Genomic DNA, 253,180 nt, shown 5'->3' with positions numbered 1-253,180 from the left:
TGCGCCACCAGGGAAGCCCAGAAGAGGATTTTTGTTTCATTTGTTTTTCCAAAAGTGGAGGTACTTAGAGCTTCTATTTGGTAGCTTAGGAAGCCTAGTTGAAGTATCAAGGTGGTATGTGATTTAATTTCTCCAAATTTAAGAAGTCAATGTTTTTAACAAAATTGACCAGTAAGGGAACCTATTGTGTCACTTTGCTTTTTCAGCATACTTTTGCCCAGTTTCTTATCTGATTTAGATGATAGCCTTGATGAAACCCAATCACCCTATGGGAAGGGGCAGACATGCCCCATTAATGGTGGAGGTACAGTTTTTTCTCCTGATGCATTCCTAGCTGCTGTTTGAAATCAAAAGTTAGAAGGCAGCACAGTAGTGCCGATTATGTGGGCTGTTGTGCTTGCCTGTCTGGGCCTGCAGCACTTGCCATCTTTTGTTCTCCAGCTCCAGTTCTCATGCCATGGTGCTCCCAGACAGGCACGGTGTATTCAAGGTGGAATTTAAGCTTCATGCCAGCTTCTCCCTTGTTGCCAATTTGAGTGAGCGCCTGCTGAGACTCCTGCCTGCCAAGTCTCACCCTGATGGGACTGTGCCTCCCAGGGACATAGGAACTGACCAGCCAAGAAGTGTGGAAGCAATGGGTGCCAAAGTTATTAAGGGTATGGCTGAATAACTGGCACTGGAAGTATATGTGAAAACCATTTATCTCCAGGGTTCTCTGACAATAAGCTTCAAACGTGTCTGGGAACTCTGCTTCAGGTAGAGTCAAATTGCTTGGCAAGCTCATCCTTGGGTTCAGTTAAGAGCCCAGGACAAAGAGCCAGCTCTTTGGACAAACATCTCTGGTTCTGTCTCTGCCATTAGTTGGACTTCTGATTTCAGATAAGTCCCTTCCTACCCCTCAGTTTCCCTATCAGTGTAAGGATGACTTTGAATCTAAAGAGTCTTTCCAGCTGTAAAGCTGTCAGGATATAATGGTGAGCAGGAGATCTGACTGGAAAAAAGATCCTGCCAGTAAGACTTTGCCCATGTCTCTGAGTAGCAATTTCCCTACCTGTAACAATGCCTACTCCATAAGGACTGTGGTAAGAATTAAATGCAATAAGTCACGTGAAATACATAGTACAATGCCTGGCACTTAGCAAGGGCTCACTCAGATGGGAGATGATCCTAACCTTGGTCCTCAGGAAGTGACCTGGGTGAGTTTGCACTGGCAACCACGAGGTGGTGCTAGAGTTAAGGATATTGGTTGTGGAAGAAAGTTGCTTCTGGTGAGATTTCTGACAAGCATTAAGACGTGACTGGGACAGCTTGCTTACCTTTAAAATTTGGCTATATGGAGAAGGGAAACTACCAAAGAAAGTAGGGATGAGCGAACAGAGAGGAGAAACAGGAGTCTCAATCTGGGCTTCAAGCTACCCATCTGAAAAATAACGACAATCACTAACATTTGTTGGACGGTTACCATGCACCAGGCAAGGTGCCATGTCACATGCATCATCTCATTTAATCCTTAGAAAAACAATGTGCTACATACTGCTGTATATCTGCCCATGTGGTTCCAAAGTCAATGCAAATACAGGTCGTTCCTCACCCAAGAAGAGAACAGGTGCTGGTACTGCTAAAAAGACAAGTCGACTCACCTCACCAACCTTTGTGCCTTCAGAGACAACCAACAACTTGGAGTGCAACTGGAAGGCATCCATCTAGAAGTTATGTCCTTCCCCCAGGACACACACCTTTTGACTGATCAGCCCAGCTTAGCCCACAGCCACAGTTGAGAATGGATAAAAGGAGCTCCCTTGGACTCTAGAGGATCCCTGTAATTTATCCAGCATCTTCAAAGAAGAATGTACACACATAACGGAATTTCTCAGCGACTAGGGCATCTGCCCCTACTCTTAAAAACATGTTGTCAGTAGGGCAATTAATGAAATTGGAATGTAGACTATGGATAAAAGTGTTGTATCAATGTTAAATCTCCTGAACTTGATAACTATATGTGGTTACACAAGAGAATACTCTTTTTCTTAGGAAATATACACTGAAGTATCAGGGGGTTTAAAATGAGACATTCACTTAGGGAATTTTTGAAATTTCAGAAATATGGAAGAAAAACATAAAAGCATCATTTAACTAACATTTTAGGGTCATCATGAACACCCATTATAGAACAATGTGATATAATGAGTGTTTAGGTTCTAAATGATTCACAAGGTATCTAAAACACAACTTTAGTTTGATTCTTCATTCAAGTTTGGTTTTTACTCAGAATTTGGGTTTGACTCAGATCAGCATCTAGAAGAGTTCATTCTGCTGCAGGGTACGCAGTTGAGGAGAAATCCCTACTGAGTCAGCCAGAGGGGCGAGGGGGCTGAGCCTGGGAATTGGGCCCAGACTGGAAGGAAGTGAGCAGAGGCAGTGCCAGGAGAGGAGTGCTGTCAGTCACACACCTCAGAGATGAAATCAGCTTTGGGGTTGGACCAGTGCTAGGTGAGATGAGACAGTATGAAGAACAGGGCTTCTTGGGGGACCCTTAACCCCTGGCTCACTGAGCAACCAAGGGGGTGATGGGAAGAAGGGAAAGCTGTATCTCAAAGCCTAAAACCCATTCACAGAAAGGACAAGTGTCATCAGACTCTACTCCTTTATCTACAGCCACACCCTTCTGTTGCCCCATACTTTCACTTCTTAAGGAATCATAATTTTAGCACTTACAAGGGCCCTGGACCTTACTATTCCAATCCCCTAATTAGGAATAGGAAAGCTGAAGCCCACAGAGCAGCACAACGACATGTCATGTTCATGCAGCGGATGACAAGAGGCAACATGGGCAGCTGATATTGCAACTCCAAATTCAGTACTCTTAACACATGGAGGATCTTGTTATTCATCTAAGCCCCTTCTCCCCCCTGTTAGAGATGAGAAAAGGGAGGATCAGAGAGAGTAAGGGAGTGGCCTAAAGCCAAAGACAGAGGTGGGAGGGAAAAGGTGGCCAACATCCAGGTGGAGTTATGAAAGTTGTTTTGAAGTCACTTCCCTGTGAGTCAGGGTTGGCTTGAGTGTGTAGATTAACTTGCTTCTCCAGCCCCGAAGGTTCCATATTAGCCCCATCTAGGTTTCCCTTACAGTCAGACTTCCGGCTCTTCCACTTGGGTGAGATACCCTGCCTGGGCTCAGCCTCTTCTGCTTGGTTCTTCATCCTAACCCAAAGGAAACCTAGGGGGCAAACCCATTTTCAAATCAGGAAAAGAGGGTGGAAACTTCAGAGAGAGGCCCTGCAAACAGGAATGGCAAGGATCTTCTGAGGTAAAGGCAAGATGCAGGAATATTCTGCTACATGGGGGAAGGGAGGTGGGAGCCAGGATTGAGAACAAGGAGAAATCAGGGCTTGATGCTGGAATGCCTGCCCCAAGTTATATGGCTGTCCAGACCTAAGTACTGGGTTGGCCCAAAAGTTCCTTTGGTTAAGGAATACATTGTTCAATACAGTTCTTGGTGAAAATGAAAAATGTGTCTTTTATTTTTGCTTAAAACCAAATGAACTTTTTTTGGCCAACCCAATACATTCCCGGGCTAGGCTGAAGAGTGGGATGGACCAATCACCTCACATCACAATTCCTACTGGAGGGCCTGCAAAGGGGGAACTCTATTTGTAATAGGACAGGATGTCACCTGAGGAAGAGTTGCATTCCTGTGCTCAGGGCTAGAGGCCCTCCCTCACACCCCTGTCAAACTTGGATTCTAGAGAGAGATGGCAAAGAAGGGGCTCTGCTCCTCCCTGGGGAGCTGAGCAAAGGCCCTCAGAAACTCAGTCTCCTCCAGACTCTGTTTCCACAGACATAGCTCATTGCCACCTCTGTTCCTTACATTGTGCTTGGGTTAACTCTGGTCTCATTCTTTCATTCAGCAAGCATTTAGAGACATTTCCTATGTACTGGGCCCTGTGCAAGATGCTGGGATACAGTGGTGAAAAACAGTCACTGTCCCTGCCCTTCAGCACTTACACTCCAGCAGGAGAGACAGCAAGAATGACAATAAAAGTGAGGAGTATTAGAGGATGAGGGGAGGGCACCCCTACTTCATCTGGGGGTAGCCAAGCTGCCTGGTGAGCCAGGGTCAGCCTGGAGAGGTGAAAGGCGAGTTTGGAAAGGCAGATGTGCTCGTCCTGACTTGACCCAAAGGCCAGGAAACATTCAGATTTTAGGACACTTTTTTCACCCTGCTATCACATTTGTTCTTGATTGTTTATTAACAGCTTTATTGCGGTATAATTTACAAACTATAAAATTAACCCACTGTTAAGTACAGCTTGGTGATTTTTTTGAAATAAATTCGTACAGTTGTGCAAACATTACACAATCCAGTGTCCATCTCTCAGAAAGGTCTTTTGTGCCCCTTTAGTCAATCCTTGCTCACTCCCAACCCTAAGCAACCAACGATCTGCTTTCTGTCTCTATGGTTTTGAATTTCCTAGAAATTTCACGTTACCAGAATAGTGCTATATGTAGTCTTTTACATCAGGTTTCTTTCACTTAGCTTCCTTCATTTAGATGGATTTTTTTACATACATCCATGTTGTTGCATGTTTGTTGCTTTTTATTGTTGAGTAGTGTGATACAGTAAGAAATATATATTTGGTCTTTATCTCCTGTTCTTGGTACACAGCTTCTCTAAAACCCCTGGAATCTCTAGCGTGATGAGTGTCTTTTGTATGCTAGTGAGATGCCCAGATAGTTTCAAGATGGGGGCTGTTTGCCAAAAAACCCCCAGGATTACAGGGTTGGAAGGTTCAGCCCCACCCCAAGAGAGGGGAGAGGGGCTTAAGATCGAATCACCAATGGCCAATGATTCAATCAATTATGCCTACATGATGGTGCTTCCATAAAAATCCCTAAATTATGGAGTTCAGAGAGCTTCCAGTTTGGTGAACACACTAAGGTACTGGGAGGGATCCTTGCAATTCTATATGAATATGAGGATCAACTTTCCCATTTCTTCAAAAAAAAAAAAAAAGCCATTGGAACTCTGATAGAGATCACACTGAATCTGCAAATTGCTTTCGGTAGTATTGCCATCTTAAAGATATTAAGTCTTCTAATCCATAAACACAAGATGTCTTCCCATTTATTTAAGTCTCTAATTTCTTTTGTTTTGTAGTAGTCTGTGTATAAATCTTTTACTTCCTTGGTTAAATTTATTCCTAGGTATTTTATTATTTTGGATGCTACTGTAAAGGGAATTTTCTTAATTTCCTTTTTAGATTGTTCACTGGTGTCATTCTGGTTTTGATTTTCATTTTCCTGATGACTAATGTTGTTGAACATCTTTTCATAATCTTTTCATGTGCTCATCAGCCATTCATATGTCTTTTTTGGTAAATGTAATTTCATTCTGAATCTCCCACTCTGTATTTCTAGAGTGGAGAGAGGGGAAGTCCCTTTGTCTCTCTCACATACTTTCTCCCTTCTTCCATTTCTCTTTACTTTCAGAAAGTACTTAACAGGTAGAGGGATAGCATAGTGCAGGGGGTTAACAACACAGACACTGAAGCCATATCTAGGTCCCACTCTGCCATATACTAGCTGCATGACCATACTTCTTTTTCAGTTTCTTCAAGGTTTAAATAGGGTGTTTTGTTAAATAAGTTTTTATTTCATTTGTTATACAAGATAACTACAGCCTACTACAGCCAAGCATTGTGCTAAACCCTAAAATGCAGTCATGAGCAAAAGAGACACAGCCATTGAGCTTCCAACGCATTATTCCAGTGAATATGAAACCCCAATTGCAATTAACACCTGAGGGAGGGCCACAGGTAAGTGTCTGTCACAGGGCATTTTGACCTGGCTATCACCTTTTCTGAAGACACTGGTGCTTTAACTGAGCACAGGAGAAGTTAGCTAGGCCAAGAGGAGGAAGAGCATCCCAGGCAGTGAGAACATGTAGGGGGTGGCACAGTACAGCTGAGGAGGCAGGTGGAGAGCAGTGTGGATGAAGCTCAGAGAATGAAAGGGGAATGTGGTGGAAGATGAAGCTAGAAGAGGCCAGCATGGGCAGACTGGATTGAGACTCAAAGGCCTTGCTGAGAACTTGAAATTTTATTCTGAAGAACAGGAGAAGCTGCTGAGATGTTTTAAGCAGAAGGGTGACAAATTCAAATTTGTTTTTCAAAGAGATCCTTCTGGACACAGTACAGTTTGAGAAGACAGCATGAGGCTGAGTCCTGAAGTACTAGAACACAATATCCAAATAGAGCCCTGTACGTCAAAATGTGTAAGCAATGAAAGAGAGGCCTTCAAGAAGAGATGATCACCTACAAGTCAAATGCTGCTGAGAATTACTCAAGGAAGATGAAGACTGAAAAAAATCTACTGAACTCAGAGTCAGGAGGTCCCTGGTAACAGCTAAGGAGCCCCCAAACACTGCTGCTCAGACCTCAAAGTCTGTCTGCCCTCTCTACAGCCCCACAGCCAATGCGTCAGGACTTCCCCTCTGGCAGATCAGAGCAGGTCTTTCTCATTAAGCTTCTTAGGAGGATTCCCTGGCAGCTCTCCTGGCTGGCTGCACCAGATACATCATGGGGCCAGGCCAGTTTGACCATGTCTGCCTATCTCATCTAACCCACCTCACTCATTTCGCTACTCGGGAGCCAGAGGTACCTACTGGGTGCCACCATGCAGGCAGCCTCATGCCATGGCTAAGTGCTACTCTGAAGGCAGACACCAGTTCCTAACAGCTCTACCACTAATCAAGATCTTGGTGAAAGATTTCTTTTCAATTAAAAAACATTTTGTTTTTGAATTTTTTTGATTTTTTTTTTTTTTTTTAACTTTTGGCTGAGTTGGGTCTTCATTGCTGTGCGGGCTTTCTTTAGTTGTGGTGAGCGGGGGCTACTCTTCATTGCGGTGCGCAAGCTTTTCATTGCGGTGGCTTCTCTTGTTGCGGAGCACGGGCTCTCATGTTGTGGAGAGACTAAGCCTGTGTGCCACAACTACTGCGCAGGCTTCAGCAGTTGCAGCATGTGGGCTCGGTAGTTGCGGCACGTGGGCCCTAGAGCGCACGGGCTTCAGTAGTTGCAGCACATGAGCTCAGTAGTTGTGGTGTGTGGGCTCTAGGGCGCGCAGGCTCAGTAGTTGTGGCTCGCGGGCTCTAGAGCACAGGCTCAGTAGTTGTGGCGCATGAGCTTAGTTGCTCTGCGGCATGTAGGATCTTCCCAGACCAGGGATCGAACCCGTGTCCCCTGCATTGGCAGGTGGATTCTTAACCACTGCGCCACCAGGAAAGTTCTGGTGAAAGACATTTAAGTGGCCGAAACTGTTTTCCAATTTGTAAAACGCTGTGCCAATGAAGCATGTATCAAATACTCCATCTAAGGAATTAGCTATCATAGGTTCATAGTCATTCATTCAACAATTGTTTATTGTGCAAGTAATAGGGATATGATAGTCAACAAGACAGACGTCATCCATGTCAACACGGAATGCCTAATCTAGTGGGGGACCCAGTCAAGCAACGATTCAGTGCTTCGATGGGAAAAGCACAGGGTACTGGCAGAGGATTAGGTGGGTGGGGGAAAAAAGTCACACCCTTAGTCTTGATAAGGAGGGTTGATTTTTCTTTGGGCAAGATCATTCATTATAGCATAAATACAGGGTTGGTGCCATTGGCAAGAGAAGGTTTGGTTCCTGTCCTTAGAGAGAATTTAATTTGGTTGAAGAGGCAAGCACAGGAAAACAACGAGAAGAAAAATGCAAAGAAATTCTAGGCAACTGTCATACTGGGTGTCACACTGGCTTTTTTTGCAAAAAGTCTCAGCTTATCTATACTCAGGTTCCAAATATCCCCACCATACACAGGCCTAAAAGCTGGGCCCCAGGGCCACTGGAGTATCTGTGTCTCTCAAGACAGGGAGCAATGCAGGACCGCTACTGCTCCATAGGATTTTCCCAGGCTCGAAGCCCTCTCACCCAGAAGTGAACACAAGGCCTGCCCAGCAGAGGTCTGGGGTTCCTGCAAATTCTGTAGCTGGAGAGGAGGCTGCCGGAGCTCCCCAGCTTCTCTCAGGCCTTCCTCCTCTGCTAGGTTCAGCTATGAATAGCTTGCTGGTTTCCAGCTGGGAATCTCCCAGCCCTGCAAAGAGTAAGCACCGCCTTCTCACCCTGTGCTGCCCTCAGCCTGGAGCAGAAGGGGGTGGTAGCTGGCAGGGGTAAGGAGACTAGATGAGGGAAGGGCAAGAACCACCGCCCCTGAGAAACTGGCCACTGGACTACATTACCCACAATCCCAGATCGTAAATGGAAAGAAGAGGCCGCTGGAGGCCTGCAGCCTTAGGTTGGAACAAGTCCAGAGGTGTCCTAGTCCCTGGGTGTGCAGCCCAGGCCCAGACCCAGTTTTTTTTCCGAAATGTAACCCCTAAACCTTCAGTCATGGGACTTAGAGATCATCTCCTCTCCATGTACCCAAATCACAGGCACTCCCTGAGGCCAGAGAGACAGACAAAACTTCTTCTATTTTGGCCTTATTCACAGTGTGTGCCTGTGCTTACCACCAAAGACTGGAAGTCTGTGAGTGATTTTATTCTGGATCAAGTCCAGAGGCTTCTTAGTGCTAAAAGCCCCCTCCCTGGCATATTACTTGACTTGTTACTCCCAAGCTCTGAGCTTTTTATCTCCCTGCCTCACCTGAGGAAGAGCAAATGCTCACAGGTTGGTCCATGTTGCACTTCTGGAACCACTGCGGGGTGGGTGTTCAGGAACTGCTGCTGGTTTCATCTCTGCTGAGATCTGGTCCCTCTCTGAGCTTTGCTCATCTCCCAGCAGATAGATCAGGGTAATCACATGGCTTCGGCAGGTTTAAGACCCTGGAGGCACTGTACGAGGGCCTGTGGGGGCCTGCTGGTTCCTGCAGTGGATAAACCGGAGCTGTCAGGCTGAGCAAGTGAAGCCATTCTGGGTGGTGGAGGCACCCAGTGGGCACCACTCCAGACCACAGTGCCACTGCAGGTGTACACCTGCCCCGTCTCTGTCTCCCCCACCCCAACCTTCCAACTTTCCACACAAACTATTCATGTTGGGTTCTGGGGCTCATGAAGCTCCAGACCACAGGGAGCGTAGCAGGTGAAGATGTTAGCGGCTGGAACTAAAGTCGGGGACCCCTGTCCAAGGTGAAAAGGCACTGTGGCTATCCTGACAACAGGGTCCTTTCCCTCTTTCCCCTCGCTCAGATATAATAACAACTTTCACATACTGAGCCAGGCACCAGGAATGCGAAGAGGAGTAAGATCGAATCGCAGTCTCAATAAATAACCGATGTGTTAGGTGCATCCCAGACCCGTGGGGTGGGAAGGACTTATAGATGGCCAGAGGCCTGAAACAAGTAAGGGATGAGTAGCAGTTCTACCAGAATGGTGTGGGAAGGGCATTCCAGGCCGAAGGGACAGCTTGAGTAAAGGCAGGGAGGAGCGAGAAACAGCAAGCCGGGAGGAAGGCACGGCGAGAGAAATACCGAAGACCGACTAGCAAAATGCTAGCGGAGGCGCGCGGCGAACGAGGGCAGGCCCTCACAGCACGCTTAGGCTTAGGGTTTTAGGCCCCGGGCCGGGAGCCGAGGGAGGAACTCCAGTAAAGTCAGCTGCTCTTAGAGAATTAGGGGGAAAAGTGGGACAAAATATAAAACCTGTGGGGACAGTGGGAACCTCAGACCCTCTTGGGACGCCCAAGTCCGCCTGCCCCGCGTTTACCTCAGCCAGGCCGGGCCGCGCGTTCCCGGCCCCGCCGCCGCCCCCTCCTTGGCAGCGGGTCCCCTGGCCGCCGGCTCCAGGGCGCGGGCGGACCCGGAGGGCCGAGCTCCCGCCCACAGCCGCCCGCGGGCCGCCTGCCAGACACGCCGGGAAGGAAGGGCCTTGTATGGGCCTCAGGCAGGGAGCAAGCGTCTGGCAGGGTCCTGGGAGGAAGCTCCATATATGGCGAGGGGCGGGCCGGGCGTGAGGAGCGCGCCCGGAGCGAGGAGCGCGCACGAGATGGAGGCCGCTTCCGCCGCCGCAAGGCGGAGCCGCGCCGCGCCGCGCCGCGCCGCCCCACCCCCACCCCGCGCCAGGCCCACTACCCCTCACCCAACCCTTCCTGTCCCGGGAGGTACGCACAGCGCCCAGCACTGCTCACTCGGTGTCGGAGCTACGGGAAGTGGGGACGGGAGGCGGGGTCCAGGGCGCCTTTGACGCCTGACCGAGCCGAGACTGATTCCCGGCTCCAGGCACTTGCTCTGTGACCTTGGGCAAAACGCTTCAGTCTCTGATCCTCAGATTCCTCTTCCTCCGAGAGGTGGGGATAAAAATGAGAAGGATGCCTGTTAAGCACGTCCGGGAGCGGCACGGCCCGCAGGGGCAGCGCATTCACCCTAACAATTGTGTGTGGCGGGGATGGGGGCGGGGATTCCCAGTCCCCTGCTGTGTCCTTTTAGCCTCCCCCTAGCCACCTCGGTGCCTGGGGGCTATATGGAGCTGACGCCTCCAGAAGATATCTTTCCAGAAGAAAATAGGGCTACCTTAAGGTCTAGAGTTTTCCCTTCCAAGCAGTGGGATTCAGACAGACGGGGTTACAATCCCAGCTTCTCCCCTTCCAGCTGACTGATGCTGGGAAAGCTACTTTACCTTCTCTAAATCTCAATTTCCTCATCGGTAAAATGGGGATAATTCTTGATTTGCAGGGTTGTTGTGGTAATCAAATGAAACGAAATGGGGCCTCTGTGCGTGTATGTGTGTGTGGTGTGAGAGAGAGAGAGAGAGAGGGAGAGAAAGAAGTGCTTGACTCGGAGTAGGTGCTTAATTAATGTTAGTTCCTCAGTTCTCTGTGCACTTTCCCAACTGGAGGCTGGGGAGAAGGAGATAAGACGGGCTAGGTAAGCTTGGCCATTCTTCCTGGAAGTCCTGTCCTCTTGGAGGAGACTGTCCCTTCTTTGACATCTATGGGAACTTGTTGCCAATATTTGGTGCTTCTTCCGGAGGCGTATCTGTGGCCCTAATGCTCCCCTTTCTCAGTTCAGCCACTGCCCCAATGACCTGCTCTCCTTGCCTGCTGTTCTTCTCTACCTACCCCAGAGCCTAGCTGACCTCCTGGACAGGCTGGCAAGGGCAAAAATAACCTGGAGGAAGTTGAAGTTCCCATCACAGCCAGAAACTGGTATCTAGGACATCATCCCTTCCCACACCTGCTGTCAGTACCACACCCACACATTTCAACAAGACATGGGTATCAATCTCAGAGAAACATTCCCTAATCCTCCCTTTGGCCCTGCCCTGCGCTCATCTGTTCTGCCTGTACTGGAGTTCAATTTAAATCTAACCTGAATCTTCTTGCCTGTCAGTGGCAGCCCCATCCTGTAGTTAGCAGCCCCTAAGAGGTTCCAGGCAAGTTTGTGGACACACACAATAAATGTGTCACCCACTGCCTTGTTTCCTTTCATCCTGTCGTTGGCATGGTAACCTTCCCTGTAAAAGTTGCAGCCCTCAAGGATATTTTTCAGTTCTAGCAGGGACATAGCTCCTTCCCCTCACCCCGTGTAGATCACAGGGTGACATGTAGCTGTGTCATTCTGGCTCCTCTTCCAGAATGGGGACGTGGTGCTGGTGGCACAAAAGAAGGACTGGTTTATGGAGGGCAGCAGAGGGCTTAAGGGAGATGCTGATTGGATCTCTGAGGAACAGATTCCTTCTGTCCTACATGTTGATCCTTGGCCACCCAGAGAAACCAGCTCTGAGGCCCAGAATATTTAGGGAGCCACTCAGGATCTCATGGTGAATGATAAACACACATCTTCACTAAAATCAGGCACCCAACAAATGGTATGATGGCCGGTGCTTAAGCCTATAGAATAAACTGGTAAACTAAAAAGCCTCCAGAATCCAGTGATTTCCTCTCTCCTCAGTCCCTCTGTGGAATAAATCAATATTTATTAACCATCTCCCGTGTTCCAGTTTCCCCATATATTATTTAAACTAATTCTTCCCACAGTCCTTTGAGGGAGGTATTAGAACACATTTTACAAACAAGGAAACTAAAATTTGGGCAGAGATCTTAAGCAACGTAACCAAAACTACGTGGCCGTGGAGTGGTGGCACTGAGACTGGAACCTAGGTCTTCAGACTCCCAATCCCACACAAAAGTCCTGTGTTCCTTTGTATTTGTGACTGTGCTACTGATAAAGAAATCCTTGCCCCCAGGTCCCAAGGCATTGCCTTTCTAGGAGGTCCTCAGGAACGAAATGGACATCAGCGTCAGTCTCTGTGGCCAAGGGGTCCTGCGTGGCCCTGCGTGGCACAGCAGCAGCAGTGTCCTCATCCTCAAACCTGAGTCTTCCCCCTGCCAGCTGCCTTGTCTCCGTCATGGAGTTTCCCCAGCAGAGGGCAAGCTGAGGGAAAGTGGTTCCCAGCTGCCAGCCTCATCTAGACAAAATTGCATTAGCGCCAGCCCCGGCTTCGGTCCCTCCAGAGTGAGCACATACAGCTCCCCCGCAGAAGGGAGGGGCAGAGAAACACGGAGCAAAAAAGGAAACTTCCATTTCTTTCTTTGGCTGGGAAGCACTTGGCTTCGAGCTGCCACTCATCTTGTAGGTGGGGAAGATTAATACTGATCCTCTGGAGATTATAGAAGTCTCTAAAATGAACCCTTGGGCAAAAGGTTTGCTAGGGAGAGAGGCTAGTAGGAGAGCCCGAGGTTTGAGTGCAGCAGGAGGGAAAGAGAGGCAGTCTGAGGAGGGAGAGAGGCCCCTGATCTCCTCTGGTGCTCTTTTCTGGGTGTCATTCTTCTTTCCGTGGGACTTCTGTCCTTTTGTCCAAAAAGACCAGAATAGTCATGTCCTGGCAACTGGAGCAAGGTGAGGGAGGAAGCAGTAGGAGGAGGCAACTATCAGATTGTCACCTCAAGCAAAACAGAGAATGCGTCAATAGTATTAATAGTTAACATTTAATAGTTAATAGCGGGTCAACCACACTTCATTTATTATCTTATTTAATGGATCCTACTGTTATCCCTGTTTTAGAGAAAAAGAAATTGAGAGGTTTATGGGGCTCCTCAATGACAATACCTCCCAATAGGAGTGGGCCAAGCACTCAGCAGATATTCTCATTTAATCCTCACCACAAACCAATGAGAGGGAACCATTATGCCCATTTTCTCCAGGTGAAAACTGAGGCTCAGAGAAGTAGGGAACTTGCCTGTGATCACTAAGTAATGTAAGTGGCAGAGTGAGGGATTAGAATTTGGATGTGTGACTCCAGAACTTATGTGCTCAACACTGTCTTGCTGCCACCAAGGCTTCTCCACACCTTCCGGGACTCCTGCTCACATAGCCTGAGACCACAGATATCTGCCCACACCTGCACTTCCCTGCATTTTGCCACACAGGTGAAAACCCAGCCAGGAGCATTCACTGGGTTTAGTTCAGACTTGCCACCAGCGTCTTTCTAGGGCTTGGACGGATGGGCCTGGGTAACATGGGGCCCTGTGTCTTGGGGCTCTGGCTCCCATCCAGACTCCCGAGGTGGGAGGAAACCTAGAGAGGACATTACCACCCTCCACATGCCTTGAGATTTCCCTAAGAGACACAAAGATGTATAAATTGAACAGCCCTCAGGAGGTCTCCTTAAGTTCCAGGAAGGTGCTTCTTGCAGGAAAGGATGGTGAGCCCAGCAATTTCAACCAGTGAGACCCGAAAGCTGCAGTCTCTCCAGCTGGGCAGGCTCCCAGTGGCCTTTCTCAGAGGCTCCTCTGCACTGTTACATGAGCAGACTCTATCACTCCCACCCCCACTGCTGTGGAGGTGGGAAACACTTGGAATCCTGAGTCACAGGCAAGGTTCCACTTCACTTTCCCTGGAACAGCAAGTCAAGGATGCAGCCGGCAGTGTATTTGGAAAGGAAGGGCAACTGGAAAGTGAAAAAGAATAGTGCTCATTTCCTTCCCTACCATCTCTTTTATTTTAAAAACATTTTGTGCATTTAATTTTTATCACACCATGTGTGATGCACGTTCATTGCAGAAAATACATGTTATGGAAATGAGGTTTATTAGTGAGTGTTCCTCCCTTTTTTCTCTCCTAACTTATCCGTCCACCAAAAGGTTTCCAGCTCAGAATCCAATCCCACTTTCCCACTTTCCAGTTTAGAGGGTTCAGTCTTTGCCAGCCCAGTTCCTGGACATTTTGTGATGCAGAATCAGAACTGGGGGGAGGGAGTAGTTAGAGAGAGATGTAGAGTCTGAGAGGCTGGAAAAAGGAAGGACTTGGGCAGAGAGGCTAAACTGATCTATTTAATAAAGAACAAGGAAGGAGAGGGAGAAGGAAAGTTAGAAGGGAAAAGTAGGAGGACTTTTATGATGTATTGCTGTGGAGCATTACGTGAACTCCCCATAATTCCCCAAGTAGAGATTGGAATAACTCTGTATTTTCTGGCTCCAGGATCGTAATTCCTTATTTGCAATTCTTTATTGCAAACCTTGTAGAGCTTTGACCATGTAGAAATCCAGCATTTATTAGGGTTCTATACAGGAAAGTACAAAATATCATTATCTGATAAGTGAAAGAAAATAGTCAAGTATTTATCCTGCCTTTTTTTTTTTTTTTTTTTAAACAACTATGATTAAGCCTAAGTTCGTCATCGAAAAATTCTGGCTAACAAATGCAAATGGAATGGTAGAATTACAAAATCACCATTTAGTAACCTCTAATGAGATAATAGATTTAGACAAGGATCATCAGTAATCCAGGGATTCCTAAAACCATTGGGTGGTGAAGGATGGAAGGGAACTTTATATATCAATAATACTTGAACTCATCAATTAATTTTAACATCACAAAAAGAGAGACACCCAAGAAAACAGAAAACATATGTTCACATAGAAACCTGTATATAATGTCCATAGCTGCAGCATTATTTGTAATAGCCAATATGGAAGCCACCCAAATGTCCATTAACTGATAAGTGGATTTTTAAAATGTGGTATATCCATACAATGGAATATTATTCAGCCAAAAAAAAGGGGAATGGGGCTTCCCTGGTGCTGCAGTAGTTGAGAGTCCGCCTGCCGATGCAGGGGACACGGGTTCGTGCCCCGGTCCGGGAGGATCCCACATGCCGCGGAGCGGCTAGGTCCGTGAGCCATGGCCGCTGAGCCTGCGCATCTGGAGCCTGTGCTCCTCAACGGGAGACGCCAGAACAGTGAGAGGCCTGCGTACCGCAAAAGAAAGAAAAGGGGAATGAAGTACTGATACATGTTACAACATGGATAAACCTTAAAAATATTATGCTAAAAAAATATAATGCTAAGTGAACTGAGATACCAAAGGCCACGTATTTTATTGTTTTATCTACATGAAATGTCCAGAATAGGCAAATACAGACAGAAAGTAGATTGGTGGTTGCCAGGTGCTGGGGGGTGGGTGGAACACGGAGTGATTGCCAACAGGTACAGGATTTCTTTAGGGGTTGATGGTAATGTTCTGGAATTAGGTAGTGGCAATAGTTGTACAACAGCGTGACTATATTAAAAACCACTGAATTTTACACTGTAATTTTTATGTTATATGAATTATTTTTCAATTAAAAAATAATATCTAGAAAATTAAAAAGAGAGAGAGAGAACCAAAAATTATGTGTCTCTTGATATATTGCAGAAGCAAGTACATAGCATGACCTTAAAAGTGAACCTGAATTTGATCAAACCTCTAGGTATAAAAATGAGTTTGGGGGCTTCCCTGGTGGCACAGTGGTTAAGAATCCGCCTGCCAATGAATGGGACACGGGTTCGAGCCCTGGTCCGGGAAGATCCCACATGCTGCAGAGCAACTAAGCCTGTGCACCGCAGCTACTGAGCCTGCGCCCTAGAGCCCGCGAGCCACAACTACAGAGCCTGCCCGCCACAACTACTGAAGCCCACACACCTAGAGCCTGTGCTCCATAGCAAGAGAAGCCACTGCAATGAGAAGCCCGCGCACCACAACGAACAGTAACCCAGACTCGCTGCAACTAGAGAAAGCCCGCATGCAGCAATGAAGACCAAATGCAGCCAAAAATAAATGATAAAAATAAAAATAAATATTAAAAAAACGAGTTTATAGGAAATTCACGGGATAGAAGGACATAGTAAATAACATTATGAGGGGAAAAAAATGCAATCTGTCAAATCTAAAAGTGGGGAATTCTTCAGGACAAGTAACTTGGTTTCTTCAATAAATAAATAGCAAGGGAAACTAATATGAATGAAAAGAAACTTAAAAGACATATCAACAAATGAAAAATGTGGTCTTTTTCAGGTCTTGATTCAAACAAAGGAACTTAAAAAATACTAATAAAGATATATACTGAAGTATTTTCAGATGAAATTAGGTAATGTCTGGAATTTGCTTCAAAACAATCCAGTGTGTAGTAGCAGGGAGTGCGGAAGGCAGTGTAGACGAGTCAAGACCAGCTGTGAGTTGACAGGTGTTGAACTGATGGTTAGATACAGAGAAGTTCATTACACTACTCCCTCCTACTTTTGTGAATGTTTGAAAATTTAAACACACACATAAAAATGAGGCTTGATTTATCCATGAAATTGGGGCATATTTAAAAGCTATATGTTATTTAAAGGAAAATGGGCTAAGGTCAAATAATTGAGTTTGAGGTCACTCGTGCTTTATTGAAAGCTGAAATTAAAGAGCATGTATAAAATCTGAAGTGACCAAATTATTCTTATCATTATTGTTATCATTGCAATAACTAAATTGGAAATGGAGCGGGGGGACCAGGACCCTCCCAAGGAGGCAGGAAGCAGTGTAGCCTTTCGAACACCCAGAAACACAGTCAAACTAAGTTGTTGGCCTTCTGGCCCCAACCTGCTTTTCCAGCCCCGTTTCTTGGCCCCCCTCCTTTCCTTGCTCTCAGGCCACACCACCATTAATTCACAGGTTCCTGAACACCTTGACTTCCTTGCCTTTGTACTTGTTATTGCCTCTGCCTGCAAATCCCTCTCCTGTGAACACCCCGTCTTCCTCCTGCACCCTGTTTGCCTCCTCCATCATAGGATTAGTCACTCCCTGCTCCATACACACCTCTATCACACTGTGAGGCAATTATTTATTTCTAAATCTCCCCCCACCCAATTCTGTGATGGCCCAGACTCTATCTTGTTTATCTCTGCATGCTCAGGGCATGACAGAAAGCAGGTAGCATTTGGTGAATGTGTTTTGGATAACAGACTGACTGAGTAACTGAGGAGCAGCATAGACTTTGGATGGCCCAGTGCTCCGTGTGGCCCCAAGAAATTTACTCAGACTTGGGCTCTCTCCCAAGATATGCCTGCTAAACTGGGGTACAACAAAGCAAACAGTCTGATCCAAGAATAAACAACAAGATCACCTGGTTAACACCAACCCAGTTATAAGCAAAAGAAAGAAGTTTAAGAGAAAAACTTGGAGCCTAGTAGTATGCATGAATTGTGTATTGGAAATGGGGAGAGATAATTTGGTGATGGGGGCAAGAGCTCAAGAGTCCTGTGAGAAATAGGGTGGCAAGCTAATAAAACAACACTGCTTTTTGACTTTTAAAAAACCTACAGCCCCCAAATATAGAAGCCAGCAGCAGCTCCCTGATGCTTCTATCCTGCCATCCCCAACGGACAATCCACCTACAAGGAATATTAAACAGCCAACCTGTGTCCTCTCAGCAAAGAACCTAGAGCTCTGAGTCACTACAAAATCTTTCCCTTCTTTTCTTTTTAGCACTCTTAACACCTTACAACTGAAGGAGCACATCTGTGCAGGGGGAGAAAATACTCCATCAGAGGAACTTCCTAAAGATGACTACATCATACCAGATTCTAGAAAATAATTATTTGCTTACCTAATCTTATTTTTTCTTTTTCTTTCATAAATACTTTCTTCTGATGATTTTTTAAAAACTTGCTTACTTGGAAAATATAGAAAAGTACATGAAATGAAATTAAAATTTCCCATAATCCCATCAGAAATAACATTAACATTTGATGTATGCGTGTGTGCATGTGTGCATTTTATGTAACTGGAATCATATCATATAGAGTTTTATATATTTACCACTTAGTAGTATATTTGGGTATTTTTTCAGGTCAATAGTTATTTTAGAACATGATTTATAATGACTGCCTAGTAGTCCATCATATAACAATTTACTTCAGCCATCACCCATAGGACATTTATGTTGTTGCCAGTTTTTCTCCATTGCGAATAACACACTGTAATTAACAGCAATCCTGGAAGAACTGCTAGGTCAGAAGGCATGCACTTTTTTTTTAAGACATTTATTTATTCATTTTTGGCTGCATTGGGTCTTCGTTACTGCACGTGGGCTTTCTCTAGTTGCAGAGAGTGGGGGCTACTCTTCCTTGCGGTGTGTGGGCTTCTCATTGCGGTGGTTTCCCTTGTTGCAGAGCACGGGCTCTAGGCGCATGGGCTCAGTAGTTGTGGCTCGTGGGCTCTAGAGTGCAGGCTCAGTAGTTGTGGCGCACGGGCTTAGTTTCTCCTCGGCATGTGGGATCTTCCTGGATCAGGGATCAAACCCGTGTCCCCTGCATTGGCAGGCGGATTCTTAACCACTGCACCACCAGGGAAGCCCCGGCATGAAGTTTTATAAGGCTTTTGGTGCATGTTGTTGAATTGCCATCAAGAAGGCTTATACCAGTTTATTCTCCCTCCATCAGTGTGTGAGACTTTTGTGCATCCAAGGGCTATCCCTCAATCTACCATGTGTGAAAAAGGTAAGGTGTTTCTATATTTCTCACAATTGATATATATTTCGTAATCAGAAAAAAAATCATGTTCTTTTTTTAAAGAAAAAGAAGTTTTCCCCATTAAATAGATGGGAAACCTGAGGCCCATGGATGAATAACTTTTAAAGTCTTGCTTTTTGAAGCCTGACAGTTGGGTCTAGGAGATTGAAAAAAAGTATTTCTGGATAGAACCAAGATGCTTCTGAGAAGAAAATTCTAAGGACCTTGGCAGTTTCAGTAGCCAAGAATGAAGTCTGGCTCTGAAGAGAATGAAAGATGGCTCTGAGGAGACAATCAGGGGAGTCATCACAAATTTGAGGGGACAAACTTGGTTCTGAGGCCGCTGGAATGGGATCGGAAGCAGTCACCACTCCAGAGTTTCTGTTTTATAGAGACTTGGGGCAATCAAATTTGCATTTGCATCATTCATAGGATATTGAAAACACTCCCCAAAGTACTGCTTGGCCTCATCACTGATCTAAGAAGACTTACAAATGGGCCAGGTCGGGTGGACCTTAGAGTATTAAATAGGTGGTTCTGAGAAGACAGTTTAAGATGGATGATTGGTGTTGAGGTGACTGAAAACTGGTTTTGTTTGTTTGTTTGTTTGCAGTACACGGGCCTCTCACTGTTGTGGCCTCTCCTGTTGCGGAGCACAGGCTCCATCCAGACGCGCAGGTTCAGAGGCCACGGCTCACGGGCCTAGCCGCTCCGCGGCATGTGGGATCTTCCCGAACCGGGGCACGAAGCCGTGTCCCCTGCATCAGCAGGCGGACTCTCAGCCACTGTGCCACCAGGGAAGCCCTGAAAACGTTTTTTTTTGTTTTTGTTTTTAACTACTTATTTCAAGACTTAGTATTTTTTTTTTTTTTATGAATCAGTTACATATATACATATGTTCCCATATCTCTTCCCTCTTGCGTCTCCCTCCCTCCCACCCTCCCTATCCCACCCCTCCAGGCGGTCACAAAGCACCGAGCTGATCTCCCTGTGCTATGCGGCTGCTTCCCACTAGCTATCTACCTTATGTTTGGTAGTGTATATATGTCCATGCCTCTCTCTCGCTTTGTCACAGCTTACCCTTCCCCCTCCCCATATCCTCAAGTCCATTCTCTAGTAGGCCTGTGTCTTTATTCCCGTCTTACCCCTAGGTTCTTCATGACATTTTTTTTGAAAACTGGTTTTGATAAGGCAGCTGGAGATTCACTCTCTCTGACAAGCCAGTTTGAAGGAATTCAAAGTTGGTTCTAAAGAGATTCAAAGGTGTTTGGCAGGCTGGGATGGTTTTGTTTTTTGTTATCCCAGATCCCCCCCATATGCTCTGGACCAACTTAACCCCAGTAGGTGCTTCATTAATTTCTTCAATAAATGAGGCCCAGTTTTGTTCTCAGGAGTTTGGTCTTTGGATCTGAAAAGATTCTAGGATGAGAAGTTGGTTATGAGCAGAAATGAGCTTCTGAGGAGGCTGAGATAATTTTCTCTGAGGCGGGCACCCACTTATGGTTCTGTGGAAATGGCGACTTCTGGGTTTGTCTGGGAACTCAGGAGGCACTCAGGCCCAGGTGGGCAGCCTGATTTACCTGGGTCACAGGGCTGGGAGAACACACTTCAGGAGAGATTCGTTTCCATGCATTTGCCTCCCCAGATTTACTAAACCCCCTCCCTCCAAATGAGTCCCAAGTGAGAGCCTTAGGAGGGCCTCCCTCCCCACTATCCCCAGGCCTGCTCTTTGGACTCTAGTTTGCAAATCAGCGTCATGGTCTTAGAGGGCTATGTTCTCCCAGCAGAGAGGCTGGTCAGAGCCCAGGCCAGGGCAGCCAGCAGGAGAGAGGGCTCAAGAGGGTCACCCCCAGGGAGGGAGGACAGGTCTGTAGGACGGAATGAGCACTGGGAAGTCTACCTGGGGAATGGGCACTAGAAGACAGGAAAGGAAAAGATTTTAAAACTCTAGATGTAGCGAGGTATAAAGGGTTTAAAAATAGCTTTATTTACATACCATAAAATTCGTCCATTTTAAGAATACAATTCAATGACTTTTAGTAAATTTACGGAGTTGTTCAAACATCACAGTTCATTTTTAGAACATTTCCATCATCCCCAAAATAAGAAGCTGATTTGCAGTCAAGATCTACTCTTTTTTTTTCTCTTTTTAATTTATTTTTGGCTGCGCCCCTCCGCATGCGGGACCTTAGTTCCCCCACCAGGGATCAAACTTGCATCCCCCGCAGTGGAAGCGCAGAGTCTTAACCACTGGACAGCCAGGGAAGTCCCTCAAGATCTACTCTTACCCCGAGCCCCTGGCAACTACTAATCTGCTGTCTCTATAGATGTGCCTTTTCTGGACATTTCATATAAATGCAACCATACAATATGCACCTAACTTTTTTTATTATAATGTCTTTAAGGTTTACCCATGTTGTAGCACACATCCATATTTTGTCCCTTAGTGATTGCAGAGTGGTCTTTCGTTGTTTGGATCTGCCACACCTTATTTATCCATTCACCAGTTGAATAGACATTTTGACTTGTTTACACTTTTTGGCTCTTATGAATACTCACATCCATATCTTTGTGTAAACATGTTTTCATTTCTCTTGGGTAGATAGCCAGGAGTGGAATTGCTGGGTCGTATGGTAAGTGTATGTTTAACTTTATAAGAAATGGCCAAACTGTTTTCCAAAGTGGCACCTTTTTACATGCCTACCAGCAATGTATGAGGGTTCCAGTTTTTTCACATCACCAACACTTGTCATTGTCTGTCTGAAAAGGGTAACTGTTAAGGATAATTTTCTAAAATAAAGCAAGTCACCCCCTCCCCACACCAACCCCAACATATACCCAGGCAGGCAGCAAGTGCCAGTTTATCAGAGTTGGGAACCCACCCTCTGACCCCCACTGCCTTTTCACCCTCAGGCTGCTGCACAGTCCCAGGCTCCCTTGGCCCAAAGAGGAGAGAGAAAAGATGCAGTTGCAAGACTATCTCAGAACTGAGGGGTGGGAATGTGGTAGGATAGGGTTTGTGATAACTAGTGAGTGAGTGGGGCCCATGTTCTAGAAAATCCATCCAAGTAAGATCCCCCAGGAGACAGTAACAAAATGCAACATGTACAGATAACCTCTCAGGACTAGTCTCCCGGGACAATTTCCCACACCATCTGATCTTAGCCCCTTCCTCCTTCTGAGGTATGAGCACCTCATCAGTGTGTGGCCCACCATCCACCAGGCACCTTTTCTCCTTAGAAAAGTATTGCTGAGGACTTAAGGACATTTGCCAAACTGAATAAATAATGACATATAAACAAGCATACCTTGTTTAGCCCCAGACATATTACCAAGAAGATATAAACAAACGGGACGGAGTTTGAAATAGAGCAATAAAGATGATGAAGGGGCTGGCTCCGTTTCCACGCAGAAAGATTAAATGAAGCAAAAAATTTTTAGGAGTCTGGGCCCTGACTCTGTGAGTGGGGGGGGAAGGGGGTGATTATTGCTTTGAGTAAGAGAGAGGGGAGTAAATGGGGACGTGGTGGGAAGAAGGTGCCAGAACGGGGGGGCTCTGGAGTGAATGGGCCCACATTCACACAAAGACTTGTGCTCAAATGCTCAAAGCAGCTTTATTTCTAATAGCCCCTAAAGGGAACCAACCCCAACGTCCATGCACAGGTGAGGTGAGCAAATTGTGCTATAGCTGTGCAGTGGAATACTGCTCAGCAATAAAAAGGAGTGAACTATTTATACATGCAACAACATGGATGAATCTCAAAATAACAATGCTAAGTGAGAGAACCCAGACCAAAACGAGTACATACGGAATTATTCAACTTGTATGAAACTCCAGAAAATGCAAACTGATCTATATAGTGACAGAAAACAGATCAGTGGTTGCCTGGGGACAGAAGTAGAAGAAGGAAAGACGTCCAAGGGGTATGAGGAAAGTTTTGAAGGTGATGGATATGTTCATTATCTTAATTGTGGCGATGGTTTCACCTGTGTACACATGTCAAGACTCATCAAATTGTACACTTTACATGTACCTCAATTGTATTTACATCAGTTTTTTGTACTTTTATATGTACATCAAGTGTACCTCAATAAAGTCGTAATAATAGCAGTAATAATAATAATAAACAACCTAAGTACTGAGGAGAATGGACTTATGGGAGGGCTTCCTGAAAAAGGAGATGAGATAGTTTTACTTGGATCTGAGAAGCTGAGCCACCAACTTGACTTAAGAGAACATATCGAGTAAGCTTTGCCTCAAAAGGCTCTCCTAGGTTCTAGTAATGGGAAAAGGGAGATGGGATGAAAAATCACTGAAGTGGAGGGCTAGATTTGCTATTTGGGTGCAAAATCTTATTAGCACCCAAAGGCGTATGGGTAGAATGTTGACATCTTACTTGCTCAATACCTGCTTCTTTTAGACTTGGTCTCATTCCCCTTAGGACCACTGGGATCTCACTCTGCCCAATCTTCCCCTCTCAAGTTGCATTCAGTGTCGCTGCACCAGGGAAAACAGCAGAGGAGAGAGGGGAACATTGGAGAGAACCCCTCTGACTCCATTGCACCCGTTCCTGACTCCATTTCTTCCTGGGGTGTGGGAGCTGTAAGTGGGGGCAGGTAGAAGGAAGAACACCTCAAACCCAGCCTGACAATAGAAGCTAAGCTCTGCCTGTCTGAGTGCTTAGAATCTTTCAAAATGAATGAGGCTGAACATTCCTGAAATTTAAGAGAAAAGAGTACCTCTCAGATACTAAGAGGTCAGGGTCAAGAGTCCTCAGGACCTGGTTTTCTTTTGCTTCAGAATTGAAACTTGTCCTTCGCTGGCCGAGTTCCCTTGCCCTCTCTCCTCTTCCACCCCATTCCTCTCTGTCCCTCTCCACATCCCTGAAGCCCTAGACAATGTCCCCAGGTAGCAGTCAATTGTTCAACACTATCTGGGTCCCTTCCCAAACCTCAGCCTTTATGATGATGCGAGTTTTTATCAGCACTGCCCTGTGCCCTTGGTTTTAGATTTCCCTCACAGGAGCAGGAGTTAAAGTGAACACTTTCCTTTTTCTTTATACTATAGGACCTTAAAATCAGGCAATTATTGAGTCTTGGCCTATTTAAACCATGCAAAGAAACTTAAATTTCAACTGTCAGAACCTAAAGAAACCCTGGTGACAGGACTAATAATAATTAGCTGGCAGGCTTGGCATCTGCATCAGAATCACCTGGCATGCTAGTTATCAAGGCCAGTTCCAGGACCCCATTCCAGACCTCAGGAATCAGATGCTCTGGGAATGGGGCCTGGGAATCTGATTCTGATGCACTGTAACAATGTAGGAGACCCTTTGCTTTAAAGGAACAGAGTGAGTCTCTTTGCTCCTTCTTTCATATTTTATTCTTGCCATGTTTTTTTTTCTTGGGAGTCTGTGATGAGAAATTCTTAAGAATGTGTAACAGGCATAGACTTGTTTTCCTGGGCCTAGAGTAAGATGGGGAGGGGAGGTGGGGCTGGGAAGAGGTGTGCCAATGCAAATATTGTCCCATCAGGACGTGGCGATTTTGCCAGGAGGCTACAGGGATGTGCCCGTTGCTAGAGAAGGTGGCTTTGTTCCCCGTGTTCCAGGCTGAGGAGTCTGGTGTCATGGGAAAGGGCAGAGATCAAACACTGCTGGTGCTTGAGGGGTAGAATGGAAGAGAAAGAATTGGGTTGATGCCAGGGGATTGCTGGAATTCCCCTGGCTCCGGGAGAGGTGTGGGTTGGTAACCAGGGAGAACCTTGGGGGAGGAGAAGGTGTGGAGGTAGGTTAGACTTCGATTTCATTCAGGGCCTGATATCCATACTGGATAGAGGGGATACTTCATTGTCCTTGATTTTGGGGTCAGATGTTGGGAAGGGAGCCAAAGCTTAGGAATTCCAGGACACCAAATCTATTGCACCCATCTGACCAATGGAAGGTGGTGTCTGACCAATTCACAGAAGACTCATATCAGGGTTGGAGGTAGTGCTTCCATTCAGTAATCCATCCATCCATCCTCCCTGTCTCACACACAAAGCAAGCCAATCGGGCTGACTTCCACTTACTCTGCCAAACTCAACTTTTCCACCTTTCCTAAGCCCCTGGGTGGGTTGAGTGTCCTTCGCAGTACTCCCAGAGAGCCTCATGCTTGCCCATGTTATATGACCTAGCACCATGTTATAATTTTTGGCTTCATCTCTATCTCCCCAACTGACAATGTGCATTGTTGTCATGGCCAGCTCAAGGCCTCTCACAGAATAGACAGATGCTCACAAGCCCACGAGAATTGCTCTGGCTATGAGTGTGGACCCTCTGGGGGCTGGGGCCAGAGGAACCTAGCACTTTAGGCCTCCTACATAGTGGGGACAGACTTAGTCTAGGTGGAACAATAGACACCAGGCCAGCCTCCAGCCCACTCTGCCCTGTGTTACAGGAAGCTGCCAAGGATCACAGCTCTAGCTGGCAAGTAATGAGATTTTCTCCTGGAAGGATTCTTGGCTTGATAACTGGTCCTTGCCTCTTCTAACCTTCTTCGATACCCTCAGGCTTCTAGGGACATGGAGGATGGGAGGAAGAGTCTGAGGCAGCCCCAGCTTTTACTGTTTCCCAAAGCCCTCTGCCCACCCCTTATCTCCCCCAGGTGTATAGGGCAGGGATTCCCAAGAACACAGAATTTCCCTACCCTGGGTAGAGATGGAGGCAGGGCTGGTCAGACATTTGGGGCTAGAATGGTGCTACCTCTGGCCACACATGTTCCACCTCTACCTCTGGCCTTTTTTAGCTTTCACTAACCAAGATAAGCCTGAAGCCCACCAGACTGAGGAATGGGCCCAGTATCAAGAAGAGGAGACCAAAACCCAATTCTCAAAGAATTCACTCCAGTAACACACAGTGGGCACGTCTCTGGTTGGAATATCCTTGTCTCTGGAAAAGCCCCTCAAACCCCTCGATAGAGACGGCTACTACAGAGGCCTCCCCCTAGCCCAGGAAACACACCCAACCACAGCTATTTTATTTTCCTTTTAATTTTTCTGAAGGATATACACCACATATCCCATGGGCAGTAAAGCGCATTCAACGTGTTTATAAGCCAAACAGTCACTTTGTTTAAGCAAACACAAGTACAAAGTAAAATAAAACCACAAAATAATGAACTGCATGTTCATAACATACAAAAATTGCCGCCTACTCAGTAGGTAACTACAACATTCCAACTCCTGAATATATATATAAATTTACATTTTCAGTTAAAAAAATAGACTTTTGAGAGTTCTGATTTTTAGATTTTGTTTTCTTACATTCTGGAGAACTGAAGCTCAAGCTCAGCCCTTTTCCTTATTTTGCTCCCAAAGCCTCCCCTGAATCACCACTCCTTGCCCCCCTTAAGGCTAGAGGTGAGCACATCCCTCACAATTGCACATGTCAAGCCGTCAGCAAGGCGCATCACACAAAAGGCACCAAGACGTGAAACTTTTTAAACCAAAAGGACAAAAAAAAACCCAAACCTTTCAAAAAAAGGAGAAAAACCAAGCCATATTTTGCCACATGTGAGAGTACAGTCGGGCAATATTTACAAAAAGGTTAACAGAACAACACTCTGAAACATGCTCCGATTAATACCGAGAATTGCTGTTTCAAAAAAAGCTTCAAACTTAATTGTCACAGCATCATCACAAAACAAAGGATCACCATTGGTTTGCTTGGCTTTTCTTTTTTTTTTTTTCCCCCAAAGTGAGGATCTAATTCCAAATAATACAATAGAGTATGCAAATTATTTCACATCAAGAGTACCCCAAGAAAAACAAAATCCATGGCACAGACACTGTACAAGAGTACAAGGCTGGACTCTGAGGGGCCCAAACCCCATTTTGCCAACTTGATTTTCTAGCATTGAAGGGAGCAAGGGGTCAGGCATACGATGGAGATGATACTGAAATGATATATCCAAAATCCATGCAAATCAAGTTCTTTGGATAGAAGTGAAGACCTTGCACATGGCTGTTTCAGGCAGCTGAAGTCAAAGGGAGTAGATCTTGGGGAGGAAAGGGAAGTGGACAGAAAGAATTGTTGGCCAACAGACCTTCCACAGCGACCCTGGGGTCAAGTAGAGGAGGATTTGGCTCTAAGAACCTCCATCTGACTTAAGAGGAGCCCCCTCCTACGGCCATCTCCTCCTCCCGTCCTTTAAGTCTCTTGTGTTTCATTTTCTCCCTTTTTCCTTTCCTTTCAGCAAATTTCAATTGTCCTGGGAGAAAATGTGGTCGTCATGTCCGAAAGCCCTGTGGAGGCGCTGAAGGAGTTGGTGACAGCTGAGGAAGGGAAGCTGCTGACCTGGGCAGGGAAAGCAGGAGGAACGGAGGAGTATGTGGTAGCCACGGAGGGTGACGGGAAACCACTGTGCACAGGCGATGGGTAGGTCGAGGAGCCGGGAGAGGAGTAGGAGGTGGGCACGGGTGATGGGTATGAGGTGGTGGCTGGGGATGGGTAAGAGGTAGCCACTGGGGATGGGTAAGAAGGGAGAGAGGAGGTAGCGGCAGAGGCCACACTTTTGTCTGCTTTCTTGTCCTTCTGCCGCAAGTGGATTTTGGTATGCCTCTTGCGTTCATCACTCCTGGCAAACTTTCTCCCACAGATGTCACAGGCGAATGGCTTCTCGCCTGTGTGGGTGCGGATGTGGGTGGTGAGGTGGTCGCTGCGGCTGAAGTTGCGCATGCAGATGCGGCACTGGAAGGGCTTCTGGCCGGTGTGGATGCGGATGTGGCGGGTGAGCTCGTCTGAGCGAGAGAAGCGGCGGTCACAGGACTCCACGGGGCAGGCGTAGGGGCGTTCATGGGGGGGAGTCTTGCTGGGTCGGTTGGGGTACTTGCGCATGCGGCTGGGTTTGATGAGCTGGGACTGGTAGGTGGTGTTGAGGGCCTTCAGGTCCTGGGAGCCCGACTGTGTGGCAAAGGCCTTGATGGTAGAGAGTGGAGTGAGCGAAGGCTGTTGGGTACGGCTCTCCAGGCCCTGGAAGGGTTTCTGGTCTGGGGTGCCCAGGCCCAGGTCCCCCTGCTGTTGTGGAAACAGATAGTCAGGGATCATGGGGACCTGGAAGCCACCCTTGGCAGCAGGGTAGGCAGGAGGTGGGTACTGAAGCGCGGTGCCTGCTGAGCCTGGAAAGGCCTGACCTTGTGGCTCAGGGAAGATGTCGGTGTTAGGTGTGGGGAAGGTGGGTGCCGCTGAGTAAATAGGGCTGCTGTCGTTGGACTGCACTGCGCAGCTCAGGGGTGGGCTCTGGGAGGCAGAGGAGGAGGCCGCTGGAGATGATGCTGAGGATGAGGTGGCTGGGGGGTTGGTCATGCTAACAAGGCCGCTGACCAGGCTGAAAAGGGGCTCAGGCCATAAGGTGTTGCCACTGTTGGGTGCAGGCTCCAGAGAGAAGCGGCCAGTGTAGGTGATGGGGGGCAGCCGGGTGGTTTGGCTGGGGTAACTCGTCTCCACTAGAACCTTCTCGTTATTCAGAGTGATGTCAGGAAAAGACTCTGGCAGGAGAGAGAGAGGGAGGAGGCCTGGTTACTGGAGAGCAATCACTGGAGGGCGAGGAGGACCCACGCTGCCAGGCGAGAGGTCGGGCCAGCTACCATTGACTCTTGAGCTGGTTAATAATTGATAGCAGCAGATTGCAATGTTCCTGGACCCGCTCCAGAGGCAGAACCCATTTCAACAACAGCTGACGCAAATACGGAGAATCCCCCTCCACTGCAGCTCCCAGCGTTCCGCAGCAGCGGCTGCGAGGGCGAGGGATTCCCGCCAGCACCCCCTCGGCCACCGCTAGTGCGCGACCCCTACCCGGGGCTGCCGGGACATCCCTGGGCAAGGATCACGGTCCTTCCCTGGGGACAGGCGGCAGGCTAGCCTTCCTGGAGGCGGAGGGGGCGCAGCCCTGCTCGTCAAAACAAGCCCTCCCCCCACGCCCGCAGCCCCACAGCTCTCCATCCAAAACAAAAGCTGGCTCCCCTGCGCACCGTTAAGGACGAGGAGGGGGTGGGGGGATGTCCCCAGGCATTCCTCTAACACAGGACCTTGGGCATGAGAGGAATGGAAGGGAAACCCCACTTGCATCCCTGAAGTCCAGAAGCACTGCCGCGGTGAAGGGGCGCTGCAAAGGCCGTGGGGAAGGACCAGACGCCAGGATGGTGGCGATGGGGCTAGCCCTCGACGTAGGCCACAGCTTACCTGCGGTCAGGTGCTCGTAGGGCTGCTCGGCCGCCTCCCCCTGAGGGTTGAAGGCGCCGCCGCTGCTGTTGCTGTTGCTGCCGCCCCCTCCACCTCCACCGCCCCCGCTGCTGCTGCTGTTACCGCCGCTGCCCTCCGGGGCCCCGGAGGCACCGAGGAACTGGGGAGCCCCATTGCTCAGCAGCATCATCTCCTCCAGCTTAGGGTAGTTGTCCATGGTGGGCGAATGAGGAAAGGAGCCAAAGGGGTCGGAGATCTGCAGCGGGGACATCAGCTGCATCTCGGCCTTGGCTGCCGCCATCCCGGACTGGCGGGCTGGAGAGCTGGTGTTGGGGCGGGTGGGCGCAGCCCAGGGCAGGAGCTGCGGGGGACACCTCTCGGGGGCCTGGCCAGTTCACATGCGGGGCGCGGGGTACACTGTGGAGAGCGCAGGTGGGGTCTGCCGGCTCGCCCTCGCCGCCGGCCGGTGTAGACGCGGCGCGGCTGCCGAGGCTGGGGTAGGGGCCGGTCCTGCGGCGGAAGCTGGTGGCAGCGGCGGCGGCAGCTGGCGGCGGCGGCTCCCCGAGTTCTGCGCGCTGGGATCTCTCGCGACTCCCCGGATCCGCCTCTATTTGAAGGGTCTGGAACGACATGGACCCACCTCCTTCGTGACGTACATGGCCATAAATGGGAAACAGGAAGCCCTAATATGGCAAGACCAGCCGGGAGGACCCGGAGTGACGTGAAGCCCCCTCTCCAAGAGCCATAGGCACTGCCATCCCGCACCCTGGGCCCGACGCCGGCTCCCACACCCTGGGTGCCCAGGCCTTGAGGAAGCTTAGTGCTCAAGCCACAGCTGAGGACTCCCGGACCGAAGCTGCTCCGTAGTTCCCGGCGTTGCCCCCGCCCCTTCCCTCCGCCTTCTTCCCTCCTCCCGGAGCCGGAAACAGCCGGGCCATATCTGGGCGCTCCAAATAAGGCGCTGCCCATATAAGGGTTGTTCCGGCGGGGGATCCTTCCTGCTCCTTATATGGCGTTTCCGGGTCGCTGCTTGCTGTTCCCTGCCTCCCTCCCTCCTCCCTGGTTCCGAGCCGGGAGCCCTACGCGCGCGCAAGAGCCGGGGACGCCCAGGCGGGGAGGGTTCCAGGCGCGTAGCTCAATGCGCTTCGAGGCTCCCGGCGGGGACTGGGCTGGGAAAGCCCGGGCCCTGGGCGGGGGCGAGGGCGAGTAGGACCTGGGTTCTGCCACCGTGATCCAGGGCTCGCCCGCCTACCTCTGGGACCGTGGGAGCCGGGCGGGAGCGAAGGGGAGGAGCTGCTGGGCTGGCCAGGGCAGAGGCCGCCCAGGAGAGGCGGGGCCCTGACCCCAGGCCTCGACCAATGGCATGGTGCCTTTCCAAGTGTCGCGGGGGAAACTGAGGCTAGGAAATAACGGCCAGATGGTTCCTGGGTTCCTTCCTGTGCGGTACGGTGGGCCATCTGCTTCTCCGCCATCTGCCAATGGGGTGGGGCTGCTGGAGCTTGGGGATCCCTCTGTGCCACCCGAACCAAAAGGCTGTTCTCTGGTCCCTCTGGGGAAGATCCCACGTTTGGGTGGTTGGACGAGGTAAGCTGATTGCTTCTGGAGAGACCTGAGTGCTGTTCCCACCACAAGCTGGTGGTCCCTGTGTTGGTGAGAGACTGTCCCACCTTTATCCAGAACAGGTGGAGGTGGGGCGGGAAGTGTGGAAATCTGAAAAGGAGGCTTCCCTGTGGACTGTCTGGGGACCCCAGGCTGGCTCGAAGAGAGGACCTGCTTGGCGGGTTGGTGCTGCCCTCTGGAGGTCCCTCCAGCTCGGTTCCCCCGGCCCCTGGCCGAGTGGGCTCTTCCGCCGCCGTCTTGCTCCCCCTCCCGGCTTCTGTGCTGGGCGCTGCGCCAGGCTGGGGGAGACTTAGACGCAGTGAGCGCGAACTGAGCAGGCGCCGCATCCTGGGCTACCCCTGCAGTCCCTGGGGAGCCGCCACAGCCGAGGCGCCCAAATCCCGGGCGGGATAACACTCCCCTCCTCGAGCCAGGCCAAGGGCGAGGGTGGGAGGAGAGGGGAGTAGACTGGAATGGTTCCCGCAGGTCTCCCAGGAGCGGGACGCAAATGAGGAAGCCCTCCCTGTCTCGTCCCCGCCCTCCTCCCCACAGTCAAGTGCGCAACCAAAAGAGAACTGGGATTCCGGTAGGGGAAGGCTTCTGCTCTAGCTCTGAATCCAGGGGAGGTGGTGTTTTTCTGAATTTAAAAAGAAAGCAGAAAGTGTGTGTGTGGAAGGAGCTTGCTGACGATACTGGGAGGGAAGGGGGCGGGTTAGGGTCTGCTTGAACCTAAACAGCCTCAGGAAGTAGGTGTCGGAGGGTTTAAATTGGGGGGGGCGTAGCTATCTTGGGCTTCATCCTTCTGAATCCTACACATACACACACACACACACACTTTCTTATAAAAACCGGCTTAAGGAATCCGGCAGTGAACCAGGGCTTCCTCCTCTCTGTGCTCTAGGTCTGAACTCCCCATCCCAAATGCTAGGGCCTGGTGGGTGTTCACTCCCACCGCCTACCGAGTTGTTCATTAGGAGCAAGAGTGAGGCACCTCTCTGAGGCCTCCTGCTGGGCAGAAAGGCCAGGCCAGTCAGGGTCAGATGTCTTGTGTCTGAATGCCCATTTTGCTACTTCCTGGTGGGGTACCTTGGCCAGGATTTTTGTATCTTTCTTCAGCTGTAAAAAAGAGCTAATGTTGGGCTTCTCTGGTGGCGCAGTGGTTGGGAGTCCGCCTGCCGATGCAGGGGATGCGGGTTTGTGCCCCGGTCCGGGAAGATCCCACATGCCACGGAGCGGCTGGGCCCGTGAGCCATGGCCGCTGAGCCTGCGCGTCCGGAGCCTGTGCTCCGCAACGGGAGAGGCCACAAAAGTGAGAGGCCCGCGTACCGCAAAAAAAAAAAAAAAAAAAAAGCTAATGTTAATGATGCCCACATGGAAGGATTGTTGTGAAGACTGAAACTCACGTGGACTGCTGTCTGTGAAGTCCTAAAGCACAGTGCCTGCCTTGCTGTTGGCATTCAGTAAACAGTGGCTATTGTTATTTATGACCCCCACAGGGTCACCCACAGCTCACCCACCCATCCTCAGCCTCCAAGCAAACCCCAGTGACCCTTTTCTGAAAAGTTGTACAGAGAAGGAGAAACATTCCAATTCTAACACAGGGGACATTGTCCTGAAGAGCTAATCGGAATCCTTCTTGCGGCAGTAGTACATCATTTCCTAGAGCAGAATTATTTCAACCTTGACTGTGCAGCAGAATCACTGTGGAGCTCTGAAAAAGAAAGGTTTAACCCTAGGCTAACTGAATCACAATCTTCCTGAGCTCATGAGGGCCAGAACTAAGCAGGCACTTTGTCCTAGGATCCTTCTTCTGTCTCTCAGGAGATGCCCAGACTCCAAGAGCACATCTTCCTCCCCCAGCCAGGGCAAACCGGTTCCCCTGTGATTCTAATGTGTAAGCTGACCTACGGTATCTTCAGGTCCTCACTGAAGCTGGGCACTCGAAATCCTAACAATCTACATCTTTTGCTTTGCATGTCCAACCTTTCTTTTCCTAAGTGCTCCCTGCCAGCTATTTCCTCTGGAGAGCCACCCCAATCCATGTGGTTGAGGGAAGAGAACCCCATCCTAGTTCTAGGAGAGGGTATGTCACCCTTGCCTGGCCATCTGTCTAGGACGCTTCCATCCAGCAGTCCAGGAGCATTCCATCTCCCTAGGCATAGCCACTGAATCAGGATGGGCACATGACCCAAACCAGGCTAATGAGAATCTCTTCTTGGACTTTTTCTGGAACTCTTGAACAAGGGGAATTCTCTTACCCAGGTGGTACTAAGCCAATGGAATGTAAGCCTGGAAGCCATCTTGCCATCAGGACTGGAGAGCTTACCTGAGAATGAAGCCAGTGCAGAGGAAATTAGAAAATAGATTCACACATAGAGAGTAAGTCTCTGGATACAGCCTGAGGTTTTTAGTTACACAGGTCAGTGTATTCCTTTTTTATTTAATAAAACTTATTTCAGTTTCTGTTACAACCCAGCAGGTTCTGATTAATACACCCATTATACACAACAACAAAAAACTTTTTTGAGGACTTTCTGTGGGCAAGGCCTGGGAATAAGGCCTAACACATAGGCCCCTGCCACTGAGAAGCTTACAGTTGGGTAGAAGCAAGCCTGGATTCCACGTTACAAGAGAATTAAGAATAGGCAGCAGCCCTGTTAGCCACCAAAAGTCAGTTACGCTACAGAACATAGAGGATAGGGGGTTGGGAAAAGGACAAGGATGATATTTTGGAGGAGAAAGAACATGATGAGGAACAAACTTTGTGGTGAGGAGATGAGAGGCATTTTCAGGCCGGGGTTGGGGGTGGGTTGGCCAGGAGAGTCCATGTGTGGTCTGTCTAGAAAAAATGCGCGGGAGTAGAAAGCGTTCCTATTGGGAAGTAGTAGGAGATACAGTTGAATAAAACATTCATTCTTTTAAAAAGAGGTTTATTGGCCATTGCGTGTATCAGACACAGTGCTAAGGAGGAGGTGGCCTTTTCAACTCTGTCCTGACTCCACGGTATATGTCCCTGGAAGGCAGCTTCCACCCAGAAACAGTGACAACAGCTGGCTCAGAGCCCCTACGCACTGCCCACCTTTGCACTCGCTGTGAGGGGGCATGAGTGAGAAAGAAGCCCGGCGGAAAGCCTCCTCCTGGACAGGGTTATACTGCTGGTCTGCCTTCTCAGCAGTGGGGCTGGGAGCATCTGTGTTATCCCCATTCTCCTCTGGTCTGTCTTTTGGCCAATGGTACACTTTTGTTCGCTGTGACTGGGGGGACAGAGAGGGGAGGAGACATGGTGAAAAGAATTGGCCCCGCCCAAGGAGGGTTTGTGAGCACCCAACTTGTGACCAACAACCCAGATGGGACAACAGGTCTGGGGCCTAAAGGAAACCAGGATGGGAGAAGGAAGGCCCTGAGCACCCTGGCCCGCGTGTCATCGGGGCCTCAGGGGGGCTCGGGGATGAGTCTGGGACTCTCAGACCTTGCCTGCTGGGTGACTGATGCCAAAAACCCTGGAAAACTTGAGAGGCCCTCAGAGGGTCTGCAGGTCTGAGCTGCTATCTGTGCTCAGACCTTCCTTGCAAACCAGAGAAGAGGAGGAGGCAGAGGTGAGAGCAGAACTGAGCTGGTCCAGGGCAGCTGAGGCTGCAGGAGAAAGCCAGTGGGAACCATCATGCCTGACCCAGGGTTGAGCAGGCTGCAGCTCTCGGAGTAAAACAAGCCCCTTTTTCCATTGCCGCTTCCTCCTCCCCAGCCCCAGGCTACGTCAGCACCCACATGTGCTGCTCAGATCGTGGTTTGCCACCACTGTGGCCCGCCCAGGGCTCAGGAAGTGACTCTCGCTTTGGTTCTGTCTGGGGTGCCTGTCACACTTTCCGATGGCTGATCGGCTCCGCTGGAAACGTGGAGGGCCTGGCCTTTAATGGGTCTGGGGGTAGCTCTGCTCCCACCCCAGGGAGGGTCTTTGGGTGCAGAGAGAAGAAACCTGAAGAGGCCAGGTATGGGGTGGGACAGAGGGTGCACTGAGAGGGTGGGGAGAAGTGGAGACATGGAGGAAGGGGGGAAATGAGAGAGAATCATCCCAGAGTGTTGTAGAGTGAAACCATCTCATCTCCAATTACAGACAGGAAACCAGGTGCCAGAGGAGACCCTGAGCCCTAGGATAGGTGCAGAAGGGCAAGTTCTGAGATAGGCCCATGCAGAGTGATGCTGAGGCCTGAGGAAGAGGGGGGTCCACTGGGCTCTGAAGAGGTGCCTGGCATGCGCCCTCCAGATGGCATCCAGGGCTGCAGGGAAGAGCCCATGGAGGACTGGCCCAGGTGGGGGTCTGCCTGCGAGAGTTGGGGTCTGGGCTGCTGTCCTCAGAGTCTGCCTGAGGGGTCATGTGCCGGACAAAGTTAGGTAAGGCCTGAAGTGGAAGTCACGGAGGTGGCTCAGAGAGGCCATTGAGGGAAGAGGGAGGGAGTGGGTCAAGATAGATGACCTTTATCGTTTAGGCCTGCTCTCCTGGTCCTCTCTGCCCCAGAGTATCCTGCAGATGCAGAAAGAGGCCGCTGTCCCTGGACATCAGTCCCTCTGCCCCGTGCTGAGTGGCCCCTCTCCCAGGCTCAGGGCCAGCAAGATCCTGGGCTTAGAGGACAATCCATCCTGCGGTGGCTTCCTTGCTCCCCCCACCCCCAGCTGAGTGTGCAGCAAAGCTGGCTGCAGAAATCTCTGGAAGCTCGTTGGGCAGGCAGAGGGAGGGGAGTGTTACATAAGAGCCCACTGATGTGCAGGAAGTCTAGAGCAGCCTTTAGATTAGAAAGGCAGCGTTCCCATCCAGCCCAGAAAGGCAGGAATAGCAACTGCGGTTATTTCTGGCCCCTCACCACCACCCAGCGCCAGGGCTGCTCAGCTTCGTGGTGGGTGAGCTTGGACTCTGCAGACCTGGGGGGAGGGCAGGGAGCGGGGACAGGTAGCCCCTGGGGTTACCCCACTCTGGTACTGGCCTCACCGTCCCCTCCCTCTAAACACCAGGATGCTGAAATTGGTGGTGGTGCTCGTTTCCTCTGATTTTCCTTAATCTCTAGATGCATTCTCTATCCCCACCCCACCCCCAAGACACATTTACGATGTGACAGCCTCCGTGCTAAACACTTGACAGGCATTTGTCCTCACAATGCCTTATGAAGTAGGTTCCATTCTCATCCCCATTTCACTGAAGAAGAAACAGGTTCAGAGAGGGCAGGCGACTTGCTCAAGGTCAGAGAGCCCGGCAGTGGTAGAGCCAGGATTCCAATCCAGACAGTCTAGAACCCTCTAGCTGAACCCCAGCTCATCCCAAGAACTGTTTTCTGGGGCCCCAGAATGAATCAGACAAAGCTTTCATCTTACCAGGGTTCTTGAGTCAAATCAAATAGGGGAGGCAGACACGTGAACACATCATTTCTCTTCATTCATTCAACGATTACTTATCACATATCTGCTCCACTCTAGGCATTAAAGATATAAGGAGAAGTAAGGAGGGTTCTCCCCTTTTTGCAGGTCATAGGCCAGTAAGGGAGACAGACAAGTAAACAAGCAATTTTAACAGTGTGATATGTGCTATCATGGGGGAAGCACAGTGACTGTGGGAGCCCCTAATCCAGCTCCCACCCACTGACGTGGTTCCCAGTCAGTCAGAGAGCCGACTCACCATTTTAAAATAATTCCAGGAGGCTGGGTGGGGGAGGAATGGTGGTGAGACCAGCCAGGAAACCATGCAATCATCCAGGAGAGAGGGTGAGGTCTGGGTGCATCAGCACCAGCTATCACAGAGACTCTCTTCAGGGGCCTCCGAGTCAGAGGCAGAGAGCAAGAAAAACTGACACCCAAATTTACTGACAGGCATCTCAGCCCAAAGTGCATCCATTTCCCATGGTATGGAGGCAATAGGATAGTTAGAGAGGCTGGATGGAAGAGTCCTCTCTTTTTCCTCCTCTAATCATCACCCTATCTTGTCTACCCATATTATGAGGAACGCTGTTTTAGGGCAAAGTCAAAATGAGTGACTGAAGAGGAAGCTGGCACCCAGAACCAGGGAGAAGAGCTTCACTTGGGCAGAGGCTGCACTTCTGTTCCTATCAGCAAAGGGAGGGGATCTTTGGAACTGAAAGGACCCAGTTTCCCTCTGGTCAAGCCACAGAGAGAGCCATCATGGCAGGATGACGATGTCTTTAGGCTGACATCGGACTCATTGTTTTTTTCAAAAATATATTGCAGTAAAATATACATAACATAAAATTTACCATTTTAAGTGTCCTATTCAGTGGCATTAAGTACATTTGCAATGTTGTGCAACCATCACCAGTATCCATATGCAGAACTTTTTTTATCATCCCAAACAGAAACTCTGTACCCATGAAACAGTAATTCCCCATCCTGTTCCCTCCCCTCTGGCCCCTGGTAACCTCTGTTATAGTTTTTGTCTCTCTAAATTTGCCTCTTCTAGGTACCTCATGTAAGTGAAGATATTTGTCCATAATATTTGTCCTTTTATGCCTGGCTTAGCATAATGTTTTCAGCGTTCATCCGTGTTGTAGCATGCATCGGAATTTCATTTCTTTCTAAGGCTGAATAATATTCCGTTGTATGTATGTACCACATTTTGTTTTGTTTATCCTCTCATCTGTTGATGGACATTGGGGTTGTTTCTACCTTTTGACTATTGTGAATAATGAATATTAGTGAGCAAGTATCTGTTTATGGATTCTGTTTCTATTCATCATTCATCTCATCTCAGCAATTACCAGAGGGATTAAAGTTAGATTTAAGAAGGATTTTCTGGTTTCCTACTACCAATGACCAAAGCAGCAGCATCTCCCTCTTTGGATAGTTTTCTTAACTCAAGTCTCTTCTACCTCCTCTAATCCCACCCCTAGACTGGGGTAATGCCCAGAATGGCTGCACTGGTATTAGAAAGAGGCTTTACAGGGGTCACTCTGGGGTCATAACTCTGGATGGTTTATTTTTAGGAGCTGGGTGGCAGGGGTCTCACGGTCTTCTCCTGGGCTCTGGGTACTTTTGCCACCACTACCCACCCCAGACCCAGACTTTCTCCTTTCCCTGGCAACATCCAGGCTGTCTCCCTTTTTCTCTCCCAGGCTAAATTGGGAGTGTGAAGCTGCTCTTCTTCCCAATTTAGCTTTTGAATTAAAGTGAGAACTGAATGTGGCTGGAAAGCTGACTCCCATCTGTGTGTGTGAGGGAGAGAAAAGCAGAGCAAGTGAGCATGAGCACATGCGGGGGGGAGTCCATGAGAGGGTAGGTGATCTGGGCAGCCGCTGTTTAATGCAGACACCCATCCTCAGGTGCAGGCAAACAGCTCAGCAGAGAGATGCTGAGGTTGGAAGGTTGGTGTTTTTCCAGGAGCAGAAGAATACTGCATGGATATCATTCGAACATTCCAGAAAAATGTGCTGAGTTCTTATAGTGTGCCAGGCCCTGTACTAGATGCTGGTGGACCAGGTAGACCCATCACCTATGCCCTGGCTTTCAGTCCAGTGGGGAAACAGGGTGATGTATGCTGTCAGGGAAGAGAACAGAAGGCCACAGGGGCCTGGACTGAGTGTGGTGTCACATCTAAGCTGAGAATTGGAGCACATGCAGGAGCTGACCAAGTGAAGCAGGAGACCAAGAGCGCTCGGGCAGAAGGCACTGCGTGTTCAAAGATTTGAGTGGGCCTGGCTTCCCCAAAGGAGGACACTGGCCCCGGGAGCCCACCAGGTGGGCTCAAGAGGGCCAAGAGCTCCCATCTCCTCCTCGTCCTCTTCTTCCAGGGAGAACAGAGCCAGATGAGAATGACTGGGCCAGAGAAGTCTGGGAGCACGTGAGTCCCTTCTGCTCAGGCTCTAAATAGTTGAGGCAGGGGGAGGAGGGAAGCCTCAGATCTCCTCCTGAGTCACCACTCAGAAAGCTGGACCTGGCAGGTCCAAGACGGACATAGAAGAGAGGAAATGGGATCTCAGTTGCATCAGAGGAGACAAAGGAATCAAGAAGGGTCTCTGCTTGGTTTAACTTACTCCATCCTTTCCTGGGAGGCTGGCTGAGTTGGTCTCTGGGGGACCTGTCCTCTTCTAACCAAATGGCAATGAATCATGATCTGGCTGAGATAGGAACAGGTCGAAATCTTGGCAAAGAAAGACCTTCTCTTGACGGGAAAAGGAGAGAGCTCTCTGGGGGGCCATGCATTTCTCTGTCAGCTCTCTAGTGAGTTCCCCAATGACAGGCACAGCTAAGGGATGCTGGTGTAAAACTTGCCATTAATATTTCAAGCAGCATTATTTATTGATCACTCATCTGGCTGGGACAAAAGGAGAGGGTAATACATTAGGTATTCAGGGCTGGTGGGGTCAGTTTGGGAAAGAGGTCAGGCAAAGGTAGGTCATTGAGGAGTCTCGGCCCTGGCTGCTGGAAAAGTACTTTGGGATTCCAGGGTTTGGAGATTAGGGTCTTTGTCTCCTTTTTCATCCCTACAGTACCCCAGATGAAAATAAGGGAAAGGGAAGGGGACAGGGACACCTGGGGGGAGGCCTGGGACTGCCACTGTGGCCATCAAGGAGATCATATCCAGGGAATCCTGCAGCTAGGTTAGCATTCCTCTCTCCCGCCCAACCCGTCCCTCCCAAATTCCCTACCCCTTGCCACCTCTTGGGTCCCTCTCCAGACCTGACCCTGAAATCAGCTCCAGCATCCTCTTTAGATGCCATTTCAGAGCCCAGGTTGGGTTCCTTGGGCTGTAGGGCCCTCCCAGGGTCAGCTTGGCAATTTCCCTGCTCCCAGGAGGTGCCCGATCCTCGCCCAAAGGGAGTACCTGCCCACTGGGTCTGACCATCTCCTGTGCACACAAACTGGGGTTAGGAAGTGATTGAGAATCCACAGCTGTCCTATCTACCCACAAGGATGCTTTCTTCATGAACCTCCAACTCCAGGGAGTGGGGTATAAAGCATCCTACTCAGCAGACTGACTGCTGAATGTAAGACTGTCCCCGGCAAGGGCCAGAGAATCCCACAGTGGGAGCGAGCTGCGCCATCTAGTGGGCTCTTTTCCTCCTTGCAGGCATCCCTTCCACCCATCGCTGCCTGCAGCCTAGATAAGCGACAAGCTCTCGGGTAGAAACCAAATGGCTCTAAGACTTGAGGTGCTCTCCTCCTCCATGCAGGCCTGACCCAGCTCAGAGAGCGAAAAACTGGGGGGGAATTTGTGAGGGAGATGATCACGTACTGGCTGATATTTAAGGCAGTGGGGAAGCCAGCAGTACCTTTAGGCCTGGAAACAGTCTCTCCCTATTATCCAGAATGCCACATATATGGGGACCAGAGCCCCCAGAGCCCCTCCTTCCTCTACCTAACACCCTTTCCTCCAGGCTGAGCAAGGCTGGGCTCAGCTCTACCGGTCAAGGAAGAGCTGGCATAGGCTGGAGCGGCAGCTACCTTTCCTCTGACATCACAGCCTGGAAATCCCATTTTAAGCAGGTTCTTTGGGTGTGGGGCACACACAAGAAAGGGAGGGGAGCCAGCTGAAGCAGCTTCAGGCCTGAGGCCATTTTAGCCAGGGACCTCAGGCCTGGAGGGCTGCCCAGTGTCCCCAAGATGGTCTGGGCATGGGTCACAGGGCTAGACCTCAGCCCCCACTCCAGAGCTAATCTCTCTTAATGCCCAGTGGGAATCCAGGCAATGATCAAGCACTCTCCACATAGCTCTAGCCATACACCTGTTATGACTTCTCTTCCCCACTCCCCTGGCCTAGAGAGATCTATTGAGGCAGAGGGGAGAGGGTAGGTGGTCCCAGGGGACGAGACAGCAAAGGGTCACATATACCCAGATGTGTCTCCCCAGCCTCCTCCCCCACATTCTGTTTGTCACTCTCCATCTCTCCTCTCCTACCCTGCACCACAGGGGTCAGGCCCTGTGCCTAGTTCTAGGAGGTTGAATGTTTCCATGGCAATGGACCAATGAACTTGGAAATCTGAGCATGTTTCTGTTGACACAGGGCAACCCAGATGTGCACGGAGAGCCTGGCAATGTGGAATCTGGCAGTGACCTCCTTAGCCACTGGTCACTGTGGATGGAAGTGTGTTATCTGAGTGTGTGTGAATGTGTGTGTGTGTGTGTGTGTGTGTGTGTGTGTGTGTGTGTGTGATATGCAGCAAATGGGATTAAGGTTAGAGAAGGCCTAACCTGCTTTCCTGGCCATATGGTAGCTGCTAGCAGGAGACTGCAGCATCTTACTCTCTGGAGATCTTTCTAGAACAAGGGTGTCTCTCCCCTGAATTCTACCCTGACACTTCCTCTCCTTTCTGATAGAGAAAGGGGCCAAATTGCCCAGAGGTCAATGGTGAAAGGAATGCCATTCAAAGGTCTATTGACTGGAAGAATCCAGGAAAGATGAAAAGGGCATCTCACACCCCACCTCCACTGCCACCTCAGTTCAGGAGGTTCTTGGCCAACTGGCTCAAGTGTGGCAGAAGGACATGCCCTTGTGATGCCAGGGAAGGGAGAGGAAAGCCTGATGTAGGGACATTTTGCCAACCTTGGGGTCCAGGGCCTGGAGTTAGTTCCCCACTCATACTCCCTACCCCATCCCCGGCGGCTATGCTTCCTCTGTTTTCCTTCCGCAAGGCTGAGCCGCTATTTCTCTTGCTTCCTTCACCCTCCCCCTCCTCCTTCCCTCCCTCTCTACTCTTTTCCTTTGTCTCTTCCAACGCTGCCTCTGATCCTCTGTCATCCTTTCCTTCTCCTGGCTTCTACCTCAGGATCTCGTCCCCACCAGCTGTGCCCCTCCACCCCTGGAGACCTTGGGTCTACCTCCCCAGAACTCAGACTCCATGCGCTACAGCCCCCCTCCTCCTTCTCTCCTCCACCCCAGCCCAGCAGCTCAGGGCTCGACCCCTCCCTCCTCAGGCCACATGGGCATGCCTCGTTGGCCCCAGCCCTTGGTTCCCTGTCCTCCTTGTCTGTCCCCAGGGTCAGACATGAACCATGGGGCTGGTTCCTCATCTCCACCTCTCCCCTCATCCCACCTATCTCCTCCTTTCAGTGTCTGGCTCACCGTTTCTAGGCACTATGGGCATCCAATCTCCTGGTTCTGACCAGGAGCCCCCATATCCCATTCTCTCTTCCCTGGGGGCCTCATCATGATCTCTGTCCCTAGAGCTTACACCTGGCACTTTCTGTGAGGTACCAGAATGTGCAGGGGTCTCAGGGTAAGATTCTGAGGGACAGGACAACCTCTGAGGGTTGTCGCTCGCTCTTCAAAAGTCCTGGCCCCGCCTAGTCCCCTGGCTCTACCTTGAACCTCAAAACCATCTTCCCAGACTGAACCGCCTCAAGGCTATCTCTTACCTTGGAGATCAGAACTCCTGGGGTTCACAGTCTGGCCTCTTCCCCCCTCCATCCCACAGCTGAGCCCTGCTTCTCACTTGAAGTCCTTCCCACCTGTGGACTGGTAGAACAAGAACAAAGCACAGAGGCCAAAATAAATGAGGTGCCAGAATTTGGTTTATTGGCTCATCCAGTGCGAAAGGTCCATTGTGCACCCTCTTTCCATGGATTTGGGAGCCCCCTGGCTCCTAATATCTTTTTCTTCTTCATACATTCCTCCGAGCCCTGACTGAAGCCACGGCAGAAGCTGGGGCAAAGTGTGGGGCAAAGGCTGGGCTCTGACGGGGGTCTGCTTACATGGGGCCTCGTCTGCTTGGCGTAAGACGAGGACCCTAGGGCGAAGGAAGATGGGCCCCCAGGTGAGGAGGAAAGGAACCAGCTCAGCAAGGGCCTCTACTGAGGGCTCTGAGGGGTGGAGCCTAGTCCAAGGGCAGGGCAGGAATGGGAGGAGGCAAAGGGGAGAGGATCAAGGGCAGAGGAGGAGGTGAGAGGCCCCTCAGAGCCCTACTCTCTCATGGGCTGGGGTCCTCTGAGGCTCAGAGAGTAGGAGGGAGGGCTGAGGGTGGGGGGAGGTTACTGCTAGAGGGAAAGTCCTTTACTCAAAACCCCCCAGCTCTAGACCCAGAAAGATGCACACACACGTACACTCTCACACGCACAGCCCTGGAGCCCCAGCTCTTTTCAGTGGGCGCATGTAGCACACAGCCCTACCCAAGGCCCTCAGCTGCAGCTCTGGCCTGGCCCTCCTGGTCATTTCAGTGCACACTAAGCCCGTGTCCTCCATTCACAGCTTCAGGCCCAGAGCCCCTGCCCAGGTTCTCCGAGGCCTTCCCCACTCCCTCCCTCTCTCCCAGGGCCTTCAGGCCTGTCTCTGGTCATTCTGGGCTGTGACTGGCCCCCGACCCCGACCCAGGGAGAGCGGTGGGACCATGTTAGGACTTCAGACAAGGGAATGGCCATGGTCTTCAGCAAGGCACTGGGTGGGCGGGGGCAGGGCTGGAGCAGGGAGAAGAGCGCTCAGGCTCTGAGGAGCCCACACCTCCTCGAGTGGCTCAGTCCTCAGCTCCTGGTCCAGCCTCTACCCTCAGCCCCCACAGCAGGGCCTCCCTCCTCTTTTCCAAGCCCTTCTGGGGGAGGGGCCACTGGGCAGGCACCAGAACCAGCCATCTGAGAGGCCCTAGGGCCTGAGAATGAGGGCTGCTGGCACAGTGTGGAGCTGGGGCTCTGCAGCCTGGGGCAGGGGGTGCGTGCCGGGGCCTCAAGCGGAGTCACCCCCCGCGGAGATCTTCTTCTTGGGCCGGGTCTTCAGCGTCTTGGAAGCCAGTGGCTGTGGGAAGGAGACAGGAAGACAGAAGGCTCAGCCTGGAGTTGCAACCCCTCGCCATTTCCCCAAGCTCTGGCCCAGCTCTCACCTCAGCTTTGGGCACTTTTTTGATGGATTTGGCCCTCTTAGGGGCCTTGTCTCCCATGTCATCCTCAGAGATCTCTGTCCGGGGATCTGCCTGGTTCGTGCCTGACCTTAAACTCACGGCAGGGTCATCTCCTGGTTCGGGGAGGAAAGAAGAACAGCGGTCTTGCCTTTCTCCCACCTGGCCTCCTTGCCCCTGTGCCCCATGCCCAGCCCTGGGCCTGGCCTGTACCTAAGTCCTCAATGGTGTCCAGGAGGCTGCCAGGGCTGGGTCTGAGGCGGCCGTCGGGCCCCTGCAGGGGCAGCGCATCCTCGTCCCGGATCAGGGTCAGGTCCTGCATGCTGAAGCTTCGGAGCTTCTCTGACAGCACCCCCTGGCCCTAGGGTCACCACCACGCACCGGGAGAACCGGAGGAAGGGGCGGGGTGGAGATAGAGGTCACTGTGGGGCACTGGGCAGCCACTGGGCTCAGTGCTCTCCCCGCAGTGTCCTCACCCCGTCCTACGGCAGCACTGACAGGCTGGGGCCATGCTTTCCCTTTGGAGAGATGAGGAAACTGGCCCGTTGAGTGGAAGTTCCTTAGCTGGAGGATGTTAGAGGCAGGACTGGAACCCTAAGCTGCACAAGACCCCAAACCTTCACACACCTGAGGACCTGGTGGATGCAAAGGGGCTTGGCCAGGGGGACGAGATGAGCAAAGTGGGGCCCTGGGAGCTGGGTCTGCCCCCATCTCACCTTGGCAGCAGCCGTGACCGCGGCATTAGCGGCCAGGTTCAGACCCCTCTTGCCCACCCTCATCATGGTCTCATAGCTCTTGTCTCGGGCCTGTGTGATGTACTCGTCGATCTCCTGAGGGGTCGGAGGGGAAGCAGGAAGAGGTGAGGGGTGGGCCCTGCTGGCCAGGCCCTGCCCTGCCCTTGTTCACACCTGGACAAAGGCACTGCTTGCCCCAGGAGGCCAGGGCCCTGCCAGATCACCCATAGGGAGAGCCACGAATGCACGTGGTTACAGGCACTGGGCTGCCTTGACCTGGGGCAGATAGGAAGGGAGCTTCCCTCGTCCCAACAGACCTTCTCCTTGTTGGACAGTGTTGGGTGCACGAACTTGCGGTAGAGCACGCTGGAGCCTTTGGTATAAGGGGACAGCAGCCATATCACAAAGGCAATCTTGAGCTCAAAGTAGAATGGAAACCTGTTGGGTGGAGAGAGGCAAGCGGCGGAGCCTGGGGCAGGGAGTCAGGAGGTGCACCGACTCTCTGCATGACCCTGGCTGGCCCCCCACCCCTTAGTGCACTGAGGTCCCCATGTGGCTCAGGAGACTGGTCAAGGGGAGGCTCAACTGAGACTCCAAGTGGGAAGGTGAGAGGTGATCCCGCAGGAACTCCCTGCAGCAGTGGCTCTCCTCACCCTCTTCTGACAGAAGACTACCCACTCCTCTGTCCTGGGGTCAACACCACGGCGAGATCCCTAAACTTCCAGGTGCACTCTTGGGTCCTCACCCCATTCTCTTCCTGCCCTTCCTCCCATGAAGAAGCCGGGCTTCTCCAGCTGTGCTCTGGATCTACCCCTTGATGCCACGGCATGGCCCCTGCTTTTAAGGATCGTTCTCCATTCCCCAAGGCTCTTTCCCAGGCCACACACTCCCTCAGGTCTCCTCCATCCTCATCAAAGCTCCCTCCTTTGCTTGTGTCAAGAGGCACCTACACTCACTGTTCTCAATTTTTAACCCATTACACTTTCCTAATGTGACCCCATTCAACTTCCTCTTCTAAAACGGTTTTTCTCAAAGGCCATAGGCCCTTGAAATCTACAAATGCAAGGATGTTTTGTCCTCTGCCTCTGTAAAACTCTTTTCTTTGGACTTCCAGTGCACCGTGCTACGTCAGTCCTCTCTCCCAAGAGGCACTTGCTCATTCAGTAAACATTTTGAGCCCCTGCTGTGAATATACAGATGATTAGGGCATTCCATGTCCTCAAAGGACACGTACATAGTCTAGCAGTGCCTAGAAAAAGCCTTTGAAATACAAGCATCCAATGTTTATAAGGAGTCATACGCTTATTTTACAAATAGGGAAACTGAGGCCTAGGAAACTGTGACCTGCCAAGGTCACGGCAAGTCCGGCAGAAGCAGGTTTCCTGAATTCTATTGTGGTGATTTGGCTACCACCAGAAAGAAATGTGAGGGTTATATCTGTTCTTATTCTGCTGATCAAGCCAGGCCTGGATGGGGATTGGGGGGAGGGGACACCCAGGACCCCATGGAACTGTTGGGGGATTCCACCCTGGGTCTCAGTCTTCTGTTTGACTGGCTGTGTAGAAAAAGTCAGAGGCCCTGGTCCCTCAGAATGCAGGGAGGGGACACTAGATCTCACCAGGAGAGCACAATATCTGTGAGTGTCTCGGCAGTGGTGAAGAAGGCAAAGACGATCCAGTACATCATCCATTTCACCTGAAGGTACAGAGGGTGGTGTTGGCTGGGTCCTTGGGGGAACACCCAGGACCCCCCACCTTTGCCTGCCAACCATGCTGGAGGTGCTGTGGGGGACGCTCAGGACCTCAACTTTGCCTGCGTATCACACCAGGCCTGGAGGAAAGGAACACACAGGAACCTCCCCTGAACCAGGTCTCATTAGTGCTGACAGCATTAGTACAAAGTCATCCCCACCTGTCATGTGACCCAGTGTCCTCCCTGATCTCTGCCACGTGGGTTGGGTGGGAGATAAAGGGTCATACACTCACATATTCCTTCACGTTTTTTGTCTTCACGGCCTTGTAGGAAGAATAGGCTGGGTACAGGGTGCCAAAGATGAGCCTAGGGAGGCAGGCATGGTTACTGGGCCCCTCGGCCAAGAGCAGTAGCCTTTCCCTCCCAGCTCTGCATCAGTCCCTGGGTAGGTAAGGGGAGAATGGACAGAACTCCAGAGTGCCACATCAGCTGGACTGATGAACTCAGGTCAGGGGTTTAGGTCAAAGCAGGCAAGCCTGAGGTGATACACAAGCATGGAAGCCCCAGCCAGCTAGGGTGATGCCTCATAACACCCCCCCGCCCCTTTTTTTTTTTTTGGCTGTGCCGCACAGCGTGTGGTATCTTAGTTCCCCAACCAGAGATCAAACCTGGGCCCCCAGCAGTGAGGGTACCGAGCCCTAACCACTGGACGCCAGGGAATTCCTCTGTAACCCTTTATTCAGTTTTTCTCCAGCCCCTGAGGCACAGAAAGACCCAGAGGCCAGAGGGTCTGATGTGGCCTCTTCAGCCCTGATCCTTGTTTGTGCATAAGCATATCAGGGGTGGGGGTCTGGTCACTGCCACAGGGTTGTCTTCCTTCTTGACACCACTCCCATTCATACCCATCTGCCCTTACCCTCTACCTCCCTGTTGCAGAGCCAAGCTGGGTAGGGCCACCTAACAGGGTACTCTACCTGGCAGTCAGAGGTACCACTGTAGCCCTTGGGGCCTGGGGAGCAGAGGGCACAGGGGCAGGAGGCCCTGAGAGAGGTTTATTCCCCCATGTAAACACTTTTGGGAATAGGCTCAGGGTAGTGTGCTGGGCTGGAGGTCCTGGCTAGAGTGGAGTCCGGTGTTGATCCCATCAGAGATCACATACAGGGCACAGGTGAGGGAAGGAGAGGACCGATGCCGCTCAGCGAGCTCATTCACACGAGAGAAGCAGACACTGGGAAGGTCACAGGGAGGTCTGAGGCCCCTGGATTCCCTCTGGGGTGGGATGCGGGAGAGGCAGGAGGGAGACTCTGGTGGGTCTAGAGGAAGCCAGAACACAAGCACATGACAGCAGGGAGGGGATTCTGGGGTGTCAGTCCCCCAAGGTAGAGGCTTAGGGGCAGGGACCTGAGCTGGGGCAGGAGTTGGCTGAGGCCCATGTGGAGCCCCTGCCAGGCCCAGCCCCTTGACAATGTGTGGTACTGCCTGTTCCCCCATGGACTTGCCTCACTGAGGCAGGACACTTCTGAGAAATAGGCTTTGGAGATGGGGTGGGGGGCGGAATCCTCAAGGACAAAGTCCCCGGTTGTGGGAGAGGGTGCCCTCCTGCAGCCTGGGGGAGGTGGGAGGGACGTAGCTGGCAGCCTGAAATGAAGGCCACCTAACACCCTCCCCTCCACGGCTTTCACAATTCCAGGCTGGCCACACACATCCTCTCCCAGTTACCTCCCACACTTTGTCCTCCAAGCATCTCTGCTTCCCATATCCCGTCCTCCCTGGGGGGTCTTCAGAGCATGTGCCCTCACCCCCCAGTCTCCTGACAGTCAGTGGAAGAGGCAGGAGAAACCCGGCCCTTTGGGGAGGCCAAGGCTGCCACGGCCCTAAGCTATGGAATGAGGAGGCCCTGCCTTGCTCCCCGGGCTCTTCCATTAGCCCTCTCCCCAAGGGAGATGAGGGCCCAGGTTTGAGGAGCTCCTCCAGTCAGATCTGCGACGTGGGGGAGGGGACAAGCCGCCTCCCTTGATAAATCAAGCCGTGCTGCCCAGCCCCTGGGGTGAGGGAGGGCGAAGAAACAGGGAAATTAAAAATAAAAGGGGTGGGAAGCCAGGTCTCATGCTCCTCTAACAGTTCCCCCTCCTCCAGGTCCCACACCTCCACGTCTCTGGGGACCCCAAATAGGGACGATGTGCCTTTAGGTGACTCTGCTGTATGAAGCCACGGAGTGGTCCATCCCGGGCTTCAATACCCCTCACCTCCCATCCCTAGCCCCCATCCCCCTCCCAACCGGCCGCGCCCCGCCGCCGCCGCCGCCGCCGCACTCACACCACCAGGCGAGAGATGATCCAGGACACCATGGCGGGGCCGGGCGGGGCGCAGGGCGGGAACCCGGCCCGGGCCGAGGATGCAGCTGCTGGAGGCCGAGCAGCGGCGGCAGCAGGAGCCGCACTAGCAGCAGCACCCGCAGCAGCAGCCGCCGCGGGGGCCGCGGAGCGCCGAGCCGCCGCCGTTAAAGGGGAGGTCCTTGCCGCAGCGGCGGGCCGTGGGCGGTGGCGGCTCTTAAAGGGGAGGCCGCGGCGGCGGCGCGCCCCCTGCACCTGCTGTCGCCGGGCATGCGCCTTTGACCTGCCTTCTTCTAATCGCTTGTTCACCTTTCTTGGGTTCCAAGCCCTGGGTTGAGGTCCTCAGAGGCCTTCATGGTTCCATCCTGACATCCTAGCCCTCCTCCTGCCCTGCCCACAACAGTATGAAAGAACATCCCACGAGGAATAATAGCTATGACTTATTGAGTGCTTACTGTGTGCCAGGCCCTGTGCTAAGAGCGTCACATGCATTATTTCAGTGACCATCCTGTAAGGTAGAGGTTATAGTTATTCTCATTTTGAAGGTAAGAAAATGGGAAGCTTTAGGGAGGTTCAATAACTTGCCAAGGGTCACAGAACCACAAAGTCATGCTGCTAAGATAGGAGCTCAGGAAGTCTACTAAACGGGCTACTTCTCCCAACTGCTGACTATCAAACCCTCCTCCCCCATCACAGGCCGTCAAGACACCCACCCAGGAAGTCCTGAAGTCAAAGGTAGAGGGGCATCTGTCCACCCCACCATCACCAATCACTCCAGTTGGAAAAGGACCTAACCCCGTTCCCAATCTGATCTGCTTTTTCAGTTTTGTAAGGGAACTGAGCCCTGTGCTCTCAAGGTGGATACCCTGGGGCAGGGGAGTGCCTCTTGGTAAACAGAGGCTGGTAGAGAGGCCTGGGGTCCAGGTAGGAGATGAATCCAGGGGCTCCAATTCCATCCCCATCAGCAAGCACTGGCGGCAGTGGATGCCCTAATTCTGAAGACATTTATATCCAGAATGTAGGCTAGCCTGCCTCCTGATTTTCACCAAAGCAACAAAGTTCCAGCAACCTCTGCAACCCCCCTTCCCCCACTGCTTTCCTTTCCTGTGCCATTTCAAAGCTTCTGCATTCTTTATGCCGAGGTGTAATCCTCTGATGACCATAGCATCAACCCATGCCCATCCAGGCTGAAAGGACATGCTCAGAACTCTGTATTTCATTTATGGTCCTATTCAAGCTCAGTATCCTTGAACCACACAATGGTCTATTTCTACCCGGATAATTGTATTTCCAGGCTGAAACACTTTGGAAGGTGTTTTTCCAACAGGATCCAGAGAAGCAGCTTCTGATGACCCCTCTTGCTATTCTTTACAACTTCCTCTTCAAAAGGCCTTTTCTAATTGGAACGTAGTCTGTCCTCACCCTTCAAGCCACTTTAATTTCATACGTGGACAGCCAGGCCTCTTGTTTTGATGAACTTTTGTCACTGATTGCCAAAAACCTTGCTCTGGCCACTTCCCATGTCCTTTTCCCCCCAGACTGTTCAGGAAGGTAGGAACCCAGCTTTCCCATAGAGCATAAACTATGGAAAGCCCATCTTTGTTCCTACCCTCTAACTCATGTAGCACCTTCCCTTCATCCCCAAGCCCTCAAACCACAATGACCTGGCACTTCCCTCTCCCAATTGGACACATTCGGGAAGCAAAGAGTAATAATCGGATGCAACAATGTAATGATGATATGAAAATTAACCATCCTCCACCTCCAACCCCATCCTCAACCTGGCCCTGCTTTTTAGAACGGCTGGCACAGGAAGAATTTAGTCCACTACAAACAGATTTGTTAGATTTTTAATAAGAACATGGAAATCCCAATCAGCCCTTCAACAAAATTAAAATACAGAAAGTGAAATTAAAAGTATTCTACAGTAAATGACTTTTATTAAAAAAAAAAATGTAACTGTGAACATATAAACAAGCCTGCAGGGCACTACAGTACAGCCGGGAAGATAGATACATTTTCCAATGTACCTATGGGCCAATGAATTCCATCATTTTCAAATAAATTCTTAATAAAACTCCACTGAGTTGGAAAGTTTTGCTGAAAATATTTCCGGACAAAAAAACCCCCAAAACAAAAAGCCTCATGTAGGAAAGCAAACTTTCCTTCGCATTTGGAACTGTAAGAGGAGTCCCAAGGGAACGCTGGTAATAGATGGAAATGGGTCCTGGAGTCACCAGTGTGTGTATGCGTGGAACACACCAACAGCACAGACATGACAAAGTTCTTTCTCAAGATGGCTGTTCCCTCAAGATAGGACTGAGATGGGATGGGGAGAAACTAAAAGAATCCTACAAAGCCAATTCTTTAAAATTCTGCTTTGGCTGATTTTTGTGCTATATTGGGCAGTTGATTTCTAAAAATCTTATTTCTTCAAAGAGTTTTATCGAAAGGAAGACTAAACGTAATGTGCCTTTCCTCATAATCCAGGAAAACAACTGTGGTATTTCAAAAGTTCTAAAAATATCTACTTTCATGAAATAGTAACTATTTCACTACAAACCTATTTTTCACTAAATACACACATTTCCTAATCCTGGAGCCCCTTGGGAAAAGCAGTGGATTCCCCCTGGGTCCTTCAAGACTCCACTGTTTACAGGAGAGATGGTGGGGAAAGGCTTCACCCGGCTCCCGGGATGGGGTGTGTCAGAGGTCATGTGCAGAGACACCATCAGGCTTCCACCAGGCGTGTTTAAGCAATTAGCCCCCACTTGTACCAGTTACGTGATTCCCCCTACCTCCAAACACATTCCCACTTAACTAGGCACAAGAGAAAAAGAAAAGAAAGGTGTGCCCACATTCCTGGTTTCCACGAATCTCAAATCATGAGAATGTGCAGGAAAGCCCAGCGATATTCAGGCAATTCAGAGTCCCAGAAGGCCACAGGATGGGGATGTGGCACCCTTGGCTTGGAGTCTGAAACTGTGTGTGTGAACAGTGCGACTTTCCTGTGTCAACCTTCAGTGTTGAGGCAGCAAAGAGTGGCTGGAGAGTTTGTAATACTGACCACACTGGCTCCAAGTGAAGGACCTCTGCTCCAGCAGAGAACCCTGCTGTTCCCTGTATGTGTTGTGAGTGAAAGACCTGCTTCACAGGCGAGTTTGGAATTTCTCCACGCCTAAGACCTTGCCAGCTTGGATTCATGAGCCTTGAGGGTGCCAACAGCATCTTTCACTGCGTGATAAATGATGTTCTTCACCTGGAGAGAGCAATCAGCACAGTCAGTTTATGGCAGCCACAGACTGTGTTCTGCAAATGAAAATGTTATGTCCTACACTGACTAAAAGCCTTCTGATTAGTGAGGAAGGCCCTCAACCAGGACTGCATGCTTCCTAAATCAATCCCAAAAGGTGATTTACAAGTCACACAAGATATAGTCTATATTCAAAAAAGAATGATTTCATCATTTGAAAGGCTATGTAATCACCATCCTCTATATGCTGGGAACTACTGTTAAGCTCTTTATGTGGACTTTCATTTAATCCTTACCATAATACTATGAGGCAGATTCTATTATTATCCCCATTTTACAGATGAGAACTGAGGTTCCACGGTTAAGAATCTTACCTGAGGTCCTGTAGCTAATAAGAATGCACTAAAACAATAGTGGGCAGGTAGGATTTATTGGGTATTTTTCCCTTTTGTGCTTATACATATTTTCTAATTTGTCAAAAAGGAACACACATGTGAAGTAAAAGTTATTAAAATAAAGTGAACAGGATAAAGACGGTTTTAAACCAACACTGTGATTATTTCTGAGGAGGTAGAATGGGAAAGAGTACATGGAGGCTTCAATAATGTAGTTGTTGTATATGTATATATTGTGTATATGGTACGTATATGATGCTTTATTTCTTAAGCTGAGTTATGGGCACACAAGCCCCCTTTGCTGTTCTCTATTACATTTTTTGTATTAATTCAATAAATATTTACTGAGTACCTACTATGTGCTAGGGAAAAGCAGTGAATAAAACAGTAAAATCCCTGCCTTCATGGAGCTTAAACAGCTTATGTCCTAGTAGGGATAGAAACAAACATAAAATACATAGTACGTTAGATGGTGAAAAATACTACAGAAGAAAATAAAGCAGTGACAGAGGATTGGGAAGTGACATGTAACAAGTAGAGACCTAATGGAGGTGGGGTCTGAAATATGTATGCCTGAACACTTGCATTATATATCTATAATATCAATGTTATCTATTTATCAATGTGATGGTACTTTGTATAAGAACTTTATGGTTGAAATATTCCATAATTTTGAAAAAGGAACAGCAAAACAGATCAAGTTCAGGGTTAAAGGTGATTAAATCTACCAGCAACCAAGAAAAATCTACAACCTCATGGGACACTGACCAAAGAAAACACACCTGAGTCACAGGCACGATGGAGGAAAACAGGTCACATGTGAGAGGCTGGAAGAACGCCTATTCAGATGCTGAAGTTCTGCCTGGGAAATCTTGCTTCCTTACATTCTTTTTCTTTTTTAATGTTATTAAAGCATCCAAATATATTAACAATGAAATTCTGCCCTTCAAGTTCCAATCCATTTCTGAGCAGAGGAAAACCTAATCTGATTGTCCAGCTTAGATCTACAAGTGGGAAACAACTCTTAGGGACATGGATTACAGTCCCTAGCAGGGCTCTAAGGAATTGAGTTTGCACAGAAATTTGCTGTGAGAAGCAGCTTCGGGGAAGGAGGTTTAGAACACATTGCCACAGTGCTTTTCCCACCTGACTGAGGAAGTCAGTCTAGTCAGTTACTAACACGGATACACTGTATCTTCCAGGGGCAGAGAAATAGAAGATTGTCACACTGGAAGTGACTAGGTTAAAAGATTCATATTCTCTAAAAGCAAACCTGAAGAGGACTGATTAAATACTTCCTGGAGGGAGGACTCCATACCCCAGACATGGGTCCCTTAATCATCTCTCTGCAGTTATACTGCCCAGGTAATATCCTCAGAAAGCAGAATGTGCCTCCTGTGTATGTAGCCTAGTAGGAGATGAGAAGACAGGGTTGGGGTGGAGGAGGAGTTCTTTACCTGCAGTTTATCCTCATGGTTTGTATGAGTGTTAGAGAGATGCCTGAATTCCTGAGTCAGGCGGAAACAGTGCTTTACATGCTCTGGAGATACAAAGTCTTCTGCTACTTTTATGCAACTGTATAGATTGTGCACCTGGGAGAGGAAAAGTACAGAGGCAAACATCAGGCACTAGAGAGTCAGCAACAGGTGCAAACTGTCCATCATATCGTTTAAAAAAACACTTTAGAAATACTTATGATATTCCATTTTCATAAAGACAACAAATGCAGAAAGACTGTAAGCATACATTTATAGATGAAAACGTTAGTATTTGCACAGAAAAGGATCTGGAAAAATACACACCAAACTGTTAACAGTAGGCTACTTTCTGGAGAAGGCAGGACAAGGGGACTGAAAAGGGATATGGCATAGGTAGCTGAACAGAGACTCACCTTTTCTTTAATAGTCTCCCTTATTTAAAAATCTTTAAATAAGCATTTAAAATTACATGGAAGGGGGACTTCCCTGGTGGCGCAGTGGTTAAGAATCCATCTGCCAATGCAGAGGACACGGATTCGAGCCCTGGTCCGGGAGCACCTCACACGCCGCAGAACAACTGGGCCCATGAGCCATAACTTCTGAGCCCGCAGGCCACAACTACTGAAGCCCGCGTGCCTAGAGCCTGTGCTCCGCAACAAGAGAAGCGCCGCAATGAGAAGCTCGTGCACTGCAACGAAGAGTGGCCCCCGCTCACCACAACTAGAGAAAGCCCGCGCGCAGCAACAAAAACCCAACGCAGCCAATAAATAAATTAATTAATTTAAAAAATAAAATTACATGGAAGAAAATTAAAAATCAAAAAATAAGTTGCACTTGAAGAGCAATCAGTCTAACCCAGCCATTTATATCTACTGCCAGATTAGCAAGAAACACAGATATAAGGAAACTATGGGAATTGTGGAGCCAGCCCTACCCCCAAGTTGGAACATACCTGGTGTGGGGCTCCAGCAGGTATGAAGACGGCATCTCCCAGGAACTGAACAATGGCCCAGCCTTGCACACCATATTCCTCATAGAGTCGCTTACGTAGGGTCTGGTCCAAGTACCAACTTTGGTCATGAATTGGATCATGATCAGGGGGATTCTCTTGGCCTTGCTCTTCTCCAACCTGATCATGAAACCATGATCAAAACCCAAAGATGGAAAAATCAATAAATACATTAAGATTATTAACAGGATAAATCCAACTTGCTGCAGTAACATCACTGGTGGGCCAGAGTTTCTACTTTATTCAATATCCTCTAAGTGTGGATTCAGCCCTATGGGGCATTTTGACAGAGGGCACAGGTCTTTAATGCCAAGGGACTCCACGTGAGAAACCCTAGGCAGGCTGTCTCAGCATCCCCAGACCCTTTGTCTGTGAGCTGGGAGCCCACCCAGGGACACACCTTTCGGAGCAGCTCCCGGATCTTCTCCGCATCCTTGGCTGCATAGATGTGCCACAAAGCACCAGGTTTCTCCTTTCCATCATGAATCCTTTGCTTTGTCACCTCATCAGCATCTCCCTCATCAATTGTCTTGAGCACCTCTGAAAAGAGCAAAGTGGCACTTTTCAACGTAACCAGCCATTTCAGTACCTCTGAGTGAAGCAAAATGTCCAATTCAAACAAGTTTAGTCTCTACTATTCTCTATCTCTCTGGAGTGATATAAGGTAGAATCAAAGAATCAAAACTCACATTGGTCTAAGCTTCCTACACATGGGAAGAGCGACCCTAATCTTCCATACTTAACAGAGACTCAGCATTTTTTGGAGATGTAGTGTCCCTTTAAAACATATTTCCTGCTCAAACTGTGTAGCCATATTTTATATTCAAATTGCAGGTTATTTCCTGCTGTAAGTAGGTGGACTGTATACTTTCTCAAGACCTCTTCAAATTCTAGGATTCTGTGGATTTAAGGCCATGAAGAGTAAAGCTTCTCTGGCAAATTAAGAGGCTTGGCTTCTATTCCTTGTCTGTTATGACGCTTTAAATGACAGCCTAATGGAAAGATGTGCAGATGTGTAGCATCAAAAGCAAATGTGTGGCAGGAAATATACCAAAGTAATGATATTGATTATCCCTGAACTTTGAGATTTTGAGTTTTCTTCTTTAAAATTTTGTTTTCTAAAACTTCCGTAATTAACACACATTAATTCTACACTGAGATAGCGGAGAATGCAATGCAGCAAAATATCACTTTTATGCTTCATCTCTGTGCAAATGACCTGGCTTTATCACCTATTACCCCACAGCTGAACTGGGTGATGGACCAAGGAGGCCAGTTTCCCCTTTCTTCTTTTTTTTTTTGTTTGTTTTTGTTTTTGTTTTGTGTGGTATGTGGGCCTCTCACTGTTGTGGCCTCTCCCGTTGCGGAGCTCAGGCTCCGGACACGCAGGCTCAGCGGCCATGGCTCACGGGCCCAGCCGCTCTGTGGCATGTGGGATCTTCCCGGACTGGGGCACGAACCCGTGTCCCCTTCATCGGCAGGCGGACTCTCAACCACTGCACCACCAGGGAAGCCCTGCCCTTTCTTCTTTATTCCTCTTTGTGATGCTACATACTCAGTGTTAAAGGGCAGCATTCCCAGAGAGGGAATAACTCTGGTCAAAGATACACAAGTACCACTCTTCTCTGCTGCAATCACCCCTTTGTCTGGGCACCTACTATGCATCATGACTGGCAGAGATTTAAGAAAAACCCACTGGACCCGACTGAGGAGAAAGACACACCATTTTACTCCTGAGGCTAAACCTCACCCTGCTGAAGCACTGGGTTCTAGAAATCATACCTTCATCATGAGCACCCTCCCCGATGGGGATCCCAACATACACCATCACATTAACTGCATCGGACACATCTAAGTGAAGATTTGTTGTGCCAACTCTTCTGTCTTCTGCTGTTATCAAGCCTGAAGGTAAAAGGAAGATATGCAAGGTGAAAGGGCAATATTCTGTTGTTTTTTTTTTCTTTTTTGGCTGCACTGCAAGGCTTGTAGGATCTTAGCTCCCTGACCAGGGATTGAACCTGCGCCCTCGGCAGTGAAAGCATGGAGTCCTAACCACTGGAGAGCCAGGGAATTCCTGAAAGGGCAATATTCTGAAGAATCCATATAGACCCTACAAGTGAAAACATACTCCAAGATGTTCTTAAATGTGTAACACTGGGAGAATGACGTATATCTATTTATCAATAAATAATTCTCCTCGTCCCTTTTCTAGTGTTTTACAACTTATTTCGAGCTCAGTTGACACTATCATTAGCTTTGGCCATCGATCCAATTCCACCCTCCTAAATGATCTCTCCCCTTCAGAAGCAAAACAAATATGGGCATTATGGACACTCAAATGAAGCTTGGCTTTCACAGTGATTTAGGACATTACTGTGACTTCACAAAGAGCTGGTTGGGCAGCATGGTACTCAGACGTCTTCACTCTTATCTTGTCAAGTCTCTTAAAAGCTAAGGATCTTTGGTTGTGCTGTGCGGCATGCGGGATCTTAGTTCCCTGACCAGGGATAGAACCCTCACCCCCTGCAGTGGAAACACAGTGTCTTAACCACTGGACCGCCAGGGAAGTCCCTTGGATGGAACCTTTGAGAGGAAACTTTCTAACTACTGTGTGTGTGTATATATATATACACACATACATACATATACAGTACTGGGCCCAAAGGGCTATTATGCAAATCAATGGCAGAAGCAAACATATTCTAAACCAGCCTGGATACTGTCAACTTCTTCAGTGCCTGTCACTTTGCCCTCTATCATCTCTACACATGATCCTGACTACAAATCTCCCTCTATAGGTGAAATGGAAACAGTAGTGTCCAAAAAGGTCAATTATGGCCTCTCCCTCATACCGTAGGCATTGTACATCTTGGGGCCCAAATCGGGCCTTACAAAGTAGCTGGGTAGCCTAGAGGCTAGATTGAGTCTGCCATCTCGTTTGGTATATTCTGGCAGAGGAAGGTTCTCCATCAGATCTTCAAACCTATAAAAAAAAAAAAAGCATGAAAGATGACTTAGCTTGTTATAGGGGAAAAAGGAAAAGAGGTGGAGTTCACTTTTCTGTGATTACTTTGTGACAGCTTTAGCAAAGCACAAGTCTCTCAAGACGACTCACTGTAGTTCACTAACCTTGTTGGCATCATGTCCCGAAAATCTTCCCCAGGAGGCCAGTCCTTGAGTTTGAGCACCATTGGCTGCCCATCTTCTGACCTTAATCGCTCTGGAAGACAGAAAGCACTCCTACAAATATCTGCTGGGTTGGCTGCTGCCTGATTCTCCAGTGACTAAAAGGTTTAGAAGACTAAACTCTTATTTTCAGACTTGTAAACCCCCATAATGGATAAGGTGGGCTTTGTTTTCCTTAGCCACTGCTTTAGTACATGATAAATTTTTCCATCTCAAAGTGAAAGTGCTCCACACATCCCATGTGATCATGTGCTTAAGTCCAGGTATGCTCTGGAGCCATGTGATTGCCATGAGAGCTACCTGGTTGGCACCAGGATAGAATGCTCCTCCTGCTAAGAGGATGTAATTTGTTATTTCAGCGGTAGGGCTGGGCATATAGATGCTTACTTTGCAGTCTGCTTTTACTGAACCAGATATCAAAGCTACTTACTGCATATGATCTCGAAGCCATCCCAGAAATCCCGAACTTTCACGTCGGAAATTATAGCACAGTTCCTGCAGTTCACCAAGTCCACATCCTGGTCTCCAAATTCCTGGCTAAAGGCTTCTGGCTTCCAGAGTTCAGACTTGAGTTTTTTATGTACCCCTGATACCAGCACTGGCTGTGGAAACAAAAGTATCTCAATCAGAGTCACTTAGGAAATACTTAGGTCAGGGCTAAGGGACAGAATAGGAGGGTTTCCTGGGGACAACCTCTTCTCCACAATGATTTATTATTCCCTCCCAGTTTCACAATCTATGGATTTCAACAATGTCAGCTACAGAAAATGAAAACACTTCTACTCTGTTATTACACTTGATTCTCACTGCGGGGGGTGGGGTGGGGGGCACATTCCACAAAAATCACTTCTGCTGCCCTGGTTATCTACCACTATTTTGAGGTGAGAGGATGAAAAGCTGACAAATGCAAATTCTGAAAACACGTCCTCACATCTCAAATGAAAAACTCTCCAGACAATTCTACAACCTCCCCCCCTTCCTCACACCTGCTAATGTATAAAAATCAGGAAGTGTTATCACACTATCACACAGACTTGTATGGTCTTGAAACATTTACCTAGAAGAGTACCACCCACTTCCACCCATTTTCGCCTCACCCCATATCACACTTACGGATTTTCCTCTAAAGGTGTCATTAATGCCAGATCACAACCTCACAGGAATTTCAACTGCCCTTTTAAGAACACAGAGCTACACAGCTGAGAAATAAAAAGATCCACAATGTATTTTTAGGAATCTTCTGACTTTTAAAAATCCAAGAAAACTCGAAGTAGCAAGGCTGTCTATAACAAACTTAGTATATGTCTAAATCTCCTTAGCAAAGTGTCTCCCAGAGAGAATTGAAACTATCCTGGTAGCTATAGTGGGCAGGCAGACAGCCGACCCTGGGATCTGCTTATTCTTGCTTACCTGGCCTTGCTTCCAACACTCCCGGAAGATCTTCCAATTGTTTTTGTTGCTGGGGTCATGGAGACACAGAAGTCTTCCATCACAGAGCCAGGAGTGAGAGGTATGGGGGTCCAGCACATTTAACCCCATCACCATCTCCTTCACTTCCTTTTGGGTATCAGTCAAGTTACAGGCCCGCTTTGCAGCATCTGAGGTTTTCTTATTTTCTACCACTGAGGCAATGATGTGGTCAAGGAAGTTGGGGAGGCTGGCCTTGTTCTTCACTCCCTGCCAGACACAAACCCATCAGGTTAGTATGACTGAGGCACCATCAGTAGAGTATTCAAAAACAGTCTCATAGTTATATTCACACGGAGCTCTGATCTACCTGATTAAATTTCATAAAAGTTAATTGTAAAGTCTTTTGTAGTTGGAGGGGGGAGCCTATTAAGTCACTATCTTACATTTCCCTAGCCTTCATATTTTGCTTTATATTTATGAAAAAAAAGTACAGAAAGGTCCCCTCTACTGCAGGAGATTTGAGATTTAAGAAATATCTTTGGCATTCAGCCCCGTTTTAAGCATATGCACGTAGACTGCAGGGATCACAAAATGCTGTAACTGAGTGAGAAAGATCATTTATTTTGAGGTTTACACATTTTTTTTGGCCAGCATGCCCAAGGGATATACTTCAATTAAGTAACTGAGGTGACTTATCAAGGCAGTGATTTTTTTTTACCAGGGAGTGTACCCCAATAAACAGTTGTACCAGAGTACCCAAGATAACTATATATTCTGAAAGCAGTCTCCTACTCCCCAGTCCGTCCCCTACCAAGAATCTCTCATTTGTTTCAGCTGGTGGGAAAGCTCAGGCCCAGAGATGAAAGTGACATACCTAAGGTCATAGAAGTGAAGGAAGGGGAGGGCTTTTGTAAACTTGATAACACAATGTCTGAAGTATCACTAATCATGATCTCTACAGAGTATATGTAATCATATAACATCCTGGGAAAATTTAAAAAGAAAAAGGAGAACTGGGAGTTGGAGCAGTACAAATAAGACAGAGCTCAAAGTAATTTTTTTGGTCATTTATCCAAAAGAGAAACAAATAACCCACATTGTACAAGGCTCAACCACCCACAGTTCATCAAATTTCAGTCATTAGTCATAAAATAGAATGAGAAATATATTTGTGTACTTGTTTGAAATGATCTCTGGAATATATAAACTGAAAATACAAAAGCAATGTATAAAAACATCTGTGTAAAAAGGGGGGGGGAACTATATACATATTTTAACATCACTGAAAGGGCAATCATGAAACAATGGTCACCTACAGAAAGGGAGGCAACAGTGGGAAGGAGACTTTTCACTGTATTTTTAAAATATAAATTTTGTACGTTTTGAATTTATTAGTTCAGTAAATGCTTACTAAATATTTATGTATCAAACATTGTGGCACTAGGAATATAGTAGTGAATAAAACAGACAAAAATGGGGAATTCCCTGGCAGTCTAGTGGTTAGGACTCTGCTTCCATTGCTGGGGGACCTGGGTTCGATCCCTGGTTGGGGAACTAAGATCCTGAAAGCTGTGCAGCACAAAAAACCCAAAAAAACAAAAAACAGACAAAAATGCCTTTAAGTGGAGGTGAGGCAGAAAATAAATAAAACACAGCAAGTCAGATGGTAATAAGTGTTATGGAAAAAGTGCAGGGCTTCCCTGGTGGCTCACCGGTTAAGAATCTGCCTGCCAATGCAGGGGACACGGATTTGAGCCCTGGTCTGGGAAGATCCCACATGCCATGGAGCAACTAAGGTCGTGTGCCATACTACTGAGCCTGCGCTCTAGAGCCCGTGAGCCACAACTACTGAGCTCAGGTGCCACAACTACTGAAGCCCATGCACCTAGAGCCCGTGCTCCGCAACAAGAAGCCACTGCAATGAGAAGCCTGCGCACCGCAAGGAAGAGTAGCCCCCACTTGCCGCAACTAGAGAAAGCCCGCGTGCAGCAACGAAGACCCAATGCAGCCAAAAATAAATAAATAAATAAATTAAAAAAAAAAAGTGCAGAGGAAACAGACATGAGTGGAGGATGGGAGTAGAATGGACTTTTAAAAAGGGTGATCTAAGAAGAAGGCTTACTGAAGAGGTGACATTTCAGGAGGGAGGAGAGGAAGTTGATTAAGAAGCAGGCCATGTTGTGACATGGGAAAGAGAGTTCTTGGTGGAGAAAAAGACAAGTGCAAAGGCTCTGAAGAGAAAGCATGCCTGGCCATGTTCAAGAAACAGCAAGAAGGTGGGTGTGGCCGGAGCAGAGTGAACAAGAGGGAGAGTGGTAGTTGAAGTCAGGGAAGTGAGGGGAAGATAGGGCTGGAACGTTATAGTCCACTGAAAGGACTCTGCTTTTATTATGAAATTGGAAGCCCTCGAAAGACTTTAGGCAGAGGTGATATAATGTGACATACCTTAAAAGGACCACTCTAGATGCTCTGTGTAGAAAGGGAAGAAATACAGAGGACCTCTAAGGAGTTTACTACAAAAATTCAGGCAAGAGAGGATGTTGACTCAGACTAGAGAGGAAGCAGCGGAGCTGATGAGAAATGGGTGCACTCTGAATACATTCTGATGATCAAACTGAAAGGTTATGCTAACAGATTAGATACGAAATGTGAGAGGGGAGTCCCAAAAGACTCCAAGATTTTTCGCCGAGCAATTGGAAGCCACTGACCAAGAGAAGCAAAAAATAAAGGAGATGCAGGCTCACAGGCAGAAGAACAGGAGTGTGGTTTTAGAGGTGTTAGGTTTGAGGCGTCTATTAGATACCCAAGAGAGTACAATATGAATGTACTGCCTACGTTTAAAAAAAATTTAATGTCTGTTATTGTCAAGAAAATAAAGTGATTTCTGCTGATGATTGAAAAACTTCAGTCTCAGTTTCTACTGACTTCCTAACATGGCACAAAAGGTTTACTACTTAAAAGGATCTCAAACATTCCCAAAATTTAATATAAAGATCGATCTTGTCAGCTGGACTGATAATGTGGAGGACACAAGTCAGTCATATACCCTCTAACCCAGTTATCAGATCTCTGATGGTTCTTTCATGGAAAAGCAGCAAAGGCTAGAGTTGTAGAGAGGACACTTACTGCTGAGGATGTAGAGAAGACCGGGGGGAAGGGTATGCCTGTGTCCAAGGGGGTTTGAGGAAGCTTTCCCGGCCCGGAGTGGAGGAGGTCTCGAAGGCTAGAGCCTTCAGTTTTGTTGTTGGAGGCAGTGGGACCCAGTAACAGACTGTTAAAAAGCTTTGGAGTCAACGGAGAGACCTTTGCAGTGGAGTTGAATGAGTCCAGCCCAAAGGGTGAATGAGACTCTTTACTGAGCACCGACCTCAGGGACCCTGCTTCTGTAAGAACATAACCAGGAATAGCATTAGGCACAAGGAATACCCAGCAGGCAACTGACTCCTAAAAATCAGCCAAGTGGGAAAGAGGAAAGACTTTCCCCTCCCCTGCCCCCCAAACTACGTACGGTTTGTCTGGGCCAAGCCTGACGAGCTATGACTATGGCAGGTCTCATGGCCAAGGAGCTCTCCTACTTCTTCCTTTCTTTTCCAGATCTGGATTTCAAACTTCCTTTTGTTCCCATCCATCTTTCGTCTCCCTCCCTTTCTAAGACAGTGTTGCTTCAAGTGGGTCTCCAGAATACTTGTATTAGAATCACCTGGAGTGCTTGTTAAAAATGGAGATTCTTGGTCTTACTCCAAGAGATTTTCACTTAATAGTTCTGGTGGGGCACAGGAATCTGCATTTTTAACAATTCCCCAGGTGATTTTGTGCCCACTGCAAAACAAGTGTAGCCCTCCTGGCTAGTAATACTGGCTATCAGGGCCATTTGGGAAGCTTGTTAAAAATCTTATATTGATTCTGACTAAAGAGGTTTGGGGTAGAACCCAGGCATGTGCCTTTTTTAGAAAGCTCCACTTCTAGAAAGAAGTGGAAAGAGATTCCCTCATTTTACATGATCAGCCAGAGAAAGCAAGTGGCATGTTTCAAAAATGTGGATGGTAATGTGTGAGTTTGAAGAATCCCAGAATAACTCAAGTGTTCCACCCACAGGCAGGGCAGAGGCTTGTGTTAATCTCACCTTTTGTTTCTTCCTTAGCCTTCTGAGTTGCTAAATCCGCCAACCAGTGCAGGGCAGAGGAAGGTGGGCCTGTGTCAGGGCAAGGGGGCCTGATGGCTTTTAGCTCACTATTGCTATTTGACGCCGAACTGTCTGCTTTCAGAGGCTCGTCAGATCTGATGTCAGTACTGTCGGCTTTGGCAACATGGTCAGTCTCTGGTTGTGTTACCGATGCAGTTCCTCCTCCACCTGAGAAGGTGGTTTCATTTCCAGAAGAGGCACTAGGGTTTATGCTAGGAAGCTATAGCACAGAACGCCAACATGATTAAAGTGTTGTCCTTGTGTAGAAAAAATACAATGCAAATAGTAATGACAGCTGACACTAAACAGGTCTGGGAAAGCAACTGTCCCATAAACTGCTATTTCACTCATTCATTAATTTAACATACATTTGTTGAGTCCTACAATGTGACAGAAACTATGCTAGGTTCTGTGGAAAGAGCAGTGAACAAGACTTGAAAATAAAACAGTGTTTTTGTTTGGCATGCCTGAGGCTCAAATTCTGCACTGGCAAATTGGTGATTAGAACTTGACCGCATAGAGCTATTCTGAGGATTAAATGAGATAGTACTGATATATGCAAAGAGCTCAGAATAGTGTCTGGCACACATAAATGCTCAATAAAATGGTTATTATTCTATTATTGAATTTTCCAGATGATTTGCTCTAATATGTCAACTCTACTGAAAAGATATTTTGAGATCTCTCAGCATTAATCCCTGTACCTCTTATTGATCATGTGTAGCATTCCTGGAAAGCCCTCCGAATGTAAGAGGTGTGTGTGTGGTTTTTTTCTTTTTTTAAAATAGCCTCTTATTCAAAATAGTCACCATCACACCAGAATGACCTCCACCTCTGACAAAGCAATGAGAAAATCACTGCCTCTCTGTGAAGGCTTAGGACTGCTTTCAGGGTAGAATGATCCCAGATCAGCAGGCTAATATTCATATTTCTTTCCTCAGTACCTAACATGACAAGGCAGGGACCATGCACACAAATAGGACTGTATTCCTAATTACCTTTTCTGTACTCTTCACCTACACAAGGAACCTGAGGTACAAATCTTGACAAGATGCAAAGAATCTCTTTGTGCTATTTATCAAACAAGCCTGAATTGGTTTTAAAGACACATGAAGAGAAACTCATACCAGTCAGGGGGAATTTAAATCCCTTGAGTAACTTCTGGGGCTCTCTCTAGACAGGCCTCCCCATCCCCTAATTCCCCAGGAATCTGACAGCAGCCTGGGACAACAGAGGTGAAAATGAGGCACTTCCTGGTACAAAGAACTTGAGTTTCTCTCAGTTGTACCTATACACACCACTTTACCTGTGACATCCCATTAGTGACAGCAGGTCTCAACACAGATTTGTTCTGCCGGCTAATACAAGGGCAGTTTGCTTTAATTCCCCACTTGCCCCGGGCAGCATGTACCATGTCTCCAATATTGTAAAGAGCTGGAAAAAAAATAACAATTAACCTTAGAATAATTGTATGTGCCAGGTATTGTGCTAAAGACCTTATTTACATTATCTCTCTCAAGCTTTACCACAAGTCAATGAGGTAGCAGCTTGTACCCTCAATTTTTTTTTTAAAGTTATTATTTTTTTAATTTTATTTATTTTTTATTTTTGGGTGCGTTGGGTCTTCGTTGCTGTGTGTGGGCTTTCTCTGGTTGCAGTGAGTGGGGGCTACTCTTCGTTGCGGTGTGCGGGCTTCTCATTGCAGTGGCTTCTCTTGTGGAGCACGGGCTCTAGGCGCGTGGGCTTCAGTAGTTGTGGCACGCAGGCTCAGTAGTGAGCACAGCCTCAGTAGTTGTGGCGCATGGGCTTAGTTGCTCCGCAGCATGTGGGATCTTCCCGGACCAGGGCTTGAACCCTTGTCCCCTGCATTGGCAGGCGGATTCTTAACCACTGCGCCACCAGGGAAGCCCAGTACCCTCAATTTTTGATGATGAAACTGAGACTCAGAGAAGTTAGGTTATTTGCGTAAGTACATAAAGTTGGTAAATGAAAGTACCGAGACTTTAACCCATGTCTATCTAGCACTAAAGTTCTGTGCACGCTTAACCACTAAGCTACACTCCCTCCCTCCTCTAGTAAACGTTAACAAGGTGTCCTTTAGCAGAAACTCTAGGGGTAGATTCCCTATTGTTCAAGCGTATGTAAACATTTTGAATTGTATACTTGAGATTTACTGTAAGTTATACCTAAAAAAAAAATAGACCAATGTAAACTTTACACAAACATTTAATCAATGCTTAGATCAGCAGGGAGCAGGCATCTGACCACTGCTCTCAGGGAGCTCTTCTGCTCAGATGCACTGGGTTATAAAGATCCAGGGGGTGGCTCCCCAAAGTGGAGAAGAATATAGGCAGAGGATTCACCAACTTCAGTGTGTGTATGTTAATGGAACTGTGGAAGCTGGAAACAGCCTATCTGGAGGAATCAATGAAGTAAGCTGCCACAAGACCATTCATTCCTACTGTTAAGCTGCCTTCTTCATGGATTCAAGAGCTTTGATTAGCTTCAGCTGGATTTTTATAAACCTAGAACCAAAGGTCTTTCTGGAAGCCAGGGGACTGGCTTTTTCTTTCTTTCTTTTTTTTTTTTTTGCTGGGCCACACGGCTTGTGAGATCTTAGTTCCCCGACCAGGGACTAAACCCAGGCCCTCGTCACTGAGAGCACAGTGTCTTAACCACTGGACCACCAGGGAATTCCCGGACTGACTTTTTCTATTCTGGTCCTGCCGACCATAGGAATGTAAAATGACATCTGAAAAGCAACCAACCCCTCCACCCAGAAAGGTGAGGCAAAGTGGGTGCAGTGGCTGCATACAATCTAACATTTCTGAAGATTCAAATTCTCAGGGAAATCTAGTGAGGCTTAAAAAGAGTCAAGCTGAGATAAACCATTTTACCAAATATTATGGTGTGTAAATTACAGCTCAATTAAAAATATCTTTTTTCCCCCACCAAATCTAAAAAAGGAATTCCTTTACCTGTGCCAGGGATGATCTGTGTGGGCATGAGATTCTCTGGTTCATGGGACTGCCCCTTTGCACACTTCAACCAGGAGAAAACCTCTTCATCACCTATCTCTTCTGTCTCTGAAACAGAAATGAAATGACTTTACTTATTTTATGAGGGTCACAAGATGTATCTCTCTCAGTAAGTCAAGAGTTTCAGACTTTACAGGCCAATTTTTTCATGGGTCAAAGAAGATAACAGCTAACTTTAAAAAATACTGCTACACTGAGGTATAATTTACATAAAATTAATTCAACAATTTAAAGTGTACACTTCAATGAATTTAGACAAATGTATATAGTTGTAGAAACAGTACTACATTCAGGATTTAGAACTTTTCTATCCCTTCATAAAGTTCCCTTCAGCACTTTACAGTCAATACCGTTTCCTCAACCCCTGGCCACCAACGACCAACTTTCTAACACTAAAATTTTGCTTCTTCTAGAATTTCATATCACTGGAAACATATGGTATGTCATTTGTCATTTGTGTTGGGCTTCTTTCATTTAGCAGTGATTTTGAGATTCATCCATATTGTTGCATTTATCAGTAATTCATATCTTTTTATGTCTGAGTGCTGTTCCATAGTATGGATGTACCTTATTGTGTTTACCCACTTATCAGCTGGTAAATAGTTGGATTGTTTCCCATTATTGGCTATTATGAATAAAGTGCTACAAACATTCAAGTACAAGCCTTTGTGTGGACATATTTTCATTTCTCTTGGAAATACCTAGAAGTGGAATGCTAGTTTATGTCTAAATTTATAAAGAAATGGCTATACTGTTTTCCAAAGTGATGGTACCAAATTGCATTACTATCAGCCATGTTTAATAAGTTTTAGTTGCTCCATATCCTTGACAGCACTTTTGTACTCTCAGTTTTAAAAATTTTAGCCATCCTAGTGGGGTTGGTGGTTTCTCATTATGGTTTTAATTTGCATTTCCCTAGTAAGTAATGATAGTTTTTTCCCATGTGTTTATTTTCCATTGATCTATCTTCTTTGATGAAGTACCTGTTCAAATATTTTGGCCATTTAAAAACTGGGTTTTGGTGGGGACTTCCCTGGTGGCGCAGTGGTTAAGAATCCGCCTGCCAACGCAGGGGACACGAGTTTGAGCCCTGGTCCGGGAAGATCCCACATGCTGCAGAGCAACTAAGCCCATGCACCACAACTACTGAGCCCGCGTGCCACAGCTACTGAAGCCGACGTACCTAGAGCCTGTGCTCCGTAACAAGAGAAGCCACCGCAATGAGAAGCCCGTGCACCGCAACGAAGAGTAGCCCCCTCTCTCCGCAGCTAGAGAAAGCCTGAGAGCAGCAACAAAGACCCAACTCAGCCAAAAAAAAATAAATTTAAAAAGTAAAAAAAACACAACTGGGTTTTTTGTCTTCTTGTTATTGAGTTTTAAGAGGTCTTTATTATAGATGCAAGTTCTTTAGCAAATATGTGATCAGCAAATCTTTTCTCCCACTATGTGGCTTGCCTTTTCATTTACTTAATGTCTTTTGAAGAGCAGTTTTCAAATTTGATGATATTAATTTTTCTTTTGTTTTTTGTGTCTTATCTAAGAAATATTTATCTAACCCAAGGACACAAAGGTCTTCTATTTTTTTCCTAGAAGTTTTAGAGTTTTAACTTTTATGTTTAGGTCTGTGATTTACTAGAGTTAATTTTTTGTATATAATGTGAATAAAAATAGTTCATTTGATTATTTGAATATGTATATACAGTTATTTAAGTACCATTTGTGGAAGGACTATCTTTTCCCATTCAATTAGCTTGGCACCTTTGCAACTAATCAGTTGAATGTATATGAGTGGGTTTACTTCTAGACTCTGTTCTGTTGTGCTAACCATAGTGTCTTGATTACTGTAGCTTTATACAAAGTCTTAAAATGAAGCAGTATAAATCCTCCAACTTCATTCTTTTTCAAAATTTTGGATTCTAGGTAATTTGTATTTCATATAAATTTTAGAAGCAACTTGTCAATTTCTACAAAAAGGCCTATTGGGATTTTCACTGGAATTGCACTTAATTATAGATCAATTTGGAAGAACTGACATCTTAATATTCAATCTTCTATCCGTGAATACAGTACATCTCTCCATTTATTTTTTTTATTTTTTATTTTTTTGTGGTACGCGGGCCCCTCTCACTGCTGTGGCCTCTCCCGTTGCGGAGCACACGCTCCGTTCGCGCCAGCTCAGTGGCCATGGCTCACGGGCCCAGTCGGTCCGCGGCATGTGGGATCCTCCCGGAATGGGGCACGAACCCGCGTCCCCTGCATCGGCAGGCGGACTCTCAACCACTGCGTCACCAGGGAAGCCCTGGTGTGGTTTTCTTAACGTATTTTCTGTTTGAGGATTATTGTTGGATTTGTGGTGTTATAGCTTTTTCATCAAATTTGGAAAATTTTTGGCTTTATTTGTTCAAATATTTTTTCTGTCTCTGCCCTCCTGCCCTCTTTCTGGAACTCCATTTATAAGTTTTGGAGACTGCCCAATATATCCTGTAGTTCAACAAGCCACTCTTCAACTTATAAATTTCTTTCTTCTCTCTGTGCTTAGTTTTTATAGTTTCTATTGCTGTCTTCAAGCTCACTGTTTCTTCTGCAGTATCTAATCTGCCACCTAGTGTAATTTTGGGGGGGAGATATTTTTCATCTCAAGAAGTTTCATTTGGGTCTTTTACAGGTCTTCTGTTTTTCTCATTGTGTTTTCCTTTATGTCCAAGCATATTTAAAAGTTTTATAATAGCCGTTTTAGGTCCTTGTACAATAATTTCATCACTACTGTCATTTCTGGATTTGTTCTACAGATCGTTTTTTTTTTTCTTTTTTCCAGATTACTGGTCATATTATTCTGCTTTTCTGTATATCTGATCATTCTTCACTGAATGCAGAGCTTTGTGAGTTTTATGTTCAGAGTACTGGATTTTGTTGTAATCCTTTAAAGAATGTTTGGTTTTAGTGTGGCATATAACTAAGTAACTTGTAGATGAATTTCATCCTTCCAAGGCTTGCTTTACACTTCATTATGGCAGCTCCAGAGCAGCCTGTATTCTGGGACAGGACAACATTAGTCTTACTACTAAGGGTGTGACTCTTTTGAACTCTATCCAGTGTCTCTCCACTCTGGCTGGTGGGAATACAAACTGTCAGTTCTGTATACTACTCAGTTGATTGCCTTGAGGAAAGCTTCACCTTATGCATGTGATCACTATAAGACAAAAAAAATTTAGAAGATTTCTCCACAGATCTCTGGTGTTCTCTCTGTGTAGTTGTAACCTCTTTAGTACACTACCTTACTCTTTGCAGATTCTGATCTCTGTCTCAACTCATGAGATTGCCAAACTCTATTTTAGTTGCCTTTCCCTGTGGTACAGGATGAAACTGCCTCCGAGCAGTAAACTGGGGCAACTGTAAGATTCACCTTGTTTCTTCCCTTTTCTTAGGGAACACAGACTCAAACTGCCTGCTGTCTAATATCTGAAATTGTGGTTTCATATATTTTGTCTGGTTTCCTTGTTGTTTATGGCAGGAGGGCAATTTGTGCAGAAGTTTATCTTTCATGGGCGAAAATGGAAGATCTTAGCTCCATTAACATGTAGAACCTAGTGGATGTCAGGCCCTGTGTTAACCACTTTACATACATCATCTCATTTAATCCTCAAAACAATGCTGTGAGGGACATACTCATATTATCTTTGTTTTATAGACAAGGAAACTGAGGTTCTGAGGGTTTAAGTAGCTAACCCAAGATACCATAGTTGGTATAATAACGGGTGCAAGTAGGATTCAGATCCCAGTAGCCTAAGCTCTAAAACCACTGTTACAATGGTTACACTGTATCTTAGAAGAGGGAAGAATAAGGAAGTGGTGGGCAATAAGGTAAAGCAAAAACAAAGTGAAGCAAAGGATTTGAATAGACATTTTTCCAAAGAAGATAAACATAGGGCCAATAAGCATATGAAAAGATGCTCAACATCAGTAGTCATCTGGGAAATGCAAGTCAAAACCACACTGTGAGGGACTTCCCTTGTGGTGCAGTGGTTAAGAATCTGCCTGCCAATGCAGGGGACATGGGTTCGAGCCCTGGTCCAGGAAGATCCCACATGCCATGGAGCAACTAAGCCTGTGCGCTGCAACTACTGAGCCTGTGCTCCAGAGCCTGCGAGCCATAACTACTGAAGCCCACGCTCCACAACTACTGAAGCCTGCGCACCTAGAGCCCATGCTCCACAACAAGAGAAGCAACCACAATGAGAAGCCCGCGCACCACAACAAAGAGTAGCCCCCACTCGCCGCAACTAGAGAAAGCCCGTGTGCAGCAATGAAGACCCAATGCAGCCATAAATAAATAAATAAATAAATAAATTTATTAAAAACACACACACACACACACACACACACAATGATATACTACTTCATAGCCACTATGATGGCTACAATTAAAGACATTTAATAACAAGTGTTGACAAGGATGTGGAAAAACTGAAATCCTTGTACATTGCTGGTGGAATTATAAAATGGTGCAGCTACTTTGGAATACAGTTTGGCAGTTTCTGAAAGGGTTAAAAATAGAACTGCCATATGCCCCATCAGTTCCACTACTAGGTATATCCTCAAAAAAAATGAAAACATATGTTCACACAAAAACTTGTACACAAATGTTCCTAGTGGCATTATTCATAACAGCCCAAAGTAGAAACAACCTACATGTCCATTGACTGATGAATGGATGAAGAAAATGTATATCACACAATGGAATATTACCTGGCAATACAAAGGAATGAATTAGGTGCTATAACATGGATGAAACTTTGAAACAGTATGCTAAGTGAAAGAGGCCAGTCACAGAAGGCCAAATATTGTATGATTCCATTTATATGATATGTACAGAATAGGCAAATCTATATAGACAGTATGTAGATTAGTGGTTACCAAGGCCTAAGGAGGGGGAGGAATGGGGAGTGACAGCTAATGGGTGTGAAGTTTCTTTTTGGAGCAGTGAAAATGAAATTACTATATAACCTTGAGAATATACTATACTACGGTGATGACTATATAACCTTGAGAATATACTAAAAACCTTTGAACTGTACACTTTAAACGGGTGAATTTTACAGCATATGAATTATATCTCAAAAAAAGATGTTATTAAAAAAAACAAAACCAGGGAAGACGAAGATTTACTCTTGGCTTGTTTTAACCTTCCCAGTCAGGCTGGAGTGTTGGCAATTTTAAGGCCTCACAATGTGACAAAACATAAATGAAGCTAAACAGCTAAAGAGGAGGCGCAAACCCATTTCTGCTTCAATTTCCAAGTCCACACCTCCACTGACAGTTTACCTTTAGAACTACACAGGACAACATTTGCTCACCACTGCGTGGTCGGCTTTTCCTGAGCCTGTAACAGTCAAGGCAGACCCCAAATCCGCATTTGCGACAAACCCAGTGGATGTTGAAGAGAGTTGTTTCACATACATCACACATCTCCCGTACACCACGCACTGCTCGCTTCCATGCCACTTTCTCTGGTGGAAAAAGGAAGAGGAATACTGTTGGCACTGACCATCCTGAGCAACAGCAAAAGATCCCAGACCCACTGATTTCTACTCAAGTGTTTTGTCTAGCAATTAAACTCAAAGGTTCATGAAGTCTGTATTTCTATAATTGTAAGAGAAACAAAATACATGGAATTTCTAATATTTCTGAACAAGTGTCAATGAGAATGAATGCCACATGTTGTCATTTAAGATACTACAAAATTTTCAATTTGGGGAATTTTGAAACAAGAGGATTCTTTTCTTAAAGTGTAGGGCATAATTTCATAGTATAATATTCCTTGGTCTAGAAATAGGGTACAGTATCTCATAGACATGGAAATATCATAAATGTCTGAAAAATGTGGGTTCTAGGTATGAAACACAACAACCAGTAGCGCTTCATCTATTCACAAACCAAGTATCACTTACTAACACAAATTAGTTCAAAGCAAACTGAAAATATTCGGCGTGAATCAAACCCAAACAGGGATCAAAATGCAAATTATGACAACTGTGCTACAACAATGAAAGACAAACAGGGAAGGAATTTTTAGTTTGTTAACTGCCAAAGACTAAAAGAATGAGGACTGTTGGATACAGGTGTGGCTTCAGCTATTTAGTTTACTACAAAGAGAAGTTTTATCGGCCTTAATTCATCCATAGAAAATGCCACCTGCCACTCCTTCCACACCTCCCTTTAAGCAAAAGAAAATGAGTTTCCAACTAGAACTGACTGGAAGACAAGCAAGAGGGTGCCTTACGGTGTGGCTCCACCATCATCATGGCCTCCTTCTCAGACATCACAAGCTGGCAGAACTGGTCTCCAACGTTGGCAAGAATGTATTTTGAGGTTTCTAGGTCTATTCCTTCTGCTAGGGAGGAAGAGGGAATCCACAGGTTCATGGCATCAGGGTCACTTTGCTGGGGACTCAGAAACCCCTCCACTCGGAGTACCCCCTTTCGAGTGAAGATCAACCTGAGACAGGAAGGTACAAAGTCAAATACATAGTAAATAGCAGCAACCATGCAAACCAACACACACTTAAAATCCTAGGACCTAAAAGAAATTAAATGACACATAACAGGAATCAGACTGAGTTAAGAAATTTCACTGTATTAGACCAACACAGTATGCACTAATAGGAAGGCTTGTTAACACCTAGTAGGTCTGGGTTCCTTAAAAAGCTGTCCCCAGAAATGTCCACCAGTTTCTCCAACCACCTGTTCCACACCAGCACCCACAGCACTGAATCTGACCAGAGAAAAATACAGAGCTATGTTTACTGTCACACTTGAAATTCATGTCTACTCACGTGAACCCTTAATATTGCCTGGCAGCCACAATACAGTTTCCTAGCGTGCTCCCTCTCCTAGATGCCTATTTAATATCTTTTCCTTTCTTTTCAAACCTCTGGTATTACTTTCCCCACAAGGACCTTGCTAAGTATTTCACTGAAAAAATTCCGCAAGGAGCCAGAAGAGAATTCCCACAAGCTCCCACCACCACGCTACCACACATTCTTGTCACTGGCCCCATGTACTCCATTTCATCTTCTGCTACTATGGATGAACTAGGTACCAGTGAAGAACAACCTCTCCACCTATGTTCTACATCCTATCCTCTTGCATAGGCATCCCTCCACTAATTCTCTCTTCCACATCATCTATTTTCCTCTCTACTGAATCACTCTTGTCAGTATTTGAACATGCTATCTCAAAAATCCCCTTGATCCCACACCCACCTCCTCCATTTATGTTTGTAAGAGCAGTTTCCTTTTTTTTTTTTTTTTTTTTGCGGTACGCGGGCCTCTCACTGTTGTGGCCTCTCCCGTTGCGGAGCGCAGGCTCAGTGGCCATGGCTCACGGGCCCAGCCGCTCCGCGGCATGTGGGATCTTCCCGGACCAGGGCACGAACCCGTGTCCCCTGCATCAGCAGGCGGACTCTCAACCACAGCGCCACCAGGGAAGCCCAGGAGCAGTTTCTTAAAAGAGTTGTCTAGGGCTAGGGCGGGAGAGGCCACAACAGTGAGAGGCCTGTGTACCGCAAAAAAAAAAAAAAAAAAAGAGTTGTCTATACTGACAGTCACCAGCTCCTTTTCCTTTTATTTTCTCTTAATCCACGTCATTCAGGCTTTCTCCTACCAATCTACCAAAATTGGTTTTGTTTTTTTTTTGCCATGCCACGCAGCATGTGGGATCTTAGTTCCCTGATCAAGGATCGAACCGGCGCCCCATGCAGTGGAAGTGTGGAGTCTTAACCACTGGACCACCAGGGAAGCCCCAAAACTGTTTTTTTGTTTTTTGTTTTTTTTTTTGTGGTACGCGGGCCTCTCACTGTTGTGGCCTCTCCCATTGCAGAGCACAGGATCCGGACGCGCAGGCTCAGCAGCCATGGCTCACGGGCCCAGCCGCTCCGAGGCATGTGGGATCTTCCCGGACCGGGGCACGAACCCGTGTCCCCTGCATCGGCAGGCGGACTCTCAACCACTGCGCCGTCAGGGAAGCCCCCAAAACTGTTTTTGACAAGGTCATTCCCCCTTGTTAAATCCAATGGTCATTTTCAGTCCTTAACTGACCCCACCCAATCACCAACATTTGCCGGAGTTCATAATTCCTTCCCGGAAATACTTTCTTCAGTTGTCTGCCAGGATACCTCACTGGCTGTTCTTTCTCAGCCTCCTTTACTAGTTCCTCTTCATCTTTCCCATCTCTAAATGCTGGAGAGCTTCAGAACTCAGTCCTTGGACTACTGGTCTTCTCTGCCTAGACTTTGACTCCTTAAGTGATCTCAGTTAGACTCACAGCTTTAAATACCCAGTGACATCCACGTTTTTATCTCCAGCTTGGACTTCTTCCCTCAACTCTGGAGTTGTATATCCAGCTGCTCTTTCTTTCTTCTTTTTTTTTCTTTTTGGGCGCACCACGCAGCTGTGGGATCTTAATTCCTTGACCAGGGATTGAATCCGGGCCCTTGGTAATGAGAAGGCAGAGTTCTAACCATGGGACCACCAGGGAATTCCCCAGCTGCCCTTTCAACATCTCTACTTGGAAATCTAATAGGAATCTCTAATTTAACATATCTAAATTAAAACTCCTGCACTTCCTTGGTGGCACAGTGGTTAAGAATCCTCCTGCCAATACAGGGGACATCGGTTCGATCCCTGGTCCAGGCAGACCCCACATACTGCGGAACAACTAAGCCCGTGAGACACAACTACTGAGCCCACGCACCACAACTACTGAAGCCACGTGCTGCAACTACTGAAGCCCATGCACCTAGAGCCCGTGCTCCACAACAACAGAAGCCACCACAATGAGAAGCCCGCACACCGCAACAAAGACCCAACACAACCCAAAATAAAAAAATAAAAATAAATCAACTAATTAAAACTCCCCATTTTCCTCCTCAAACCCACTTTTCCCTAAGAAATCACCTTACCAGTAAATGGCAATTCCATTCTTCCAGTTTTCAGGCCAGAAGCCATAAAACCATCTTTGACTCTTCTTTCATATCCCACATGCAATCCATCAGAAAATCATGTGGCTCTACCTTCAAAATATATCCTTAATTTAACCACTTCTCATCACCTCTATTAATACCTCCCTACACTAAGCCACCATCATTTCTCACCTGGGTAATTCCAATATTCTCCTAATTTCTCCCTGCTTTTGCCTCAATATAATCTACTCTCAAGAAGGTAGTCACAGTGATCCTTTAAAACATTCATCAGTGTTACTCATCAGCTCAAAATCTCCAACAACTGCTTCTTCAGCATAAAAGCCAGGGCCCTTAAGAGTAGCCCTTTACAATCTGGACCTATCATTAACTCTTTGACTTCACTCTTTTGCCCCCCTTGCTTACTCTCTTTTACCCACCCTAGCTCCATGAACACACTAGAAATATTCCAGCCTCAAGACAGTTGCTGTTGCTGTGCCCTCTATCTCGAATACTCGTCTCCCAGAAAAATGCGTGGCTCACTCCCCTCACCTCCTTCAGGTCTTTACTCAAAACTCACTTTCTCAAGTCATCCTTTTTTTTTTTTGGCCTTGCCACATGGCATGTGGGATCTTAGTTCCCCAACCAGGGATCGAACCTGTGCTCCCTGCAGTGGAAGCGAGGAGTCCTAACCACTGGACAGCCAGGGAATTCCCCCATCAAGCCATCCTATTTAACTGTAGCTTCCTCCAATAAAGATATAAAAATAGGGCTTCCCTGGTGGCGCAGTGGTTGAGAGTCCACCTGCCGATGCAGGGGACACAGGTTTGTGCCCCGGTCCGGGAAGATCCCACATGCCACGGAGCAGCTGGGCCCATGAGCCATGGCCGCTGAGCCTGTGTGTCCGGAACCTGTGGTCCGCAACGGGAGAGGGCCACAAGAGTGAGGGGCCCGCGTACCGCAAAAAAAAAAAAAAGATATAAAAATAAATAAACTGTAGCCTCTCTAGCCTCCCCACACTTCAATCCTCTTTCCCTCCTTTTTCTTCCTCACATTTATTACAGACTGACATACTATATATTTAACCTCTTTTTTTTCTTATTTACTCTCTGCGTCCCCAACAAGCCTTCTGAGGGCAGGAATTTGGTGGTTTTATGTACTGTTTAATCCTCAATGCCCACAACAATGGCTGGCGCACGTTAAGTGCTCAATAAATATTTACTGAATAAGTGAATCCATGCCACATGGATAAACCACCTGGATTTCTTTCTTTAAAAAACTAAGGACACTTGAATGATTGCTTAGAAGAAATTCCTCTTCTAAGTTTATCAAGCAGAAGAAAAGTGACTAAATAGCTGTTGTTTGGTAAAAGCAAGGGATATTCCTAGGATTTTCAACAGTTATCTCTATTTCACATTATCTCCTAATCTTACTTCCCCTTCTCCGTAGCGGACTCAAGTTACTCTAGCACTAAAGAGGAATAAGTGGTCAGACAGATCTATGACACAAAATGGCATCCTTCTGCTCACACCACTGGTTTCAAGTGCAACCCAAGTTAGGAATAACTCAACACAGCTCAGGGGGCAGCAGGTAAGATTGTTCAATTTCAGTTCTCTAAGGACAAAGTCACATATCATTTCACAATCCAAACAACTAAGTGGCCACTAATGGGATGGCAGAACCTTAGCACAGACTCTAAGAGCAATGCAATTTAGGAAAACAGTAAAAAGATGGTGAGATATGTTTACCGATTCAGAGAAAGAGTGGAAGTTACGTGTCACTAACGAAACTGGGAAGGAGATGAAGAGAGGAGTCTGGGTACCTCCGGAAGTGAAAGAAGCGGCAAGCCACAGTGGAATCATCTTGCTCTTGTTCCTTAAACTTCCGATACCGCTCCAGGCGGCACTCACGACACTTGTGCAGATGAGGGGCTACATTGATGCACGACCCATCCTGCAGGAAGGGCTCTCCGGACTGCTTCAGCTTCTTCACTTTGCTCACATCTTTCAGCACTGACTGGCCAACTGTGGCAAGGGAGGGGGAGAAATGGTTGGTCATGAAAGGTTTAAATGAGACTCAATAACATAATCCTCCTGGGAACAGTCACTTGTCCTGACCTGAGTCACTCCTCCTTGCACTGAATGGGCATGAGCCCATCAGGTCTATCCTTGACAGAAAAGGAGCACAGGGAACAAAGGCTTCAACTAGGAGTTAAAGACCATGGAGAATTTGTGCGAAGTACCCCATGACAACAAAACAACTCTGAGCATGGGTGAGGAAAACTCAAGACAGCAGAAGCCTCTTGCCACTAGTCCCTCAGGGTATGACTGTTCTACTAATCAAGAACTCTTGGGGCTCCCATGGGATACCAAATCCTAACAGGAATGGCGACTTTTACCATCAGACTTTCTCTTAGACACTTGCCCTTATACAATTTTGGACCATAACCTCACTCCATAGGCGTTAATGGCTTTTGGAAGAGGTGTTAAAACCATATATATGTGACAGAGAGGAGCAAACGGAGGAGTGGTTCGCTTTGCTTCATCAACTCTACTAAAGGCTGCGATGTAGGGCTTCCCTGGTGGCACAGTGGTTGAGAGTCCGCCTGCCAATGCAGGGGACACGGGTTCGTGCCCCGGTCCGGGAAGATCCCACACGCCGCGGAGCGGCTGGGCCCGTGAGCCACGGGCCGCTGGGCCTGCACGTCCGGAGCCTGTGCTCCGCAACAGGAGAGGCCACAACAGTGAGAGGCCCGCATACCACAAAAAAAAAAAAAAAAAAGGCTGCGATGTGAGAATGAAGACTAGTACTGAGTAACTCGCCTAAGTAAATAAAAGAGGAAGGGCCAAAGGCAAGAGAAATACACAAGAAAAGAGTTCCTGACCGAAAATAACAGACTATCAAGACTTTTTGGGATTATCATTACACAGGACACATACCCCTCTTACAGTACTGGTATAGATCAATCCTGCCCTGAACCAGAAGGTCTGATGAGGGGCCCCTACTGTGCCCTTTTGACTATGTAATTCTATGAGATTATAGAACTTTCCATCAAAGAGAGGGCCTCTGCTGCCCAAGAGCACAACAAGCATTTAAAGCTAGTGCCAGAGCCAAGCCCACGTATAAGCCCAGCAGGATCACCTTTCAAGGGGGCAGTCCGAGGCCGGCCTTTGGGGGCCTGCTTCCCTTTGCCTTTTCCCAGCAGCAGCTCAGCACTGCGCTCCCCATTGGGGCCCAGCTTCCCCATCAGGTGCTCCGGAATCCCCTTTAGGCCGGTCTTAGCTTGCAGCTGCTCCTCAGAGTCGCTCAAATCTGACAGGTCGCTATTGGTACTGGAGTCCGAGTCTTGTCTGCAAGCCAAGCTTCGCTCATCCAGTGAGAACCTTTTCACAGCTTCAAAAGGAGCTTTGTTCTCCTGTGAAAAATCTGCTGGGGAGGACAGAAAGCTGCCTGAGTGTCTGCCAAAGACGTTACTAAAGGTTTTAAGGAGAGGATTGTCCTGCTGCCCAGGCCCCACAGTTGGTCTCTCCTCTGTGGGGCTAGAGGATAGAGTAGGCATCTCAATGGGCTGGGTGAGGCTGCTGGTGGGTGAACTGGACCGGCCATTCCCCATGGCAGAGAGGCTTGGCCCCCCAGTGGTAAGAGCTGAGCCCAGAACACCAGACACCAGTTTGGAGGAGTCAGTTGTGATGAAAAGGGTTTTCTTCTTTGCTAAAGATGCTGAATCTGTAGAGGAGTGAGACTCGGGCCAGCTGGGTGCTGCCTTGGAGGTGACAGTGGTAGCAGAGGAAGAGCTACCTGATGCCTGAGATGCAAAGCTGCTGAAAGGGCTATGTTCAACTTTCTCCACAAATGCCAAGAAAGGGTTAGGAGGCTCTTCTCGGGACAGTTTAGGGGGCTGTAAAAATAGATTTTCATGACTGTCTGGGGTGCGGGCATTTAGGAGGCTCCGTGGGAAGGCTGGCGTGAGGGTGGGCATGGACTCTGCAGGCACTTTCCGATCCACAGAGCTTCCAGCCTTAGAGCCTGATTTAGTGTCTGCTCCAAGAGCGGATCTTCCTTTACATAGGCTCTCAAGGCTTTGTTTGAATGAGTCTCGACTGGAGGAATCATCAACCAAACTCTCTGAAACAGTAGTGAAGTAGTTACTGGTGGGTAAAGTTTGGGACATGCATTGAAAAAACAAGTTTTTGGAGAGATCAGAGTCTTTCTGAGACTCTGGTGCAGAGCTACAGCCAAAAGAGAAGCCCAAAGGTTTGTTCTCTGTAGCTAGAACCCCATTGGACTGGCTCCTTCCACTTCCAAAAGTCAAAGCTTGTGATGAACTCGGGAGAGATGCTCCAAATCCAGAAGAGGCCAGAACAGAATTTCTTGAATTCTGAAAAGAGAGAAGATAGCCTGAGTTAGTGATGCTGGCTTCTCTTGACAACCTTAAGATATCTTCTTGGACCTAGGCCAACATTTCCTGTGGGTCAATCAACTTTTCTCTCCTACAATTCCAGGAAAACTGTTCTTATACCTATATTTCACCAGGGAAGAAAACTGCCACAGACAGCACAGGGGGACCTTTAGCAAGGTAAGCTAGAGATGGCAGGATGAATGATATCCTGCCATTCCCTTGGTTGTTAGCCAACTGGTTGTCAGAGCACTTGGAGGCTGTGTAGGCTTCTAAGTATCTATTTAGAAATGAAGACTCCACCAGGAACTGAAGAAAAGGGCTCCCTACTGGACATCAGCTTTTACTCTGAAATATAGTGAAATATTACTAGTGACCCTGTAATATTAATCTATCTCAAAGACCTTAGGGGCTATGGTTAAAGTTTCAGTTTATTTAAGCCACTGCAAATTGCCCATCTTACAAAAGCGACTTCAGCCCTATGACAAGCCCACTGTACATTAAGGAAAAGTATTTTCTTTATTAGTCTGAAACTCACCAAGATGGACCCTTTTGGAATTTGGCCATTTATTTTTATTTATGGGTCCAAGTCAACCTAAAAGTTGAATTATCTGTTTCAATTAAAGTTAGACCTAAAGGTGCTAAATTAAAGAAGGCACACCAGTTACTGAACCCTTCTGTTATCATTAGGATCTAACAAGTCTCCAAAGTGGAAAACTGTAGACACTGATACACCCACCAAATAAAAGCATTCAGCATAACAAATTGGAGAATGAAAAAACACTTTCTTTTTTTTGATACCTTAAAAATGCTAACTTTTGCATTTGAATAAAGAAGGATGTATACATAAAGAAGGGTTAGAATCACTTTCATATGGTATATTACACACCCATATATGTGCGTAATACAGAGAAATATCCACAGGTAGGTACGAGCACTTATGTAATACTTGGAAATAAAAATTATCCCATGACTGCTTAATGGATATGGAGTTTCTTTTTGGCGAGAAGAAAATTTCTTTAACTAGATAGTGGTGATGGTTGCATAACACTGTGAATGTATAATGCCACAGTACTGTATACTTCAAATGGTGTGAGTGGTAAATTTTATGTTATGTGTTACTTTACCATAATTTAAAAAAATTTATGCCAGATAAATGAAAGGGTGTTGTTAAAAAAAGGCGGGGGGCTTCCCTGGTGGCACAGTGGTTAAGAATCTGCCTGCCAATGCAGGGGACACGGGTTCGAGCCCTGGTCCAGGAAGATCCCACATGCCGCAGAGCAACTAAGCCCGTGCGCCACAACTACTGAGCCTGCGCTCTGGAGCCCGCGAGCCACAACTACTGAGCCTGCGTGCCTAGAGCCCGTGATCCGCAACAAGAGAAGCCACCGCCATGAGAAGCCCATGCACCGCAACAAAGAGTAGCCCCTGCTCACCACAACTAAAGAAAGCCAGAGAGCAGCAACGAAGACCCAACGCAGCCAAAAATAAAATAAAATAAATAAATTTATAAAAAAGGTGGGGGGAGTTTCAATATATTTAAGGTTTTCTTTAAATACGTAAGAGGAGTCTACATTAGGACTTTCTTTGGGGTGGCAAAGAGGCATGAGAACCAGGCAGACCACCTGTGGCTTGCCTCCAGCTGACATCTGCTACAGAGACTGCTTCAGTGCATTTAACAGTCAAAAACTTAGTTCATTCTTCTTTTCCTTCCCACTAACCAGCAACCAGACTTAAACTCCTCCAAATAAAGAGAATAGACAGACACAGCACTGATGCTATGCTGTTGTTTCACTGCCAGAATCTGGCCAGGAGCCTTGACACCTGCATGACTGCAAGGAATAAGCATAAGGATCTCAGGTTTCACTACTAAAGTTACTCTTTAAAAATAAATACACACATGAATGAAAAATAATTTGGATGGTCTTTCATTTTCTTCAAATGATTAAATTTCAAACCCTCTTCTTATAAGAAAGTGATGACAAACTGATTTTAACACACGTTTTAGGGAAGGAAGTTTCCTGGAGGGCTGTGTCCCTATTTCATGATGGAAACATCCATTTCTGTACTTTTAAATCATATTCCAAGAGAATACCTAGGCTAACACATTAGCAAAGTTACAGATACAGTCACAGAAATTTCTCAAACCTGTTTGGAAAATGCCCTTTGATCCACATTTCATTTATTCAGCTTTGCTACTCCAAGAACAACAGCATTCAGTGGATCTCTTCTTGCAGAGTGTAGTATTTGGTCTATTTTGTAATCCCCATTTACATCTACTCTGCCTTTGACATGGATTTGATTTTAATCAATTTGGGCAATATGATGACTTACACATACTGGAAATCCACATAAGATCCCCAACTAGCTCTCTTGGGAATGCTGGTAAACTAACAGAGAACAAAACATGAAGAGTGCGAAATTTGCATTTACAGGCCTTCTCTTCTGCCTGGGCACTTCACCTCCCTCCCCAACCCTGCACACTAGAGATTAACAAACTGCATTTGCTAGGGAGGGGAAGAAGTCAGATGAAATGTATATGCCATGTTTTATATGGCACTGTTATACACTGTTATAAAATGATTCCATTTTAGGATGTGAGCTCCGTCAAGCAGGATTTCAATTCTTTGTTTATAATATACAGTACTTAGCACACAGTAGTTTCCTATACATAATTTAAAAAAAAATTAGTATTTTATTTGTATTTCATATTCCAGCTTGAATTAACAGCCAGTTTGAAAAAAATATGACTAGCATCATAAATCATACTTTGGTGACCAAAATAGAACCAAAAGACTATAACTGATTTTGACACTCTTTCAAATTTGACTGGGGAGCCAACTTGATGTTAACTTGTATTTAACAAAAGTTCCTTTTCAGCAACAATACATGCATGTAAGATAAAGAACATAGTAAACTAGATACTACTGTGATTAATTCCATCAAAATTTCCAGGTAAGGCTTACAAGATTAATTTAGGGGAAAAAAACCCCCAACCTTCTATGGTCATATCAAATCATAGAAAGCAGCCCAGCCTCAAAGGAAAATATATGAAATGATGAAATAATTCCATCAAAATTTCCAGGTAAGACTTAAAAGATTAACTTAGGGGAAAGAAAAAACCAACCTTCCATGGTCATATCAAATCAAAGAAAGCAGCCCAGCCTCAAAGGAAAATATATAAAATGATGAACTGAAAACAGGGGTTTGGGTAATAGTAGCTTTCACATAGCCTTAATTACAGTGTTCACTGTTGCCAACACTATAATTCATTAACCTTGCCTCTCATAGGCCTGGTTGAGGCTCAACCACTACATGAACTAAATAGATAACTGAATTAAAAAGATTCCCCATTAGATCTATTTTAACAACTCATTAAATTGGGCTGTATAATCAGTTTTCGATCAGCCCAATTGTTCAGGTGACTTTTAAGAGCTGATAAAGTTTTAAAGATATATGCATTTGCCCAATGAGCAGTAAAGGACTATCCACAGAATACAATTTAAGCACATCTCAGAAATACTCCTTCCCTGTGGCATTTGAGATGCTTTTTTAATGTGTTAAGAACAAAGCAGGGTGAAAGAGTGAACCCAAATCTTGCAAATCTGCCCCTGAAACAACTCACCTCTCCTGGGGCCTGCGACCAGCTGCCTTTCTGTTTTTCCGGCCCAGTCCCTGCTGCAAGGCCAGTGTCTGAGATCCTCACCGTGGTTGGGGTGGAGCTGGCGGTAGTGACCACAGCTGCTGAAGCCACCATACCCTGGCCAACTTGTTCCAGTGTTTTTCCTGCCTCTTTATTTTCGGCTCCACCCACCTCTGGGGCCAAAGGTGTCTGACCTGTGGCTGTAGAATATGGAGTGAAAGGTACAGGTGTGTCCCCACCTATGGGCTCATCCTGCACCACCAGAGTCCTGCCGTTTTCTTTGGTGTAAGTGGCAAAGCGAATGTTGCGGTTAATCTGGGGGACAAATGTAGTCGGTGGCTGCTTGGCTCTCTGATCCAGCCCTGGCTCTCCACTGGCATTCCCTCCTTTCCAGGGCCCTCGGCTTGCCTCACCTCCATCGCTCCCATTACTGTCTACTTCACCCCTGTCTCCTTTTAATTTCTTTGATGCAGGGTCACACCCAGAGTCCGAAGCACTTTTCCTCCTCCGGCCATCTTTCCCCTCTATGCTCTCTCTCTTCTTCTTTCCTTTGGAAGATTTTACTGCTTTTAACGTACCCCCCTACAAAACAAAATTCAAAAAAGATTTATTACAAGGGACTTTCCATCCTGTGAAAACCATAAACCATTAGCTCTTTCCCATCTCTAGAAGCAGACAATCAAAGCAGGTACAGATTGCCAAATTCCAATGCCAGCTCTAAGACATCCCCTTTTGTTAAAAAGCTCCAATCTTCCTGTGATTCAATTTATGCATACATATTCAAGATAATGGTTACTAAGAAGTTAACTCACTTGGCAAACCTTCCCTTAAATAAAATCCACTACTTCCTCAACTGGACTTTTTTTAGGATTTTAAAAATTTGTGGAGTTTCTTTTACAAAATAGACTGCTAGGCTGGGAACTTATTTGCCTCTTGATGAAAAACAAAATCTGCTTTACTTTTATATTTATCTCCTTGTTTGACAGAAACTGGCATTTCAACTATTGAAAAATAAAATCTCTTCTATCCAGAAGTCATTAAAAACTGGTGACAACTTAACAATAGGAAAACCAACATTTATGAGTCTGTGACCAGAGCAAAAGTGAGCCCAACAGAAACAAGTCTGAATTGTTCTTATGGACACTATAAAGACACAAACAATCTCCAGAGCTTATTTCAAAGCATTAGACAGGGAAAAGCTAAAAAGGCAGGCTACCATAACCAAACAACCAAATCTCTTAGCTCTTCCAGTAATTTTAGCCTATCACATGAAATCTTATTTGTGCCTTATTTGAGAGGTCAGACAACCTTAAAAGACACAGAATTAAAAGGGGGCAATTCCTATCTCTGAATAAAAACTCTTTCCCTGAGAAGGACAAGAGGACAGGGGCTTGGGACACAGCTAACATTCTCTCAAGCAACTTATATCTGGAACAGTCTTAGATTGGTATCCCATCATGAAGCAAGTTTTCATTTTAGCTTCATTTAGCTAACTTTCAGACAGTTTTATTCAGATAACAGATTGGGGTGGCAATAAGCTAGAGACATAGTTATTTGGCCATTATTATTTACCAACTTGATTACTCTAGTCTTACTGCCCTTAAATACTTATAGATTCTTTGTGCAGATCTATCTTTGTTGTAATCATTATTATAGCTGTTATAACTGAAATTTTTTCAAATTTTACATTTCTTCTTGCCAGTTCTAGTTTTTTTTTTCTTCTTTTTTTTTGCTGCCTTCATTTCTCTCTTTTCTCCCTTAATTTCCTTCTACAAACCTTAAACAAAGCTCAGATTTATTTGTTTCTCCCATGCTTTTGGTAATATTAATCTAAGTTTCTAAATCTTTCGTTCAAGAACTGTTTCTGTTTGTTAAGAATTGCTTTCAAAAAACAAAAAAAAGAATTGCTTTCATGTGATCCTTTTAAAACCTTTTTACCCTTTCTTCAACCTCCATCATCACCCAGTTTTCAGTGCTGTGAAGTACGGAAGTACAATCAGTGAAATCTCTCCTTTCTTTCTTGCTCACTCTTTTAAGGAGATGAGGTAACCATGGATCTCTAAGAAGGGTTACTGCAAAACTTGGCAGAACTGTCAATAATTGTACTTTGCTAGCTAAGAAGATAGTCACATCGTGGCAAAGCTGAGAAGGGAAGAATCAACATCTGTTGCTGAAAACCACAGATCTCACCTTTAACTCATTCGGCCAACTTACAGACCCTGGCTCAGAGCAATCTCCCTGATCAACAATTTACATGTATGCCCTACTTACAGTGAGCTACTCACATGTGAGTAGAAAGACTAGGACACTGAGACCAGTACTCTCTAGCTATACCTGGGCAGCTAAACAGTACCTGACATATAATAGGTGCTTAAAGAATGAATGAAATAAGGAAGTAAAAGAGGGGCCCAATATGGCATCAAAATAACAAGTGTTTTTCAGCCACGTAAACACAGTCAAGAGACTTATCCTATTTGTAATAATATAATATGTAGTAAAGAACTATTAAATGTAACCCTGATTCTTCTTTTCCTACCCCAGTCTTGTTTTATCAAGCCAAAAATGACTGGATAAAGAAGATGAGGAAGAACTGTATACTCAGCAGGAATAGCCAAGAGAGCAATACTACACAGGTGCTAAAAGACTATGAGGAATATATGGACAGAAGGCTGTCCAAGTCAATGTCCTACTGAAGGAAACTCATACAGGATTCCTTGATTGGTTCAGGCACTGATATATAATGTATCTTTTTATGGGTTATGTTAATTCTCAATGAACCAAGAGTTAGCCTGATTCACAGTAATTATGGAGTAATCCACTGTGTGCTGAGCACTGAACTACACACCAGTTTGATTTGACTCTTCTTGGGATATGGAATTTCAGATTTCCTTGGAGCTCACTACCACCTAATGGAAAGAAAAAGAGGATGTAGCTTCTCCTCCATTTCTTATTACTGGGTAGGTCATGAATATTTCTACTGCTTATTACAGCTTTGTCTACTGTATCTTTCAAATATATCTGTCCTGAAAAAATGTAAGAAAAAAACAGGCCATGGATTTTAAAACAGCTAGGCAACATAGCCATGATGAAAAGGGTTTGCTCAGACTAGGTCTCTTTCTTGAGGTTATCCTCCCTCAACTGGACAAGACCGTGGAGAGAGCAAGAAATGTACAGTGGTCAGAGATGAAACCCAAAGGGTATCCATGGATAACACACACATAAGGAAGTCTATGTAACAAGATAACGCAAGCTCATGAGTCTGCTCAGAGACTCAGTTCATTACTGTACCTCGCTCTGAGGCGCTGAATTATCCACCAGCATCACATGGATCAGTCTGGGATCTACGGACTTGATCTCACCACTCTACAGTAGGAGCGGGATAGAAGAAAATATGAAAAAAGGAAGAAAAAGATTTAATGCCTTGTCCACCAAAGACATAATTATGTATTTTTCTAATCTATGTAATTATCTCTATTTGTTTCTACTCCCCTACTAGAATGAAAGCTCCATGAACAGGGATCTCTACTATTTCATTCACTGCCAGAATAACAACATCTGAAACAAGGTCTAGAATATGGTAATCACTCAAATATTTGTTAAACGAATGAATGAAAAAATTTCATTCAATGCCCAAGTGTCCCTTTTAGGGATATGAATTTCAAATTCTGCATCTCTAAAACCTTCCTATTCTGAAATTAAAAAAACAAAAAACCTTCAGAACCAGTAATCATTAAAAGCACCACTCTACTATTAAAAAACAAAAGGTTTTGGGAGGGGCCAATTTGACAGACATCGTCAGATTTAATGTGCATATTCTTTGACCTAGCAATTACACACTTAGGAATTTGTTCCAATAAATAATGTGAAACAGTATACAGTGATATATGCCCAAGGATATTCACTGCAGCATTATTCGTATTAGTGAAAATAATACAAATTATTTAAACGTCCATCAATTTTAAATTAAATTAGTTATGATACATCCATTCAGTGAATAGTATGCATCTATTTTAAAAGGACGAAGTATTGATAGATTTCTATATATATTTACACACAAAGATGCTGACAATCTAAAAATAAGTAAAAAAGGTAAATCAAAGAACTATATGTATCATATGATCCCATTTGTTAATAAAGTATGATTTATATAGCTATCTCCTAAATGGACAATATATAAATATCATACACACACACACAGAGAAGATATTTGGAAGCATATGGAATATACACTAAACTGTTAATGGTGATTACCACTGTGGGGAGTAACATTTGCCTAGGGGAAGGGATGGCTTTCAATATCTATTTTATATATATGTGTATCATTTGAAATTTGTAAATGAGGATTGAATAATTTAATAAATAAAATTCGATAAAGAAATAACTAAAATAATTTATGTTTACATTACATGTGACTGCTGAGGGCAAGTCTGAAACCAATTCAAAGATATCATAAATACATACATGTTTGCCTCAAAATACTCTGCTATTGTTTTTGTTTTTGGCTGCACTGTACAGCACGTGGGATCCCAGTTCCCCAACCAGGGATCAAACCTGCACCCCCTGCAGTGGAAGCAGTCTTAACCACTGCACCATCAGGGAAGTCCCCAAATATTCTTGTTGTTTTGAGAGACAATTCTCCAGGTAGCTCTAGATGCTATGTTTTTTTCTATTTATTGCTTTAGAAACAATTCATTTTTCAGTATCTAAGGGGGAGTGGCATAAGTATTATAGAAGCAAATGCTAACTGATTAGATTTTTAAATACTAAACCTTCTGAATATGATAAAATAATGATAATACCACTTCACATTTGTATACCCTTTCATAGATTTCAAAGCACTTTCAAATACATTATCTTAGTTCCCAAAACATATGCTGTGAGGTCAGGGGGTGGTTACCTAATTAACTCTAATTTACAAATGAGAACACTGAGGTTAAGAAAGTTGAACAGCCTTTCTCAAGGTGATAGAATCAATAAGTGATAAAACCAGGGGGGACTTCCCTGGTGGCGCAGTGGTTAAGAATCTGCCTGCCAATGCAGGGGACACACGTTCGATCCCTGGTCCGGGAAGATCCCACGTGCCACAGAGCCAGTAAGCCCGTGTGCCACAACTACTGAGTCTGCGCTCTAGATCCCACGAGCCACAACTACTGAGCCTGAGTGCCATGACTACTGAAGCCTGCACGCCTACAGCCCGTGCCCCGCAACGAGAGAAGCCACGGCAATGAGAAGCTCACATACTCCAACGAAGAGTAGCCCCCGCTCACTGCAACTAGAGAAAGCCCATGCACAGCAACGAAGACTCAACGCAGCCAAAAATAAATTAAAAAAAAAAAAACAGTGACAAAGCCAGAGATGGAACCCAAGTCTTCTTACATGTAATGAAGTGATCCCTTTTCCTACACCACCCTGGGTAAGGGGATGGATGGACTTCAGACAAAATAACACAGAGCCTCACCTCAGTTACAGACACCTCCATAAGACGGGTGATGGAGTCTTGATGGCTTACAACACCACAGAGCCAACTTTCTTCTCCCTCTGGCTGGTATACTTTGACCCTGTGACCTTGAACACTGTAGGGACCTAAAGGAGAGATTAGTCAGTATTGAGTATTTTTGGCTAAGCTGTATTTCATGATTGTTTCTAAAAACAGAAAGAAAATTATATAGTGTAAATACTTGGCACTTTTAATCTTCTTGTATGGAGTTGAATAAATGAGCAATTTCAGATTTACCATACACAGCAATTTAAAAACAAAACATAGTTTTTCCCAGAGATTTTTGTAAATTGTTTATTTGGAGATTTCTTAGAATGTCCCAGGCCTCCGATTCTACCTTATCTCAATCTTCCAATTCTAGAAAGTAATACAGGGAAGAGAAAAGAAACTTACAAATCAAAAACTATAGGTAATGTGAAACTCTACTCAGATCTATCTGACATATACATTAAAAAAGTGGGAGGCCAGTAAGTTGAATGTACTATTTTGTTATGTTACCATAGGAATGATATATAACCATTTACACTTTGCTATCTGACTTTCATTACAGTAGGTAGAGAGTTCAATTTATGAGGTCTCCAGCCTCTGCACTAATAATAGTCTGAACAAATATAGCACCTGTCTTCCTAGGAACACAGAGTTTCAAAGATATTACTTTAGCAGCAGGTAATGTTACCTTGCAATTTCAGCTGGCCCTCCAAGAAGGACAGTTTCTCTCTCCTACATATCTTATACATTTGAGACTAGATAGCTAAATCACTACTTATTTTAAATTATTATCTTTCAGAGCTACAATTAAGCTTAAGTTTTCTATACATACTCATAAACATCTCTACCTCTCATTCTGTCCACTTGATTTTTTTCTCTCTGCTATTTTTCCTCACATTCTTTCCTCTTCCATACCTTTCCTTGATTATTAAACATCATGTTACCCTGATACTTTCCTTTCCCAAAGAGGCAAGTTTTCTTACCTTTACCTATTTAGATTTAGTTTGACAAAAGAGAACCAAGGATCCTATTTCATTGAAGAGCATGATTATCACGAGGGTCAGAAAGGACGTAGAGTAGATGTACAACATGAAGGGAAGGATAAATGAGGCAACAGTCTACCTTTTGCGTAGAATCTTGGGCAAAATCTGTATGTGAACTGAAAAAGCTAATAAAAGCTAGTAATTCTTTTTTGTTTTCATTCTTAAAAATTTACATGCTGTTAATGTGAATGAGTCTGTGGACACCTTCCTTTATGAACATACCTTACACTCTAAGTTGTTATTTGTTGTTGTTAACAGTCTTTAGAGCATACCTTATAGACAGTATGCTCAACAAGGGCAGAGACTTTCCAGTTCATGGTTATATCCTCAGTACCTTAACACTGTGTCTAGTACGAGGTTAGTACTTAATAAATATTTAAGAAATGAAAAAAAGAAAGACAAAATTGCATATTACGAAATGTAATACAAAAAGGAAATAGTGGTCTGAGTGAGATCCTGTTTTTCCAATCTATTCTAGAGATCCAGCTAACTGGAGTTACTCTTGACACCACCCACAAAAAGAAGACAAGCACAAATGTTGAGAGTTGCATGGTGTCCCCCCCATTCTATCACTTTCAACACTGACCATACACCTGATTCAGAATTCAGGGACAGAGGACCACCTGTTCTTACCTCGGCTAAATATCTCTTGCAGCTTTTGGTCACTGATCAAAGCATTAACTGTTTCTCTCAGAGCAGCATGTTCCAAAAGAATCTGGTTTTGGCTATCTGTTCCCATCTGATAAAGATAAAAGAAGAAAAAACGGAATATTGAAGTAAGTACCAATAATATCTAACCAGAAGAGAAAAATTATACCCCTGAGGAGCTCTACATCAGCATTTGCCAGAGAATGTTCCATAGAAACCTAGTCTCACAAGATGCTCTACAAAAGTTAAGGATGCTAGGGGAATTCCCTAGTGGTCCAGTGGTTAGGACTCCAAGCTCTCACTGCTAAGGGCCCAGGTTTGATCCCCAGTTAGGGAACAAAAGTCCCACAAGCCAAGTGGTGTGGGCCTCCCAAAAAAAGTTAAGGATGCTAGGATCATTTAGGTTTAGGAAATATTATACCCCCATTGAACAAGGTGGGGGGGTTAGGGACACCAACTGCTTCCCCACCCCATGCAGTCAAAAATCTGCATATAACTTTTTTTAAAAAAAATATTTTCCCGACGTTTATTGGTTCTACCAGTTTGTGGTTTGCCTTTGTGTTTTCTTTTTAAATAAATTTATTTATTTATTTATTTTTGGCTGCATTGGGTCTTCGTTGCTGCACGCGGGATTTCTCTAGTTGTGGCGAGCGGGGCTACTCTTCGTTGCTGTGTGCGGGCTTCTCATTGCAGTGGCTTCTCTTGTTGCAGAGCACTGGCTCAAGGCGCGCGGGCTTCAGTAGTTGTGGCTCGCAGGCTCTAGAGCGCAGGCTCAGTACTTGTGGCACATGAGCTTAGATGCTCTGCGGCATGTGGGATCTTCCCGGATCAGGGACTGAACCCGCGTCCCCTGCACTGGCAGGTGGATTCTTAACCACTGCGCCACCAGAGAAGTCCTGTATTTATTGATACCCTAAGTTTATGATGTCTGTTTACAAGATGAATCATCTGTCAGTACACTACATCAAGACTGCCTTATATAATACAAAACACTAGATGTTATAAGTATTAGTAACACGAGATATCAAAAATGAAAAGATAATGTGAAAAAAATTCGTATTAATTTATAGGTACTGTATTTACTGAAAAAAATCCACATATAAGTGGACCCGTGTAGTTCAAATCCGTGTTGTTCAAGGGTCAACTGCATACTATATCTTTCTACATACGACAGTATATTAAAGGCTCTGAGAAGACGTGTAGGAAAAAAACATGTTTAGGTCAGCGTTTCTAAACTTATTTGACCACAAAACATTTTATTCCATGTAAATCTTTTTGTTTGTTTTGATACTTATCCAACATTCACTGAGTGCCTATTCATATAAGCACTAGGATTACGAGATGAATAAAGCAAGATTGATGAGAGGATGTGAGGCCTAATGAGGGAGGAAGACATATCAACAACAAAAAAATCATTAATATTACACAGAACACAGTTCAGGAAATACTGCTCTTGGCTGCCTCAATAAGACAGCAAAACTCTTGGAAGTCTCCTAATTTTCTTTTTTTTTTTTTTGCGGTATGCGGGCCTCTCACTGTTGTGGCCTCTCCCATTGTGGAGCACAGGCTCCGGACATGCAGGCTCAGTGGCCATGGCTCACAGGCCTACCCTCTCCGCGGCATGTGGAATCCTCCCGGACCGGGGCACGACCCGTGTTCCCTGCATTGGCAAGCGGACTCTCAACCACTGCGCCACGAGGGAAGCCCGGAAGTCTCCTAATTTTTAACCTTCAGACAGTAACCCTTACAAGTGAGAAATAAATATTGCCCTCCATAAATTCTGAAACTCTAACTCAGACACTAGTTTGTTTAAACTACTAACTTATCCCTTTTTTTGTAACTAAAAATATACCTAAGCTCTTCAATATTTAATGTTGCTTGGAACCAGCCCAAATTCCCAGCTTCCCTGCCACAGATGTAAGTATAGGACCTCTTAGACTCAAGTTATAGAAGCAGCCACCTCTGGGAAGCCACCTCTTCTGAGGAAACCCTTAGAGTTGTGGTCTTAAGTCTTAAGTGGTTTTAGGGTGGGGTGGGGGTGTGTAGAGGAGGAAAGAAGCCTCAGCTACCAAATATACTTTTCAAGGGAGCAAAGAAACTTTAAAAGGTACATGGAATTACTGGGAGGAAGAACTTGATTCAATGTTAAAAGAAAAGGGGACAATATAATTAATTGACTTATACTGCCACCTGTGCAGACTGATGATAGCCAGACCAATACATTTGACCTCTGAGATAATCATGGGGTGTTCTGTGGGCCCCTCAACCCAGCCTTTCCAAGATTAAACTGATGTTTTATCCTCCCTAAAATGTTGCTTTTTCTATTATTCCATCTCTTTGAAAGCATACACCATCAACTGTGGCATCCATGGAATTGTTTTACTCCATTGTTCTCATCTGGGCTGATTTTGCCCCCTCTGGAACAACTGGCAGTGTTGGGAAACATTTCTGCCTATCACAACTCAGTGCTGGCATCTAGTAGGTAGAGGCCAGGGATGCTGTTAGACATCAAACAATACACAGGATAGCCCCCTATGAAAAAGAATACTGACCAAAAATGTCAATATCGTTGAGGCTGAGAAACCTTGGTTGAGACTGTTGAGAAATAATATTAAAATTTTAATCTAAGATTCCCACCATTCTCTGTAATTTTATAACAATATTAAAAATATTATCTGAAATAAAAAAGGAGGGTAAGCACCCTATTTATAATCAACAGAGAAATTAGCAAGGAGAGAAATAAGTTTAGGACTAGACCAAGTGTTAAGTACCTGGAACAAATGTAACCCATTAGCATCTGACAGGAAACGAAGCTCTCGATCCAGAAGGTATTCAACTGGAACCACAGAACCCAAACCGAGTTTATCTACTAGGGGAGTGAAAGTCTGTGAAGTACAATGACAAGAAATTGATTAGAACTTGGAAAAGGAAATAAATAACAATTCAACTGAATATCTAACTGCAGAGAAAATATCCATTATTAATATATCTTTCACCCCAGTAAATATAGATAAGCTAAACCATAAGTCCTCAGAGACATTCCCAACCTAGCATCTGCCCCTCAAATAATCATATGAAGCCAACCAGAGCATAAAGTCAGTTCAATACTCTTATTTACAGCTAAAAAGGACAAGAAGAATGGGAAATTCCTCATTCTCTCTAGCGATCTGACTAATCTTGTCAGGCTCCAAGAGGGCTAAATTACAGTAAGTTTCCAGAATGAAGAGTCACACCATTATCATCTCTGGAACTCCTGAAACCTTAATGAGATTTCTAAAATGATCAGTGGTATAAATATGAATGGGCAAATTCACATTACTGTTTCGTAAATAAACTGCCTACTAAAGTCGCCCAGGGACCCAGATCCATTTGAGCTTCTTCTAAAAGTTCAACTGGAAAGTGGTCTTAAAAACAAATGAAAAAAGACAGTTCAGTAAGTGATGATATGTATAATCAATAGGTTAAGAAGTTTTGTTTTGAATATTATTTAATTTGGTTAGTAACAGGAGAATTAGATTTTTTTAAAAAAATCTATTTATGCCTACACTTTGCTAAAAGAACAGATAGAAACAAATGGATACTCTCAGAATTAAATTTTATAGCACTATTTTGTCTGACTTCAGAAAACAAAACTTAATAATTAAAAAAAACAACAAAAAACTTTAGGGAGTTCCCTGGTGGTCCAGTGGTTAAGACTCCATACTTTCACTGCTGTGGGCCTAGGTTCAATCCCTGGTTGGGGAACTAAGATCCCACAAGCCGTGCTACACGGCCAAACAAAGAAACTTTAAACATAACCAACAAAAGCAAAAATAAACAAGTGGGACTACATCAAACTTAGAAGTTTCTACAAGGCAAAAAAATGATCAACAAAATGAAAATGCAACATAAGGAATGGGAGAAAATATGTGCAAATCATATATTTGATAAAAGGTTAATATTCAAAATATATCAAAAAAAACCTCATACAACTCAAGAGCCAAAAACCCCCACAAATATCCCCAGCTGACAGCCAGCAAGGAGACTGGAACTGAATTCTGCCATAAACATGGGAGGTTAGAAGAGGACTACCTACTATAGATGAGAACATAGCATTGCAAACACCAATTTTTGCCTTGTAAGATTCTGAGCTAAGAAGTAGGACACAAAGTGTCTGTACTTCTAACTTACCCAATTAATAAATGGGTATTAATTTAAAATGCTAAAAACAAAACAACCCCCCCCCACAAATAATCTGATTTAAAAATGGGCAAATCACCTGAATAGACATTTTTCCAAAGATAGATGAATGGCCAACAGGTACATGAAAAGGGGCTCAACTGCACTAATCATCAGGGAAATGCAAATCAAAACCACGATGAGTAATCACCTCACACCTATTAGAATGGCTATTATCAAAGACAAAGATGACAAGTGCTGGCAAGGATGTAGAGAGGGGGAACTCCAGTGCACCATCAGTGGGAATGTAAATTGGTACAGCCACTATGGAAAACAGTATGCAGGTTCCCCCCCCCAAATTAAAAATAGAACTACCATATGATTCAACAACCCCGCTTCTGGGTATTTATCCAAAGGAAATGAAATCATATCTTGAAGAGATATCTGCAACCCCATGTTCACTGCAGCAGTATTTACAACAGCGACGACATGGAAACAACCTAAGTGTCCAGTGATGGATGAATGGATAAAGAAAATGTGGTGTACACACACACACATACACACACGAATATTATACACAATGAAATATTACTGAGCCACAAAAAAGGAGGAAATCCTGCTATTTACAACAACAGCTGAATCTCCAGGGCATTATGCTAAGTGAAATAAGTCAGAGAAAGACAAATATGGTCTGATTTCAATTACATGTGGAATCCAAAACAACTGAAATCAGACACAGGGAATATACTGGTGGTTGCCAGGGGTGGGGGAAGTGGGGGAAATGGATGAAGGTAGTCAAAGGATATAAACTGCAATAATAAGATGAGTAAGCTGTGGGGAGCTAACGTATAGCATGGTGACTATAGTTAATAATGCTGTACTGTATACTTGGAAGTTGCTAACAGAGCAAATCTTAAAAGTTCTTACCACATATGTGTTGTGAGAAGCAAATTAGATAATATGTAGGAAAGTACTCTATAAAACAGTGAGATTATTATACCTTATTGAGATTATTAAAGTGTTCTGCAAAATTAAAAAAAAAAGTTCTTACCACATACACAAAAACCTATGTGAGACAATGGATGTGTTAATTAACTTTATTGTGACAATCATTTCACTATATATAAAAAATCATCACATTGTACACAAACTTACAAAATGTTATATATGTCAATTCTATCTCAAAAAAGCTGGAAAAAAATAAAATAGTTTCTATGGAAGAAAAAGACTTTAAGGATTACAAACATTGTTTCATTACATAACTATGAGAAAAGAAAAGGTAAAAAATTATTTAGAAACAAAGTATCAAATATTATCTAATATAAAAAGTATGGAAAGACACAGGAGAAAAGATCTCTCCCAGTTTTTGCTTTGGTAACTTCAGAATCAAAGTGTGTTAAGGACAAAGCACTGGGAGTTTTGGGAATTCTGAAGAGTTCAGCTATTGGGTAAATACCATATAGAATAGGAATAAAGCCCAAATATGTTCCTAGCCAATAAAAGTCACTCACCAGGGCTGGCCATTGTGCAATTGAGACTCGAGTGCCCTGGACAAGGACTGGGTCCTTCCGGGGTGCCCATACTAGAGACCCTTCCAGCAAAAGTACAATAACTTCTTCAGCATGAACTTTAACCCAGGAGTGTTGCTTCCAGCTACAGCCATCAAATTCTACAAAGATCTGGAAAAAGAGATAAAAAGCCATCTTGAGGTCACATTTGGAAAAATCCCACACTATAATATAAAAACAAACACAAACCCCCTATTTTGAAAAACTGACTGGGTAAAATTCTACTAACTTGTTTTTAAGTTCTTTTAATGGATTTCAGTAAAAACCAATCTTACTTCAGAGCCAGGAAGTTGGTCTCATCCTCACTCGGAAAAGAGCGTACAGATTTAAGGGGGCATGAGTTATCTACAGTTAGTAATTTCTAGCCGTGATCCTACTGAGATTTACAACTCTTAGTTTCCAATTCACATCTAAGCACACTAGCTGGGGGCTTACTATGTATAAGGCACTATGCTAGGTTCAGGAATACAGAGGGGAATCTAGCACACTTCCTGGTTTCAAGGAGCTCACAGTCCAATAGGTAGGAAGAGAAATTTTTTATACTTCTACTGAAAATGACTGTGAACTTTTTTTTTTTTTTTTTTGCGGTATGTGGGACTCTCACTGTTGTGGCCTCTCCCGTTGCGGAGCACAGGCTCCGGACGCACAGGCTCAGTGGCCACGGCTCACGGGCCCAGCTGCTCCGCGGCATGTGGGATCTTCCTGGACCGGGGCATGAACCCGTGTCCCCTGCATCGGCAGGCAGACTCTCAACCACTGCACCACCAGAGAAGCCCGACTGTGAACTTTTAAAATTAATTTTGAATAGGTTATATATATACACGGTACACAATTCAAAAGGATAAACAATTAAAAAAAAAAAACAACTCCCAGTCCCAAGTGTGGATTTTTAAAGTACCACTGACTGCCAGGAGTGATCTCATATCTGCTAGCAGAGGCACACCGTTGTCACAATGCTTTGCTTCCTCCCAGAAAAGATACTCCACCTTTTCAGATATACTTAAGTAGAATCTTTGAAGAGTTTTTGAAAGCAATTCATATTAAATGAAACTACATTTTTCTAATAAATAGTATGCTTAGGTTTAACTTTTCCATGTAAATTCTGACATTGGAGCATGTTCTACACAGCAATAAAAGCAATACATAGGCATATAGGTATCAATATTTAGAACAGATATGTCTAGTGCCTAAAATATAGCTGGTTACAAAATAAAGGCTGGAGTATTTATATCCCACTTCATTTTCAAAGAATTTTAGTTGGCTTTTGGGAAACATATACAATAAGATGCTAAAATATCAATTAAAAAACCAGAGCTAAGCAAACTACAACAGGAAGTCATTGTCAAAGTGTAAAAAGAGGGAAAACTTAAGCAGGCAATAGGGATCTATACAGCTGTATGACTGAGTGACATATGATGAATGATTGATTGATTGATTGACTGACTTGGCTCTGAGCTTCCTAAAGGCCAATCTGAAAATGGAGAGGTCAGTGGCATATTCATCACTGGCAAAAAGTAGAACACAAACCAGTTTCTCAGGGAAGCAACACTTTTCCAACTACTTGGCTCTACAAGAAATTTCTCACATGACACTCCCTAAGGCAGCAATGAGTGATGCAGGACAACATCAGAATCCCCACAGCAGTCATTCCCAACTAGGAATCACAGAGTTACCAGGAATATCTTAAGTACTAAGGGTACTAAGCATTTCCTGTAGACTAAATACTAGAGGTCTGGTACATGTGTCACCATTATTTTTCAAATATATGTAGATCATGTAATGAATAAAGTTCAAATCCATTAGAATTGTTACTGAAGTCACAACAACTTTTGTCAGTATATTAGTTCCCATCCAGTCAAGCTAAAAATTAGAGTTACAACTATATGAAAATTTACGATACTTATACTTGAAAAGTGTGGAACCACTCAGTAGCCTAGCATTAGGCTTAATCTCTTCACAGGTAATAAATACTTGTGAACTGAAGTGCACTGCTGGAAAAGCTATTCCAGAAGTTAAATTCATTATACAAAGCTCCAGTTTTATTATTTATAACAATATTTTATTATTTATAATATACCAAGTAACCTTCATTTCTACTTAAAAAAAAAAATGATGGGAAAATAAGGCTCAGAAAGGGGAAGCATGAGTTTACTGCAATACCTTTAACATGTGAACGGGAAAGAACATTAAACTGCAATACATTTAACGTATGAATGGGCTCACTCATATATTCACATATGTTCTAGGGGAATCAAACACAATTTTAAGTAACTTGCTGATAACTGGAAAAAGATGTATCCAAACTTACATTTAAGTGCAGACTCAGGCACCAGGAAAGGTAGTAATGGACAGAGCTTGGGGATTATGTTCCGGGAGGCTTGGATTTCAGTCTTAGCCCCACCCTCTGCTAATCACAAAATTTGAGCAAATCACTCTCCCCTCCTCAAGTCTTGGTTTCCTCCCTTGTGATAAGACACACCTGTCTTACTTACCCTCAGAGTGGTTGTGAAGATTAAATAAAGTAATGGATTCAAAAGCACTTTGGTCAACTGCAAAGCACTACTTGGGCAATAACATGCCATAAGATAAACAGAAATAAAATAAAGTATAGGGGGTGTTCAGAGGCAGGAGAGATCACTTCAGGTGTGCAAAGGGACTGATACGGGCTGAGGTTAAGGGAAAAAAAAAAGTCCCAGTCAAGTTCTAGGATGGCCAGGAGCTATAACACACTGGGGAAGGAGTGGGAAATGAGACTAAAAAGACAAAGAGTCAATGTGGAAGACCCCGAATACTGGGATAAAATTTGGGTTCATCCAGCTGCCAATGGGAGATGTGTGTATGTGTGTGTGGGTGTGTATATGTGTAATTGCCATTAAAAGGTTTCTGACTGAGGTCAAAATTGAACAAAACAGTTGGTTTTAGGACAACTCAGCTACTCAGTGGATGTAGATGGTTTAGAGTTGGGGGTGGGGTGGGGAACAGGGGGTGTTCTTACATGACCTAGAGTGGGAGCAGTGAGACTAGGAAGGAAGTTACTAGTGCTCGTGAGAATCGATGAGTCCTATCATCAAGCATGATGACTGGCTGGATATAAGGGTAAGGAAAAATTGAAAAAAGACTTGGATTTTGAACCCGAGACTAGGAGAACAGTGGTCCCATTACTGTTCAGTGGTACCATAACTGATGTCTGGAGGAGGCAATAGCTGAAAGACAGACAAGACCTTGCAAGCCATGAAAAGGAGCAGAGATTGTTGAAGCCCCAGGCGGAGTCTGACCCTGAGTGACACAGTAATCTACTGGGCATTACTTAGAAAACCGGAGGTTGAGGCTCCATGGTGCCTGACAGCTAGGTGCCATGCTATAGTTCTAATCTGCCAACCACTTTAAAAATCAACATACGAGGGCTCCCCTGGTGGCACAGTGGTTGGGAGTCTGCCTGCCGATGCGGGGGGCGCGGGTTCGTGCCCCGGTCCAGAAGGGTCCCGCATGCCGCGGAGGGAGAGGCCACAGCGGTGAGAGGCCCGCGCAACGCAAAAAAAAAAAAAATCAACATACGAGTCACAAAATTCTAAGTCATACCAACACACAAATATAAGAACACACTAAAAAATCACTGTACTAAAGCTGTAACGATTTTAATTCTTTGTAGATAAGAACTTGAACATTTAAAAAGTTAATATTCAGGAATCCTATCATCACACATCTGAAAACACCATGGAAAAGCTGAAATATTTGAAAGTCATATTTCACCTAATTTAAGGGCAATTATTTCCTAACCTGCCTGGGCAAAGGAATAAAGTGTTGAACTTGACAACCACAGTGCTATATGTTCTAGGATCAAGCAACAGCTCTAGGCTAATAATACAAATATGTTTTGAGAGCAATACGGAATATGGATATATGTAAACATATTCTACCAGCATTAAGGCTTGTTTCTGGCCCTAGCACTGTGCTTCACCTCCTAGCTAGAGATGGAAGGAGTTAGAACATATAAGGTGAAGAATCATTTCAGGTCAAAGCACACAGAACATGAACTCTTAAAATGGTAGTGGCCAGGTCACAGGACAGAAAGAAGGGATATAAACTAACAAAAATCAATGGTGGTGGTTGGACTGAGTTAGAGATGGCCAAGGCAGGTTGATAATCTGGACAGAACAGAACTAAAACACTTTGAGTTGATTTTTTTTTAAGTCTTTTAAAAATTTCTACTATTAGAGTAAAAGCAGCAAATACTACTATACATTGTACAGCTAGAACCCAAGGACTAGATGTGTAAAATATTTCCTTAGTTAAGAAGAGTTAGCGGTAAAACTCCTGCTTTCATTTCAAAATCTCTTTTATGGTCTATATGTGATGTACATTCATTAGAGTGACATTAAAATGAAATAAAATTTTAAAAAAATCAAATAAGTTAACCTAAGTTTGAAAAAATCAAATGATAGTAATCTGAGTAATATAGACCTCCATGTTTATCACATAATCATGTAATAATCAGTTTGGATTCTGGTTCTCCCTAAGGCCATTCTTACTACAATTAATAAAATTATTCATTTATTCACTCACTCAACAAAAATAGACAGAACGCCTCAAAAATATATGTGTGTGCGCATGTGTACGGCACTTGCCAGGGCTAAGGGTATCAAGGTGAATAAGGAAGCACTCAGCAGGAGGGAATAAAACCCTAGATGAGCCAACAGAGAGGTACAGAAATTATTAAAGAGTTATGTAATAAGGGCAATAATAAAGACTGAACACGCTAGAGAAGGCGTCTGCCATGGTAAACAAGAAAGGTTTCACAGAAGAGGTAGTAGTATACAAGCTGTATCTCAAAGGACAAACTATATTCTTCTGGCAGAGAAGGGAGAAAAAGACTTTCCAGCAGGTGCAAAGGCAGAGAAACTAAAAGCAGACTGAGTGTTCTAGAGAAGGATTAGGATAGGAGAGGTAATAGTATTTTAGCCTTACCAGTAAATGTTCCTTCTTTTTTGTTTTTAAACATATTATTTATATAATAACTTTTTTTTTAAAGGAAAGAATTAACTTTGGGATCAGGTTGGAAGGGAACTCATAGAGGCAAGAAACTGGAGGCAGGGAGACCAATTATAAAGTGATAAAAACCCAGGTAAAAGATGTAAAAGGCCTAAACCAATAAGACTGTGTAAATGAAAAACATATTTGAGAAATTAGAGATAAAAATAACAGGATATGGTGATGATTGTGAGAGGGTAAGGAAAATGGAAGACTAACTTCCAAGGTTCCCAAATTTTCTTTTCCAGTTTTTCTAACTACATTCTAAACAAAATATGAACTCTGTTACAAATGATATTACAAAACTGGGACATCTTGACAGCCACAGTGGGGAATGATGCATGTCTAGAACACTGCTGTTTTCAAGCAAAAAATAATTTTCCCTCTATGGTTCCTTTAATCAAGAGAGAGATTTCTAACAATTACTCCCATTTTTTTCCCCTACTTTCTAACAACCTCAATAAATTAAATGTTAAGTACTTGAGTACCACAGGAATAACCCGAATAAAAACTCAAGCATATAGATATATATGCTCTTAGGGGTAGAGGAACCACAAAGATCTGGATTTGCATCCCAACATCCCTTATCTGTGTAACTGGGAGCAGGTTACTTTAGCCTCTTTGAGCCTTACTTCCTTTGCCTATTAATACGGACAGTAAGTACCTCAAAGAATTATGGCAGGATTAAACGAAATAAAGTAAAATGCCTAGCAGATCTTGGGCTCCTGATAAACATGCATTCCGTAAGCAAACTCATACTACTGGTCAAAATATAAACTGGTATGACTTAAAAGGAAAAAAAATTGTCATATATCAAGAATCTTAAATATGTGTATACTCTGTGTTTCCATAATACCACTCTTGGCAATAATCCTAGGAAATCACCCTAAAAACAGAAAAGGCTTTATTCACAAAAATGGTCATCAATGAATTATTAATAAAGCTTAAAATCTGAAGCAATTTCAATATCCAACGAAAGAAGAACAGTTAAATAAATTATCCAGGTTAAATAAATTATAAGATTTTCTTAGAGAGAATTTATTGTTTCCCTTTCAGGTACGAAAGCACCTGAAGCACATGTTATCTGTGGAAAATACAGAAAAGCACAAAGAAAATTAAAATCACCTATAATACCAAAGTTTTTGGTAATATAGGAAAATAATTGCCACATTAAGTGAAAAGCAAAACTCAGAACTGAAAATACAGTATGAATTCAACTTTTAGCAATTCTAAAAAAAGATTAGAATATGTATCAAAACATAGCAGTTTTTAATGGGTTATGACACTATAGGGGCTATTTGTTTTTACTTATATTTTTATTAAAATAATTTCTACATTTTGTATACTAGGCGTGTATTACTTGAGAATCAGAAAAACAAAACATCTAATGCTTCTAATCCAGCAACTCAGATTTAAATCACAAAAACCAATGGACAATGTACTTTGGATGGGGGTCCCAAATATAAATCCAAACATGTAAAGAAAAAAATTGGTAGTCAATATCAGTAAAAATATATAAAAGAAAAAACCTTAAAGATCAAGTATAAATACCTTATAACAAGGGGCCACAGAGTAGAAAATCCATAATAAATCAGAAGTGAAAATTAACCTAATACTGACTTCTAAATATGCTATTTCTTAAGATAAGGTGGTCAGAGAAGGATTGTAAAATAATAGTAAAAAATGCATGTGTTCCCTGTTCTTGATGAACTTAGAATCTAGTAGGGGAGATAAGCTATATACCTTGTTATGTATCTATATCAAAAAAAAACTGTGATAAATATTCCAAAAGAGGTATCCACAAAGTGATAAAGGAGCAAAGCAAAAAACACTCTGGGGATTTAGAAAGGCTTTATAGAGGTGAAAGAACCTAGAATGGACAGGCTTTCTTTTCTCTTTATAGGATTTCAATGGATGACAAAATCAAAAGCAAAGTGTAAAGGGGGAATAAAACAATGGAAGCCAGAAAGTACTAGGAAAGCAGAGGATCACCAAATCAGGACTGCTCGCTGTAAATATTCTTTTGGCAACACCCTACTTTCCTTGCCTGATTCTGTGCATGACAAGGATCTGTCTTATCTGTAATTTGGTCTCTTGAGGAGACCAGGAGGGGGTTCTGTGCAGATCTCTGGATAGGTTTATCTCCTACTGTAGGTTAATAACCTTACATGTGGATTTACAAATCAGTCTCCAGTTTGGTTAGTGGGAATCAGTCCCCTAGAGCCTGATTACCCGTGAAGTCACATAAAAAACCCCCAGAACTCCTGCCTTTGTAAAACTGAGAGAGATAGCAGTATGAGTCACTACTAAACAATCAGGCAGGTTTTACCCAACTACAGAACAAGGGTAAAAGATACTTTGGCAGTAGGGATAGTGGGGTGGGGAGGGCTTAAAAACCACCAACCTGTCAAAGGCAGCGGAAAACTGAGAAGCAGCAACAGGTGTTGTGTCCCCCAGGCCTTGTGGAAGCAAAGCCTACAGGAACCCATTCCAGCTGTTGCTGAGAAAATCACTAACAGAAAACACCATGTTACTTACAGGAGCAACTAAGCCCGTGGGCCACAGCTACTGAGCCTGCGCTCTAGAGCCTGCGAGCCACAACTACTGAGCCCGTGTGCTGCAACTACTGAAGCCCTCGCGCCTAGAGCCTGTGCTCCCCAACAAGAGATGCCACCGCAACGAGAAGCCCATGCACCACAAGGGAGAGTAGCCCCCGCTCGTTGCAGCTAGAGAAAGCCCACGCGCAGCAACGAAGACCCAACGCAGCCATAAATGAATGAATGAATGAATGAGTGAATAAATGAACTAGGCAAGTGATTACTAAAGGAGGGAATGAGCCCTTGGCAGGTGGGGAGTTAGTGAAACAACTCTAAGAAACAAATGCATAAATTAACAAGAAAAATCTGATTGTGTAGTAAAGGGAGAGGCAGCTGGACAAAATGACCAGTGTACAGTGTGATCACTGGTGGACATATGGTATAGTCTTGAAACAAAGAGAATGTAAAGACAATAAGATAGAGGTATTAAAAATTACATGCACACATAAAATAAGACAAACTTTAGAAAACAACTATATGAAGCACTTGAGTGCCTAAAAACCTCAACAGTGGCTCAATGTTTCAAAAATAGACCTCCTGCTGTAAGAGGAGAGTGCAGGTGAAAAGTGAGTAGAGGGCCTCACACTTAAACGTTATATATTCTTTTGTACAATATCATTTTTATTTAAAGTTCTCTAAACCGCACACTGATCCACAAAACATATTCTATTGACTTTAATAAACAGCATATGATACTATAATATTATTCAGATTTTTATTTAATTTTGGAATTATATGCAAGAAAAGGACACTTAAGGATAATCATTAAAAGCCATAATCTATTTCAATTAGGGCTTAAATTCTGTGTTTGAACACAGGTTGAGAATAAATTATATTGGATTGTACACTGGAAACCTGACTATAATTATTACATTATATAGAAACAAAGTAGAGAGGTATTTTAAAGTCCACCTAATCTGAAACAAAGAGGAAACATTGGAGGAGGAGGTTAAAAAAAAAAAGGCGGGTAGGCTTCCACTCCTCTTGGAAGACTCCCAGATGGAAGAAACATGGTACTAGCCTGGATACTGCCATAATTATTACATTATCTCAAATCAAAGAAAAGGAGTATTTTAGAGACCACCTTTCCCCCAGATAAAGAAAAAAGATTAAGGGATTAAAAAAATTACGGCAGATATGCTTTTACTCCTGTTGCAAGTTCTGGACAGCTGAGATAGGTAAGATACACATTCAAAACAAATCAGTGCTACTAAAAGCATCATTTAATTCTATCATACAGAAAGAAAAGGATGGTTTATTTAATAAAGTTGGTGCTGCCCCAATTGGTTACTACTCAGTAGGAAAAGTTAGATTGTCCATCACACATGCCACTTACAAAAATATTCCAGATGGACCAGAGATCTAAAGGTAAAAATAAATGAAGCATTAGAAAGAAAAGCTGAAAAATATTTATATAGGCTCAAGGTGGCGGGGGGAGGTCCTCTTCCCAAGCAATTAAATCCTTCTTAGAAGCCATTAAGAAAGGTCTAAGAGATCTGATGATACAAACATTTTATTTTTCTGTGCAGCAAAGCAACCCATAAACAGTTAAAAGACAAATGAGAGAAAATACACACTTGACAGGTAAAGGGGTTAATGTGCTAAATATGCACAGAGCTTGTACAGAATAAGAAAACTTCCATTTTTTCAAATACGCAAAAGATTAGCATAAATAACTCATAAAAAATGTAAGAGGCCAATAAACATAGAAAAAGATCAGTAGTCATGAAATGCTAGATACTATTTTTCGCCCATCAGATTGCCAAAAACAACAAAGGCCAATGACACCAGTGATGGCAAGGATGAAGGGAAACAACCATTGCCTGAATGCTGGTGGGAGTATGAAAAGCTAAAATCTCATAGGAAAATAACCTGGCATTACCTAACAAAATAAAAATATATACATGTACTCCTTAACCCAACAATCCTGGATAGCTAAACTACAGAAATAAAACCATGATTACACAAAGATATATGTACAAGTATATTAACTGCAGCATTGTTTAAGTGCCCCAAATTTTAAAATACCTTGAATGCCCATCATAAAGGATACATCCATTCTATGGAATATAATGTAGTTATCTAAAAGGATGAGTAACAGCTACAGGTACTGATGCCCATGGTCTAATGTTAAATGGAAAAAAGAAAAAAAGCAGGCTACAGATATTGTGCAGTATGATACCATTTGCTAAAAAAAAAAAAAAAAAAAAAAGCAACCTTTTGTAGAGATATAAATGTTTTCATACTTTTTTGTACCAGTATTGAGAAAGGCGCACAAAGCTTCTTTGATAAGTGGAAGCTGGTAAAGAATGGAGACTGTTGGCTTTCCCGTGTTTATGCTTGGCTGTTTGACATTCTGCAAAACGCAAGTTTTGTTTTTATAACAAAAAAAGAAAAATCCACTATTTTTGGTTTGTGTGTTTATTTACCATACGTATATATGTGACGGTCCCAAGGTCTCTGCCACTTACATGGACCAATAATGAAACAGAAACACAAGGAGGACACAGAGTTAGAAAAGAAGTTAGAGGTAAAGGCACAAAAATCCATTAAACTAATTTTGCAACTAGACCTTTTTTTTTTTCACATAACAGGCCTATTTTGAGATACAAATAAAGCTACTATTCCATGAGGGGGAAAAAAAGCTGTTTATCTACATAATCTAAAAATCTCAGTTATTTGCATAGCTTTGGTGAGGAAGATGCCCACCTAACAAACCCTTTTCAACAAAACTCTTGATCAACAAGATCCTGACTTATGGCTTTGGAACTGTTTTCCAAAAAAAAAAGCGTTCATTAATGGATCAGGACTACATTTTGGAAGATTTCTGGATCTAAAAGTATCTAGAAAGAGGATATTAATGGAGCCTAAAATTGCAAAGTGTTTTCAATCACTTCAAAAACTCATTCATTCAACCCTCAATTACTCATCCTTAACAGGGGGCGCCCTGCCATGCATTACTCAAAACTAAGCATGCCTGAAAACATCTTAAACATAACTGAATGAAAATCTGCCCAATCACAGGCCAGCTGCTTGCAAACTCCACCCTTGAGTACAGGAAGAACACTTTTGATTGGAAGACAGTTGTGTTTACTACGGGTGTGTGGTGCAAACTGGAAAGGCCCACATGCCTAGGGTCCAAAGGAAATCTCTTTAATGAAAAAGGAAAACAAACGGCCAGTTTTGATCCTATATTAATTATTGTCATTAACAGAACCTCATCATCACGACAGCAATTCTTGAGCAATTTTGCAAGATGGTAAAAAATTTTAAAGGCTCTGAGTTTTGTTGTGGCTGTTTTCTCACCTATGTCCCTTGATTATACACACAAGACAAGCGTAAGAGTATTCTTAAAACCAAAACTGCCTTTGTTTTTATATGCATAAAGCTCTATGCAAGACCTCAACACAGTTGTAATATACACTTTGCTTTAATTTCCAAGAATCACTGCAACTTTTTACTTGGTTTGAGAAACCAATTCCAAGGGCAGTGGTAGAACTACTCAGTATTTAGCTTACTAGGTGTCCAGCATCTCAGTGAGCTTCAAAAACCTCTGCCCTTAGGGAGCCCAGCAAACAACAAAGTGAATGGGTAGCCATTTCAGGTGCAGAGCTCATTAGCAATTCATCTGATGGAGGAAACAACTAGAACATAAAACTTTGACTGAAACTCTAGGACAGACTAAGCCTTTGGTCAAAATATGCATATAATGGTGGATCTTACTTAAGTTTTGCATTTAAGGGGGTAGAGTAAATTACTGGATCTGAGAGGGACACCTCTCTCCCGTCCAAGCCTATAAAAAGCAATCTTCTAAAGAAAGCGCAAAGGAATTTAAATCCAAATCCCCTTTCTTAATAATCATCCTCACCCCACTATGTTCCTGTTATCTCTACAAATTCGCCCCACTGAAGCCTCATAAATGTCCAAGCAGCCTTTTTCTTATAGAGCATGGAGAAAGATCAAAGTGAACGAACTCAAGTAGCAGAAGCCTAAGCCAGCCACAAGCAAAACAACCCATAAAGCTTGCGTATCAGGAAGAAAATTTAAAAAGCCTAACACCACTGATCAATAGGTAGAAAAACGAGCATCAGAAACCTGCAATATTAATATCAAATCTTACGAGTTCCTGTTTACAGCGAATAAAATATGTGCAGAAACAAGTTCATCAAGAAAATTTTCCTTCTGCCTGAACATCTATCACAATCCAAAAGAATCCCCCTATTTTTCACAGCCTTATCTCAACAGAGAAGCTAGGGCCGTTATCAGAATGAGGAACTAAAGAGGTTTGCCAAAGCTCAAAGGCAGTATTTTGCCGCCACATTAACAAAAATAACACATGATCCCAAACGCTAGTTAAGTTCTATTACTGAACAACTTTAATCACAACATACACCAAGACAAGTATTCAAAATCGGCCGAGCCCCAACACAAAGTTTCAAAACAAAACCTCTCCCAAGGTTTGGGGAAGTAGCCCAGCTACGAGCAAAAAAGTACCACCCAACAGCCCCATTCGGCTGCCAAGACAGATCTCAAACTTATCAAAAACAGCTACAACAGCAGCTCCTGTCACCCAGAAGCGCAGAGAGAGGAGCCTGAAGAGAATCCTGAGAGCTGGCCTTTCTGGAGACCGCCAGGCCGAGCCCGGCTCAGACAAGGAGGAAGTAACTGCCAGCTAAAACAGCCCCGAGCAGCTCCAACTGCAGCCTCTCTGTCTCCTACAAGTGCCCACATTCCCGCCCCACTCGGGGCTCCGGGAAGAAGGGAACTGGGCGCAGGTCTCCCGGGAGAGGCTGGGGACTACAGATCCGCGTCTTCAAGGAGGCAACGGCAGCACCGGCCGAACTCTGAGGGGCCCGGGAGCCCAGGGTGTGAGAGCCTGCTCCAAAGGCGTGTTTGGCGGGTGGGGGGGAAACGCTGAGAAAGGGGTCGCTCAGGAGGCGGGGCCTGCCGGGCGGAGGCTGTAGCTCCTAGTGCCCCGGCCGCCCCCCGGGGTAAACCGGGGCGCGAACCCCGACGCGGAAGCCATGCTGGCCAGAGCTCGGGGTGCTGAGATGCCGGCGGGGGGCGCTGAGGAGATCTGGGGGCGCGGAACTGGGTCACCCCCACCCCACCGCCCCCTCACAAAGGCCCCCGGGGAGGCCGCCCGCAGGCCGTGCAACCCCGGCCTCGAGTGCCCGCCTCGGCCGCCACTCACCGCTAAGTCCTGGGGCACCGCCCCGCTCATGGCCCGCACCGTGCCGGCCCGCCAGGCCCGAGTGCGCAGCGCAGGCCCCGGATCTCCGCCCGCCGCCGCCGCCGCGGGGACCGAGGCCGAGGACGAGGCCGCGGTGTCCGCGAACAGAAGCAGCAGCCGCTTGCCCACCGGGGAGGCCGCCGCGTCCGCCATCGCCAGGGCCGGCCAGACCCGCGCTCCCGCCCGCCGCCTCCCACCACCTCCGCCGCCGAGCTCCCGATCCGCCCGCAAGGCCTCCCTCCGCACCACCCGCGGCCGCGGCTCCCCCCCCCCCCAAACAGCCACCACCAACCACCGGCGCCGCGCAGCGCCCCCCGTGGCCGGGAGCGGAGCCGCAACCCGGGCCCCGCACAGCGCCCCCCGCGCTCCGGAGCGGGACGGCAGCTCCGGGCCCCTCGCAGCGCTCCTCCCCAACCTCCCCGGGGCCTGCAGTGCCCCCTGCGGCAGGGAGGGGAATTGCAGTTTCGGCCGGGGTGGGGAAGTGGGCGGGTCCTTCAGTCCCCCGTGGCACCATCCTGGTGCCATATTTCCTTCAGGGGGCCCCTTTATCTGAGAAGGCTTTGGCTTACCCTCCTCGGACACCATAGACTTTTACTGGACTGGGGGCCTGAGGGGCAAATTACCTAGAGAGTTGATATTTTGAGCTAAAAAGTTAGTGCCCCAATACCCCATTGATTTCCGAACCTGAAAATAGGCACTACCCCTCCTGTCATTATCTTTTAGGAAACTTTCTTCCCATTGGTCCATGGGACACAATTATCTTTCTTCTCACTGGTCCATAACATGGTACCATCCCATTCTATATTACCAATACTTCATAGGTTCCTTTCCAATTGACCAATGTGTTACACACCCATTGTATGTAATAATGCCACCCTTTACATTGGCTGAAGGCCAGCATGCTTCCAACATCTCAGTATTTTGACATAACCCCATGGAGCTTCTTCCCCTTCCAAATCAGCCAACGTTATGAAGTCCAGGTGTTTCTCAATTCAACTTTCAGGGGAATTGGAAAGAGACCAGAAGTATATACATCTTACCATGGAAGTAGTGGGGCTGGGGACAAAGAAAACCTCACCACTCCATCTGAATTCACAGGCGTGGAAGATTGATACTCCTGTTAGAAAAGGGGCTGTAGAGAAGGGGAGATACAGAGATTTTTTTGCCTAGATTTTTATTCACACTGGGCAATGAGAAACCTAAGTCATTAACGTTGGTCATGTTAGAGACTAGCACAAGTTCCATGGCCTTATGGATGCAGAGTATATGTGGAAACAGATATAAACCAGAAAAAGGTCCAGTATTAATGCATGATTACTACCGTAAAAGTGCCCATTTTTTTTCACTGGTCTGACCTACAGACAGTTAAGAGCAGTAGACTTATGTGCCTACCCAGAAATCTGTCCATAGCCTTCTTTACCCTTGACCTACTTGTCTTCTAGCAAAAGTTGGGGGCAATAGGGAGGTACCAATTATTGACTTCAGTCAAAGTACAACATCCAGGGAATTCACTCTAGAACTAACCCTGTGGAGCACCAAGGAAACTTTTCCTTGGACTTTTTTTCTCTCTATTCATTATAACTTCCATTTCCCATAGCTAACCTGAGGCCTGACTCAATGTTTTTCTGCAACAAGAGACACCTCTTAAAGCACACAGCCCAAAAATTGTAGTTGGTAGGAGAGAAACAGGGGTGAATCCATACATGACCTAGCTGCCTTGCAGCTTTTCCATTAAAATTCACTGCTGGGATTTTCTCCCATACGGAGCTCTAATTACTGTCCCACTGTCCAAAGCTGGCTTCTCACAGCACTGACACAGAAATGTGCCTAAGCCCAGGGATGGGAAGGCAAAGGTAAAAAAATTAATTCAACAAATATGGCAGATAATTTTCATATGCCAGTAACTTCAAAGTGTTGGGACACAACACTGAATAAAAACAAAACCTTTGCCCTCATGAAGTTTATATTCTTTCCTATACTTCAGGAATGGAAAATAAAATCACATTCGCCTTCACAGAAAATAAACAGTAGAAAAACCCAACAAAAAAACTGAACAGGGCTTCCCTGGTGGCGCAGTGGTTGAGAGTCCGCCTGCCGATGCAGGGGACACGGGTTCGTGCCTCGGTTCGGGAGGATCCCACATGCCGCGGCACGGCTGGGCCCGTGAGCCATGGCCGCTGAGCCTGCATGTCCGGAGGCTGTGCTCTGCAACGGGAGAGGCCACGGCAATGAGAGGCCCGCATACTACAAAAAAAAAAAAAAAAAAACTGAACAGAAAGGAAAAAAAGCAGAGGGAAGTAATTTTAGATGTTCAGGCTTTACCCCTGCTCAAACAGTAGGTGAAACAAAACAGCAGTTCTGAAGAAAGAACGAATCTATAATTCTGAGATTCTTTAACCACATGCTATTGTCCTATCCCCTCAAAGCCCTTCTTCCTTTGTTTCCAGGGCAGGTGACAACTCCCACTCTTTTTAGAGTGTTTTTTTCATCCCCTCAAAGTTCCTGCTCCAGGTAATCAAGCCAATCCTGTCCTCTTGCACACTTCATTGGTATTCATTGATGAGTGCCACCAATTTGAAGCAGGAAACTGGGTTGGAGGCTAAGCAACTTGACTCTTCTTGCCGCCTGGCAAGTCAGCACCACAACTGGTAAAAGAAAGGCTATGCCTTAGGGACAAGAGGCTCCTGCTTGGCTCTCTAAGCAACTATACTTCACCCACACACATTGGAAGAATGCTAACGTAGGGAGAAGAAAGGGTGGAATAGAAATGTCTAAAGAGAGAAAGAGAGAGAGCCATACAGCTTCTTTCAGCAAATGAACATTCCACATTGAAGCATTAGGGAAAATACCACCTTCTAGAGCAAAAGAGAAGCTCTGCTGCTAGGATAATTTTCCAAAATCAGTATTTTCAGGATGGAGAAATTGCCTAGGTCTTTGCAATCTGAATTCTGATGACTTTATCTCCATCTCTCCATGACAGAACATGTGAAAACTCTGAAAAGACATTCCTGGTCAAGACTCCTATCATGCCTTCTCCCCACTTCCCAAAGCCTACAAACCAATCTAGACAAGTTTCTAACTGCACCATCAAGCATTTCTCAGGGAGCAAGAATGTATTAATACTTGACTTCACCCTGCTGGAAGTGAGTGGCAGGAGGCAAGAGGAGATGGGTATAAGTACCAGGGAAACAAGAGATCAAATCAGACTGCCAGAAATAACCAAGGCCTTAACAGAAGCTGGGCATAGGATATAACTACTGTGGCGCAAAGGGCCCAGCGACCAAATACTGCCCTCAAGGGGCAAAGGCCCAGCCATGTCATAGAAGAAGGGGCTGGAACAGTTAGGCGGCCTTCTCCCCGCTTCCTCCTTGCCTTTCTTTGTGAAGAGAGGAAGAAGACACTGTAGTACACAAGGTTACTTGGGAAAATGGATTATTCTAATAAAACTTTATTTTTTCAAACACAGCCACAGAGGCAGGACCTCATGTTTAACATACACAGACTTATGGATTTTTTTAAAATATAAAACAAAGTTTACGAAAAATTTTTTTTCCACTTTTTGTATTTGTAATCCCATTAGCACAGGGACTTTGGCAGCAGGTGGGAGTGAAGGGCAGCTGGAGCTGCCACTGGGCAGTCACCGGGCACAGGAGGAGAGCACCAGCCTGGGAGTGGCTTCACTCACACACGCAGGAATACTCACCTACTGGTCAGCCACACCACACACACAACACAGATGCAGATGTCTACCCAGGGTCAACCACAGCCCGGCAGAGGTGTGCTCCACTCTGGGTAAGCCCAATATGTGAAAATCCAAAGAGTCAAAACAGCTAAAGTAGAGGGAGGTTGCTTGCTTTACAAAAGAAGCAATCACAGGCTGCTTTTAAATGGTCAGCAGTCCAAATGCATTGGAAAACAGCATTTGGTTTACACAGAACTGTTGGAACAGATCTACTGTGTAAAGCAAAATAAACCACTTCTCGAAAAGGCTTGTCCCAGGGCCACAGGTACTTAGATTGGGAAGCAAGATGATAGCTCCAGCTAGTTTAACTTTCCAGATCTTAAAGTAATGGAATTCATATATGGCATCTACAGATATTCTCCCCTAAGGATGGTGCCCTAGAGCTTTGCGGAACTCAGGGTGGAGGCAGAATTATTGCCCTCACTTCTTAAGCTTTGGGTCTGCAGAGACCCCACTGGCATTACCAGTGGCCTATTGTAAGCTGGCACAGCCCCTGTGTAGTAGAGAGCCCAGGGATGAGGATGTCCCAGGAGGAAAAGAAGCTGGCACCAGGGAAATTATGGCATAAAGAGGGAAAAGAGCCAGGGGAGGGATGAAACCAAGGATGGGCAACTCCTGGGCTCATGGTTTCCTTAGATTCTCCAGAAAGCCTCTTTCTCAAGCCCCTACAGACCTAGTAGCTCACTGGTAACATTTGGTAACTAGCAGGAGAAGTGAAGGAGCCCTGGAAGGGTAGAACTTCTGAGGGCTGGAGGCTGAAAAAGAAACAGCCACCTCCTCTGGAGTGGAGGCGAGGAGGCTAGGGCCTCACTGATGCTCCTATCCAACATGTGGCAGACCCAGAAAATGACAGGTTCAATTCCATGAGGAAGAAAACACACAGACTTTGGTCTTCTTCCCTAACATGAGCAACTGGTTCCTTCAAAACCCTGGAAAAATGCCCTTCTCCCAATAAACAGGAAGGGCAGGTCCAATTTGGTACCGCAGGTTCTAAGCAAAGCTGGACAAAGCCTCACAAGCTATTGTGGCAGCAGCTTCAGTAGGCATCTCCACTGGAGCCAGCCTTACAGGGCTTCTGCAGTCCTTAAACCCACCACCATGGCCACTGAGACCCATTGCCCAGGCTCAAGTTGTGGCTGTGAAACAAAAAAAGAAATTCAATCCAACAACAAACTCCCAGCTGCTTCTCACAGTCTTTGCTTTACACATCCTCAGCCAATCCTTCGGTGAGCCTCAACCTCCCTGAGGTCTCTAAGGGCCAATTAGAGACAAACATTTCCTAGCAGGAGTGGAAGACAAGCAAACTAGTATATGCTGACATCCCCTTCCTCTTTCTCAAGCAGGTCAGAAAAGAGGCTGGGCCTGGATCTTTTAACAATAGGTTTCTCTAAAGTTAGTGCTGGGGTGCCTGCTGGGGACTGAACACTACTTCTGCTGCAGGTCAGCCTCAATATAGGGCCTTCCTTCCTTGTTCTTGACCCTCGAAGGGCAGAGGGTAAGGGGGAAAAGGTCCCATCAGTAGGGAGGGAAAGAAAGAGATGGAGCCCTTCAGCCCTGCCTCAGTTGCCCACATATGCCTGCATCTACTTAGAGAGTGAGACAGGCAGGTTGTACACAGCCTAGGCAATCTGATGAGAAAAAAGGCCAGCTCAGAATCAGTGTGGAGAGCCCTCTCCAGCCAATACTAGGTCTATCTAGGAGAGGTGTGGGCCTGAGGGAAAGACCATTAGCTGAGGTCATAGCACTTAAAAGACCCTGCTGTACCCCAAAACAGAATCCTCTGCAGAGCCATTGGTGCTAATGGATTACGAGCCTGGTTCCAGAGCTCCTTAGAACCTTGACTCCTTGAACAAGCCTGCTATCCTGTAAAAACCCAAGATCCATGGTGCTCTGCTGTTAAGGAACAACTGCCTTCCTTCCCTAAGGCTACCCAAACGCACCTTTCCTCGAGCACTCTCATGCACGCACACACTCTCACACAATTTCTCAGAGGAGGCTGAATGAACCCCCCACCCTGGCCAAATTCTAAGACACAAGTGCCCTTTGAAGCAAAGGGGCTAGTGAAATTCCCCGAGCTGGGGTCAGGAGACCCCTTCCTTCCCTGCCCATTGCTTTCTTGGTGGCAGGGATACTCACACTCAGGGCCGCCATGGTAAGGGCCTGCTCTGGGGCTGTCCCTCCCGCCACCAGCTCCGTTTATCTTGTCCCAGCCAGTCTCTCGGCATGGTCGAGCTTCCTGGAGTGAGAAGATTTCCGGCTGCCCTGAGTCGGAGCCCTCCACTCACCCCCATTCCCAGGCTGGGCCCCCGGCCTTGGGACCTCGACACTTGTTAGTAGCCATAAGAGAGTCAGTCTGTGTGGCCCCAGGAAGTAGCCTCTCAGTTTTAGTTCTCCTCAATCAGATTCAAGTCCAGGTCCCCAAAGTCCTGCTGGCACAATGTCCGCTTGCTCAGCGCCTGCCGGCCCCACCGCACGGACCCCTCCTCCTCCTCTTCGCTTTCACTCAGCACCTGGGAGGAATCCCCAATGGGGCTGCAGGAAGCAGAGAGGTGTGAGGGGCTACAGGCCATGAACCACGGTGGAGAGGTACTGCTGCCTTCCCGGGCTGTTTCTTGGAGACAGAGACCTCCTGAGTATGGTTTCTGTCAAACAAACAAACAAAATTAAGGTAAAGAAGGATGCTAATTTCCCAGAGAACCCTGGCCCAAGTTGGATTTCAAAGTACCCCTCTCTTAGTTATCCTTGAAAGCAGGAGTCCTTTCTGTTAGGGTGAGGTCGTGAACTCCCTGATAAAATTTTGAAAATTCAGTGTATGTGCACATTTCTTTGAGGAAAGTGCCCATAGTTTCGATCAGATTCAAGATTAGAAGCATGTTTATAAACTTCATATGGACAGGAGTACTGTCTGCTTGTCTCACTCCTGTATTGCCAGTGCCTAGTCAGAGCCTGGTACATAGTAGGTATCCAACACTGCTTGCTGACTGGTTGAATGAATGACTCTATGAATAAGTCCTCAGAAAGTTTTATGACCCAGTGGTCTGGAAGGAAGAATATGAAAAAAGTGGGCAACTGCCTACAACAACTGCACTCACACTGGGAAGTCAAAAAACGATTTGTTGAGCAGATGAATGATGCAGAGCCTGTTTTGCTTAAGCCCTTACGGACCCACATGAAGCAGTAAAGGGCAAGTGACAAAACCAGCCTTGCATGAGGAGGGGTGGGGCACTGATGATGGGGCTTTTGTGGCTCATGCATTCTCAGAGAGGACGGAAAGTGTCTCTAGCAGGACAATCTGGGATCTCTGTTGGAAGGTTTAACATGGGTCTCACCCCAAGTTTCTCTGGCACCCCCAGGACTGAGAAATTTCACAGGACATGGGACTTTCAATGATAAAACCAGAATAATCCTGGGCAAATCGGGATGGTAGATCACTCTCAGCAAAAGCTCAGACAGAAAGGAGCTCCAAGGGAGGCCCTGCCAGGAGGGCCTGGAGCTAGAGGACAACTCACAGGTGCAAATGGAACAGTCCCCCTACTCCCATCCAAGCTTCCCTAGTCCTACTGGTCCCACCTGATTCATCTTGTCAAAGTCCAAGGAAGGCCGCAGCCGCCGAGGGTCCTCCTCGTGGCGCCGCTTGACTCCAGCTTTGCGGGCATCAAGATCACAAGGTTGTGAGCGGCTTCGGGGAAGATTGCGCAGGCCTCGAGGTCTCCAGGGCAGCTCTGGGGAGGATGCGGGGGAGCTCCGGGCAGAGGGCAAGAAGCGGCTTGCCTGTGGGCCCAGGCTGGGTGACAGGGAGAAGCGACGCTGGGGTGGGCAAGGTGACAGGGACTCAGCATCACTCTCCCAGGAGCCACTTTGGGGGGAGGTGGCAGAGGGACGAGAAGAATCTTGGGCCAGGGCCAGGCTGAAGAAAGGGGGGCTGTAGGGTCTGTGGGGTGGGGCACATTGAGAAGAGGCACTGGGAGCTTGGAGGAACCTGAGGCTGGAGACCCGCTTCGGGGGGCTCTGGTGAGGCACCTGCGGCCCACCCCCTCCACCACTGCCCCGGTGCTTGATGGGAGTCCACAGCTTGGAGGGGGCGGGCCGCCACACCGGCTGCCAGCGAGACAGGTCCACGGGCACTGAGAGTGAGCGGCAGTGCCTCTTAGATGGAGGGGCAGGGGGCACAGGAAGCTTTTCTGGGTCTGGAGGCTCAGGGCTTAGGACTTGGGAGAGGGGCTGCTCCTGTGGGGAATTTCCTGGGCTGGGTGGTCTGAGGTGCAGGCTCAAGCCTGAGGGGTGGTAGCTGAGATTGAGGCTGTCCTGGAACTCAGCACAGGAACAGTGGGGCAGGCCCCTCCAGGAAGCACCTTCTGGAAGGCATTCATAATAAAAATGATATTAATGATAGCTAATATATTTTTAAGAGCTTACTATGTGCCATACAATGTGATGAGCACTTTATGTGAGGTTTCCCGAAAACTTCATGAGTTAGGTACTATTACTACCCCCATTTCACAGATGAGAGAAGTCCAGTAACTTGCCAAAAGTCATGCAGGAATCAAATGACCAAAAGCAGGGTTCAAAACCAGATTTGTCTGATGCTAAAGCTGCCTTTTAACCAGCATACTATATTGCCTCCAGTATGAGGAACCACCTGAAACTTAAAATATAGTCTCATATACTGCCTGCTGCTCCCCCTCAAAGGTGGAATAAGTCAAAAGAAGCGAACGTGTGAGAGCCATGCTCATCCCTCACTCTACTCCACCGAGCTCTACTTTGCTCCCGCATCCCCCAGCCCGGAGTTGTGAAAAGCAGGCCTATGCTCTCCGTCCTTAGCCTTTCCCTTTCCTATGTGTCAAAGCACCAAGACAGGAGGTAGGTGATCAAGCAGGTAAGAGATCATTTGTATTTCTAGGGAGGGCAAGTAGGGTGGGGAAGGCCTTTGCCAATGGAACCCATGCTTGGGAAAAACCCTAAGACTGCTCGTGTTCCTTTGGGTCTTGCCACCCACAAGGAACATACTTATAGGGAAAGATCTTCTAGCCATATTATGATTAGTTTAAAAAAAAAAAAAGTGCCAAATATACAGAATGCAACCTTTTGTGTTAAAAGCGTGGGAATAAAAACATTTACATTTATATTTGCTTCTATCTGTATAAAGAAACTCTGGTTGGATAGACAAGAAACTAATAACAGTAGTTACTTTTAGGGAGGTGATGGGAGCTGGGTGCAGAGGAGAGAGGAGAGGAAGGGGGACTTTTTTCAGTATAACGTTTTTGCTGTTTAAAAATTTTGGAAATGGGAATGTACTGCCTACACAAAAAATTAGATTATAAAAGTTCCTACAGGGGCTACCCTGGTGGCGCAGTGGTTGAGAGTCCGCCTGCTGACGCAGGGGACACGGGTTCGTGCCCTGGTCCGGGAGGATCCCACATGCCGCGGAGTGGCTAGGCCCGTGAGCCATGGCCGCTGAGTCTGCGCATCCGGAGCCTGTGCTCCGCAACGGGAGAGGCCACAACAGTAAGAGGCCCGCGTACCGCAAAAAAAAAAAAAAAGTTCCTACAAGACTAGAATAAGACCAAACTAAACAAGTAACTTCCATGCTGGTGCAGTAAAATGGAGACAAGCGCCAATCTCAGAAGGTGACCCTGGCAAGAAAATTGTGGAGGCAGGCTAGCTAGTCCTGGTTACTGAAAACCAATGAAAGAAATGTGTGGATAGAGGCATGGGCATACACACAAATATACACATCATGTCTTACCAGACACAAGCTGGAAAGGATTCCCACAGTTGGAGATGTCTACATGATCAGGCAAAGGCTAAGAGACAGAAAATATCCATCATGATTCAGGATCAGAACAGAGTTCCAGGAAGCCCTCTTCAGCTCACCCCTGCAATTCATGGGCTACAGGGATGTTAGGAACTCCTAAGTGTTCTCTTCTTCTTGTCCTCCCAAAGTTAATGAGTAAAATAATCCACGTCTTCCAGTATCTCAAACCCTTTTCCACCCAAATTTTGGTGTCCCTTTTCTAACAGTGAAGAAAATCCCTGCCCCCTTCCTTTTGGGCTGGGTTTTGAGCCTTTAGTGGGCTCTTGCAATACAAGTACCATGATTCACACAGCACAGGACAAGGGTGAAGTAGTAACAACAAACAGCCTCCGAAAAAAGGGGGAGGGGGTCGTAGAGAAGCAGGAAGACTGGTCTTTTACCAGACTGATGCTGAAGCGTGTGCATTTCAGCTCATCCAGAGTCTGCTTCTGTAGCTGCTCAGTGATCAGGGTTATCATGATTCTCCCCGGAATTTGACTTGCACACTTTGGAGCAAATGATGGATGTCTTCCCTGTTGTTCTTCCAGACCTCACTCGTGAGCCGTCTTCTGCCACTGCAGCACCATTCTAGCACCATTGGGACTTCCCTCTCCAGTCATGCCTGCTGAGTCTGCCAATTACAGAGGGACCAGTCCCAAGTGATATTAGAGATGTACCTAGTCCAGAGATGGAAAATGTATGGCACACATACCACAGCATCCCTATGTCAGGCCTCTGGCAGACATCATTAATTGATCACAGCTCTTTCCTGCTAAGCCTAAACATAGCCTCAGAAACATTCTCAACCTGACACTCCGGATAACCAGTAAAATGAAATGGAGTTGGCAAGCAAGTTGAAACCTATTTGCCACTCCTAACCTGGTTCATGCTCTGCTCTGCCTACCCAGAATACTAGCACCACTTAGAAAATAGCTCAAATGAGAGAGATGCCCAAATTGTTATTTCCATCCTGATTGGTCCAATATTTTCTTTATCTTCCAGTCATAAGCAAAGAGAGGTAACCTTTTCCTAAACTACAGAAAGAGTAATAGGGAACAGAACGGTACAGTGGTTGTAGGAATGACTTTCTGCTTCAAACCAATCAGAATAAACAAGGTATTATGTTCTCTTTTAGCCTGAACAGCTGATATTATATTATTGTTCTCCAACAGATACTGTACATATTCTCTTATAAGAGGATAAGGAAATGCTACCGAGGTAATTCCATTTACATTTCAACTCTATATAGAGTTTAAAAACAACAACTCTGACTTCATTTGACTAAGTTTTTAGCCTGATTTGACTCAAAGACCATGAATACAATTAATCAAGACTCTTTCTCATGGTCAATTATAGTAGAAGCAAACTAATTCTATCAGAGGACAGGCTTCAAGCCCACAAAATTGCCTGAGGGGCCTCGCTCAAGGGAGGAGGGGAAGTTAACCTAACATTTCCATACTGTTCTGCCTATTCCCAGAAATGACCAGCAGGCAGACAGCACACCAGACAGTGGAAGTAGCATTTGCTAGCAGAGAGAACTATCAAGAAATCAAATCTGGATCCGATTTGGTGTGATGGTCTTGGCAAATCATCAAACTTTTCTTTGCCTCAGTTTACCCATAGGAAAAACGGGCAGAATAATCTTAATATGTCACTGGGGGCTTCCCTGGTGGCGCAGTGGTTAAGAATCTACCTGCAGGGGACACGGGTTCGAGCCCTGTTCCGGGAAGATCCCACATGCCGCGGAGCAACTAAGCCCGTGCACCACAACTACTGAGCCTGCGCTCTAGAGCCTACGAGCCACAACTACTGAAGCCCGCGCACCTAGAGCCAGAGCTCCGCAACAAGAGATGCCACCGCAATGAGAAGCCTGCGCACGGCAACGAAGAGTAGCCCCCACTCGCCACAACTAGAGAAAAGCCCGCGCGCAGCAACAAAGACCCAACGCAGCCAAAATTAAATAATAAATAATTTATTAAAAAATATATATGTCACTGGGACAATATAACACAAATATCAAAATGTAAAAAGTATACCACCTTCCCTGTACAAATCAGGAGTTCACAAAGGCTGCCATTTCTCACCCCTCCTATTTGTTGCTCTACAAAGCCTCAGAATGCCACAAGTGATAATATTAGGATGAAGAAGGCAATTGCGTTCATCTATTTGGCTGGATATCAACCTCCCTCACCTGCATACCAAGAGAAGCCCAAAAGGCTTGACCTTGAGGGCAGATAACTTTCTACCTTGGCAAAAAAAAAAAAAGAGGGAATCCTCTCTACCCAATCCCCACCTCAGAGGGAGGCAGACCACAAGGAAAAGCAAAGAAATACACCTCGGCGTACTTGGAGTTCAGGAAAAAACGTTGTAGAAGTCAATCATCACTATAGTTAAATAACATTTTCATGCATAATCATCATTACCACCTTGAACAAAGTTCCAGCTTCCTGAGTGCTCCCTTCAGCTGCTTCCCCTGTTCTTGTAGGAGAAGCTACAGCTTATATCACTTCTGCTCTTGGTTTCTTAACTCTGCCCTCAAAGATCAACCAGAGATGGAACCTAACTGTAGGCTTTTACCCCCAGAGACCCCAGCCATGAGGAGCAGGGAGTGAAGCAAGCTCTTTCAAGCTTTTCATGAGGCATCTGGCCAAACAGCAAACTTCCAGCCCTCTCTGGGATCAAGTGAAGAGAGTGATTTTGTGTTTTTCTGCATTTTAATTGTTGGGATGTGGCCACACACGGCGGTAATTGGAACAATGCAGCTACCACCACGCAACTGATACTCTCAGTCTGAGTTTCCTAAAACAGGCCAGGCTGAGAGGGGGAACAGAACGGAAGCCATAAGGAATCAAACCAGGACACAAAAGAAGGCAAACCAGCTCCGCGAGGGGCCTCCTCTTTCTCAAGCAGGCAGAGGAAAAAGTATAAGAAGCCCTCTCTTGCCGCCTTCCTTCCCCTTCCATTTTGTGTATCTGAGGGGCAGAGACAGCTCTGAACGTTCACTAAGCAAGTTAAAACTTCTCAGCTTAACAACTGGCACGGGGGCTCAGCCCTACACAGAGCAGCAGGCCGCTAGGCCCTCCCCCAAACCCCACCAGGCCCAACTCTCAATCCAGGCTTTCTCTCCACCATCAGCACCACCCCCCCGGCAAATAAAGGCTGGACCCCCACCCCACTGGGTGGCAGTAACCCCTGACATTACGGTTTCAGGGATGCTGAGGTTGTGCTGAAACCTCGATAACCTAGGATCAAGTCAGGCCAAGGGAGAGGAGAGTCACAAACCCCTGGGGACCTTCCCCCCAGGTCCCAGTCCCACAGCTCTGGGGGAGACTGAAGGAAAACATGAGGGAGGCATGAAGGTACATGAACAGGTATGTGGGAACCTGACTGCTCTTCCTCCATATGGCACTGAGGGGATAGGGCTGACAAGTGGGGATCACCCCTCCCCCCACCCCAATGAAGAAGCAAAAGGCTAGCCCCCCCCCCCCACTCCAATCTTCAACCTCTCCCTTGGTTGCCCTGCCTGTCCCCGCGGGGTGGGGCATGGGGCGTCCGCTGGCCCCTGGGGGGCGGGGGGCGCCGGGGCACGCTTGCGGGGGGCTGTCGCTCGTCTCTTCCCAATCAGCTTCCATCATCTGGCCGCGGGAAGCGAACTCAGGGCGCAGGGTATGGAGAGGGTCTGGGACTTAGCGCTCCGCCACCCCCTCCCCCACCAGGTCCCGTGCTCTCCCAGCGGAGGCGGCCAGCGAGGCCGTGCCTCGAGGGTGGACGGGCTGGGGGAGGGGAAAGAGAGAAGGAGGGAGGGACGGTCTAGGTGCCCGCCCCGAGGCCCCAGCGCCACCTGCCCTCCGCCACCTACCGCTGCTCCTCCTGCTCCCAGGGCCGCGGCCGGAGCAGCTCTGAGCGCTCGGTTCGCCCCACGGTGCCCTTAAAAGGCGCCGGCCCGAACCAACGGGCCCCTGAGGAGAGTGGAGAGATCGCTCCGGTTCGCAGAACGCCCCTGAACCGTCCGCGGAGGCTCGAGACCCGCGTCGTTTCTCTCGCAAAGTCTTTCTTGGAGAGCACAGTCAGGAAGACGCCCGGCTCTTTAATTTAGCGATGAGGGTGGTTTCCTCCCTAGCGAGTCACCCCCTGCAAAATATTGCAAAAGGTGGACTGGCCCAGTTGGAGGCAAATCTCAAAACCCCCGGGGGAGGCCGTGTCGGTCGAAGGTAAACAAAGACATCGCCCCTGCCTTCTGTTACTACATCGGCCCCTGTACAGCCCCCAACTCGGTTCCGGCGCGTACCAGAATTAGCCAGGATTCCTCTCACCTGCTCTCCTACCCTCTAAGGCCGCCACTCTGAAGGAATCCCCCTTCCCCCAGCAGAGGACCCGTCCGCGGCGTGAAGGTTTCTGGGAAGTGTAGTCCAAGCGCCGATTAGGGCCTGCTCTGAGTCCCGGGAGCCCCTCTTCCAGGTGCCGGATGGGCTCCAACGTTTTAAACCCAGGATTTACAACGGTTGCGGGGCCGTTCCCACTTGGTTCTGTAATTAGCCGTCACCCAAAACACCTTAAATCTGACGAGGGCCCAGGGCGGTTCACTCCTTCTCCTCCCTCTACGCCCCCCCCACCCCAGCAGGATGAGGTAATGGGATTGTGATTATGACATCATAGGCGGTTCAGTTGCTTGCGTGGGGGAGGGGGGAGTTTGGTGGTTACAGCTGGAGCACTTTCCTTAAGACAAAAAGGGAGGGAGGAAACAAGCAGCTGGGGAAAAGATGCTGATGGCGCTATACTTCCTCTTCAGGAAGAGGAAACCACCTTTTATTAAGTCTCCACCACTACCACCACCTCCCACCTCAGCCAAAGTTTAAGTCCTTTTTGAAGAGACTGAATGTAGCCGTTAGCACGTGAAGAGGTTGTGGAACAGCTAGGTGGCTTCTGGCTCTTATGTAAATTTGAGTCTCAGCCAGCAAAGAAGGTTTAGAGAGAGGGTAAAATATGGGAAGAGGAGAGGTTTTAAACAATGCCTTCGTGTTATGATCTCTTTGTAGGACAGAGTTTTAGATCTTTTTTAATCGATTGTTAAGTAGAAGTAGTGCAAGTAATCTTCACTATTACATTCAGCAACGAGTCCCCTGAAAGACATGTTTTCCCTAAATATTTTGTGTCCCACTCAAGTCTGGGACAGATAAGTAATTGTGATCAGCTAGAAGGTAGAGCCAGTGGTGGGGATCTTCCTCACAGAGCCAGGGAAGGGAGGAGACAGGAGGCACCAAACCTGCAAACTGGAAAAGAAGAGTAGAGGGAAAGTGAGGTAGTATCAAGAAAATGGGGAGGGGGGGAGGATGGGAGATACACTGCACATTTGTTTGCCCTGCACATTTCCCCTTGGCAAAAGAAGGGACAGGGGTCGTGAAGTGTAGGAGACATGGTTTCCAATAATTGCTGCTATGGAGCACTTATGTGCCAGGCACCATGCTGCATACTTTAAATATGTATTCTCATTTTTGTTTACAATCATCAAATGAGACAAAATCTCCTTATTTGTTGGATTAAACAGCAGGAGAGGTTAAGTGACTGCCCATGTGGTGGACAAAAGCAGTATTAAAAAGCAATCTGACTCACAACATTGTTAACCAACTATACTCCAATATAAAATAAAAAGTTAAAAAAAAGCAGTCTGAGGTTCTAAAGCCCTTGGTCTTCACCACTTGGTGATCACCCTTTTTATTTAATAACAAAATACCATGCTTACTAAAGTTAAGTGATTGAGAATAAGAAGTTAAGTTAGCATTGGCGCATTTGGAAAACACTGAAAGAAACTGAGACACTTAAAACAACCAAACCCTGCAACTCAGGTTTCATGTCTCCTTTCAAAGGAAGATGACACCCATTTCATCACGTATAAAACAGCGCCCCCAGTGCAGCCCAACCTGTCCCCCATTACTACCTATAACTAGATTTCTTTATGCCACTTTTGGTTCAAGGTTTTTTACTCACATCCTGCAATTTTTTCTTTCTGTCCCATTTCCCTTCTTTTGTTCTTGGGCTACTACCTTGAACCCCATCATAACTGTGACCTCTTGGGCCAGATCCCATCTCTGACCCTGCTCCAGTGGGTTTTAGCAGAGGATACTACCTGGGCTCCCTTCTGTTCTCCATCCAGATTCTCTGAGGGTTCCAGGGTCTGGAGCCGGTCATCCAAAGGGGTAGAATCCATTGGCTCTAAGAGATTGTGATTGTCCATTCCCCACCTAAGAAGGCAGCAGAGTCAGAGGAACGTGCAGCTCATTCAGACTTTCCCTTTTCAGCCAGTGAAAGCTAAACCTCTGCAAAGTGGGGAGAGGTAGGGCTTAGTCCACCACTCAGGGAAGGAACAAGGAATAGTAGTGCACACACCCCTCAGCCTGCAGAGGCTGGCTGGGGGGGTCCCAGGAATGTAGAGCTCTTCTCCACTGCCTGATCTGGGCATCCCAGGAGCGACGGCTGTACCTCCTGTTCTTGTTTGGTGTTTGAGGGTGAAGTCCTGGCTGTCGCTGCGCCCTGGCAACAACATACATGTCAGACTGAGGTCAAGGTGAAGGGGCACAGCTCACTGCTTATCATGATGAATTAGGAGACTCATTAGGGATTCTCTGATAATGAGGTAAGATCAATGCCCACAATCCAAAGAAAATCTTTAAATTAGATTAAACATCAAAATTCCCAATTCCCTAATATTCTTTCTTCTGGGAAGGGTAAATTAGATATTCCAACTCCCTCAGAAGTCAAGAGAGATATAAAAGAAAATATTTGACATCTCTTTAAAATACATTCTACCTTTTCATACATTAGTTTGTATGTATGCGTGTAAGCTTACATGTAATTAGGCAAGTATGTTGTAATTAGCCAAGTCAGATGGAGGCATGAGGTGAAAATGGATGGAAGAAAAAAAATTTTCATTAGCAAACATGGATAGAGCTTTAAAAAGTCTTATGGCCCACGTTTAACTTGTTCCATTTGAAAAAAAACACTTGGAAACTTATCTGGGGGGCTATACTGCTGGATAATTTATTTTAGTAATGCTACAACTTTGTGGGAGCATTCAGATTCTAGTATCTTTCCATCATCTGATAGTGAACAAAAGCCACGTGGTTGACACTCTTGTTGTAACTGCCCACAACTGCACTCACTTGGGGACCTGCTGCAGAAAGCACTGGTAACCAGGTGTGCGCTTGCCATAATCTATCTGCTTTTGCCGCCGCTGTAGGACAATTGCATCTGTCTCTACCTCCCACCTGTGAGGAAGTAGACAGTCGTCCCATGAAGTGTGATGATGGTCATCAAAGTGGAAACCAACTCTTCCCACATTCCGTTAATCCCCAGCCTGATTGTCAAACTCACCTGGCATGGCAGGGCTCTGTACTGACTCCCACACTCACCATCTCTATCCTAGAGGATAAAGACTCTTCACACACCTCCTTTCTGGGGAAGCAGATTCTACAGATGAAAAGGTATTAGGATAAAACCCAGCTACTCTCAGCCACTGCCACTACCAAGATCCTGACACCAGATAAAGGTTGTATTTCTCACTTACTGTCTCTCAAAGATAAAGGCTGCATTTCTAATTCGTTTCTCAAAGTGTGGTCTGCAAGCCATCTGCCTGGGTAGCACCTGGGGGCCTTGATAATTCCTGAGCCCTACTCTAGACCTACTGAATTATCACTTTGGGAACATGTATTTTAAAGAGCTTCCAAGGTTGTTTTAAATATTTTTATGGAAATTTCAAATATACAAAGAGAATAGCATAATCTCCTGCAACTCAAAGTATGGTCCCAGTACCAGCTGCATTAGCATCAGCTGGGAGCTTGTTAGACGTTCAGAATCTTGAATTCTTACCCAGATCTACTGAATCAGAATATGTATTTTAACAAGATCCGCAGGTGATTAGTATGCGGATAAAACTTTGAGAGCACTGATATCATGTACCCCCTAGCTACCCATCACCCAATACTCACGGCCAATCTTGTTTCACCTATACTCACCACCACTCCCACAGGATTATTTAAAAGCAAATCCCCAACATTAAGAATAAATTCTTAGTATCACCTAGTCAATGTTCAAATTTCCATAAACAACCAAAGTTTGGTATCCTCTGGACTGTGATAAGGATTACGCCAAGAGATGATTCAACTCTCCTACTTTCCTTGAAAAGGAATTCCCTTTACCGCATATAACCTAGCGTCTCAGATGCTGCGCGCTTAAAAGGGACACCCACCCAGGAAAGCTCTTGGAAGGGGCCAGTGCTACTCATCATAAATACACGCACCTGTCTCGCCGCAACATCTGCCACACGGGCGGCAAATGTTCCATCTACAGGGGAAGGCTAGCAAAACTAAGAGGGAAAGGTCCACGTAACGATACGAGAAAGAAGCAAGGGAAAAAAACAAAAACAAAAAACGTTTAAAGCACCCTTCCACCTAAATTAATTTCTCCAGGTATTACCCTAGGGAGTGGTCGTCGCTAGCAACTTAAATGTCCCGGGGTTGGAGGGGCTGAAGGAAAGGAGAGCTCAGAAAGGGTGTGGTGATAGGCCAGAGGGAGAGCCAATGAGGCGCCAAACTCCCTGTGGGGCGGGGTTTAACTCGGGCCTTGCCGAAAGCTGGTGGGCCAATCGGCAGCCCGCTGGGCTGCGGGGCGGGGCAAATCTCGCTCCTTCCGGAACAGTTCACGCCCCCGGGTGCTGTACGAGGCAAACGATTGGCCGAGATGTGGGGGGGCGGGGGTGTCTAGGCGGGTGCGCGGAGATTGGCTGGCGCAGCTTAGAGGCGAGCGGGATAGGTTATTGGGCGGGCGGAAGGTTTGAATGGTCAAGGCCTATGGCTGTTGATCTTGCTCTGAGGCTGTAACTTCGACAGTCCGGTGAGAGAAGCGAAGAAGGTAGACTCCAGCCTATCTGGTCGAGAGGCATAGCTGTCGTCTGTTTAAATCGCCTCCTTTCCCCAGATTTCCTTGAATTCTGCTAAAGTCTTCGCTTGTGTGTGATTCCCTGCCTACTTCTCTTCCTCCTGAAGGCAAGTCTCAGACTCAAACCTGAGGTAAGCCCAGAGCTGTGTCCTCCTTGGAATCACGGGCCTCGCAAACAGAGGTTAGGGGGACAAAACAGGCATTATCGCGAGTTAGGAGACCTGAGTTCCTTCCTGTCAGGAGTCACGAGCTATGTGGCTCCTAACAAGTCCAGGTCCTCTTTTCATTCCATCTTTAAGGTCCTGAGGTTGCCTTTCGGTCAGTTCAGGTTCCGCTGGAAAGGCCAAGCCGCTTCGGCAAGTGCTATTTAATCTTCAAGCCAAGATGTGGTTCACCGTTTAGGAATGCCCCCTCCTTAATATTGATCCGCTTGGTTGCTGCTGGAAAGGGTGGAGGAGGTTCTGACAGCTAGACCATCTGTGATGTACCTGTGTAGATGACGTTCTCCCTCTCTTAGCTACGTTTTATTTTTTCTTAGTGAGAACTCGGAGACCATGTCTGCAGAATTCTTTTCATCTACAAGAGAGGAGGGAAGCCCTGGCTCAGGACCTAGTTTTAGGTCCAATCAGAGGAAGATATTAAACCTGCTCCTGGAGAGAGATACTTCCTTTTCCATCAGTTCAGATCTCCCTAGAACCCCAGTGGAGAAGAAACTTTTTGGTGATTCTGCAAACCTAAGCATTTTGTCTGGGTAAATCCACTTTTTCTTTTCACACCATATCTCCTTTGCTCTTCTAAACAGTTTTTGGGTTTTTAAAAATTATCCTGGCTCAGAGATCAGGGTTTAAGTCTTAGTTCTGCCCTTGACTAGCCATGTGACCGTTTTGAGTCTCAGGCTTCTTTTCTGTGACATAATATCTTACTAGGATCTTGTGAGAATCAAATGATGTGATGTCTGGGAAAAGTCTTTGAAAACTTTATTGCATTATATGAGTTTCCACTTATTAGTACTACTGTTAATGTTACTGTTACTGTACTTCAAATTCTGGTCATGCTATGCCCTCATGCGTCAGCTAATCAACAAAGTTGGAGAATCACAAATCAGAGAAGTACTGGAGACTCCAAGGAGAAATCAAATCTGTGTTGTTATGTTGCTCAGGGCAAAAGATGTGTGGTCAAGACCCACCTCAGCCAATTTTTAAAAACTCCCTTGTCTCAATATGTTGGTGAGGAGAAAATGAGGTACAGATTATTAGAGTAGAGAAAAGGTGGGAGATTTTTCTCAGCCTAATCTGAAATACTTCCAAAAAACAATTAGCTTTATTTGGACACTGCTCAGATTATGTGATAGTCATTGAGGGGTGTTTCAAATGAAGAAGATAATGTGATCTTTGCCTTTTAAGGATATTACAACCTAATGGGAATCTTGATGTATTATTATGTCTCAACAGAGAAACCCCAAAACGTTGCCTTAATCTTTCGAATCTTAGCAGCGGGGAGATGTCTGCCACTCAGTTTACCACTTCTTCAGACCTTGATGAAACTGGTAGGGAAAAGGGAGGTAAAAGCCTCAAGGGAAGGAATAACTGTTAGGGGTGAGGACAGAGTAGTAGGATAGAGATGGAAGGTGGTAAAAGTAAATAGAGAACCTTGAAGATGGAATTCTTTGAGTACCTAGAGGATTTTTGAGGAGAATGATTCAGCCAATGGGAAGAGAATTGACCCCAATAGGAGTCACTTTGCATTGAGAAAGTTAGACAAGAAGGAATATTTTGTTGACTGATTGTGGGAATGAAAGTGGTAGTTAAAGATGAAAAGTTTTATGCCCTAGTCTAATCTCAGCAGAGGCAAAGAAACCAACATAAAGAAATACTTTGTCAACTAATTCTTATGTGTTTTTATAGGGTGTGTACCCCAAAGGAATGTGTTTTACTAGTCAACCATTTTAGTATTTGTTCTGATTTCGCATTTCCTGAGTGATAAGCTTTCCTTTCTACTCATGGAAAAAATCTCTGTAGTTTAGCATAATGCACTGCTAATCAGAATTTTTTCTTTCCGTGACACATGTAAATTCTTAAGTTTCCATGAACTTGTACCTTATACCATAGTACCTTGTACCATGAAACTGGTACCTATCAAGAGCCTTTGTGTTCACAAGGCCAGCTTTTGAAATTAATATGGCTCACTGGTAATGAAGAAAATGAGAAGGAAAGACAAAATGCATGGACAAGAATAACTCTTCACATCTGATTGCAGGTCACTTGGATTCTACAGGACCTGAGGAAATACAGTTAGCTGGGATGTAAGTTCTTTTGCTAAATGAACCCCATGCTAAAGCCTTTTCAACACTGGCCTGGGGATTTTATCCTATGCAGACTCTGTAGAGTAGAGAATGTTTCACTTTAGATGTAAGTGGGCTTGGGGGCCTAGATTCTTCCCTTGAAATGTTTTTAAGTTTCCAAGATCTAAATTGTGTTGTGAAAATGAAGGCTATTCATTTTAACCATCACATACAATCAGTATTGTCTTTAGAATGGAGGAGAATGGTATACTGCACTTAGATGGAGTATATATATCTTAGTGGTTGAAAGTGTAGAGTGCAGGCTCTGGAATCAGAGTGTCTGGATTCCAGTGGCTTACTACTACTTCACCAGCTGACTCTGACAAGTTTCTTAATTTCAAGGGACCTCAGTTTCTTTATTTGTAATAAAGAAATAATAATAATGGAGATAATAATAGCACTTTACATAAATGGCTGCTGTGAGGATTAAATGAAAATGTGTACCTAATGCATACCATACATTTTATAATGTTTATTATTATTACTGTTGAAGATTCTTTGTTGGAGATCTTTTTTTAAAAATTAATCTATTAATTAATTAACTTTTGGCTGCATTGGGTCTTCGTTGCTGCGCGCGGGCTTTCTCTAGTTGCGGCGAGCGGGGGCTACTCTTCATTGTGGTGCATGAGCTTCTCATTGCGGTGGCTTCTCTTGCTGTGGAGCACGGGCTCTAGGCACATGGGCTTCAGTAGCTGTGGCATGCGGGCTCAGTAGTTGTGGCTTGTGGGCTCTAGAGTGCAGGTTCAGTAGTTGTGGCACACAGGCTTTGTCGTTCCGCAGCATGTGGGATCTTCCCAGACCAGGGATTGAACCCATGTCCCCTGAATTGGCAGGCGGATTCTTAACCATTGAGCCACCAGGGAAGTCCCGTGTTGGAGATCTTAAAATGTTCAATCAGAGTACTCAGGACTGAAAAGTAATTTTAATTCAACTTCTTAAATTTATCATAAATTTTCCATTTGACTGTTTTAATCTTTTTATAGTATTATTCTTCGATGTTTAGATGAATTAGGTGCCACTTTCATGCACTAGGGAAGGCTTTCCATGAGTATTTTTAATCAATACATGTGAAAATTTTACTTTATATTGCCTGTATTTTCTTTGAATTGTTTATATGTCCTAACCCAGGTAAACTAGATAAAATCTGGAAAGGGAGGATAGAAATTTATAAAAAAATAAATATTAACTCCCAATAGTCAATGCTGAAAAATTAGTAAATTGTGTCTGCATAAGATGTAGGACAAACTCATCATCTTTGATGCATATCTATATATATGGTTATGCCAGTGAAATGAGGTCCTTATCCCCAGGATGTCACTCAATGTCTTGATATTTACCACAGAGAACACCCTACATATTGTTATTGGAAAAGACATATCAACTAGGTACAGGTCTCCTAGAATGGAAGAAAGGAAAAGTGGGATGTCCCAAGCCACTGAAGAATAACCAAATCCTATTTGGGGTTTAACTGACTGGCAGTTTTTTTTATCTACAGGAATTATCACCAACACCTTGTAAAATGCAGCCCAGTGAGTAACTCATCTTTCTTGGGTCTGAGTTTGTTTGTCAGGTGGGAAGCAGAGGGCTTCCAGCTTACCTGTGGCTTGAGGATGCTGGATGTTCTCAGAAAACAATCTCTTGTAGGCACAGCTGTTTTGTAGCACTCCGAATGCTTTGGACCATGGCCACAGGAAGAAAGATGCAATATGTAGCTCATCCGCAAATAAAGAGAATGTGAGTGTTTTAATGGAAACCTAGATCCATTAGCAGTTTTCTTCCTTTGAGTGGAACAACTAACTCATCAGTATCATTATGAGACCTAGAGCTGTTTGTGCCTCAGTATGCTAGACAAGCAAATTGCATCACTGTGGAAAAAAAATTCTTTATGGTTTGTTTTGTTTTTACCCTTTAAGGTTTGATCCTAGCTCCAAGTCTTCCACAGCAGTTCATCATTATTACTCATGTTCAGTTGATTGCAGTGTAAGGAATTTAGGACTTTTTTTCTTTTTTAAACAGATAGGGATAACTTACATAACTTGTTCACATATTCTTTGCATGGCTTCATATACAAGTCTAGGTTTCTTAATTTCTTCTTATTTCCCCCTTAGCCCAGCTTCTTAGCCCCTATTCTGAGGAAGTCATTGTCCTTTTTCCTCTGAGTCTCAGACCATCCTTCAGTTCCAAGTTGAAACTGGCCTCTCCAAAGCTACCTAATCGCTAAGATAATTCTCTAACTAATCCCTCAACTAATCCCATTTTCTAGCCATCTTTTTTCTTTTCCCTGCCTCCCATCCTTTCCGCCAGGTCAGTATCTATAAAAGATAGCTGCTGTTCTTCTTTGCTCACATTGCCTAAGTTATGCCCATGTTTTTGGCTGTTCTAATCAACTTTTTCTTGAATTACAGTGCTTCTAATCTCCCTTTATAATCACTTTAAAAAAATCTCATCATTCCTTCCTCTGTCAGGCTCCCTTTTTCCTCCCTTCATTTGGCTTGTGATCATAAAATTAGTACGCTCCAGAGAAGATCTACACACCATAACAAATCCAAACCATAATTTGTATTTTCAGGGTACGTGGTCAACCTTGGTTACATATACTGTGTTTTGTAAGGATTATTCATGGCTTCATCAGATGAAATGTTTTTGGCAGGGTCTGCTGACATTTCTCTTCCTCCAGCCAATGTAGTTTTTCTTATGCAGGAAAACAGCACTTCAAAGCCCTTGGAGTGGTGGGTACCCAGGAACCTGAGGTCTCCTCTTTTTCTGCTGGTGAGTCACTGGACATCTTCCTCAAGAGTCAACTGAGGTATTGTGGGGTAGAGGATGATAGATCTGGATTTATGCCCCTTTGAATTTTTCAAAGCTGACTTGGGTGAGAAAAGAGGTTGGAGAAGTAACCTTTGAGCAGGGAAAGGGAGGAGATATCCTCTGATCTTTTTATTCATTTAAATTTAAGGAGAAGAAAAAATTCTTAGGCCTTTTAAAAAATTTCCCCTTTATTCTTTAAGTGTTTCCACCCCCCCTTCCCTGATTTTAAAAGTACTATGTGCCCATTGTGAAAATGGTATAAAAATAAACTACAGTGAGATATCATCTCACACCGGTCAGAATGGCCATCATCAAAAAATCTACAAACAATAAATGCTGGAGAGGGTGTGGAGAAAAGGGAACACTCTTTCACAGATAGTGGGAATGTAAATTGATACAGCCACTATGGAGAACAGTATGGAAGTTCCTTAGAAAACTACAAATAGAACTACCATACGACCCAGCAATCCCACTGCTGGGCATATACCCTGAGAAAACCATAATTCAAAAAGAGTCATGTACCAAAATGTTCATTGCAGCTCTATTTACAATAGCCAGGACATGGAAGCAACCTAAGTGTCCATCAACAGATGAATGGATAAAGAAGATGTGGCACATATATACAATGGAATATTACTCAGCCATAAAAAGAAACGAAATTGAGTTATTTGTAGTGAGGTGGATGGACCTAGAGCCTGTCATACAGAGTGAAGTAAGTCAGAAGGAGAAAAACCAATACCATATGCTAACACATATATATGGAATCTAAGAAAAAAAAAAAAAGGTCATGAAGTACCTAGGGGTAAGACGGGAATAAAGACACAGACCTACTAGAGAATGGACTTGAGGATATGGGGAGGAGGAAGGGTAAGCTGGGACAAAGTGAGAGAGTGACATGGACATATATACACTACCAAATGTAAAATAGATAGCTAGTGGGAAGCAGCGACATAGCACAGGGAGATCAGTTCGGTGCTTTGTGACCACCTAGAGGGGTGGGATAGGGAGGGTGGGAGGGAGGGAGATGCCGCAAGAGGGAAGAGATATGGGAACATATGTATATGTATAACTGATTCACTTTGTTATAAAGCAGAAACTAACACACCATTGTAAAGCAATTATACTCCAATAAAGATGTTAAAAAATAAATAAATAAATAAAGGAAAATATAAAAAAGAAAACAGCTACCTCATAGAGAAAAACCACTATTAACATTTTACCTCATTTCTTTCAATCTTTTAACCATGTGTACAGTTTTACAAAGTTGAGGTCTTATCATATATATAACTTCATATCCTGTTATTTTAAGTTAATATTAAAACTCTTAGTAAACATTACTTTTTAAGGGATGCTTTTATTCTAACACCTATGTACAATACTTCCCGATTGTTGGACACTTAGGAGTATCCACATTTTGCTTTTACAAATAATGCTATCATGTAAGTTCTTGAACACAAATTTTTGCCTATGTTAAAAATTTTTTTATTTAGGATTAGTACCAAGACACATAATTACTGGATTAAAGGGTTTAAATATTTTTTAAGATTTTTGATACATATTGCCAAATTCCTTTCCAAAAAAAGTTCTAAGAATTTACGTTTTCAGGAGCAATCCATGGCTTATTTGGATAATTTGTTATCACTTTAAAAAAATTGCTAATTAGATGGGTAAAATGTTTTATTTTATGTTAAAAATAATTAGTAATGATTTCATGTGACTATTAGCCGTGTATATTTTCTCTAGTGAATGATTGTGTACTTGTTCATTTTGCTACTGGAGTCTTAAGTTACCCAGGCACTCACTTGTTGTGATTTTTTTCTTCTTTTTTAAATTGAAGTACAGTTGATTTACAAGGTTGTGTTAGTTTCAGGTGTACAGCATCACTTGTTTTTAATAGACTATGGACTTAAGATACTCCAGAGATTTGGATTCTAATCTCAACACTTTGGGAAAGCCATTTTAACATATCCCATGCTAAGTAGATAAAGCTGATCATGTTTCAGATTTTTGATTCCTTGGAGTAGGGGAAGACTTGGAGCATGGTAAATTACTACATAATCTTCTGTATATGTGTGTGTGATTTTTTTTAATGTAGTAAAATATACATAACATTTACCATCTAAACCATATTTTTGTGTACAACCCAGTGGCATTAAGTACGTTCACAATGTTGTACAACTATCAGCACTATCCATTTCAGAATTTTTTCATCCTTCAAAACAGAAGCTGTCTACCCATTAAATAATAACTGCGCTTTTCTCCCTCTGGTAACCTCTAGTCTCTTTTCTTCTGTGAATTTGACTACTCTAGGTACTTCATGTAAGTAGAATCATATAATATTTGTCCTTTTGTTTCTGGCTTATCTCACTTAGCATAATGTCTTCAAGGTTCATCCGTATTGTAGCATGCATCAGAATTTCATTCCTTTTTATGGCTGGATAATATTCCATCATATGAATATACTGCATTTTGTTTATCCATTAATCTGTTGATGGACATTTGAGTTGTTTACACCTTTTGGCTATTGTGAATAATGCTGCTGTGAACATTCGTATAAAAATATCTTCAAACCCCTGCTTTCATTCTTTGGAGTATATACCAAGAAATGGAATTACTGGTCATATACGGTAATTCTATGTTTGATTTTTTTGGGGAACCACCATACCGTTATCCATAGCGACTGCACCATTTGACATTTCCCACAGCAATGTACAAGGGTTCCAATTTCTCCATATCCTTGCCAACACTTGTTATTTTCTGGGGTTTTTTGTTTGTTTGTTTGTTTAATAGTAGCTATCCTAATGGGTACAAAGTAGTATCTCATTGTGGTTTTGATTTGCATTTCCCTGATGACTAGTTATGTTGTGTATCTTTTCATGTGCTGATTGGTCATTTGTATATCTGTGGAGAAATGTCTATTCAAGTCCTGTTTGCTTCTGTTGTTATTGTTGCTATTGTTGTTGAGTTGTGGGAGTTCTTTATATATTCTGAATTTAATCCCTTATCAGATACGTGATTTGCAAATATTTTATCCTATGGGTTGCCTTTTCACTTTTTTGATAGTATTCATGTGATTTGCAAATATTTTATCCTATGGGTTGCCTTTTCACTTTTTTGATAGTATTCTTCAATGCACAAAATTTTTAATTTTGATGAAATCCAGTTTATCTATTTTTTCTTTTGTTGCTTGTGGTTTTGTGTAATATCCAAGAAATCATTGCCAAATCCAAGGTTGTAAAGCTTTCCTCCTATTTTCTTCTAAGAGTTTTATAGTTTTAGCTCTTACATTTAGGTCTTTGATTCATTTTGAGTTAATATCTGTATATGGTGTAAGGTAAGGGTCCTGGATAGTTTTTAATATTGTCAATATAATTCATAGGACAATGGAAACTTGGTGGAAAGTGAAATGAAACATCTGGACAGTCCTATTACTACAGTTTCAAAATTAGATAAAAATCCAGAGCTAGGAGAAAACCAGACAGAGGAGATTTCAGATGAATTGATGGAGTTTTCTCTGGAAGATCAAGAAAAGGCCAAGGTAAAGTACTCTCTGATGGTGTTTTTGCATTTTTCAAATTCCTTCATTCTTTTTAATTAATTAAGTTTTTGGCTGCGTTGGGTCTTAGTTGCAGCACGTGGAATCTTTCATTGTGGCGGGTGGGTTTCTTTCTAGTTATGGCACGCGGGCTTCTCTCTAGTTGTGGTGCACAGGCTCCAGACCATGTGGGCTCTGTAGTTGCGGTGCATGGGCTTAATTGCCCTGCGGCATGTGGCATCTTAATTCTCCAACCAGGGATCAAACCTGCGTCCCCTGCATTGGAAGGTGGATTCTTAACCACTGGACCACCAGGGAAGTCCTAAATTCTTTCATCCTTGAATAAATAATATTGTGTATCTAATATGTTGCAGCCACTGTACTATGTGGTAGGTCTGCAGAGATCAAGAAGACATGGTCTCTATACTCTAAGGGCTACCTGACTGATAGGGTATCAGGTCATCATGGGACTCTTATTACTGCTGGGTGAGAAGGTTCGTTAGCAGTTTGAGTAGATCACCATCAATGTAATCTTGTGTAAGTGATGCCTCCAGAATAATAGTAATAGATGGGATATACTTAGCATGATTTTTTAGGTATTTTACAATATATATTTTTGTCTTTTATCCTCCCCATATCATTGAGAGGAATATCTGAAGCCTGTAGCTTATTGGCGATGTACTGAAATATCAAAGATAGTTTCTGAGGCAGTTAGATTTTCTGAATCAACTTCATTTATTTGAAACAAATATGTGTAGGGGTGTTTTTTGTTTTTTGTTTTGGCCTTGCCTTGTGGTGTGGGGGATCTTCCCCAACCAGGGATTGAACCTGCACCCCCTGCATTGGAAACATGAAGTCTTAACCACTGGACTGCCAGGGAAGTCCAGAGGGTGTGTTTTTTAAACTTATTCATTTTACAAGGTAATATGATATAGCTGAGTTAGAACCCTTGGATTCTGGTCCTCATTCTCTTATGTAGTGTTTGACCATGAACAAGACACTTAACCACTCTAAGGCTCAGTTTCTCAAATATAAAATGGAGAGCATAATGATAATAAACACTTCCACAAGAGAATCATTGTTAATATGATAAAGTATTAAAAGCAGTTTGTAATAATATACCTACTTTATTATTGTTAATAAAAACTAGTATAGGCTGTTAACAATATTCAATAAGTATTTATTAGGAGGCTGGTATGCACCAGGTGCTGTGCTAGAACTAAGAACAGAGTCATGATTAAGATGGACAAGATTCCTAATTTTCATGTAGTTCCTATTTGTATTTTTTCTAGTCAAGAAGATAGATAATGCAAGTAAGTCAATAAACAAGGTAATGATTGTCAAAAGTGCTGTGAATGGCAGAGTGATAGGAAAAAGGGACCTAGGAGTTTGGGATGGTACTACTTTTAACTTCAATCTGAGTAACTGGAGAAATGGTGACACTGTAATGAATTTGAAAAGAAACATGAATTCAAAGGGAATAAGATGTGTTCAGTTTTGGACATTTCAGTTAGAGGCAGTAACAGGAAGCTTAAATGGAAATACTGAATGAGGAATTGGAACCATCAGAGCTGGAAATGTATGTTTCAGAACCATCTGCATAGAGGAGAAAATGAAGGCTAGCGACTCCAAGTTTAAAAGCAGAGAGAAAGTTTGTGAAGAAGGAGTAATAGCCACTGAAGAGTCTAATAATGAGGTAGATACATAACAGGAATAACATCATTCAAGGATCAGAAAGGAGAGATCTAGGGCACAGAGGTGTCAATTTTATTTTCATCACCCCACACAGAAATTCTTTGTAGAGTTGTATAGTTTTAACTCTTAAATTTCGGTCTTGTTCCATTTTGAATTAAGTTTTGCTTATGGTGTAAGGTAAGGGTCCAATTTCATTCTCTTGCATGTGAATATCCAGTTTTCCCTGCCCTGTTTGTTGAAAAGCCTGTCTTTTCCTCATTGAAAGGTCTTGGCACCACTGTCAAAAATCATTTGACTGTGTATGTGATGGTTTATTTCTGGACTCCCTATTCTATTCCGTTGGTCTAGGTGTATCTTTACAGAACCATAGTTCCAATTACTGTAGCTTTGTAATAAGTCATTTTATATATTTTCTTATTTCACAAAGTATATTTGAATATATTCTCCTTGAAAGAAAATTAGGGTTAATTAGCCTTGGGTATTACGTTTTTCTGACCACCATTCCCAATCCTGATTGAAGGATGACTTTGAGATTACTTGGGGTTAGAGGGAAAAGTCAAGAGCATGGGAGTCAATAGAGCATATTGGTCTAAAAAGTATGGACCCTAGAGCCAGACTGCCTGGGTTCATAGCTTGACTCTGCCACTTTTACCTGTATGGGTGAGTCATATGATCTTGCTATGCCTCAATTTCTTTTTAATTAATTAATTTGTTTGTTTGTTTGTGGCTGTGTTGGGTCTTCGTGCCTGTGCGCAAGCTTTCTCTAGTTGTGGCGAGCGGGGACTACTCTTTGTTGCGTGCTCGGGCTTCTCATTGTGTGGCTTCTCTTGTTGCAGAGCATGGACTCTAGGTGTTCTTCCTATGTTTTCCTCTAAGAGTTTTATAGTGTCCAGTCTTACATTTAGGTCTCTAATCCATTTTGAGTTTATTTTTGTGTATGGTGTTAGGGAGTGTTCTAATTTCATTCTTTTACATGTAGCTGTCCAGTTTTCCCAGCACCACTTATTGAAGAGACTGTCTTTTCTCCACTGTATATTCTTGCCTCCTTTATCAAAGATAAGGTGACCATATGTGTGTGGGTTTATCTCTGGGCTTTCTGTCCTGTTCCATTGATCTATATTTCTGTTTTTGTGCCAGTATCATACTGTCTTGGTTACTTTGTAGTGTAGTCTGAAGTCAGGGAGCCTGATTCCTCCAGCTCTGTTTTTCTTTCTCAAGATTGCTTTAGCTATTTGGGGTCTTTTGTGTTTCCATACAAATTGGGAAATTTTTTGTTCTAGTTCTGTGAAAAATGCCACTCGTAGTTTGATAGGGATCGCATTGAATCTGTAGCTTGCTTTGGGTAGTATAGTCATTTTCACAATGTTGATTCTTCCAATCCAAGAACATGGTATATCTCTCCATCTGTTTGTATCATCTTTAATTTCTTTCATCAGTGTCTTATAATTTTCTGCATACAGGTCTTTTGTCTCCTTAGGTAGGTTTATTCCTAGATATTTTATTCTTTTTGTTGCAGTGGTAAATGGGAGTGTTTTCTTAATTTCACTTTCAGATTTTTCATCATTAGTGTATAGGAATGCCAGAGATTTCTGTGCATTAATTTTGTATCCTGCTACTTTACCAAGTTCATTGATTAGCTCTAGTAGTTTTCTGGTAGCATCTTTAGGATTCTCTCTGTATAGTATCATGTCCTCTGCAAACAGTGACAGCTTTACTTCTTCTTTTCCGATTTGGATTCTTTTTATTTCTTTTTCTTCTCTGATTGCTGTGGCTAAAACTTCCAGAACTATGTTGAGTAATAGTGGTGAGAGTTGGCAACCTTGTCTTCTTCCTGATCTTAGTGGAAATGATTTCAGTTTTTCACCATTGAGGACAATGTTGGTTGTGGGTTTGTCATATAAGGCCTTTATTATGTTGAGGAAATTTCCCTCTATGCCTACTTTCTGGAGGGTTTTTATCATAAATGGATGTTGAATTTTGTCGAAAGCTTTCTCTGCATCTGTTGAGATGATCATATGTTTTTTCTCCTTCAATTTGGCAGCAGGATTCTTAACCACTGGGCCACCAGGGAAGTCCCTGAGCTTTTCTTTGTGAGAAGTTTTGTTTTGTCGTCGTTGTTTTTAATTATTTTATTTTATTTTTTGGCTGCGCCGCATGGCATGCGAGATCTTAGTTCCCTGACCAGGGATTGAACCCATGCCACCTGCACTGGAAACGTGGAGTCTTAACTACTGGACCTCCAGGGAAGTCCCTGTGAGAAATTTTAAAATTACTAATTTAATCTCTTTATTTTTTGCAGGTCTAGTCAGATTTTCTGTTTTTTTTCTTGACAATAGTTTTTGCCTTTTTAGGAATTTTCCTGTTTAATCTAAGTTTTCTCATTCATTAGAATATAATTGTTCATAGTATACCATTATGATTTTTAAAAATTAATTAATTAATTAATTTATTTTGGCTGAGCCAGGTCTTAGTTGAGGCATGTGGGATCTTTCAGTTGCGGCATGCGGGCTCGTAGTTGCAGCATGCATGTAGGATCTAGTTCCCCAACCAGGGATCAAACCTGGGTGCCCTGCATTGGGAGCACAGAGTCTTACCTACTGGACCACCAGGGAAGTCCCCATTATGATGTTTTAAAAACTCTGTATGATTGGTTGTAATGTCCTCTCTTTCATTTGTGATTTTTGTAATTTGAGTCTTTTCTCTTTTTTTCCTGGTCAGTCTAGCTAAAGGTTTATCAATTTTGTTGATTTTTTTCAAAGAAACAACTTTTGGTTCTGTTGTTTTTCTCCATTGTTTTTCTATTTTCTACTTCACTGAGTTTTGCTCTAACCTGTCTTATTTCCTTCCTTCTGCTTGCTTTGGATTTAGTTTCTTCTTTAGTGGAGGTTAGGTCATTGACTTGAATTCTTCCTTCTTTTTTATTATAGATATTTACAGCTATAAATTTCATCTAAGCACTGGTTTAGTTGCATTTTTACCTAAGTTTTTGTATGTTATATCTTCATTCTCATTCATCGCAAAGTATTTTCTGATTTCCCTTGTGATCTTTTTTGACCCACTAGTTATTTAGGAGTGTGTTAATTTCTACACATTTGTGAGTTTTCCAGATTTTTTTCTATTATAAATTTCTAACTATTCCATTGTGATCAGAGAACATACTTTGTATCACTTCAATCCTTTAAAATTTATTGAGGCTTGTTTTATGTCCCAGTATATAGTCTATCCTGGAGAATGTTCCATGTGTATTTGAGAAGAATGTATATTCTACTGTTTGTTGGGTACAGTATTCTATAGATGTCTGTTAGATCTATTTGGTTTATAGTATTGCTTCAGTTTTTGAGCTTTCTAAAAATGGAACCATACTAAATGCGGCCATCACTGGCCTTGCTATTCTCACCACGGCATTTGTTGTTCCTTCAGCCTGAAACACTCTTCCCCTGGGAAAACATGATTTTCTCCCTCATTTTGGTCTCTTATCTCCACATATGTCACCTTAACAGAAAGGCCTTTCCCGACAAACTTCTAACCCCAATATTTTTCCTGTCTTTTATCCTTCTTTATTTTTTACTTACAGCACTTTTCATTACATGAAAGTACAGAGTATATTTATTTGTTTGTCTCTTCCACTCTCTGATTCACTGCTGTGTCACCTGGTATGTACTTAAAAATTGTCAAACAGGTATGTGAATGTGGAAGTCTGGAAGTAAGAGCAGAAGTCTTGAGAGAAAAATTTGAGAGTCATCAGCATGGAGGGAAAGTTTAAATTCATGGGTAGAAAAAAGTCACCTATGGCAAGAGTGAGGAGATTGAAAAAGGGCCAGGTCCTAGCCCTGAATCCAACATCTGTTAGAGGTTTGGTAGGTGAGGAAGCTTGACAAAGAAGACTGAGAAGGAGCAACAGAGAGGTAGAAGCATCACAGTTCTTTTAGTAAACAGTTGTCTATACTAGGACTAAACTAAGAAACTAGGCTGTGCCATTGAAGCTAAATAAGGGATTAGCCAAGTCAGTGGAAGGCACTGTGAAATTCAGGATGATACATGGCTAAGGAAGTGAGCGTCTGATATGACAACAAGAAGATTGTTGATAACCTTGACAAGAGCAGTAGAGCGGTACAGACAGAAGCCAAGACTATGTGTGCTGAAGAGCATATAAGCCATGAGGAAATGATGATGCCTCCTCAGTTTACAAAGTAATAATTGTCTAATTTAACATTTAAATAAAATCTGCAAGTAGAATTGAACTTTTCTCCTTTCTGGCCTTTGCAATGCTTTAAAACTCCCAGATTTGGAAAGTGTTCATTGATTCCTTAAACAATGAAAGCCATTAGTTGGTAGATCTAAGACAGCTGGTCCTGGGATCTCCCCTCACCAGCTTCTGGTAACTGGGAAACTTCTAACTGGCTAGACAAATCTAAAGTATCATTATCATCATTTCTCTATGACCTAGCACTTATACTCCTTGCAATAAGTTGCCATTTGTTTTTATATAAATGTATTGGAAAGTATCTGTCAAAACAGTAGTGGCTGTTTCTGTTTGTTAAAGTAGTTTTTTGCTATCGTTTATTTCTGGCTTCTTGTCCTTGGACAATATGAAACCCAAAGAGATGTTTATCACCTTCGTTATCACCATCATAATAGCTACCAAAAACCTAAAGCTTCAGTGCAACAGAATAGATATTCGAGAAACAGACTCATGCATATATGGTCAATTGATAATAAACCAAGACACAAAAGCAATTAAATGGAGAAAGCATAGTCTTTTCAACAAGTTGTGCTGGAGCAATTGAAAATCCATCTGAAAAACAAAAACAAAAACTTCAATCTATACTTCACACCATATATAGAAATTAGCACAAAATGGATCATGGGCCTAAATATAAAACCTAAAACTGTAAAACAACTGAAGGAAAAAAACAGGAGGAAAATGTTTGTGACCTTGTGTTAGGCAAAGATTTCTTAGATGTAATACTAATACATGGATACATTTCACTTAGTAGATAATTAATTCAAACTCTTTAAAATGAGCCCTTAGCTTAATAATTACAGTGTGTTCTAGAGAGGCTCTTTTGGTTAAAAGAAACAAAGATTGCACTAAGGCCAGCAAATTTGAAATTCTGATCTGGCTTCCTCCTGCATTCTTCTCAGGGCAAAACTAAAGTTATATGAAGGGAAGTCTGTCATGGAGGCTGGGTAGCCTACTCCTCAGTTCTTCACCACATTTCCTCTACCACCATACCTTTGGTTCATCCATCCATTCATTGGCGTCATGGCCTTTGACTATATCTCTTGGCTTCTTCCTTTTAATAAAGCTTTGGCTTCTGCTGCTGCCTAATTATTTTGATATTTTCCAAGTTAGACTCTCAGAGAGGGAACCTGATTGGCCCAGGTTATGTTTACATATTCTTGACCACTAAATAGGAGTGTTCAGTCAGCAATATGGTCCAGTCACCAGTGGCTTGGAGTAGGGTTGTGGAGACATAGGGAGATGACTGGCAGGGGTCCAAAGGAAAAGGTAGGTATAGAATGTTGGTATATCAAATGTGAACTGTACCTTCAACTGGTACCATGAACAATGGGGTTTTCCTTAGGACCATGGGTGTGACAAACACTGTAGTGTAGATATAGTTATTGTAAAGTAAAATACTGGTGTTCATGTTTTCTTCTCCTAGAAACCATTTATTATCAAATATGTGTTCTAATTTTGGCTCTCTTATCTCTTATTTAGGAGGTCTAGCATCCTCCTAAATCAATCCATGGCAGTTAGTGAGGTGAGTGTATAAAGAAGGAAACAGAGGATAAGAATCTTGGATTAGTTGAAACTTGCCATCAGAGGTCTTTTAATATATCCCCCTGCCTCTGGGTATATAACACATATATCATGCCTTCGGAAGAGACAATTAGTCCATCCTCCTGTATTAAGTCTATTCCTGGGCCAGCAACTCCCAAGACTAGTTTTTCGTGGTATTTAATCTACTTTTTTCCTGATGGGCTTCATAGTATCAATCCTATAATGGTCATCCTGATATTAGATTCTAGTGTTTTCTTTTCCCTTGCATGCTGCTTATTTTGCTATATTTCTTCCCCATTCATTCCCTTTAAGAAGGCTGAATGACATTTTTTCTCTCTCACTCCACAGATTGAAAATATTTAAAAAAAAATTTTTTTTTCCCAGAAAGTTCCAAAAAGTAAGCTTGAATTTGCCCACACAGGAAACTATTTACATAACATTTACATTGTATTAGGTATTAGGTATAGGTATAGATATTAGCTGTATTATAATCTAGAGATGATTTAAAATATACAGGAAGGACTTCCCTGGCGGTTCAGTGGTTAAGACTCCACACTTCCACTGCAGGGGGCATGGGTTCGATCCCTGGTTAGGAAACTAAGATCCCACATGCCGTGCAGCATGGCCAAAAAATAAATAAATAAAATACAGTATACAGGAGGATGTTCATAGATTATATACAGATACTACATGGTTTTAAGTAAGGGACTTGAGCGCTCCTAGATTTTGGTATCTGTAGTAGTCCTGGAACCAGTCTCTCACAGATACCAAGGGACAACTATATACTCTTGCTTCTTAGTACTTTTTCACCCAGGCTAACTTTTTTGGCTTGTCATCTTCAGTTTTGTCGGGGTTCTTAAATCTTGATTGTCAGGGTCTTAGACTTCCTTGGTGGCGCAGTGGTTAAGAATCCGCCTGCAGGGCTTCCCTGGTGGCGCAGTGGTTGAGTCCGCCTGCCAATGTAGGGGACACGGGTTTGTGCCCCGGTCCGGGAAGATCCCACATGCCGTGGAGCGGCTCGGCCCGTGAGCCATGGCTGCTGAGCCTGCGCGTCCGGAGCCTGTGCTCTGCAACGGGAGAGGCCACAACAGTGAGAGGCCCGCATATCACAAAAAAAAAAAAAAAAAAGAATCCGCCTGCCAATGGAAGGGACATGGGTTCGATCCCTGGTCCGGGAAGATCCCACATGCTGCAGAGCAACTAAGCCCGTGTGCCACAGTTACTGATCCTGTGCTCTAAAGCACACGAGCTACAACTACTGAACCCTCGTGCCACAACTACTGAAGCCCGCGCGCCCAAACTACTGAGTTTGCATGCCACTGAAGCCTGCGTACTGAGCCCATGTGCTGCAACTACTGAAGCCCGTGTGCCTAGAGCCTGTGCTCTGCAACAAGAGAAGCCCCTGCAATGAGAAGCCTGCGCAGTGCAACGAAGAGTAGCACACACCACAATTAGAGAAAGCCCGCGTGCAGCAAGAAGACCCAACACAGCTGGAAAAGAAAAATTGTTTTTTGATTGTCAGGGTCTTAGGATCCCATAGAGAAACTATCATATGACTGGAGGAACTAAGCTTGCATTTGCTTTCTTCTACAAGAATTGTTATATATAAGATGGTCAGGTCGAGAATTTGGCTGGATTTAAAACATCTAGGAGAGATGGAACATCATGCAGTCTGAGGAGAAAGATGTTAATGAGGAAGGGAAGACAGGTTGCTTACCTGGGGCATTGTTTCTCAAACTTGAGTGTTCCTAGGAATCACCTGGGCATCTTGTTAGAGTGCAGATTTTAAATTAGCAGGTCTGGGCTGAAGCCTAACATCTGGGATTCTGCATTTCTAACAAGCTCCCAGGAGATGTTCACAATGCTGGCCTGCAGACACACTTTAAGGAGGAAGAACCTTGGGGTTTCATATTTCCAAACAGGCATCTGTGAACAGGAGCTGCCTGTATCGCTCCTCTTCGTTGCCAGACAGTTTGAACAGTCCAGGACTGAAGCAGATGGTAAAATTCAAGGACAACACAATACCAGATAAAGTAAAAAAGAAGTATTGTTCTAGCCACAAAGAGCTCAGGAAGGTAAGAAACTTTTTAAGAAGACAGTCTCTTTAATCTTCTATCTCATTTTCTCCACTTTTCTGGCATGGGGATTGCTTTAGTACATCTTTTGGTCTTCTTCATTACTTTTACCTTTATCTCTTCTTTCCATCTTCCTGTTTTCTTTTCTACATCTGCATCCATATATAAAATATTTAATAATAAATATGTTATATTATAGTATAATTTTGGAAATGATGTCATTGTATTGTCTTCCCAACCCTCTTTTTTAAGATCTGAGAAAGTACAAGGGAACTTTGATTGGTAAGGACATTTATTGTTGTTTTATATGCATTCTGAGAGAAATAGAATCCTAGAGCACACTTGTTTGGTGGAAAGCAAATTCTGAAAAACTTAGCCCTCATCCCCTATCCCTCCTTTAAAAAAATCTCAATACATTTGGCTATTTTATAAAATCAGTGTATGACGTTACAGAAAAATGGAAAATGCAGATAAGCAAAAAGAAGCCATTGTGAAATGCCCATAATCCCACAGGCCAGAGATAATTACTGTTAATACTAGATGTATAGTCTTTCAGACATTTTTTAATGCAAATGTTTTTTCTTTTATTAAAGTGGCATTATAAAGTACATGTTTTCTAACCTATTTAATGATATCATGTCATATTTTCATGTCAATGAAATTTACAATATACTTTTTATTCCTTAATAGTAATCTGTAGTGTGTGGATATGATTTGTTTAATCAAGATCCTGTTATTGATCATTTATTAGAAATTTTTCTCTGTTGTAAACAACCTTACAGCCAAATCTTTGTACATATCTTTATTTTCTTAGTAAAACAAGTGGAATTATTAGATCAAAGAGTATGCATATTTTTAATGTCTCCCTCCACTCCTTCCATCCCATAGTTTTTAAACCTTTAATATGAGGACTGGGGGTGGGGGGAATCTTGTTGTCTTCAGGGTTTAGGTATAAAGAAAATGATCTCCCTCTGTGACATAAATATGACTCAGATGCTGGAGGAAGATTCTAACCAGGGGCCCCTGATTGGTGATTTCTCCAAGGTGAGTTTGGTTACACCAATCCTATATTTCATCCTGTATTTTGGATCTGAATCTTCTCTGCTTGCAGAGGACACTAGGTTTAATTAATTATGCATCTTCACCAAGTACTCACTGATAACCTGAAATTGCTGTAGTGGTAGATCTAGGCCCTAAACCTTTCATGAGAAAGGATTCCTTATTCATTCTGGGAATATCCAGAGCAGTGGGGAAGATAAGAAGAGGCTTTCTTTTTTTTTTAGCTGTACTGTGCAGCATTCAGGATCTTAGTTTCCCAACCAGGGGTCGAACCTGTCCCCCCTGCAGTGGAAGTGCGGAGTCTTAACCACTGGACTGCCAGGGAAGTCCCAAGTATGAGGCTTTCTCTTTTTTTTTTTTTTAATATATTTGAAAATTATGTAAATCATACTTGGTCACTACAGAAAAGATGGAAAATGAAATCTACCCCAAATCTTGTCAGAGTATTATTGCTTTTATTTAATATTTTCTTGGTGTATATTCCTGCAGACTTTTTTCTATGTATTTTCACAAACACACATTCATGTACACAACTACATTTTTTGTTTTTCCATGTTTGTTTTGTGATCTGCTGAGGTTTTTATTCCCTCTCATTTGATGTATCAGGAACATCTTTTCCTGTCAGTAAACAGTTCTGCTTCATCATTTCATCACTTTTAATAGCAGCACAGTACTTCTTTCTTTCTTTTTTGGCTGCCCATAATTTCTTGATAAATCCTTTCTTGTAGGATATTTACTTCTACAATTTTTCCTTATGCACTATACCAACGTGGACATATTTGTAGCTAAATCTAAAACTTTGTACCCATCCGTAATTATTTCCTTAGGATCAGTTCTTAGAAATGAAATTGCTGCATATGCATGTTATAGAGACCATTGATTTCTGAAGACATCTGAGGTTTTAAATGTCATTTGGAAAGGACAATATATGGGTCATGATCTCAAATTTGGGTATAGAGAACTTGCTATTATTTCAGCTCTTGGGTATTTCTAGGTATGTGCACTGCCGACCGTGTCAGGGAGACACCAAGATCTGAAGTACGTCAACCCAGAAACAGTAAGCAGATTTCTGGAGATGGTAACTGGTTACATAAGCTACCATCTGGTCTGTTCTGTCCCTAAAATCCCCACTTCCATTTGTATTTATTTCTGTGTTCACTCATATAGGCTCTTTATTCAACTGAAGCTGTGCTAAAGGACTCTCTTTTATATGCACCTTTGTTTTTAATTAAACATATGATATATAATTGTTATGAAAGAAAGGAAGGAAGGAGGACGGGGAAAGGAAAAAAGTAAAAATCACCCAGTTAGGCTGAACTTACATCCTGGTTTACATGTTGCAATCCCGTTTATGCCTATTAGTGTAGGGTAATTATTAATAGTGTTCTCTTTCACTCTCAAAAGTGTCCCAGTTTGTGCAGTAATTATTTGGTCACTCCACCCATAACCTCACCACCAGAAATAAGCACTAATAATACTTTCCTTATGGCCTTACACATTTTATTCTGGCATAAGTTTTATAAAAATAGGATCGTAATAAACATGTAATTTTGCAATTAGCTTAGTAAGACATTGTAAACATCTTTCTATAGCAATAAAAAGATATCTATATTATCCTTTTAATGGCTATGTAATATTCTGTTATACTGATAATGTCTAATTTATTTAACTAAACCCCTTTTATTGAGTATTTAAGTTATTCATAGTATTTTGATAATATGAAGCAGTGGTGAGATGAATATTATTGTGCCCTATCTTTATGTACTTTTCTGTTTACTTAAGATGTTAGAAAAGAAATTGTTGAAAGTGTAATTGCATTTATTTTCATAAGTATTTACAAAGTGCCCTCCAGAAGGGTTGAACCAATTGACATAACTACATGAAGCTTAAGTTTCCTCTTCTGGATATCACCCCTTTCCTTCCATATCCCTTTCGGGAAACTTGCTTTCTAATTTTACAGCAGAGGGTGGGGAATCATTTCTCATTTCTTCTTGTAAAATCAGGAGCCTAGCTGCTACCTGTGCCCTTACAGAAGTCCTTGGGTATCTTCTCAGAGGCTGACTGCAGCCATGCCTGCCTCCAAATAAGTAGCCTGAGTGTGGTTTTCCCTGATGTCCTGGCAATACCAGCTATTTTGGTTCTCCAAAAAGGCCATATCCTATTTTATCCTCTTATGCGGGGTGGGACTGCATCACTGCCATATTTCAACCATAGGGGGACTTTGGAGGCTGGGCGTACAGTGGAATGCTGTGCAAATCAGGAACTGTGTGACTGACTCTTCTCTCCCTCAGAAGAAGCAGGATATTCAATCATAGTTTCTGTGCAGGTGGCTGCCTTGCTTTTGGGGAAGTTCCAGGGTCTGATAGAGATATTTTATATCATCGATTGCCGCTATCCATATGAGTACCTGGGAGGACACATCCAGGTAAGGTTACATTGAGGACTTAGTAGGTAAGGGGCTGGGGATAGCTCTTTATTGAGAAGTCTGGACAAAGGGTCCTGTGAACTCTACAACCAGGGCAGATATTATATATTTGGAGCACATCAAGGCTCAGTCCTCATTCCTGTTCTAATTCTGTGTACTTTGAGCAATTTACTTTCCCTTTCCCTCTTAGACCAATCTCCCTTTTTTCTATAGGAGCCAAGAGCTCCTACCTGGAAGTAAAAACATTCATCCACGGACTGAGAAGCACTTTTCAAACACTTAATGCTTACAGACATTCCTCACAATGATCCCTACACTTCAGGCAGTTCCATTCTGTAAACATTTATTGAGCACCTACTACATACCAAGCTCCATGCCAGGCCCTGGGGGTAGATACAGGTAGATTGCCTCTCTGAAAGTACTTATAGTCTAGCCTTCCTGAACCAAATATTTCAAGATGGTATTACAGTTATTTCTAAGTGTTGGCCCTGTTCACAGATCCTTAAGGAAATACTTAATTCTTTTACAGGGAGCTTTAAACTTGTACAGTCAAGAAGAACTGTATAACTTCTTTCTGAAGAAACCCATTGTCCCTTTGGATACTCAGAAAAGAATAATCATTGTGTTCCACTGTGAATTCTCCTCAGAGAGGGGTCCCCGCATGTGAGTGTCTACACAGGGTAGGGTGGGTGATGGAAATGGATCTTGATTAGGGACTTACAGCCAGGGAACCTTCCCAGATCAGTTCAGACAGAGACTGAATCAATGAATACTTTCCACTGAAGTTTGAAGAATGTTAGGGAGGTGGAGGAAAGGGGTTTCTACAATTCAAAGGTTGGAAGCAGTGAAGGAAAAAGGATTGGGAATTAGGTACCAATGGAGCAAAGGAGAAAGAGTGGTGCTACTTGGACCTTGTTTTGCAAAAATAGATCTGGAGTTCCTTTTGAGGGTTAGCAAAAGTCTATTCTTCCTCCCCTTCCCCAGTGAATAGCCCATGGAATCCTGAACTTGCTTCTTTCCACCCCACCCATCCCTGGATTTTCTCTAAAGGTACCGCTCTCTGAGACAAGAGGACAGGGCTGTGAACCAGTATCCTGCACTGTACTACCCAGAGCTGTATATCCTCAGAGGGGGCTACAGAGACTTCTTTCCAGAATATATGGTAAAGGATGGGGCACATGGGGCAACGGGGGAGCCCAAACTCGGGAAAGCCTACTTTAGCATGCAGCTCCCAGGTCCTGCAAAGCCTTCTGAGAAGAAACTGCTGCTTCTTCTTAGCCACTACTTGCAGCATCTCTATTATACCTAGTAGGCAGACTGGAGGCATCAAGAGGATCCCTTACTCTGTCCCCTGCCTTTCAGGAGCTGTGCGAACCACAGAGCTACTGCCCTATGCATCACCAGGACCATAAGGCTGAGCTGCTGAGGTGTCGAAACCAGAGCAAAGCATGGGAAGGGGAGCGGCAGCTGCAGGAACAGATTGCCTTGCTGGTGAAGGATGTGAGCCCATGATATCAGATCATCCACTGGCTGCCTAGGACTCACCAAAAGACTCTATTGAAACCCTAAGCAGAAAGAGGCCATCTTCTATGCAGCTAAACCCAAGATGTTAAAAGATGTCAGCAAACCAACAGGCTGCCAAACTACTGAAATCCCAGGCCTGGGGACTGGTTAGGTGTCAGTAGAGCTCCTTGCTGGTGGGAAGCCCTGGAGCTGGCTCTGTAAGGCTGGAGCCTTGGGTTGCATAGAGATTTGTGTTGCTTCAGGGAGCTGTTGGATTCCTCTTCCTAACTGCTTGAGTCTCCTCAGAGGTCAGCCACATCTTTTTCCCTGTGGGCTTCTGGCTATGTGAGAGAGAGTTGCCCATATTCTTTCTCTATATTTTCCTTCTTTGTTTCCCTCTCTCACCTTTTTTTAAAATGGGAAAATAAACTTTGAAGAATGAGAAATGCGACTGTGAGCCCAGTCTGTTCCTAGAAGATGTGTATAAGGAAGTAATCACCACATTAAACTCCTTCGGACAAAGATGTAGCCATCTCTATTTATAGCTGAGGCCTAGGTGCTTTTCTCCAGACCATGGTTCTCAAAGTTTGGGCCCTGGTCCATCAGCATCATCTGAACTTGCTTGAAATGCAAATTTTCACAGCCCACTCCAGACCTACTAAATCAGAACATCTGAGGTTAGGGCCCAGAAATCTGGGTTTTAAAAATCTCCTTTTCAGGTGATTCTGATACATGAAAGGCTTGAGAACCACAGCTCTGGAATTAAGGAAAACCTTTTAAATTTCGTTCTTCAGCAATGTTCCAGGCTTTCCTTTCCTAGACCATCCCATAGTATGAGTTGCCTAAAAGTGTGCCCCAGACTCAACACTCATTGGTATCAAGGCTCAGAAAACCAAAATAATTGCTATTCTCTAAGGCCAAGGGATAGGTCTGAGTTGGGCTCAAAAGTTCCTTATCTACAGCCTCAATGGAGTTTTGACTTTTCCCATTTTCCAAAGTTTTTTCTCCACTCCATGTCTCACAGAGACAAGTTTAGGATTTAGGATGGTTGGAAGTAGAGATCCGTGCTATATGAAGATAGGAATAAAAGAAAAGTACCAAGCAAGATCAGTTAGACTTCAGAAAGATATTTTAAATTGCATTCTTCAGTATTATCCCAGGCTTTCCTTTCTTAGAGCTCTTTAAGGTGAGTAGGCTTTTGTCTGTGTAGTAAGGTACAGCCCTACTTGGCCTGGGTGGCCGTGGAATTAATTGAACATTGTCTTCTCTGGCATTAACCTAGTAGTAGTGATAGCTCAGGACTAGAAAAGGACAAAGGGCTCTGAAGCCTAGACTGACATAGAATGGAGACAAAAATGATATCTTCCCAGGTTCTGGAGCAGGGAGACTTTTTTAAAGTGAGTGGGAGGGAAGGAGGGCATTAGCCATAGGGCAGCCCAACAGTGTGCCAGAGTGACTGGATTGATTTTTGCAAGGTTTGCAAGTGCTGTTCTCCCGGAATGCTGCATGCTTGCCTCACAGCAGAGGGCACTGCTGTATTCTCTAAGCCAGCCACTGCAGCCTGCAGCCTCCACTCCTAGCTGGAGCGTGTCTGTCCAGAGGGAGGCTCCCTCTCTGACCTGCCTAAGCCCTTGAGCTCAGAGCTCAGAAGGCCCGGGGATAAAAAGGAAAGAAAAGCTTCTGCTACATTAGGTGGAAATAGCTGAGGGAAAGATGCTGCTTCCCTGTCCCACTCCACACACTTCCCCCCACCAAGCAGGAACTTCTAGTTGCCTGAGCAGGAAACTGCTGGAAGCACCTCCATTTCCAAGTATGACGAGGGGTCCCTGACTCACTGCCTAACCTAGTGGGTCATTTCCTGATAATTCTTCCCAAAAAGGTGGAAGCAAGTCACTACCTGGGAAGAGACTGGTGCACAAGTGTTCACATTTCAGTAATCTTAAATGGAAATTCTGAGTTGCAACACATAAAACTAGGGCTTAATCAGCTATCTACTTTGTGGAAAATTATATTTGCCTAAAAGGCAACATTTTCCCATATAGTTTCTTGTAATATCTTCCCATTGTATAGGTACCGCATCACTTAATTCATGTTATTTTCAGGAACAATAATAATAGTAGCTAACAACTTTTCAGTTGTTTACTGCATGCAAGACTTCATGAACTCATTTTATATATATAAACTCATTTTCACAACAATCCTGTGAGGCAAATATTCACTATTATGCATGTTTTACCGATAAAGAAATTGAGGAACAGAGGGATTGAGTAACTTTTTTTTTTAAATTTATTTAATTAATTTATTTTTGGCTGCATTGGGTCTTTGTTGCTGCACACGGGTTCTCTCTAGTTGTAGCGAGCGGGGGGCTACTCTTCGTTGCGGTGTGCAGGCTTCTCATTGCGGTGGCTTCTCTTGTTGTGGAGCATGGGCTCTGGGCACGCAGGCTTCAGTAGTTGTGGCACGCGGGCTCTAGAGCATAGGCTCAGTAGTTTGGTGCACGGGCTTAGTTGCTCAGCGGCATGTGGGATCTTCCTGGACCAGGGCTCAAACCCGTGTCCCCTGCATTGGCAGGCAGATTCTTAACCACTGAGCCACCAGGGAAGCCCAAGTAACTTGTTTAAAATCCCACAGTTAATTAATGGCAGAATTGGGATTTGAACCCAGGCCGAGATGGCTCCAGAGTCTGTACCGTTAATAGATTTTGCTGTTACCAAATTCTCATCAATGAACAATCTGTCTTTCTAAGTTGGCACTGTATCAGGTGTTACATGTGTAAGAGCCTCAGTTGTCGGTTCTTGAGAAGTCAGGGCCATAGGGTTGCTGGGGTTTGAGAAATGAGGCTAAGGGCAGACACTAAGACCCCAGCCCAGGAACCTCCACACGAGGCTATATAGGGGGTTAGCTCTGCTCTGGTGTCCTTGCACTGACTGGTATTCGTTCATCATGAAGTCAAGTAGTAAAGAATGGAAACCTTTAGGTCTGAATACTGCTTCCTGCTTGATTCTCAGCCCCAGGACCTGGCTGACCTCTGCTACAGAGAGGGAAGCATTTCCCTTTCCTTACCAGGCATATAAAGTGGGAGGTGTGGACAATTTTCTTTCCCCACTCAGTTCAGGCAAATGTTAGGGAAACACCAGTTCCTCTCTAGGGATGTCAATTCTAAGTACCACAGGCATTCAATAATATGACACAGTTCCTGCCCTCAAGAAACTGACAAGGTAGAAAATGATTCTTTTTGTTCCCATCCCTACAAGCACTCTGGCCCACTAGTATATTCAGCAAAAGGAAGAAGAACTAGCCTTAGCTCCAAAGCAGTAGGTCTGGTGGTAGGGGGTGGCTGAGTTCATAGAACAATGAACTCCTGCCTGCCTCCTGGGGTGATATCATTCCGTGTTCACTATGTGCCAGGCACTAAGCTAAACCCTTTAACTCAGCGTATACTTGTTTAATCCTCACAATGGTTATATGAAGTGAATGCTGCTATTAATTTTACAGATGAAGAAACTGAAGCACAGAAAAATTAAGTGACATGCCCGAGATTACCCAGCATGTGTTGGAAATGGCATCTGAAACCAGGTAGTCTGTAAAGCTTGTTCTCTTAACTGTTTTTCACTAAACTGCTAACACCCTGGATTAGCTAAGGATAGCAAAAGGAATGAAAGCTCAACGGTGAGAGAGGGCTTGATAGAAGGCAGAAAACCAAGATTACAAATGAAAGTGGAGTTAGGTACAGAGTCTTTGGACCTTTGAGCCCCAATCAGTGGTTTGTAAGGCCTCCCAGGGCAGTTTGTGTCTTAATCATTTCTGCACCTGGCACAAAGCTGAACCCATAATCAATCTCAAAAGACATTATTGAATTGAATGATGGCTGAGTAACATCTTTGTAGAAAGTATTGGCTCATTTGTCATTACCCACAAGGTTCCCAATGACAATGCTGCTTATCTAGCAGGTGTTGGCAAGTCACAGAGGACATGGTTGGTGGGGAGACAGTGTGTTGGAGGATCTGTCAATATTAGTCTTGGAGTCATATGTATTTGCAGAGGCTTCCACAACCCTCCACTAGTCTTGGTTACCAATCCTCATTAAAGGCCCAGTGATGTCAAGCTCTCCACCGCAGTGCCCAGACAGGAATATGCTCCAAGTATCTCATTTACTCTCAAAAAGAGGCTGGCCTTTTACAGGTGGAATTGGATATTGCTTTCAGCCCATTGGCTTGACCTTGTTCCTGCCTTCCTGGTCCATTTCGTGGGGAGAGCACTGAGTAGACCCACTGAGTAGGCACCCTGAGCAAATGCCTTTTCCAAAGTTAGCCTCCTACCCCAAACTTGATTTGCCTTGGTTGCTGAAGGAGTAAGCAGAAGTGACACCCCTTGAACACCCCACATCTTTGTTGATTCATAGCACCCTTTCCTAGCATCCCAACCACCTGAAATTGTTACCTTTTGCCTTGTAAATCCCATTTTGAAACTATTGCCAGAGTGAAGTGGAAAGTGGGGGCTGTCAGCTCCCCAGCCACAGGTTTTCTAATCTTACTGGAGGGAAGTACTTGGGAAAGGTACACAGAGGTAGAGTGGAACTGGGGGGAAACAGGCCCTGTACAAAAGCTGAGTAGCCAGATGTTCACTTTCACAGCTCTCCTGTAAGACTGGCAGGGCAGATATAGATTAAAATGAAGCACAAACTCCATTTAAAGTGCATTACAGCTCAGGAATCAGCTCCCCCTGGGCAGGAGAAGGGAGAAAAGGGCACAAGAGGCCACATCAGTCTCCTTCCTTATCTAGGACCACATGTCTCTCTCCTAGCTTTGTGAAGGGTGATTTACACCCTGGCTGGAATGACTATCTTTCTGGGCTGATTACATCGGCAAATGCCCTCCAGAGGCCACAGCAGGATGGCCATATTCAGAAGCAGCAGCCAATAAATCTCAGAGGTCTATATTGCATTTCTCAGTACCCTCCCTCCTGGCCCTCTGCCAGGTGGGCTGTGGAAGTAGGAGAGGGCTTGGCTGGAAGGTTAGGGGAGGAAACCCTCCAATTCCTTTCATTACCGTCTTCTCTAAGTACTGTTTAGTTCTCATTCTTCCAAGTCATTCTGCCTCTGTCTTTATCCTGGGAGCAGGTGGGAATCAGCTCAATAAATTAGTCTAATAAATACCCTTATCTTTATATGTAGAGGTCCTGGGTTCTCCTAAGTATTTAATCTTCGTAGAGTAGCTTGGTCTCTTAACCATCATCTGAAAATGATGAGGCTCCTAAATGGTCTCTCTAGCCACCTTTCTCAGTGATCTTTTGTCCAGGGAGATCTCCACAATTTAGTCTGAGGGAAGTTTGATCCTTCCATCCTCCCTCATGACACTGAAGGGGCTGAATTTTGGAGGAGTCTAGTCTAGCAAAGGTCCTGGGATCTGGCCTCAGGTTTGTTCCCAGCAAAGCCATTTCACCTGTCTGGGATCCATCTTTGCAGAATCTTGGGGTTAATAACAACAACCGAATCTCACCCTTGAAGATATTTACGAGGCGAAATGAAATCACAGATGTGCAAATTCTAAAAGAAAAAATATACTTGAAACATAAGTGCCCTTGTGCGTTTGTTCAAGTTTTGTTATTTCATTTGGGTTGGTTGTTCCTTGGTGGTAGAGGGGGTTCCGGAAAGTGAGACAGGATGCTTTTTTTCTTAATAAATATCTGGACCCCAGAGATGGCGAGTTTCCATTGACAGTTTCCACACTGTCTTGGGTAGAAGTCCTCCTCTAAACGAAGTTGGCGGCCGACAGCATGTGGGCCGGCTGGGGTGGAGCACTCTTCAGAGCCAAAGACCGGCTGCTCCGGGGCGCGTGCCCTCGCTCGCCCTCACCCCAGCTCTGCCAGTCCAGGAGGAGAGTCGGCGTGGTGCGTCCGTCCACTTTGGAGTTGGAGGGCGGCGCCTGGGACCCTGGTGGGAGCGTGTTGGCGCCTCGCGCGCGAGGCGGGGCGGGAGGCGGTGGTGGGAGGTGCCGGCGGAGGAACCCCGCTCACAGAGCTCCAGCTGGAGGGGAGAGGGCGCTCCGCGCCTGGTGCAGGCAGAGCGCCCTGGGACGCCGACAGTCGGCTAGCGCACCCCGCCAATGGCGCGCCCCCCGAGCCCACGACCAATGCTGCCTGCGCTCCTGCTGCTGCTGCCGCTGCTGCTCCGAGCGGGTGAGTGTCGTCTGTGCGTCCGCGGAGTCCACTCCGGCTGGGGCGGGAGGGGGCGGGGGCTGGGGTGGTGGTGAGTGGTGGTGGTGACCGTGTAGGTGGGGTCCCGGCACCAGTGCCCAGAGAGGTCTCAGGGCCCACACTGCTACCTGGTGCGGGGCGTCCGTCTGTCCGAGCCTGGGGAACTGGAGGAGGAAGCCCAGGGTGTCAGGAAGGGGCTGGGTTCCACACCTAGTCCAGTGACTTAACTTGTAGACTGAGTGCCAGCCATGACCAGGGCACCCAAGCATCTCTTCGCTCCTCGTTCCCCCTCTTCCCCCGTTTGAAGTGCGTCTGTACAGTCACAGAACAGCCAGCAGCTAGGCCACTACCACTACAGCATCTCTAGGGGGCGGGGAGAGTCAGAAGCAGGACTGCCTTTTGCTCCACATGGGCTTCACCTCTTCCACCCCATGTAAGGACTGCGGAAGTGGATACTAGGTACAGGTGAAGCTGGAGAAGTTTTTGTTAGGGCTGACTTGTCATTGGGAACTCCCTGGCCGTCCAGTGGTTAGCACTCTGCACTTTCATGGAAAAAACAAACAAACAAACACAACTGACGTCACAAATTAAGGTTGAAAACTGCTTCCCAGAACTTGCCAACATCATTATTTGGTTGTGTGGTTGAGAGTATTGCTCACCATCAACAAACCCCCTCTTCAGGATGTACTTTATTATTATTTAAATTGGAGGGGAAAACTCACTAGTGGGCAAGATGGTCTTTCTGTGCAAGCTGCCCAGCAACAGTGCCTTGCCCTGTTATAAATCCACAATAGGTGTTTTGTGGAATACATAGTTAAAGGCCAGGTTTTAGAACTATGCCATCCCCCCCAAGGAGCATGCACGTGGCCTTTGGGAGTGGGATGGGTGCATGGAATCACATTGTGGGGCTCCTGTCCAGAGCCTGCCTGGAGGGAATCGTGAGTCAGAGACCACATGTCTACACATGACCTCAGTCCACAAAGTAGGACTGCAGAAGTGCAATCTTGGCTGAGAGACAGATATGGAAGGAAGGAAGGAAAGTACTGGTCTGTCCAGACTGACTTCGTTAGTAAATCAGAGCAGCAAGACTTTACTGATATGATTGGACTGCCCAGGAAATTTCACTAACCCTAACAGTATGGCTGTATGTCAGGATCAGGGGTAAACTTTAAATACCTTCTTCATGACCAATTTAGTGGAACAAGTTACCACCTGTTAATGATGAAACTTAACGTGACCCCCACCTTCTTTTGTTGAGCTGCAATGCCCTTAAATCTACTACTACTCAGACTTGGTGAGCTGTCAGCTTAGAAATGAGAGAGGTTTACTTTTGAAAATTGTTACGACTCAATATTTAGTCCAGTTAAAGCAATGAGACTTGGACCTGCTACGTTTCTTTCAGCAAGCACTTTCTGGGTACCTACCAGAAGTAACATCTTAAACATTCAGCATTTCTCAAACTGTTTAAATCCATGTCCCCTTTTGATAAAGATAAAAATCTCATGTCTTCCTTAAATAAATTTTGAAATTTCAGAACTTTTTAAATGATACAAATGAACTTACAGAACAGAAACAGACTCATAGACTTAGAGAACGAACTTATGGTTAGCAGGTGGGAAGGGTTGGAAGGAGGAATAGTTAGGGAGTTTGGGATTGACATGTGCACACTGCTATATTTAAAATGGATAGCCAACAAGGACCTACTGTATAGCACAGGGAACTCTGCTCAATATTATTTAACAGCCTAAATAGGAAAAGAATTTGAAAAAGAATAGATACATGTATATGTATAACCGAATCACTTTGCTGTACACCTGAAACTAACACATTGTTAATCAACTATACTCCAATATAAAATAAAAAGTTTAATAAAAAAACTAGTTGCATTAAAAAAAGTTTTTTTGTTCATCTTCCACATATGAAATGGTCAAATATGCTTTTTTTATGTGATTTTTTAAACATCTTTACTGGAGTATAATTGCTTTACAATGGTGTGTTAGTTTCTGCTTTGTGACATAGTGAATCAGTTATACCTATACATATGTTCCCATATCTCTTCCCTCTTGCGTCTCCCTCCCTCCCACCCTCCCTATCCCACCCCTCTAGGTGGGCACAAAGCACCGAGCTGATCTCCCTGTGCTATGCAGCTGCTTCCCGCTAGCTATCTGTTTTACGTTTGGTAGTGTATATATGTCCGTGCCACTCTCTCACTTTGTCCCAGCTTACCCTTCCCCCTCCCCATATCCTCAAGTCCATTCTCTAGTAGGTCTGTAAATATGCTTTTTTGAACCACACATTCCCTTTGGAAATTCTGATACACCCCCCAAATGGGCCCATCCTCTCTCTTCCCCATCCCGTGCATTGAGAAACTCTGGTTTAATCCAACCCCCTTTTTAAAAATCAAAATTAATACCAAAAATCCATTATGAACAAAATACCAAAATTTTAAATTAAAAGAGTAATAATGCCATGCTGAGGCATATTGGAACCTGAAGCAAAAGGAAAAATCAGTACTACTGATCCTGTCTTTTTTTACACATTGGATATGGCACCAACTCTCAAACTTTAGGTTACATCATTCTCTCCAGTAAACTTACTAAAATTCAGATTCCCAGGCTTTATCACCAGAGGTTCTGATTTGGTAGTTTGTGCTAGGGCTCAGAAATCTGCATTTTAATAAGTAATCTAACTGATTATTATGTGATTGGAAGAGAAGGTTGGACTACCTAAACTCAGAGGCCCCTCCTAATTTTGGGACTCTTTGATTATAAGTAGAGAGAAGGGGCCCAGAGAAGTTATCAGGGTGGCTCATAAAATGTCTCTTATGTGGTCATTTTTAAAATATTAGTAGGCACTTACAAAGAACAAGCCCTGTTCTAGGCACTGGCAACAGAGTAGTGATAAGATAGACATGGAAGTCTGGCTGGGGAGATAATAAAAAATGAAGTAAAAAAATATCAAGTGGTTGGGCTTCCCTGGTGGTGCAGTGGTTGAGAGTCTGCCTGCCGATGCAGGGGACGCGAGTTCGTGCCCCGGTCCGGGAGGATCCTGCGTGCCGCGGAGCGGCTGGGCCCGTGAGCCATGGCCGCTGGGCCTGCGCGTAGGGAGCCTGTGCTCCACAACGGGAGAGGCCACAGCTGTGAGGGGCCCGCGTACCGCAAAAAAAAAAAAAAAAAAAAAAAATCAAGTAGTGATAAGTGCTATGCAGAGAATTGGAACAACAGTGTGTTAGAGTAGCTGGGGGGCTATTTTACATTGGTTGGTTGGGGATGGCCTTTGTGAGATGACACGCCATGTGAAGATCAGGTGGAAGAGCATTCAGAACAGAAAGAAGGCCAGTGCAGATGGAGGGAAGTGGGAGAGGAAGAGAGAGCAGGAGGTAAGATTAGAGAGGTGGGCAGGGACCAGGTCTTTACAAGGTTTTGTAAACCAAGGCACATAAACTAGATCTTAACCTAAGTTCAATGGAAGCTGTTGGAGGGATTTAAGCAGAGAAATGAGATCATCTGATTTACAGTTTTTAAGAGATGATCCCATATAATGCTAGTCAGTATTAGAATTATGTTATATTCACACAATGGATTGCTATACAGCAGTGAAAATAAGCTATTTACGACTATACTTATCAGTGTGGGTGAATTTCAGAAACGTAATATTGAGCAAAAGAAGCCAAAACACCAAAAGCACATGTTGTATGATTGAAAAACAGGCAAAACAAATTGCTAATGTTAGAAATCAGGATACTGTATTATATTTGCTTCGTTGGGAAGATGGTGACTGGCAGATGGCTTCTGGGGTGCTGGTAATGTTCTGGTTCTTTACCTGGGGATCTGGTTACACAGGTGTATATAATTTGAAATTAAACTATATATTTTTGATTTATGTATTTTTGTTATGTTATACTTTAATTAATTTATTACCAAACATGATATACAAATGGCTAACAAACACATGAAAATATGCTCAATATCATTAGTTATTAGAGAAATGCAAGTGAAAACCACAGTGAGATACTACCTCACACCCACAAGGATGGCTATAAAAACAGAGCAAAAAACAAAACACGAGTTGGCAAGTATGTAGAGAAATTGGAACCACCCTCATGCATTGCTAATAGGAATGTAAAATGGGACAGCCACTGTGGAAAACAATTTGGTGGTTCATCAAAAAGTTAAACATAGAATTAACATATGACCCAGCAATTCCACTCCTGCGTATACACCCAAGAGAAATGAATACAGGTATTCAAGCAAATACTTGTACATGATTCTTCACTTAGCACTGTTCACAATAACCAAAAGGTGGAAACAACCCAAATGTACATCAACTAACATTTAGGTAAACAAAATATGGTATATCCATACAATGAAATATTATTCATAAGAAAGAATGAAATATTGATATATGCCACAATGTGGATGAACCTTGAAAACAGCATGTTAGGTGAAAGAAGCTAGATACAAAAGAGTATATATTTTATGGCTCTATTTACATGAAATACTAGAATAGGTAAATGTGTAGAGACAGAAAGCAGACTAGTGGTTGCCAGAGACTAGGGGGAAAGGGAGGATGGAGAGTGACTGTTTAATGGGTATGGGCTTCCTATTAGGGTGATGAAAATGAATTGGAATTAGAAGTGATGGTCGTATAGCATGGTGAATGTACTAAATGCCACTTAACTGTACCCTTTAAGATAATTAATTTTATGTTGCATGAATTTTTTTCTTTCTCTTTTTCTTTTTAAAATGAAGTTTGTACAAAAAGAAACGAAATTGAGTTATTTGTTGTGAGGTGGATGGACCTAGAGTCTGTCATACAGAGTGAAGTAAGTCAGAAAGAGAAAAACAAATACCGTATGCTAACACATATATATGGAATCTAAGGAAAAAAAAAAAAGAAAGGTCATGAAGAACCTAGGGGTAAGACGGGAATAAAGACACAGACCTACTAGAGAATGGACTTGAGGATATGGGGAGGAGGAAGGGTAAGCTGTGACAAAGTGAGAGAGTAGCATGAACATATATACACTACCAAACGTAAAATAGATAGCTAGTGGGAAGCAGCCGCATGGCACAGGGAGATCAGCTCGGTGCTTTGTGACCACCTAGAGGGATGGGATAGGGAGGGTGGGAGGGAGGGAGATGCAAGAGGGAAGAGATATGGGAACATATGTATATGTATAACTGATTCACTTTGTTATAAAGCAAAAACTAACACACCATTGTAAAGCAATTATACTCCAATAAAGATGTTTAAAAAAATAATAAAAAAAAATAAAGTTTGTACCTTTTGACTACCTTCACCCAGTTCTCCCTCCCCACCCTCTGCCTCTGGTAACTGCAAATCTGATTTCTTTTCCTATGAGTTTGTTTTTGAAGTATAATTGACCTACAGTACTATGTTCCTGGTGTACAACATAGTGATTTGCTATTTCTATACATTTCAGAATGATCACCAGGCATGAATTTTACCCCAATAAAAATGTTTTCCAACCTAAAAAAATTCTTAAAAAAGATGAATGCAACAACAAAAAGAAAGGTAATTATGTGAAGTGAAGGATGTGTTAATTTTAACACGTCTTATTGTTAACACGTCTAATCTTACTATGGTAACATTTTACAATATATACATAAATCATCATGTTGTATACCTAAAGCTTAAACAATGTTGTATGTCAATTATATCTCCATAAAGCTGGAAAACAAAAAACGATGGCTGAATGGTATGGTAGAATGAATTTGGAAGGTGGAATCACTGAGACCAATAAGGACTCTCAACTAGTTCAGACAAGAGTTGATGGTGGCTTGAGCTAAGGAGGTGGTGATAGCTGTGGAGAGAAGTGGACAGATTCCAGATATGTAGTGGAGTTGACAGGACTTACTGGATTGAACATAGAATGTGAAGGAAAGAGAAGAATTCAGAATTCAGAATGACTCCTAGATGTTCTGCCTTGATGTTCTGGGGGATGATGGTGTGCTATTACCACTTGATAAGTCCTAGGGTGCAGGGCCTTTCTCCAGAGCTGAACTATAACCAATCTTGATATTCCTGAGTGAGTGACAGAATCTGTAAAAGCCCCCCACCCCAACCCCAACCAGTTCCCATTGTAAGGTATTTTTAAGTGATTTTTATTTTTTTGCCGCACTGTGCAGCTTGTAGTATTTTCATTCCCTGACCACGGATCGAACCTGGGCCCTGGCAGTGAAAGTGCCGACTCCTAACCACTGGACCGCCAGGGAGTTCCCCTTAAGTGACTTTTTTTTTTTTTTTTTGTGGTATGCGGGCCTCTCACTGTTGTGGCCTCTCCCGTGGCGGAGCACACGCTCCAGACGCGCAGGCTCAGCGGCCATGGCTCACGGGCCCAGCCGCTCCACAGCATGCGGGATCTTCCCGGACCGGGGCACGAACCCGTGTCCCCTGAATCGGCAGGCGGACTCTCAACCACTGTGCCACCAGGGAAGCCCCCCTTAAGTGACTTTTAATGGAAGACTCAGAGTTGTTGCTAACTGTCATTTAGCACTCCCATGCACATTCTCAGCTCTCTGGTTATGATGCTATCCCTGTCCATGGCATAGCTCTGCTCAGGGCCCTCTTCCCAGTGCCTGGCTGGGCCATCAGGCTCAGCTTCAAATAATGTCCCCCACCTCCCAGGAGGCTGAGCAGCTTGTCTTCATCAAACCCCCCTCTCTTCTTGAGCCTGATCTCTTCTGTCCATATTGTGACAGCTGCAGACCCTCTACTCCTACTGGACTTCTTTCTCCCCGCTAAAGGCCTTTGTGCCGCCCCAAGACTTTCCTGCTAAAGATTTCATCCAGAATCCCCCCCAACCTACCTTATGACTAGGTTCTCCCAGACAGCTACTCTGACCTTATATGAGCCTCACTTGGTCTCTCTCCCTCCATAGGGGACCACCTCCCCACAGAAGGCCGGCTCATGAACAGCTGTATCCAGGCCAGGAGGAAGTGCCAGGCCGATCCCACTTGCAGTGCTACCTACCACTACTTGAATTCCTGTGCCTCTAGTATAAGCACCTCATCACCTGCAGAGGAGCCTTCAGTCCCTGAGGACTGCATGGAGGCAGCACAGCAACTCAGGAATAGTTCTCTGATGAGCTGCACATGCCATCGGCGCATGAAGAACCAAGCTACCTGCCTGGACATCTACTGGACCGTTCACCCTGCCCGTAGCCTTGGTGAGGCCCCCATCCTAGAGCGGGCTAAGCTAGGGAAGATGGCTCTTGGGAGTTGTTTTTTAATCCTGCTGGATATGGGCCGCATGGTAGATTCTGACAGGGATGATAATGAAGCTCTGCATTTGACGTCACTAAGAAATGGAAGGAGGAATTGGCAGTATGCTTTTGGGCCCCACAGTACTGCCCTCCCTTCTCACTACTTCCAAGTTTTTTTTAAATCTGGAAACATGTAGCTGCCTCTTGGAAGGTCTCTGAACCAGGCTAAGGCCCAACATGGGGAGCTCCTGGAACAGACAGATATAGAGAGGAAATGGAGGGAAATAGTCTTAACTCATAAACAGGCTGCAAATACAACATAATCCATAGGTTCAGAGAGACTGGGAGGCAGTGTCCTGGTCCAGCCTTTAACAGAGAGGATATTCATTAACCAGACAAGAGATGATAAAAGACGGAAGGCACTGGAAGAGCCAAAGAGAGGAGCTTACTCTGACTCTGGAGATCCCCTTCCGTATCAGTCAGCTTTTACTAGACTGTGCTGCAGTAACACAACAGGGTCTTGTAAAACAAAGGTTAAGTTCTTGCTCATGTTCTGTCTTGGCTGTGTCATGTGTCCTCTTCATTCTGGGATCCAGTACAGCCTCTACCTGAGATGTTCCCTTCTCATGGCACAGGGAAATGAACAATGGCAGAACCATTTGATGCCTTTAAAAGCTTCTGCTCAGATGTTACATAAAATACTTCTGCTCACATTCCATTGACAAAGCAAATCACGTGGTCATACCTGACATCAGTGGGAAGGGGAGGTATACTCCTCCCACAGGGGACACTGAAAATCACATGGCAATAACTGAGGATGTATAGTCTTACAGGGAGGACAAAAATAGTTGTAAACAATAATGCAATCTACCATAGTCCACCAGTTGGTCAAAACATTCATTTCCCTCCCTTTCACAAGCAAAATATACCTACTCACTTTCTAAGGAAGGTGCCTAAGAATTCTATCTAAGCAGGACATCAGGCTCCAAGTCTAGGATTTTGTGATAATTTCTATATCAGGTCTGGATGTGGTTTCTCTTAATCTAGAAACCTATGCACTAAAAAGTCATCTGCTGGGCTTCCCTGGTGGCGCAGTGGTTAAGAATCCACCTGCCAATGCAGGGGATGGGGTTTGAGCCCTGGTCTGGGAAGATCCCACATGCCACAGAGCAACTAAGCCCATGCGCCACAACTACTGAACCTGCACTCTAGAGCCCGCGTGCCACACTACTGAAGCCCGTGCGCCTAGAGCCCATGCTCTGCAACAAGAGAAGCCACGACAATGAGAAGCCCGTGCACCGCAATGATGAGTAGCCCCCGCTCGTTGCAACTAGAGAAAGCCCGCACACAGCAATGAAGACCCAACACAGCCAAAAATACAGATAAATAAATAAATTTTTTAAAAAAGTCATCTTCTTCCCATCTATACTCAATATATAGTAATGGAATGGGGACAGGAGAAGCACAACAAACTCTCAGGTAGAAAGAGGAGTAATGGGAAGCACACAGCAGACATTGATTCATAGCAGTTCTGAAGTCCTGCCACACAATTGTTGCAAAGGCTGTCTTCCCTGGGAGTAGGGATTGCTCTTTAATAAGGCCCTGCTTTTGCTCATTGGGGAGCAAAAGCCCAGGAGTTTCCCAGCCCCCTGGGAGGTCCTTCGTTTCCCATTATTTTCTTGGGCTACATCTGGAAAGGGCATTGGAGACTGTGACCTCCTTAGGGATTGAGTAGCATTCTCCACTTGCTTCCTACCTGAGGAACGTTGGAGCATCTTAAGTCTCAAATAGTTAGTCTCTTTTAATCCAGGCTGGTGGCTCTTAGCAGTACAACTCTCTCAAAACATAATTGCGTTTTATGGCTGATTTCTGTCACCTCATGTGCCAGTAGCCTTTCCTATAATCCCTTTCAAGACATACATCTCTTTTGAGACCTAATTAGAGGTACCTTGCCCTTATCAAGCTTCTGTGGGAGAGCCACTATCTTAGTCTTTTTTCCCTGAGAACATTTGTCCAACAGGCAGGATTTATCGGATACTGTCTTAATCAGTGAGAGATCTCCACAAAGGGCATGATAGCCACAAACTTGAATTGGTCTCTGGCCCAAGGCTGAGTTGTAATTGACCTTATTACTCAATGCATTTTTCAATTTTACCTTTTACTATTTGAATATGAGGAGTAGCATTTCTTAATTTTGCAGGTCCTAGAATTTCTGTATTCATTCTTTTCTGTTTCCTCTCTGTGTGTAAACTGGTCAGTTCTCTGAGCTTATATCTTTCTCGTAGTACCATGCCAAGTGTGGCTATCAGCAATCAAGACATATTAGTAATCTTCAGCTTCTCAGCTTCTTCCCCTTAAACCACAAGCTCACTCAGTACATCATCTTCCTTCCAAGTTATTGCAGGCAACAATTTTACCAAATGCTTTGCCACTGCATAATGAGGGCTGCCATCTTCCCAGCCCCCAGTAACAGCTTATTCACCACCCACTACCTAGTCCCAAAGCCAATACCATTTATTTTAGATCCTTTTTTGTTACTTCAGCACTCCATTTCTAGATACCAATTACATTTTTTAACATCTTTATTGGAGTATAATTGCTTTACAATGTTATGTTAGTTTCTGCTGTATAACAAAGTGAATCATCTATATGTATACATATATCCCCATATCCCCTCCCTCTTGCATCTCCCTCCCACCCTCCCTGTCCCAACCCTCTAGGTGGTCACAAAGCACCGAGCTGATCTCCCTGTGCTATGCAGCTGCTTCCCACTAGCTATCTATTTTACATTTGGTAATGTATATATGTCAATGCTACTCTCTCACTGCATCACAGATTACCCTTCCTCCTCCCCGTGTCCTCAAGTCCACTCTCTATGTCTGCGTCTTTATTCCTGTTCTGCTCCTAGGTGCATCAGAACCATTTTATTTTTTTAGATTCCATTATATGACCAATTACATTTTTAATAAGAATTTGCTAAATTATGCAACCAACGCCAAATCTCTGGCTTTCACCAACAAAAATATATCTTTTGTTCATGTTACACATCTGCTGTGGGCTTCCATGAGTTGGCTTTGGAGGACAATTTTGTTATTTATTTATTTATCTATTTTTGGCTGCATTGGGTCTTCGTTGCAGTGCGTGGGCTTCTCATTGCGCTGGCTTCTCTTGTTGCGGAGCACGGGCTCTAGGCATGCGGGCTTCAGTGGTTGTGGCTCGCGGGCTCTAGAGCGCAGGCTCAGTAGTTGTGGCGCACGGGCTTAGTTGCTCCACGGCACATGGGACCTCCCCGGACCAGGGATCGAACCCGTGTCCCCTGCATTGGCAGGAGGATTCTTAACCACTGCGCCACCAGGGAAGTTCCATGAGTTGGCTTTGTCTTTGCTCCACTTTTCTTCTTCATTTGAGGATCCAGGATGGTAGATGGAAAAGAGCCAGGCAGGACCACATGATAGTTCTTGAAACTTAGAGGTGATTATGCCTCTTTAGCTCACAATCCACAAGCCAAAGCAAGTCACATGGCCAAGCCTCACAGTAGCGTGGGAAAGTACAGTCCTCTCATAGGTGGCCTGAAAGTCACAAGGCAACAGGTGAAGTTGTATAATCCTCCGACAGCAAGCAATTGGAAACAAACTCTCTTTGTTCCCTGATTTCCACTCCTCATCCTAATCACTTCTCTTTTAGAACTTCCACTGAGACTTCTCCCTGAATCCTCTTGTCTCCACCTCTTTTCCCTTGGGAGTTCCCAGGTCTTCCCAAGCATCCAAACCATCCTTTCCTGTTTGCTTGATATCATCTATATCCCTTCCCGCCTAAAGACATATTCACAAAGGCCTATTGGGTGACATCCCTGCAAGCTCACCTCTGTCTTCAACATTTATTGAGCACCTACCATGTGTATGAGCTATGCAGTGATCTTGTTTTTTTAACTGAAGTACAGTTGGTTAACAATGTTGTGTATGCAGTGATTTTATAAGACCTAGTGATTTTATAAGGTCTTAAGGAGCCCACAGCCCCATGGGGTGTTTGAAAGAGATGTGTTTCCTTTCAGATCATTTCTCTCCCTTCTCTGCTTTTCTCAGTCAGGTTCAGTTCCAGATCTAGTCTCATTTGCATCACCTCAGCATGCAATGCATCTCCATAGCCAAGTGGTCAGGCCTGGAACAGAGTCCACTACTGCCCCTTCTCCAATAGCAAGAGAAAACAAGACAGAGTCCCCTTGCCTGCTTATGTGCCCACAGGTGATACTTGTAGTAGTTAGGAGCAGAGACTCTGAAATCAGGTAATCCAGGTTTCAAATCCCGGCTCCATTTACTAGCTAATGTGAACTTGAGCAAGTGAATTAACCTCTCTTATCCTCAGTTTCCTTTTACCTACCCAAAGACTTCTATGAAGACTAAGTGAAATTTTATGTATATATATATTTTTTTTTCCACTTGCACCATAGTGCCCAGTAAACAGTGTGCTCAACAAACAGTAGCTTTATTATTCTTATCATTAAACCCAGTTTATTTGTCAAGCCTAGCCTATACCTTTATGGCCCTGTTCTTTTTCTCTCCTCTGCCCAGCATGCAGCTATTTAAGTAGAGACTGTGCCTCTTCTTTTTCTCCAGCAGCCTCAACCCCTCCTGCTCCCACCCCCAGCCCCATCCTCAGGATTCTGGTGCTCCCCACCTTGTCTCTAGGTGACTATGAGCTGGATGTCTCTCCCTATGAAGACACAGTGACCAGAAAACCCTGGAAAATGAATTTCAGCAAACTGAACATGCTCAAACCAGGTGTGGAAGGCAAGCTGGGGCTGGGGTATGGGAGGGCCTGGACCCTGAGGGAAGGGTGGCTGGTGGGGAACACAAGCTGGGAGAATGAAGGGAGAGAGTTGTGGCCTGCCAGGTAACTAAAGAAGCACTCTCAGGGTGAGAGTCTGAGCTATGCCGCATGATCTAGTCTCACGAGTCAACACAGAGCAATAGTTACTAGGGAGATATTCCAAGAGAGCCCATTAGAGCTCCCCGGTTCCAAAAGGTGGATCTCTACAAAGGCTTTGGTGGGAGTGGCAGCAGTTCCAGAAAAAAAAGTGCTGAAATGGAGTATTTACCCTAATTCGAGGCAGCCAGGAAAGTAGCTTTTTGTCCCTGAAGACTAGGAAATTGCTTGTTTTCAACCATTCTAATGGGATGGGCGAGGTGTTGGGCAGGGAAAATGGTGAGAGAGAGAGTGACTCCTCAGGGGTGACTCAGGGTGGGGAGCCATCTGTCTGGCAAGGACTAATATGATGCATGTTTTTCAGGAAAGTGAGGCTGTTGTATTAATTGGAAAGGAACACACACATGCACTGTCTTTTTGAGAAAGATGTGAGCTTTGTTGTACAGTCAGTACTGTGTATTAGAATTTTGAGAGAAAAGCATAGAGATTTATGTATTACAAACTCTAGGTTGCAGGGAATCTGGGAATAACCTATTCCAGTTATTCCATTGTTCTGACTGCTGGAATATTCTGTTAATAGAACTATCACCATAATTTCCCAAGACTCAGAGTATGGGGGGTTTTATGCATGCATCAATCAATGAAAGATGGGCAGAATAGACAGATGCAGAACCAAAATCCTAAATAGAATTTGGTTGCATCTGCTGTGGACAATCCAGAAAGTACTTTCCTTCACCAGGAGGATTGCAGGATCCTAGTTCCCCTACCAGGGATGCAACCCCTCAGAAGTGAAAGTGGGGAGCCCTAACCACTGGACTGCCAGGGGATTCCCCAGAAAGTACTTTAGAATGTTGTAGGGCCTCTTGGTTACAGTTTCCACCATGGGATCTCACTCATTGCATAGGATTGAGGAAAGGGTTTGGTTAGATGTATATGGCTTTTTTTTTTTTTTTTTTAAACCTAGGCAAGCTGAGGAGCAGGATGGGAGAGGCTCACGAATACCTGATACTGTTTGTGGGTAGAGGGAAAGGCCTTATTCGGTGCAGTCCTCCCTGACAGGAGTGCCTTCCCACTACCGTCCTTGTGAAATCAGAGGGTTGCTGGGATTCCTGGGGAGGCTGGGCTGCACATCTGCAGAGAGGACTGCTGACTTGGTGCCCCTCTCCCCCCAGACTCGGACCTCTGCCTCAAGTTCGCCATGCTGTGCACTCTTAATGACAAGTGTGACCGGCTGCGCAAGGCGTACGGGGAGGCGTGCTCCGGGTCCCGCTGCCAGCGCCACACTTGCCAAAGGCAGCTGCGCTCCTTCTTCGAGAAGGCGTCGGAGCCCCACGCTCAGGGCCTGCTGCTGTGCCCGTGCGCGCCCACCGACCAGGGTTGCGGGCAGCGCCGGCGCAACACCATCGCCCCCAGCTGCTCACTGCCATCGGAGGCCCCCAACTGCCTGGAGCTGTGGCACATATGCCTGTCCGACCCGCTGTGCAGGTGCCGGGTGCTGGGTGTGGGCAGACGGGGTGGACACGACTCCTTCGGCGCCTCCTTCCTGGGCAGGGCTGGGTCTGAACCACCCTCCCCCCCCCCCCCCCCCCACCCCTCCGCAAGGCACCGTGAACCGACTTTACCATGTAGCTACCCTGGATACTTTCTGAAACTCTTTTATAAAAAAATAAAATATAATAAAATAAAATTATATATAGAGAGTGTAAAGACTTTAGGAAATATAAAACTGTGTTAAAATATCACTCAAAACCTGTCACCTGGAGGTAATCTACCATAATTTGGGGAGCATTTCCTTCCAGTCTTTTTTCTCTCCAGGTAAACAAAATCAGACACCAACCTTGTTTTGCAACCTGGTTCTACCACTTGCTTCTCTGTATAACCTTGTTGTACAAGTTACTTTACCTCTCTGAGTCCCACTTCCTCTTCTGTAAGATATTACATGGAGCTCTCAAAAATAATACTAACACTTACTGAGTACTTACTTACTATGGGCTAAGTACTATTTTAAGTACTTAACATCTATTAATTTATCTAAGCTTCACAAGAACCCTATAAGATAGTTGCTATTATTACTATTTTTTTTTTATCATCCTCAGTTTACAAATGAAGAAACCACAGCAGAGAAAGTTTAAATAACTTGCTCAAATTCACCTAGGTAGTAAGTCAGGTTTGTTAATGAGGTTTGGATTTCCTTCATAGGTAGTCTGGCCTAGAGCCTGTGCTCCTAGAGGCTCTGTTATGTTGCCTGTTATTATGCTGGGAGCTATGGGTTGGCCAAAAAGTTTGTTTGGGTTTTTAATGGAAAAACCCGAACGAACTTTTTGGCCAACCCAATATTACTATTACTGTTACATAACAAGTGCTGGGCTAGATGACTAAGATACTGTCCCTTCCTTCAAGGAGTTTGCAACTGCGTGGGGATGACAGATAAGTAAACCACCAATCTAATACAAAGCAAAATGTAAGGAAAAGTGCACAAATATACACACAAAAATATACTCATCATTCCATCCCCTGAAGATAACCAGCTTTACTTATTGTAGGATGAGTGTTAAAAATAATAATATCTAACATTTACTGAACACTCACTGTATACCAGGCACTGTGTTAAATGCTATACGTGTATTCTCTTACTTCATCCTCACAAAAATCCTCAAGGTAGTGTTATTTTCATCTCTATTTACTGTCAAGGAAATTGAAACTAAAGAAACTGCCTGAGATCTCATAATTAGGGATTGTGGAGCCCAAATTCAGAGTGATTTGCTGTGGAGGCTGGGGTGATGGTGCATTTAATTGTGACAGGAGCAGGCTTCACTGAGGAGGACGCCATGGGCCAGGCTCTGAAAAAGGCAGAGGCGGATTTGGCATGAAGATGGGCATCTTAACTAAAGGGGCAGCAAGGTGACACTGTGGCAAGGTGAAGGCTGCAGGCCAGACCATCAACAGGGACTCTTAAAATTTCCCTTCTTCCAGATCGCGCCTGGTGGATTTTCAGACCCACTGCCATCCCATGGACATCCTAGGGACCTGTGCAACAGAGCAGTCCAAATGTCTGCGAGCATACATGGGGCTGATTGGTGAGGCTGGGGGGCATGTTTAGGAAGCCTACAGGTTGGCCAGCCTGGGGGGGTGAAAATGCTCTGGAGACTGAACCCCCATGGAGTGGTCCTGAGACAGGTGGGAGAGGATGGGAGCTGAAGGTAGGGTTGGCTTAGGCACTGACAATCCTCTTTTCACCCCATAGGGACTGCCATGACTCCCAACTTTGTCAGCAACGTCAATGCCAGTGTTGCCTTAAGCTGCACCTGCCGAGGCAGTGGCAATCTGCAGGAGGAGTGTGAGCGGCTGGAAGAGTCCTTCTCCCGAAACCCCTGCCTCAGTGAGTGCTCTCCACCTGCTCCCAGCCCCCGTGGCTGACTCAGCTTGACCCAGGGAGAGGGAAAGGGTCTGCTCTGTGGTCCACTGGTTCCATCCATCTCCTGCAGACGGAGCAGCCCCCTCCTCAGCATAGGCTTACATCTCCCCAACCTGAGCCTTTCTGCCTTCTCCCATTCTATTAGTGACCCACCCCCATCCCCGGCCATGCTGCCTCTTCACTTGCCTGGGCCCTAGGGACACTCTTCAGCTCAAGGAATAGCAAGCAGAATGAGATAATATCCCATTCCCAGCTGCCACCCACCCACCCTTGCATATCCCAGGGTCCCTGAGACATTCCCTTTCCTTCTTTGGGAGCCTGAGAGATCTCCAACATCTGCCTGCTTTCAGTCTTCCTTCTCTCCTCTCCTCAGTGGAGGCCATTGCAGCTAAGATGCGTTTTCACAGCCAACTCTTCTCCCAGGACTGGACAGCCTCTACCTTTTCCATGATGGAACGCCAGGTAGGGCCTCCTCTGTTACACCCCTCCTACCTTTACTGGACCAGCTGGGGGAAACCCAGACAAGGCAGGCAAGAGATTGGATGGGGGCGGTAAACTCCTTGTGGTCATGAATACTTTAGACCTCTAGCAGACCTCCACCTCAGGGGAGGAGGACAGGCCTTGACTGAGGCTAACGTGGTGAAAAGGGTGGAGCTGACTCCATTTTATTTTTTCCACAGGACAAAAACCCTGCTCTGAGGCCACAGCCCTGGGTGCCCTCTCTTTTCTCCTGTACACTTACCTTGATTCTGCTCCTGAGCCTCTGGTAGCTGGACTTCCCTGGGGGCCCTCTTCTCCTTTACCACACCCAGCTGACCTGCAGCCTGCAAGGGTTGAGGAAAGGACAGCATCAGGAAGGAGGTTTGGTATACAACATGGCAACCCTGACGTTACCCCACACCTCCAGTTGACTCCAGATTAGGCCACAGTAGAAGCTGACTAGCCTAGTTCTCATTCCCTTCACTTCTTTTTTTGTTTTGTGTTGTTGTTGTTGTTGTTGTTTTTGGCCGTGCTGCTTGGCTTTTGGGATCTTAGTTCCCCGACCAGGGATTTAACTGGTCCCTTGGCAGTGAAAGCTCAGAGTCCTAACCACTGGACCGCCAGGGTCATTCTCTTCACTTCTGACTCAGGCTGCCCCTCCTTAGGACTTTAGCCATATCTTCTGGTGATGTCCAGCTCTACCAGGCTCTCTTCTTACCCCTTTCTTCTGCCCACCAGCATCACCCAGGCTCTAACAAATCAGTCACGCTCTCTTGCATTCTCCAGATAGGCAGGGCTGGGTGTTCTGAAGCAACCTAGAAAGACATTCCTCATGGTGAGGAAAGCTGGAGCAAGACTCTTGGCCCCTTGTCTCCTCCTCTGAAGGGGGGATGGGAACCTACTGCCTTCCCAGGGATCCTACAGAACATTTGAGCATCACGAGCTGGAGCATATGGGCCTTGCTTTCTTCCTGCTACTGTCCCAAAGTCCCCTTAGCCTCTTGGATCATGATTAAACATTTTAACTTAAAACTTTTCTCTTTTCCCATTGTCTCATACTGTGAATTTATATAGAACTAGGGGTGTTACAGTCACAAGAGCACAGGCCAGGTGATCTAGGAGACACAGCAACCCTGCCACCAGATGCTATGTGACCCCCCAGGCAAGTCTCTCAGCCTCTCTGTGTACTTGACATGGAGTTGGAAGAAAAATAACTTATGTGAGGCTGTGGACTGGGTACCTGTTCCAGCTCCAGCCATTTTGGGCATGCTGCCTGGGATCTGCCACAGCAGCTGAAGGGGGAGGGTCCATAGTCAACCACAGCATTCGAGCACCTGCTTGTGTTATCGGTCTGCTCCATACCATAATGGGGGCCGGAGGAAAGGAGAGACTGGTTCTTGAACTCATGTGCAATCCAGTTGGGATAAGGAAACAGCTACCCATGCAAAGTAGTTGGGAAAATATATTTATAGAGCTGTGGAAATTTGTTAATTCATTCACTCACTCTTTCCAAAAGCATGTGATGAGTGCTGGCTCTCCAAGACACTGTGCTGGGTGTGGGAGATTCCAAGGTAATCCTATTTGCAGATCCTATTTTCAAGCCTTTTACACATCAGAGCAGGGGAACTGACAAGGCAGTCAATAAGAACAGTGCAGTGTGATGAGTACTGTACAATAATTGTAATAATAACCCTCATTTACTGAGCCCCTACTGTGTGCCAAGTACTACTGTGCCCCTACTGTGTGCAAATACATTCATAATTCATTTAATTCTTCACTAGCTACGTGACCTTGGCCTTAACCTCTTTGGGGCTCACTATCTACATCTGTAACATGAAAAGGTGAAACACCTACCTCACAAGGAATGAGATAATCCATGTGAAAGCACTGTGCCTGATAAATAGAACTCAAAAAAGTTAGCAGTTACAGCATATGGTTTTTGTAGAGAATTTGGACAATACAGATAGTTATAAAGAAGAAAATTTAAATCTTTAAAATCCCATTCTCAAACTTCCAAACTACTCCCTGTACATCTGTGCACGTGAGAAACTATGGGTATGTATAATTTTATATATGTGAGGTCAGAGACTGCTTATCAAAGTGTAAGTCACAGACACTTTTCAACATCCATGAGTAGAGCTCAGAATACATCGTCCTTTTTATCAGCTGCATAACATGGACTTGTATGAATGCATATTCCTACATACATAGTTTATTTAACTAGTTCTGAATTGATGGGTATTTGGTTATCTTCCTATTTTTCTCTGAGCCAAGTTTTAAGGCAGTGAGGAGGTGACTGGGGGTAGGATGTGCCGAAGAGCTGCCCGAGTGGTGGGTGGAGTAGGGAAAGCACCCCCTAAACATTCTTGTATCCACATACCCCACCCTGCCGAGGAAGTGCCCAGCCATCCTGCTGTCCTGCAAACTTCAGTGCGGCACTGGGTGGACCTTCCCCTTCCTCCCCTCCCAGGAAGATCTCTGAACCGTCAAGGCCTCTCCATTTGCTTTGGCTCCATTATCATGGGGCTGGGGGAGGTGAATGGTACAGTCATTCCTTGCTAAGTGCTTGAATTAGACTAATAGGTCATCTGTGCTTTTCTCTGAAGAAGGTCCAAATTCCTGGTAAACAACCAGACCACTCTCCCAGCCTAGGGCCCAGAGCCAAGACTCGGGGTGGGGGCACACAGTGGCTGGACTGAAGCTTTTAATGGTATCCTGGCTGGCCGGGATGGTTAATGCCATTAGACTAGTTTCTGGGTAATGAGGTGGGAAGGGCTGCTGGCAGCAGTGATAAGCAGAGAGCGCTCAATTACAGGTCTCTGCATGGCCGGGTTGGAGCAGACTGTCTTTTAAACAACTATCTTCCAATTCACCCATTCAATCATGTATTCATTCAACAAACCTTAGCAATGCTCTGTAACAGGCTGTATTTTTCAAGGTCTGTCCCTGTGCATTCATGAGCTGCCATTTTGGTGAAGGGGCAGCCCAGGACTTTGGCAGCTAGACCTCAGCTTTAGGCACTTGGGACTTTTCAGTTATCCTGGTTGATTTTAACACTCAGCTGTTTGACCTTGGCAAATATTCTTTATCCCTCTGAGCCACCATTTCCTTATCTCCAGTAGGGATCCCAGTAGGAGTACTTAAAGGGTTGCAGTTTTTGTTTTGCTTTTGTTTTTAATAAATACAACATCAGCAATTTAATTTCAGTCAAAAAACAAATTAGCAATATCAACTGATGTTTATATCAATTTAAATGGTTTTGGTTGGCAATTTTTTTGGCTTCTTATTTCTATAAAAGCTTATAAGCATGAGGAATGTATGCTCATTTTGATCTCCACGTATATTTACATTAGATAACAGTAAAAATATTTAAAACAATCAGGGTTGTTTGAAGACTGGAAATAATTACAACACTTAACATAGTGCCTGATACAGGATGAACACTCAATAAATGGCAGCTATTACTATTATTACTTCTGGGAGGGGATCTGTGGGTACTATGTATTCTGCTCCCTGCCCTGGAACAGTGGTGAGTGATGGTGCTGGCTCTGCCTCCAATTGTGGGCTGAATTCTGGGTGGGGCTGCTTCTGGGAGACTCGCTATTCAAGCTCTGAACTCCAGGATGGAAACCAGAGCTCTGGGTCTGTAGCTCAGACTCTGAGGGACCTTGGACCAGGCATGGAATCAGAGACAGTCAGTGTCTTAGTCAAGGGTCTTTTGGCTGCAAGTAACAGAAACATTGGAATTACTTAGTAAAAAGGGAATGTCATGCAACTGAATCCCAGGAAGTTCAGCTGGGCCCTTGCCGGGGATAGGACTGGAAAGTCAGGAACCAGTCTTGAGCCCTGTCTGTTGAAGACCGAGACATCTTGGGCCATCTACTTCATTCTTTCTGTAGACCTACTTCCTTTGTATGACCTTCCAGGGCCAGCATTTTCAACTAAATGACCTCCCATCCCAATTCCAAGTTCATGGAAAATCTGATTGTCTGTGCACAGGTTCTAGATTGGCTTTCCTGGGTTAAGGGTCCATCCCAGGCTTATCAGCTGGGTAAAAGAAACATAGATCCACATGCTACTAAAGTAATTACAGGGCCCCAGGCCTGTTAGTGGAGGGCAGTTCTCAGAGAAGGCACTGTGTCTCAGCAGGACTCCAAGAGCATAGACTCTTGGCAGGGAATTAAGGTAGATCTTAATCACCCAAGGTCCAGCTTTGCTTCTTTTGTGGCTTCCTTCCTGGTCTAAGAGTGTCTTCTCTGAGCTTCCTTCTTGGATGCCCTCAGGGATAGGAATGTAGGAACATAGGCCCTGTTGTGGCTCCTTTGGGTCTGAGAACCATCCTGAGAGCTAGATGGAGGTTCTTTATGACTGCAGAAGGAGGCTTTGCTGCTGTGGGGCTTGCTAGATTTCTGGTCCCAACAGTTGAACAGTAAGGCAAAGTGAAGGGGATCAGAATATGCCACTCCAAAATATGCCACTTTTGCATAAGGATTATTTTTACCTGAAGGCAATTAAGAACCAACAGGAAGAGCTCTATGCCCTCGCCTTACGTGCCTGAAGGGGCATAAATGGAGATGAGGAGTCAACACCAAAATAAGTTTGCATAGACAGACCTTGCTAAAATAGCCCTTATCGTCCATTAGTTTCCCCCATATATTTCCTAGTCACTTCTGCACAATTTATTGTTCCTTGGGGCCCAAACCCTCTATCCTTTGTTAAAAGGGTATATAAGGCCCCTAGTCTAACCCCAAGTCCTATATGAGTTTCACTTCTTTTCTGTAAACTCGCATGCAGGTAAATATTAATAAAAATTGTGCCTTATCTCCTGTTAATATGTTTTTTGTTAGCTTAATTCACAGGCCTCCAGTTACTGACCCTAAGAGGGTAGAAGAAAAGGTTTGTTCTCCCCAACAAAAGCACAGCCACTTCCTTGGCTGATAACCCTCCATCTTTGCCTCTATAGCCCCTCTTACCAACAGTCATAGGCTCTCACTCTCATTTCCTCTCATGGAATCTTGGGTTCTCAGAAATTCCAGTCTCTTTTCAGCATCTTTGCTTCTCTCAGGAGGATGCCTATTCACATGGGAGACTTGGTCCAATAAAATTCCACCCTCAGGTGCTGAGCTGGTCAGGGCTTATCTGACATACTGTGAGAGTTGTGGGGGTGAAGGAGACAATAATAATAACTAACATTTATTAAGAGTTTAATGTGTGCCAAGCACCAGGCTAATGGCTTAAAGAGCATTGTCTCATTTACTTTTCAGAAGTATCCTCTTTTATTTTCCTTGTTTTACAAGGGGATATAGCAAAGCTAAGCAGCTTGTCCAAGGTTACAGGGCTAACAAGTGGCTGATCTAGGAATCAAACCTCAACCTCCCTGACTCCCAGGAGCAATCTTTGATCCACATCACGTCTGTCCAGTGTTGGGGTGAGACGCCACTGCCTAAATTTCAGCAGAGGCCGTGATGAGGAGCATGGGGTCAGAGAGCTCTTTTAAGCTACAAGCATGACTTCCTAGAAGAGAAGGTATTTGTGTTTTTTTTTTTCTTTTGCAGTATGTGGGCCTCTCACTGTTGTGGCCTCTCCCGTTGTTGCGGAGCACAGGCTCCGGACGCACAGGCTCAGCGGCCATGGCTCATGGGCCTAGCTGCTCTGCAGCATGTGGGATCTTCCCGGACCAGGGCACGAACCCGTGTCCCCTGCATCGGCAGGCGGACTCTCAACCACTGCGCCACCAGGGAAGCCCCAAAGAGAAGGTATTTGGACTGGACCTGGCATGAGTAGGGTTTATCAGGCAGAAATTTGGGGAAGGACACCCCAAAAATCAGAATGGGCAAATGCAGACTAGAAAGGGCAGGGAGTGCTGGGAGGATGACACGTAGTCTGCTGTGACTGAAGTTCTTTGAGGGGAGGTGTTGTCAGGTCTTCCTGTCACTCAACTCCCTACCACACTGTCCAGGGGGAGAGTTCTCCTCTGGAGACACACCCAACTGCAGAGCTACTGTTGTGAAAGCCAGGCCCTGTGGATCAGGCAGGAGTCCTGGGAAACTTGTGTGCAGAATTCTGGCTTGGCATGCTTGGCGTCCCTGGCCATGGGGAGCTCCGTGGCCTCTGGACCCCTTGGTGACGTCCCAGGGTGCAGAGATCAGTGTGTGTGTGAGAGGATGAAGTGAGTCTGTGTCTGGCCTGCAACAGTGACAAGCAGGAAGGGATAGCCTATCCCCCACAGAGGGATACCAGCAAATAGCTCCCTCCCCGCCCCCATGCTGATTTACCAGTTGCTGCGGTCAACTGAAGTGTCAGGGCGTTCATTCCAAGAGTCCGGTCTTCCCAGACTTTGGTTGGCTTTGGGTTTCCCGTGGAGACTCCTTCCTGCTGCACCTACTGTGGACTGGGTATGGCAGGCAGTAGGTTGGCGTAGAAATGAAGACAACTTTTGTGGTGGAGATAAACAAATAATAGAGACATCATTTTTTGAGTACTTGATATGTGTTGAACATCGCACTGAGAGCTTTGCATGTGTATCCTTTTTAAAGCTGAGTTGCCTCATGGGCTTGTCTCCTCATGGTATCATCTGGCATCCATAATATTTGAAAAAAGTTTTTAATAACTATTGCACAGTCTTGAAAAAAGTACACATCAAAACTTGAAATCCTCTTTCCCCGTCTGTCTCCCTGTATTGTATACACAAAGCAACCATCTCCACAGAATCTCTTCTCACAACATGATCTTCAGAGGAGAGATTTACACCATGAATATATATAGTTAATATTTTTTCTTTGTCTCACATGCGTAAGTAATCCAATTTAAACTTCCTCACGGCCCTCTGAGGGCATACACTATTATCCCCATTTTACAGATGGAGAAACAGATGTCCAGAAATGAATTATTGCCCAAGGTCACACAGCTAATCACTGGCAAGTGTTTTTGAAGCAGGATTTGTGCTTGTTGTGAAAGTGCATGTGATCTAGGGTCTGTGAGACTCCTGAGGAAGAGGCAGTTAATTCATTGTGGGGGGCTTCATGGAGGAGACAGTGTTTGAGTAGAAACCTCAAGGGACAAAGAGAAGCTCAACAGATAGAAATGGGCGTAGAAGTGTTTCTTAGGAAGGGAGGAAAGCCTGAGAGATGAGCGTATTATATTGTGGGATATCAGAAGAGAGGCAGTCTCACTTCTCCACGTCTCATGGTTCCCTCTCAGTGGTGGTGGGCCTGGCATTTAAGAGACTTGCCTCATTCCCCAACTTTGCCCCAGGCAGAGTCTGCCTGTGCCCTTTAAGAGCCTCCATCACAAAGCCTCCTTGTGTCTTCTGAAAGAGACCATCTAATTCAGGCTGGTTGCCTACCCTCCACTCCCCTCCCGCACATAGGAGAAGAGAGGGAGATGTGGTGAAGGAGCCCAGAAATGAACCCCCTCTTAGGCCAAATCAAATACACTTAATTCTTCAGGAATTACATGCCAGGAGTGTTGTAGGGAACGCAGCTCTCTAGCTGTTCAATGGAAGCATGTTGTAGTGAAAAGAGCACAATGGAAAGTGGATTCAGCCTTTGCATCTCAGCAAAACTACTTATCAGCTGGATGAATTCAAGCAAATTGCTTAATCTTGCCAAGCTTCAGTCTCTTGATCTAAAAAATCATGGGCCCTATTGCCAAAAAGCTGTGTCTGGTAGGTTTGTCAGAGAGGGAGAAGAAATGGCTGTCTGGGGATATACTGATCTAATATTTACTTCAGTGTTGGGTGTCAGGGACTTGTTAAATCCAGTTTTCTCCTGCAGGAAGTGGACAGCATGAGATCTCAGGAGCTTGAGGTGGGAAGGTGACTCCCAGCAAGTAGAAGGAAAGAGAGGAGGTGCTAGATGAAGCATGGACAGAGACGTTTCTCTTGTCATGCTGGAACAATTCTGTGAACCTCTCCCAGCCTCAGTTTCCTCACTTTCAAATGCCAATTCAACTTAATGAATATTGGCCAGACACTTACATTGCTATTTCATCTGTTTAATTTTTTTTAATTAATTAATTTATTTTTGGCTGTATTGGGTCTTCTTTGCTGCACGTGGGCTTTCTCTAGTTGTGGCAAGTGAGGGATACACTTTGTTGCAGTGCGTGGGCTTCTCATTGCAGTGGCCTGTCTTGTTGCGGAGCATGGGCTCTAGAGCGCAGGCTTAGCAGTTGTGGCACATGGGCTTAGCTGCTCTGCGGCATGTGGGATCTTCCTGGACCAGGGCTTGAACCCGTGTCCCCTGCATTGGCAGGCGATTCTTAACCACTGTGCCACCAGGGAAGTACCATCTGTTTAATTTTTAAATGTATTTTTTTCATATTCTCCTTCAGCCCAGAAGAGATTTCAGGTGGCTTATAAAAAATACACAATACAACAAAATGAAAATAAAGGCACAGAAACCAAGGGGAAGAGAGAACAGTGAATGACAGCCAGATCATTTCAGTAATCTGTAATGCATGTGAACATGTCCTGCCCAGATGAATACCATTGCCACAAAACCCTTAGTATATCATGCTTGCAGGTAGTAGGGCTTGGAAAATGTATCTTAGAGCTAAAGGTAACACTTCTGTTTTACAAATGAAACTGAAGTTAAGTCCTGCTCTGGTTCCAGCATATAATGTGCATGTGCCTGAATGAGGGATAGGGAGGAGAAACCCTTTGTAAATTATACAGAGTACAAAGTTTGGGTCTCCTGTGTTTGGCAAGAGACCACAGGCAGCTGCCTCTGCTTCCTCGGCTGCCGGGACCACTTGATTGAAATGGCCAACCAGGAGAGGGGAGGCAGAAGAGGATAGACGGAAATTAGCATTTCAATAAGTTATCCTGCCACCAAAATTGATTGAGTGCTTGTTATGTGTCAGCTAGTCTGCTCAGCACTTCGCCTTTACTATATTTCATATTTAGTGTAGTCTAAATTACATGTTGGAGGGTAGGTAGCCTAGGAGTTAAGGGCACAAGCTTGGGTAGGAGGGGTGGGAGTCCTGCCTCCCTCACTCGCTTGCTACAATCCTTGGTTATCGCCTATGTTCCTTCACCTGTGAACCCCAATTTATCTGCTTCCTGGGTCGTGGTAGCGAATCAGTAAGCTAAAGCATGTTAAGTGTGTGGCCCAATGTTAGCACACAGTAAACGACAACATAAACAACAGCATACGTTTTTGAGTGATAAGGGCGGCTGGGGCGTCCTATCCTGAAACACTATCCCCCCCACCTCCCCACCCCCATAGCAGGTCTCCCCGTTTAGTTCGAGTGAAACCCGGCGCGGGTTCTGCCCCGGCGCGGGCTCCGCGGTGGGGAAGCCGCAGGCGGCGTGCGGAGGAGGCGCGCCGCCTAATGCAGTTGTCAGTTAATTAGAGGAGAAGGTTATGTCATTAACGGCGAGATCGAAGCAAAGGGAATTAAGAGGCTCTGGCAGCGCTGTTGCCACGCTCTCTGCGCGGGCCGCAGGCCGAATTCAACAAAAATTCGATACGCATTAGCGCACTATCAGCGGCTGCCCCGGACGCGGGGCCGCCGAGCGCGGGAGCTGATGCGCCTAGGTTGGGCGGCCCCGCGAGGGTCGCGGTGCCTTGCTGTGAAGGGCCTTCGCCGCCCGGAGCCCCTGCGAATGGTGGGGGGATGCCGGACGTGGGATGCGGGATGTCCTCTCAGGCGAGTTTTGTGGCCTGACCCTGGGGAGGCTGGGGGCACGGTGGCTGGCTCCTCACCAGGCCCCCTCCCACTGACTTTAGTCACAAGGAAGCCAAGTTGACCTTCCCAGACTAGGCCAGGCCACGATGTAACCCACCCTTCCAGTACTGACTTCTTCATGGCCTTTATCACAGCGTCATTTCATGGTGGTCTGTACAACTTTCTTATCATGTCTTTTCCCCAACCAGACTTGTAAACTGCAGGAGGGCAGGGACTGTGTGAGTCTGCCTTGTTTATTTGCACTCACAGAGCCTGGCACATGGTAGGTGCTTAGTAAATATCAATATTTGCAGACAGAATCAATCTCCTCAGCAACCCAGTGAGTTGGTAGAGTAAGGAAATTGAGGCTCAAAGAAATAAAGTGACAGGCCCAAGATCACACCAGTTTCCGCCAAAGAAACCCCAAGCTCTTTCCTTAAGCAAATCACCTTATCTGTCTGAATCTTGTTTTCCTGTCTGGGGAAAATTAGTTAGAGCTGCCTCCAAACTATGCACTTCTTTTAGATTTGCTCCTTTAATTCTCACAACAACACTGAAAGACAGAAATTGTTTTATAAAGGTGGAATTTGATACTAGCAAGAACTGGGTCCATCATTTGCCTGTTTGCTCTCATATCCATTGCTCCCCTTATGATACTCCGTGTCACAAATGGGTTCCCCTGACCCCTCTACCCCAAACCCACCTCCCAGCAGGCAACATTTCCCAGGCTTCCTTGTCGCTGAATTTTGTTTGGGTTTGGCCAATGGGAGCCACTGGCTCGAGATTAGGGGGCTGAGGACAGGAGGAAACAGGGGACCCTCAGCCTTGGCAGCTTCTGGGCTCCATCCCCCTTACTTTGGACTCCAGGCCAGGGATGGTAGCGGTTTCCTGCTCTTGCTAATCTCTGGGTCACCTCACTTTCCCCTGTTTGGCTTCTCGGTTCTTCCATTACCTGAGTGGCCACAGTATTAAATTCCCTCTGTTTGGAGGGGGTAGGAGGGGAATATAGGAGACGTAACAGGTAATAATAAAGTTCTTTTTATTTTCTAAATAAATAAATAAATAAATTCCCCCTGTTTGAAATACTAAGAGTGAGTTCACTTTCCTGATTACTCTAAGAGCCGTGATTGGAATCCAGATCTGTCTGACTACAGAAGTGCACTTAAAGTTTTTCTTTACAGAAGATGATAGTGGGGCAAAGCAGTAAAAGTGATAACCATTTAACCACCCTGCCCAGAGAGCTCTTCCCAGGTCCCTTTTGTGAGAGAAATTAGTTTTAGAGATGATGATCCACTCATAAAGCCTATTCATAATTTATTATGTTTAAGAAATTCTGCTTTCCATAGCTAAAATATTGTTTATACCTGTAAATGAAGATATTAATAACATCTAGTTACCAGAGTTGTTTTGATGATTAAATGAACTAATGTATGCCAAACCCTTGGTATGTGGTAAATGTTCAATGATAGCTTCAAAACCTGGTTAATTTTTAGTACCTTCAGTTTTCTCAGCTTGCTGATCCTGGAGTGTGGAGGACAGCTGCTCTGTCTTTCATTCCGTCGAATTCTTCTTATCACATTGTAGATTCACCTTGCCCATTGGACCAGTGAGTGAGAAGTAGTAATCAGATGGCTGGCCTGGCAGCTACAATCCACAGATGTGTGCAGTGAATGTTAGATCTGAGTGAATGCTTCTAAATCAATTGGACCTCCCTAGAGACTTGGCTGGCAATGAATGAGAGTGTGAGATGCTTTTGACACACGCATCCAGCATCTGATTTGAGGGAAAATGTCTGCTCAACAGTCCCGAGGGCAGTTTTCTCCGGATTGATTTGCAACTTTTGATCTCAATGGAAAAGAAGCCAAATGTAAAGGAGGTAGTTTTCTCAGTGAACAAGAAATCTTGTTGTGCTTTCCTTTCTGAACTTGGGGGGTGGGGGAGAAGTACCATTTACTATTACCGGCAAAGGGGCTACAGAGACCAAACTTTGCTAGAGAAGGGTGTTTAAAGGTGGGGGTGGGAGTTGGGGAGAGGAGCTTCTTAACCCACACAGCTCCCAATGACTCGGGAGAACCAGGAGACCAGAAACTGCCCTTGATGCAATCCAGTTGCAGACAGCAGATTAGGTCTTCAGCTACCACAGTCTAGAGCCTGGGGCTGGGAGTCCCACCTGTGCCCTTGGACATTTTCACTCAAATCAGATGCTGGATGCGTGTGTCAAAAGCACCTCACACTCTCATTCATTGCCAGCCAAGTCTCTAGGGCGGTCCAATTGATTTAGAAGCATTTGCTCACATCTAACATTCGATGTACACATCTGTGGATTGTAGCTGCCAAGTCAGCTGTCTGATTACTACTTCTCACTCACTGGTCCAATGGGCAAGGTGAATCTACAATGTGATAAGAAGAATTCGAGGCACTTCATTTGAGCTTGCCCTGACTACTGCACAGGTTGCTAGGGACTCATATGAGTCATTGATGTAAATGCAATTTAAAGAAGTTTGTAGACCTTACAAATACATTTGAGGTTATGGTTTTAAGCTAGAACAGTAGCTAAAAAACTGCTTTTTACTGTAATAGCATAAGTCTCCTACTCCTAGAAGTTAAGAGTACAGGATTTGGAGTCAAATAGACGCAGGTTCCAATCCTAGCTCACCGTGACGTGACTACTTCTCACTTAATCTTGCTGAGCCTCAGATTTCTCATCTGTAAGACAGGAATGATAATGCCTATCTGGAAGGGTTGTGAAGGTTAAATAAGATACTAAGGTGAGAGCTTAAGAAATGGTAGCCATGTTAGAATTGTTCACAAATTTATCTGCCAACTAATATTTTGGAACAAAATAGGGAGTCTGGTCAACTAGGTCATTATAGTCTTCAGAACTCTCTAGTATTCATACTTTGGTTTGTCATCTATGGTCCACTTCTCTAGGAACTGTTCCCAATCATAGTTCTTGCCAAATAGCTAGACCCGGGCAGCCATGTTTGTGCCATATGACCCTGTCCCCTTGGCCATTTGTTGGTTAGACCACAAGTGAACACTTAACCTAAGCTAGACAAATCAGATTCCTCTTTTGGGAACTGAAGCAGTCAATTGTGGGGCGTCATGTAGACTCCAGAACTAGTACAGCTGATGGATGAGCTGAGGAAACTGATACGGAGAAGTACAGAGACATATACAAAGAAGAAGCCATTTAGCTTTAGTCTATGTGAAAATGATGGAAATGGACTTGTTCCTGATGATTTTTTCAGTTCCATAAGGCCTAGCCATGCTAATTTCCTGTCCTTGAAGTCTATGCAGTCTACACACCCAACCATTAGTACTCATCTTTTCTTAACACTAGCACGAGTGCCTCTCTTTTCCTTGCAACCCAAAGAGACTATTCTAGGATAAGGGCAATGTTGTCTGTTTATAAGGTAAAACACACTTCTTTAAAAACTTGAATGGTTTTCTTACAAATGAGCTTATATACTCAAAACACACCCATAAAAAAAAAACAACACAAAAAAAAAACACACCCATACCTCAGTTAACTAGTAAGCACAAATCAGTAAAACCAGTTATGAATCAAATTATCAACAAACTAGTTGAGAAACTTTTTTCCCCCATGTTTTCTTGAATATTTTGTCATTATATGGAAAGGCTCAAAATGTTTGATTTGCAACAGCACCTGGAAGTTCTCAAAAAAATTGTATTATATGATCATGTAGTTTCTAAAGGGATTTTTTTTTTTACATCTTTATTGGAGTATAATTGCTTTACAATGGTGTGTTAGTTTCTGCTTTGTAACATAGTGAATCAGTTATACATATACATATGTTCCCATATCTCTTCCCTCTTGCGTCTCCCTCCCTCCCACCCTCCCTATCCCACCCCTCTAGGTGGTCACAAACCACCGAGCTGATCTCCCTGTGCTATGCGGCTGCTTCCCACTAGCTATCTATTTTACGTTTGGTAGTGTATATATGTCCATGCCACTCTCTCACTTTGTCTAAAGGGATATTGAGGACCTAAGGATGGGTGGGGTTAGAGGACTTACACTGAGCTAATTAAAGAAACAGGGAAGGCAATTCCCTGGCGGTCCAGTCGTTAGGACTTCACACTTTCACTGCTAAGGGCCTGGGTTCAATCCCTGGTTGGGGAACTAAGCCTCATGGTGTGGCCAAAAAAAAAAAAAAAAAAGAAAATTGTAAAAAAAAATAAACAGGGAAAAGCTATCTGAGAGTATATAATTATAAATGTCTATTATCCCCATCAGTAAAGTGGGGATAATAATGTACCCACTTCATATCATTGATCCAAGTATTAAATGAAGTAGTGAATGCAAATTCTTTGCCTGCTGCCTGGCATACAGATTAAAATCCATAAATGTTTTATTAGCTACAATGATTATGAAAATGTGACAAAAGTTGGTGCTGGAGCCAGATTTTAAAGGAAAATGAGAGGAGGTATAGCTCAGTGGTAGAGCATTTGACTGCAGATCAAGGGGTCCCCTGTTCAAATCCAGGTGCCCCCTTGTCTACTTTTCTGGGCTTCACTGGTGGTTCAGTGGTTAAGAATCCGCCTGCCAATGCAGGGGACATAGGTTCGAGTCCTGGTCCAGGAAGATCCCACATGCCACGGAGCAACTAAGCCCATGTGCCACAACTACTGAGCCCACGTGCCACAACTACTGAAGCCCACGCGCCTAGAGCCTGTGCTCTGCAACAAGAGAAGCCACCACAATGAGAAGCCTGCGCACTGCAACGAAGAGTAGCCTCTGCTCACTGCAACTATAGAAAGGCCACGTGCAGCAGCAAAGACCCAAAGCAGCCATAAATAAATAAATAAAATTTATTTTTTAAAAAAGGAAAATGCTCTAAAATTAAATTAAAATTAAAGTAAATGCTCTGCTATCTACTCAGTAGCTTTGTGAGGGTAGGTACTGGGTCTTGATTGCTGTGGTTTTCATAGAGCTTAGTGCCTATTCGACAAGTAATTTTTGGATAATTACTGAGCCCTCAGTATGGTCATCACAGACTGAAAAGGAGTTTGAAAGCTTTGGAAAGTAAAATGGTGATTTTGAAGAGGATTCTAATTCTGGGGTAGAAGTATTGAAAAGTAGGTAGATGAGAGGGGTGGAGAGGAGGGGTTCATGGACTTAGAAGGTCAACATGAACACCCACAAATTCTTAAATTTTTTTCCAGAGTTTAAAGTCATGAGCTTAGTCAAGAAATTCTAACATGATATGGGTTGAATTGCACCATCCCCCCAAATTTATATGTTGAAATCCTAACCTCCAGTACCTCAGAATGTGACCTTAGTTGGAAACAGGGCCATTTCAGATATGGTTAAGATGAGGACTACGATAGCCAAGACATGGAAGCAAACTAAATGTCCATCTACAGATGAATGGCTAAAGAAGATGTGTTTTATATATATATATATATATATATATATATATATATATATATATATATATACACATGCACACAGTGGATTTTTACCCAGCCATAAAAAAGAATGAAGTAATGGTATTTGCAGCAACATGGATGGACCTAAAGATGATCATACTAAGTGAAGTAAGTCAGACAGAGAAAGACAAATATCATATGATCTCACTTATATGTGTAATCTAAAAAATTGTTATAAGTGAACTTATTTACAAAACAGAAATAGACTCAGACACAGAAAACAAACCTATGGTTACCGAAGGGGAAAGGGGGGGCAAGGACAAATTAGGAATTTAGGATTAATAGATCTACACTACTATATATAATATAAAATAGATAAGCAACAAGGACCTACTGTATAGCACAGGGACCTATATTCAATATCTTGTAATAACTTATGGAATCACTTTGCTGTACACTTAGCTGTTACAGAAACATTGTAAATCAACTACACCTCAATTAAAAAAAAAAAGATGAGGTCAAACTGGAGAAGGGTGGGCTTCGAATCCAGTACCTCTAGTGCCCTTATAAAAAGACAAAAACTGGACATAGACAAGCGCACAGGGAGAATGTCGTGTGAAGGTGAAGGCAGAGATCAAGGTGGTGATACTGTAAGCCAAGAACACCAAAGATGGCCAGCAAACCACCAGTTAGGGGAGAGGCCTGGAACAGATTCTCTCTCACAGCCGTCGAGGGAACCAACTCTACTCAAACCTTGATTTTGGACATCCAGCCTCCAGAACTGTGATGCAATGAATTTCTGTTGGTTAAGCCACCCATTTTGTGGTACTTTGTTACCACAATAGTTTGCTAGGCAGCTCTAGCAAACTAATGTATGAAGCAAACAAATCCAAAAATGCTGCCCCTGCGGCTCTCCCAGTGGTAATTTCTGCTCAAGCCCAGATAATTAGATCTATAGGTGCTTGCCCCAAACCACTTCTGTTACAACAGCTCCTGCCAAGTATGTATGCTTCCAAGCAGCAGGCAGAATGATGTGGCAAGCCCTTGACTTCTTAGTCCCAAGGAGCACGGTAGTTTTAAGTCCAATCAACTACAACCATGCAATTAAAAAAAAGATCCTGCTTAGGTCTGAAGAGCTTTAAAAAAGTTTGCAATTTAGCTATTTCATCCTAAAACTATTTTAATAAGTAATAATAATTGCTAAAAATTGATTGATTATTATGGGTTAGGGAGTTTGCTAAACACTTTACAAACATCATTTCTTTAGTCCTCTCAACAGCCTTAGGAGATAAGTACTATTATTTACATTTTATCAAGGAAGAAACTGAGACTCAGAGAATTAGCTTGTCTACAAATCCATAGCTAGCCAGTAATGGAGCTGACCTCATACCCGAGGTGGCCTGAGCCCAGAGTCCATGATCTTTGTTACCATGCTCCTCTGTCTCCTGAGGGTACTGGACCTCCATGCAGAGAAAGCTTATGGAACATTAGATCCCTCCCCTTGTCTGACTTAGTCTCCTTGTAATTGACATAAAAGCTACTGCTTGTTCTGCCTGCATTTTCAAGCTCAAATTGTAAGAAAAGTGACTGGCATATAGTAAGTGCTCAGTAAGTGTTAGCTATTATTGCTATTAATATTGCATTGTATGTGTTTCTCTCTGGCAAGGGAGGTGAATCCCTAGTCTATTGCTAACAATGAGTACTTAGAAGTGTTCCTGAATGAACAAGATGAGTGGAGTAGGGGCTTGGAAAGTAAAGTTGATCTAGGAAAAAAAAATGAGAAGTGAGGGTAGGGAGCTTAGGGCTGGGGGAGGGGGCAAGGGACAGAGAAAGCAGTTGGCAGAAGGCCAGATACCACTTTGCCTTTGGTATGGCTGCCCCTGGGGGTTCAGAGGTGGGGGCTGTGTAGCCTTTCTGCTCCTGATTGGTCAGCTCACCTAGCTTTATCCTGTATTTTCTCCCCTTTACGGTGTTGGGGAGGCTGCAGCTTGTGGTTACATAAAGCTTCCTGGAATTCTTCCAGGAAGAGGAGAAGTGCCTGAGGTGCTGACAAACAAAGGTTCCGGCGGTGAAGACGGGTGTGAGTAAGAGCGATTGTGTACCGTCCATCTGCGTCATGGTGAGGCCAGAGGGCATTGGAATCAGGCAGATTTAGGTGGAAGTCCCAGCTCTCCCGTTTTAGTAACTGTGTGACTTACCTTCCTGAGTCTGATTTTCTCTTCTATAATAAGGATGATAATGGTACCTACTGCATAAGCATTTAAAAGCCTAGTACAATGCCTAATAAATTATAGCGGTTATTATTGTTATTGTTATTATTTTAAGTGTTAGGGTTTAATATCCTCTCTGCCTGAACATATGAATTCCCAAGTCTCCTCCTCTCCCTCCTGTTCTCTCAGTCCTGAAAATTTGAGACAAATTCCTCCAAGTGCCCCTTGATACCTCTGCTTTCCCCTGGTCCTTCCAGTGGGGCCAGGCCTTCAGGGACCCTTGGGCAGCCCTAGGACAGTGGAAAGCATCTCTCCATGACTCTGGGGTGGTCCTTTTTTCCCCACAGCCTAGGAAGGGTTGATAAAAGCCTTATCTGAGTCACCTTCCATTACAGGATTAAATCAGACTTGTTCTGGGGCCTTCTGTCTGCTACCCCAGGCTTGATGCCGGCAGCTCCTTGTTATTGCCTTTGGCCCAATCTGAGGTCATCACACTTCTTTGGGCCCAAGGGACCCTCAGAGGCAGAGGCTGAGGAGAGGCTCTGGCAGCCATTTGGGATCAATTTCAAGTAGCAAGGACTGACTAAGCATGGAGGCCAACAGCTAGGCACTCACTAGGCACCTTGGGTGGCAGACTGGGAGGAAGGATGCTCACCCAGTCATCTCCAACCTGAGGCAAGAAATGACAGGCTCCATGAGGGCAGTCAACAGGGATGCAGGAGATTAGCAAATGAGAGTTAATGGGGTAAAGGTATCATCATGTAATTGCAGAGTTATGGGGCAAAGGAATAATTGTGTGATTGCAGGTGTGTTGCTAAATTTCTCTGAGACTTAGTTTTTTCAACTCTGAGCTGGGAACATTAGCATTTACTACAAAAAGTTAATTTAGATCGAAATGTATGAGTTAAAACAACTAGGTTTTAGAGATAAACCTGAGTTTGGATTCTGACTTGGCCACCCACTGACCTTGTGCCACACTGTTAACTTTTCAGACCCTGTTTCCTCATGCGTAAAAAGGAGGAAATAACACTTCTCTCCCAGGGTTGTACGGGTTAGAGAAATTTAGGCATAGCAGTTAGCACTTACTAAGGCAAGTGCGCTAGGGCAAGTGCGTACCCCCGTCCCCTGGCCCCTAGTGCTGCTCAACGAATGAGCACTCATGAGTCTTCTTCAGACCGTGTAGGTGGGAGTGGGTTTAGCCTTCTTGTCTACCTTCTCAAATTAGAGAGGCAGCAGAGAAGATGCATTTCTCTTGCCCAGGTTGCGAGTGTTGAGGGGGGGCGCAGGGGGAGGGTGTTAGAGGATGGGATGCATGTCTCTGTGTGTCCCCTGGCAGAAAGAGCTGGGACTGAGCCAGATGCCTCCTCAGCATGAGGTCAACACCGTGGAGATATGTTTACCGGATTTGGGTCAGCTTGGGACCAGCCTCAGCTTGGAGGGCAAAGCAGGAAAGAAGGGAGAAAGGGGGATTTCGTTAGCCTCCAACAACCAGGTGGGCCTTGGAGTAGGCAGGTGCAAGCTGTGAGCTGTCTGGGAGGCTATCCAAAGACAGGGAAGGCCTAAATGCTCAGCGCCAGGCTGCCCCAGGGAGGGCTCCTTCCTGAGTCTGAGGTGCCAGCTCAGGACTCTCAGCTTGTACTTCACCCTCTCTCTGCCCAGATCTTTCATCTTCCTGGCTCCCTTCTTCTCCCTTACTTCTTATTTTTATTTGCCACTACTCCGTAATTTTATTGTGATTGATCCTTTCCTGACCTGGACCCAGCAGGTAATCTGGCAAGTGTGAAGGGACACCGGACCCCCTGCCTGTTGGAAATGCAACAATCTTTGTGTAATGACTGTCTGCATGGCATGATCTCATCTCATCCTCAGAACAACTTTAAGAGCGAGCTTCTCTTAGTACCCTCCTACTCCAGTTGAGGAAACTCTCATTCTATGAGATAAAACAAACTTGCTCATGGTTACTTGACTAGGAAGTGGCTGAAGCAGGACTTGTTCAAAGAATGAGTGACTTTTCCATTCCAACTCCAGATAAAGAGCATTCTCGGGTCTAAGCTGTGCTTTCTACACTCATGGACCCTGGGAAGTGTGAGAATGGAGCTGTTTTCTCAGGAGGGGCCGCAAGCTCAGTGGAGTGGTCACTGTGCCGCCAGAAACAGTGGGCTGGTAGAGGGTCCTCTGATGTCTTCCTCAGGGGGCAGGAGCCAGGCAATGAGCTCACAGGAGGGGGTATGCTGAAAGTGGAGCTTGTTCCATCCAAGTTTTAAAGGGAAGCCCAGAGGTTCCTGGAGAACATAAGTAAAATAAAACAAAAATGGGGGAGGCAGTAGGTTACTTTGAAATGATGCCAGTAGATGCCCCCTGCTATAGCAGTGGTTAGGCACATGAGCCTTGGAGTCTGGCAGATCCGGGTTTGAGTGCCACATTGGCACCTGCTTCTGTGGGTGACCTTTTGCAAGGCATTTAAATTCTTGAAGCCTCAGTTTCTTCATCTGTAAAATGGAGATGATAGTGGTACTTTGTTATGAGGATCAAATGATATCATGTTTCATAAAGCTCATAGCCTAATACCTTAACCTCAGTCAATTAAAAAAAAAAAAGGTATTGGTAATAGAACTGGATTAAGAGTAAACACCTGTCAGAAATGTTCTTTACCTTGATCTGGGTGGTGGTTTTATGAGTGTGTGCATATGTAAAAAAACAAACCTTGAATTGTACACTTAAGATCAAATTACTTTTCACATGTGAAAATGGGTACTTTTCACATTTTATTGTATGTATCTTATACCTTAACAAAAAAAACAAGAGCAAGAAAAACAAAAGGAAGCTCTTGTAAGTCAGGGTTGGTAAAGTGAAAGGGTTCAAATTTAAAGAAAAAAAATTGCAGGCTAAAATGTAGGAAAAAATGTATTATGGAGGTATGTCAGGAAGTTAATTAATAAAAACATGTTTTCCCCCCTCGGATTTTGTAATGCTTATGGGATTTGTCAGTTGTTTTTTCTTTTGGCCGCACTATGCGGCATGCGGATCTTAGTTCCCCAATCTGGGATCGAACAAGCGCCCCCTGCAATGGCAGCGTGGAGTCTTAAACCACTGGATCGCCAAGTAAATCCCTGTCATTTTTTTTAATGTGTAATTTTGTATGATTTATTTTATTATCCTAAGTAAATATTCACTTTTGTAGTGAAAAAAAAGTGAATTGGGGCTTCCCTGGTGGCGCAGTGGTTGAGAGTCCGCCTGCCAATGCAGGGGACACGGGCTCATGCCCCGGTCCGGGAGGATGTCACATGCCGCGGAGCGGCTGGGCCCGTGAGCCATGGCCGCTGAGCCTGTGCGTCCGGAGCCTGTGCTCCGCAACGGGAGAGGCCACAACAGTGAGAGGCCCGCGTACCGCAAAAAAAAAAAAATGTGAATGATCCCCTCTTCGGTAGTGCTTCGCAGTGGGACCCTCTTGGGATAGGAGAGAAAGCAGGAGTTGCTAGGTTGGATAAGGACAGAGCCACCCCACTCCTGCCCTCCTCCCTCGGGTGGTTGGAACCAATGAACAGCCTGGGTGTGGGGTCCTGTGGTTGTCCTGAGGGAAGCCTGCCTGATGGGAAGCCTGCTGTGATCAGGCTTAGCTCTTTGCCCCTGCAGAAAGAGCTCCCGCTGTATCATCTTCCCCCATCGCAAAGAGAATGAGCAACACAGTGATATCAGCCCAGTCAATTCTCCCTCCTCCTAACAGTTCTCAGCATTGACCTTGGAGGTGAGGCATCTTTAGGGGGACCTTATTGAGTAATAGGGATAAAGAACACTGAGAAGAGGGAGTACCCAGGCTCTGAGCCCCCGATGAGCAGGGCTGGTAGCGAGGCGTCCCATTACATCCTGGAGCTATTACCTTGGGGAAATGGAATTGGACAAGCCTGCCTTCCCATTATGCAAAGAAAGGGCTTTTCAAGTAAATTTCCATTTAAGTATGAGCTGAGATCAGTGAAGATGGGGCCATAATAGCTTAGACGGTCATCGTAGCTATTAAAAAGACATCTATTACCATGTGCTCAGGCTGCCTTGTCATCTTCATATCATTCATCCCCAGAAGACTGTGACTCAACCTTTTGCAAGCTTCTGGGAGGCAGGTTAATGTGCATCTGTATTTTCAACTTTTTAATTCTTTGACATACACAGTGGATGAAATTTACATCCTTGACACAGCCCATGGATGTATTCAGAATGTGATAAAAAGTCGGTCCAGGATGGAGATGGAGATGGGTGGTGGGTGGTAAGTAAAGCACTTCACTCACTGGTCATTGCCTGCAATGCTGGGCTTGCCTCTCTCTTTAGACCATCTCGTGCCACCATTCCCTGCGTAGGACCTCAGACAAGCACAGTTCCGTTTTTAGCTCAAGGCCTTCAAATGGTGGTCTCTGCTGCCTGGATACTCTTCCCCCATGCTCTACCAGGCTGACTCCCACTTATTCTCCAGGTCTCAGCTTGAACCTATGTCTTCAAGGAAGCCTCCCCCGACCCACTCCCCGCCCCCAGACCAGGTTAGGGCCTTCAACTGGATTTCTGTCTTTGGATAACAAACTGCCCTTAGCCATTTGCTCAGATTCTGCCGTTTGACTGGGCTCAGTCTTGCCTGGGTGACCTCTGCAGCCGCTGTCAGTTGTTGGATTGACTGGCTGCTAGCTGTTCCTAGATAGCCTTGCTCATTGTAAGGAGCCTCAGCCAAAATGGTGGAAACAGCTGGGACAGCTAGAATGCCTGAGACAGCTAGGAGGCTAACCTGGGGCTTCCTTACATGGTGGCTTCAGGGCAGCAAGAGGGTGAGAGTAGAAGCTGTAAGGTCCCTTGATGCCTCCTCCAACTCTCAAGCATTGGAAACTGGGCTTTCAGGGCAGGTGGCCCTCAGAGTACATCCCTTGAAGGTCCCCAGAAGTCATATAATGTCACTTCTACGGCAATTTGTTTTACCAATAGGTTAAAGAAAGTCATAGGGCCAGCACAAATTCAGCAGCAGAGAAATAGACTCACTTCTTGATGAAAAGTCACCTTGTAAAAGGGCATGTATCTAGGGATAGAAGGACTTACAGCCATCTTTGGCCATAGTCTAGCACAGGTCTAGTTCCCTAAGTGTTTCCTTCACTGCTCTTATAACTGTTGTTGACTAATTCCTTGTATGATTGTTTCTTTGTCATTTTTATCTCCCACGAGACAACACGGTCCATGAATGTAGGGACTGACTATCTTGTTTATCACTCTATTCCCAGAGCTTGGCACATAGTGGAAACTAAGTAGTTGTTAAATGAACAGATGGATGAATGAATGAATAAATAAGGCTCCAGGAGTCCCAAAGTTGCAGCATAAGGCTTTGGAGATAGTCCTGGGTTTGAAATCTAGTTCTATCACTTCCTAGGTGTTTGACCTTAGGCAAGTTGCTTGATCGCTGAGCCTCAGTTTCTTTATCTTTAGAGATTAAAATAAACCACACCTGGGGACTTCCCTGGTGGCGCAGTGGTTGGGACTCCATGCTCCCAATGTAGGGGGCCCGGTTTCGATCCCCGGTCAGGGAAATGGATCCCACGTGCATGCTGCAGCTAAGAGTTTGCATGCCACAACTAAGGAGCTCACCTGCTGCAACTAAGACCCGGCGCAGCCAAATAAATAAATAAAATAAATATTTTTTAAAAATAGGGACTTCCCTGGTGGCGCAGAGATTAAGAATCCGCCTGCCAATGCAGGGGTCACGGGTTCGAGCCCTGGTCTGGGAAGATCCCACATGCCATGGAGCAACTAAGCCCGTGTGCCACAGCTACTGAGCCCATGTGCCACAACTACTGAAGCCCGTGCGCTTAGAGCCTGTGCTCCGCACCAAGATAAGCCACCGCAAGGAGAAGCCCTCGCACCACAACGAAGAGTAGCCCCTGCTCGCCGCATCTAGAGAAAGCCCGCGCGCAGCAACGAAGACCCAACGCAGCCATAAATAAATAAATAAATAAGTAAATAAATAAAAATAAAAAAATAAACCACACCTCACAGTCTAATCCTAACCATGAGGGTTTCAACTCCACATTTGCTCTCTTCCCTTCTCTTTGTGACCCCCTTAGCTTTTCTTACTCAACAGGTGAGGGCTAGTTTCCTTGTTTTAAGGGCCTTCCCCCAACTCCCAAATATTGGAAACTGGGCTGTCAGGGCAGGTGGCCCTCAGAGTACATCCCCTGAAGGTCCCCAGGAATCTATTCTATATAGACCATTGCCCCAACACTATTAGTGGCTGCAAACCAGTGGTTCTCAACTAGGAGTGATTCTGCCCCACAGGGGACATTTGGCAATGTCTGAGACATTTTTGGTTGGGGAGGGGAATGCTACTGGCATCTAGAGGCTAGCAGCTAGGGATGTTAAACATCTTAAAATGCACAGGACAGCCCTCTCCCAGCCCCAACAAACAACTAAACGGTCCCAGACATCCGTAGGGCTGAAACCCTGATGGGAACTGACTGTTCTTTCTGTCCTCACCAGTTTAGATGTAATAGATTCTTCCTGGTAGTAGTCAGCCCTCATCCTTCTTTAGCTCTGGTGTCTGGTGATGGCCACAGTTCTCCCATTCCTGGACCACACATCTTTTGAGCAACAGCTTTTCTGCTTAGGCAGTTTGAAGAGAAGGGAGGGAGGAAATGGCTCTATCTGTTGGCCAGAGCTGGGATCACAGCAGGAGAAGACAAATGGAGTTTATTCTGGGAAAGGCCTCAGGTGTGTCAACCTTCACTGTATTACAAACCCCTAGGGCAGCTGGAGAATGTTAGTTGGGACAGCACATGACTGGATAAAGTTGTTACTGAAGCTGTCGTGTGTGACAAGCTTGGGGTTAGGGCCTAGAGTTGTATTCAGCAACTTCTTATTCTTTCTTCTTTTTTAGAAATTATTGAAAAAATTATCCCAGGGGTCCAGACCCAGGAATGGAGATGATCCTAGAACTTCATTTTCTCAAAGGGGGTTAGTGTCCTAGGCGTAACAGCACACCAGCCAGGAAGGTGTTTGTAGCCACCTAGTGGGTGCTTGTTAAACACTTGCCGAACTGAATCCAGAGTTTAGGAGAAACTGCACAAGCACACAGCTGCTTTTAATACCCCTGTTGGGAAGAAAATTTATCAAAGAAAGAGGAAGAAAAGGAGAGAGGAAGGGAAAGGTTTTAACTGATTACTGAGTACTTTATGTGTCATTTCTTCTGATCCTCACAAAAACCCTGTGTGGTCAATTACTGACCATTAGTATCATCACCCCCATTTTATAGATGGAGAGGTTTAGTGACTTTCATTAAGCCACTGCTGGAATATAATGGAACCACAATTTGAACCCAGGTCTCTATGACTCCAAAGGCCTATTTCCATTATACCACAGAATTCTTCCATCAGAGAAGAAATGATTTTAAAATAATAATAAATATATAAACAACTATTTATTGACTTCCAACCATATGCCAAGGTCTGTGCTAAGGTTTCACATAGATTATCTCATTTAACCCTCACACAAACACTATCTCATTAAATTTTACCATGAGCCTGTAAGGTAAGTATTGTTCTTATTATTCCCATTTTATAGATAAGGATACTGAAGTCCATAAGAATTAAGTATGTTGCTCTAGGTTTCATAGCTGTGAAATAGCAGAGTGCAGAAAGAAAACAAAAGAGGGAATTCTTTAAAAGGAGGAGAATGGAAGAAAGAATGTACAAAGGGAGGAAAGGAAAAGAGAAAGAGCAAAGGGAAAGGAGGGGAGGAGGAAGGATAGTGTCACTGGAGGGGCTTCTAAAGAACTGGTAATCTCTTTGGTCTTGGCCACAGAGGAGGTGAGGAAGGGGATGTCATCACTGAGAAAGCATCACAGTAAGGTGCATACATTGTGCCGCCTCCCACCTTCAGAAGTCAACCTGTGGCAGATGTGGCTACCTGGCCAAGAGGAAGAGAAAGTATAATGGAGTGCCAAGGCTAAAAGACAAAATATCGCCTTGACCAGTGAATGAAGCACCTAAAAATTGTATGCTATGGATTCAGGCATGGATTCTGTGAAGGAGCAAAACCTAAACCCAAGAGGGCAGCTGTTGCAGCATACAATTCATCTTATGGGTTTCAACGGTTAGTCATGCATTAAGTGTTCTGGTTTAAAATTGTTTTTTAATAAATAAATAAATAAAAATAAAGAACTGGTAATGTTCTTTAAAAAATTTTTTTATTGGTGTATAGTTTATTTACAATGTTGTGTTAGTTTTAGGTGTACAGCAAAGTGAATCAGTTATACATATACATATATCCACTTTTTTAGATTCTTTTCCTATATAGGAGCATTACAGAGCATTGAGTAGAGTTCCCTGTGCTATACGGCAGGTTCTTATTAGTAGCTATCTGTTTTATATATAGTAGTGTGTATATGTCAATCCCAATCTCCCAACTTATCCCTTCTCCCCTTATCCCCTGGTGACCATAAGTTTGTTTTCTACATTTGTGACTCTACTTTTGTTTTGTAAGTCAGTTCATTTTTGTATCCGTTTTTTAGATTCCACATATAAGTGATATATGATATTTGTCTTTCTGTGTCTGACTTACTTCACTCAGTATGACAATCTCTAGGTCCATCCATGTTGCTGCAAATGGCATTATTTTGTTCTTTTTTATGACTAATTTATTCCATTGTATATATGTACCACATCCTCTTTATCCATTCCTCTTTCAATGGACATTTAGGTTGCTTAGGAACTGGTAATGTTCTATTCCTTTTTTTTTTTGCGGTACACGGGCCTCTCACTGTTGTGGCCTCTCCCGTTGTGGAGCACAGGCTCTGGACGCGCAGGCTTAGCGGCCATGGCCCACGAACCCAGTCGCTCCGCAGCATGTGGGATCTTCCCGGACCGGGGCATGAACCCGTGTCCCCTGCATCGGAAGGGGGACTCTCAACCACTGCGCCACCAGGGAAGCCCTGTTCTATTCTTAATCGAAGTAGTGGGTCATGGGTGCTCTTTTAATTTCCTCCCTTCCTCCCTCCCTCCCTCCCTTTCTTCCTTCCTTCCTTCCCTCCCTTTCTTTTTTGGCTGCGCTGGGTCTTCATTGCAGCATGCTGGATCTTTTAGTTGGGGCATGCAAACTCTCAGTTGTGGCATGCACGTGGGATCTAGTTCCTTGACCAGGGATCGAACTCGGGTCTCTGCATTGGGAGCACAGAGTCTTACCCACTGGACCACCAAGGAAGTCCCTTAGTATTATTCTTTAAACTGTTCTTATATACTGTATGTTATGTATAAGCATACTTATATACTGTATCTGATATAAATGTATCATACCTGTAAACTGCTTTGCAGGGTTGTCCTGCAAATTAGTGATCTGATATGTAAAGATCCCAGCAGAGAGTAAGTGTTCAAGAATATCTTACATGTATCCAGTGCTCATTGTGTTCACAATTGCTCTAACTATATTACATGGATTATCTCATTCAGTTCTTACCCCAACTGAATAGCAGGAATTATTGTTATGGTCCTCATTTTATCATTGAATGACCTAAAGGACATAGAATAAATGATATTCTCAAGATCTTGGGAATACTGGTAATGGTGGAGTTAGGGCTTGAACCTAGGTAATATGGCTTAGGGCCCACATTCTACAGCTCTCCACTCAACTGCTTCCCAGTAAAGAACTCATTATTACTACCATTGTACCCCTGGAGAGAGAAGAAATGTAAAAGGAGGACTGATGTCAGCTTGGAAATAAAACACCTTTGAACTGGGCTGAGATTGGTGGTGTTGGAAAGGCAAGGAAGTAGAGATCAGGAGTTCACAAAGGTTTGGGGGGGGCGGTCCACATCATTAAAGGTGGTGATTATGGCTTTCATTTTTTAAACATTTAACAAATAAGATAATTATTAAAATATTTTCTCCTGATAAAAGGAAACAGTTTGGGTCTTGAGTGAATGAAAGAATGAATGTGAGGTGGTTCTTGGTGGTCAGAGGAACATGAAACAGTTTACAGTTGACATCTGAACAACATGGGATTTAGGAGTGCCAGCCCCCGCCCCCCAGTCAAAAATCTGAGTATAACTTCTTTTTTTATTTGGCTGCGTTGGGTCTTCATTGCTGCGCGCGGGCTTTCTCTAGTTGCAGAGAGCAGGGGCTACTCTTCGTTACGGTGCGCAGGCTTCTCATTGCGGTGGCTTCTCTTGTTGTGGAGCACGGGCTCTAGGCGCACGAGCTTCAGTAGTTGTGGCACATGGGCTCAGTAGTTGTGGCTCACGGGCTCTAGAGCACAGGCTCAGTAGTTGTGGTGCACGGGCTTAGTTGCTCCACGGCATGTGGGATCTTCCCAGACCAGGGAAGCCCACGTATACGTATTTATTGAAAAAATCTGCATATAAGTGGATCTGCACAGTTCTAACCCATATTGTTCAAGGGTCAGCTGTATTACTCAGCTGAACACTGGAAGCCTCCGTGGTGGATTTGACTGTTGTAGTGTTTTATTTTAAGTCATATATACTTTAAAAATTTACCCACAATGGGCTTCCCTGGTGGCTCAGTGGTTCAGAATCCGCTTGCCAAGGCAGGGGACACGGGTTCGATACCTGGTCTGGGAAGATCTCACATGCCGTGGAGCAATTAAGCCCGAGCACCACAACTACTGAGCCCACGTGCCACAGCTACTGAAGCCCATGCACCTAGAGCCTGTGCTCTGCAACAAGAGAAGCCACCACAATGAGAAGCCCGCGCACTACAACGAGGAGTAGCCCCTGCTCGACGCAATTAGAGAAGATCCCGTGCGCAGCAACAAAGGCCCAATATAGCCATAAATAAATTTATTTTAAAAAATTGTGTGACAATTATATCCAATTTATCTTTTCATTCATTGGGACACTAAAAATGTGTTGTTTGTAAATAAGTGCTTGCCAAAAGCATATTGAAATCATCTCTATTTTCTTGTTATTTAAAAACAAAACAAAAACTATAAAATTATAGACAATTATAAAAATAAACAATAACATTTTAAAGAGCAAATATAAGAATTCTAAACAAGTCATAAAAGCATTATCTATCTATAATGCCATAAACAGTTACATTTCATTCTATGTGTCAGTATTTATTCAGTTTATATTCAGTATATATATATACAAATGTATATACATAGATAAACATGAGTAGATGTGTGATATACTGTAATTTTTGTATTTGCTAACAAATCATTTTCTCTTAAATTATAAATTTAAAACAAATACAAAGTGTGCAACACTTATGAAACAAGAAAAAAGTAGAATTTTGCCTTCATGCACTGTATAGTACGTTGTGATAAAGTTGACTTTAGAATACAATCTTTAATAATACATGTTAATCTAAACAACATGATTTACTTAAAATCACTTCTATATAACACCCAAAGAATGGGTTCAAAACATTCCCAAGGGAGTTGGTAAAATCATATATTACTATGAAAGGGTTAAAAACAAAACAGGTTGAAAATGTTCATGTAGTGTTTAAGAACTCTGGGTTTTGGAGTCAGAGCTGGGTTATAATCTAAACACTCTCCTTGGAAGAGTGATGCAAACTCTCTGAGCTTTCGTTTTCTTCATCTGTAAAACTGGGATGATACAATATCATAGAGCTGTTTTAATGGTTAAACCCGATTATGTATGTAAAAGTACAGAACCTGTCATAAGGTAAGCCCTCAATAAATGTTAGTTACCCTCCCCACTCCCCCGGGGTAAGAAAAAGGTGGGTAAAGAGGAAGAATTCTCCACCTGTGGCCATACAATTTACTTCTTGAAGAAAAAATTTAGAGGATACCAGACATCCTTGCTACACACATACACCACTATGTCATCCAGCGGCACAGAATCTGCCCAAGAACTACACTCTTATCTTTCGTCCAATCACATCATTCTGCACTCTCTTGCCCCTGTTCCCAACCCTAGTTTCCCAAGCCACCTTCCCAATCACTCATTCCTCTCTACCCCGTCCAGAAGTCGTGGCTATCCCCCCTCTTTCTTGTTCTAACTTTCGCGCCCCACTAGTTCTTCGCCAATCGGAGAAGTAATTGCCTCTTCCCTCCCCTCCTCTTACTGACGTTACGAGAAGGAAGATTTCTGATTGGTTTTTCTGGAGCAAGAGCGTGCCAATAACAGACAGACTTTTTTGGTGCGGAGGGGCAGCTAGTATTTTCACTGGTGATTGGCTGGGGTGGCCAAGACGGGAAAATGGCTGCCAGCTCTTCTGTAGTCCCGGTGGCAGTGTCGGCTGCCGTGGTCCCCGCCCTGTCATCGAGCGGCGATTTCTCAAATTTGCGGGAAATTAAAAAGCAGCTGCTACTTATCGCGGGCCTTACCCGGGAGCGGGGCCTACTGCACAGTAGCAAATGGTAAGATGTCGGAGTCCGAGGGGACCGACCGGGCTTGGATCCTCGGCCTTGGGGGTCTTAGCTGATTCAGTTTGTGTGGGTGTTCCAGGTCTGCGGAGTTGGCCTTCTCCCTCCCGGCGTTGCCTCTGTCCGAGCTGCAGCCGCCGCCGCCTATTACAGAGGTAAGCACGTCTTCACATTGAGTGCTCCCCATCATCAGAAGGGATACTGAGTGCTCTGTCACCGGAAGGGAGCATACTGCTTAGCAGGGATGTTTGTAGGGGAAATGCAAGCATTCAAAGAGCTGGGTGTTTTAAGCGATTTTATCTGTATGTTTTTGCTGAGTTTTGAAAGACTTAGTGGTGCTCTTACTTAAGCTGGAGAGATTAGTAAACAATCCTTGCTTAAGAGTTCAGCCTTTATGTTTTCTAGCTCAACCTAGACAGTATTCATAACGGGGGGAAGCGTCAAAGGTTTTTATTGCGTTGGCCAAAAAGTTCCTTCGGTTTTAAAATAAAAATTCACGGATTTTCACCAAGAAGTTTATTGAACAACGTATTCACTGTTCCACTACCTCCTCACATTTTTCAGGCAACTTCATAATTCCATCTTACCAAAAGTTTTTATCTTTTTTTTTTTTTTTGCGGTACGCGGGCCTCTCACTGCTGTGGCCTCTCCCGTTGCGGAGCACAGGTTCCAGACGCGCAGGCTTAGCGGCCATGACCCACGGGCCCAGTCGCTCCGCGGCATGTGGGATCTTACCGGACCGGGGCACGAACCCGTGTCTCCTGCATCGGCAGGCGAACTCTCAACCCTTGCGCCACCAGGGAAGCCCCCAAAACTTTTTATCTTTTTGAGCAAAGAACTGTTCCAGGTGCCTTTTACAGTCTTCCAGGGAATTGAAATTTTTTCCATTAAGAGAATTTTGTAAAGACCTAAATAAATGGAAATCCAAAGGTGCAATGTCTGGTGAATACAGCAGTTGAATCAGAACTTCCCAGCCAAGCTGTAACAGTTTTTGCCTGGTCATCAAAGAAACATGCAGTCGTGCGTTATCTTGATGGGAGATTATGCGTATTCTGTTGACTAATTCTGGAGGCTTTTCATCAAGTGCTGTTTCAGTTGGTTTAATTGGGAGCAGTACTCGTTGGAATTAATTGTTTGGTTTTCCGGAAGGAGCTCATAATAGAGGACGCCTTTCCAATTGCACCATATACACAACATCACCTTCTTTGGATGAAAACCGGCCTTTGGTGTGGTTGATGGTGGTTCATTTCGCTTGCTTCACGATCTCTTCTGTTCCACATTATTGTACAGTATCTATACACTTTTCATTGCCCGTCACAATTGTTTTAAAAACGGAATGTTTTCATTGCATTTAAGAGAGAAAAACACATGCGGAAAAACGGTCAAGAAGGTTTTTTTTCCGCTTAACTTACGTGTAACCCAAACATCAAAGCAATTCATATAACCAGGCTGGTGCAAATGATTTTCAACTCTTGATTTGGATATTTTGAGTATATCAGCTATCTCCTGCATGGTATAACGTTGCTTGTTCTCAATTAACGTCTCAATTTGATTGCTATCAACTTCAACTGGTCTACCCAACCATGCAGCCTCATCCAGTGAGAAATCTCCTGCACGAAACTTTGCAGACCACTTTTGACACGTTCGATTAGTCACAGCACCGTCTCCATACACTGCACAAATCTTTTTTTGCGTTTCAGTTGCATTTTTACCTTTCTTGAAATAATAAAGCATAATATGTGGAAAATGTTGCTTTTTTTCCTTCTATCTTCAATATTAAAATGGCTACACAGAAGTTCACCAGTTTTGATAAATTTAAAAAAAAATTAACCCTGAGGGCTTCCCTGGTGGCTTCCCTGGTGGCGCAGTGGTTGAGAGTCTGCCTGCCAATGCAGGAGACACGGGTTCGAGCCCTGGTCTGGGAGGATCCCACATGCCGCGGAGCAACTAGGCCCGTGAGCCACAACTACTGAGCCTGCGGGTCTGGAGCCTGTGTTCCGCAACAAGAGAGGCCGCGTTAGTGAGAGGCCCCACGCACCGCGATGAAGTGTGGTCCCTGCTTGCCGCATTTAGAGAAAGCCCTCGCACAGAAACGAAGACCCGGGCTTCCCTGGTGGCGCAGTGGTTGAGAGTTTGCCTGCGGATGTAGGGGACACGGGTTTGTGCCCTGGTCTGGGAAGATCCCACATGCCGCGGAGCGGCTGGGCCCGTGAGCCATGGCCGCTGAGCCTGCGCGTCCGGAGCCTGTGCTCCACAACGGGAGAGGCCACAACAGTGAGAGGCCCGCGTACCGCAAAAAAAATAAATAAATAAACGAAGACCCAACACAGCCAAAAATAAATAATAAATAAATATTAAAAAAAAAAACAAACCCTGATGTGACAGCTGTCACAATACACTCTAACAAAATTGTTTCAAATGAAGTTAAAAACAACTAAGCACTACTAGAGCTATCGAATGGAAAAAAACCGAATGAACTTTTTGGCCAGCCCAATACAACAGCACGAAACTGTTTTTGGATCTAGACAGCTCTGGGTTCAAATCTCAGCCATACTAGTGACTTTTGGCAACTTAATTAACCTCCTGAGCCACAGTTTTCCCCATCTGTGGATAATAGTATTTACTTTGTGGGGATATTGAGACAATTAAATGAGATAGGAATACATTTTATGTATGATCTATAGTATATATGTTTACATAGTCTGTGTCATCTGAAAGATCTTTATCATAATCCATTTTATTTTTCCCGAAGATGCCATTTCTTGATTACCACCCCCACCAACCACACACACACACACACACACACACACACACTTAAAAACAATGAATGTTCCTTAATCCAAAAGATACAATGCAGGTGAGAGAGGCAGGAGAAGAAATAAGTAAATGGTGAGTGTACGTGAAAAGGGCCACCACAATCCTAAGCTGAATGGCCATATTTAGGACATTTTCATCCAATGAAGAAAATATTGAACATAATTTTGGTTCCAGTTTTGTGCTGGTAATATTTGGACATGAAGGATGAGGAGAATGAAATTACTAAAGTTTTAATCAACTTATCCTTAGAATTTGGGGGGATTGTATGTTTTTACCTCAAATGTGCATCATTTCATTTTTTTTTTTTACATAGAGAATTATAGCTATGTTTTTTACAATACTAACATGTCAAAACTTTGTTGAAATACAAAAAGTATAAGTAATTCCACAGCATGTTGCATTTACGTGGAAATTTAAAAGTCTGCCAAAGGAAAGGCATGTCACATATTAATGCTAGACATTTTTCATGACTTTCTCACTTTTTCCTCATATCAAATCCGTATTACTGGCTCCATTTTACAGATGAAGAAGTGAATACTCAGAGAAGCTAAGTAAGTTCCCTACTAATGTCTTGAAACCAGGAAATCAAGGAGTCAGAATTTAAATCCAAGTCCCTAACACTAAAGCATATGCAATTTCCCACAACATTTGCAGAAACAATAAAAGTTTCTGAGTGCATTGGTTTAGTTTTTTAAATTTTAATATTTTCTCCAAGCTTTTATTTTGAAAAAATGTTCTGTGACCTTACTTCATAAACTAATAAATAAGTATTAGGTTTTTGGGAGGAGGAAAATAATTATCTTTTCTTACATCTTGAAATTAATGAATATTCTTGGATTTGAACTTTTGTTATCCTGTTCCTAACCACTTACATTAACTTGTCTCTTTTTTAGGAGGATGCTCAGGATATGGATGCTTACACCCTGGCCAAGGCCTACTTTGACGTTAAAGAGTATGATCGGGCAGCACATTTCCTGCATGGCTGCAATAGCAAGAAAGCCTATTTCCTGTACATGTATTCTAGATATCTGGTGAGGGCCATTTTAAGATGTCATTCTGCTGTCAGTGAAGCATCCATATTTAGAATCCCAGTAGCAAAAGTTTAATCTTCAAATAGTTTAGCAGAAGTCTACTTGGTGAATGTACTTTATAAATACTTAGCAATAATAAAGAAGACATCGTAAGTAAAGTAAAAAAAAATGATGGTACGAAAGAAAATATTAAAATATTGGTAATATTCATTATTGACAAAGGTATGGAGCAGTAGACACTCTGTTTCAGGAGTGAAAGTAGTTTGACGTTGGTTTGGTTGGCGTGCCTGTGGGTGAGATTTGGCACCCAGAACCACTGGGGCCTCAGCCCACCACCCACTCCTTGGTATGGGGAGATGAAACCCACGCCCTGACATGAGTGGGCCGCTGCTCTGGGCAGATTATGTCAATTTGAAATACTATGCCCAAACAATTCTTCCTTAAGAAACTTAACTTGTCCAATAGAAATACTTCAGTGTGTGCACAAGGATATATATATATGTACAGGGCTGTTCATTGAAGGGTTTTTTGTAATAGACAAAAAAATTAAAAACCTAAATAACCATTAGTCAAGAAATTCATTGTTAATTTTTGCCTGAAGTATTCTTTATTATAATGTTGCAAAATGATGATTTTTCTACTCCAGCACTCTGAGTAGTAAATTCTAAGCAAGAGCCTGTCTTCCCCTTCTCCACTTATTTATGTATTTATCTAGTATCAGTATGGACTCAAGAATTCCTATATTTTTAATTGTTTATAATTCATTATTTCACTTTATCATTTTGGTACTCAGATTATTCCAGATTTGGCCAGTGGGAGCCCCCGAATAGTTGTTTAAAATTAGTGACCAATAGTAGATGTCATTTTGGTTGGACTTTTTGGTCGAATCAGGCTGCTACAGGTTTCAGAATAAGCGGAAAAAAAGACCTATTTATTGATTTTCTCTTACAGTCTGGAGAAAAGAAGAAGGATGATGAAACAGTTGATAGCCTAGGTATGAATTTCTTTCTCTTACCTTTTGGACTAAAACAGAGGTTGCAAACTCTATAATGCCTATAGGAGCCAGGTAGGTAATATAAACATGGGAAGTGGACTGAGGAGGAGTTTGCAAATTGGAGAGCACAACTGGCTGGTTGTCACCCAACTCCCTCTGAGGGTTGCCCTGTGGGAATGTGGGCCTGGTGTTGTCAGGGGCTTTCTTCCGCTGGCCCTAACCTGTTCCCTGCAACCTGAACCTGGAAATTTAGATTTTTAGTTGAGGCTTCTGATTTTTCAGCATTGATAATTAATTCAGATTTTTAAAAACCTGTGTGGGCCTAACAGAATATGACTGCAGACCACTTATCAGTTGCAGTTTCTATAATAAAGTAAATGGACTGTGTAAGATGTCATTGGAGGGGGCTTCTCTGGTGGCGCAGTGGTTGGGAGTCCGCCTGCCAGTGCAGGGGACATGGGTTCGTGCCCTGGTCCGGGAAGATCCCACATGCCGCAAAGCGGCTAGGCCCGTTAGCCATGGCTACTGAGGCTGCGCGTCTGGAGCCTGTGCTCTGCAACGGGAGAGGCCACAACAGTGAGAGGCCCGCATACCGCAAAAAAAAAAAAAAAAAAAAAAAGATGTCATTGGCCACTTGTGTTTGCTGGAAGTTCCAGGTGTAACTTTGGTTGATGCCAAAGGGAGTATCTAGGTCTATGAAATGAAAAACAGCAGTCTACCCTTAGATCAGAAACTCTGTTTCTTTCCTAGGCCCACTGGAGAAAGGTCAAGTGAAAAATGAGGCTCTCAGAGAATTGAGAGTGGAGCTCAGCAAAAAACACCAGGCTCGGGAACTTGATGGATTTGGCCTTTATCTGTAAGTGTTATAGTAATTTGGAACTTATGTGAGATATTCTTCTGAGTAGAGGGGAGATGTTGTTAACTTCTGTGATCGTTCCCTTCTTTCCTAGGTATGGTGTGGTGCTTCGAAAGCTGGACTTGGTGAAAGAGGCCATTGATGTGTTTGTGGAGGCTACTCATGTTTTGCCTTTGCATTGGGGAGCCTGGCTAGAGCTCTGTAACTTGATTACAGACAAGGAGATGGTAAATTGAGATGAGCTATGTGAAAAATCTTCTGCTTCAAGTCTTATGTAATTCTTTAATAATGGGGTAGGGGGAGAAAGTTTTGCTAAACCTTTCATTATAGCTACCTCTTTGCTCCTTCTCTAGTCTCTTTCACTGTTGGAATTTAGGTCCTTATTTGAAAGACTGATGTCTAGATCTTGTTTGGTAGTTGCTGTTGCATTTGCATTCAGTTGACTTAGAGTATCTTTTCATATTCATGTTTTCACATTCAAGTTTTACTGTAACTTGTTTTATAGACTAAATGTTATTATAGTTTCTCTCCTAATTCCAAAGATGCTATAGGAACGATTTCTCTGATATCAAGAATTGAGTTTAAAACATTTTTAATGTTTCTTCTGAACTGTCATAGGTCTCTGTTGAGATTTAGAGATTTGTTAATTAAGGAAATAATGTATATGAAATTGCTTTATAAACTGACTGCATTGTTTTATTAGTCATTGTTAGAGAACATTGTCTACAAAGTTTATTTTGCTGTTATTCAATAGTTAATAGAAGCAACAACACACTTCCTTTTGTTGGCTCTAAAGGACCAAGGGCTGGTTGATTTTCCCCAATAGTGATACATGCTACTACATTTGTGTCTGAAATCTCAATCTTGGTTTACTTGTATTTACCTATCTCTAACTGCCTACTAGACTTTCATTGAAAGTTTGTTTTATCTCTGAACTCAGAATATGCAAAACCAAATTTCTCATCTTGCCTACCAAATTCTCTTTCTTCCTCCCAACTTGATGGACTCTTAGTTGTATCTCTGTTTCTCAGGATGCACTCAGTCTTGACTCCTCAGAGTCATATTTTGTCTCTTCCCTTTCTCTTATTTCCCTTTATCTAGTCAGTCGCCAGACATTGCCATGGTTACCTTCTTGTCTGCATCTCTTTCTCTTGGTTTCCTTTGCTGTCTTGGTTATCATCTCAAATTTGGATTACTTAAAAGTAATAAATACTTTCTATCTAGCTTTCCCACTTTTATACTTCCATTTCCAAGCCATCTGACATACTGTTTCCAAACTTATTCTTAAAGTACCCATGTCATCATGTCATTCTCCTGTCAAAAACTGCAGTGGTTTCCTGTTGCATCCCATTTCCTGTTGCAGCATAGGACCCACCCTATCAGTTCAGTCTTATTTTTCCACTACTTCCCAACTCATAGCCTCCCCTCAAACTGAGCTAGTTGCCTCATTCTATTTACCCACACTCATTATGACTGTTTTTCCTCTATTTTTGTTGTCCTTACCTAGAATGTTGTCTTTTTTCTCTTCCTCTCCCTTTTTCTATTCAGTTTCTACCCATCCTCCAAGGCTCGCTTCAAATCCTGTTGTTTCTTTGAAGCTGTCCCCAGCTAGACCATTCCTCCCTATTCCTCCCTATTGTGCTTGTAAGTCCTGTTCACTTAATTGAACTGCCCTGTATTCATTATTAGGTACTCTAATAAAATTTTGGTGATAAATTCTTTTAGACAATATAGTTCCTTGATGTTCATTTGGGAGAGAGGTCAAAGTATATTAAGTGTGTTCCTCTCTCTCCTGCTGCCAGCTGAAGTTCCTGTCTTTGCCAGACACCTGGATGAAAGAGTTTTTTCTGGCTCATATATACACAGAGTTGCAGTTGATAGAGGAGGCCCTGCAAAAGTATCAGAATCTCATTGATGTGGGCTTCTCTAAGAGCTCATATATTGTTTCCCAAATTGCAGTTGCCTATCACAATATCAGAGGTGAGTGAATAAGGACAACAAAATACCATCAAACCCTGAAGGTAGTGCTGTGTTGTTTTCTGAACTCTCTGTCTTCTTTCTGCAGATATCGACAAAGCCCTCTCTATTTTTAATGAGCTAAGGAAACAAGACCCTTACAGGATTGAAAATATGGACACATTCTCCAACCTTCTTTATGTCAGGGTGAGCTCCTTCCTTTGCTTGGACTTAAGCTCTTTTGTGCTTTGATCTCATGGGTTGGATTGTCACCTAGTAGCATTAGCTACAAGAAAAATTATGTAGGGGTTCCTTTTTCATGCTTAGATCGTCTTTCTTTTCTTTCAGAGCATGAAATCTGAGTTGAGTTATCTGGCTCACAACCTCTGTGAGATTGATAAATATCGTGTAGAAACATGCTGTGTAATTGGTAAGAGTCACCACCTTTTTTCTTTTTTTATCTTTATTGTGAGTAATCCAAATGTAAAAATAACAATAATATAAAAGTGTCAAAAGAAAAAAAGGGAATTCCCTGGCGGTCCAGTGGTTAGGACTCCGTGCATCCACTGCAGGGGACATGGGTTCAATGCCTGGTCGGGGAACTGGGATCCTGCATTCCTGCATGCCTCATAGCACAGCCAAAAAAAATAAGTGTCAAAGGTAACAAAATTGGGACTTCCCTGGTGGCGCAGTGGTTAAGAATCCGCCTGCCAATGCAGGGGACACGGGTTCGAGCCCTGGTCCAGGAAGATCCCACATGCCGCGGAGCAGCTGGGCCCTTGCTCCACAACTACTGAGCCTGTGCTCTAGAGCCCATGTGCCACAACTACTGAGCCTGTGTGCCACAACTACTGAGCCTGTGTGCCACAACTACTGAGCCCACGTGCCTAGAGCCCGTGCTCCACAACAGAGAAGCCACCGTAATGAGGAGCCCACACACCACAACGAAGAGTAGCCCCCGCTCACCACAACTAGAGAAATGCCGTGCACAGCAACGAAGACCCAACGCAGCCAAAAATAAATAAAATAAATTTATTAAAAAAAAAAAAGGTAACAAAATTATATACAATAGAATGTGAAGGATCACTGTAATCACCCCCAATATTGGTGGATATGACTCCAGAATATTCTTCTGTGTGAGTACTATGAATGGTGTATGTGTGTGTGAGTACTAAAAATGGTGTATGTGTGTGTGTATGGTTTGCTTGCAAAAACTGTATCATTATACACACTGCTTTGTAATGTCCTTTTTTTTAACCTAACAATATATCTTTTCCATCTTTCCATGCTAGTACATGTAGAGTTGTATTGTATTATTTTTGATGGCTATTTAGTATTTTATTATATAGATGTGCCATTATTTTTATTTAATCATTTTCTGTTGTATAAGTTGTGGCTAGTGTTTGTTAACATAAAAATTGCTTCAGGAAACATCTTTGTATGTATATATTTACTTTTGCATGTTTATGCAACTATTTCTGTATAATTAGTTCCTTGAAAGGCTGGATCAAAAACGTGTGTATTTTTTATATATATATGTGGGTTTTTTATTTTAGTAAATTTATTTTATCTATTTTATTTTTGGCTGCGTTGGGTCTTTGTTGCTGCACGCGGGCTTTCTCTAGTTGTGGTGAGCGGGGGCTACTCTTCGTTGTGGTGCGTGGGCTTCCCATTGTGGTGGCTTCTCTTGTTGCAGAGCACGGGCTCTAGGCACGTGGGCTTCAGTAGTTGTGGCGCACAGGCTTAGTTGCTCGGCGGATGTGGGATCTTCCTGGACCAGGGCTCGAACCCGTGTCCCATTCATTAGCAGGCGGATTCTTAACCACTGCGCCACCAGGGAAGTCCCTGTATTTTTAAATTATTATTTTATTTGTTTATTATTATTATTATTTTTTGCGGTATGCGGGCCTCTCACTGTTGTGGCCTCTCCCGTTGCGGAGCACAGGCTCCGGATGCGTAGGCTCAGCGGCCATGGCCCACGGGCCCAGCCGCTCTGCGGCATGTGGGATCCTCCCGGACTGGGGCACGAACCCATGTCCCCTGCATTGGCAGGCGGACTCTCAACCACTGCGCCACCAAGGAAGCCCCTATTTATTTATTTTTTAGCTGTGTCGGGTCTTAGTTGCGACAAGTGGGGTCTTTGTTGAGGCATGCAGGATCTTCTGTTGTGGTGTGGGCTCTTTGCTGTGGCACGCGGGCTTCTCTCTAGCTGTGGTGCGTGGGCTCCAGAGTGCATGGGCTCTGTAGTTATGGCGTGCGGGCTCCAGAGCGCGTGGACTCTAGTTTGCAGCATGCAGGCTCAGTAGTTGTGGCGCACAGCTTAGTTGCCCCATGTCATGTGGGATCTTAGTTCCCTGACCAGGGATCGAACCCGCGTCCCCTGCATTGGAAGGCAGATTCTTTACCACTGGACCACCAGGGAGGTCCCAAAGCCTGTGTATTTTAAACTTACTAATATTACTAAAATGTTTGTAAGAATTTCCAATCCTATGAAAAGAGATGGGAGTGTATCTTTTTCTGTATCAGGGTGTCTCACTCTTGGCTCTATTGACATTTTTGGCTGATAATTTCTTTTGTGGGGGTCTGTCCTATACATTGCAGGGTGTTAGAAGTATACCCAGCTCTACCCACTAGATGTCAGTAACCTCCTTCCCCCAGTTGTGCAGATAAAGCCAAATAACCTCTTGGGGTCAGAATCATCCTTGGTTGAGAACCATGGCCCTATGTACTTGGCCACACTACTGTGACCTGATAATCAGTTGACATAAATAGATGAATGGCCACTCTTGGATAAAAGTAAGCTTTGTTGGTTGTGATTGAAAGCCTAAGTTTCCTGGAGATGAAAGACCCTGTTCCTGGGTCTTTGGTGACACTGCATTGAGAACATACATTTGTATGTTAGGATGTTGTTAGTAAACTGATAGAATTTCAATTTGGTCATTCAATAAATATTTCCAGCCCTTTAGGAAGTTGTAATCTAGTATGGGAAATAAATATTAAAAAAAGAAAAATCCTATGGGAACATAGGTAAGAGGAACAAATAATCTTTTCAACATCAGAGCATTGTGAATGAAGTATAAAGTCCGTTAAAGTGAGGATGGAACTCCAGTTTATTCAGAAAACATCTTTTGAACATCTTCTGAGTGCCAGATATGGTGGTTTGTGTTGCAGTACCTACCCCATTACCTACTGAGGAAGACCAGTAAGAAACAACTATAATATAGTGGGTTGAGGATTATGATTGAAGTAAACATAGGATGCTAAGAGAGTACATAGGAAAGGTAGCTAATCCAGTCTAATTAGGGAAGGCTTCTTGAGAAGGTGATACCTGAAGGATGGGCAGGAGTGAAAGAGTTCACTAAAGGAGGAAATGGATTGACTTGGGAAGGGTATTGCAGTGCAGAGGCATTGAAGTGTGAAACAGACAGTGATCCTGAAATAGTTTAGTGTCCTGAAGCATGGTGTGGGAGGAGGGAATGTATGAATGGGGCCAGATCTTGAAGAGCCTTTTGTGCCTTACTAAAAGTTTGGATTTTATTCTTAAGGCAGGAGAAGTCTTCTGAAGGATTTTAAACCAGAGAATGATAAATGTTTTTAGATTTTCATTTTCAAATAACTGGAGACAGTGTGCTGGGAGGATTAGAAAAAGGGCAAGACCAACAAGGAGGCTTTTGCAATAATACAGTCTAGAGATGATGAGAGCCCAAGCTGAGGTATTGGCAGGAGGAATGAAGAGAGGCAATTAGATTTAGAAGATATTTAGGAAGTAGAACTTACAGGAATTGGTGAATGGGTAACCAGATTGATAACAGTGTCCTTCACCTGAAGAAAGGAAATAGAGGTAGGGGAGATAATGAACTGTTCCTTTTTTAGCTTACTAACTTAAAGCCAGTTAAAATCAAAGGATATGGGCTTCCCTGGTGGTGCAGTGGTTGAGAGTCCACCTGGCGATGCAGGGGACACAGGTTCGTGCCCCGGTCCGGGAAGATCCCACATGCCGCGGGGTGGCTGGGCCCGTGAGCCATGGCCGCTGAGCCTGCGCATCCGGAGCCTGTGCTCCGCAACAGGAGAGGCCATAGCAGTGAGAGGCCCGCGTACTGCAAAAAAAAAAACGAAACAAAACAAAATCAAAGGATACGTACATATGAAGAGTAATGCTTTAGGAGTTTCTGTTTTTTTTATTTTATGTATTTATTTATTTTTTGGCCATGCCTCGTGGCTTGCAGGATCTTATTTCCTGGACCAGGGTTTGAACCCGGGCCCTTGGCAGTGAGAGTGCGGAGTCCTAACCACTGGACTGCCAGGGAATTCCCATCTGGTTTTTTAAATAATCGTTTGATTGGTAAACTTCTTAATGAACTGTTTTTTCTTCGGTGTATCTGTAATGCCTAGCGAAGTTCCTGACTTATGGTCAATAAATGTTTGTTGAATTCAGCCCACCTATCTTAAAAATCAAGAAAAAGGAACATTAGATATGACAAAAAATATATTTCAGCTTTCACAAAGGAGAAAGAAGGGTGGAGAGAGAAGAGAAGAAACTGAAGACCTGAAAGAGAATGAAACAACTTAAGAATAGAGTGATGGCAAGAATCTCCTACTTGTTTAGTCCTTGCTTCTGCAGTTATGTCTTGTTGTGAATTGAATGCTTCCTCTGCATCTTTTCTGGAGTCCCAGTCTCTGAGAGGCAGCTTTACACACACACACACACACACACACACACACACACACACACACACACACAAATACGTATATGTATGTGTATTTATATATGTATATATTACAGTATAGCATGGTTAAGATTTGGACTCTGGAACAAAACTGCCCAAGTTTAAATCTTGGTTTTGTTACTAACTAGCTGTGTGACATTGGATTTAACTTCTGTGCGCTATACTTTCCTCATCCATAAAGGGATAATAACAGTAGAACATTCTCCCATGTATTCATTGTGAGGAGTAAGTAAATTAACATATAAAAAGCACTTATAACAATGTAAGTTGCCCAGCACATTGTAATCATTCAGTACATTTTAGCTGTTCCAACTGGTCAGAAAATCTCATCTACTTAATCTTTGCCCAGAACTTGCCTGTTCTGACTTCCTTAACACCTCCTTTGTCATCCTGACTCCTTTAGCAGCTAAAGCTTATACCCTTGCTACCACTACTTCACTTCTCCTATTCTATTACAGAAGTTAACCTTTGGACAATCTGCCTAGAGTTTGCTTATTCCTCTGTCTCTGGGTCTGAGTCAGTGGCACAAGCAAAGGTATCCTTTTATAGGACATAAAGCCCTCCATCTTGCTTTTTTCCCAGGTGAATGTGAACTTGAATGATCTTAAGTGATACAGACAATTGTTATAAATAATTTCTCCTGAATCAAACTGACAGCTGAATCTAGACAAATTAAAAGCAAAGACAAACACATATATAGAAATCTTATTACTTGTTTTTTACCAAAGTGGAATTGTATAATTTCTCTGCAATTTGCTTTTTCCGTTTGACAGTATATCATTATCTCTGTAAATTAGTATATATACATTTAAATCCATCTTTTTATCTAAATTGCACATGCAATTTATACATAAAGGAGATTTTTTTAAAGTGCAGGGTTTTTTTCCCTCACTGCACCTTTCCTCCTTTAACATACTTGTGTTAGCATGTCCCATACCACATGAAACATACACATACACATATGCAGGGTTTAATGGGCTGTTTGCTTACAAAAATAGGATCATATTACACACATTTCTCTGTATTTTACTTTTCTCACTCAACAGTATCTCATGAAAAATCCCTCAGAGCCTTGGTATATCTCAAATTGTTTTTTCTTCTTTTATTATTTTTCATTTATTTATTTATTTATTTATTTAAATGCATTTATTCATTTATTTAATTTTTGGCTGCATTGGGTCTTTGCTGCTGCACGTGGGTTTTCTCTAGTTGTGGCGAGCAGGGGCTACTCTGTTGCGGTGCGCTCACTTCTCTTGTTGCGGAGCACGGGCTCTAGGCACGCGGCCTCAGTAGTTGTGTCTTATGGGCTTAGTTGCTCCATGACATGTGGGATCTTCCCGGACCAGGGCTCGAACCCGTGTCCCCTGCATTGGCAGGCGGATTCTTAACCACTGCGCCACCAGGGAAGCCCCATGATTTGCTTTTCTGATGATTAATGATATTGAGCATCTTTTCACGTGCCTATTGGCCATCTGTACGTCTTCTTTGGAAAAATGTCTATCAAGTCTTCTGACCATTTCTTGACTGGGTTGTTTGTTTTTTTGATATTAAGTTGTATGAACTGTTTATATATTTTGGATATCATTTGCAAATATTTTCTCCCATTCAGTAAGTTGTCTTTTTGTTTTGTTTTAATTAATTAATTTATTTTTGGCTGCATTGGGTTTTTGTTGCTGTGCACAGGCTTTCTCTAGTTGTGACAAGCAGGGGCTACCCTTTGTTGCGGTTCACAGGCTTCTCATTGTGGTGGCTTCTCTTGTTGTGGAGCACGGGCTCTAGGCGCGCAGGCTTCAGTACTTGGGCTCGTGGGCTCTAGAGCACGGGCTCAGTTGTTGTGGTGCATGGGCTTAGTTGCTCCACGGCATGTAGGATCAAACCCATGTCCCCTGCATTGGCAGGTGGATTCTTAACCACTGTGCCACCAGGGAAGTCCCTGTCTTTTCGTTTTGTTGATTGTTTTGTTTGCTGTGCAAAAGCTTTTCAGTCTAATTAGGTCACATTTGTTTATTTTTGCTTTTGTTTCCTTTGCCTTAGGTGATGGATCCAAAAAAATATTGCTATGATTCCTGTCAAAGAGTGTTTTGCCTCTGTTTTCTCCTAGGAGTTTTAATGGTTTCTGTTCTTACATTTAGATCTTTAATCCATTTTGAGTTTATTTTTTTATATGGTATGAGAAAATGTTCTAATTTCATTCTTTTACATGTAGCTGTCCAGTTTTCCCAGCATCACTTATTGGAGATGGTCTTTTCCCCATTGTATATTCTTGCCTCCTTTGTCATGATTAATTGACCATAAGTGCGTGAGTTTCTGGACCAGTACCATACTGTTTTGATCACTGTAGCTTAGTAGTATAGTCTGAAGTCAGGGAATGTCATGCTTCCTGTTTTGTTCTTCTTTCTCAAGATTGTTTTGGCTGTTCAAGGTCTTTTGTGTTCCCATACAAATTTTGGGATTATTTGTTCTGGTTCTGTGAAAAATCCCATTGGTATTTTTTTTTTTAATATTTATTTATTTGGCTGCGCTGGGTCTTAGTTGCAGCACACGGAATATTCATTGCCGCGTGTGGCGTCTTTGTTGCAGCATGCAGGATCTTTAGTTGTGGCATGTGGGATCTTTAGTTGTGGCATGCGGGATCTTGTTCCCTGACCAGGGATTAAATCCCGGCCCCCTGAATTGGGAGCCCAGAGTCTTAACCACTGGACCACCAGGGAAGTTCCACCGTTGGTATTTTGTTAGGGATTGCATTGAATCTGTAGATTGTCTTGGGTAGTATGGTCATTTTAATAATATTAATGGTTCAAATCCATAAACAAAGTATATCTTTCTGTTTGTGTCTTGATTTTCTTTCATCAGTGTATTATAGTTTTCTGAGTACAAGTCTTTTAACTCCTTAATTAGATTTACTCCTAGCTATTTTATTTTTTTGGATGTGATTGTAAATGGGATTGTTTCATTAATTTCTCATTAGTGTATAGAAATGCAACAGATTTCTGTATTAATTTTGTAGTGTGCAACTTTACTGAATTCATTCATGAGCTCTAGTAATTTTTTGGTGACATCTTTAGGATTTTCTATGTATAGAATCATGTCATCTGTAAACAGTGGCAGTTTTACTTCTTCCTTTCTAATTTGGATTCCTTTTATTTCTTTTTCTTATCTGATTGCTGGGGCTAAGACTTCGAGTACTACATTGAAAAAAGTCACAAAAGTGGGCATCCTTGATTTTTTCCCTGATCTTAGAGGAAAAGTTTTTAGCTTTTCACCTTTGAGTATGATGTTAGCTGTGGGCTTATCATATATGGCCTTTATTATGTTGATGTTCCCTCTATACCTACTTTGTGGAGAGTTTTTATCATAAATGCATGTTGAATTTTGTCAAAAGCTTTTTCTGTATCAAGATGATCATATAATTTTTATTCTTCATTTTGTTAGTGTGGTGTATCACATTGATTGATTTGCAGATATTGAACCATCCTTGCATTCCTGGGATAAATCCCACTTGATCATGATGTATGATCCTTTTAATGTATTGTTGGATTCAGTTTGCTAATACTTTATTGAGGATTTTTTCATCTATGTTCATTAGTGATATTGGCCTGTAATTTTCTTTTTTTGTGGTATCTTTGGTTTTGGTATCAGGGTGATGCTGGCTTTGTAGAATGAGTTTGGAAACATTTCTTCCTCTGCAATTTTTTGGAATAATTTGGAAAAGATAAGTGTTAGCTCTTATCTAAATGTTTGGTAAAATTCACCTGTGAAGCCATCTGGTTCTGGACTTTTTTTGTTGGATGTTGTTTTATTACTGATTCAATTTCATTACTGGTAATTGGTCTGTTCATATTTTCTACTTATTCCTGATTTAATCTTGGGAGCTTATACATTTCTAGGAATATGTCCATTTCTTCTAGGTTGTCCATTTTATTGGTATATATTAAAAATAGCTTTATTGAGGGATAATTTACATAACATAAAATTTACTTATTTTAAGTTTACAGTTCACTGAGTTCTTGCTAATTTATACAGTTGTGTAACCATAATCATAATCCAGTTTAGAACACTCCATCATCCCAAAAAGTTCCCTTGGGTCTATTTGCAGTCAGCCCTACTCCCAATCCCCAGCAGATCTGCCTTCTATCTGTATAGTTTTGCATTTTCTGGAAATTTCATATAAGTGGAATCTTGGAATATTTAGTCTTATTGTCTAGCTTTTTTCACTGAGCTCTTTTTCGAGATTTGTCCGTGTTGCAACATATGTCAGTAGTTCTTCTCTTTTTACTGTTGAGAAGTATTTCATTGTCTGGATATATGCTACATTTCGTTTATCCATTTACTAGTTAGTATAAGAAAGATGGCCTTTATTCCCTTTCTTCAAATAAAATTTTTTATAGAATCTTAAAATCTTTCGTATATTCTTTTTAAGACCAATGATAGTAGAACTTCCTTGATTCTTGTGGAAGAGGGGAGTTCAGAGTGCTACCTTTTTAATCCTTTAGGTACCTCCTTAGAAACCTAGGAAGATAGTTGGAAAACCACCAATCTAAAGCATACTCTAGGAATTTCCTACCCTTTATTAAGGAAATATATGTATAAATGCTATATTGAGAGGAAATAAAATGAAGAAAATCTTTGTGGTGTTAGGAAACATTTTTTTTTAAAAAACCAGAATGTGTGATAGATAAAATATATTTTCTAAGAGAATGATGATGTTGCCCATATGTAGAATTTGGCTTTTCTGCAAGGACTTTGGGGGAATGGGTTATGGTTCATGCCTACTCTGTGTAATGCTGCCTATTTTAGTGACTTATTTTTGCCTTTCTAGTTATTTATATATTTTGTTTGTTTGTCTTTCAATTAGGCAATTATTATAGTTTGCGTTCTCAGCATGAGAAAGCAGCCTTGTATTTCCAGAGAGCACTGAAATTGAATCCTCGGTATCTTGGTGCCTGGACGCTGATGGGACATGAGTACATGGAAATGAAGAACACATCTGCTGCTATTCAGGCTTATAGGTGAGCATTTAGTTGGAGGGGGAGATGGAGCAGATTGTTGTGATTTTAGAAGTCTCTATTGAGCCTGCAAGTCGCTAACTTTGATTCTGCTCTCTTACCAGTCTCTCTTCCATTTCTTAGGCATGCTATTGAGGTCAATAAGCGGGACTACAGAGCCTGGTATGGCCTTGGGCAGACCTATGAAATCCTTAAGATGCCATTTTATTGCCTTTATTATTATAGACGGGCCCACCAGCTTCGGTAAGTCGGGCCACTTGATGATGTGTTTGTTGTGGGAAGGGCTGACACTCTTCTTTCTCTTTTGATAGCTATTGAAGAATCACAGTGAATGGTTTTGACTCTTAGAGACCTAAGTTTAAACATGCCATATGTTGTTTGGTCATTTTTATGTAGTGTATTCTACTAACGTGTTAATAGTATAATTGTGAACACAAAATAATATAATTACATGAAGTATTGGATTAAAGCCCATTCCCTTCATAGCTTTGAAATAGTGGTGGTGGTTCCTCAAGGGAGGACTTCAGTTTTTGCTTGGATTTCCTATTTCTCTTCCCTCTCAGGCCCAATGATTCTCGTATGCTGGTCGCTTTAGGAGAATGTTATGAGAAACTCAATCAACTAGTGGAAGCCAAAAAGGTATCTGAAATTGGGTCCTGAAGAGTTTGTGTGGAAATCTGCTGTTTGGATGAGAGGTTGAGCTATCTGTGCTTAATTTTCCTTCATGTAGATCTATCTACATAGGGAAGTCTGAATATTTATAGGCACATAGGGTATATAAAGCAAAGTGGGGCTGACATCATTAGTGGGAATGTTAGTATGTAGCCTGGACCTATCAGATCTGGTAAAAATGCTTTGTATTCTCCAAGTCTGAACTTCTGGGAGGCTTGCAGGACCTGAGTCTCTATGTGATTAGTCATGGCACATGGGGCAGTGGTTGAAATGACCAGTTTATTTATTTTTTTGACAGTGCTATTGGAGAGCTTATGCCGTGGGAGATGTGGAAAAGATGGCTCTGGTGAAACTGGCAAAGTGAGTGAAAGAGTGACACGCTAGTGATATTTCTGTTGGCTTCTCTGGTGAGGTGGGTCCTGCACATTCTAGAGCTTCCCATCCATCATCTACATGAATGAGGGGATGTAGCACAGTGTATGATTACTGATCTGGAAATTTAGCCATCTCGACTCAAGAGAATGCTACTTCTCTTTGAAGAGGAATTGTTTTCCTATTTGGAAAATTCAAGAATGAATTGAAAGAAATGAAATTTTTATGTCAGAGCAGTCTAGGAAAACTACTTTAGGTACTAATCTCCTCCTGATAAGGCCCAGGAAAATAAGGAATAACTCAGAAATGATAAGGAAAGAGGTTCTTAAATGCAATTTCATTCCTGCCAGTTCTTTTCTGGATTCTTACAAAAAATCTGAATTGCTTGGTATCTTTTTTAATCTCACTCAGGGTATTACCAGGGAATTTTTGCAATGGTATATTATCCAGCTTAAGTGTTTACTAACTTTCCCTCCATCACCAGTAGCAGAGTAATGATTCTAAGCTTTGATGAAGTAACCACCACCTCTGGGCACTAATACTATTCTGGGTCCCACTGTGTCATTTATGTCAAAATTTGTACTTGTCTATGTATTATCATTTTTTTATCTTAACTGTGTGCTTTTACTTTTTATCACTAGCTTGCTCTGAGATATGATTTATACTTAAAGACCAATTTCTTTTGTAGGCTTCATGAACAGTTGACTGAGTCAGAACAGGCAGCCCAATGTTACATCAAATATATCCAAGATATCTATTCGTGTGGGGTATGTGTCATGAGCATGAGAATTGGGTTGCTGATCTTACTCTTGTCACCTCAGTCATTCCTGATTTCCTTATCTAGGAAATAGTGGAACACTTGGAGGAGAGCACTGCTTTCCGCTATCTGGCCCAGTATTATTTTAAGTGCAAGCTGTGGGATGAAGCTTCAGCTTGTGCCCAAAAGTGCTGTGCATTCAATGATGTGAGTATCAGTTCTTTAGTAAAAGGTTTGGACTTTAGGTTCTAGCACATGACTTTACTATGATCTGGGGGTGGAAAGTGGAAGGTGGTTAAGAGGGTGAGTGGTTTGCATTCAATCTGTAGATTGCTTTGGGTAGTATAGTCATTTTCACAATATTGATTCTTCCAATCCAAGAACATGGTCTATTTCTCCATCTGTTTAAGTCATCTTTGATTTCTTTCATCAGTGTTTAATAGTTTTCTGAGTACAGGTCTTTCACCTCCTTAGGCAGGTTTATTCCTAGGTATTTTATTCTTTTTGTGCGATGGCAAATGGGGTTGTTTCCTTAATTTCTCTGATTTTTCATTGTTGGTGTATTGGAATGCCAGAGATTTCTGTGCATTAATTTTGTATCCTGCAACCTTACCAAATTAATTGATTAGTTCTAGTAGTTTTCTGGGGGCATCTTTAGGATTTTCTATGTATAGTATCACGTCATCTGCAAACAGTGACAGTTTTACTTCTTCTCTTCCAATTTGTATTCCTTTTATTTCTTTTTCTTCTCTGATTGCCGTGGCTCAAGAGGGAGGGGATATGGGGACATATGTATGCATATGGCTGACTCACTTTGGTGTGCAATAGAAACTAACACAGTATTGTGAAACAATTATACTCCAATAAAGATTTAAAAAAAAATAAAACAGGGTGACTGGAAAGGCTACCTTGTTCTGTGGAACTTTGTATGTCAGTATTTTAGAAACTGTTTTTGAGAAAAGCCTTGGACATATTTTGACACATTTGCCTGACTTTGTTTCAGACCCGGGAAGAAGGTAAGGCCTTGCTCCGGCAAATCCTACAGCTTCGGAACCAAGGCGAGACTCCCTCCACCGAGATGCCTGCTCCCTTTTTCCTCCCTGCTTCACTGTCTGCTAACAACACTCCCACACGCAGAGTTTCTCCACTCAACCTGTCTTCAGTCACACCATAGTTGGCTACTTTCAAGCCAGCACATTGCCAGACCCATATTAAGCCTTACCTCCATGTAAAGAACAGCCATGTCTATTCTTCCAAGGACCTTAGTTCCTTTTGTTTGTACACATGGAAACAGCTCCTTGGGGAGTTTATAGAATCACCTGCACAGTAGACTGACAGAAGAATCCTGGCAGGAACAGATACTGTCTTTGCCAGTTTGAAGCACTTCTATCTCCCTTCTGTTCAGAGTGGCTATAGATCTTGGCCTTTTTCCCCAGACCTTTTTGCCCCCCAAAACATCCCTTTAACAGCACTTTAGCACAGGCAAGGCTACAGGGACAAAGTTTAAATGCTGCTGGGAGTGGGAGATTTCTTTAGAGAGGCAAGGAAGAAAGAAGGGAGAAAAGCTTGCAACTCTACCCTCTGCTGATAGTAGGGCACTGGATACCCTAGGAAGGTCAGGGCACTGGATAGACATGACTCATCATTCTTTGATTTGCTGAGCATGACTATTCTGATATCAGAGATTAGGTTTAAATGGGGTGAAGGTATACTTTTGTTCTTCTGCCGGTTTTTTTTTTTGTTTTTTTTTTTTTTTTTTGCAGGACGCAGGCCTCTCACTGTTGTGGCCTCTCCTGTTGTGGAGCACAGGCTCCAGACGCGCAGGCTCAGTGGCCATGGCTCACGGGCCCAGCCGCTCTGTGGCATGCGGGATCTTCCCGGACCGGGGCACGAACCCGTGTCCCCTGCATCCACAGGCGGACTCTCAACCACTGCGCCGCCAGGGAAGCCCTGGCGTTTTGGTTTTGAGGCGTCTCTTAGAAGCTTTCAAATTGGAAGTAACTTACTAGAGTTGAACAAAAGAAGGGGCAAAAGGACTCTCACTGAGTGTGGAACTGCTGATGGCCCCTACTAAGGGGAAAAGATGTCTATAGAGTTAGCTATACACCTACTAAAGCAGAGCAAGGAGGCAGGGTTACAGAGTTTCATGGACATTTGGGTGTGATAACTTCTGTGATTGTACAGATAAAAATAAACTCTTAGAGTCGGTCTGTTTTGATAAATATTTTGCCATAATTGTCTCCCCCCCACATGCCCCCCCATCTCCACAAGAATGTTTTTTTTCTAGCCTTCATCTATTAGACAAGGTAAAAGTAATCATTCTTGCTATGCTCTTGGGAGAGTTTCAGGCCTGTGCTTGTGCATTCAGTAGGAGGTAATATGCTATGACTATAATGGCTGCTGTAATGAATTTGTACAGTAGATGCTATGGGTTATTCTGAGCTCAGGGCCCAGGCTTCCTTTATTTTTGTTCCAAAACAAACAAGTTTGTTACCCATTCATCTCCTAATGTATGACACTTCATTTTATTTTATTTTATTTTTTTATGAATAACTTTTTTATTAACCTTTTAATCATTTAGTTAATTAACCTATTTTTGTTTTTTGGTTTTTTTAACATCTTTATTGGTGACACTTCATTTTATATTAAGGAAGGTTTAGAATATCTAATGTCCCTTGAATTAATTTCTTACCAAGCTTTCTTGGGTTAGCTGTGCACCAGTTGCTGGTCTGCACTGCCATTCCTGTGCAAAGTTCCCAGTGGCCCGAATGATACTTGATTTTCAATTTTTCTGCCCCTTTTATAATTTACTTCAATGATTATGCTAAATTTAGAATTCAAATTTAAAATGTGAACAATATCTTTATTTTAATATAACTTTTGTGTGCATAGAAACCATATAAGTAAAAAAGTGTAAGATTACATAGGTGATTATATTACAAAAGGGAGAAAAACTAGTGTCTGAATATTGCATTCTGGATAGAGTTCCAGGTATATATATAGTAAAGCTTTAAAGAGACCTATTTCTTAAGCTGAGCAGCTGACCCACCTCAGGGCAATGCTCTCTCCTCACAACCTTAGTATTTTTTGCCAAAAGGCCCAGATTTGAGTAAAGGGGAGCACCGTGAGCGCAGGATCCGGGCATAAGGGCTGCAGTCTGTTGAGCTTTGGCAGGTGGGTGTTCGGGGCAGTAAGTTACGAAGAAATGGTTTCTTCCCTGGGGGCTGTTGGTTTGGTTGCTGGTTTTCCTGGTTGGCACCGAGGCGCTTTTTGGTAGAAGCCTGGCCTTGGAGCTTCAGCACAGTATGATACTGCTCCGCGATGCATGCTGCCTTCTTCCGAAGGTCCAGTTTTACCAGCATCATGTTATTCTGCAGCTCAGCCAGGGTCTGATCCTAAGGAAGATCAACAAAGTTACAGAAAACATTTCTGTCTAATCTATTATAGAAACAGGAGGGCAAGGTAATACACACTATCCACGACTAGTTACTAAAACTGCTTTTTACAAAGATTAACTCTTTATGGTCAGAGCTTTTAACTGAATAGGAGGGTATTTTAAGACCCAAACAAATAGCACTGAATAGAAGGACCTTTTCTAACACATCAGGTGGTATGAGCTTGAATGATTTTACTTAAGCTCCAAGAGCCTCAGTTCCTAGGTATCAAATTAGCCTAGGATGGTTTTTTTTTTACATTTGAATACATCTGGAATCAGGATGCATTTACTGATGACAGTGTCATAGCTTAATTGTTAGTGTTTTGTCTTACAATTAATTGTTTCTTATAATCTAAGCATCTTGGATGAAATATGATAGTATCTACCTCTCTAGGGTTGTTATAACGGAAAAAGCCTACAAATTACTTAACATAATGCCTTGTACTTAGTGAATGGTTATTTTGCAAGGAAGAGAAACTCCCCTCACTATAAGATTAGCCTAAAAATCTTTACCTTTCTCTTTCTCATGTATACTCTGAAGTGGGCTGATGGGAGAAAGTGGTATATAGGCTTCCCTAACCTGTTTAATTAAGATGTCATCACATGTGGCCAAGGCTTGGCGAAGTTTTCCTGCTCCAGTGCTGTGGCAACAGGCTCTTTCTGCTGACTGGAGAGACTCACCAAGTTTCTGAAGCTCTGTCCGCAGCAGCCTTATATTCTGGAAAAGGAGGAGTAGGAACCAAATTGTGGCCAAGATCAACCAGTGATCTGGAGGAGTCGGAGAACCATTTGAAGAGAAGTAAAACTAGAAAGGCTAGTCATTTGAATGAGGTAGCCATTCTCTAGGACTGCAGAGAAAACATCTTGTCCTCATATGAACCAGGGATATAGTGTTGGAAATTGCCTTAGGTGAGAGCTTTGGTAACAGAGAAAGGTAATTACCTTCTGGCCCTCCTCTAACTTCTTGTCCACATCAACGATGAAGGGCTTGGCTGAGGGTGGTGGTTCTAACATTTTCTGATATTTCTGCAGCTCTGAGAGAAGGAAACAATAACCTTACATGTGTAGGCTTTCTAGCCTTGGACTTATCTCTTTAACTGAATTAACAGTAGCTTGCAGCAAACATAACAAGTGATGCTATGTGCATCCTAGGATGAAAGGTCAGGGGGATGTAGCTTGGAGTTAAGGAAATTATGTTGGAGCTGGCACCAGAAGGCCCAAGTTTGAAGAACAGCTCTTCCCTGAAACTTATGCTTCCTGCCCTGTATCCTTCCTCACCTTCAGTGGTGGAGTTTAGCTCTGCTTTGCATTGTTCCAGTTTAGCTTTAATCTCCTGGAGCTGCTGGGTGGAGGCAGAAGCCGCCAACCTTTGTGACCGCCGTAGGGACAGTTCTGACACTGATTGTTGATGGGCCACTGGCTGCTGTCTGGCTTCCTTCAAGAGAGCTTCTAGCTCTTCAATCTTCTCATCCCGCTCCTAAGAAGGAAGCAGAGAGCACAATTCCATTCAGAGTCAGATGAACTCTACAGGAATAGATGACTGAACAATGAACAAAAATTTCCGTGATACATGGGCCTCAAAATCCTGTTTGTTAGCATTTACACCATTTCCTGGCCAATCAAACTCTTAATCAATTAATCAAACATAGACTGACAAGTACAAAGCACTAAGGAGACTATAGAAAGGTGAATTACATATTCCTACCCCTATGAGGGTTTATATAATCTGTTTATCTCAGGCAAGTAGCGATGGGAATCTGAGCAGCTAGTTGGGACTGGTTTAGGGCAACTCACCTGAAGTTCTTCTTGGTAAAAACTTGTCAGTGATTCCTTGAGGATCGTTAGTTTCTCTTCATACATTTCCTCTAGTAGTTCCTTTTGGGTGTCCAAATGTTCACTGTCAGAGGAGAAGAGAGAAGTGAGTGAAGATTCTGAGGAGTGAGCTTGGAGAGCAGATCTTGAGGCACTACTCCATCCTAGTCTTTGCTTCCCACCGTCAGGTCTAAGTGACAGAACAAGAGGGGTTACTCAGCTGGTACCTGCACCACTGTTCCCGTTGTTGCATCTGCTCCACCATCTCACTGCAAATTTCATCACGGAGCTGCATCTCCAGCCTCAACTTTTCCTGCCGTTCTTTCAAAAGCAGTGCTTTCATGGCTCCCACCACCTGTAGAAGCTCCTAGGAGGGAAACACAGGTCAGAGGTCACTAGAAGCCCATGCCCTAAAAAGGCACAGGCCCACCTGGAAGGTAGCATGGAAAATGTATAGCCATCAAGCTGCTGCGCCAAAGCTTTCTTGCATTCTCACCTCCTTGCCATATGTGGAGATGTCAACTTCATTTTCAATATCATCATCAAGGCATGGGTCTGTTTTAGCTCCAGTCTCTAAGCTGGGAGATGCCCGCAGACTGTGTTCCTTGATGAATGAATGTAGCGATGGGAATCCCAGTTGCACAGGTGGAGCATGCACAAGCTAGTGAGGGGGAAAAATCTTAACTGAATCCATTACTAGTCCCTAGTAGCTTCCTTAAGTACAGGTACCAGCCCAAAGTGAGCACAGTCATCACACCTATAGCTTCTCACCTGGCTAGTAATGGCTGAGAACTTGGCCACATGAAGGGTCTCATCATAGGTAGATGCACAGGGATTCACATTGACAATCATGCAGGAGCGGCCTCGGCCTGTGAAGAAGCCTTGGAACACTCGAGTCAACTTGCTGTCACGGAAGGGAACCAGGTTCTGCTTTGACCTGGCAGGGAATCAGAGAATAGAGCTGTGAGCAGAACTCCAGCCCTTGGGGGTATCCTAGCACTAGCCCCAGTGATGACCAGGAAGTCTCTTAGCAAACTGCAGAGCTCCAGGCCATCCTGGCTTGCAGTGAAAAGCTTACCGGTTCTGCTGGTTTTGGCGCAGGGCAGTAATACAGCGGCCCAAGGTGTGCAGAGAAGTGTTAATGTTTCCTGCTTCCTTCAGGCGCTCACCACTCTTTTGATCTTTGCAGCGCTCAGAACCAGCCAGATCACAGAGTGATAACCTTGAATGATGGACAGGATCTGACATAAGGATCCCACATGTTATGAGCTTTCTAGCCCTTTGTATAGTTTTAGGGAGGGGAGGACCCATGAAGAATCTCTGTACCCAAGGAAGGAGAGCATGAATCTAACGGAAGTAATTCCCCTGAGGACCACTCTCATCCCCTCCCCCAATTACCATTTATGGCCAAGAACCCAAATTTCTAAATGGAAAAACTTACTCGCTAATCTTGGGGATTATATCCCCTTCCCCCTGAAGGTGCAGGATCCGGACTGAGAAGATGCTATGACTGGAAGTTAAGAAAGAGAGAAAAGTCACTGCATATCTTCTATGATCAGGTGGAGGACTAATGTTTCCTGGAACACATTGAAAGAAAGGCTGACTCATAACCCACCAACCTGCGGCTGGAGTTCTGGTTCAGGTGGGTGCTGGCAAAGCTCTGGTTTTTACGACCCACTTTCAGGAGTTTCCAGGCCTCCTCAGCATCCTGAACATGAATCCAATTGAGATCTGAGAGGCCAAGGAAAGAAGGGCATACATAAGAGGGAAGCACCTAACTCTTTTCCTAGTCTCTCCCAAGGTCCCCTCCAGGGTTCATGCCAGCCTCCCTGCTTTCCCATACCTTTCACGTAGGGATTGCCATTCTGATCCTCACACAGCCGCAGTGTCTGCCTCTTGCGCTGCTGGCTATGTAGTTCTAACAGGTCATAAAGCAGTTCATTGTAGATCTCAAAGAAGGAGATCCAGATGGAGAAGCGAACATCTGCAGGGACACTTACTGGGGCAGTGTCTGGCTGTGCCCATTGATGACTCGTTTCTGGGGAAGAAGCCAATGTACAGAGCATCAACTCAAGAGTAGTCCGTCTCCCCTTTGGCCTGCAGGGGCCTCAGAAGGTGAAGCTCAGGTTGCAACCTCTGGTCTGTACCCCTGGGAGTTTTGGGGAGTAGAGAATAAGTTCCTACTGTTACTTGGCACAGAGCCCAGTCATGGTACATACCATCCAGCTGGCTACTGCTGGTAAACTGACTGGTGGAGGAGAGCCCAGCAATGCCACTGTCAAAGCTGGTGCTGGTACCTATCCGACTTTCAATGTAGACATTCTTCTTCAAGGAGGTGGACAGCTCCTCCTGGGGGAGTCCAGGGATAACATAAGCACAAAACTTTCTGGAGATTTTGTCCCCCATCCCTGCCTCTGTGAACACCAACACTTTACCTCTTGGAGGCCTCCATTTAGCAGGGCCAGTTTCTTCAATTCCTCCTGCCGGATCTGCCTGCTGTCTAGCCACATTACCTCGTTGGAGAGCACAGGCTTCAGATCAGGTGTTGGATGAAGTTGGCCTTGGAGACTATTGAAAATCAGAGCCAGGGACCGGGGCAGGATCCCACCATCCTTGATGGTACCTGGAGGCATGTGAAAGGTGGACAGCTGTAGTAAGTGCTGTTCCCCAACTCAGAGTATCAAAAGGCAAAGACAGTCAGCAGTTCTGTGAGGCCTATTACTCACCTTGAATTGTGTGGGTTTTCCCTGAGTTGGTGACTCCATATGTATAGATGAGCCAGTTCTGTCCTTTAAGTACATCCTTGACCATCTCCTTCACAGTCAGGTTGAAGAAACATTCCTGGCCCACTTCTGGCCCAAAGATCTAGAGACACACCCAATTTCTCAGAGGCCCATCCTTCGTTTCCCACTTTTCTCTGTGCAGAGCCAGTAGAGATACATCCCTTCCTGGGTGGTTGGCTCTGGAGACTACTCAAGCAACTTCTTCCTGCATTGCTGCCAGCTGCTGCCTAAATACTCTCTGCCAGTCCATTTTTCATCCAAATCAACAAATACTTATGGAATGCTATCCACTAAGTCCAATGCTGCACACAAAATGGAACAACATAATGGTCACAAGCATGGGCTTGGGAGATAGATGGATCTAGACTCAAGTCCTAACTCTACCAATGACTAGCTACATGGCTTCAGCAACATTATACTCACCAAGCCACAGTATCCTTACCAGGAAATTAGGGACAATGATGATAATAATAACAATAGAGTTGTTGGGAATTAATGCACATAAAGTGCTCGACACACTGACTAGCACATAACAAGCGTCCCCCAGATTGTAGACCTGCATATATAAGGAGTCACAGTCAAGTAAAAAGCTTTCCTTCTAAAGAGGGAATAAAGTTGCCCCTAGGTGTTGGTCCCTTGTTCACATGTCAGTAACTCCATACCTGGGAAAAGGTGAATCTGTGGGTGGCCTGTCCAATTCCTCGCTCGTTGCTCTTCTGGGCAAAAGAGTCCTTGGGTGCCTGTAGGGCAAGGGTCTCTATATTCTCAATACGGACACAACCCTGAGAAGGGGGAAAACACAGTTGTCACAGAAGGAAACATTCCTGGGAACCTCTACTGTACTGTATCATTCCACCTTGAATCCTCCCTCCTCAGAAACTTACCTGATCCTCCTGTCGTTCTAACTCTGAAGATAACAAGGGCCTGACCCTCAGGTATACTTTCACCTTCTCTGTACTATCTTCAGATGGAACCTGTGGCAGAATTCCAGGCCAATATCACAGATTAATCTCAACAGTTACTTCTGAGCAGATGGGCAAATATAGCATATTTCCTGGGAATCATGCTAACACTACCTCTATTCCACCTCAAATGACTCTGTGCCATTATTTGGGTTCCATAATCATTCCAACCCACATGGAGTTTTTCAGTACTTAATCACCCTTCCTTGTCTCTTCACTATCCTGAAAACTTGGCTTACCACAGATTATCTGAGTCAGAACTAGTTGACTGGTATGAAAATCAGCATGTGATATAGCAAAAGACAGTAGTTAAGCACCCTGGAGGCAGACATACCTGAATTTGAGTCCCAATTTCATCATTTAGTAACTATGAGATCTTGAACAAGTTCTTTAAATTCTTTTCACCTCAGTTTCCTCATCTGTAGAGTGGGGTTAATAATAGCACCCACCACGTTCATTCAACAGATATTTAGAGATCTGTCTACTCTGGCCCAGAAATTCTAAGAGCTCTGGTAGTCTACAGCGAAGAACATTAACAAGGCTCCTGCTCTCATGAAACTTCTACAAAAGGGGAGACTTCTGAGTAGAGTTTTTCTCAACCATGGCCATTTCCCTTTCAAGGGACATTTAGTAATGTCAGGACAGGTTTCCTGGTTGTCACAAATGGTAAGCAGCTACTGACATCTAGTGGGTAGAGGCCAGGAATGCTGCTTAACGTCTTACAACGCACAGGACGGCCCTGTATAACAAAGAATTATCTGGCCCCAAATATCAATAATGCTGCAGCTGAGAAACCTCAGCTCAGCAGAAAGAAAAGCTCCTTAAATGGAAGCTGTGGTTGATATTAAAACCTGAATGTACATTCCACCTACTTAATGGCAATATGACCTTGTGCAAATTATTTAAAATGTCTGGGACTCATGGCAAAGGAGACACAACAATTGCCTTCCCTCATAGGATTAACTGAGAGTATGCATTTGAGGATGTTTCATTAATGCAATGCAATTAATAGTTTTCTTTTGGACACACAACTGTACATGTTTTACTTGTCATGCTCTTAATTTTGAGTTGATCCCTCAAACCCTAGGATTGCTGGATTTTTTACCTCATGCTACTCTGTATGGACAACTAGTAGGCTAAGGATATCACTTTCTGTCCCCAAGCCACTCTTCAACTCCTTTACCTGCTGCTTGTCTTCCAGGGAGGTGGAGATGACAGAGCAGTCTGACAGCAGGTCCTTGCGTACCACAGATCCCAAATCTGCAGCTGTGGACTCAAACATGGGGGAGACTACGACCTCCTCATCCGACAGCAAGCCGGCTGGTGGAGAAAGGATCCCTTGCGACATTTCAGCAGGGGCAGTTTAGGTCTAAAAAGAGACAAGAGTGGGTAGAGAGGAGAACCTAAAGGGATAAAAGGGGCGGCAAATTCTGGGTAAGAAACAATTCCCTGGCCCCAGGACAATCTAGTCTCGCTGCCTGAATTCTTACTCCCTTTTCCCTTAAACTACCAGCAAAGGGGAAGGGAATGAGAGAAAGAGTTAATCATTTAATCCAATCTGAGGCAGCATTTCGGACTGCGAATAGGAATGAACAGATATCCGGCTCCGAAAGCATAAGGCCACGCTCCAAGTAGGGTGCCTCGCTCAACGGTGTCGTGGAGGCGGTGTCAGCAGCCCTAGGCTCCTGCTCCAACCTCGCCCCCCAGGCCCACAGTGAGGACAGTGGTATTAAGAAAAAAAGGGATGGCGGCAGTTCCGCTTTCTGAAAGCCGAATCCGCCAGGGCAAAAGCAAGTACCTCAGCTGGGCTCAAGCACAGCCGCACACTCACCCGAAGACGCCACACTTCTACGGTACCGGCTCACTCTCACTCCGCGGCCGAACCTGGACTTTCCTAGCCTGAGCACAACTCCGCCCACGAGGTGCACCTTTGTTACTGATACAATGTTTTAAATTACGCGCTGCTTTCGTTCAGCGAATCAGATAGCGAAATCTGCACCTACCAATCGGCGCAAGGGGGCGGGCGAGACCGGGAAACTGCTACGGCTTGACCTCTCTGCTCTAATGCAGGACGGGTTACCAACTGTCGGAGTTTGGAGTTGGGCCCACTGGAACTCCGGTTTATCAGTTTTTCTTGAACCCTAGGCATTTCTTTTCTAAGAAGCCTAAAGGCAATCCTTAGGCTCCAGTCGCCATCCTCTCACAGGAGACCTAGTTTAGGGCGCTTGTTCATCCTGGGGTTGGGGGGTGGGGTGGGGTGGGGACTACATTTCCCATGACGCACCGCGAACAAACACCGGAACTCGATTTCCCAGAATCCCGCGGGCTTTAGCCCTACCAGACGGTCTTCCTTCAAGGGTTGGAGACTTCGGGGCCAAGATGGCGACCGGAACGGGCAGTAAGTAATTGCGCTGCTCTTGTGTGGAAGGTGTTTGTAGCGCCAAGGCCAGGCAACAGATTTCTGTCACACTCTTAGAGAATAGGAGCAATGATTTGCCTGAGGGCCCAGGGCCGTCAAAGACCTGCGCTCGACCGGCGTGAAGGCCAACGGTTGGGGGCCTAGAAGCGTAGAGTCTTGTGTTTCAGTAAGGCCGCGGAGTTTTGAGAGAAGCACCTCAGGGAGTTCTTGTATGTTTGGGCGCTCCGCGGAGTGAGAGGAAAAACGGTTCCTCAGAGGCTCGGGCGTGTGGGCAGACATGTTGTCCACACAACAGCTATATGGAATGGCCGGCGTCTCAAAGAGTCGTTTTCTGACGAACGTTTGTGAGGCCTGTACTCACAGAGAAATGGGGTATCTTAACCGTGAGCTTTTTCTGCCACTGGGGGAAAATTGCATTTCGTGCATCTCAGCCATTTCCCCCTGTTTCACGGAGTGAAAAGGTTTTTTAGGCCCAGCAGCTAAAGGGTAGTGGGTGTTCCTGAGAGAAGTAAACAAGTTTATGCTAAGAAGGAGGTGGGGCAGTGCAGGGTGGGGTGTGGGGGTTGGCCGCTCGGAATCCTGGGAAATAGCCCTTGCATCCAAATTGGAATAAAGCATTCTTGTTTGGCTACGCCGCGGGGCATGCAGAGTCTTGGTTCCCCTCATCCGGGATCCAACCCGTGTCTCCTGCAGTGGAAGTACAGAGTCTTAACCACTGGACCGCCAGGGAAGTCCCTGGAGTAAAGCATTCTTAAAACTGGGTCTCTGGGGAGAACTGCGATGAATTAATGACTCTTTTTTTTTAAAAAAAAACCATAGAGTAACCATGGTATTTGAAGAAAAAATGTTTTGCCATATACTCAGTGCAGTTCTCATGCAATGAATAGGCATCACCCTAGTGGTGGTGTTTACTAGAGAGGTGAAAATCAAGATTTGGTGATAGTGGCTCACTTTGTCCTTACAGGTTGGGATGTTCTGTGTTAGGCTTTTAGTCCTCCCTTTGGGGCTTAGAATTAGTGTCTCAGTGGTTGTCTCCAAGTCTTCTCTCCTTTCAGAACATAAACTGCTGAGTACTGGCCCTACAGAGCCATGGTCCATCCGAGAGAAGCTGTGTTTAGCGTCTTCCGTTATGAGGAGTGGAGATCAAAATTGGTAAGGTATCTGCTTTCTTGGCTATTAGAAACTGTCGGGTATTTTTTTTTTTATACCGGTGGGTTCCATAAGTTAACCTTTAAGCAGCATTTGTTTTTTAACAGCTTTATTGAGATATAGTTCACTTACCATAAAATTAACCAAGTATATTCACAGAATTTAGTATATTTGGAATTGTAAGACCGTCACTAGAGTCTAATTTTAGAACATTTTAAATACCCCTGAAAGAAGTCTCTTATCCCTTAGCAGTTATTCTACAGTCTCCTCTTTACCTCTCTAACATCTCCCCTCCCCCACCCCCACCAACCACTCATCTACTTTGTCTCTCTATAGATAACTTACTTTGGACATTTCATGTAGATAGAATCATATAGTTTGTGGTTGTCTGTGACTGGCTTTTTTCACTTAGCATAGTGCTTTCAAGGTTCATTCATGTTGGAGTATATCAGTACTTTATTCCTTTTTTTTTTTTTTTTTAATATTATTTGGCGGCATTAGGTCTTAGTTGCAGCATGCGGGATCTTTCGTTGTGGCGCGCGGGCTTAGTTGTCCCGCAGCACATGGGATCTTAGTTCCCTGACCAGGGATCAAACCCTTGTCCCCTGCATTGGAAGGCAGATTCTTAGCCACTGGACCACCAGAGAAGTCCCCTTTATTCCTTGTTTTGATTAAATAATAGTCCCTTGTGTGGGTATGCCACATTTTGTTTACCATTTGTCAGTTGATGAACATTTGGGTTGTTTCCATTTTTCTGACTATTATAATTAATGCTGCTATGAACATTTGTGTACAAGATTTTGTGCAGATATGTTTCCAGTTGTCTTGAAAGAGTGGAATTGCTAGATCATATTGTAATTCTCTATTCAACTTCTTGAGGAACTGCCAAACTAGGAAGTGGCCCCACTGTTTGACATTCCCACCAGCAATAAATGAGGGCCCCAATTTCTCTGCATGCTTGACAACATTTGTTGTTGTCTTTTTTCGTTATAGCTGTACTAATGAGTATGAAATGGTATCTCATTGTGGTTTTGATTTGCATTTCCCTGATGATCAGTAGTGTTGTTGAGCATGTTTTCATGTTCTTATTGGCCATTTGTATGTCTTTTTTGTAAAAATGTCTGTTCAGATCCCTTGGATTATTTTTCATTATTGAGTTTTAAGATTCTTTATATATTCTGGACACAAATCCCTTGTTAGATAGATGATTTGCAAATATTTCTCCTGTTTTGTGTGTTGCCTTTCTTAGGTATTGTTGATATCTGTTGGTATTGCCTACAGCACAAAAGTTGTTAGTTTTGATACGAGTTTATTTTTTCTTTTGTTGCTTGTGCTTTTGGTGTCGTAGCTAAGAAACTGTTTACGTCTATATTTTCTTCTAACAACTTTCAACTCTCCACATTTAGGTCTTTGATCCATTTTGAGTTAATTTTTGTGTAGGTTGTAAAGCAGGAGTCTCTTTTGCATGTAGGTATGCAACTGTCCCAGGACTCGGTATTTGTTGAAAACATTATTCTTTCCCTATTGAATTGTCTTAGCACTCAGTATTTCTTTTAAGTACCAGAAAATAGGACTGTGTGTGGTTTCCAATCTTTTTTGCTACCAGGACATACGCTTTCATTTTTAACATTAGTCCTTTTTTTCCCCCCTCTTTTTTCCCTCAGGATCTAAGGACACCTTTTAATTATCTTAAGTGTTCAGATTACTTAATATACAAATTTGCATTTGTATGGTATATCTCTACTACTTTAACCATTCAAATGAGTTTACCAAAGCACCATTGCTGGTCACACTTAACACTTAAACAATTTTATGTTTTTTGTTTGTTTGTTTTCTCGGTATGCGGGCCTCTCACTGTTGTGGCCTCTCCCGTTGCGGAGTACAGGGTCCGGATGCGCAGGCTCAGCGGCCATGGCTCACGGGTCGAGCCGCTCCGCGGCATGTGGGATCTTCCCGGACCGGGGCACGAACCCGTGTTCCCTGCATCGGCAGGCGGACTCTCAACCACTGCGCCACCAGGGAAGCCCCTTTATGTATTTTTCAAATAAGTTTTCAAAGATGAAACCGGGATCTTCCACGTAGCAGCTGTTCTCGAGCTGGTAAATCCTGCGACAAAACGAAGCACACTAATTTGGTAAATCTCAGATTGAACTTAAATATAACTCAAATATAAACTGAACTCATTTTTAAACGAAATACCAAGTAAAGTGAATTGAAATAGAATCTAATCTGTATATTTTCTTACATTTTTATATAAAAAATAGTAGAACACTTAAGTAAAACTTTAAAATTTTAAATTGTATTTATATTTTGAGGAGGTACTTAAGTCATAAGGTTCAAAATTCAAAATGGTTGGGACTTCCCTGGTGGCTCACTGGTTAAGAATCCGCCTGCCAATGCAGGGGACACGGGTTTGAGCCGTGGTCCGGGAAGATCCCACATGGCGCGGAACAACTAAGCCTGTGCACCACAACTACTGAGCCTGTGCTCTAGAGCCCGTGAGCCACAACTACTGAGACCGTGTGCCACAACTACTGAAAACTGCGCACCTAGAGCCCATGCTCCGCAACAAGAGAAGCCACTGCAGTGAGAAGCCTGTGCACTGCAACGAAGAGTAGCCCCCACTCGCCGCAGCTAGAGAAAGCCCGCGCGCAGCAATGAAGACCCAAAGAAGCCAAAAATAAGTGAAGAAATAAATAAAAATTAAAATGGTACACAGTGTTTTCCTTCCATCACTGTATCTTATCTCCCAGGGTTAGCAGTTTCTTGTATGTTTCTCTGCCATTAAATTTGTATACATGAACAAATAAATATTTTCTTTTCCCCTCTCTTTTTTAAACACAACTGGTTATATATTATGCACAGTGTTCTTTACCTTGTCACTGCTACTTTTTCTTTAACTTAGTACTGTATCTTATAGACCCTTGTATATCTTCATATGAAGATCTAGCTCATTTTTTTTAACAGCTGCATGATATTTTATGCAGTACCATAATTTTAACTAGAACTCTGTTGATGGGCATTTGCTAATATAAATATAGCCTTGAGTAGTTATGTATGAATTGTATCTAAGATAAACTGAAAGTAGAATTGTTGAGTCAAAGAATATATATGTTTATAAAATTTGGTAAGTATTTCAAATTGCCCTACTCAGAGATTTGTTTCAATTTATACTCCCATTGGTAATATGTCATAGTACTTGTTTTTCTATGGCCTGGTTCATAGAATGTGGTGTTATGTATTTTTGATCTTTGACAGTATAAGATCAAACTTTGAAATAGTTCTCATATCTTTCATTTGCATCTATCCTATGATGAGTGAAGTTAAATATCTTCTTGTGTTGAAGAGCCACTTTTATTTCCTTTTCTGTAAACTGCTTTTTCCTGTTTTTCTATTTGACTATTAGTCTTTCTCTTTGACTGGGGGTGGGGGGGTGGGGTGGCTCCTTATATATTAGGGACATTAGCCATTTGTCTATTTTGAGGTGCATTTTTTTAAACCACTTTGCTATTTGGCTTTGCTTAATGTAATATTTTTACATGAAGAGTTTTAAAATGTAGTCTTAATAATTTTCTCTTATAGCTCCTGGATTTTGTGACATAATTAGAAAGTTCTTCCCTAGTCTGAGGTTATAAAATCTCCTTTGATTTCTTCTAGTACTTTTATGGTTATATTTTTTAAAATATATAAATCTTTGATCGATTTGGGGGCTTTTCTTGTTATAAAGAAAGGTGTAATTTACGAATCAAACTTTATTTTTTGCTGATAGCTATCCACATAACAATGTTAAAGTAAATTTTTTTTTTTTTTTTTTTTGTGGTACGCGGGCCTCTCACTGTTGCGGCCTCTCCCGTTGCGGAGCACAGGCTCCGGATGCTCAGGCTCAGTGGCCATGGCTCATGGGCCCAGCCGCTCCGCGGCATGTGGGATCTTCCCGGACCGGGGCACGAACCCGTGTCCCCTGCATCGGCAGGCGAAGTCTCAACCACTGCGCCACCAGGGATAAAGTAAATTTTTTATAAAAGAAAAAACTCTGAAACCATCATCCCAACACAAAATTCAAAACTTTTTTGTTTTTAAAGTTGTGAAATACTTCAGCCACATAGAAAAGTAGGGAGAGTAATACAGAGTGCCCATGTATCTGGTACCTGCATTTAAGAAATCTTAATATTTTGTCATGTTTCCTTCAGATCTTTTTAAAGAAATAGACACAGTTGAAGCCCCTTCACGCTCTTGCATCAAACCATTTCAGTCTATTTTCATTTTTGCCTGTTTCTTCCTTTGTCTTTATACCTGTAACTTTTTAAAAAGTCATATGAGTGCATCATAGCAGAAAATTGTGTCACCTTTTTTCAGTTAATATTATGTTATAAATACATTCTGTATCACCATATATTTTATATTTCATAGTTATTTTTATGGGTTGTTTAATATTTTATAGAGATGAAGTGCCATAAGTTAAATATCCTCTTGCAGGCATTTAGGAAAAACCTAACTGTTCATCAGTCTGGTCAAGTCTACATGGTGCTTTCTTCCTGGTGCTTGCTTCTTTTGTTATTTTCTTATATTCCTAAGGGTTGTATTAATAGATCAAAAGATAACTTTTGGGGGGCTGGAATATTTTACAGATTGCTTCCCAAATGACAGATGTTTTCTGAAAGAACCAAGATCAACATAAAAATATTTTCCCAAATGAACAGAAATGATACTTTACTAGGTCCTGATAGCTTCACTTCACTCAGGAAGTACATCATGTAGGAAAACTGTTTAGCAATGATGCTTTCCCTCTAAAATGACTTTTCAGTAGCTGTGTCATTTTCCATAGTCACATATTGCAGAATATTTCCCAGTGACAATTTTTTACTCCAAAGTTTGTACTCTAAACCTTGAACTCTCAGTATACCTTCTCTCTTTTTTTTTCAGTTTGGTATGTGATAAGGCTTTTCTAATTTTGTAGGGTATCAGTTAGCAGAGCAATCAAGCCCTTTGCAGAACCTGGCCGCCCTCCAGACTGGTTCTCTCAAAAAGTAAGTTCCCAAGTAAACGTTCTTATAGAGCACTTGTTGAGATGTGAAGTGGGTTCCCTTCCAGGTCCTGCCTTTTTTCTTTTTGGTCCTTAAGTATCTTATTTATTTGTTCTTATGTTTATTTCTTTTTTAAATTTTATTGAAGTATAGTTGACTTACAATGTTGTGTTAATTTCTGCTGTACAGTAAAGTGATTCAGTTATACATGCATATATTCTTTTTCATATTCTTTTCCATTATGGTTTATCACAGGATATTGAATATTGTTCCCTGTGCTATACAAAAGCACCTTGTTGTTTATCCATCCTGTATATAATAGTTTGCATCTGCTAATCCCAAACTCCCCATCCTTTCCTCCCCCACACCCCCTTCTCCTTGGTAACCACAAGTCTGTTCTCTATGTCTGTGAATATCTTCTTTATCCATTCACTTGTCGATGGATATTTAGGTTGTTTCCGTGTCTTAGCTTGGCTATTGTAAATAGTGCTGCTATGAACATAGGGTTGCATGTATCTTTTCAAATTATAGTTTTGTCTGGATATATGCTCTGGAGTGGGATTGCTGGATCATATAGTAGTTTTATTTTTTGTTTTTTGAGGAATCTCTGTGCTGTTTTCTTCAGTGGCCGCACCAATTTACATTCCCACCAATAGTGTTAGAGGGTTCTCTTTTTCTCCACACCTTCTCCAACATTTATTATTTGTAGACTTTTTAATGATGGGCATTCTGACCAGTGTGACCAGGTCCTACCATTTTAATCACAAGGCTTTTGTACCATGAAGAATAGTACCATGAAGATCCATCCATGTATGCCCACACTATTACAAACTATTCTTGTCAGTGTAGCATAACAGTTAAAAGACCAGTCTTGTACATTAGATGGATCTGGGTTTAATATGACTCCACTTGAAAACTTTGAACCATGAGCCTCAGTTTTCTGATTTGTAAAATCGGGATAAAAGTTGATTCAGGATTGTTGAAAGTATTTAGTTGAGGTAGTACCTAGAAAGCATTTAGCACAGTGCCTTGCATACGGTAACTACTCAGTAGATATTAAGTATAAATATTGGCTCTTAGCTTGTCTTTCCTCAAATAGACAAACTCCCGGCCAGAAGACTCCCTTTTCTGTGTTATGGTATTGATTATTTTGAACTAATTTGATTGCAAAGTAATTTGTCCTCTTAGAAGCTACTCCTACCTTAAATATAGCTCTCCTGTCTAAACCTTAGTTTAATATGTTGAAACTTTGAAAGGTCATTCCTTTTTAGGCTTGCTCATCATATTTTCACTTTTTTCCATAGCATTGTGCTTCCCAGTACTCAGAGCTCCTAGAGACCACTGAGACCCCAAAGTGAGTACAAAGCCAGGCACTTGAGCCAAATCTCTTTAGTGGAGAATATTTACTGTGGAAGTCTGGTTTTTTTATGTTTATATCATGGTGTGATAAAAGTTAGAAATTATCTCTGGTTAGATGTTGGAGAAGGCTCAAAGAAAGCAAGTGGGAGTAGGAAAAAATGTTCTCTTATTCAAGTGTGTTTTTTTTGTTTTGTTTTGTTTTTGTTTGTTTTTTAAATTTTTCCATAGACGGAAACGGGGTGAAAAGGGAGAAGTGGTAGAAACCGTTGAAGATGTCATTGTTCGGAAACTGACTGCTGAGCGAGTTGAGGAACTAAAGAAAGTGATAAAGGAAACCCAGGAAAAATATAGGTACTTATCAGAGATTGCAAAATGGTTGGGAGAGACAAATCGGGCTGGCTTATACTAGTCAGAATTTTTAAAATAGATTAAAAAACGCAGTCTACCTACCTCTCATCCTACAGACGGCTGAAAAGAGATGCAGAACTAATTCAAGCTGGGCACATGGACAGCAGACTGGATGAGCTTTGCAATGACATTGCGATGTGGGTTATATTATACTGTTCTTCCATCTGTACTCCTTTTTCTCTTTTTATCCTCTTTACTTCTTAAGTAATCTGGCTTATTTCCTATATCTGCCATCCCTTTAGACTTGAGAGATTCTGGAAAGGGAAAGCTGCAGAGTGGCCTGGTGGCTGGGAGGGGGTAGTGAGTCCTAGAAGGTAATGTGATAGAATATTTCAGTGTGAGAACATAACTTAGTTCTAACTTAAAAGTGGCTCTAGTTTGCCTGGGTAAAGAACTGGTAGTTAGGCAGTATACTCAAAATTCCCTATTTTGCTGATAAAGATTTATTTTTTAGGTTTTTCCTCTAGAAAGTGCTAGCCTGGCAAAAAAACTTCCCTGTGAGGGCACTGTGAAGGAGCTACAGCCGGCTAGGATCTAACCCTTATTTTCCGCTTTAGGAAAAAGAAATTGGAGGAAGAGGAGGCTGAAGTAAAGAGGAAGGCTACGGATGCGGCTTATCAGGGTAAGGTGAACCTAGTGACTGTTTAACAATTTGACTGTACACTACTGCCTGACGATGACAGTTGAAGACTGTTTGTTAACACAGAATCTACTAATTCCAGTTGCATGCTTTTCTCTGTCATCTTCTCTTTTACTAGAATAAAAACGTCCCTTTATGTCCAGGAAGAAACTCTTAGAAAGTGAGCTCTGATGAGATCTCACTAGACCTTGTGTTCTTTTAAGACACAAAAGCCTGATAATAACATATTGAACATAAACAAGGTTTTAGAAGTCAAAGCCTGTAAAAAGATTGAGAATAATTTAGTCATTGGATAAGGGGAGGAACTTCAGCATTTGTAATTCTAGGAATACATGCTTTGAGCCATTGAGGTCTTTCCCTCTTGTTAAAAGTAGAATCTTAAGTTGTTGAAGAGGATATTGAGGGATGTTTAAACTACTTTCCTACTCCAAGGACCTTTAGGGTCCACAAGTTTGCTTAGGGTGAGAATTGCTCATAGGAAGAATTAGGCTAAAAACTTGTAAAGAAAACTTTCTAATCCAGATTCTTAATGCTGCCTAAGTAATGTAACATCCCTATTTGTCCTTTATTATATAATAGCAGAGTCTAGCTTTATTTATTTAATCTTGAAGACAGAAAATGTTCTTTTGTATGTTCTAGCCCGTCAAGCAGTAAAAACACCCCCTCGGAGGTTACCTACTGTGATGGTTCGCTCTCCTATAGATTCTGCCTCCCCAGGAGGTGATTATCCACTTGCCGACTTGACTGCAACCACTATGGAAGAGGCCACCTCTGGGGTGAGTATATTTCCATCCACAGGAATTGATCAGCAAAGGGGCAGTAAGCCAGCAGAGAGCTGAGTGATGAGGAAACCACTTTTGGCTTAGAGGCAATTTCCTCTCTTGGTCTGAATTCTAAAGACATAATTTACCATGTTCTGTGCTCTAAGATAAGAATGGACCTAAAAACATTGAGGCTTTTGACATTTTTAGAGATAGGTAAAAGACTAACTTAAGGAATTACTTGTAAGTGTACTGGTCTTACGAAATTCCTGCTGAAATATAGGCTGAGTTCTATGTAAATATAATATTGGTAGTGGGTAAGGAGTTTATAAAAGGCAAGTTGGGTGGAATGATTGAGTCACTTTGGGTTTGAGTGAGTAGAAGAGAAAAAATTGTGGGGAAGAAAGGTGTGGTTGAGAGCAAGACGGGTAGAGGGTTTCTGGGCAGTTCCACTCAGGACTAATAAAGTAATAGGTAGACACACTAACCCATCCAGATGAGTAGGGAACCTTCCTGAGTTTGAGAAGTCAGATAAAGGTTCTCTGTTGTCTCTTAGGTAACCCCTGGGACTTTGCCGAGTACCCCAGTCACCTCGTTTCCTGGAATTCCTGACACCCTTCCTCCAGGCTCTGCACCCTTAGAAGCCCCCATGACCCCAGTAACAGATGATTCACCCCAGAAAAAGATGCTTGGACAGAAAGCAACTCCACCCCCCTCCCCTCTGCTGTCAGAGCTCTTGAAGAAGGGCAGCCTCCTGCCTACTAGCCCCAGACTGGTATGGAGACTTCTGTGGGTGTTTGAGAGCTGTGGTGATTAAGTAATTTGGAAGGGAGTGCCTGGGACCTAAAATATAACATGGAAAAAAAGTTCAAAAGAGGAAGAGATCTCCTAGTTAAATGTTAATTTAAAAACACAACAAAACAAAATAGTTGATAGTATCCTTGGGTCCTGAGGTATCTGAAGCCATAATTATTTTGGTTCTCTTCTCCAGAGAACTCTTGTCAATAAGTTTTGAAAATCAGAGTTTCCCTTGGGTTTGAAATCATTTTCTTTGGATATTAACTTTTAGTTTCATGAAGTTTGGCCAACTGCTGGAGCTTTTTTGGGAAGTGGTAATAAAGGAAAGCTTGAGTGTAGCCTTCACCTCTATTCTTCCCTGGTAGGTCAATGAGAGTGAAATGGCTGTGGCTTCTGGCCACCTGAACAGTACAGGTGTCCTCCTGGAGGTAGGCGGGGTCCTTCCCATGATACATGGTGGGGAGATGCAGCAAACACCCAACACTGTTGCAGCCTCCCCAGCTGCCTCAGGTAAGTCACTACTTTTCCGTTGTCGACTTTATTTTAGAGATGTTGAACATGGCATTGACTGCCCTTGGTTTCTAGCCTTTGTTATTAATCAACTGTGAATCCTATATTTAAAGCCCAACTTTGGAGCTACTTTACCTGTTAAACCACATGGTGCTCGAAATTGTAAATCCATGTCATCTTCAAAATACTGATTGTCCTGGATGACCACAGCATAGATACTGAATGAGAGGAATAGTGAAGTTAATGGTGAAGGTGCAAAAATCACAAAAGGGTGCTAGGGATACCTGAGACTATAGCATAGGCAGATAAGATTTGGAACTAGAACACTAGACTTAAAGAGTCTCAGGCCTGCCACACACTGGTTTTGTGACCTTGGATAGGTAACTTAATTCTTAAGCCTCAGTTTCCTCTTAATTAATTGCAATATATATACTTCACAAGGATGTAGTGAGAATTAAATGAGGTAAAAAATGTAAAGCAAAAAAGAGTTTTAAAAATTGCCAAACATTTGATTTTAGTATTTGAGTGGTGTTAAATTTGGGTGGTTTATAGCATGCTTAACTTCAGCAGAAGGGACAGATTTATTCATACCTTTTTTTTTTAATTACCACTCATTTTTCATGTGAGTTATGTATTCTAGTGCTTTGAGTCATTCCTAACTTGGCAGAAGATCTTAAGTAAGGTTTGAAAAAATAAGGATATAGATAATGAGCTTATTTAACAGAGGAGTTACTTTCATCCTTTGAGACTAAAAATTTTCTTGGTTGGAGTCTTAAAGTGGCTATTGTTTGCTTCTTGCTCATGTGCTTTCTTCTTACCTCGTTTGTGTACCTCTTTGTCTGTTAGGTGCTCCCACTCTTTCCCGGCTTTTAGAAGCTGGTCCTACACAGTTCACCACACCTCTTGCTTCCTTCACTACTGTTGCCAGTGAACCTCCAGTTAAAATTGTGCCACCCCCTGTAGAGTCTGTGTCCCAAGCTACCATTGTCATGATGCCTGCGCTGCCAGCACCATCCTCTGCTCCGGCTGTCTCCACTCCTGAGAGTGTAGCTCCAGGTGCGTCCTTGACCCACGCCCTGAGCAGCAACTAGATCCAAAATTTCATTTTGAGCTTCAGTTAGAGAAAGGCGACCAAGAGCATCAGCTTCTGTTCTCTGTGGACATGTGCATCTTTATTCTTAAAAAAACAAGGATGTGAGAAGAAGTGGGTGGGCATTTATGTGTTGGGGCAAAAGGGCTAAGTGTACATATATGAATGGGCTTGAGAATGTGTTTTCACCTTTCTAGATAAAATTGAGGAGAAGAAAACATGGGCAGATGTAAGATAACTTTTACTGAGCTTAAGTGTATGGGTACTTGACATCTGTCCACAGCTTTGGTGTGATCTCCAGGTGGGCAGTTGGTACCAAATAAGCTTCTGAGATGGTTTTCTTTTCCTGTTATTCAGTGAGTCAGCCTGACACCTGTGTTCCCATGGAGGCTGTGGGGGATCCACATACTGTGACTGTCTCCATGGATAGCAGTGAAATCTCCATGATCATCAATTCTATCAAAGAAGAGTGTTTCCGGTCAGGGGTAGCAGAGGCCCCTGGAGGATCAAAGGCTCCTAGCATTGATGGGAAGGAAGATTTAGATCTGGCTGAGAAGATGGATATTGCTGTGTCTTACACAGGTGAAGAACTGGACTTTGAGACTGTTGGGGACATCATTGCCATCATTGAGGACAAGGTAACTATTCAGCAAAGCCCCAAAGAATGTCTCATGGGTCCTACATAGGCTTCTCTCCTCAGCCTCTCCTTGCTTCTTGTAGTAAGAATTACATAAACAACTCTCCTGCTTCTTCCCATCTCTATCTCTGTAGTCCCAAAGCCCTTTGATGCTGACATACTAGTCATCTACCCAGCCTTTCCTATGTTACTGGTTTGTACCAGACAGGTACCTGTCCATTGGTTGCTTCTGCTACATGGAGAGAGAAGCTTCAGATTCAGGCCATCTCATTTGGTGCTAATGAATTGAGGGACTTGGGCTTCTTTTTGTGACTTCAACAGTGTTTGTATTATGGGACAGGTAGATGATCATCCTGAAGTGCTGGATGTGGCAGCAGTGGAAGCAGCACTGTCATTCTGTGAAGAGAATGATGATCCCCAATCCCTGCCTGGCCCCTGGGAGCACCCTATGCAGCAGGAACGGGACAAGCCAGTACCTCTCCCTGCACCAGAGATGACGGTCAAGCAAGAGAGGCTGGACTTTGAAGAAACAGAAAGCAAAGGAATCCATGAACTGGTGGACATCAGGGAACCCAGTGTTGAGATCAAAATGGAACCTGCAGAACCAGAGCAAGGCATTTCAGGTGCTGAAGTAGTATCTGGAGTTGTTCCAGCCACGAGTATGGAGCCACCAGAACTCAGGAGTCAGGACTTAGATGAGGAACCCAGAAGTACTGCAACTGGAGAAATTACTGAAGCAGATGCTTCCAGTAGGAGAGGCGATGAAACTCCAATTACAACAGTGAAGACAGAGGTATTTAACATCAGGGCCTTGGGGGATGGGGGCAGGGGGTGGAGGGTTATATCTTAGGTAAGAAGTGACATTTTAGGCCTTTGGTTTTCCTGTTGCATGCCTGAGTTCTGACATGTTGATGTGTCCAAAGCCCATGGGTATGATCAGTGCTATGTATACTTACCCTGTTCTATTAAGGTGACCATTAGAATCATATTACATGGGTAGGAGGACTTAGAATTTCTTGTATAGTCTCATTATCATTGAAGAATAATGTATAAGCTGTAGTGATTTACCAGGACTTAAGGTATTTGTTCTTTTTGGTCTTCAGGCATCCCCTGAAAGCATGTTGTCTCCATCACATGGCTCAAATCCCATTGAAGATCCTTTAGAGTCAGAGACTCAGCACAAGTTTGAAATGTCAGGTAAATAATAAAGCCAGGAAATATGTACTCTATAACTAACTTTAAATCATTTGCTTTGGCTTCTGAGGGATTTGTGGGTTGTGGGCAAGTAGAGGAGGTAGAATAGGTCAGCATGGAAAGGAGAGCTGCAGGGGACTATTGTCCATAGGAAGGGGAAGGCTAAGGTGGAAAAATCTTCAGGTAGTCTTTCTCTCCTCTGCAGACTCATTGAAAGAAGAATCAGGGACTATTTTTGGAAGCCAGATAAAGGTATTTCAGACTTTTCTTTATTCCTCTTGCTGTGTGACTAGATTTCCCTATAGCACTACCTTTTAATGAATTTCAGTAAACTCGCATCATTATTCTCTGAGATGAGACTGGTTAAGGAGTTGCATGGGGAAAAGCTGCAGTGGACAGTTAGGCATAGTGGGAGTACTATGGCAACAGGTGCTTCCTAATTGAAAGAGTTTGTGAATATCACACAGAGCTTTCTTTGCATATAATGCACAAAGAAGTTTTGATACATCCAGAGTGATTTGGAGTGAGTAGGGATATCAGAGCCAGGGAGAGCATATAGAAATCAGATTATTAATTATACTATTCAGAGAAAGTCATCCAAAGTTTTCTTATTAGAATTACTAAAGCAGTAGTAACAAACAGACTTAATGCGATGTGAGCTTGCTCCATCAGATGAGATACAAAATAAAAACTATTTTTGATAACTTTGTACCCAGGGTCAGAGTTCCTCTCAAGAGCAAGGGGAAAGAAGGAACGCCTCTTAGCTTAGTCTTAAGTAAGTAGCTTTTTTTTTTCTTCCTTTTAAAAAGATCCTGGGTCTTATTCTTTGTCCAGGTTCTAAGTTACTTGATCAGTCAGTATCTTTAAGTAGATGATAGTATAAGTGATAGAGGGCTCAGTCAGGAAACAGTGTGAGGTCATTTTCTAGAACTGATCTAACCCAAAAGACAGATCATGTTTAATGATGCTTTGCTGGATAGCTTTGCTCTCCTTTCCATTTGTTGACTGGAGCACACTATGTCTAAGGATGCCCCAGGTGAGGATGAGGAGGAAGATGGAGTCAGTGAAGCGGCCAGCCTAGAGGAGCCTAAGGAAGAAGATCAAGGAGAAGGCTATTTGTCAGAAATGGATAATGAGCCCCCTGTGAGTGAGAGTGACGATGGCTTTAGCATACACAATGCTACGCTGCAGTCCCACACACTGGCAGACTCCATCCCCAGCAGCCCTGCTTCTTCACAATTGTGAGTATCTGCGATTCTTTCTTTGAGGTCAAGGCAGTGAAGGTGAGAAGTAGGAGAGGATCTTTTCTTTAGTCTTACTTTTTCATCTTCTGTTTCTTGGCCTGGAACAAACACCTGACAAGAAGTAATTAAGACACTTTTTTTTTGGACTTATGCCAAGTGGGACTCCCATATTTCTTTTATTTCAGCTCTGTCTGTAGTGAGGATCAGGAAGCTATTCAGGCACAGAAAATCTGGAAGAAAGCCATCATGCTTGTATGGAGAGCCGCAGCTAATCATAGGTGAGTGGGCTTTACCAAGTAGTAGGAACATTTTCTCCTGCTCCTCTTCATTGTTGGTAATTAGAAAAAAGTCTGAGTATGCTTAATCAGGACTGATGGCATTGGCTCTTAAACCTTCAGCCGCTTAGATCAAGTTCCCTCACCTGTGCTTCTTGGAGGATAAGTCAGTAATTGCACCATATTCTTTTTGGACAGGTATGCTAATGTCTTCCTGCAGCCTGTTACAGATGACATAGCACCTGGCTACCACAGCATTGTACAGAGGTAAGCCATGATCCATTCAGCACGCTGACTAGGCCTGAATTGTAAGTTGTCTAGTCTTAGTGGACTTTTTTTTTTTTTTTTTTTTGCGGTACACGGGCCTCTCCCGCCGCGGCCTCTCCCGCCGCGGAGCACAGGCTCCGGATGCACAGGCCCAGCGGCCATGGCCCACGGGCCCAGCCGCTCCGCGGCATGTGGGATCCTCCCGGACCGGGGCATGAACCCGTGTCCCCCATATCGGCAGGCGGACTCCCAACCACTGCGCCACCAGGGAAGCCCCTTAGTGGACTTTTGCTTTACACAGAAAGTTTAAAGCAGATGTTTTTGATTTAAATATGACCAAGTGCTAAACTAATTTTTTCACTGACTGGATCACTGACTGAGTCTAAAAGAATTAACCCCCTTTATTACCTTTCTCAGTACTTACTATATAGGCTGAATTTGGTTTTGGGGTTAAGTACTTGTTTTAGGGCTTGGTTTGAGTCCTGGCAGCTGGGACTAATGGTATATATGAGGAAATGCATACGGTAATAATATATTCAGAGATCCAGTGGAGTCCTTTTCCCCTCTATGCTCCCATTTCCTCCTGCTCTGTTTTTTAGGCCTATGGATTTATCAACTATTAAGAAAAACATTGAAAATGGACTGATCCGCAGCACAGCTGAATTTCAGCGTGACATTATGCTGATGTTCCAGAATGCTGTGATGTATAATAGCTCAGACCACGATGTCTATCACATGGCAGTAGAAATGCAGCGAGATGTCTTGGAGCAGATCCAGGTACTTTGAGGATCCTGAGAATTTTAAAATACTCAAGAGAAGGATTTGTATTGATGTTAGGAAGGGGTGTTGTGGTTTTTGCTTGGAATAGCCATCAGGGACACAGGAAGATACAATTTTATTCTTGCTGGATTCATGATGATTTTCTCATGCTGGTTTGGTAAAAGAGTTGTGAGAGAATGTTCTGCCTTTCTTGGGCAAATATCTTGTTTCCTGAAGTTTTTTAATAAAATTTTTGTGAAATGGTGAATGTATATTTTTAAGTGATATGAATTATGTACATGGTAGACGATCCTTTTCATTGCAGGGAACCTACTTCTATCCTGTAGTTACATTACCAGGCACCCTTTGGGATATTGAACTTGGAGGGATGTTATCTATCTCTGCAGTCTGCCAGTCTACTTAAATTGCTTACTGATTACTTAAATTGCTTTGGTTCATCTAGTTTTATTTTCTCTCATTCTTAGAGCATAGAGATTTGTTTTTTAGGATTTTTTAAAAAATTGAAATATAGTTAATTTACAGTGTTGTGTTAGTCTCAAGTGGACAGCAAAGTGATTCAGTTTTATATCTATGGGGTTGGCTAAAAAGTTCAGGTTTTTCAGATAACATTTTACAGAAAAAAATCCTAACGAACTTTTTGGCCACCCCAATTTTTTATGTATATTCTTTTCAGATTCTTTTCCATTATAGATTATTACAAGATACTGAGTATAATTCCCTGTGCTATAGAGTAAGAGCATAGAGATTTTGATGCTATATTATAACAAGAACAAAAAATTAGAGCTATTTGGCATTTTCCGATTCCTTAGCATGCACAACTAGAATTAAAACCTAATGTGCTAAAACTCCTAATCATTCAAGACGTATTTGAATGTTGTTTGCAGAACAGTACTGTACTCCTATTTACAAAGCCTAAGGTGTCTTCATTCTTCCTTGATGGATCAGGTCTCTAGGGCCAACTCTGTTTCTTCTCCCTACAGCAATTCCTGGCCACACAGTTGATTATGCAGACATCTGAGTCTGGGATCAGTGCTAAAAGTCTTCGAGGGAGAGATTCTACCCGCAAACAGGATTCTTCAGAGAAGGTGAGGAGACCAAGGAAGAGCCTGTGTGCCAGTGTTCCAGTGATAGAAGTTTGAAGCATCCAAGGAACCTTATGTTACTACTTGGTACTTCCAGGCTTCTACATTCCAATGGTATACAGACATAAAGATTTTAAAATGGTAGTTGTTTGCTCCCATCCAAACACTGAAGAAACCTGCTGTGACTGGAAGACCCAGTCACATGGGAGAAATTGTGAGCTGAGTGCATGAATTATTATCTCCTCTTGGAGAGTGCTCACAAGGTGGGAGAAATGACATAGCTTGCAGCATTTGGGGACCATCAGTTCCTATTCCAGAGGCATAATGGCCAGATTGCTTTTGGATCTCTTTCCTCTTATTCTTGAGTTTAAAAATTTTTGTCTTTGTGTGTGTGGTGCTTGTGTCTCTGTCCTGAGGTTTGGGGTGCTTGCAGCTGAGAGTTTCCGTGGAACCTGATCAGTGTTTGTTTGTCCTCTAACAGGACAGTGTCCCCATGGGCTCTCCTGCCTTCCTTCTCTCTCTCTTTGTAAGTATTGAATGGCTGCAAGGGGTGGTGTTGCCACAAAGTTTCTCAGCTCTTGCTGGGGGTGGGTGGCAGAGGGAAATCGAACATGCAGACTGTGGCAATGTCTTAAACTTCTGCTTATTCAAGTCATCAAATAAGAAACTCTCTCTTCTGCACTCCTGTCTTTCTGCATGTGTGTGTGTGTGGGCTGGGTAGGGACCATTTATGACTTCACTGAGCTGAAATGAGGTATATTATTGGTAAGAATCTAGGATGCACCTTCTCCTCATTTCTTGACTGCACCTTTTGACAGTTCTTTTCTTACAAATAGAAGATTGCTCAGAGCAGCAGCTGCTAGCTGGCTTTTAAAAAGTGTTCCTCATACCTACAGATACTCAGCACATGGGTTTTTTCTTTTCCTCTAATACTAAGTTGCAAGAGTGATGACTGATACACAAACATTCAGTAAAATTTAAGATAAAGATCTCAGTAACAGTGACCACTACATAACAGTAGTGGCTGGTGGAATTAGAGATAAGCTTAGTAAAGCTAGCCTAAAGACTTCTAATCTTTTCCTCTGTGATTTGAACAATACTCTGACTCTCTGTTGTTCATTATGAGGCACTAAGTCATGATGTAATGGAAGGATGTCAGCCTAGAAAACCACATGATCTTAAAACTCTGGATTATCTCTTGGAGCTTTGTTTTCCTCATCTGTGTGCTGGAGGTAATATAATGAGGTGCCTGTCCAGCGTACCTCACAGGGATGTTGTGAGGATAAAATGAGGATAAAATGGCTTGAAAAAAAAAAGGAAGCGTTATACAAATGCAAGGGTGGTATTTTTATACTTACTGTTGCCTCAAAGGCAACTTGTGTTCATGAGATCTAAGAATTTTAGAGTCCTTGCATGTTAGAAATGTAAAAATGGCCTGGCCCAGCAAAAGTGTTCACTAGCTCATCTTACCTACAGGCCTTAGTCCGTACCACAGTCCGTAATCTCCATTCTTTCCTACCGGCCTGCAACAGTGACTCTGAATCCCCAAGCAATTGGCTGGTTGTTGCAAGGCTGGTTAATAGAATCTTTTATCTATTGAAGACAGCAAAGTATTGCACAAGAGGAAGGAGCTGGGCTGCAGGGAGAGAGCAGCAGATGGAAAGAAGCCTTCTGATTGTCCTGATCTCACGGAAAACAACTCAGGAGGTGCTAGGGAACTAGTGCCAGGGTCAGTCTGCAGGAAAGGCCTTTCTTATAGGGATCAACAGCTGGACAGGTATGTTAGCCAAGAATCTCACTATCCACTGCCCTTTCTGACTCTCCCACCCATCTTTTACTCTTCCCGTTCCTTTGCACATGATTTGGGGCCCGGGTGGGATGACTGATAGTCATTCTGTGGGACCCCAGGTGAACTCCAGTGACCTCTATGGTGGGCAGAAGCAAGGTACTCTGTCCTGCATTTCCTCTCACACACTACTACCAGGTGCTTTTTAGCCCACTCTGTGGGAAGACAGATAAATGCCCCTCATTTCCTGGATTTTTCTGCTGATTCTCCCCCCTCTTCCCCCCAAAAACCAAATCCCCAGCATTCTTGTTGCACCTTTTCTCTTACCTCATAGCTAACTCACTCATGCTCCCTTTCTTTGTCTGCCTGTCATCTAGGATGGGGGAACCAGGGGGCGCCGCTGTGCCATTGAAGCAGATATGAAGATGAAAAAGTGAAGCCTCAGAGTATCTGCACTGAGCTGAACATGAAATAGAAGTAAAGATAGAGCTTGGGCTTGTGGAAGTTCCAGAAGTGGAAGTTACAGAAGAGGAGGTGTCTGGGCCACATGACATGAGCTGGAAAAATCTCTCTCAGAGAGCTGGAGTAGCACAATTGCCTGTTTTAGGGCAAAAATTATGGGATGTGTTAATGTCCTGATGTGTTGCTAGCAGATTGTAGCTAGTTTGTACTGTCTTGTGAAGTGTACAGACTTAAAAAAAAAACAAAACCTGTGAAGTGTATGTGTACACAATAAACTCTGAAAGAAAAGAAAACTCTAGCCTTTGGTGTGTTCTTTGAGTGTGTGAATGTGTGTGTGAAACTTGTGATTTCTTCTGTATAGAAACTTTCGTCATTTGTGGGAATGAGATTGTTGGGGGGAAAGTGGTCTTATAATATGAACTGTTCTACTACAGGTCAGAGAAGGTAAGTAACCAAGATTGAGTTTATAATGTTTAAAAGTACTGCATTGTGCTGTAAGTACTGCCTTATTCAGCCTTTCTTCAATGTTTGGTAAAACTTAAGGTTTTCAGAGTTCTCTGTTCATGTCATTGCTTAAAGAAGATTAAAGCATGGATATAGGTAGCATCTTTATCCTCGGCATTTGTTTTACTTATACTGTCTTTACACATGGTATTTCTTG

The 253,180-nt window shown here is 44.1% G+C and overlaps 10 protein-coding genes and 2 non-coding genes across 22 annotated transcripts; 6 read left to right on the top strand and 6 right to left on the bottom strand.

The window, feature by feature from the left end:
• Window positions 1-25,789: 25,789 nt before the first annotated feature.
• On the bottom strand, window positions 25,790-29,586 carry EGR1 (early growth response 1). The gene is made up of 2 exons (XM_029218922.1): window positions 29,000-29,586; window positions 25,790-28,305 (listed from the first exon to the last, which is right to left on the bottom strand). Exons 1-2 carry the CDS (start codon window positions 29,298-29,300, stop codon window positions 27,011-27,013), a joined length of 1,596 nt encoding a protein of 531 aa, XP_029074755.1. The 5' UTR covers window positions 29,301-29,586; the 3' UTR covers window positions 25,790-27,010.
• Window positions 29,587-42,085: 12,499 nt separating this feature from the next.
• On the bottom strand, window positions 42,086-48,338 carry REEP2 (receptor accessory protein 2). The gene is made up of 8 exons (XM_029219235.1): window positions 48,156-48,338; window positions 46,133-46,205; window positions 45,766-45,842; window positions 44,465-44,585; window positions 44,130-44,243; window positions 43,627-43,774; window positions 43,399-43,529; window positions 42,086-43,313 (listed from the first exon to the last, which is right to left on the bottom strand). The coding sequence occupies exons 1-8, from the start codon at window positions 48,185-48,187 to the stop codon at window positions 43,245-43,247; spliced, it is 765 nt and encodes a 254-aa protein (XP_029075068.1). The 5' UTR covers window positions 48,188-48,338; the 3' UTR covers window positions 42,086-43,244.
• A 1,668-nt stretch (window positions 48,339-50,006) lies between these two features.
• KDM3B (lysine demethylase 3B) lies at window positions 50,007-109,222 on the bottom strand. Of its 2 annotated transcripts, XM_029216396.1 has the most exons (24): window positions 108,840-109,222; window positions 95,964-96,131; window positions 93,066-93,179; window positions 90,280-90,385; window positions 88,577-88,701; window positions 86,407-86,481; window positions 83,101-83,700; window positions 78,221-79,457; window positions 76,902-77,103; window positions 72,405-72,619; window positions 71,479-71,631; window positions 66,065-66,172; window positions 64,393-64,520; window positions 63,027-63,306; window positions 62,030-62,286; window positions 58,904-59,170; window positions 57,924-58,095; window positions 57,437-57,527; window positions 57,160-57,290; window positions 56,090-56,209; window positions 54,708-54,847; window positions 54,251-54,427; window positions 53,278-53,412; window positions 50,007-51,431 (listed from the first exon to the last, which is right to left on the bottom strand). In XM_029216396.1, exons 1-24 carry the CDS (start codon window positions 109,029-109,031, stop codon window positions 51,351-51,353), a joined length of 5,274 nt encoding a protein of 1,757 aa, XP_029072229.1. In that variant the 5' UTR covers window positions 109,032-109,222; the 3' UTR covers window positions 50,007-51,350. The 2 variants fall into 2 exon arrangements, with proteins under 2 accessions (XP_029072229.1, XP_029072230.1); XM_029216397.1 differs by lacking the exons at window positions 95,964-96,131; window positions 108,840-109,222 and adding an exon at window positions 92,847-92,889 and having other exon boundaries at window positions 50,011-51,431; window positions 93,066-93,082.
• Window positions 109,223-112,296: 3,074 nt separating this feature from the next.
• FAM53C (family with sequence similarity 53 member C) lies at window positions 112,297-122,315 on the bottom strand. 3 transcript variants are annotated; one of them, XM_029218572.1, is made up of 5 exons: window positions 122,274-122,315; window positions 118,816-119,045; window positions 118,367-118,424; window positions 116,191-116,975; window positions 112,297-115,262 (listed from the first exon to the last, which is right to left on the bottom strand). In XM_029218572.1, exons 2-5 carry the CDS (start codon window positions 118,891-118,893, stop codon window positions 115,005-115,007), a joined length of 1,179 nt encoding a protein of 392 aa, XP_029074405.1. In that variant the 5' UTR covers window positions 118,894-119,045; window positions 122,274-122,315; the 3' UTR covers window positions 112,297-115,004. The 3 variants fall into 3 exon arrangements, with proteins under 3 accessions (XP_029074405.1, XP_029074407.1, XP_029074406.1); XM_029218574.1 differs by lacking the exon at window positions 118,367-118,424; XM_029218573.1 differs by lacking the exon at window positions 122,274-122,315 and having other exon boundaries at window positions 118,816-119,616.
• Window positions 122,316-123,046: 731 nt separating this feature from the next.
• LOC114893078 (oocyte-specific histone RNA stem-loop-binding protein 2-like) lies at window positions 123,047-126,903 on the bottom strand. Its single transcript, XM_029218571.1, has 6 exons — window positions 126,708-126,903; window positions 125,783-125,863; window positions 125,572-125,676; window positions 124,799-124,942; window positions 124,539-124,653; window positions 123,047-123,684 (listed from the first exon to the last, which is right to left on the bottom strand). The coding sequence occupies exons 1-6, from the start codon at window positions 126,749-126,751 to the stop codon at window positions 123,553-123,555; spliced, it is 621 nt and encodes a 206-aa protein (XP_029074404.1). The 5' UTR covers window positions 126,752-126,903; the 3' UTR covers window positions 123,047-123,552.
• Window positions 126,904-127,273: 370 nt separating this feature from the next.
• On the top strand, window positions 127,274-151,356 carry CDC25C (cell division cycle 25C). 3 transcript variants are annotated; one of them, XM_029218568.1, is made up of 14 exons: window positions 127,274-127,476; window positions 127,888-128,096; window positions 128,797-128,891; window positions 129,602-129,647; window positions 131,182-131,215; window positions 131,331-131,420; window positions 135,874-136,032; window positions 145,435-145,587; window positions 146,530-146,631; window positions 147,641-147,703; window positions 148,973-149,071; window positions 149,601-149,734; window positions 150,122-150,233; window positions 150,434-151,356. In XM_029218568.1, the coding sequence occupies exons 2-14, from the start codon at window positions 127,900-127,902 to the stop codon at window positions 150,581-150,583; spliced, it is 1,434 nt and encodes a 477-aa protein (XP_029074401.1). In that variant the 5' UTR covers window positions 127,274-127,476; window positions 127,888-127,899; the 3' UTR covers window positions 150,584-151,356. The 3 variants fall into 3 exon arrangements, with proteins under 3 accessions (XP_029074401.1, XP_029074403.1, XP_029074402.1); XM_029218570.1 differs by lacking the exons at window positions 127,274-127,476; window positions 147,641-147,703 and having other exon boundaries at window positions 127,891-128,096; window positions 150,434-151,011; XM_029218569.1 differs by lacking the exons at window positions 127,274-127,476; window positions 146,530-146,631 and having other exon boundaries at window positions 127,900-128,096; window positions 150,434-151,011.
• A 5,263-nt stretch (window positions 151,357-156,619) lies between these two features.
• Window positions 156,620-173,846, top strand: GFRA3 (GDNF family receptor alpha 3). 2 transcript variants are annotated; one of them, XM_029218858.1, is made up of 9 exons: window positions 156,679-156,740; window positions 158,991-159,019; window positions 163,674-163,961; window positions 168,683-168,775; window positions 170,093-170,405; window positions 171,894-171,997; window positions 172,165-172,299; window positions 172,709-172,797; window positions 173,016-173,105. In XM_029218858.1, the coding sequence occupies exons 1-9, from the start codon at window positions 156,679-156,681 to the stop codon at window positions 173,103-173,105; spliced, it is 1,203 nt and encodes a 400-aa protein (XP_029074691.1). The 2 variants fall into 2 exon arrangements, with proteins under 2 accessions (XP_029074692.1, XP_029074691.1); XM_029218859.1 differs by lacking the exon at window positions 158,991-159,019 and having other exon boundaries at window positions 156,620-156,751; window positions 173,016-173,846.
• A 13,081-nt stretch (window positions 173,847-186,927) lies between these two features.
• On the top strand, window positions 186,928-186,999 carry TRNAC-GCA. Its single transcript has one exon. It is a non-coding gene; the product is annotated as a tRNA-Cys (tRNA).
• Window positions 187,000-202,275: 15,276 nt separating this feature from the next.
• CDC23 (cell division cycle 23) lies at window positions 202,276-223,845 on the top strand. The gene is made up of 16 exons (XM_029219183.1): window positions 202,276-202,447; window positions 202,536-202,608; window positions 206,164-206,301; window positions 207,253-207,295; window positions 208,046-208,151; window positions 208,246-208,378; window positions 209,954-210,131; window positions 210,217-210,314; window positions 210,456-210,537; window positions 219,690-219,843; window positions 219,964-220,083; window positions 220,404-220,479; window positions 220,811-220,872; window positions 221,573-221,651; window positions 221,729-221,848; window positions 222,645-223,845. Exons 1-16 carry the CDS (start codon window positions 202,287-202,289, stop codon window positions 222,813-222,815), a joined length of 1,794 nt encoding a protein of 597 aa, XP_029075016.1. The 5' UTR covers window positions 202,276-202,286; the 3' UTR covers window positions 222,816-223,845.
• Window positions 206,559-206,680, top strand: LOC114893525. Its single transcript, XR_003792942.1, has one exon. It is a non-coding gene; the product is annotated as a small nucleolar RNA ACA64 (small nucleolar RNA).
• A 582-nt stretch (window positions 223,846-224,427) lies between the features above and the next one.
• KIF20A (kinesin family member 20A) lies at window positions 224,428-232,538 on the bottom strand. Its single transcript, XM_029217797.1, has 19 exons — window positions 232,466-232,538; window positions 231,818-232,003; window positions 230,557-230,646; window positions 230,335-230,454; window positions 229,616-229,754; window positions 229,325-229,512; window positions 229,109-229,238; window positions 228,733-228,927; window positions 228,509-228,620; window positions 228,331-228,399; window positions 227,968-228,111; window positions 227,661-227,826; window positions 227,386-227,550; window positions 227,117-227,256; window positions 226,872-226,974; window positions 226,356-226,554; window positions 226,020-226,111; window positions 225,658-225,795; window positions 224,428-225,036 (listed from the first exon to the last, which is right to left on the bottom strand). Exons 2-19 carry the CDS (start codon window positions 231,980-231,982, stop codon window positions 224,719-224,721), a joined length of 2,673 nt encoding a protein of 890 aa, XP_029073630.1. The 5' UTR covers window positions 231,983-232,003; window positions 232,466-232,538; the 3' UTR covers window positions 224,428-224,718.
• Window positions 232,539-232,963: 425 nt separating this feature from the next.
• LOC114892504 (bromodomain-containing protein 8) lies at window positions 232,964-252,812 on the top strand. Of its 5 annotated transcripts, XM_029217534.1 has the most exons (22): window positions 232,964-233,032; window positions 234,109-234,205; window positions 239,160-239,229; window positions 240,531-240,580; window positions 240,814-240,936; window positions 241,050-241,130; window positions 241,551-241,615; window positions 242,273-242,409; window positions 242,951-243,169; window positions 243,558-243,702; window positions 244,549-244,758; window positions 245,150-245,430; window positions 245,770-246,222; window positions 246,533-246,626; window positions 246,829-246,875; window positions 247,650-247,864; window positions 248,053-248,145; window positions 248,341-248,409; window positions 249,009-249,186; window positions 250,170-250,274; window positions 250,753-250,797; window positions 252,435-252,812. In XM_029217534.1, exons 1-22 carry the CDS (start codon window positions 233,014-233,016, stop codon window positions 252,492-252,494), a joined length of 2,856 nt encoding a protein of 951 aa, XP_029073367.1. In that variant the 5' UTR covers window positions 232,964-233,013; the 3' UTR covers window positions 252,495-252,812. The 5 variants fall into 5 exon arrangements, with proteins under 5 accessions (XP_029073367.1, XP_029073371.1, XP_029073369.1 ...); XM_029217536.1 differs by lacking the exon at window positions 244,549-244,758 and having other exon boundaries at window positions 233,004-233,032; XM_029217535.1 differs by lacking the exon at window positions 250,753-250,797 and having other exon boundaries at window positions 233,004-233,032.
• The last annotated feature ends 368 nt before the right edge of the window (window positions 252,813-253,180 follow it).

This window comes from Monodon monoceros, unplaced genomic scaffold (assembly GCF_005190385.1).
Source record: "Monodon monoceros isolate NGI ecotype Baffin Bay Population unplaced genomic scaffold, NGI_Narwhal_1 Super_Scaffold_12, whole genome shotgun sequence".
In the NCBI taxonomy this organism is placed as follows: Eukaryota; Metazoa; Chordata; class Mammalia; order Artiodactyla; family Monodontidae; genus Monodon; species Monodon monoceros.
The sequence above is the reverse complement of the archived record's forward strand: the minus strand, read 5'-3'. Positions and strand labels throughout refer to the sequence as shown.

Bases quoted from the DNA above. Each gene is read 5' to 3' on its own strand.
- EGR1 (XM_029218922.1), bottom strand. From the start codon at position 29,300: ATGGCGGCAGCCAAGGCCGAGATGCAGCTGATGTCCCCGCTGCAGATC. The intron at 28,306-28,999 runs GTAAGCTGTGGC...CTCTCCTGCCAG, and splicing joins CTACGAGCACCTGACCGCAG to AGTCTTTTCCTGACATCACT.
- REEP2 (XM_029219235.1), bottom strand. From the start codon at position 48,187: ATGGTGTCCTGGATCATCTCTCGCCTGGTGGT. The intron at 44,586-45,765 runs GTGAGATCTAGT...TCCACCCAACAG, and splicing joins ACAGATATTGTGCTCTCCTG to GTTTCCATTCTACTTTGAGC. The intron at 44,244-44,464 runs GTCTGTTGGGAC...CCGACCCCTCAG, and splicing joins CACTGTCCAACAAGGAGAAG to GAGATCGACGAGTACATCAC.
- KDM3B (XM_029216396.1), bottom strand. From the start codon at position 109,031: ATGGCGGACGCGGCGGCCTCCCCGGTGGGCAAGCGGCTGCTGCTTCTG. The intron at 96,132-108,839 runs GTGAGTGGCGGC...CTCTTTTTCCAG, and splicing joins CGGTGCCCCAGGACTTAGCG to ATCTTTGTAGAATTTGATGG. The intron at 56,210-57,159 runs GTATGAGGGAGA...TTTTACCTTCAG, and splicing joins CAAGATGTACAATGCCTACG to GCTTGATAACAGCAGAAGAC.
- FAM53C (XM_029218572.1), bottom strand. From the start codon at position 118,893: ATGATAACCCTGATCACTGAGCAGCTACAGAAGCAGACTCTGGATGAG. The intron at 118,425-118,815 runs GTAAAAGACCAG...TCTGTCTCTTAG, and splicing joins CACGCTTCAGCATCAGTCTG to CCTTTGCCTGATCATGTAGA. The intron at 116,976-118,366 runs GTAAGACATGAT...AATGCCTTCCAG, and splicing joins TCCTTTCCAGCTTGTGTCTG to AAGGTGCTTCCTGGAGGGGC.
- LOC114893078 (XM_029218571.1), bottom strand. From the start codon at position 126,751: ATGGAACATTTGCCGCCCGTGTGGCAGATGTTGCGGCGAGACAG. The intron at 125,864-126,707 runs GTGCGTGTATTT...CTGCTTCCCCAG, and splicing joins CAGATGTTGCGGCGAGACAG to AAAGGAGGTGTGTGAAGAGT. The intron at 124,943-125,571 runs GTGAGTGCAGTT...TGTTGTTGCCAG, and splicing joins TTTCTGCAGCAGGTCCCCAA to GGCGCAGCGACAGCCAGGAC.
- CDC25C (XM_029218568.1), top strand. From the start codon at position 127,900: ATGTCTGCAGAATTCTTTTCATCTACAAGAGAGGAGGGAAGCCCTGGC. The intron at 128,892-129,601 runs GTAGGGAAAAGG...ATCTGATTGCAG, and splicing joins TTCAGACCTTGATGAAACTG to GTCACTTGGATTCTACAGGA. The intron at 150,234-150,433 runs GTAAAGGATGGG...CCTGCCTTTCAG, and splicing joins ACTTCTTTCCAGAATATATG to GAGCTGTGCGAACCACAGAG.
- GFRA3 (XM_029218858.1), top strand. From the start codon at position 156,679: ATGGCGCGCCCCCCGAGCCCACGACCAATGCTGCCTGCGCTCCTGCTG. The intron at 168,776-170,092 runs GTGTGGAAGGCA...CTCTCCCCCCAG, and splicing joins ACTGAACATGCTCAAACCAG to ACTCGGACCTCTGCCTCAAG. The intron at 170,406-171,893 runs GTGCCGGGTGCT...CCCTTCTTCCAG, and splicing joins CTGTCCGACCCGCTGTGCAG to ATCGCGCCTGGTGGATTTTC.
- CDC23 (XM_029219183.1), top strand. From the start codon at position 202,287: ATGGCTGCCAGCTCTTCTGTAGTCCCGGTGGCAGTGTCGGCTGCCGTG. The intron at 220,084-220,403 runs GTAAGTCGGGCC...CTTCCCTCTCAG, and splicing joins AGACGGGCCCACCAGCTTCG to GCCCAATGATTCTCGTATGC. The intron at 220,480-220,810 runs GTATCTGAAATT...TTTTTTTGACAG, and splicing joins AACTAGTGGAAGCCAAAAAG to TGCTATTGGAGAGCTTATGC.
- KIF20A (XM_029217797.1), bottom strand. From the start codon at position 231,982: ATGTCGCAAGGGATCCTTTCTCCACCAGCCGGCTTGCTGTCGGATGAG. The intron at 228,621-228,732 runs GTATGGGAAAGC...TTGGCCTCTCAG, and splicing joins TGGCAATCCCTACGTGAAAG to ATCTCAATTGGATTCATGTT. The intron at 226,975-227,116 runs GTACCAGCTGAG...CTCCTCTGACAG, and splicing joins CAACGGGAACAGTGGTGCAG to TGAACATTTGGACACCCAAA.
- LOC114892504 (XM_029217534.1), top strand. The intron at 243,703-244,548 runs GTAAGTCACTAC...TTTGTCTGTTAG, and splicing joins AGCCTCCCCAGCTGCCTCAG to GTGCTCCCACTCTTTCCCGG. The intron at 248,410-249,008 runs GTAAGCCATGAT...TCTGTTTTTTAG, and splicing joins TACCACAGCATTGTACAGAG to GCCTATGGATTTATCAACTA.